This window comes from Amphiura filiformis, chromosome 14 (assembly GCF_039555335.1).
Source record: "Amphiura filiformis chromosome 14, Afil_fr2py, whole genome shotgun sequence".
Classification (NCBI taxonomy): domain Eukaryota; kingdom Metazoa; phylum Echinodermata; class Ophiuroidea; order Amphilepidida; family Amphiuridae; genus Amphiura; species Amphiura filiformis.
The window spans coordinates 34161421-34449778 of NC_092641.1; the positions used below are offsets into that span (position 1 = coordinate 34161421).

Below are 288358 nucleotides of genomic sequence, written 5' to 3' on the forward strand. Positions count from 1 at the left end.
ACCATTTTTTTGAAATCTTATACTCAATGACCCCCTTTTTTCAAAATATTATACCCAATGACCCCTTTTTTATTTTGTTTGTACCCAATGACCCCTTTTTGAAATAACGCTTTGTACCCGATAGGCACTTACTTCGCGACGCCGGTAGGCACATACCCGTCACTTCTAAAGTTGAGTGCCCCCCGGGCTATTGACATGCAAAGCAGATCACCGACCTGTAGTCACACAGGGTTTTCGCTGGCCCAGCCAGCGATTCTGTGGGTATGACTATAATTTACCCTGTGGGAATACCAGTATTTATTGTAAATATGTGACCATCCACAACGAACCCCAGTGACGAACCAAGTAAAGTCGCCAGTGCTTATTCAGAGATATGGACCAATGAGCACTATAGAAATCAACAGAAAACAAAAGAATTTCAAGAGCAAACTTGATGAGTACCTTATTTCCCACGCAGCTACATTTGTACAACGTACATGTATGACAAGTGATATCATTTTAAAGCTTGTTTTCTGGAGATTTCAATTGTTCAATAATACTCAAAATTGCGACTTTACACTGGCAGTGGCGGCACCAGGAATTTTTTTGGGGGGCATGCGGGGCAAAGTGAATTTCGACAGGGGGTCGACAAATTTTGCAAAATTGCGGAAATTTATTTAAATTTGGGGTTTTTTGCCACAAAACTGGGGGAAAGAAAAATATTTTTGGGGCGCCACCACTTTACACTGGGTTTGCTGTGGATGGTCATATACATTATATGCTTACCTCTAACAATACTGCTCATGGCATCTATTTTATCTCTCAGGTGGTTGCTGCTCAATTTGAACACTGAAAAAAAAAAAACCAAAAAAATACAAATGAAAAATGTTTAATTTAATTCATTTAAATTTCATCTCTGTCGCAAATTGAGCTTAATACATGATATAAAATTTTGAGGGTCAAAGATTTTGACCAAATACAAGTGCTCAAAAAGATTCCAATAAGGGGCTGTGCAATAATTATGAGCCCAGGTGGAAGGTAAAATTGTGGAGGGGCAAGAAATTTTACCCCCTCTTGCCACGGGGGTCTACATTAGGCGACTAAGCTTTGATAGTTCGCATGATAATGCAATCACATCGCATGGGATACCAGCGCTTGCAGATGTTTTGTGAATTAAGGTTTTTTTGTGTTTGGTTCGGTTAGGGTTATGGGGAGTTATGGGGACCTTTTTTATACAAGACAGTACAATGCATAACTAAAACTTACAGTCTTCTTTGTCTCTCTTTGGCTGCTCTTCAGTCACTAGAACTGTTGGCATCCCCTGCCGACTTCCACTCTTCACTTCCTGTGAGGGCACTTTTGTCGAACTATCTGGTATGATTCTGCTTCCACCACCATTATTGTTATTATACTGAGTTGTCCTGCTTCTGTTACTCGTGTCCGGTTTAACATCCCGCCTTCCGACGATAGAGTTTCTTTTCTTATCACCACCTGACTTGCCATTACCAGAATTGTTTCTAGCTTTGTCGGCATCAATTGGATACAACCTCACTTCAAAACCAGAAACGTTCTTAACTTCCTGTCCATCTGGTTTGACAGCGGAACTATCTACAACAGTGGTGTTCGTAGGAGGGGTAGGGACAGTCGCTTGCGGAGCAGACTGCTTTCGTCTACCACCAAAAATGTCCCTTGGTCTTGAAAATATACTTTTACCAAATAAATACTTGGCATAACTTTGTTTCAAGGCAAGATATTTAGGATCGGCTTCCTTCTGGACGGATGATGAATTTAAGTTTGTTAAGTTTTTATCGCTCCTACTTTTGTGTATGCCGCCCTCGTTGTTGATCAATGTTGGGCTAGAACATCTCGTTGTCGGGGTACTATGCACTGTCAAACCTGTGTCATTCCTTTTATTCTCATAAATCTCCTTCTTCTTTGCTTTTCTAAGAAGTTTTTGCAACTTACTGTTAAAGGCATGCTTATTCAGTTCATTGTAACTTTTAGATTTCTCATTCAAATCATCTCCTGGAACCGGACCGCCAATTACGGTATACCTCCTATGTTTGGAGCTTGGACTTTGCGTGCTTGGACTTTGAGTGCTTGGACTTTGAATGTTTGGTGGTGTAGCTGGTTGACTCACACTACGAAATCTAGGTGAACTTGGTCCACCAGTCATTAAATCAAATATACTCCCGGATCGTGAACGGGCTGGGCTCACGGACGGACTGCTGCAAACCGGACTCTGAGCCGGAGAAAACGGAACACTTTGTCTTTGCTGATGCTGTTTCCACAAGCACCCTTTATGTGCCTGCATATCGGAATGCGTGGGCATTTCATTAAATCCTGTTCTTGTGAAACTGCTATTGGCAATCTCTTGACGGCAGATGCCACATGGTACAAGGTCTTCTCCGGTGTCCAGATGGCAGATGTCACATCTACTGCTGTCCAGGTTGACGTTGACAAAGTCATCCTCTACCTCTACTGAATCCAACATGATCCTGTAATGATGACAATGTTTTTAACATAAAATTAACAAATTTATTGTTTGCAAATTCATGAGACATCGTATTCGCCCAGTAAAGATTAAAAATAGTATTTATTTTTAGGCATAAATTGTCTGTATTATAATTATTTTAGACAGGCAGGAGGGCAGATACCAACGTTTTCTTTTTACCTCCCCTTCGGATGCTACTGGAAGAAACCCCCCCCCCCCCGAAATCAGGATACTGTTGATTTTGACAGGTCGCCATTGTTCTCAATGTTATTGTTATTGCTCGCTCTAAAAAGGCTTAGGAAATAATGGAAATATTTAAAATGTATACTATGTACAATCTCCTTGTGGAAAGGGGGGAAGCAATTTTTGACATTGTTAACTCCGGGGCTTATTATTGCACAGCCCTTGGTTTAATTCTGGGGGTAAGGTATATCGGTGGTGGTGGGGGTCAAATGTTTGTTGCCGAAATGGGGGGGGGGGGGGTGTCATAATTTTATTGATGCTGACTTTTTGTAAATTTGGGACACCCCCCCCCCCCTCTGAAGAAAATGGCAGCCCCTAAGGAAGGATCAAAATATTTCAGAACCGTTTTGGTGCATATAGATATGCCTACATCATAAAATTGCATTTCTGTAATCATAATTATATAAAGACCTTGATAATATGCCACATTTATGTTGTCATGGTGACATCGTTTTAGCATTGTTATTAGAACAATAGAAGCAGTCAATGCAAGCTATGAAACAAGTCACAAAGCCTGAGGCTGAAATTAATTCTCAAGGAAAAATACAGTTTGTTTTATCCATCATGTTCTACACATTCTGTTCCTGCATGGCCCTGCACATCCTGTTCACAATTATTTCATCTTTTTCCAGGCCCCTAACCAGGAGGGGGGGTCACCAAATCTCCCCTATTTTGCCCCAAAAAGTCCCATTTGCGAGCATAGCAAGTGAAAAAATAGACGTTTTTAATGCCTTTTTGGTCTAACAAGGTCCAAATTTCGAAAAAAAGTCCACCTTTTAAAAATCTGCCCCAGTTCAAAAAGGTCCACATTTTGAAAAAAAAGTTCACTTTTTCAAAATCAGCTCCTCCAAATAAATCCTGGTTACGGGCCTAGAGAACATTTATTAAATACATGCCAAGTGCATTTACAATCAAAATTAAACCATGGTTGTGAATTTGTGATAACAATTTGGGATTTGAATAGATTTAAATCATCCTGAGGGGGCCGCCACTTTCAATGTTCAATCTTACAGGGAGCGTCTTCAACAACTCAATCTTATGGATCTTAATAACAGGAGGAAATATTTATCTATTTGTTTTGCTTGCCAGTGTATTTCAAATTCAAATTCTTATGTCTTTCATTTCAGCAACTGGACTGTAAACATTCGCCATCTTGACAATTTGCTTTTTAACAATCACATCACCCCAAAAACCGATAGTTTTAAATATACCATCAGTGTCAATTTTCCCCGTCTTTGGGATGCACTCCCAGTGTCCATCAGGGATCAGTTTATTTTGTATAAAAATATGAGGCCATAAAAAGCCACCTTAAAACACATTTTATTGAAATGACTATGCAAGAGCTGGAGCTGGACTCCTAAATTTTATGTTATTGTTGATGAAATATGTGTAATGTGTAATATGTAACTTATTCTAAATGTGCAATATTTAATACTTAATATTTATGTTTTGAGTTCACTTGTCTCGGTGGGTTGGAGGGTCACACCCCTTGGGTGATAGTGTTCACGCCCTGGCTCCTCCTGGCTAGCCTACCGGGTCAATCTTTTATAATTTTTATTTTATGACATGCTTTGTATGTGTATTTTTGATGTATTTTAGCCAGTTATGTAAATAAATAAAAATGACTTTCTTTGGAAAGGGAGGGTCCCAAATATATATGTGACCATAAACTTGTAACCCCTCTACCTGAAGTTGAAATTTATTATGATCCCTTTCGCACATAACAGCAAATGCAATGTAACTTTTATGACCCTATTAAATATAATTGCCCCTTGATTTAAGGCTAATGAAATGAAATGATTAGTTTCTCTCACATTTTTTTCAGTGAAATATGAGGTCATGATTTCATTCATTATTTTGGAAAATTTCATTAATTGTCAAAACTTTCATTTATATGACTATAAATTACCTTATTGTTTATGAAAGACCATCTCAAAACGTGTATTAATGGTTAATGCTATCATCATTAAAGACATTTGGCAACAGATTGAGAAAAGATTTGAATTTCTTTTCATTAAAATGAAAATAAGATTTTCCCCTTCCTTTTGCATACTACTTTGTCCAATTTTTTTTCTCATTTTCTGCCCAAAATGCAAAAAAAAAAAAGCGAAAAAAATGCAATGGATGTAGTACCGCTTTAAATTTCCATTATTTACTACATCCTCTACCCCTGCAACTAAGAAAAACTGCTGTTTATGATCAGCAGGGGATGTCAGACATTTTGAGAGTTTCAATTTTGATTATTCCCATCTCAATTTTCAGATAATTGACTTTTTTAATGAAAATAATGAAAGTTTTAGTCAAATTGAAAATTAATGCGGGTGGGTGACTGGAAACGTGGAATCAACTTTCATTAGCCTAGATTAAAGTGATCCACAGCCCCCGGCCACAGCCTCATCAGATCAGCTCTCATCCCCCACGTTTCACAAAAAAAAACTGTGATTTTTATACTACGGTACTGGAAACCTCTGGCTACATATATTGTTTATGTATCAAAAAAATTTTGCAGAAAATTCGTTTAGCAAAAATATTGTCAAATTTGTAACAAAATTACATAATGGGTCCCAATAGAAGCATTGTAATACACATAATAAAATACGGCAAAACTTGTCACAAAATTTTGGAATTTTGGGAATATATGCTTTTTTTGTGGATATCTACTGAAAGGCGTCATAAAAATATGATAGGTTCACGAAATACTCCTTTAAAGCACATAATAAACATCAAAAACATGAATTACCGTACTTTTTTATACTACCTATATTTTATGCTACTTTTATAAGTTCCAAGTTTTGGTTTGAAATTCTACAATTTTGATAATACAAAGTACATGTACTGATGATGTAGTCATGTTATCATTCCATTTTTCTTAATCTTATTTCCTTGTAGGCCTACAATGTACATGTTGTAAACATAGAAATTACAAAATTCCCCTTGGGATTCCCCTCCAGGATCTATAAGATCCTGTATTGGGGTTCTGACATAGTTGCCTATTGTATTGTACTACATGTATATTGTCAATCAATGATCATGTACATTGTACAAGTACTACGATACTACTGTACATACATGATCATGCATTTTATAGCATCATCATCACGTACATCATCACCAGTATAAAACAAACGCAATTGCCGTTGAAGATCCAAGTACAATTTTTATAGAATGAATGTTACCATCTAAAACTTACCTTTTCAAATTCTCTTCTTAAATCCTTGTGCAAAAATCAGACATCATCTTCACCAGATCGGGACATCCGTGTTACTTTGTTTTGGCTTTGTTGACTAGCTACGGGTATACCACATGATAAGGCGCTCGCTACAGGTGTTTCTGACGTAGACAGGTGCATGCATATGAATATAGAGGCTGTCAATTAACGTTTTGTTGACCATGGAGCAATCGATTGGTGGTGGGTTGCCAGTTTAATGATAGTTACCGCAATGCTGCAAGCCGGTGAGAAATCCTTAGTGCAGTCTTGTGAAATCACATTCTTTCATTATCTACTACTATTAAAAACTGATGTGTGCCTATTTCTTCATAAGAGGAGTTGGTCATACGAGACTAGGTGGGTTAATACTGAAGAAATCAGACCCCATTTGAACTGTTAACAAAATTAGATTCCCCTTCTCCGCAGACTACCGGTATGCCATAGTCGAATTTTATTAAAAATATGTTATTATTTAATGATGAACCCATTTCGTTGAACTCAAAATTATACTGATGTTTATTAAAATTAAAGTATTCAATAGTAAAATGGTCATAAAGAGTTAAAAATATCAGACGATTAGTTACAATAAAAGTAATTGAATGCAACATTATCTTGCATAATTATAACGGCTCACTTTAAAGGGGCATTTCGTGATCCACAGCCTCATCCCCCACTTTTCTCAAAAAAGTTGAGATTTTTATATCACTGGAAACCTCTGGCTACATAATGTTTATGTACAAAATATTTCTTGCAGATTAATTCGTTTAGCAAAGATATCGTGAAATTTGAATTTCGTTCTGGTGCACCAGAACGAAATTACAACGCATTGTCTATGGAGCAGTGTAATACACATAATTATGCAACTGAAATTTTGGGAATAGGTTTTTTCGTGGATATCTAATGAAAAATGACATAATAGTATACAAATATTGACTGCTATGAGGGGCATGGTTAAAATTATAGGCCCAAGGTGATCTCAAAACCATGACTAGGCCCCGAGGCGTAGCCGAGGGCATAGTCATGGTTTTGAGATCACCGCGGGCCTATAATTTTAACCATGCCCTGAATAAAAAGCAGTCAATATTTGTTTTATATACCAAATCTTAAGATTCTTGTCATCTGTTTGGTTAAAAGCATCGATTTTGGGAAGAGAAATTAATAGTTTCAAACGAACGGCACACAGATTACAATCTGCGATTTATGCGTAATTATAGCGCGTGAAAACATTAACGCATGCGTAATACCATTTTACGCTGGGAAAAACGCGCAGTTTTATCGTGACGCACGTGACCGGTCCATAGTTCATTTCCATGGACCGGTCCATAGTTCATTTTGCGGGCATAGTTAATTCAATGACTGCACTTTCATCCAATCAGATGATAGGAATCTTTATATGAGGTTATATATAAAGGATGCTAGGATCACGAAATACTCCTTTAATACTGAACAATTCTGATTTTAGAATCAACCAGTTTATTGATAGCGAACCCCGAAATTTGGGAAGCTAACAAACAGAGGGTTTACCGTCGTAACTAAACCATTCGATCAAATTTTTTTAAATTGACATATTTTGTACATTAATATGTGTAGATAATAAATCAGTAAAAAAAACTGGGGGTGCCGGACCTCACTTTTGAGCTACAGCCGTTTTAAAAGAGGTGTACATTTCCAAAAATCTCTGTACACTTCAACGGCAAAATCAGCAATTTTCTCAAAATAGACAACCTTTTGCGTTGTAGAAAAAAATTGTATCGATCAAATTTTTTAAATTTTATATATGTTATGAAAAATAAAAAGCTCTGTAAATCGCGCAAAAAAAATTGGGGGTACCGGACCTTGTTTTCGCGTAAATTGACCAAAATAGGTCAAAAATGCATTTTTTCTGCGACACCATGCGTAGTTAATTGCGTACATGGATATTTTGGTGCGTACCAACGCGCTGGTATACACGTGCGATCTGATGCCGGATAAGCGTTCGTTTACACATATGGCCACAAAAAAGGAATTGTCTGTTTACGCAGGAAAGTTTTCACTGTAAAAAAAGTTACCTAAGAAGTTACCATAATAGGAACAATTATTCTAATGATGTCGATTATTAAGATTTCATGCCTTAATATTCTTACTAATTTGGAGTATTTTGGTCATAAACGGGTGTAAGAAAGACTCCCATTCTGCAATCTGCAAAGATATTGGACCAAAGAGTTATCAAGTTAGTAAGTTACACAAAGTGAGGAATTGTCAGCTTTCACCATGTTCACCTGACTCGATCGACCAAAAAGAGGATTTATTAAACATGTTAAAGCGAAGCGTTTGACACCATGGCCGGAAGTGTTTGACTATAATAGGCCTACAATTATCATAGGCATAGGCCTACTTAGCATGCTTAGTGCCGTTTACCGAGAGGAAAACTTTTTTGGTCACAAAAACTATATAATACGGAATTATCTCGAGGTGGATTCATATCACAAAGCAGTTCAATTAAAGCAAAGTTAAACACTGGGTTGCCTATAGACATGATAGACGAATCCAAATACACGCATTCCTACACCTGACTAGCAGCCTTTAGTTGGGTAGCCGTCGGCTACAATGCACTCAAAATGTGAAATGATTCGGCCTTGGCGGAAATTTTAAACTGCATTCCATCACCCGTTTTACACCTTCCGCGAAAACACAGGCAGACAAAAGAATAACACAATACAATTCCTTTTACAAAACACACAGCATGGTCTATTCGCTGTTGAAGTGACATAATAATCGGATTAATACACGCGGTATCTATGCATTGATGTACTCAAGTTGCGAACAAAAGGGCTATATGTATGAATAGATGCGACGGGATTACCTGCGGAATTATCTCCATTATATATATAATTAGCTATTATTCTATTAACCCTCCTCGTCCTTGCATCTTCTCTAGGTGTTAGGCGGCTTTTATTTGCACAATTGGACGCTCAAAGCACCAGGTTGGTGCTAGCGGCTACCCAAAGATGTCCGACCAAATCCTGACCATGACTTGGCTACTTGGATTCGTCTATAGCTGTAGAAAAACGTTTGGCCTATTAGGCTATGATATTATTTTTGTAAATGTATGACACATGTTTTTGAAATTGAATAGTTTTGATGCATGGTGTTGTCTATATCGCATGCATTATGAATTCAGTGCACGTAGTAGGCCTAGGTCTTTACCCAATAACACAAAATGCTTTAAAGATTTAAATGTTGGATTATAAACTTGCCGTGTGGTGCGTTTCATTATGAAACGTTCTACAAACGTATAACCTTTAATAATAGGCCTCTTTGTGTTTGGATCAAAAGTTTAAATCAAAATCATGTTCACCATTGTCTTTCATTTTACTTTTAATCATTTGGAACAATAATATTAGTATAACTTGAATTCCAGCAGTTTCATCTTTCTAGTTTTCGTATCTGCTTTCCATTGTTGTTTTGACAGATATTATGTAAACATCTTTGTCTTTAACATATTTGAGAATACGAGCGTACATGTACAATACTAAATTAGAAGCAAAATAACAGAGAAGAATCGTCAACAATAAAAGAAAAAATTAGCTAAAGAATGAGCTCCATGAGTTGATCAAATGTGTTGTGAGTCGTTTACGCTGGAAATGAAAAGCAGGATTTTCATCGATTTTACATTATTGCATGCCACGCCAAAACAAATATAGGTAGCGTGCTGAAATTAACAGAATAAGTAGGAGACATGTCCAACATCATAATGCAGGTATCAAAAATAGATACACTGCCCGTCTTCTATTTTTAGTTATTTTTGCAAACACGGTATAAATCATTCTGGGACACCCTGTATGATACCGGATCAGTGACCAATTTAATGGCGGAACCCTTTTGTTCGAAACTATGGTACCACTTTTAGGAATAGCCCGTCGCAAACTTCTAATCGGCATCACACGAACAAAGCATTACATAATCTATTGCCACTCTATTTCTATTAAAAGCTCTTTGGGGATAAGGATCATTTCAGCAATAAGTGTTACGAGTCGTACTTGACTCAAGGCCAAAATCACCTTTTTCCCGAACTCACACGAATGCACAACACAAATACACTGTTTGTTTAAGCTAACAAAATCTAAGTCTTTAATTGAAAACAGAGTCTGATTGGTACATATAATAACAATATCGCATATACAATAAAATCACACAATGACAGTTTTACTATATCAGTACTTAACCAGCTGTCTTCTTGTTGGTGATCCTAGAGTTCTTGCAATGTTCTGGACGACTGATGTAATATATCCTTATTCACTTGTCCTGCGAAAATCAGCGAAGTCCATAGTACACTTGCATTTATAAATCCTTGCGTATAAAATCCTCACACGAAAATGATGATGCTTCCTCCAATCTCCTTTGCGCTGCTATCTCCACAAATATATCTCCTTGCGATGCTTTCTCCACAAATATATCTCCTTGCGCTGCTTTCTCCAAACTTGGTGTTTCTTTCACCAATCACTCTTTTCCAGGGAACAGGTTTCTTTAACACAGCTCCGCTGTTTTTGACAGATGCGTGGCCTTCACAAACCCAGCAAACTCCAGCAATTTGACAGAAGAACTTTTAATCCTTTGATGAGGAAGAGCACTTTTGTGTGTGCTCGCTGTCTTCTTTGTTGCTGTACTAAAATTAGCTCAATTATTGGCTATATAAACTGGTTAAAATGTACTTCTTTTTTGAAGCACGAAGACCATCACACACATGTGGAGTTTCTCAATCTCCCACGGCATTCTGTAAAGTCCCAACAAAAGCCTCCAGCTTTTTATATCAGTACTCATACAAAAAAACCCATCATCTATTAATAAACCATTACTTCAATCACATTTTCACAACATTGCTGCAATCTTGGGATTTCCCAATATTAATTATACACATTCACCTTTCACATTACATCACTTCCTGGGGGGGGGGGGTTCTGACTATGGTGCAATATCCTGAACTGGGGATTTCCAAGTTCCAAACATAGATTTGACTTTGTTTACAATAATTTGGGGGAATACCAAAATGACTTTCCACACCATTGTCTTGCACGTACAAGGGGGTTTCCCATCTCATGAAATACTTTCAGCTTGTAAACAAAGTTAAATGATTAAATTAATTTACTCAGGGCACATCACACTATCCCTACATGCATTGCAGTGGATCTGAAGAGTAGACGTACAAAACTGAAAATAACTAAGACCATGCTCTCAGATTGGGGAATGTGAATTTTGTATGTTTCACAAACATTTGTTGGGGGCCTGATGCAAAAAAAATGTATGAAGATGCCCAGGACTTTGGCAGATGAAACAAAAGAAAGCAATGAATTGCCTATCTTCAGAATGGGATGAGAAGGTGGGTTTCTCATGAAACAGATTTGACTGATGGCTTATTAACATTTGTCAGGGTTGAGTTTCAGGTGGTTACTCAAAAAAAAAAGCGCAGTGATTTATATAGTGCGCTACACACAGGCACAACGCCTAGACGTTGATCCACAAGCCTCAGCACACTTTACAGGTTGTCGCTGACCACAACGGCCCCACATCATTCCGTAAACCATTAAACAACATTATTACTAACAGACCAGTCCAGGAAATCATCAAGATCCGAATAAAGGTTGCCTTTCTCACTACATGCACGGTTCTCAACGAATGTGAGATCGCCGACGTATTTCCAGTAGTGAGAACTGCAACCTTGAGCAGCGTCGTTGATGACAGCCTGGAAAATGATAGGACCAAGTTTGGTACCTTGCGGGACACCAGTACACAAGGGGGCATAATCAGAGATGGTTTGGTTATATCTCAGTATAATCTCACACACTGAGTGCGATTATTGAGCAAACTGCAAACCCAAGGAACGATAGCACCCGGACCCCCAAAGCAATCAACTTTTCAATAACTTCTGGATCCCGCATGACAACAGGAATAATTTGGTGACCTTTTGTCAACTTTTAATTTTGACATCTGTATGAACTTTAAGGGGTTCAAAGGGGTTGGGGAAAGGCTAGGCAATTTTCGGGTGGGGGTGGGGGGTTTAAATTTGACAAAAATGACTCAATAGGTTTAAAAGTCTAAAAACAAAACATGCCTAAAAATCTTAAATATCAGGACGGTCAGAATCCAACAGGGGGCAAGATTTATCACAAAAGATGACCCCTTTCCCCGACTGCATAGGCTTACTGACTTGCTTTAAGACTATTAAAGTGACCCTTCCTTACACTCAGGACCCAGTGAACCCGCGGCCAAGTACTGATTCTATTATATTGTTAAGCAATCGAAACAAAATCACTAACTCAAGAGTTTAAAAGTTTTTCTTTTTCAATGTGGCAACAGGAATGTGCCCAATACCGCGCTGGCGAAATGAAGTTGATGAACCTCTCGCAGCTCTCATGGTTCATTGGACATTGCACGCGTATCGCCTTTTGTAAACTCTTGACGCAACAGACTGCTGAATATATAAGCTTTTTATTTGCTATTATTTTATAAATTAATCACTACGTACACACGCCCTTATTGATCGATACATTGGAATAAAAATAGAATAATAGTCGTTATAGTTGAATTCAGGGCGCGGTCATCATGGTCATGCAGGATATCCGTTTGTTTTGAGCAGGAGGATCAAGGCCCGGATCAATTTCTTTTTGACAGGGGGGTGGGGGGGGGGGGGAAAACAATTCTTGAAAGAATCTGGCACCTTTTGGCGACAGAATAAGTTGCCCGAAGCGCGCGAAAAAAATTTTGAAGCTAATGATGAAATATTGTGCAAACGTGGAATAAATCCGCGCGTAGCGCCAATAAATTTGGGCTTAGGGGTTAAAATGGCCAAATATGAGGTTAATTTGGTCAGAAACCCACATACAGGCATGGGGGGGTGATTGAATGGACCATTCCCTCTGGCAATATGGGGGGAGGGTTATCCCCCATCCCCCGGGATCTACGCCTATGGGATCAAAGATGGGGACAGTCCGCTGGTGGTGGTGGGGGGGTCAGTGTGGTAAAAGTTTTTCCGCCCGCTCCTGGGGGCACTCAACAGTAAATTTTGGTGTGTCATGGTGTGGCACGGAGCTGAGCGCCGAATTTTGGGAACTAAAGAACTGTTTGGGGGAAAAATATGGGTGTACCCACTGAGAAACCAAGACCGGGGGGGCTGATGAACGAAAAATTTGTTATCGTCTAACATCGCTTGCGCGACAGCGGTGTCTGAGGGGGATGTGCCCCCTCAGAGTTAGAAAATCTTTGAAAGTGAAAGCCCTAATGGAGCAGTGGTGCAACATTTTTACACATTTGTAGGTTATTTTCGGAGCATAATATTTCAACAAATTTCCTATACTGAGCCGCGAATTTTAGTTTAATATGAACACTCTTGCTCAATAACTCAGCGAGCAGTTACATATTTGAACGTGTTCCTAATTAGGGGTTTTCCAGACACCTTTTTAGGGCGTAATAATAGAAACGGTGCCCAAAAATCGCTTGCCCACCCCCCTAGACTACTTGCCCATTGTGCATACTCTTAGGCCTAATTTGTGCACAATTGATAAATTTTCACATCTGATCTGCTCTTGCTACGCCCCTGCGACCTGCCAAAATTGCTTGACCCCCCCCCCCCCTTTCCAGGGAGGTAAATAACATGTTAACTGGGTGGGCAATTGCCCACCCAGTAAATTATTTTGCCCACCCAGTAAATTCAACTTGCCCATTGCCCAAAAGTGCCCACCCAGTAAATTATTTTGCCCACAAAAAATTGGGCACCATATAATAATTATCATAAAACTAGTACCGTGGTGAATCTCTTGAAATCAACTTGCAGAATTTGAAAGTGTTGTTGAATAATTGCCGATTTATTCATTTACCATGTTTACAACATCAGAGTAAGAAAAAATATCATAACAGTACACAATGGTACAGGAAGCTAAAACTTATTTTGAACTTATTTTGAGCAATTTCCACACAAAACCTGAAAGAATTCATTTAGCCCATAAATGTGGATTCTTGAATGAGGTGTGTATTTTAATAAACTTGAAACATTATTTGAAACTTATTCCAGATATAATACATTGCTCATTTCAAGTCTTTGATCATGCATGAATAGGTAATATTACCGTATTAGGCCTACTTATAATTCCGGTTATAATTATGAAAATAATTTCCTGCAATGTTGAAAAAATACATGTTATTTTTTGTTCATTACTTTTTACACCTTTCTATACTGCGTTTCTACATGGCTCTTTATTATTTTGTGCAACATTGCGACCTATGTATAAATTTGGATAAAAAGTCCCAAAATGGGCTGAAGATAATTAGAAGTGCGGAAATGTTGACTTTATAAAAGAAAGAATTCAGACAAAAGAAGGAAAGGTGGCATCTCTGATACCGAAAATTGCTGGGAAAGACTTGTAAACATTGAAATTAGGCCTACTAGTAAACATGGTAAATACCTGGTAATAAATACTGTTTTAGTAATTCTTTATATTTTAGTAATATACATAGTTTAGTTCGTGTTTTTAACAGATTTTCATAATTTCTTAACAAATAATTTCGACACATTTTAGAAAATGCCACTCATCCAAAACAGATGTAACTAAATTTATATTTCTTTAATCTGTGAGTGATGGGTGTCTCTGACAAAAATTTACACAGTAAAAGTCAAAATATTATTTCACTAGTATACTACCAAATAAATATCATTCTAATTTTACTGCTTTTTTCCTACCTAGGCTAGGAGTAAATGGCGAGTAATAATAATATGTCCAAAGTGAAATATAATATAGGCCTACGATATACAATTTTTCTTGAAAGTTGCTACATTAATATGCCAATATCGGCATTAAGATGTATTTAGGGGAGCCATTTACATCAAAACCAAATTCTACGCAAAATCAGGTCTACATTATTTTGCAAAAATCCAAACGCCAGGATTTAATTAATTACCGCTGCCCACCCAGTAAATTATTTTCCCTATTTTGAGGGCAAAAATAAATTAAATTGCCCACCCAGTAAATTATCCTTATTTACCTCCCTGCCCCTTTCGACCCCCCCCCTTATAATTCACCCCGGTGCTGCGTGCAAAACCACATACCTTTGCAAAATATGATATTTTGCATATGCAAAATTACATACTTTCCAAAAGTATGTAGTTTTGCATATGCAAATTACATACTTTCCAAAAGTATGTAGTTTTGCATATGCAAAACTACATACTTCGGCAAAATATGTAGTTTTGCATATGCAAAATATCATACTTTACGATCACTATGAAAAAATACAAGTTTTGCTGGGAAACCCCGTGCAGTTCGTGTTTGTGAATAAGGGCGCATGTCACAATGATTGGTAACTTATATTTTAAAAGGTAAAATATAGCGGACTGTGTATGTAAACAAATGAATTAGCAATATCTGTATCTGTCTCCACAATCCTAAAGTATTAGGCTACATATAATATAAATTATTCTTTGAAAGTAGAGAATATTAGAACAGTGACCGTATGGATCCATTCTGCCCCTAAAGCGGCCGATACCGAGCAACACATAGGGCCTACAAGGCCTTGACCTGCGGTTGTCTAAATTCTGAGGGATTTGCATGCTGGTCAGGTAGAAGATAAATAACAGGGCAGAGTGACCTTCAGCTTCTCCGTGTTTTGTCAGACCTACCGTATAGGCGTAGGCTGCATGGGGTGTATCCTGCATAAATTAGTGTTCTTGGTCAAACCTGGGAGTAGTATCATAGGGCCTACCTCAGGTTCAAACATGTTTCACATTGGGGTGTACGCTGCATGACTATATGTTTCTGTTTTCAGGGATGATTATCCTAATGTCTAATAAATGATGAGGGACATTAATTTGGTGGTATGCACCCTTACAACACACATCGCGCGGTGTTTCTTTATGCAAAATAAAAGTTATGCAAAACATCATACTTTGTTAGTATGTAGATATGAATGCTATACCGGGTTCACATAATTATCAGGCTGATAATTATTGCACCACCCTTTTGTGCATAAATCCACGCTCGGCAAGTTGGGATGGTGATTTTGACAGCTTTTGACGTTGAATTATAGTTTTGCGCACCCTGAATAAATACCTTTCGGGCATACCATCTCAACCATTCAGGCAAAATCCACAAATACACCCACGTTGTGCATTACAATAAACGTGCTCCACTGTTCGTATGACGCGGGAGATGAGGATAGATAGAGCCAACACAAAATGTCTGCGCCCGTAGAACCAGTGGGTGCCGCATTTGCGGCAGCCCCACCGCAGCTCACCGAAAGAAGGGCAAGAAAATTCAGTGCTGTTTTAAAAGCTGGCTCATCAATTGATATATTAATGAGCATGGGATTCCCTAAATTAAGAGTGTAAGTTTCTATGGAATTATTTAGTTTCGGTGACTGTTTTTTTTAGTTGTAAATTTTGGTGTCAAAGTACTGTGTTGGCAATACGCCCTACTGAAGTGCATGAGTGGCAATTTCACTCGTGGGAAGTTGACGTTTTGAGCTTAATCATGCATAAATCACCAGCTTAAAGAGTGTCAGCTGATTCAGGACTTACTACTCCACGTAAATATTTAACTAAAACAATTAGACGTTCGTTATTTTAGGTCCAATTATGCGATTTTTGTAGAAGGGATTCCCTTCTCCGCGGGTTGTATTCGCGCTGTGAGGTTACGGCACGTTCGGGAAACACGAACCCGGAAGTGGACCGCGCGGTGCAGTCAACCGGCATGACTGACCGGTATAACATGCATGTATAAACATTTGCACTATCAGAGATCTTCTATCAATAGCATTTATCATGATAACACTTGGGGATTTCTCTTCTTAAATGAACAAGGAAACATGTGTGCAAACTGCAACTTCAAAGTGCAAGTTCAAAATGTATTTGAAGTACACTAACCAGTTTCTGAATAATATTAAGGGGGTACTACACCCCTGCCCAATTTTGTGCCTATTTTTGCATTTTTCTCAAAAATTATAGCACATTGGTGACAGGTAAGATATGTATATTATAGGGGCAAGGACTACAACTACTGTACTGAAAATAACTCAAAGTAGGCATTTCAGGCCAAAATAAAGTGACAATGCTGGTGGAAAATATAAACTACCACCGCTGCAAAGAACACACTTTCCGAAACTCAAAACTGTTTAAATTTTTCAAATCGGCCAAGCAATTTTGATGTAGCGGTTGATTTTGTGACGCAAATGTAGGCACAAATGGGGAACAATTTTGAAAATAATTTCTTTTTATTTTCTTTATTTTCTAATGGCACCATCAAACTGATTGAAAATTCAAAGGTTTATTTTTTCTAATTTAATAAACAAATTATCATGCCATAGTATTATTATATCAACATGTTCAATCTTTTCCAATAAAAATTTTTAAGTAACAGTGTTTTAATTTAAAAGCTAATTTGCATAATTATTACTGTAAATTTGATGAGAATTCGTCATTTAGATATTTCTTATCATTTCTACCATTTTCATTCAAAATTCAAACTGGATTTAGACAGAAAACAAAATTAAAAGCATGTAATTACATGCTCTGATAAATTTACAATCTAATAATTAACAAAAATATGCATTTGTGAAGAAAATAAATCACAAATTTATTCATGTTTGAGAATTGGGTGCATGAACATACCTAAAATTGGCAACACCGGTCATGCTTGGGCCCAAAGTACACTGCAAAAAACAAGTTTCTTTCAATTGGAGAGCTATCCTCTGATTAATTTTCTTCAATTTTTGGTATTTAAATAATAAACTATATACTAACAATGATATTTATTTATACTGCAAAGTTTTCATTTATAAAATTCAGGTGCAAATTTGGAACCTGTACTATCTTTGGATCCCAATATCCGATTTCCAAATATCAAATATCTCAATAAGGCTGCGTTCACATAGAAGTATACTATTCGGGTATACGGTGCACGTTTTGCAGGTTCACGCGTATAGCTTAAATCGAGCAAGGCAATTTCATAGTACCGGGTCACATAAGGCTACGATCGCATAGAAGTATACTATTCGGGTATACGATGCATGTTTTGCAGGTGGACGCGTATACCTTAAATCGAGCAAGGTAATTTCATAGTACCGGGTCACATAAGAGCTATTCGAAAAGGCCGTACACCTGCGTTTAGTATAGTATAGTGGGAATCGCGTGTTCGATTTTAGTGCAGCGTATACCGTCCAAATTTTAAAAACCTAAACCATATGTGGGTAAATTCATTTTTTAATAGATGCACTATCTAATTCTGCACATTATGACACCTCATTGAATGCAATGTGACCTCAAGAAGTAAAGTTACAAGCATTTGATAAGACGAAGAAAATGGGTAAACTGACATATACTAAGCTGTTAAGCTATCTGAATGAAATACGCTCATTCGATCAGGCTGAGTTCACATAGTATACTCCTATATGAACTCAGCCTGATCGAATGAGCGTATTTCAGATAGCTTAATACCGATACCGTATACTTCTATGTGAACTCAGCCTAAAGCTTGTTATTCCCTCTCTCATAAAATCAATGACTAAAAGTAACATTTCACCCCAGAGCTGACCTGTTTAGCTAAATAATGAATGCAGTACTGGTTTTATGGCAACACTGAGCTACACAGCTCAGTGCTGTGGGATTTAGTCTTAACTGTGTGGTCAATGGAGTATCACTTTCCCCCCAAGGTCACTTTATGACTGAACTGCCTACTCAAAGCAAGTAGTTATTGATTTATTGATCAAATATTGGTTTTCCCTCATTTTTGACTGTAACTCCACAACTGTTGTCTGTGCTGAAATAAAATATGTAATATACATATCTTACTTGTCCCCATAGGCACAAAATTGGGCAGGGGTGTAGTACCCCCTTAATGTACACTAAAAGGGCAATCCTCTGCAATTCCGTGCAAAATGTAGGATTTCATTTGATTAAAATTTGTAATACAAGTTTGTGTTATTTTTATTTGAATTGAAGTGTTAAAGAATGAGAATAAAGGTATTGTTTTTAGCCGCTGTGGTGCATCTATCGTCTCAAACATGGGCGACATCATTATTTTTGGCATAAAACAACGAGGTGAAAAATAATGATGATTATATGAGACGTCATGATAGATGCACTCCCGCGGCTTTAGCCCGGGCTTTAGCCTAGCGAGGGCTGCATTCGAGGACTGTGATTGGTCAATTCTAAAACTGTCACACTTACTCCATAGCGTTTTTACGTTGTACATGTATGTGCAATGCCTGTGGGTACCGAGTGAGCACAGCAGGGCCTAGATTTCGACAAGAATCACAAAATCAATTCTCGTAAGATTCGGTTGCGAGAATCACCTTCTCTCATTGTATCATACAGTAAAGTGCAGTGACTAGGATTTTGAATCTCCCAAACCAAGACGAAATCTAAGCCCTGCACAGGTAATTGAGAATTAGACATTTTGGTTGTAAATGTTTTTTTCATTCCTTACCTAAAAACACTGTTCGTATTTCACATAATTGTTTCAAAATTTTGGGAGGGGTCATCAAAGTTCAGTCACATGACATCAGACACTATAATTTTATTGCGAATTTAAAGAACTCACCCAGCCACACCTAGAGTAAGACTGATCCAAATGTTTTTCATATAAAATAAGAACAAATTAGACCAGCTGCCTTAAAAGTAATCCATTTCTAAAACTCCACTTCAAAATTTGATTGTATTGCAACATTGGAGTTTTGGAGCGCATAAATAACGGCTTATGTTTGTGGTCTCCCACTCCTAATGGAGAAAAATGGTTGATTGATATCATTGATATAATACCATGATGATGATATGATATTATTAGTTATCCCCTGTTTGTTCATGCAATACGATAAATATCACTGGTTTGACAACCTCAATATTTTTGGAATTACATGAACAGACTGGGGTAACAAATTTATCATTCAGTAGACATGAATTTAATATAAAACAAACAAACAATATACCACAATCCTTAACTTTATACTCCTTAAGGGGGTACTACACCCCTGTCCAATTTTGTGCCTATTTTTGCATTTTTCTCAAAAAATATAGCGCATTGGCAACAAGTAAGATATGTATATTATAGGGGCAATGACTACAACTACTGCACTGAAAATTTTATTTCAGCACAGACAACAGTCGTGGAGTTACAGTCAAAAATGAGGGAAAACCAATATTTGATCAATAAATAAATATTTGCCTTGAGTTGCTGAATTTTCAGTGCAGTAGTTGTAGTCCTCCTTGCCCCTATAATATACATATCTTATTTGTCACCAATGCGCTATAATTTTTGAGAAAAATGTAAAAATAGGCACAAAATTAGCCAGGGGTGTAGTACCCCCTTAACTCTTCCATGTGTGCTTTTACAGTTTTATGCCATGCGACTACCGCCAGGCCATTTAATATGGTGTGCCATTGCCAACGCACGACGCACAGTTAGCGTGTGATGTGAGGTAATGCGTAATTGCCGTCTCTACCGCATACTGCGATCAGCATGGTTGCAACACTCCACAAGTATGCAAACCCGCTGATGATTAATAGCTGATAAATACAGCTACTGTATCGTTCCTAATAAGCGCTCAGTCTCTATTAAACGCTCATCCCCAAAATTACAAATGTAAGTGCATACATGAAAAGAAAGTTAGATCATTAGGTCTCACTGGATATTATAGGAAATTCATTTCTCATGATAAGCCATTCCTTCTGCAAACAGACGCGTCTAAAACTGGAATGGGAGGTGTTATTTTGGTCATTTAATGTAAAAACGTATACAAAAATTGATCCCAAATAAACGCCCACCCTTGATGAAATGTCACGGCCCATGGGCGCTTATTAGGAACAATGCGGTATATACATGTATTGTACGGTAACTTATGAAAACTGAAAGATACAGAATTATATTATTTGGCTATTAACCATTGAAATGTTGTTATTCATGTCTACTGAATGATAAGATATGATATGATATGATATGATATGATATGATATGATTTTATTTACCTGTCCAACATGACAGCCAACAGGCCGAATTGTAGATTAATATTGTATTACAAGATCACTGCAATAATTATGAAAGGGATAACACAATCGCAAAAAGATGAGGAAAGGCACTAAGGCAGCATGAATCACAAAGCAGCTGAGCACTACTAAGGATACAAAAAACATTCATCAAACAAAAAAGAGCGCACACCCCAGACATTCCACAAATAACCTTCGCAACCAGGATCAGCTCCACAAGTTTCGTACGGGTTGCAACAAGACAATTAGCAGCAAGTTCCTTGTCCAGGGGAATTTCAAGCTAACTCAATTTTCCCATGAGAGTGTATTAGGAGATGTCGGTGTGCGCTAGTCAGTCGATGGCTGTTGTTTAACAAAATCCACTCAGTCACTTAATTAGGCGCTTGAAACGATCAAATTTGGTGTTGAAATGAGCAAAATTTTTAGTTACACCTTTTCACTTCATAATTAAGTTCTTGGTCAAATGAAAAGCAATAATTTTCATTTAAAATTGGATGGTTTGAACCCAATACACAAATTTATTGGTTGAGCTATGAGTTTTAGAATATTGGACGAGACGAAGTCGAGTCCAATATTCTAAAACTCATAGCTCAACCAATAAATTTTGTATTGGGTTAAAAAAAACATCCAATTTTAGATATTATGTTTTCAGAATCTTTTCTTGGTCAAAACATGACTTCTGGTAAAAAATGTGATTTTGGGTAAAAAATGTGATTTTGGGTCAAAATGTGATTTTGTCAAAAATGAGTTTTGGTCAAAAAATTGTAGAAAACAAAATTTTTTTGGGAAAAGTGAGCCTATCCAACATAGTCCAAGTTTTGAGTCCAAGTGTTGATTATATTGGACTCTTCAACTCTGTACAGTACAAAGTATAGGAAGGAAGATTCTGGGAACATAATAATACTTGGTACTGTATATTTTTTTCAAACCCTGATGTTTAACTCAGGTGTGAAATTTAGGTTTCTAGTGTAAGCTTCAACTTGCCCCAAAAGCTTTTTTTTGGGTCAACGTTTTTGCTTTTCAAAGTAACATAATTCGCTAACAGAAGATATAAAGCTATATGTCATAGTTTTGTCAGAATTTCGGTTTTGATTGCACCATTTTTCAATTCTGACTACCAATTTTGTCAAAATCAACTCAGGAATGTACCCATGGATGGATGATTTTACAAGCCACAAAAGAAATATCGATTATTTCTGCTGGTTATATAAGAAATGAAGTACTGGTTGGACATTTTGGCAGTCGCAAGTGACAAAAGGTGAAATCAAAACGGATAATATGAAAAAACTATAATATATAGACCTTCATGTGATGATGTGCCTTACAGAGGTGGGAAATATCTTTCATTAGCAAACTATATTAGTTTCAAATGCAAAAAAATTTATTCTGAAAAAAGCTCGTGGGCGAAGTTGAAGCCTGTAAAAATCAAAAAGCGTACACAATTTCATGCCTAATTTTAATACCAAGATTTAAAAAAAGGTATATCCAAGCACCTCTACATGTACACCTTACATCCAAATGTACACTAGTTAATAACTGCATATTTTGTTAGTTTGCTCTTCTTTGCCAAAAACTATATAATAATGAAGACATATTAGACATTAATTCAAAATTGCCTTGTTGTCGAACAAACACATCAAATTTGGTTGATTCCATTTTAAAAGTGTAAGTTAGGACATGTGTAAACATTACAAATATAAAAAAACATCAGGTTTAAAAAAATCATATTCTGGCTTTAAGTTAAGAGTTAATTATGTGATTGCCTACCTCTTGATTAATGACTCAGTAGCTTGTTAGAGGGAAATCATGCACACACAACAGTGATATCACTGGCCACTCAGTAGTCACGAGAGGGACTGACTGGCTACAAATATAGTTTGGCTTCAGTTTTATGCTGATTTAATTTTAGGAGGTGATTTAATTTTGCACCACCGATATTCATTGCAAGTAATTATCATAGATTTGAAAGGTTTGTGTTTTTTCAAAATTTGCCAAACCATTTGAATTTGTTCCAGGTTCCCATGCTCATGCAATGTGATATTCCAGTTGAAATCAATACACCCCCGGTGGAAGACATGACCTTAATCTTCCACACAGGGAGTGTGAATTTCAAATGGGTTACCTGAATCGGTGACTCCGTTGAAATCTACACCACCTGTGAGGGAGATTAAGGTAACGTCTTCCATTAATAGGTGTATGGAATTGCCCAATACTAATTTTCAACACCAAACTGACTGTGATATATATTGTACATGGGTGTGGTGGCTTACCATCCCCTCTGAACACCAAACTGACTGTGATATATATTGTACATGGGTGTGGTGGCTTACCATCCCCTCTGAACACCAAACTAACTGTGATATATATATTGTACATGGGTGTGGTGGCTTACCATCCCCTCTGAACACCAAACTGACTGTGATATATATTGTACATGGGTGTGGTGGCTTACCATCCCCTCTGAACACCAAACTGACTGTGATATATATTGTACATGGGTGTGGTGGCTTACCATCCCCTGAACACCAAACTGACTGTGATATATATTGTACATGGGTGTGGTGGCTTACCATCCCCTCTGAACACCAAACTGACTGTGATATATATTGTACATGGGTGTGGTGGCTTACCATCCCCTCTGAACACCAAACTGACTGTGATATATATTGTACATGGGTGTGGTGGCTTACCATCCCTCTGAACACCAAACTGACTGATATATATTGTACATGGGTGTGGTGGCTTACCATCCCCTCTGAACACCAAACTGACTGTGATATATATTGTACATGGGTGTGGTGGCTTACCATCCCCTCTGAACACCAAACTGACTGTGATATATATTGTACATGGGTGTGGTGGCTTACCATCCCCTCTGAACACCAAACTGACTGTGAATGTGATATATATTGTACATGGGTGTGGTGGCTTACCATCCCCTCTGAACACCAAACTGACTGTGATATATATTGTACATGGGTGTGGTGGCTTACCATCCCCTCTGAACACCAAACTGACTGTGAATGTGATATATATTGTACATGGGTGTGGTGGCTTACCATCCCTCTGACACCAAACTGACTGTGATATATATTGTACATGGGTGTGGTGGCTTACCATCCCCTCTGAACACCAAACTGACTGTGATATATATTGTACATTGGTGTGGTGGCTTACCATCCCCTCTGAACACCAAACTGACTGTGATATATATTGTACATTGGTGTGGTGGCTTACCATCCCCTCTGAAGGACAGAGTAGTCTCATGGTTTATCCAATTCTAAATGATTCATGGGGAGAGCAAGAGTCTTCGGTTTGATCTGTAGATGTTGCCAATTAAATTTTGACTTTTTACAGGTCTGCGCGAGCTGGCAAGTGCCAAGTGAACTTGCTGAGAAATGTTCCAATTCACCCATAGTGCTATTCCATTTAAAATCCACACTACCCCTGTGGAAGATTTTGGAAATATCTTCCACAGAGGGAGTATGAATTTATATTGTTATTATTATGAACATGGGTAGTGTGGATTTTTAATGGAATAGCCAATTTGATGAAATGGTGGGGCTATCTTAACCCTAACCCGCCAGAGTACTACAAAATACTACTTGATATATGCGCTGTTTGTGTGCGCATCCATATGGTGTGATGACGCAATCGCCCTAAGTGATATATAGGCACGGTTTCGCTGGCCAGGGAAGCCCAAGACCTGTGGCAAAGTGTCGCCGACCATCTGCTTGGCATGCAAGGGGTCTCGGGTTCGAATCCCACCCAGAGCAAACAACTTCTTTCTTTCTTTTCTCTCTTTATTCCTTCCTTCTTTCCCTTAGGGTTATTGTCACATGAACCTATTTGGGTGACAACCACTTACAAAGCATGACAAAATTGTCATCATATTTTGGTCTATTATTTAAGCATCTGGATTTGTTGTGGTTAAGCTGTTGGTCTTAAGTAGCAGCAGTGATGAAAAGATTTGTAAAGATTAGACAATGACATTAAAAACAGGACAGGTTGCAGATCATCAACTTTATGAGGCTTTAATTTAGTCGGAGGAAATTCATCATCACATGTTGTGTCATGCTTTGTGGAAATCAAAAAACAAAAAATCACTGTTGCTATATTTTCACTCTTGTCATAGGCATGGAATGGTATTGATGTATACCTCTATTCTTAAAATATATTTTTGGACACGATAAGTTTGTGTAATATACTGTAAGGCAACAACCCCCGAACCTGTTTTATTGGTGGACAGACTTTTCAGTTGGTCAGGATTTTTTTTCTGCAGGCTAAAATGATATCACTGAAAGCTTGAAAAATCTAGCAAAATATGATATGATTTTTTTTTACAAACATTTGTTTCGCAAATTTTCAATCAAAATTTGGGCTGATTTTATGTGATTTTGATCTAAAAAGCCTCAAATCTAAGTCAGTCGGGTTTGTAAAACAGGGTTTTTTTTCGTCAACTAAAGCAAACATTTTGGTTGGCAAATGACAAGGATACTGAAATTTTCTTGCTGGCAGATAATAATTTTTTTTTGTACACCTTTAGACAAATTAACCAATCTTGTGAAAATATCAAACTTCATATATTATGAGGTTTCTTTCCAAATATATATCAGGCTGTGAAAAGTTTGCGTTTCACTGGCTTAGCAACTTAATAGTAGTTACTAGTTAGTATGAATGAAGTTTGTGAAAATAAAGTATGAGTGAAATATTTCTTAGGACTTAAACTTGGATAAGACTAAGAGAAATAAGGCAGGTCTTGAAGCTGTCATTTGAATCTCAGACTTTTGACTGTTACACCTGTTGCATGATTCAGTTTACTTTGATGAGATACAACTTGGACAACAATAACAAAGTTGTTAGGAGTAGTGGATTGTGTACATACTGTACACTTAGAACTGTAAAAGTGTTGAATGAATTGACTACTTGTAGTATTTACAACTGAGACATCATTGTTTGTGTACGTTCATCAATGAAGTGTACTGCACTTGCGTGCATTGTTACTTCCTGCTCTGTTCAAGTCTGTCGGTGACGTATACGATGATTTCATCACCCGCCCGCCCACACGAGTCAACGTGGAGTTGTATTCACAGGCAAGTGAGTGGTTCTAGGAATCGCACATGGACTTATATGGCATAGCAGTTGGCAGTAGGTACACTTGTACGAGTCATACTCTTCATTGATACACGGTTGTGTGTAACCCGTCTAGAAGAAGTGTGAACTAACTTTGTTTTACTGATTTTAGTAGCTGATAGTACGTACTCACATCTCGTTCAACTTGCCCAAATTTGATTTGAACTGTGACTTTGAAGCATAGTGAAGAATTGGAGTGGATTGTGACTTTCTGAAGTAAACTGAATAAAACTGAACTGATTGGATTTTAGGACACATTTGTTCGATGGTATACAAGGAAGGTGACCAATATATGCAACATACTCTACTACTGAAAAGTGAAAACTGTGATAAAATCATCCACTTGAACTTGGATTGAAGTTTCCTCAGTGATTTGAAGAGGGAACTGTAACAAGTGGGATTGATTGTGTTCATTTTCAGCACATGGAATTAGATTTTGTAGATGGATTGAATAAGCAGTATGTAACCAACAACAACTAGGGCTTGTCTAGTTTTGCAACTGACAATATACAATTGTTTATTTCAAAATTATGTCTGAAACATTTGTTACTTCATGACTTGTGCAGAGTTAATGGTATTAATATATGCAAATAAGTGAAGTAACGGTCCTGTTTTCCTGATATACGATCTAAGAAGGACATATTAATGTCGCTGTGTGTTTTACCATACAAGGGTGATTTCAAAGTATCCACAATGCCACAAGGAGAAGCTGTAGTCATCAGCAACAATCTGCTGAACAGTCAGCAACATTTTCTTCATCATCATAATCATAACCATAAACAGCAACAGCAGCTGCAGCAGCAGCAACAACATCAGTATCAGTGTTTACGGCATGGCCATCGTAGTTGTGAGCGGAGAAGCTGTCGAAGGTCAAAGGGCAAATCGGGAGGAAGTAGTAGAAATGGGTCATTGAGAAGGTGAGACGTGAGTTGCATTCATGCGAATGGCATGACGTGACAATGTCAAAATTGCTCTATTGACGTGACTTGACAAACACACCAAATTTGGCCGATTCCATGTATCCATTAAGGTGGAACTTGGAAGATGGGACATATTACAAATATGCCAAAAAATATGGTTTGAAAAAAAATCCCAAAACTATTTCATATAAGATTGTACATTATGGCTTTAACAGTAGACTTCGGTTCCACCATGAGCGACATGTGAAGTATTTTAAAACAAATATACCAATAGTTAACTTTTGGTTCCTTGTTTTGTTTCTTTGTTATACAGAGAGAAAGCATTAGCAGCAACAGGCCATCAGGATGTCCAGCTTGCTTCAGACTGGTAAGTTCATATTCATACCATTGATTTCTCCATGTCCAGCATGTGTAAATAAATAACATGTAGCAGATACTATATTTTTTAATCAGAAGGGATAAAAATTTTTTGTATCTACAATACAAGATTCCTGTTGTGACCGCCTGCTTTGGTACATCATCGCCAAGGTACCAGACTGGTACTCAAGAGTACCCACACAGTACCAAGTCAAATGCTGCTACTGCACAGGACCCACCAGCAGTGGTACTACACTGGTACTACACTGGTACTGTACTGTACCAGCAGTACCTTGGTGTACCTATGCAGATGGCCCCAATATGAATCTTGTAGTATAAGAGAATGCAGATAGTCGTGAAGATCAGATATTCATCAAATATTCATCATACTTGGATCTGGTGTGTGATCCATCAGTCTGATACCATTCAAGAGTGCCGATTGATGACAGTGCTTGACATGACATAAAATTGACACCACACATTCACGTACCACTCGGACCAGTTGCTATGGCTAAAAATGTACCTGCAAGCATTTCAGCTTGCTTGGAAATATGTGGCTTTAGTTAAGGTTGGTCTGAACCCTGGAATTATGGAAACTTTCGGGCCTCATAAGTCATAACTGCTAAATTGTTGGTCTAAAGTATATAAAAGTATACATATTTAGAATGGCAAAGACTTGATAAGTTCATCTGAGGTCAAATTTGGGCCAAAATGCTAATTTTTGGCCCAAAATCCTCAAAAAACGGTTTTTGGCCCACTTTTTTTCGTACAACGTAAAAAAAATTCTGGGGCCAAAAATTTGTTTTTATTAATTTTTAAAAACTAGACAAAAATATCTAGGTACCGATTTTTCATTTTTTTGAATTTCGACCAACTTCAAGAAATTTGCACCAAAAATGGTCAAAAATGCTGAATTCAAAAAAATCATAAAAAGCCTGATTTTAGCCCAAATTTCAAATATTTTTGGTGAAGTTGGTCAAAATTCAAAAAAATAAAAAAACGGTCCCTGATATTTTTGTCTAGTTTTTAAAAATTAATAAAAAAAAAAATTGGCCCAAGAATTTTTATTTTACGTAGCACAAAAAATAAGTGGGAAAAAATACTGTTTTGGTGGGTTTGGGACCAAAAATGAGCATTTTGGCCCAAATTTGACATCACAGATGAACTTATCAAGTCTTTGCCATTCTAAATATGTATACTTTTATATACTTTACACCAAAACTTTTACACCAAAACAGTTATGAGGCCCGAAAGTTTCCATAATTCCAGGGTTCAGACCAACCTTAAGATGTTACTTACAAATACAACTCTCAAATTTACAGCTAGACATTGAGGTAAGTAAGTGAAGTAACAGCTGTTTTCTTTTCATGTATCAGTGCATTGGGCTATTCCAGTTGAAATCCACATTCCCCTATGGAAGACATGCCCTTAATAGGGAGTGTGAATTTCAAATGGGATTACATGAATGGGTGATTTCATTTGAAAACTACACCCCTATGTAGGAGATGAAGGTCATGTCTTCCATCTAGAGGGCGTATGGTTTTCAACTGGAATAGCCTATTTACAACTCTCAATTAATTGCCAACTGGCAAGTGCCATATTCTAACCCTGGTTCATACATCAAAATAACATAGGAAGTGTGTTGATAGTAAAAATTAGTACAGATGTTAGCATCTGGTAAAGTAATAAATGTTTGATACATGGACTAATTAATTCATACACTGTAAGGGGTAGATGTTCCGGAAGCATAATTAAAAGTGCATAAGACACCATTTAATAAAGTATAAATGGCTGGTATTAAAGTTGGTTAAATGCAAGAAGTGTGTGGGTGCATAATAATTACAAAACAGTTTACCTTCCTGCAATATTCAAGCATAATTTGGAGATGACTAGTATAATGTGGACAGGAAGATTTGGCAGATATATAATATTCCCATCCAGTAAGCCATCATCAATACTAACATGATTTAGAAGGTAAATGTATGGGTATACATTGTAAGTAGAATGAGTGGGAAAACAAAGAAACAACTAAATGCACCAGGGGCTGTTGTGTTGATCAGGGCTAACATTTTAGGGAGACCACTAAGGCCATTGCCTGTCCTTTTTCAGTTTTGACCTTGGTACCCCAGATCTTTGTCAACTTCAAGTTCAAGGTATTCTTTGTCACTTGTTGGCCTTGGTGCCCTTCTTTTTGCTTTGCCCAGTGGCCTTGAAAATGGGTGCCCCAAAAATATAATTTTTGGACTGTTGATAAGGAATTAATTGGCAGTAAATTGAATGATTTCTGTAAATGGGTCAAGGTAAGAATTGTTGGCATAACTACAGAATACCCACCTCACCTCCCAACACAGCGTTAGGGTTAGGGTTAGGCACCCTGAGCGGGGTATTCTGTAGTTACTCCGAATTGTTGAATTTTTTTTTGTTCATTATTTATGGAATAGTCAATTTGAGACAGAATTGCACAATGCTTATTTCATTGATGATCTGTGGAGACCAAAGAGGATTGGCCTGCGTATTACACCATGGTAAATCCCCCATATTGAATTGTCACACATGTGGAGAGCAAAATAGTGTACGTCTGGCATGTATCGGCAAAACCCGTAATCAAACAACGATTTGTGTCTTTAAGCTTGAGCGTTACAACTTGCAAGGTTCATGTTTGTAGCATTTTGAATGTTATATCAATTGCCACTATGCATTGGACACAGATCTTAAATTCAAAGTGTATCAGGGCACATACCACATGGTGCACTATTTTGCCCGCCATGAGCGAAACACAAACATAGGGGAGTTGGTACTCTTTGGGTCAAATCTCTTTGGTGAAGGCAGGGTACTTGTGAACCAGTTGATGTGTCTCTATGAATGTGGTCTTCTGTCTTTATTTCTGATGTTGGCTTGAGAGTAAATTTTGTGCATCACTGTCTGAATAATCATAGCAGGAAAAAGTGGGCAATACGGGAAGCTCATTGCCGGGAAATTTTTGGTTTTTGACCAAAAAAATAAAGAAATACATAAGGGAAATTTGGTATAACTGGAGGGAAATTCTGGATTGCTTGCAGGGAAAAAACATTTTTTCAGCCTCTCAGATAATGTATGCTTTATACATGTATGTACTTGCCAATGATTTTTGACCACTGCACAAGAGTTTCAGCAGCAGAGTCCAGCACATGTAAAATGAACTAACTTGACTCTTGGGATATGTCCTGGATGTGTCATAAGTTAAGTGATTCCCAAATCAGATTACTATATAATGTGTCATGTAATGGCCAATTACAGACACATCACTCACCTAATCAAATCAAAGGGCTTAACACTTCAATAGTGTGTGGTGGGGGTTCATTCGTGTTACTATGCATTTTAGGACCTAAGCTTGAAAGCACAAGAGACCTGCTATATCTATACCCCTTTTTTTATGACAGTGTGTTACATTTACACACTCATTCAAAGGGCATTTTTGACACCACATCCTCATGCTGAGACCATACAGTACTTATGTTTCAATTTTGTCCTCAAAAAGGCAGTGGTATATGTGTGGGGTTCAGGCCTCAAAATTCACAGAGGACATGATGGTCATGGCCTCTGTTGCCCTTAGACTTGGCCTTGGTGCCCCTCAATTTCAAAACATTCTTCAGTACAAGACTCTGGCCTTTGTGCCCTTTGCTCAATGGTCTTGAAAGTGCTTTTGAAAATTTGAATTTTGAGACCTGGTGGGTGGGTGCGTGTGTGTAACTCTGTCGGGGTACACCCACTTGTAACCAGCTTCAAAGGTGATAGGTGTACACACACTTGATAAACCTGCGAACATGAAGGCATGGAGTACATGTATGTGGATAATGAAGAGTCCATGTTTCCTGGTGTAAAACACTGCAAAATGGATTTAGCCCTTACTCCCCATTTGGTACATGTAGGTCCTTGTCAGTATAAAACACTCAAATGGCACGAAAAATGGCAGATATTTGGCTTAACTATTTATGCACAGTATCATAAACTTACAATTCCTGCTAATTTAGTGATGATGAAAACTGTAGATCTGATTTTATATCAAACATCTGCAGACTGCAATCCACCTGGTACATGTTTCAGGGAAATGATGGCAATACTTATTGTCTTCAGATGACCAATAAATGTGTGTGTTTATTGTCTTGTAATGACCAATTACAGAGACATAATAAAATCAAAGGCCTGCAATATAATGGAAAGTATATCCTTGTGGTGTTCTGAGCCAGCAACACCAGGAGGTGAGGGGGCCCAGTTCAATGCTGGATAGAGAGAGAGAGAAAAGTAAGTATTTGTGAATTTATGTGAGCGTAAGTTCGGACTAATATTGACTCAGGCAATAACAAAACCGAATAATTTTCACCAATTGCATGTATAAGCAGGAATGTACTTTAACACCTGTCCAAACGGCAGGGGCAGGTAACTTTGCTGTTGGGCAGGTAAATTGTCAAAAATCCCTGCCTGCCTGGCAGGAAAGAAATTGAGGATGTTTAACTGTTTAATATTGCAGCCCTCAGCTGAGCTACTCTGCGATATCTTTTCCAAACTTTTGTAGGTTCACTTTTTGGTGATAAAGTGTTCAGAAAGTCTAAAATAAGGACAATGTTTAGGGGGTTTATGTCTGCTTTTTACCAAAATTCGGCATAAGCGCAACTTTTCATTCAATCAGGAGTGTGCAGGACATTCACATTTTGGAAGTCCTGCAACCTCCCAATATTAAATATGCGTAAGGGCTTGATGATATCTGTATTGCATTGATTGATAGTATGTGTGAATCGTTGTGGATTGTGAAATATCACAAAAACTCGGTATGTTTTAACAATCGCAATTAAAGAATCGCAATTTGAAAACATTTAAAAATGTTTTTATACTTGAGTGTGGCTCTGGCTCTATGTCGGGTATGTACAATTTCTGTTGGCTGCCCTACTGGCTTGTGGCCAAAAAAGTTAGAGTACACCCCTGATTATAAGCCGAACAAACTATAGATCTATGGTATTCTGAAAACTATCATATAGGTGAAGACAATGAGTCACTATTGGGGATCGACAGGGAGCTTGGTTTAGACACATTGTCACTAGACCCTCAACTATCCTGTACAATTTCAAAAAGTGAGGTTATTTTATGAACAAAATGTTGAAAACCTTTTCTGGCCTATAAATGACAATAAAGGTGAACACAGGAGCATGACTCACTTTATTGTAGGTAGGGGGAAACAGGGAAACTTAGTTCAGAGTTGTTAACAGAGGTAGACCCTAAACCATGATAAGGCTTCAATAGTGCGGATATAAAGTTTCAAAAAATGTGAAAATATTAAAAATGTGAGTTGGGAAATTATGTTTGCTTCAAGTGAAAAAGTTGATATTTCTTAAAATTAATACAAATAAATGTGTTTTTGTTTGCCTATATAAGAGAACACCACTTCACTAGGCAGGTGAGCAACAAGGGTAACATATCTGTTTGGCCCCATAAACTCTGAAATGGCCCCTTGTTCCATCTCAATTTTAATTGACCAGGGGACACTTTTCTCATGAAACTGGCCCCCTGGATAGTGAACCTAATATTTCTAATTCAAAGCAACTAGTGCTTATTTAACTCATCCAGCACATCTTTCTTTTTTATTGGCCCCTTGGTGATTTAAATTCACCACTGGTTCCTATTAAATTTGTTGAACCAGGTGTCATTTTCACTAAGTGGCCCCTGGTTCATCCAAAGTGGCCGGCCCCAACTCTTGGTGAACCAGGGATTATTGTGGGTCATTTGGCGAATAGGGAGCAAAATTACCAAAATTGTTCATGCTAAAAAATTCCTTTAGAAGGAACATTGATAGGGAATAATTTGTATATTCCAAATGTTCCAACCTTTTTCTGGCCTACATAAATGACAATGTAGGTGAACACAGTCCTATATGACTCACACCGTGAGGTAGGGGAACAGGGAAGCATGTTTTCAAGTGACTCAATTAGGTCTTCCTTAGTCAATAACTATTGTGGTTTTGACTGCAGCACTGGCTATCAATATTCAATATATGAAAGATCTAGATTTTGAAATTCAACCAGTTCAATACTGAGATGAATGTTAAAAGCCTCAAAATTTTCTCAAGTATTCTTGTTCACTTGTTATTGCTATGGGAAGGGATGAACAATAGAGGCTGTCAGCATGACGTCATATGCCGCCATCTTGTGGGTACACGCTGCGATGGTCGTTCGATCTCCATGCGTGAACAGCAATATCACCAGCGTTGTTGCGTGATAACAGCTGCGTGGCAAGATGCACCCTGCGCGTAGAGTCCGACGCATGAACACACAGAACATTTGTACCCACAAGATGGCTAGCTAATTAATTATGCATAGGCCTAAATTATCTGGAAGTCATCAGAACACTTTGACCAAGTTTGAAGCCAATATTCTGTTAATAAAAATGTTATGAACATTTATGCATTGTTTTTAGCAAAATATTGGGAAAAATTACATATTAATGAGCAGTTGAGCACTTTCAAGTCATAATTAGCTCATTTTATTGATAAAAACAACACAATACAAAGATATTTAAAATGTTTGTATTATGAAAACCGTATGTCCGATTAGCTTCAAATAAAAGGCATGTTGATCAATGATCAGTGTTCTTTGCCCTACTCAATGTTCAAAACATGAATAGAGCACTTCCAAAATGCCTCAAATACCACCTTAATGCTCACTGATGAGATGAATTCTTGGCTCGGCTATGCAGCTATCTTGCATGTTACTTCAGGTTGTTCAAAGATAATCCTTCACCTTTACATTGACCTTTACATTATAGGATTTGAACATGACAAATATTACATCGATGATCTAATGAAATTAAAAACAAATGGGCATCATATTTAAGTTTAACAAGGACATTACCCAGGCACACACATTATTTGTTTTGTATGTTACTATGTGAGCTGGCATCAGTAATAAGTAAGTGAGTGTCATTGTCGGGAAATTTGAATCAAGGCTTGATTAATCAGGAAGAGGGTATGTGATTCATGCAGGAAGCCAAAGGTCCTCCCAAAACACTGAAATGCATTTCATTGGAAGGGGAGGCACAACCTTTATTTTGGAAGGGTGTGCATCTTTTTTTGTCGTTGAAAGTATGGTCTTAATGTTTTTTCCTGAATTTTCAGAAATTTTGGAATCATTTCAACTTCTCAACATCAAAATAATTTTGAAAATCACATTGTTGCAGCAAAATTGGGTGCATCCTTGTAAGATATTTATGAGTAAAACTAGTGTAAAGACGTCAATGAGGATCTTACAGAGGTCGCATGTCACAAATAGGTCACCCAAAAATGGAGGAGCCGTAACATGAAAATGCTTTCTTCCCACTTCAAGTTTAGTTTATTCTAAAAGTATGATTCCTATTTTAGAAAGTTTGGTGTCATTTTGTAGATAATTATGTTCTTTGTCAAATACAAAAAACTCCAAGTCAATTGGACAACTACTTTGAGATTTATACTTCAATATGTAAGATGTGTCAATGGAGGAGCTGGGGCGGGTGAGCCGGGGCGGGTGAGCCGGGGCGGATGAGCCCCATAGGGTTGTACACAAAATTGTGAAAATATGGCAAATTTCAAAGCTTTGTATCTTAAAAAGTACAACTAGCATGGACACCAAATTGCACATGTATCATCCTGGATTGTTAATCTACCTCATAGTAGATCAACTGTAACAAAAGATGTAACTAATTAATTGCCTAATTAAATACTAATTAAGACAGTTTTCCCTATATGTTACTGTACAAAGTGTGCATGTAATGCTCCGACATTTCTAAATGGCCTATCTCTTGCCTGAGTCACCCTGCTTATTCAAAAGTACACATATTTTTAAAGAAATTGGATGAGGAATTCAATTATGCTATTAGTTTTAGTGCCAGACATGGAGGAAAAAAGTTTTGATTGATAATGTCATACTAATTGTAAAATTATGTTACAATTTTTGACCACCCTGTATGTTTAACGCAAGGGATACCAAACTTGTTCTTCCTAATTTGTTGGAAGGGCCCATGCAATGTCTTTCTGAATCCATATTTATTTTGAGCTACATAGCTTTCAGAAAAAGAAAATATGGGGTTTACCATGCCACAAAATATGTTAATTTTGTTGATGTTCCACCCTGTATATTTCTTACCCACCCTGTATTATGATATTATACTTTGTTGATTTGGCATCCTTGTAATATAAGCTTTCCAGAAATGTATACTTTTAATGGTCTAAAATGTATTCATTAAAAGTTGTGTTGAAGTGAATCAAAATTGGTGATAATTTTATCATAAAACATTATGTTACACAAAAGATGACCAATTCATGACATGCGACCCAGAATAAACTGTATAATCCTTCAATAGAAAAGATTTCTGTGCTAGGCTAATTCCTGCTCTTTTACATAGAAATTACAAAGATTAACCCAAGATGGCTTCATCAATGCCCCTGATTCAGTTGTGGTGTCAAGGGCTTGGACATAGGAGATCATCTAAATTTGGTTTTTGCACAAATTCTCATATTTTTGACCTTACTGAAATTTGTGTTGCCACACAGTCCCATAAATATTTTGTGAATTTAAAATTTGTACCTCCGCCTAAAAGGTACCTGCACAATTCTGCTCTTACAGAGATGCATCATATTCATTTTGTTTCAACAAGGGTGCAACCATAGTGCAGCTCCTTTCATCACACATATTGTTATTATCCTCTCCCCTGTTACAGATCTCTGTTACAGCTGTGTGAGGTGAGGCATGTCATGTTAGCGCGCGAGGGATTCAAACCCACAACCTTTAAAGCTACCTGGCGATTATGAGCCGCAGCTTTTACCGCTACATGTACACTCATGTACCCTCAAATGACTTCTTGCTAATATAAATGCAGTATAAAAGTAACACCAAAATACTATGACAGTTGTGTACCGTACCCATTAGGGTGCATCAAACGCCCCTCATGTCAACCATATTTTTTGTACCTAGTGTCAAACTGTGCCACTTAACTAGAAAATCATCCCCTCCAAATTTAAATTCAATCGGAGGTCAGGAAGGGGTCCACCGTGAGCTTAAAGTTCGGACAGAGGCAACCAATAAAAGTCCGGCCGGCAGCTATTGAATTACATATACAGTTATACACACACATTAAGAGCTGCCTTTAGTGAAAGTTTTTAAAGTACTTCATATCTCAGCCAATACTCAATCAAATGCAAATCCATTTGAACTAAGCAAAAAGGCAGCTATTTTCAGACATATTTGAGGTCATAATAATAGCTGCCATGTGCATGTTTCTCTATTTACAGCTGTTTCTGCATGGAAAATGGATCCATCACACGCTACAAGCTTAAAGTTTGTGTATGATAGGTGCCTTTAACTAAATGACAAATCAATCAGGCAGCTATTTAGTTTTCATTACTTTATACTGCACATCACTGTGGCTGCCATATGAATAACAATGTAATATTATTGCTTAATATTTATCAGTCCATATGATATGCTTTCTCAGATTAGGTGTCTGTTTTCTATCTTGCTCCACCACTTGCAAGACATTTGATTATGTTCCTCACTCTGGGCAGTAGCTAGGAAATCTGTATGAGTTTAACGACACTTTCTGCTACCACATTGACGGCTCTTAACATTGCTAAGCGATAGCAGTAGAGCTAAGGACTCGGGCCAATTAATTACACTCAAGCAGTCATGTATACGTCCAAACTGCTGTATAGTATCAAAATCTCTCTAATGCAGAATCACATTGAACAGGTTCCGCAAGGCACTGTGACAACAAAGCACCAGCTACCAAAGATATGTGAATTTGTTGTATTTGCAACAATAATCTTAAGTTCCTGCTGGATAACATGCAGTGTTGCTTCTGACCCGCCATGGAATGATCTTCAGTTGTACAAGCGCCTCCTGCAGTATGCCGATATCAATTTCGGTGTTGCAACAATTAAGTGCATGCAAACCCACAAAGCCCTGAGCAGACATCTGAGCAGACATCTGTGGTACATTTATCTCACTTGCTCTCTTCAGTGGAAAGGTACCAGTACAATAGAGACAAGCTTTAGCGAGAAGGCTACTTGAACTTAAACTCGATGCAGCAGCATTAAAGACATATATTCGCTTGGCGCGCAGGCTTTGGAAGTTCCCTGACCCTGAGAATATCACTTAGTCAACAGTCGTCCTAGCTGATTTTGCAGGCAAGGTTCACTATGAACATCCTGCAGATCAATGACAATTGACAAATTCCTAGCAGACAATGTTGACATTTGGCCCGATTCCTCAGTTTATCTGCAATCGCTTAGCAATGTTAGAGCCGGCAATGTAGCTCAATGTGGTAAATGATGCAGCAGAAAGTGGCGTGAAACTCAGTGCAGATTTCCTACATGTAGCTGCTGCCCAGAGTTAGGAACATTATCAAAATGTCTTGCAAGTGGTGGAGCAAGATAGAAAAGCATATCATATGGACTGATAAATATTAAGCAATAATATTACATTGTTATTCATATAATATTACATTGTTATTCATATTACATTGTTATTCATATGGCAGCCACAGTGATGTTAAGTATAAAGTAATGAAAACTAAATAGCTGCCTGATTGATTTGTAAAAGGCGCTTATCATGCAAACTTTAAGCTCGCAGCATGCAATGGACCCATTTTCCATGCAGAAATGGCTGTAAATAGAGAAACATGCACATGGCAGCTATTATTATGACTTCAAATATGTCTGAAAATAGCTGCCTTTTTGCTTAGTTCAAATGGATTTGCATTTTATTGAGTATTGTCTGACATACGAGGTACTATAAAAACATTCACTAAAGGCAGCTATTAATATGTATGTATAACTGTATATGTAATTCAATAGCTGCCGGCCGGACTTTTACTGGTTGCCTCTGTCCGAACTTTAAGCTCACGGTGGACCCCTTCCGACCTCCGATTGAATTTAAATTTGGAGGGGATGATTTTCTAGTTAAATGGCACAGTTTAACACTAGGTACAAAAAATATGGTTGACATGAGGGGCGTTTGATGCACCCTAGTACCCATGGAAACGTGACAACTACTAAAAAGTGGGACATGTGTGTCACACGCACAAAGACTAAAGAGACTTTCTCATCATTTTGTTTTTGGCAAAAGTGTGGTTTTATGGAATCACTGCATAATGTGATTCAATTTTAACCCAATTTCTCTCTTCGCAGAAGACAACCGTAGAAATAATGAGTCAAAATGATATGGTGTATTAGTCAGTGTTTAGCTTGCTAAAGGTTCATCCCTGGGAAAAATGAGACATAGAACTTTTCAGTGAATTTGAAAAGAAAAATCGAGGCAATGTGCCAGTATTCCGCTGTCATGGTGAATAAATAGTTTACAAAGCAGAACTCCAATTTGCTTGTTGGCATTTGAAAAAAACACTGGCAAGTTGTGGCATCACTGAAACAGCCCAGGGTAAAACTTGATGGACCTTTTCAGGAGGACTTTACAGCAAAAAACACCAATCATGCACGACCAACAGGTCAATTTTGAATGTGTTTTCTATCACACAGTGGATGCCGCATTCAATACGCTGTGTCACATGGTCATTGAACGCGCTGTTCCCAGTGTGTGATTGGTTGTGGTGTTTTCATTTAACGCATGCAACATCTTTCTGCAGAAAGTCTAATATGCAGAGTGTGTGAATGGACTTGATAATCATGCACGAAAATGTTGGGAAAATGCATATCCCTGCTGCCTTTCAACAATGTTGATTGCAGATTGGATTGTCAGATGATTGTGCTATTATGTCTACTCCAACATTGCTTGAAAGTCTGGGGAGAGGGGCAACAAGCACAAAATCTGTGAACAGTTATTTCTCATTTTGCCCACTTTTCACATGCACCGGATCTTTTAAACATCAAGTGTCCCAACAAATTATGCAATTGTGGGTTTGGGCAAGTTGGGTAAAAAGTTACAGGTGAAACAAATTGGTACAAAGACCAAAATGCATGTAGTCCTTGAGCCTTGGAGTGACTATGACACATGACCATGCATGTATTGCACACCTGGGAGAGAGGTACACAAAAGGAAGCATAAAAATGCGTCTAAATAAAGAGCTGTTTGGCTAACTTTTGGCGTGCTTTTTTAAAAACTTTCTACTTTTGTCTACTTTCTTTAACATGCAAAATATAGACTGCACAGGTCAACTAATTCCGTTTTTTAAAGTTGCAAATCTTTTAAAAACTAGATTGTCTCAGCAGCAGGGGACATTAGGCTGTCATGTGCATCTAGGTGTAGAGGCTTATCCTCTTATTCCCACTTGAGCATTCTCAAGTACACTTAAAGTTTTTGGTCTCCTGGTCAATTCAGTTTTAATTTAGGCCAAGTAAAAATAAAAACATGTTTCTCGTCCGGGTTTTTACAAATTAGGAGAATGAGGGGCTTTTTATTTTTTATTTTTATTGGAAAACGACGCTAAATACCTGTATTTGGCACCATGTTTCGGGTATTCGACATACAGATTGATATCTGAGAAAAAGAAGGAGGCCCTTTTTATTCTATTGTTTTGAGAGGTAGACCCCTCTAGTGATCACAAAACTCTTCTTAAATGATGTATTATGCATTTACAAAGCCGTAAAAATAAGTTTCAACTTCTGAAACATCTTTTCTACAAGTTATAACTGAAAGTTTACAAAATAAAAAGAAATGTGAAAAATCTTCAAAAAATGAGGAGGGCGCGGACGAGAAACATGTTTGTTTTTTTACTCGGCCTTAGGGGTTGTTGTTATGTTGTTATAGCAACAAGCTCATTTTTCTGTCCAGTCAGCTGTCACTTTAGTGGTGTGCAGCCATTCAGGTCTCCCGTCTTATTTTTTCATTCCTTTGTTATGTCCATAGTTCTTCTAGTGATGCACTTGCAATTATTGTTCCTTCGATCTTGATGGACCAAAAAATCCCACCCACCCTCCCAAAAGCTGGAAGGGTGAATCAGTTAACTAAATATGGTTAAAGATACTCCAATAAAATGGTATGTCCAATTATGCTGCTTATGCTTAAAAATGAGGCTTTGTATGGAATTTCTTCAAATCTTGAAGAATATCATTAGTAGATTGTCTCCACTTTCTACTGCGTTTTATAGAAGGGGAATGAATGCTTTGTATGGAGTTTCTTCAAAACCTGAATCTCGTCAGTAGATTGTCTCCACTTTCTACTGCGTTTTTATAGAGGGTGGTGGAGTTTCTTCAAAACCTGAAGAATCTTGTCAGTAGATTGTCTCCACTTTCTACAGCGTTTTTATAGAGGGTGGTGGAGTTTCTTCAAAACCTGAAGAATCTCGTCAGTAGATTGTCTCCACTTTCTACTGCGTTTTTATGGTATTGATTGGTTTTATTGGGCTATTGAATGCTTTGTATGGAGTTTCTTCAAAACCTGAAGAATCTCGTCAGTAGATTGTCTCCACTTTCTACTGCGTTTTTATAGAGGGTGGTGGAGTTTCTTCAAAACCTGAAGAGTCTAAATCAGTAGATTGTCTCCACTTTCTACTGTGTTTTTATAGAGGGTGGTGGAGTTTCTTCAAAACCTGAAGAATCTTGTCAGTAGATTGTCTCCACTTTCTACTGCGTTTTTATAGAGGGTGGTGGAGTTTCTTCAAAACCTGAAGAGTCTCGTCAGTAGATTGTCTCCACTTTCTACTGCATTTTTATAGAGGGTGGTGGAGTTTCTTCAAAACCTGAAGAATCTCGTCAGTAGATTGTCTCCACTTTCTACTGCGTTTTATGGTATTGATTGGTTTTATTGGGCTATTGAATGCTTTGTATGGAGTTTCTTCAAAACCTGAAGAATCTCGTCAGTAGATTGTCTCCACTTTCTACTGCGTTTTTATAGAGGGTGGTGGAGTTTCTTCAAAACCTGAAGAGTCTCGTCAGTAGATTGTCTCCACTTTCTACTGCATTTTTATAGAGGGTGGTGGAGTTTCTTCAAAACCTGAAGAATCTCGTCAGTAGATTGTCTCCACTTTCTACTGCGTTTTATGGTATTGATTGGTTTTATTGGGCTATTGAATGCTTTGTATGGAGTTTCTTCAAATCCTGAAGAATCTCGTCAGTAGATTGTCTCCACTTTCTACTGCGTTTGATGGTATTGGTTGGTTTTATTGGGCTATTGATTGCTTTGAATGGAGTTTCTTCAAAACCTGAAGAATCTCGTCAGTAGATTGTCTCCACTTTCTACTACGTTTTATGGTATTGAATGGTTTTATTGGGCTATTGAAAGCTTTGTGGAGTTTCTTCAAAACCTGAAGAATCTCGTCAGTAGATTGTCTCCACTTTCTACTGCGTTTTATGGTATTGGTTGGTTTTATTGGGCTATTGATTGCTTTGTATGGAGTTTCTTCAAAACCTGAAGAATCTCGTCAGTAGGTTGTCTCCACTTTCTACTGCGTTTTATGGTATTGAATGGGTTTATTGGGCTATTGGAAGCTTTGTATGGAGTTTCTTCAAAACCTGAAGAATCTCGTCAGTAGATTGTCTCCACTTTCTACTGCGTTTTTATTGAGGGTGGTGGAGTTTCTTCAAAACCTGAAGAATCTTGTCAGTAGATTGTCTCCACTTTCTACTGCGTTTTATGGTGGGCTATTGGTTGCCTTCATGCTTTCCTCCCTTTCTACTGCGTTTTTATACCAGGGTTATAAATGCTTTGTCGCTTATTTGGAGTATCTTTATTTACTTGGTTGTAAATAACGGTGGATTTAATATATTATATATCAGTAAATGGTTTAAGCATTGATGCCAGATCTTGCTGAATACAAAATGTTCGTTTGCTAGTGTTGGCATTGTTTATTCTTTTGGAGATTTCTAATTATTTAATTGCGGTTCAAAATGCTGTTTTCCAATCCAATCCTCTGTTTGATCCAAAGATGTATCTGTTTAAGATATGCTTAAGATTTGCTTAAGATGAAATTTGGTTAAATGTGATTCAGAAGTCAACTTTTGTTTGTCCAGCCTGTATGGTTGGCTTGTACACATTTTCCCAATAATTTGTGTATTTATTGATTTATATGAAGATAATAAATAATTCCAAATGCTTGCTGCAATTAATTATCTCAATGTATATAATTTGTTTAATTGATATGAAATCTGTTATCATCTCAATATAAGCTTATGTGTATTAAATGGTCCTCATGATCGTGGGGGCAATGCGGAGTCTATTCTTTGCGTTGTTGTGCTTTCCTGCTGTCTCGAGACAATTATGTTAAATGTTAGTCTACTTTTTGGCATAGTGGTCAAAACCTAACAATTCTGTTGATTAGGAGCTGATCAAACTATAGTACCTTAACTTTTTGTCACTGGTTAGTCAGACAGGTAACCAATAAAGTTACCAGACTGACAGGAACTTTCACCTACCCCCACATACTGGAGTTTTATGGGCTCAAGTGGGGAGGAGAGAGGGGTCCTGACCCCGGGGTCCTGACCCCTGGCTGAGGGGACTGACTTAAGTCCCCTGGCTATCCCTTCCATCTGATTACATCCCTGCAATGGTCATATAATCTGTGAAGTATGCTGAGGCCTTGTGGTTTGGAATAGTGCTCACATTAAAAATCAATCACTTTTAGAAGGTTATTGGGCTATTCCAGTTGAAATCCATACACTCGGTATGAATGACATGACCTTAATCTCCCACACAGGGAGTGGAGATTTCAAATGGAATTGCCAATTTAGGTAACCCCATTTGAAATTCACGCTCCCTGTGTGCACAATTATGTTCCAATATCTGTGCTGTGTGGAAGATTATGGTATTGGTTTCCATAGGGGGTGTATGGATATCAACTGGAATGGCCCATTACTAATATGTGTATTAGAATGTTCCAGTGTAACTTGTAAAGTATAGTGCTTTACCAGAAGTGATAGCACAGGAAACTGTTACAAGAGAGTATTGGTCGTTCCAGTTCCTGCATCTAACACTTTACACGCTTCAAACCGATTAAACTTACGCTTGATTATTTACTTAATTGAGTGATTCAAGACATTTAAGCTATAGGATTTATGAAATCCTGCGGACTTTGTAACTTCATCATGTAAAACATAAATAAGGGTTAAGAATGATTGAGTCATTTAAAGAAAAAATGATTTGACCGCATTTTAGTCATGTTGCTATGGTAACAGAATAATACATAATGGTGTAATGGTAAGTCTTGGTTTGTGTCATAAGGCTGTTCATGTGACAGGGCAATATTTGTTTTTGATTGAATTGTTAGAGAAGACGTATATGTTCATAACTTTTAGAACCTTTATCTTTGGAAAATGTAACAAAAATGGAATTTGAAGCTCTTGGTATATTTTTTTGTCTGTTGTACATTTGGAAACTATTTACAAAATAAATCTCAAATTTTATGCAACAAGTGTTGCCTGCATTCAAGTGTTGCCTGCATTCAAGGGGTTTATTTCCAAAACCAAGGTTCTTCCGTTGTAATACTGATTCCATACAACCTCCTGTGTTGCCAGTTTTCCAGTCCAATGTTTGACAGGTGAATGAGCTGCCTTTTGTGTTGTATGACTGATACCAAAATCAGCTTTTGATGGTAAAAATGAGTCAGCTAGAATATTTTTGTTAAAATTTCAGGACTTACGGTGAGAATGTTTATTAGTTGCAAGTTTTTTTAGTCTGATGATCTTGAAAAACAATTTATCTAAGCAGATTTTTCCGGAGGCCCCAAATAGGTGCTTTGATGTGCCAAATGGCAACTGTGTTTGGTGTTCTAATTGCTTACAACTCTGTGTTGACTGGCTTTGGTCATCATGTATGGATCATGTGAATCATTATGAATTACTCTTCTTGGCTTGATGGCTTAAATGAGGAATCGGTGAATAGCATTTGCTCGACATGGATGAAGAAAGAGAAACCTAAGAAAGATGGAAAGAGTCCAAAGAAACCGTTAAGAAGAGAGAGAAGTTGTCCATTGCCACTACCGGTCAAGAGTCCTGTATGCAGGACAGCATCTACTGATGGGTTAGTAGATTAGTATGCATGGGTCTTATTTGTAACGGGCCATTGATAGATTATGCAAAATTGACATGTATTGAATAGTTTCTTATGGTGGAAGAATCTACCATTTTTGCGTAAATTTCTTGCAGAAGAGTATCACAGCTAATGAACAGAAAGAAGAGTATCACAGCTAATGCACAGGCCATATAAAATATTTTGTTTTGCTGTGAAATGTTGTACAATGTATGAATAATTTTCTGCAAGCTCAGAAGTCAAATTTATGGCAGATTTCTTACTTCTTCTTCCTACCATGGTTGACATTATATCAGTCAAGCTTGTGAAAACATCTTATATGGTACATGTAGCTGCTGGGCTATTGCAACAATTTTGAAACAAGTTTGTGAACTTATGTTACAACCTTTGACATAACCTTTAACATTTGATCTTGTAGGTTAATGAGCCACCACAATCATCCAATACAGGATCACCACATACCTCAAGAACACATTGTGACATGTATTATGCAGTTAGCTCTTGGACTATTTGGGAGAAGTATTAGCCAAGTTATGGAACCAATGTGACCTTTGACATAACCTTTAACCTTATGATCTTGTTTAGGTATAAATGACCCAACGTATAGAATCAACAGTGTTGACACATATATCAAGAGTATATCTTGTACAGGCCTCGAAATAAGAAGAAAAATCCAAGGGTCCTCTGGACCCTTGCCTTTCAAATTTCAAGGGTCCTCACCAATTTTCAAGGGTCCGACCCCGGACCCATGCTTTTGAAATTTCAAGAGAGAGAATTAGCTACGGTGATCACGATATGTAGATTGTAGAAAATTGAAAACTTGATGGGAATCTAAAATGAAAGTGTACTCAGGGAGCTGGACCTATTATGTGAACCAGATGTTCCAGTGGAACAACAAAACTGTGATTTTCTGCTCTTTGCTTGGTTCAACTTTTACGGGTCACGCGGACCCGTAACCGTAGGAAATTGACGGGTCCGCGCCTACTTTCGCGGGTATTTGACGCAAGGACCCGCCTTATTTCGAGCGCTGATCTTGTATATTATGCCCTAGCTGCAAGAAATGAAGAAACATTAGCCAAATTATGGAACCATTATGACCTTTGACATAATCTTTCACCTTTTGCTCTCTTTCAGGTTATTAAACCACTGCAATGACCCAACATTAGATCAGCACATACCTCGAGAATACATTTTATATGCAGTAGCTGTGGGTCCATTGGGGGAGGCATTGGATGAGTTTTGGAACCAATCCTTAGCACGATGTGGAAGAAATGGTGCACATACGTTACTACCTCATGTCACTCTCTGTCAATTTTTCCCAGTAAGTTTTTACCTTATCCATTCCCTCAAAGAGTATAATATATTAGGAGAGCTCTGACAGCTCTGAAGTTACCTTGAATAAAGAAAGAATAAATGTGTACATCCATATGAAAAGGATGCACTTGTCGGCTGCTACATGTTTCTCATTTCACATAATAACTGGGAATAAACACCAGACTCATTTCAAGTGGGGGTCACTTTATATCATCCCCAAGTCACATGGCTTATTAATACAGCGAACATCCATAACCATGTCACTTGGGGATGATTTGAAGTGACCTCCATAAGATGAGTCTGGTTTATTCTAGCTATTACGTGAAATGAGGCACATGTAGCAGCCGACAAGTGCATCGTTTTGATATGGATGTACACAAATAATCTATGGGTGTTAGGGTTAGTATATTACATTGCTACATAGGCCACTGTGCTGTAATTCCTTTCTGTTAGTGTTAACATCACACTTTACAAATTTGACAATAATTTTGCAAGCACTTTTTTGCACACAAACTTAATGTAGCCAGAGGTTTCCGGTGGTATAAGTATCTCAACTTTTTTTTAGAAAAGTGGAGGGATGATGAGGCTATGGATCACAAAATGCCCCTTTAAGCAACAACTGAATACTTGATGTACAGGCAAATTATATACCTCTGATGATCCTGTATTGTGCCAATGTTATCATAAATAAATCTGAATCTACATGATCACTAGGTTATTAACCTAAAGTGAGTATAAATAACACCAAGTCTATTGTCTGGAAATATTGCCAAGTCAGTGATCTCATAAAGGGTAGGGTGGTTCTTATTTTACAAAAGTCTGAAATACCTTGCTCCTAACCCCTAGAATGGTTCAGTTGGATGAAAAACTTATCCTGTAAAATTTTCAGAAATATTGAACAATATTTACTGGTAGCTCAAGAGCCTCCAATATAGTCGTGACTATCCAGAACATTGGTCGTCGGACATTTTGGAGCATTTTTAGGGGGGTATATTTTCAAAATAGGGTGTCTCTTGATACTCAATCTTTGTAATTACATTAACAGTAACTAGTTTAACATATATATAACAAAAAGTGTCTTGTATTTACTTCCATTGTTGTTTTAAGCTCAACCAGATATGGCACTTTGTGCCATGAATACTCCAGATACTGGTCGTCAGCCATTTTTGAGCAATTGTAAATGGTTCTAATTTCAAAATAAATTATCTCTTGATACTCAATCTTTGTAATTGCATTAACAGTAACTAGTTTAACACATATATATAACAAAAGATGTTTTGTATTCACTTCAATTGTTGTTTTAAACTCAACCAAATATGGTAGTTTATGCCGTGAGTAGTTCTAAATACCGGTCGTCAGCCATTATGAGCATGCAATTATAGGGGGGTCTATTTTCAAAATAGAGTGTCTTTTGATACTTAATCTTTGTAATTGCTTTAACAGCAACTAGTTTAACATTTATAACAAAAGATGTCTTGTATTCACTTCCATTGTTGTTTTATTCTCAATCAGATATATGGTAGTTTGTGCGGTGAGTATGCCTAAAGTCGTCAGCCATTTTGGAGCAATTAGGGGTCTATTTTCAAAACAGTCTCTCTTGATACTCAATCTTTGTAGTTGCATTAACAGCAACTAGTTTAACATAAAGATATCTTGTATTCACTTCCATTGTTGTCTTCAACTCAACCAAATATGGTATTATGTGCTGTGAGTACTCCTAAATACTGGTCGTCAGCAATTTTTGAGCAATTTTAGGGCGGTATATTTTCAAAATCGAGAGTCTCTTGATACTCAACCAGTAACTACTTTAACACATAACTAACGATGTTAATAATGTATTCACTTCCATTGTTGTTTTATTCTCAACCAGAGAAAGACATTCAGGAATTTTGTATATTTTCTGTGGCTATAGGCCTTTATTCATTGCACCGCTAACGCCAGCCTGTGCTCCACGTAATGACCTCCAGTTGCTTTAATAAGAGCTAATAAGGACCTGGTCTTATCAAGACAGCCATGCAATTGTCTAGAAGGCCACATCCCCCATCTGCCAAGTTTTAACTTGAGTATCAATTTAGACCCTCTTAATTATAATTGCTTGCAAATGGTCGACAACCGGTATTTATGAGTACTCAGTAGGCCTACTCATTGCGCAAACTACCATATTTGGTTGAGTTTAAAACAACAATTGAAGTGAATACAAGACATTCTGTGTTATATCTGTAAAAACTAGTTACTGTTAATGCAATTACAAAGATTGAATGTCAGGAGATTCTCTATTGTGAAATTAGACCACCTTACAATTGCTCAAAAATGGCTGATGATGACCGGTATTTTAAGTACTCTGGGCACGAAATGCCATATCTGGTTGAGTTTAAAACATCAATGGAAGTAAATACAAGACACCTTTTGTTATATTATATGTTAAACGAGTTACTGTTAATGTAATTGCAAAGATATGAGTATCAAGAGATACTCTATTTTGAAAATAGACCCCTTTGCTCAAAAATGGCTGACGACCGGTATTTAGGAGTACTCGGCACAAACTAGTGAAACTACCATATTTGGTTGAGTTCAAAACAACAATGGAAGTGAATACAAAACATCTTTTGTTATATATCTGTTAAACTAGTTACTGTTAATGCAATTACAAAGATTGAATATCAGGAGGTACTCTATTTTAAAATTAGACCCCCTTACAATTGCTCAAAAATGGCTGACGACCAGTGTTTAGGACTAGGAGGAGTATTCACGGCACGAAGTGCCCTATCTGGTTGAGCTTAAAACAACAATGGAATTAAATACAAGACACTTTTTGTTATGTATATGTTAAACTAGTTACTGTCAATGTAATTACAAAGATTGAGTATCAAGAGACACTCTATTTTGAAAATATACCCCCCTAAAAATGCTCCAAAATGTCCGACGACCAATGTTCCGGATAGTCACGACTATATTGGAGGCTCTTGAGCTACCAGTAAATATTGTTCAATATTGCTGAAAATTTTACAGGATAAGTTTTTCATCCAACTGAACCATTCTAGGGGTTTGGAGCATGATATTTCAGACTTTTGTAAAATAAGAACCACCCTAATAAAGGGTCTGGCTGGTGCATGTGCTCAAGAAAAGCTAAAACATTTGAATCAAGAATCAGCAAAGGTCTTTGCCCTGTGTTCATGATCTCATAAAGGGTCTGGCTGGTGCACCCAAGAAATTGAATCAAGAATCAGTGCAAGGTCTTTGCCCTGTGTTCATGATCTCATAAAGGGTCTGGCTGGTGCACCCAAGAAATTGAATCAAGAATCAGTGCAAGGTCTTTGCCCTGTGTTCATGATCTCATAAAGGGTCTGGCTGGTGCACCCAAGAAATTGAATCAAGAATCAGTGCAAGGTCTTTGGCCTGTGTTCATGATCTCATAAAGGGTCTGGCTGGTGCACCCAAGAAATTGAATCAAGAATCAGTGCAAGGTCTTTGGCCTGTGTTCATGATCTCATAAAGGGTCTGGCTGGTGCACCCAAGAAATTGAATCAAGAATCAGTGCAAGGTCTTTGGCCTGTGTTCATGATCTCATAAAGGGTCTGGCTGGTGCAACCAAGAAATTGAATCAAGAATCAGTGCAAGGTCTTTGGCCTGTGTTCATAGATCTTCTACTGTATAAGCTGAAATGTACGCGGTGGTTTTATTTTTGTGAATTTCGTAGATCAATATGTGTAACAACCTGTTTTCCTATTAGGTGCCAGCATTTGCAAATTGAACACCTTAAGAAATTCTCAGTAATACCGGGTGTCCCAAAAGTCCCTTAACATTGTGAATTTGCCATAACTTGCGTTGGGTTAATAGTGTTGTTACAAAAATTGCACAGTATGTAGATAATTCTTTTAGAAATGTTATGATACCAAACATGCCTATGTGGTCATGACCCTTTGGCATGAAATTAATGGATATCTACCGCACCGTAAAACCCACTTTTATAAGCGCAAAATAAGTCTCGTCATTTGAGGCGTGAACACGATATAACGTGTTATCATTTTAAAATCTGTTTTGTTTAATCTGGCTGTGTTTGTTTGATTGTTTGTTTGTTTGTTTTCAATGCGTAATCTTCATTTTCTGTTTTATCTGGGTTTTATATGGAAACTGCTTAAGATCTTTTCTGAGGATTCGATGAACAGTTATGCGGGTACGTTGTTCTCCATTGAAAGTCGATGTACTGATCGCCTTGGGCTTTTCGCCACCGCTCTTCGTATGACATCAATGTTTGTAGCCCATCTTCCTGTTCTTCCACGTCCTGCCCGAAGTAGATCATGAACAGATCCAGTTGATAGGAATTTCAGCACTAGTTGCTGGATTGTATTTCGGCTGGGTAGTGCATAATTTACATTAAACTGTTCCTTAAACATTGCTTCAGTGAGTTTGTCCGAATTTGTCTCGGCAAAGAACCATACGACCTGAATCCGTTGATCTATAGGAAATTCATCTTCACTTCAACTGTTTTAAAGTAAAGTTTAATATTGTCAATATATCCTAATTATAATCTAAAACAGCAGTCACGCAATTACGCTAAGCCATGTAATCCATGAATGTTCATACCTAAATGTAGCGTGCGCAGTGAGTGAACCAACTCTATTGTTCAGGGAAGCACATCATTCATGTTCTTGAACAAAGAACACATGAGCTTGCTTTTGTGGGTTTGATACACACATACATGTATGTACAGTCGCACAGTAAGGTCAAAGGGTCATCAATAATGCTCTTTTGGTATCAGAATAATTCTAAAAGATCAATCTATATGAATATGTTCTCCATTTTGGTATGAAGTGGGAAATATTTGAGATATGGCCAATTCACAATGTTAAGTTACTTTTGGGACACGCTGTACTTGAAACTGTGAATATATCAGTACGCGGAAGTATACAGTACTACATGGAATAGGTTAGTTTAGTGGGTCAGTCTTAGAAATTCTAGGAAAAAACATGAGTCAAGTAATAAGAATCCTTAGTGTCCTGTTCTCCCTTCCTAGTACTTCAGCTCTGTTGTTGATCTTTAACTAATCACTTCGAAGCAAAAAATTTCAAAGTTGTAGTAAATTATATGACTGTCTAGATTCTCTCAAAGAGTTCCCAGAATAGATGTTTTTTCCCAAACTTTAATAGATTTATTTGAAAAGAGTCAATTTTCCAAGTTAACTAGTGTGTGAACTGGTTAATTGGGACTGTTACATGACCTGAGCTCTAGTAGAATCTTACAAGAACTTTAAGGAAACTACCCCAAAAAGGCCATAGGATGGCTGTCACATACTCTCATGTGCACGAGTTTGAGGGGCAAACTTTTTTTCACCTAGATACAGTGAACAATGTCAGGTGTGTGTTAAGGGATCTAAAATGAGCGTTTATTGCGTTTCGACAGTATTTTTTGTGGGACATGAGAGCACCTCAGACATATGAATTGCATTCTGAATCTGAAGCATGTCTTTCTGATATCAAATAATTTTCATTTTTGAAAATCACAATATAATACAAATTTTATGACAAATTATAAAAATTTGATATTTTTCAAATTTTTGATATATAACAGTCCTTGAAGTAAATTATATAAATCTAATGATATATTCTTAAAGTGTATGTAGCTGGGAGGAAAAGCCGACGGTCAATTGAACATTTTGACCAAAAATCCATATCTTCAATACGAAAGGTCAAAATTTTCAATTGATCATCGGCTTTTCATCCCACCTACATACACTTGAAGTATAAATCATCAGATTTGTAAAGTTTACTTCGAGTACTGTTAAATATCAAAAATATCAATTTTTAATGATTTGCCATAAAATGTGTATTAAATTGCGAATTTCAAAAAATCAAAATTATTTGATATCGGAATGACATTCTTCATATTCAGAATGCAATTCGATATATGTCTGATGTGCTCTAATGTCCCAAAATAAATACTGTCCAAACGTTCATACCCCAGCCCTTAAGTGTCATTAATATAAATGGTTGTGTCCATGGCCAAGCAAGCAGTAATGAGGAAGTTGAGACCTACATATGTATTAGTGCTTTCAAATGAGTACATCACAATATAGTATGTACAGTTTTTCCTCATACACAAGTACCTGTCTACATTGTGGTCCTATAAAAAAAAAAGGGTCTGGCTGGTGTACCCAAAAAAAGCTACAAGATTTTTTCGGGCATGTATCCTTGTGATCCTCACATTCATTATTTAATATCTCACATTATCTGCTAGGACACAGCAGATAGCTAGGCTGGCACTGCCCTCTCTCTTTATATAATTAATTTACTTGGCTGTGAGAAAAAAAAACCCAAAAGACTGGAAGTCCTGCTCAGACCTGCTGTACAGGTTAATTTATAGTCATGTTCAAACTTTTAAGAGCTATCACTCCACTGAGAACACTTGTTGTGATAAATTTTAGTCATTCCCCCAAAGCCTGGATGAAACTGAATTTAAAATAAATTACTTTGCATTAAGAATTGTTTGCTTTTGGAAAAGAGATGTGCAAATTTAGACAGCCCAAAGAGTTGTACATAACATTGAAAATTGATATGAATATTGTTTTCTTTGATACTGCAGGTGCCTGATAGTAAGGTTGAAGATATCACCCAAGCATTGCAAGCTACATCAGACATATGTTCCAAGGATGCCCCTGAATCCATTACGCTGGAGCGCTACTCATCTCCAAATTTCATCGGGTTGTTTATTGAGGATAGTCATGCAGAATACATGCGTAAATTTACTCAGGAGTTTGCAACACAGGCTTTTAAACATGGAGGTAAGTGTAGGTGTCTGGATTTATACAAGGGGGTAAACCCATAGATTGTTGTGCAGGTGCAATTACATAAGATCATTTTATTTTACAGAAAGTTTGATGAGCACAGTGTAGCAACTTAGTAGACTAGAACCAGGAGCAATTTGTTTTTGAACATTGCTCCTGGTTCACTGGGATTTTATAAGCACCAGGAGCAATATTTGAAGATACAGTGAGCAATCTTCAAATAGTAAATCCTATTCTGCATATACAATATAGCTTTCCAGCACTACTGCATCAAGTGCAAAAACTGTAACCAGGAGCAATTTTCTAAAATAAATTGCTCCTGGTTCATGTGAATTTTACAAGAACCAGGAGCAATTGGTGACTTTACAATGGCAAATTTTCTCCCAGCACCCGTTTATTTCCAGGCTTGGTACCAAGACACACTTTGTACACTACTTAGTATCATTCAGGAATACAGCTCTATACAGGCACAGCACCCTAATCAGCCTACAGATAATAACCATCACAGCTAGGATTAGCTCCCAGAGTTATGTACGGGTAGATAGGGACAATAAGTAGTAAATTCCTTGGCTCAATTTTTCCACAAGAACAGAAATAGATACCGCTTTACCGCAGGGCTCAAATTTGTACTGACCAGCACTCATGCACCAGAGTCTCTAGCACCTTACAGATTGAGCTAAGTGGAATGCTTAGTAAGGAGTGAAATAGTAGTATACAGAGAACAACAGTCCCTCAGTGTGATGGTAGAAAAATAATCACAAGGTGAAAATGGATTTTCCATTTGCTGGAACAGCAAGTGAATATTTGGAACAATGCATGCTGAGAGATGTTACAAAAATGTATTTCTACCATAACCAGATGTAAGACAATTTTAAATATTTGTTTGATATCACTCATACATAAATTCAATAACATATCAATGACTTTTTATATGGTTGTAGAATTTCAAGTTGAATTGCAAGTGTTCACTGTATACAATGACAGTATGCATGTGTAGTATTAGGATAATGGTAAGCTGAGTCTATGCTTTCTTAAATGCTTTTAAGTATTTTGAGGCAAACCTGTCATATACATGTATGTATAGTGTATCAGTTGGGATTTAGGAATCCAGGGACCTATCATGCACAAGGGCTTGCATTGCATAAGTGACTTAAGCAATGCAAGCCCTTGTTATAATATGACCCCAATAAAGTCAAATTTGGGTTCTTGTCAATTTTGTGTCCCACTTAAGTTCTGTAAACGGCGTCTCCATTTTATTTTACATGTCTGAGTCATGGGAATGAACAAATGACTGGCTGTCAATGCATCAATGCCTGGTATTGTAGAGGCCTTTCACAATGCAGCATTCCCAAATGCCAATTTTGTAACTTTCTTGCAAAATATGATGAAGCCCTGACCTCGAGAACCAATACTAGGCATGTTTGCACTCATTGGAATGCATTATTTATGAAGACAATGTTCTGAATATTCTTATCATAAATTAATAAATACTAAAGTCCAAGATGTTTCACCAATTGGCAAAGTCCAGCATCTGGTAATTAACCCTAACCCTACCCGTTGTTTTTTGGCTATCGGAAGGGAAAGAAGGAACGAAAAAGGAGAGGCAATGAAGAAGAAAGTCACTTGGCACCCCAGGATTGAACCTCGGACCCCTCGCATGCCACGCAGAAGATCCCCAGCATGTAGCTACACAGGTGGCGTTGGCCCGCCAGCGATTCCCTGGGTATATATGACTTGGTCCGATTACGTCATCAAGTCCGTGGAATGCATGCACGCAGAGTGGTTTTAATAGTGAGCTTTAGTGAGTCCTAGTTGGGTTAGGGTTAATGAGAGCTAATCGTTTCATGAAGTGTGAGAAACGAAAATGCTGTAGAGTCTTGAGTGTTTGATTCCATATAGCAGTTCATATGAAGCTGAGTTCTGCCCACTCTGCTCATGTTACCGCATGTTTTTAAAGTGCAGTCCTGATAATGATATATTTTGTATAAATGCAAAGGCATGCAACACTGTGTGCAAGTTATTAGACACAGTTGATAGGAGCATCAGCCCTCATGAATAATTGAACTTGTGCAGGAGCATAACCAGGGGTGGCAGGGGATGAAGACTGGCCCCTCAGAAAAGTAAAGGCTGCATTTCGTCACAACAGACAGATACACTGGAAATGTGTGACTCTCCACTGATTCTTATATAAGCAAGTGGTTAGTTGATCAGTCAGACATCCACCAGGTTGACATCCAGGTGTATGAAGTGTGGGTTTTATTCAAACTGTCAGTTGTCAGTGAAATTCCCAAAGTGTCACAGGGACAAATTTTGATGGAAATGTCTGTGTTGTGTCTGTTTATCATGTGACCAAAATAAATTGTGATGATTTGTTATTGAAATTGTGCAGAGTTTGTTTGTACATGTATCTTGAAGTGTTAGATAAGAATGGGGGTCATTTGAGTTTGCAGGGAGGACGAGGGTTTCAACTATTTTACTTATTTGAGGAAGAAGATTGTTCTTAAATTGATAAATATGTATGTACACTATGACAACAAAATCTAAACATGATCCCATGATCAACTTGGATCAAGAGTAGCTTCAGGTAGCAATCTCCATTTTCTCACTGTTTCTGGATTGCAGCTTTTGAATTTAATAATAATTCAGTTTGTCTTTTAAGGAAATTACACCTGTGTTTTGTTACAATAGTTTGTTTCATTCTAACCCGAGTTGAAGAAAGCTACTTGAGAGTCATGTTCGCCAAACTTGCCGATCTGTTTTTATCACAATGCAATATGGCAAAGGGTTAATTCTGCACCCATCCTGCATGTTTGAGGTTCCTAGACTACCAATTCTGATAATTCATGTTTTAATGTAGCAAGGAGTGCCTGAACCCCTAACTGGACCCTAACATTTCAACTAGCACTCTATGTCCCCAGTGCTATTTGGCACATGTACAGTGCACAGGCTGCATCAAAATGACTGTTACCCATCACATTTTTACCCATCTCGTTCATTGAGGATCAACAAGCCCACTGCCGTTGCGTGGTGGCGCATATGCTGTCTTATATTACTATCCACAATTGTGTGATATTATACACCCGAAAACCAATCAAATTACATGAATTCTTTACAAGCCACACCCACTGAACAAGAATAAAGTTTCAATCTTACCAGGTCTTTTGACATGTCCAAAATTGTTGTGCTAACTGTTTGTAAATGCACAGTAGGTATACTTCTGGATCTGGATCTGGATTGGTTACTCCGTATAAGCAGGTACCTGTATCTCAACAGAGGTACTTGTGTAGGGTGCACATAAATGTGACCAAAAATTCACAATGAGATAATACATTGTCTTTTCCTTTTTACAGGTAACAAAGTTGAGCCCCATAAGAAGCAGTTGCATCTGACTTTAGCATATCAGTTTCATGCAGTGCACCATGATATGCTTGCAGAATTATCCGATAAGATTGATATCAACGCTACAGCCAGATGGGAATTTAGGCTTTACTCTAGAGATCCACGTTCTGGGAAAGCTGAGGTAAGCATTTAGTATGGACATTTAGTCATGCTACACTGTTAAGCTGAATTTATACTCAATCGCTTTTGCAGAAGAGGTGTTCTCATGCATGCTCGGCGTGTACTTCCATTTTCAGAGTGTCAAGTCAATCAATCAATACAAATCGCTGAGGCAAAAACGACATCGCTTTTGCAAATTGAAGAAATCTCAACTTCCCAGCGATATTGCTTGCCACGTGAATGATTCAATCAACCATTTCCAACCAACTGGATCCATTATTTTACTTATTAATATACCTTTCTCAATTAATAACTAGCGGTGATGAATTAATTCAAAGCAATAATTATTGACAGCAACGGATGTTCTAAAAATGTATTTTATGGCATTTAGAATATTTTAATTGTCGTCTGCAATTGCTATCGCCGTGATAAGTATAAATGCAAAAGCGACAAGCGATGCATCACAAAATTCGGCGATGGCCCATCGTTTTCCAAAAGCGGTGCATTGCAATCGCTCGGCGATCGAGTTTAAATTCAACTTTGATTAGTCATGTGGACTAGCTATCATTCTGTCATGTTTAATGTGAAGGTATAGTTTCAATTTTGAGGTATTTAGTTTCATGTTAGCTTACGCGGTGAAGATGGAAATATGTGACCAAAACCATCCATCACAAATTAGCTGTAATATCAGCAGAGCTTGTTTTGTGGTATGGTCCATTGAACCTCTCAAAAAATAATAGAAAACAAAGGATTTCACAACTCTTACAGATTTCTACTACATTTCAAACAAGCAGCAGGGACACAGAGGGTTTAATATATCAATGTAAAGCTTATTTTGAGGAAAAGTTACCTGTCCAATACTTCAAAAAATAAAAATGCCAACATTACAGCCCATTTGTGGTGGACGGTCACATTATAGTCTATTAATCTATGGATCCACAATGTGGATGAGCACCCCTGTGTGTGTTTGTCGCCAACCGAGGACATTGTGTTTTGCTATCTAACCGAGGATGTGTGTATGACGTTTTCATCGCCTAACCGTGGACTAAAATGGCGGATTTTTTGTGTGTATAATACAAAACGGAATTTTAGCCATCACCTGCGGACGGTAGTTTTTACACGTGTGGTCCTCGGTTTAAGGCAAATAGCGCTATAAAGCATTTAGCATGCATTTGAGGTCTTTTGCAGCAGTTTGAGAATGCGGACTGTCCTCGGTTGGAAGTAAGTCCGCAGTTTAGGGTGAAAAATCTTGTGTGTGTCCTCGTTTGTCGGCAAACACGTACGCTGAGGTACGAGTAACTAACATGGATATTTAACCATATATGGTCATTTAACCATGATGGGCATTTATTCCTACTGTGAAATAAAAATGTGGGTCATTTGTCACATTGGACATTTAGTTGTATGTGACACTAAGTAATGTGTGTTATTTAGTCATTCAATTGGCATATTGAGTCATATCGGACATTTAATCTTCTGTGTATTTGGATGTGCTGGGCTGTAAATCCTGCTTAAGGGATGGGGTATATACGTTTGGACAGTATTTATTTTGGGACATTAGAGCACATCAGACATATCAAATTGCATTCTGAATCTGAAGAATGTCCTTCTGATATCAAATAATTTTGATTTTTGAAATTGCAATGTAATACACATTTTATGGCAAATGATTAAAATTTGATATTTTATAAATCTGATGATTTATAATTAAAGTGTATGTAAGTGGGATGAAAAGCCGACAATCAATTGAAAATTGTGACCTTTCGTATTGAAGATATGGATTTTTTTTCCAAAACACCAAAGAAAATTAGGTCTTTTTGGAAAAAAATCCATATCTTCAATATGAAAGGTCAAAATTTTCGATTGATTGTCGGCTTTTTCTCCCAGCTACATACACTTTTTGAATATATCATTTGATTTATAAAATTTACTTCGAGGACTGTTATATATATAAAAATGTGAAAAATATCAAATTTTAATAATTGGTCATAAAATTTGTATTATATCGTAATTTCAAAAAATGAAAATTATTTGATATCAGAAAGACATTTTTCGTATTCAGAATGCAATTCGATATGTCTGATGTGCTCTCATGTCCCACAAAAAATACTGTCGAAACGCTCAAAACACTCATTCCAGATCCCTTAAGAATGTTGGATCTGAGATGTTATTCACTGCATTATGCAGGATGAAATAGGACTTAAGTGGATTTGAAGTTAAGCTTTTTGAATATTGGGCTGATGATACACTACTTTAAAAAGAGTCTAATAATATTAGTAATATGATTATGATGAAAGGGTATTGAGAAAACACATAAACATGGATAAAACTATGGTCACATATGGGTATACAGCATGATGACAGTCACACATGTCTTATCTAGACCTCTTCTTTTATACTGATCTCTCTGTTATCCAGCTAGTTGATATTCATAGGAAAACATCTTATTCATGCTAAAACACCATCATTTCACACTCTGGAGCATTTGTAAGGCCATAGCTATGTTACCGTACACACAACACTTAAATAGCTTCAAGAATTTGTAATCTTTATGTCATTTGAGCTCTACCAAATGGCTCGTATATCAGCATGCAATTAGGTTAATGGCAACATGCAATTAAGTTCCAATCCCAATATGTTACACATACTGTAGTTCAAAGAAGGCCCCATCTGTATCCAGACAATTACTGGTCACTATAATTACAGCCGCTTGTTTCAGTTTACCAGATGACATATAGGGTGGTACAAAATTTACAATGGTATAACATTGAGTTTTGTGTGATCAAGCAAAAGTAAATTGAATGTGAGGTACAGCCAAATGAAACAGACCAATTCTGTTGTTTTGTGTTTTTATGAGGCTTATAAACTGTTCATATGTCAAGAAATTAATTATTCTATAGAGTTTGATGACATTTTCTAAAACTTAGTGAATTAGTTTCATATTGCAATCCTAATGAAATTGAAACTTATTTAAATGATATGACAATGTTCTATAGGAGGACATACATTAACTAATACTTTATTGATTTCCTCATTAAGCCCTACAAATTGTTTTGTTTTCCCCATCTGTTGTCCCTTTATTTGTCCAACAAACAAATAAAAAATGTAAATGTAACAATGAAATTCAAGCTGAAAAGCATTAAAAGTATTAAAAATTCAATATTAAATTTAAATTTGAGCACTTCTGTGTGTTTTTATGGCAACATGCATAAATGAAAGAAAAATTGGTAACAAAGTAAAAAGACTGATTCACCTTGGAAATGCACTGGATGGCATTAGCTAATTACATAAAGCTAATTGATCCACCTCTGGATAGCTAATACAATATGTTATCAATATCTCCATGTTATTTATATAGTGATGGTATTTAGTTTAGAACAATTGGCTGTTCCATTTAAAATCCACACTACCCCTGCAGTAGATTTTGGAAATATAATCCATAGGTGGGTGGGGGGGGGGGTAGGAATTTCAAATGGAATAAACACATTAGCAGTTCCATTTGAAACTCACTCTCCCTCAGAGGAAGATTCTGGTTAAATCTTTCTCAGAGGGTGTATGAAATTCAAATGGAGCTGCTTAATGTGCTCATTCCATTTAAAATTTCATACCCCCCTGTGGCAGATATTTCCATAATCTCCCACAGAGGTAGTATGGATTTTAAATTGAATAGCCCAATGTGATGTTTATCATGTTTAGGACAGACATTTGACTCAAGGTAAAAATGAGGTGACTGACTTGAGTGATTTATGTAGTGACTTGGCCCATTGAATTTGTGCTGGGACTAGAGGGACTTGACTTAGTTCCGGAATTCTATTATAAGGACCATCATCAATTTTCCAATCATAACCACGTTATCTTTTTTATCTTGCTTCCAGGTACTACGGGTTTTATACGCACACACACCGCGAGCTGACGACGAGTTGGAGCTAGTCCCTGATGACTATGTCTTCTTGCCGAGTAATGAGGTACACAACAGTAGCGATGGCTGGTTTAAAGGCACCTCATATCTGACTGGTTGTCAAGGGGTGTTTCCTGGCAATTACACTGAGAAGGCTCCAGAGTCGGATACATGGACAGTACATAGGTAAGAAAGTTTATGTTAGCCCTTTCACTGAGAAGACATACCCCATATAATGCAAGGATGTAAAGGGAGATTATGTCCTCCAGGTTCTGGAAGGAATTAATTTGTGCTACAGGAAGTACTTCAGTTATGGCGAGAGACCATGTCATTGGAGAGTCTCATATATTTTTTTTAACCCTATCTCAAAATTATTTGAGCAATCAAGCTCAATTGGTTAGTCATTATACTCTGGTGCTTTAGTCGAAATCCCAACTTGAAATTCCCTGGGCAAAGAACTAACTGCTTTAATATGGTTGCCCAGACGAGATCCTGGCTACCTGCTGTGAAAGTTCATTTTGGTATAAAGTGTGTGCTTCTGAGCTGCATATCCCCATTTGTTGCTAAATGATTTATTTGGTGTGTCTTGGTCTATTTTATAATTAAAGACAGAGATAAAAAGAATTTATCGCGTCTGACGTCATCTGTCAATCAAATTCGAGCACGGTTTGTTTACAAGTGTCGTGATGGTGACTTGCTGAATGCGGCGGTATAACCGGGCGCCTTATTGTTAATTTTGCACCTTCAAACATGCAAACCATCTCAAAAGTTAGGTCTTTATAGTAGGAAACTTTTTTTCGCGAAGGCACCATGTCAACAATGCCTAGAAAAGCTGCTTTTTGCCCTTGGCTGCTATTCCTTTTCTCCGATCAGCACCAGATAGATCGGTCTTCCTTCTACGCGCTATTAACCTGTGTAAACCAATCAAGGATCGTAATTGACAATGACATCAGACGCGATAAATTCTTTTTATCTGTCTTTAATTATAATGGTCATTAAATTCCTATAAAGTGTGCTGAGGCTTGCAAGTTTATGCTTGTGCATAGGTCACTAGAAATCATTGAACATTAAAAAAAAGTTATGTAAAGCAGGAAACATTATTTTTAATTCATTTCTTCTTTTAAATACTTGTGCATGGTTTTATTACTTGTCAACATTTATAACTTTTCACAACTGTATTAATTTCAGATCTATTCCACTAACAAGATCAAGAGGGGGAGGACCGGATGTGAATCTTAACCAAAAAGTGCCGACACCGCCACCTCCTGAGGGCGCTGATGAGGCAGGATCAATACGATATAAGAACACAGCGGGTCTACTCACATCAGAAAAAGATCACCAGTATGATAATGTGAGTTTGAATAAGGTCTACTACTCAAGTACCGTAATCATTGACAGAAAACATGCATTCAACTTTGAAATGCTCTTTTTTTTAACTAGATGTACTGCTTCCTTTGGCCTGAATATGATCTAGTTCTGTTATTGAAATGTTTTTTTCTTGTCAACATGTCGGAAAAATGAACAAACATGTCGACATAAAAGTATGCCCATGACTCAGTCGAGAATGTCAATGAAGTTGAATAAACAATCGTATATACCACAGTAAATGCATATTCTGCACATTATCTGTAATGCATGACATAAGCTTAAGTACCAGCTTGTGATGCTACTTACTAAACGTAAGACAGTTATTTTTAGATTGTTACCACTATTTCGTAAGTACTATGTGTCAAAAACGTTGTTGATAAATGTTTTAATCCAAATTTTATGTCTTTTTTCCTTAATTACTTATTAATATTGATGTAGATTGTGAGATTACAAAAAATGAGCCAAATGCGAGCCACCATTAACAACGGCCCTGTTGCCAAACCAGAGGTAACTGCAGAAGTCAGTCTGCCAGACCCAGCTCCAGTGGACCCAGTACCAAAGAAACCAAGGCGGATTTATGTAATACGACACGCAGAGAGAGTTGATATATCATTTGGGCAACAGTGGATACAACATTGCTTTGATAGCTCAGGTTAGCTACTTCATCTCAATCTGATATATATGTGTAGTTTGAAAGGTGTAAGCCAGAGACCCTCCCATCCATCTGTTCTATCGGGCAATCTCAAAAGCGGACGGGTGAAAAAATTCTTTATAGATTGTCACTTTTAAACAAACAATGAAAAATGCATAAGGTGTCTGATTCGATCAATTGTGACCGGACACTACGAATCAGCTGTAAAGTCGGCCCCGGTCAATTTTGTTTTATTTCGTGTTTAGAAAATATATATCATAAGCTTTAAAATGATATATTTTTTGACTTCAAATGATATCCAGAAGCAGGGTTATGGTTTGTTGAACTCTGCTCCTTCAACAAAATGGTGCCCTTTTTTTGGTTCTACATGTGTGTCTTTTTCCACATTGCTGGTAATAAAGTCATAGTTGGCGGTCATTTCAAATCATCCCCAAATCAACAAGGTTCAGGAATGTCTTCTTATCGTTAATTGTTGGTTATACATACCTAGACAAAATACAATGCTATTGTAACCCACCACTTGAACAGGATTTAGCCAAAGCAAACAAAGACTAGAGCTATTTTATGATTCTATAGAAATAGGTAGAAGATTATTATCCTCTTCAGCAATAGGATTATTGATTGGTTTAAACGCTATCAAATGAGAAACATGTCGCGCCCAATTAAGGTACCTATGAATACGACCTTCACGCACATTTTTTACACTGTATCTCAGAATACAATTTGCCGACTTTACGGCTCATTCGTAGTGTACATTCACAATTTATAGTACAATTTTCTTCAAAAAGTCTATAAAAAGCAATGTTTGGTGCATTATGGCAGTCGGAACTTAGTACAACAGTCTCCATTTTGATATTGCACCCTTGTATAATGTGTAGAGAATGGGGCTATTATGATTTGCAAATAAGTTAAAAAATAAATTAACAGTCTCGGACCATGTCCCCATTGTGCCGGTGTATATCATATGCAATATGGTATACCCAATAATAATAACTTGGTAATGCTCTTACCGCCTTCTATAATCACACTTTCGTACTTGCCTGTATCCCCATTTGATACATCTACATGTCAAAAAACACCAAATATGGACAGACCTACACATTTTGAGTTTTACTGGCTGTACCACACACACACGTTGCTGTTGTATTGGCCTTACCGTGGACTATTAAGTTTTTATCAGTGAGCATGCTTCGCCCCTCTGAGGACATGTTTCAGTGTTGGTTTGTGGAACAACTTCAATACATGGAGTGTTTATTTGTATGTGGATGGGTATAAATATGTGTGTGAGGGTCGGTGGTATTATGGCTGTGTGGTGTGGGTACTTGCCTGTTAAACTTCCAAATTACAATTTGTATTATTTTTGTGTTTTTCTTCCATTTTAGGAAAATACCAGAGAAAGAATCTGAACATGCCAAAGAGAGTACCACACAGGACTGGAAGTCCAGGAACATTTAATAGGGACTCCCCTATCACAGAAATGGGACAGTTCCAAGCTAGGTTAACAGGTAGGAACATTTTGTGTTCGTCTCTATGTTTGTTTATATCATCCACTACAAACCCTTCCTTATACTTTCTCTGTAGACTTCAGACGTCACTGATCACTGTTGTATGATGCTATGATATGACCCCCATGTACAATGTAATGGCCAGATCATGAGCCATTACATTTGTCATGTCATAGTATCAAATCACAACATTATGATAAGATCAATATAATACAGTGCCAATTTTAAACATATTATTTTCACACATTTCAGACAAAACAACTTAATATTGTGACATGTTTGTTTTCACCCAGGTGATGCGATGAAAGAATCTGGTGTCAGGATAGCTCATGTCTTTAGTTCACCAGCCTTAAGATGTGTACAAACTGCACATGCTTTAATAAAAGGTAAGCTTATAGATGCTGTAACATGTAAAATAGTTGGTCAGCAGCTGTCATTGTTCTTTGCTGGGTAGTTTGCACACGCATCATGTTTTGTTGCAGACCCATACTTTTGAAAATTTACCAAATCAGATAATAGGGTAATAAGGCTATTGAACAGGCAAGTTGTCATATGCTGTTCCCTGCAGTATGTCAATATACCGGTAGCTAACCCTTTGTTTGTAAACACTGCCATCATATTATTTATTTTATTTATTTTATTATTTATTAGACTCTATACACTGGAGATTGCACAATATCATAATAACAGTTAAATATAAAATAGCAAAATACATTCTGAAAAGATTACAATAATATACATGTTTAAAATACGAATTAATACCAGTGCAGAGAATGGGACGAACAGGTGCGTATCACCTCTAAGACCATCCCACCTCAAGACCAAAAATAAGCCGCCTTGCCCAGTCCCTCCCCTTTAAGTAGACCTGCACATAGTGCAGCTACATGAAGAAAACCACGCACGCACTGTTGGCTTCGAAATTTGAATCAAATTTTGAGTTTAAAAAAAGAACCGCATTAGTTTTAAAAATAGAAAAAGATAAAGAAGACCTAGTACTAGGAGGAAGCCGATTCCACAAAGATACAATGCGGTTGAAAAAGATGACTTGAATGCCTCAGTCCTACAAAAAGGAACCTTAAGAAGAAGAGGAGCAGTAGATGATCTAGTGGTGGGATGCCCTTGTCCAGACCCAGAGTTGCAAAATTTGACATATTTGTCAATGTCCAGGTCATACACACCTGTAATACACTTAAAAAACAATGAAAGGTCAAGCTGTTCCCTACGCATTGTAAGAGGGAGCAAGTTCAATTGGCACACGCGCTCCCGATAGTCCAGATCAGGATAGTGCATAATGAATTTGGTAGCTCGCCTCTGGACACCTTCCAGGCACTCAACATTGTGTCTGGAGGTACCACTCCAGAGGCAGCTACCAAACTCAAGATCACTCCTGATCAGGGCTAGATACAGGGCTTTGGTGACTTTCACAGGTGCGTTAAAACCTACAGTGCGCTTAATCAGACCCAATTTTCTATTGCACTTTTTGACTACATTGTTGATATGAGTATTCCAGTCTAGTTTTGAAGATATTTCAATACCAAGATCTTTAATGGATTTAATAGAACTAAGTTTAATGTTGTTCATGAAATAGTCAAAATGAAATGGTTTTCGTTTTCTGGTGACCGAAATAACTTGACACTTGGAGGGATGAAAATTTAACTCCCAGGTGCTGCTCCAATCAACAAGTGCATTGAGATCATTCTGGAGCAATTGGCAATCATTTAAACTGTCAATATTCAAAAAACATTTAGCATCATCAGCAAAAAGGGCAACTTTGGTATTCTTGGCAACACTGGGCAAGTCATTGATATATAACACAAAGAGGAGGGGACCTAAGATGGATCCCTCGGGACACCGGAAACCACAGGCAGCCAGTCAGAGTAAGTACCATCCACAACAACTCGTTGACGTCTGCCTGTCAGGTAAGCTCTAAACCAACAAACAAGATCGGAATGGAAACCAAAAGAACTGAGTTTGTGAACAAGGAGGTCATGAGAAACGCTATCAAAAGCTTTGGAAAAATCCAAATACACCATATCGACTTGCCCAGAGTTGTCAAGAACAGAGTTAATGTCATGGAATACCTCAATAAGCTGAGTAGCTGTGGAGCGGCCCTTAATAAACCCATGTTGGAGATGGTAAATCTGGTCTTTGACTACAGGAAAAATAGTATCAAAAATGGCACGCTCCATAACCTTACCACAAATACATAGTAATGAGACAGGTCTATAGTTACTGGCTTGCTGTTTGTCAGATTTCTTAAACACAGGGACAACGTTAGCATCAAGCCACTGGCTGGGGAGTTTACCCTCTGCAAGAGATACATTAAAGATATAACATAAAGGATATGCGATTTGATGGCAACATTCTTTAAGCACTCTAGGTGACAATCCATCCGGACCAATAGCCTTTGATACATCAAGCTTTTTAAGGATTTTAAGCACCTTATCTTCCTGAATTACTGTAGTACCCAAAAGATCATGGTGACGGATGGAAACTGTAGGAAGACTAGCACGGACCCTAGGTTGAGTAAAAACAGAGAAGAAATAGTTATTGAAAAGTGTGGCTTTCTCACTGGGAGTGGAAGCTGACGTGCCATTGTGACTCACAAACTGAGGCAGGGGATTTAGATCTCGTTTTGGATCGATAAAAAGACCAAAAGCGCGTTGGGTTGTCAGACAGCGTGGAACTAAACCCGGCGATGTAATCATCATACTTGCGTGAGATCAGGTTTTTGAGACGATTGCGCAATTTCCTAAATTTGGCCCAGTGGTTAGCCGAATCACTTTTCTTTGCACGTGTCCACGCAGTGTATTTCTTTTTGTGTAGATGCCGAACCTCTGAGTCAATCCAGGCAGGACTTGTGCTGTCTTTTACTTTGACCTTAGGTATATTCCTGTCAAGGATGGAAACAAAAATATGAATAAAGTTAGACCATGCGGAATTGATGTCAATGGCATTATAAACCTCAGAAAAATCAACACAATTCAGCTCAGCTCTAATTTTGTCAAAATTTGCCTTCTTGAAATTGTAAACATGCCTGCTTATTGGTTTTAAGCGAACAACTTTGGTTTTTATAGTAAATTCCAAAAGCTTGTGATCAGTTTGAAAAAAATTCACAAGAGGTTACAACATCAGACAGTTTATCAGGCGTGTTTGAAAAAATAAGATCCAAAATGTTATCACAGTCAACCCGAGATGGAATAAAATTGACTTGGGTGAGACAATATGAATTCACGGAGTCAAGAAATTGACTCTCAGCATCAGATATATTCAAATTGTTTCTACAGCCATCTATCTTTGGCAAATTAAAATCACCAAAGACATGAACAATGTCAAAACAATCAGAAACACGAGATAAAGTAAAATGGAATCTGTTTGCAAAAAGATCAAGTTTGTAGTCCTGTGAGCGATAACATAAAATCAAGGCCATCTTCTTTGATCTGTTAGGTCTTAATTCAACAACAATTATTTCAGCATCAGATGGCTCAAGATCAATCCTCCGAAGAGACATGACAGATTTGTTTACACTACAGATTACACCACCACCACGACATTTCATTTTGTCAGGTATTCTATCCTTACGATACAGTATGTAGTCTGGGTGGGAAACCTCAGCGTCAAGAATATTATCATTCAGCCATGATTCTGTGACGAGGACGATATCAAAAATCTTTTTACACAGAATAAAACCATAATCTCTTAATTTATTGCACTTTTTGTTGACAGTCTTAACACTCCTTGTGTTTATATACAGAGTTTTCAGTTCATTGTTTGAATCTGGACCAGGGTTTAGTTCGATATCACCACTGATTATGATCAAATTGATCCGAAAGGTTGCACAAGAATTTGAGTAGTACTGTAAAGGAGCTGTAAGTTTCTGTTTCTGGAAGTTCGGCATAGACTGGTATACTGCTTGAAAATCTGTTGTCCAATAGCCAATGTCGTGACTAGTATTGAAGTTGGTAGTAACAGTTGTTGATGTTGAAATGACAAGCAGTGTGATGATGGCGAAATACATGGTGAAAAAAATGGAACATGCTCACCTTAATAGACTGAAGATTCAAGAGCTTGACAGTTAGGGATGTCAGCCAGCAATTGTAGAACAACTGGTTTCAGCTCCAAGTCTGGTCTGGACCCAAAGTACTGAAGGAAGCTTAAGCTTACAGCAAATGGTGCAGAATTCGGCAGGTGTAATTTCACAAGTGCAAAATACAATTTTAGCTATCAAAATGCAACTTGCAATTCACATGACAGTTGGCATACATGTGTAATAATGGTATAAACACCCTAATTTGGTTTTAAAACTTTAGCTTCTGAATAAAAAATAGTGAAAAATATTGAAAAAACAGGAGCAGTGAAAAAACAAGTCATCCTCCTTCAGGCATCTCAAAAAAAAAAAAAAAAAAAAAAAAAAAAAAAAAAAAAAAAAAAATCTATATTATCTATAGATTTAAAAAAAAACACCCCAAAAAACATGATTCTAGTCATTTTATGTAAAATGCAATGCTTCTTCAATTATATGGTAATTTTCCCTGATCTATTCAGCAAAGATTCCCATCCAGGAGAGGGGAGGGGATTCTTTCGGTCAATGGTTAGGTTTGTATATCAGGGATGGCAAAACTGACCATAAACAGGAATGATTAATAGTGGGAATGACCTGTGGGGGAGGGAACATAAAGGTGACAACAGTAATTCCCTACATTTTACTGGGATTAAGAAACCAGACAAGTAGGTTTCAGACCATTGACAGTTTTAGTATTTGGATGTGTTTTTTGATTTGTTTTTACTTTATTACTTATGATGAAACTAATGCTGAAGTAATATTAATATTGATTATTGTTCAAAATAACTAATTGTGTTATGCTTTTCAGGTCTTGACAGTGCTGCTCCAAACGTGAAAATCCACATCGACACTTCCATATATGAATGGCTTGCATGGAGTCGAGGAGTGTTGCCAAAATGGATGACCCTGGCGGAACTCACTAAATTTAATCTCAATGTGGATCCAACGTACAAAGAGTTAATCAAATCGACTGATTTGAATTTGCAGGAGAGTTGCCAGATGTATTACAAGCGCAGTGATGCGTTTGTGAAACATATATTAAAGGAGTATCCTGAGGGTGAGTAGATGATCGATTCACTTCATAAAGCAACAATAAAAAACATAACATAAAGAAAATCTCTACTAGTTTGAGTGGTCATAACTTTGAGCACAAATAATTCAAAATAATAAGATTGATATGAACATATGGTGAATGTTCATAAAACAAATTGGAATGATTGATAAATTGATGAATAAAAGTTGGTGTAATTTGAAAAGTCAAACAAATTTCCGTGGTGTGAAGTTGCATACTCACCTTAAGTGAGCGGCAGTTAGCGCATGTCATTGTCGATAAGAATCCAACTTGATCGCGGTCTTTTCAATTTGGAGAGCATTATGCACGGTTGACACTGATTCAAACACATGCTTTTATACAGTATATGAAGCAGCAACTTTTTCAAATCGCACCAAATTTCATTTAATCCTTCATTTTTAGACCACTCCAATTTGATAGTAATATGAATTTGGTAGTATAACTGCATAATAGTTAGGTCCTGAAGATGTCAGCGTTTATCCTGACAAAAGCTTGACAGTTCATACTTGTTTGACGGTGATCCTGTTGGAGCCTGTAATGTGTAATATGAATACGAGAGGTATAAAGTCTATTGAGCAATTCAGCAACATACAAATCAGCAAACATAGTTTGAGAATTATTTTTTACTGAAAAACTATTTTGAAATCCAGAACATAATTCATGGTTTTACTATATGTACAATATAGTGTAGATTTTGAATATTCTTTTAGTTAATTTGTGTGCTTCAACTTTGTTCGTCTATAGGTGACATTGTAATTGTGGGCCATGCCAGCAGTTTAGACGGCTGCACTCGCTGTCTTCAAGGCCTCTCAGCAAGACAAGCTGTGGAATTCTCTAAAATAGTACAAAAGGTAACTTGATTTTTGTACATGTATACTTTGTACATGTATACTTTTCCATAATAGCCCACACTTGGGGTGTAGATTTCAAACGGGGTTGCCCATTCAAATAACCCTGTTTACAATTCACTTTCTGTGTGGAAGGTTAAGGTCATGTCTTCCATAGGAGGTGTATGGATTTCAACTGAGAAATGCAGAAATGTTTTCTTTTTCGAATACACATCACTGAATATGGATTAACGGAAATCAGTGGGCACTTATTGATTAAATAATGCACAATTTCTAGCATACTTAGGTTTTTTGATTAAGTTATTTGGTTATCACATTCCAAAAACACTCAAAACTAAATTCATACATTTAGTAAAAAATGCTTTGTTTCTTTTAAAGACCTCAATATCAAAAGTAGGTTTGCCAACATGTTCCACATTTGGGAGAAACGAGCAGCATAAATTATGTTAATTGTAACTCTACAAAACCCAGACGTCATTACAACAACAATTTGTATCTTTGTTATTTGGAAGAAAAAATGTCTTATGCTGGTTTTTGTTTCTTTTGTTTAGGTACCCTACTGCGGGGCCGTAACAATCGAGGAATACGCTGACCTCAGCATCTGGGACTTAGTACAGCCCCCATTTGCTACACTCACACACGCACCAAACGGCAGGTTTGACTGGAGAATAATGCAACAATAGCTGCTGTCTGCAATTTGTAAGCATGGGCCAAATATTAGATTGGGAAGTATGGCGACACTATCAATAGCTTTTTAGGAATTATGCATCAATATATAGCTGCTTTCTGCAATTTCTGAAGCATGGACCAAATATATAATGGGGAGTAAGGTGACAGTATCAATAGCTTGTTAGGAATAATGCATCAATAGCTGCTTTATGAAGCATGGACCAATATTAAAATGGGAGTAAGGCAACAATATCAATAACTTACTGAGAATATAATGCATCAATAGCTGCTCTCTGCAAATTCTGAAGCATGGACCAAATATTACAAAAGAAGCTCTTCAACATTCTTTAGCATCAACCAAAAATGGGGAGTATGGCGACAATATCTGCAATTTGTGAATAATAATGCAGCAATTATCTGTAATTTGCTACGCTACTATCTGTAATTTGATGAAGCTTGGGCTAAATGCAAGTATGTTAGGGTGTAGGTAACAAATTTATATATGGGAGCTGTACTTACTGCACCAAATACACGGTTTGACTGTTGCCGCAAAAGCTGTTTTTAGCAATCTGAAGCACAGGCCAAACATAACTACATTAGAGAGTGATGCAAACATTGTAGCAGGGTTTTAGATAAATGAATCTATAGCTGATGTGTACAATTCTTATGCATAGTTGCATAGTACTATATTGGATTGGGGAAAGACAACAAGGTCTACAAATTCTGATGAATAATTCAATAATAGCAACTCTCTGTAATCCGAAGCATATGCCAAATGAAAGTTAATCTATCTATTAGAAATTGGTGCCAAATATCAGAGGACTTAGCAAGTACAAAATGTGGTGTAGATAAAAATGAACTTCAAGTGTTTGGGGTAGTGTCACTCAGAGGTCACTGAGGGTAGAGGTCAAAATGAAATTTCATGAGCATGATGAGAGTGCAATTCTTATAGGATGATGGCCTGATTTCATCTTGTTCTATTTCCACAAGAACAAAAGAAGTATTTCCAATTATCATTTTGAAGTTACCATATGTAAGCTCTCAGTCATGTAATATTTCTTGTATTGACCTTTAACCCCATGCCCAGGGACCTGTTGCAAAGTTTTTACACTCAATCTGAATTTAAGTGAATCAAATTCAATTGAAGTGTAAATCTTTGAGTAACGGACCCCATTGTTGATCAAATTGGACCAAACATGTGACACATGGATTATGATGATTATCTTGCAGCCTTGATGTTTGAATCAAGTGTAACTTTTTTATACGCAGGACTAAGTAGATTTTGTGGGTGATGTTGACATTCGTACTGTCACCTTTTGTGACGGTGGATGTTACATCGCCTGAGCTATGTAAAGTTTTTCACTTGTCAACCAATATATTAGATGTAATATTTGGAGTCAATATTGCAGATTTACGAACAATTTTAAGTTGTCATTTGTGTAGAGAATTGGTTAGAGAGATGGATGCAATGGGATATTGGAGGCTATTCCATTTGAAATCCATACACCCCCTATGGAAGATATTGCCTGAATCTCCCACACAGGGAATGTGAATTTCAAATGGGGTTACCTGAATGTGTAACTCCATTTGAAATATACACCCCCTGTGTTGAAGATAAATGTCATATCTTCCAGGGGTGTGGATTTCAAATGGAACAGCCCATTCTGTGAATGAAATAAGAGTTGAGAAATCTGATTGTCCCTTCCCTGCTGGTGCTATTGCATTGAGACCCACAATCCTGGGGAAAACAGCAGGTGGCACACTTGTGCTAAACAATTGAAATTTGTGCCCTATAAAATTGCGTAGGTGAAACATGTAATGTATTTGTGATACGATCTGTTCCATGGAGGCCACAGGATGCATTTTTGACAATTGAGTTAGTATAATTATTACCTTATTCAAACATTAGGCTATCATTTACTGAAAACACTAAAGGTCTATCACACTTGGTTCAAAAGTTATGAAATTTTGTGATGTCTATTTCTTATGTATTTTCTTGTTTTTTACTCCATTTTTTTGTCTTTATCTCAATTTCCAATTTGCCGCCTTTGGCCTCCATGGACCAGATTGTGTCACATTTGGAGTATACTCTCTCATAATATCTTGTGATAGATCTAGTAAATCATCAGTTGTAATATGTACACAATTTTAAATTGCGGCATTTTATTCTTATCAATTGCAACACATTTTAATAGCATACTATACATTTTCACCAAATCACATGTTATTTTTCTCAATAATATTGTGAATATTGAGATAAATGCCAATGATCCTGCACTTTTCAATGGAGTCGTCCCAAATTACGCACAAAAAAATTCACCGCTCATGCAATATGCTTTTGTATACGACATAATATATCCATCCATCCACATTGATATTAGTCCTACCTATTAACACATATTACAAGTTAAACAAAGTATAGGCCACATATTAATTTTCTTGTTTGAATTTATTGTAATTTTGAATTAATTGTAATTTTGTATATCTCTCGAGTCAAGGTGCAAGACATTCATATTTGTACAGCAAATTAATGTACAGAAATTCATAATAATGTACTTCTGTGTAAGTAAAAGATATCTTCCAGCTTATTTTTGTACCAAGTTGTCGTTTTAAACAAACATTATGCACATTGCTTTCTACTTTATGCAACTCTAATGGCAACACAGAGATTAAACCCAAAGAGTACCAACTCAAATATGCCCTGTGTGTAACACTGTGGTAAGGCCACCATATTGGTTTGTTCCTCATGGAGGACAAATAATCTATCTCTTTTGTTTTTCGGCAAGAGTCAAAAATAGAGGTTATCCGTGTTCTATAAACTGCATATCCTATCAGCGACTGCTATACCTTGTTTAGGACTTTCAAAAGAAGTACCTGCATGTGCAACTATGACTGTTTCAAAATAGCCCGCCAGAGTCATGCAAGTGACTCCGAGGTCGTGCATAGAATTGGTTTGAATGGGGAATACTACGGAACCAGCGTTTGAGCGTTACAAAAGTTGACACACTCACCACTTAGCACGCATGACACAACATGTTACATGCATAACGCAAAGAACTACTCACTTTGAATCTTGTTTTGCCTGGCGCATAGCGATATTATGCAGAGTTACACTATTTGGCCTACATGAGTTACACACAAACATTGCAGAGTTGGTACTCATTGGTTCTTCCTCATTGAATGCACAAATATTAAGCCATTTCTCTGTAATGAAATTGAATTACACTGATCGTGTGAGGTGCTTTACTTCTGTCCACATTGACTCTTCAAATGGTGCAAACTCCCTCTTTGGTTATGGTATTACTTTTACAATATTTGTTACAGCATGGATACATTTATCTACTTCAAAAAATTAGCTTGAATTGAAAATTTACACTGTAGCTCCAAACAAGTGATTTATTCCTACCTCAGAAAAAAATTAAATTAGGTTTCATGGCACTGCTTCTACTTAAGTTGAATTAACTGAATACATGTTAAACATGTATTCACATTTTAGTACACAAATGTCAGCGACTAAAAGTTTGTATTAGGCCTACTATAATAGGTGGAAACAAATGAGTTAGTCATGCAGGGTATTTCACAAAGAATCCCACCATCCTTATGTACAAATTCATCTGGGCCATTTCACAGGACTCACAAGTAGTCTTTAAGGTCTGTATGCACATACGAATTAGACCGGGTCTAAAGTTAGACTTGGTCTCACTGGAATTTAGTCCCAGGAGAAAGGACATTTTCCTTTACATTTGCTTAAGTTATTTTGTATTATTTTTGAACTTTGCTCAGCTTTTAGCGAAGTATAGCATTCCTGGTGTGTTTTTATGAAAAAAGAATGGTTCAATGAACAGTAAAAATTTTAAGAAAGTAACTACTTGCACAAATATATGTATAAATATCCAACAATCAAGGTCTTAGAACTCTATGGTTATTGAGTTTTATCACAGATAAACTTCAGAAGTTTACTGTAATTATTGTAAAACTCAAAAGATTGCATAAGTTTCTGAAAATGTCTATTTTTGTATTTGTAGTATACCTATAGTATAATAGTGTGAACATTGTATTTAATCATATATAAACAACACCACCACCATTAAACTATAGTCATATATCGTCCATCAACTCAGAAGTACAAAGTAAATAGACCTCGAAAACTAGAGGTATGAGAGTAATTATTTCAGTGCAATGCGTGTGTAAATGCTTCTTTGGCGCACCAACTGCTGCACAATTTGTACTTGCCGAGCACACCACACTCTTTATGCGTCACATTTTTAACACGCAGAGTGTGACGCAAAGCATAGGCCCCCGATGCCACAAATTTACTTTGAACTTCTGAGTTGCCAGACTATAGAGATAGGTAGGTGTCAGACAAGGAGGTTAGGGCCAAAGGGTACCGACTCAAAGTGGGTAAATCTACCATATTGGTTAGTCACTCTTGGAGGGCAAATAGTGCACATCTGGCATTAGCGAAATAATCCATACAGAATAGTCGACTGCAGATCCGTCGAATAACGCTTTTTCAATGGGAAATGAACTTTGCTGCTTGGATGATGTCATGATGAGGTTAGCATTTTTTCCGTATTGAGAAGCGTGTTCCGACGGATCTGCACTTGACCGGCCTCCATAGGTCCACTATTTTGCCTCCAATAGCTACACACAAACATGGCTGACTCGGTTCTCTTTGGTTTTACCTCATTGGTGTCAGCTGACATTATCAGAGTTCCTTTACGGTTTTGTGCCGATGTAGATGTACTGTGTATAAATATATTGGGTTTTGATTTGCTTAATCGGGTCATGAACTTCACTTGTTGTTCAATCAAAATTGTATTTTGTGACCCTGGCATGATCAGGTTCTTTTCTTGCAATAAACAGGGTATGTGCATTAGGAACTGCAATGGAACTCTGCTGAGGGCTGAAAATGACATCTATTTTGATCTTGGCTCCTTCCCCACTCTTCTCTATCCATAGAGATTACACCCAAATAGTACTGACTGATTCAGATTTGTTCCATACACAACACAGGTAAATCTGCCTTCTTACTTTGTTACCCATGGAGACCAAAAGAAGTGTGCCTTGGGCATTCGTTATCGGCAAAAAGTTGCATTTTCAAGCTTGAGCATTACGAAAGACTTTCCTGTGTAGCAGTTAGCAGGCATTATCAGCTCACATTTCTTGCACAATGCAAACAATGATGCACTTTGAAAGTTTACTGGACGTATGGCAATATAAGGAGATACCATGAGTGATGGGCAAACATGGCGGAGTCAGTACTCTTTGGGTATATCAAATTATCCCCTACATATGAATCTAATAACTTTGCAGAGTGATTGAATGACTTGCAGAATACCATACCATGTTAGTTGGGTATTGTATAAGTCATGGGAATAATGCAAGAATGTTGTAAATAGCTTTGTTTTTTACTACAACTTACTGTACAACATGATATTTTTACGAGGTTTGTTTCTCCCCCTATTTGTAGGTTAATTTCAGAACTGCAAATTAAAAAAACAACATAAATATTTTTTACCAATAGAGTTTAATATGGTCATTGGGCAGGAAAAAGCTACGTGCTTTTGACCCCTGAACATGTTTAAAACAAAACTGCAAACAGTTTGCATGAGGGGTTTTGCTTTAAACATGTTCAGGGGCCAATGACACTATAGGAGGTTTTTCCTGCCCAACAACGATATATAGGTCTTTGAATAAAAGAAACTACAAAACTGCGCAGAGTGATAGAATTCACACAAATATGTTAATATATCGATAATATCGTACTATACAATACAATACAATATTCTTGCATTATATAAATTGGTGTACATAGATGATTACTACTTGCTCCTCCCTTGTATATACGCCATTGATCCATTGAGGGTACTTATATGTTTTGTACATACTGATATATGTGACTGTGTATATGTGTGTGTCCATAGCCATTCCACGTAACGCCTTGAAACTAACCTCGGACTATATTAATTAGTCTGATTCATTAGCTATGTAGTAATTAATATAACCTGCTAATATTAATGTTTGATCATGCTTGTATATTAACCAAGGTAAATAATTGTTACCTAGAATTATTCGTTATATTATTATATACAGCAACAGGAATTTAAGAAGGGAAGGGGAATTTAGTACAATTACCAAACTGGGTACAACTTGCTAGACTTGAGTCCAGTTCTTGTTTACAGATTTTAGGGTTAGGGTTTATGGTTGGGGTAGGGCATTCTTGTACTGAGACTAGTAGAATTGCACCCTATTCGGTAATCACTCCGAAAATGAATACTCCACCAGTTTGCAACTCATTGATGTATGTGTGTGGAATATTTTCCCACATGCTTAATAAAAAGTCCTTTTCTGTAAAGCTGACCAATATTTCACTTCTGATGGTATGATGCTTTAAGAAATCTGCAATTTAAGCATGAATACTATTAATTATTGGTGACTACAATGCTTTGTTATATTAATTGTTACATTCCAAACTTTGATAATTCAATAACGATGTTAGATCCAGTGTACAGGTCACAAGGTGACTCACATTTTCTGCAAAATCCTTCAAAATTGATGTCTTATGAACTCAGTTTTTGTGAAGGTGATAAAAACCTGGTGTAGTGGTAACTAATGAAGTGGTTATTTTTTACTTATAAATTTCTTGGTATCAGCACATATTTTATCTCCAGACTTTAATGTGTGGAATAGTTGAACCCCTTATGAGTGCCATGTAGTTGATGTGCCCGTAATATTATGTTAACATTGCCCACTTGTTCTTGTTTGCCTTGCTCAGGCCTACAATTTTGTCAGTGTACAATAATAATATATGTTTTAATGTAGCATAGAATGGTGGAGCCTCTAAATACTAGGAAATTTGATTCAATTTGACTCATTTCAATTTTTACCAACTACATGGCCATCTTCACAGATCTGCCTACAGTACAAGGCTGGCATCACTATATCAATGGAATACAGCCTATGTCAGCCTTGTGTTAAGAATTTTGAGTGAGGATTAATTGCTGAAGAAAATAATGCTGAAGTTTGTTGTGTACATAACAGTAATTTTGTACAAAATATTTACTAATATAGCAATTGCAAAATTTGAAGTATGCCATATATCTGTACACAGCAAGTGTTTACTAACTTGCAGCTGTTTTACAGTGCTTTGTGCCATGGCCACAACAGTTGAGTACGCTCAATGTGATCTTAGGTTTCAAGTAAAAATTAAAGCTTTGAAAGGATGGTTTAACTTTTGCTGAACGATGTGCTGGATGTTCAGAGCGTACGCTGCTGAAATTGTGAAAAGGCTGATTAGAACCGATGTACTATGCCATAATGCAGCCAGAGCATATGATTCTAGTCAATATGAAATTTGTAGGGATTGCATTGTCTGGCACCCGACTAGTAAAACAAAGGTCCTTAGTGTTTCCAAATCTTGCATGATCAATGGAAATTATTTTGCTGAATGTCCATTGTCTTGTGGGAGAAAAGTTGTGAATCCATAAATAATGTTACGCTACAACTCTTTATATTTTTGTACTTTTATGTATCTTTTAGCCAAAATCTTTTATTTTTTGACAGTGCCTTTTGTAGAGCCAACACATATATGTAACACCTCCACCTATTTTCCTACCAACGAATGTAAAATTAATAGTTGTCTGTAGCTGTAATAGATTACATTTATTGTATATGATACGATATGGAACCATTCACTGTTCTTCATATTATTCTAAAGTTTATCTGACCAAATGCTAGTGGGTGAATAAAACCTGTAGACCCTATTTTGGGTAATGGACTTGGCATTTTGATATTATTGGGTAAGATGCTAAGCTCCACAATTGCCAACCACTGTGCACTTTGTGATAAAAGCATGAAAGATTTTACTTATAGTATAAGGCCTAGTGTTAATTATAAGATGTGGAGGCATTTTGGATTTGAAAATGCATCACTCTTGTTGAAAGATATCAAATTATTGCAAAAATGTAGTTTATGCTATTTATGCTATTGACAACCTATCATTATGGAGTTATACTAAAAAACCTGCATAAACATATGTGACCTCTAGCAGTCACCAGGGGTCAAATACAAAGTGTCTCCACATTTAAAACTTTGGACCATGTGGAAACTCCTGCTTTTATCATAAAATGCATGCACAGGTTAGCAGTCAAACTCTCACAGTATTTTGTAAATTGGTAGCTTTTACAAAACATATGACTTTATGTGTTACCACTGTATTGGCTAACACACATGTAATTAATTATGAACCAGTCAAATTCAGGAATGATTATGGAGTGTAAATACGGATCTATACAGTATATTGGTGTTACAGCCATGCAAAAATGTGGGCAAGCTTATTATGTTTGTGCACCACTGATGAAGAGACCAGTGAAGAGACCAGTGAAGTATGCTTGTGGCAAGCTTGCTGCTGGTTTGTTTTACCACAGTAATTGCCATTGCTAGCCAGACCAAATAAAAATGTTTTGGGGGATGGGTGCTAACAACATCAATTCAATGGTAGGGCAGCCAAGAGCTTCATTGGAATATAGACATGTCAAAGATAGGCACTGTTTTTATGGGGGGGGGTAAGTGGTACTCAGTGCACGCAGCAAGCACTCGGCAATAGTGTCATGACACTATGAAACCAGTATTAGGCCAGGGTATGACACATTAGGTTAGCATGTGATTCTAGGATTTTTCTCAAATAGATATTTACACTATAAAATCCCAGGGTCAGATTAAGGGATATTTTTAGACTATCTTGGTCCATAGAAATGCACAGGTCTGTATAATAATCAGGAAAATATAGGCAAGAATTGTTCAGGATTTAAGGAGATACATGCTACTTCAGTGGTGTGCTTGTGGTAAGTTAACTTTATGATGTGAAAAGGAATGTCAGCCCTTTAACAAGTGTTTATAAGAATTTTGCAAGGCTTACATATCTATTATATTTATGTAATATTATTATTAATATTGTAGAAATTTAACATAATTTGTATAGAGTCATGGATGCTAGGTATAATATTATATCATTTTTGTAAAATAAGAGAATAATAAACTCATTTCAAAATACCAAACCATGTATTATGTGTGTGGAATAATTTATGTCATATAGTCATTTAGAGGTAAAGAACTGTGCATCGGTTATTTGGAGGGCTTTGTGAAAAATCTGAACATTTTGACTTTGGAACTGAGGGATATTCCGAGGTCCAAAGCAAAATGCCTGACATATTACTGATGCCAAGTTATTAACCTCATTCATAACTGTCACTTTCATCCCTTCACTTTACAAAATAACACACAATTTTCCTCAAAAGTTTGTAAAAATAAACAACTTTTACATTTTGCCTTGCCAAAAATTGAACAGGCTAGAGCAGGACGACCAATAACAGAAGTGCGAATCACTATCTGTGATCCTGGAGGAAAGAATGTTACTTTTAGTCACGTCATGAGTGACATTGCATACGTAGCCGCAAGTGCCTGATTATGATAAATGGTTCGTATCTTGGGACATAGTGGTCAGCGAATTTCTATAAGTGTGCTGAGGCCTGTGGCTTTATGCCTGTGTAGTGCATTATAAATCACTGCGCTTTCCCCCCAAGTAACTAATAGTTGGATAGAACTTGCTTATGAGTGCAAGGTTGGGTATGACTAGCATGTTTTGGTTTAATATTGATATCTGAGGTATGTTGAATAAGAATATATATAACAGGTGCCCCTCAGGCACACTCGAGCATTCCAAGAAATTCAGAGTCAAAGTTTACACGGGTATTACCCAGGTTACAAGGATACAGAAAATATAATATGCCCCACCTACGACCAATCAGAAGGAAAAAGGTCAAAGGTTGGAGAACATTTTAATCAAAATTGGATAAATTTTATGTGTTTGACCCCTATGGAGTCAAACATTACATTTTCTAAATCCTTGCGACCTGAGGAATATTTTGGTATTGCTTTGAACCACATTTGTGACCATCCAGCACAACTGAGCCCTGAAGTCGCCAATCATCATTTTTGAGATATTCAACCAAAATATTCTGCTTGAAATTAGCTTTAAAATGATGTATATCACATCTATAGTACTTGACATTTAAGTAGTGAAAAATCAATAAAACAGTCAATAAATCCTTTGTTTCCTATTGTTTATTGTTAAGTTCAATGGAGCATATCTTAATAGTGGCACTGGCTACATCCAGGCTCAGTTGTGCTGGATGGTCACATTTGAGCAATTTTGAGAATTAACTCCTGTATAACCTTTGACTTCATATTTCTTTTATTGCTCAAGGGTAGCCCACTGGGCATCTATCATTTCTGACTTCTCAACCTGTTAGGCATCAACTTTAAGAGGCCAGTCGAGTGCAGATCCGTCAGAACACGCTTTTCAATACGGAATAAATGCTAACCTCATCGTGACATCATCCACGCAGCAAAGTTCATTTCCCATTGAAAAAGCGTTATCCGACAGATCTGCAGTCGGCCATTCTGTTAAACAAGAAAATGTTCATCATATGCAACTTTACACTAATCGAAAAAGAACAAAAGGCATCTACTGGACTATAAATAAATTCATTGGACACAATATTACATTTGATTCCGTCCATTTTATTCTCCATCTATACATCTTGTCCTTCCATTCCTTTGTATACAACGTGCTTTAATATCGCAAGAAAAAATACTCTTTAAACATTGGTAGGAAATAAATATCACACCCCTACATGCAATAATGCACCAATCCACAGTATAATTTAAATATTTAATATTCATCACAAAATAGAGAACTGCTGACTGGTTGAGTGCATATAGAAGCTTTATTACTATATATATTATAATAAATATGAATCAAAATGGGTAACTTTTAATTGGGCGAGTGGCAAGTTAATTTAATTGCAAATAGGGTAAACATTTATTATGATTCATAACTGAAAGGAAACATTGTGCATATTTCTACTACTTCATTTTCAGTTAATTTTCAAATAAATTACTATCAACTTTAACTAAAGTATTGAATAACTTTTTCAAGTCATAATTATAATGTTTTACTAAATGTTGAAAGATTTTCAAGAATTTTTAACGGAAATTCTCAGTCATGTTTTTGGTAAGTTTGCTAGTGTATTAAGATTGTCAATACATACAATTATAAATGTGTACATATTTCTTTTGATGAACTGAAATAAGATGATATCTGTTGTAATTTAAAGCAATTTTGATACAGCGTCTGAAATAATAAATTTTCAGGAAACATGAAAGTATTATTAATCATATGATTAAACATGTGACATCATAAATCAACCTCTTTAAAGCATAAACTACATACATAACTACTATGGTAATTTACTAAATAGTTATAACATCTATATATTATGATATATTTGCATTGATTAACTACACATTTGGAATGCAATTTGGAACTAAAACTACATGTGACATTACAAGAAATATTCAGACTCCCTCAGGATGATTAGATTTGTAATAATCCTTGCAAGCTTTCTATAATCAATAATCATGATATATTGATTCAACAAGATCTGAAAATCCTCATTTCCAAGTTTTCGGCCACATTGTTTTAAAAAAAACCCCTCATGTCCCAGTTTTTGCCAAACGCAAATTGTCTTGTATTTAAATACACTTTTTGACTCCTATATAAACCCTTTTGAAAAGAATATTAACACTATATAGTTTGGTCAACAGTTTTGAAGTGTCACCTATAAACTTATAAAAATGTACAACTTGTATGTCTTCATAATCATCCATTGGTATACAAACAATTCAATACATCCTGACAGTTCTCCCCAAAATTATCCTGAACAACATATATTAGGACAGCAATTTACAATTGACCTTTTCGGTAAATCTCTTAAGCCTTTGCGAGTACACCTGAGATGTCGTCATTTGACGTCACGCCGACTTACAATGCACAGAAACGATGTTCGCTAAACTATGTGCGTATCGGTGTCAGACAACGTGATGTCAAATGACGACGTCTTGGGTGTACTCGCAAAGGCTTATGGGATTACCGAAAATGTCAATACACTTGCACCTTCATATTACAGTAGAACCATCAGATATTCAAATACATTGTACTACAGTGTTAGACACAAGACGATCATTTTATCAGGAAATTTGCATAATGCCAAGTAAGATTCACATTTTGTAAATTTCAGAGAAAAAATAGTGGCTTCTTTAAAAGGTTGCTAGCCAGAGGGCAGCATTTTACAGTAAAGTGTATTTACTCAGCCACTATGTGGAAGACTTTAGCCAAATCTTCCACAGGGGTAGTGTGGATTCTAAATGGAATAGCCCATTGCAGGGTATATGATCAGGGCTTTTTAACAACTGGTCCGTTGTTTCAGCTTGGACCAGTTGGCAATTGAGTTGGCTGCATTTTACAACTTGTCCACTGCCATTTACAGCTTGCTCAAGGTATTTGCAGTCTGGATTTTGCCAACATTCATTCATTTTGTTCATTTGGAGCCTTGTCTCTGATTCAACCCTATATTCAGTGAGTTACAGTTGGCAGCATACAAGTTTAGTTAAGAGTGCAGTTACATGTACATCTATTTGTCACTTTGCAAAGTTCCAAACAATATAGAAACACTTCAAGCAGTAAAATACTGCTGTTCTAGGATTCAATTGTCTTATTTCTAACAATGAGTACACAAGGCCACACTTTTCATCCAACATATTGTTGTTTTTACATAGTACTATTTTAACAATGCACTAACATTAATATAAGGTTCCTGATGTCTAGATACAATGCACTTATCTAAAATGTCAACAAATTCAGAAAAAGAACTATACTTTATATTTTCATTGTAAGAAAATTTAAAAAAAAATTAAACAAAAACAAAAGAAAACTTCAAACAATAATTACAATTACCACACTTCTGAGGTACATGTACATGTTTAGATTTCAGGTACTATAATTGTATATTTTGCACAGAAGGTATTTAACCCCAGAGCACTCTCTGCTGATCTAACATTGCCTCTGATTGGTCAATTATGTGATATCTTCACTCTAATCACCAATCAGAATGGAGCTTTGCAAATAATTCACCCCAATTTTTTTATGTGGTGAAATTATTCTAACGATGTTGCTGATTGGACCAATCGATAATAAAAACTTATTTTTGGCCAATCGGCAGGTAGTTCTCATGGGGTTAACACTGAATATGTCAACTTCAATACCAAACTATGGTCTTGCGCAAAGACAAAATAAATTAACAGCACATTCATTTTGGTGCAATATATTAGTATTTCATTTCATTGAGCAGTAAGTAATAATAGTGTTTTAGCATTTTTAGGCAAATAACATCACTTACATACAAGGGCCAACTGGATCCAGGCTATAATAATAAAGCTAGTGTTTCTAGATTAAAAATGTCCCTTCACCTTGCATTGTGGCATTGCTAACATACAATAAAATACATTTTTTAAATAAAACACTTTAATTGATAAATTCAAACATCTACAATAATCTAACATAAAAAATCTTTTTAAATAAACTTGATAACCACCAGCCTTGTTAACCACACAGCAAATGAACCTTTTCATGATCCGTAACTTACATTAATATATATTTTTTAATACTATAAATTTTGGTCATTTTGTAGAAAATGGATACAATTGTTCACAATGGGCATTTAGGTAATACAAATAGGATTATAACAGCAAGATATACATACAGTATAAAACGGGGTATCAATACCAGGGTGTTTATAATAGTACAAGACATTTTGTACAGTGCTCATTTTTATACTATTTTTATATAAAAATGTTTCAGAAACATGCAAAAATTAGTGAATCTTCAATGTATGAAAAGACTCAAAAATAAAGAGTTTTCCTTGCTGTATCTTGTAAGTAAGCTTAAAACTTGCATCAGTCATGTGAGTATTGGCCATCACAATCGATATTTACATGAACAAAACCTATTTTTAACTTAATCTTCCATCCAAATCATTGCCAAATAATGGTATAATTTCACTAAGTAAATCACAGTCTTGCTTACAGATGCAATTTTGTAGTATTTAATGAAATGAAATGATTAGTTTCCCGTCACATTTTTTTCAGTGAAATATAAGGTCATGATTTCATTATTCTGAAAAATGTCATTATTGTCAAAACTTTCATTTACATGGCTATTACCTATATTGTTGATGAAAGACCATCTCAAAACAGGTATTAATGCTTAGATCATCATTACAGACATTTTGCAACAGATAGAGAAAAGATTTGAATTTGTTTTTATTAAAATGAAAAGAAATTTGCAATTTTTGTAATCACTAGAAACATGATGAGGTAATCCTTAAATTTCCATTATTTACCACATCCTCTACCCCTACAACTAAGAAAAACTGCTGATTATGATCAGCAGGGGATGTCAGACATTTTGGGAGTTTCAATTTTGATTATTTCAATCTCAATTTTCAGATAATTGACTTTTTTGTGAAAATAATGAAAGTTTTGGTCAAATTGAAAAGGTGATGCGGGCGGGTGATGGGAAACTAATAATTTCATTACATAAACGCAATGTCCTGTTGGGCACCACCATATTAGATTTGAACCTGGAAACAAACAGAAAGTGAGCAATACTCTTGATTTTCATCTCAATTTTAAACCTTTTTTCACTTTTCACTGAATATTTGTCTCTAATAAATGCCTCTCTTTTTTTACGAAAATGTATAACAATGTGGTGTGGTAAGAACTAGTTATGTGCCCTTGGATTGTAATACCCTAAAATATGAGTGGCTGTAAAAGTGTATGAGAAGTTTGGTCACATATAATATATGGGCTTCCTCATCAGGCATAATAAAATCAAGAAGAAAATAATTTTCACTAAATTTATTGTAGATTTGTTTAAAAAAATCTACATAAGCTTTCTGGAGACATCCATGTAGGTCATTGTATATAGAGATCTAGTGGGTTGTACAATGTAGATAAATCAAAGCCTTACATTATGCAGTACATCAACTCAAAATATGAATTCTTATGTTACTATGGTAACCTTAAATTCAAGAAAGTTCAATGACCAGCACTGAATAATAATATAAATCTCATTTGCATAAAATATTTAGCACAGACCTTGTCACAAAATTCAGCACAATTAATAATATTCAGCCATCAAACAATGGGTGATGCACATGGGAGGCAAAATTCGCATTAATGTGGATCAATGTGAACTTCTCTTGTGCGCACAGAAGAAATCGCGGCATGAGCACCTTATAACACCCATATACTGTAACACACTTACAAATAATGCGCTCAATACACATTCATGCGATCACATTGCCATGTATACAGTTACCATACTTGATGCAGATCACAGGGTGCATATTAATGTGAATCTTGCCTCGTACGTGGAGTCATAAAAACACAGATAACTTTTAAAATTTATAGTTGATGTGAACAAAGAAGTTTCAGAATTCTGATACCATTATGAAAGCTAGCTAGCTTAAGAAGAAATAATTATATCAAGCAAACATAGCATCATATGCATGCATGCATGAAAATACTTGAGCTATATCAAATATACACAATTGAAACTGATAGGAGTAATTTAAAGCCCTGCTCATACTTGACTGCAATTTGTGTAATACAGCAGTGCAGTGTGGACATACAGCTAGTTCTGTACATGCATGTGGTAGATTAACATCACATTTGCATACAAAAAAAACAGTGTTATTTTTCCGAGATGGTGTTTCAGTATGAATGGATCAGACTCACACTGCCTTACATCATATCTATAAAGTGATACATGGAAGTCAAAGTAAAGGGAAATAGCTTAATTATAGGTATATTCATTTATGATAACAATAGCCATTTTTAAAACAAAATGATTTGAATCTTGATAAAAACAGGCAAACATTTCAATGGTCTTCAACCAAAGGTTGCAGGTGTGGATGCAGTGATTACATTGCATTTGATACAGTTTTCTGTGAATAACTTTCAACCTTAACCCTAACAGAACTAGGACTCACTAAAGCTCACTATTAAAACCACTCTGCGTGCATGCATTCCACGGGACTTGATGACGCAATCAGACCAAGTCATATACACCCAGGGAATCGTTGGCGGGCCAACGTCACCTGTGTAGCTACATGCTGGGGATCTTCTGCGTGGCATGCGAGGGGTCCGAGGTTGAATCCGGGGGTGCCAAGTGACTTTCTTCTTCATCTTCTCTCCTTTTTGTTCCTTCTTTCCTTCCGATAGCCAAAAACCACGGGTAGGGTTAGGGTTAGTGACCATGCATATTTCCCCTATATGCCTTCTTAACCCTAACAGAACTAGGACTCACTAAAGCTCACTATTAAAACCACTCTGCGTGCATGCATTCCACGGGACTTGATGACGCTTAATCAGACCAAGTCATATACACCCAGGGAATCGTTGGCCGGGCCAACGTCACCTGTGTAGCTACATGCTGGGGATCTTCTGCGTGGCATGCGAGGGGTCCGAGGTTCGAATCCCGGGGGTGCCAAGTGACTTTCTTCTTCATCTTCTCTCCTTTTTCGTTCCTTCTTTCCCTTCCGATAGCCAAAAAAACACGGGTAGGGTTAGGGTTAAAGTTTCCTGACTACCAACAAAATATGAGCCCTGCTTCCTAAAACTTGGACAAAGTTGCCATAGCCTTATAATGGCAATAAATTATATGCCCTGGTTTTGCAGAAGCAGATCTCATATATTCATGTGGATTTATCCATTGTTAACATACATTTTGTATTGGTATGCTTTGTACAATAAAACACTGCAACTCATTTGTAAGACCAAACATGCTTTCTATAGTAGGAATTCCAATTGAATGAACGCAGCTTTCAGTAGCTGTACTCGATTCAACCGCGACCGTATATCGCGTATTTCAAATTACAACGCGAACGCACGACCTTGGATACAATGCTAACCAATCATGAGTGCGTTGGCATGGTTGGATTCACTTTCGCGTTACTCACGCACAGTCGCACACGCTGGCGTACATCGCTTAGTGTAATCAAAAATTAGTCACGCTATTAAAATCTGCGTTCATTCAATTGGAATTCCCACTATAGATGCCTGATTGTTATTTCTATATTTGATAACAGTGAAATTGCACAAAGGATAACCAATGGTGGAATTGGAAGTATTGGTGCTAGCTACACTATTACATAGATTGGTCCTACACACATCCCTGTTCACCAAATCTGACGTTGTCATAGCACCAACATGGTTTACTGGGCTATTCCAGTTGAAATCCTTACACCCCCTTTGGAAGACATGACCTTAATCTCCCACACAGCATATATGTAGATTTCAAATGAAGTCACCCATTTAGCATGTTTAGGTAACTCCATTTGAAAGTCACACTCCCAGTTTGGGAGATTAAGTTTATGTCTTCCATTGGGGGTGTATGGATTTGCAACTGCAATAGCGCAGTCTCAGTATCAAATTTCATTGAGTAAACTACAAGAATATATTTTATAATAAATAGTAACAAAATAACCGTTTGGTGATAATTGTGTTTGCTTTGCATTAGTGCTAAAAACACACATATGGAAGGAGCAGCAAAGAAGCAAAATATATATAATGGAGAGGGTGGACTTCATAGAGTCAAATGCCAACATAATGCTATGGGAAGATTGCATTAATTGTACAAGAAAACTAAAGTTAGTGTATATCTTTTGCAGAATGATGGCTAGAATTGAAAGAAACCTTGCACATAAACATATCGCTTAGATTTGTACATATAGCATAATGTGATATTTGCCATTGCATAATGTTATTCACATGTTACCACACAACAGAACCAACTGTAGCTGGACATGTATAGAATACAATGCACGCAGAGGGATAGTTCACTCTGGAGTGACATCACTATTTTACCTACAGAAACTGATGACATGCATATATCTGCTGCATCCCAAGTTAAACCACAGTATCCATGAATACACATACTGCGTTTTGATATGAAAGGTCATTTAATGGGCTATTCCAGTTGACATCCGTACACCCCCTGTGGAAGACATGACATTAATCTCCCACACAGGGAATGTGAATTTCAAATGGGACTACCACAATGAATGATTCCATTTGAAATTTACACTCCTTGTCCAGGATCGTTTCCTGCGGGGGGCTCAGAGGGGCTTTCAGAGTTATGCTGGAGGCTTATTAATGGCTAAAATTGCCCCCAAAAATGGCTGATTTTACATGATTTTTAACACCGTTTCAGCACCCAAAGCCCCCTTGGACACTCCACTGATTAAGGGCATGTCTTCCATAAGGGGTATATGGATTTTAACTACAATAGCCCAATTGGCCTGCTTCCAAAGTAAAGTGCAGTATCTACAAGTATATAAAAAAGGTAAAGGGGACAAACCTGTGTTCATACATGTAGGCCAAAGTGCCCATTTTTTTGTTGAAATCGACTGGGCAAGACTCATTATGAGTTGTAGTCAGAGACTGCTGCGCCACTATACCCCAAGTATTATATACCACAGTAGATACAAAATGGATTTTTGTTTGACAAAACCAAGTGAATATTTTACTCACTATTCAACAAACCACAGTAGATACTTTTGTTTTACTTTTTAACTGTTCCTTAAGTAAAATGAAGTATCTGTGTGTGTAGTTTACAAAATAGATACCGTGGTTTACCTTGGTGGGCAAATATGGTGGGAACCACCTTCTCCTCTTTTATTTCATTGAGAAAAACATTTGGAAGGAATAGCTAAGTACATACAGCATGGAAGTTGAAATAATTTACATCACACAGCTATGTCATATTTGCTAAAGAAAAGAAGATCATGATAGTGGATGGAAGTTTGGCTTATCAACACAAAATTATAACAATGAACTTAATAATTGGAATCTATTGATAATGCATCATAAGCTTTACGCAAAATAAGTACTTTTCTATAGGAATGCATCTAAATAATATCATAATACTAAATTACTTTGCATTGAAGTGCACATGGGATTCAAATTAGGTATTTAATATTCATATCTTAATGTATAATTCATAAGGATGCAAGTTCGTTATTCATATCATATACCAAGGGCAAAGTTCATTGAGATTTTCAAAATTCTTAGCTATGATACTGCAAGTACTGACACATTGGAGCTTTGGAAATGGCAAAATGGGCTATTCCTGTTGAAATACATCCACCCCCTATGGAAGACATGATCTTAATCTTCCACACAGGGAGTGCGAATTTCAAATGGGGTTACCTGAATGGATGGTTCCATTTGAAATCTACACTCCTTCTGTGCGAGGTTAAGACCATATCTTCCATATAGTAGGTGTATGTATTTTAAGTGGAATAGCCTTATGGTGGTTGATGCCAACTAACAAAAAATGTAATTTCCATAGTTAAAAGATATGTGATTACAATATGTGACCATTGAGTACCGTTATTTCAGGAATAAGCAGTGGTTTATACATTATTTTGGAGCTGCCGAAAGTCAGTGCGCCTTATTCGGCGGTGCAGCTTATACAGCTATGTTTGAAGATAAAAACCATGCAACAAGAGAGAGAGACAAATCTCTTGCATTGATCCTCACTCATCCTGATGAAAACGCAATTCATTGTGGAATCAATTTACATGAAATGTGACCCAACCAAGCAAAACAAGGTCTATATGTACATTCATACTATGTTGTAATTGCTTTGCGGTGTGATGCGTTGCCGCACTGCATCCTACCTCAAAATTCTGCATTGCGGTATTGCAATAAAGTTAAATACATTTTAACTTGCAAATGCGACGAGTTGCGGTAAAAAGTAATTGATATATTGGCAATGCACCGCAAAGAAATTGCGGCGTAGTATGAACGGAGCATATGTTGAAAAAGTTATTAAGTTATAATGCACATTTAACTTTCAAACCCCTAAATATTGTTATACTTTTCTACAATTACTTTGTATGATAATTTGACCACTGGAGGTCACATTATGTCCTAAAGAACAAAAAATCCTTTTCCGTCACAGATGCTCGAAATTTCAAAATAACATTTTGCAAATTTGTCCTAAATTTGCTTGATTTGTCACAAATAAATCATATTTATTGATTCTCAAAGTCAACACTGTAATCAACCATGGAGAGTGTAAGCTGGCTGGCCTCAACTGGGAAATATTTACAAAGATAATTTACAAACTCAAATAAAGCTCTAACTTACTTATGTTTTTTCAATAACTTACACATAAATAATCAATAACATTTCAATAAGGCCAAAAAAAAAAGATGTTTGCTTGCCCTCACCCGACCGACCCTAATTTTGGAAATCGGAAAAAAGTTGTTGTTTTTCTATTTACTGTACAAAAGAATACCGACCCTATTTTTGGAAATTCCTGAAAAAGTTTTTTTTTTCTTTTTAAATTTTTGCATTCTGAAGATGTAAAAAAAATGTATTTTAGAGCTTGTGTTCAACATTTTAGTTGTTTTGCAATGTTAGTTGATTCATTTTGACACCAAAATTGTCTGATTTTTCATATTTTGAGCCTTAATTAATAGAAACAGCCGAGTATGCTAGTAATTAAAAAAAAAAAGTAAAAAAAAAAAAAAATCCCGACCGACCGACCCAATTGTTAAAATTCATTTGAGGGCAAGCAAACAATTTTTTTTTCTTGGCCTAATATACACATGCTGCGGAACCTGAAAGCTTTCCATGCGCAACAAAAATATTCACCGATGAATGAAATCCAATTTTAATGGTCCTTACATATAGCTGAGTTGTGGAATTAACCTAATACTATTATATCTTAGCCTCAGAAGTGGCAAGTAGCTTGGGAAAAATCCTGTTCAAATTAGATGCACCAGTTAGCAATATATAAGCAAACACAACAACTGATTTACAGACTTGATAGATATTATACATAATTATAGTAAACTAATTTATTTAGTACTGGCGACTGAATCCCAATGTCTTGGCCAACACTAACTTAATTGTGTTGCTACAAGAATATTAAATATTCAGAGATTGGATCAACAAATTTACATACATGTGTGTGTAAGTAAGTACACATTTATAAACTGAATTTACATACAGAGAAAAAAGGGGTTTGGCCTAAAAGCTATAGATAGACCCTATGCAATACCGGATATGTCCTCCAAGACGATTCAAGAATACCAACAATATATCAGACATAATTGGAACAGGCTATTCAAATATAAATTGCCGCCTACAATGTATGTAGATCCAAGATGGCTGCCATTTGTTACTACTGCTCTGGCCGGGTCTAAATGACTCCCATTTCTTATTTCTCAAAACTAGGACAATTAAAACTTGAGTGCTTTGCAGAAAGATTGAATAGAATACTACAGAGACAACCCTTTTCTTCTTGCATGCCAGTTGCTATTCCAATTTCTGAATATGAATCAATAACAAATTAGATAATAACTTCATAATTATGTCACACACATTATATTATAAGCAACTATAGCTGTCCGGTATATATTATAAACAACTATAGCTGCCCTGTGTACACAATAATATTATAAGCAATTATAGCTCCCTTTTAAATAATCAATTTGAACATTTTGTTGCTTGTGACAAAACAAAAATAGCCTAAGCAGTGAGCAATTGAAAAAATGTGGTTTCAAAGAAATGGCAAGATAAGTTAATACTAAGATGTTTGAATTGAAAGTAATAAGGTTTGTACTTTTGTCAATTTTCTTTAGAAAGATTCACAATTCTTAAACTTGAATACATTTTGTAGCTATACTAGAATTGAATTGCGCTTTGGACAGATGGCTGTCGACTATTCTTTGGTAACCAAAATAGTAAAGTTCATTTTAGGTCAAGGAATTTGTTCTTGCTAACAAGTTTGGTTGGTTAATTGGTTAATAAATATTTGTTTTTAAACTGTCTACTTCCTAAATTTCATTCAAACATAATGAAAGAATTAACTTCAACACTACACTATTTATCCTGCTTACCTGGAACATATTCGCTGATCAACTGGCATCTTCAGCATAATTATGGTGATGCTGTGATGATTATCTTGTCTACAATTCGATTGCATCATATGATTGCCAAGATGACATCATAGGTTGTTATGACATTGTGTTGCCCCCACGGGCATCAGCAGGTTATTCTAAACATGACCTATTTCTAGTCCTTTATCACTGTTAAGTCTCGGTTTCTGAGTCGTTATATGTTCTGCTTCAAGAACTCTTCTAGGAAAACTCTTTTTGTTCCTTTTGTCCTCCTATCAATCATATGATGTCTTTGGAAAGGACTATTCCGATTGTAGACAAGATATTATTACAGAATTACCATCTGCTGAAAATGCCAGATAAGCGAAGAATAGTGTAGTGTTGAAGTTAACTTATATTCATTCAACATGTTTTTATTGTTCTTTGACACAATCCTGTGCCAATGTTTGGTTGGTTCATCTGATAGTGAGTTTTTGTATTTAAAATAATATTGTTATAGAAAAGATTATAAAAAGGCAGTGCATAGCTATATATACTAGCTAGCTGTCTAAACTATGCATTTGAATATTTCATTCAAATCTACCATATATAGGATTGTCATACATATGGACCAAATAGTATAACTCTGACCAGAGCTCTGGCACCTTCTGCAAATACTTATACCAACATTGAAAATGTTTGCATCGGTGACTCTGCAATTGCCTTATCTTCCAAAGCACGCAATTTAGGTGCATTTTTTGACACTCACATGACCATGCAACCTCATATCTCTAATGTCATTCGTTGTTCAGCGCTTCAACTACGTAACATCAGCGGATCCATAAATACCTAAGTCGCGATGCTACTGAACAAATTATTCACTCATTCATCTCTTCTCGTTTGGATAACACCAATGCACTTCTTTATGGATTACCAGCAAACCAACTCTATCGCCTTCAGAAAATTCAAAACACTGCCGTCAATTCTTACTTTCACCAGAAAATATTGCCATATCACGCCAATCCTAAAGGAACTGCATTGGCTTCCTGTCACACAAAGAATTGTTTTTAAACTTATGTTGATTGTATATAAATGTATTAATGATATTGCTCCGTTATATTTATCTGAACTCCTTTTACATTATGTTCCCACCCGTACGCTTCGATCTGGAAACATGCAACTTCTTCAAGAAAGAAAATCCAACCGCACATGGGGTGACAGATCATTTGCAACCGCAGCTCCACGTCTATGGAATGAACTGCCTATTTATATCAGAACTGCTAAAAATGTAACTGTGTTTAAAAAGTTGTTAAAAACTCATCTTATGTCAGAGACATTCTGTAATTCTTAAGTTATGTTTCTTAATTTAGTTCCAGTTTTCTTTGTCTTGTTAGTTTTTGTTTGTTTGTTTTGTTTTAGTGCCTTGAGCGCTCTTAATTGAGTGGATATGTGCCTTGTCGCTATTATTATTATTATTATTATTACCAATGTTGCTTAGAATGTTTCAGCATATTTCAAAGGTTTGTGCATTATGATACTAATTTGCTGGTTATCAGGAAAAATAAATGCATAAGCAAGCTTGCTCTAAAATTGAATATCCAAGTGCAATGCAAAAACAACCCAGGCCAGGGATATACTATTTTTTATCTATGCATAAATTAAAACTTGCCTGTATAGTTACTCAACAACACCAATTTATTTACATTATTCAGAAAAAATGTAATCCCAAAATATAGTCAGAAAATATTGCAATTCTCTTCTGTTAAGTACAAATATTGCAAGCTCACTGCTAGTGGTCACAGTTCAGTAGCATACATACATGTATATACAGGAGTACGTTGAACTCTGGTGATACTGACATTATTAATGCTTGCTGTTCTTCTTTACAATATTAATTTACTCATCTGAAATAAAAAAAAAAAATGTTTGCTTAAATTTTAATAAAGAATTTGTTTAAGGCAGCTTTATACTTTTTTGCAGCTCATTTTTCATAAATAATTCGCATGTGTGCATAGAGAAAATCTTTTAACTATATTCTGGATATGTTTATTGAAATTGCTACTCAAATCACCTGGCAGCCATCAAATGCCTATAGAAATTATGCATCCAGTTGCATCTTAATCACCAACAAGATTTCCACACGACATCTAATAGCTGCCACATGAATAATGACTTAGGTCCAGTCGTCATTCAGAGTTAAGTCAGTAATGCCAAATGATTCAAAGGGCAGCTTCTAAATTTACCATTGATTTGACAAAGAACATGCTTTTCCATCTAGGAACTAAATCTGAAGTTGCCAATTAACTCTTCAAAACACTTTATGGGATAAAAAGATGGAGTTGGACAACTCCAGTTGAAATCCATACACCCACTATGGCAGATATGACCTTAATGCTCTGCATGCTAGCCATAGGCTTCAACATAAGAAGCCCCAAGTTTTCAGATATTTTCTCAAAATATCAAGAGCTATCTCAAGAACCACTGAACCAATTGTACTCATTTTAATGCATTTTTCATGCTGATTCCAAATATGGACATGAAAATTTACATTTTTGAAACATGTCGTCTGCAGTCGACACCCGTGTGAAGAGTGTTAACTTTCAATCTGGGTACCTGAATGGGTGACTCAATTTGAAATCTACACCCCCTATGTGGGAGATTAAGGACATATGTTCCATAGGGGGTGTATGGATTTCACACAGAATAATTGTGATCTCTTATGCATATCTTTGTTAAATCAAGCCAAAAGGTCATAATTTTCGATTAAATTGTCACTGGTGCTTAACTTGTGCTGCAAAGATACCTATAACTGCAGGTCTGTTTGGATAGTTAGTACCTTGCATGCAAATCATGTGATGTCTCACAGAGTGACACACATGATATTAATTATTGGCAAAGTGTTAAGGCATTTTAGCTAGTTGAAACATTGCAAGAAGTTTGTGTGCATATAAATGAAGGTGTGATCAACATTTTCTTTCCATATAAAGTTTTCATTGATCAATGATTTGTTATTTTTCTTTTGTTACTTCAAATAACGTACCATGATTCAAAAAGACGAGAGGCTAGTGTTTGTGTTCCTGTACTGTAGGCTATATGGTTATAGGAATATGCAATAAGTAAAACCAATCATCAAGCCTGATTCCGCTATTCCAGTTGAAATCCATCACCCCCTATGGAGTGTTAATATTAAATGGAGTCATCCATTCAGGTAACCCCATTTAAAATTCATAGGGGGTGTATGGATTTCAAATGTAATAGCCCCTTTATTGATGGAAATGTAGATATATAATCATGTTCGCTGAAGGAAAAAATTGTCATACCCACTGCTTGTTCTCACAAAATATAGACAAATATCTATGGTGTGGTGCTGCATTCCATTCAACCTTCAGCTTCAGGGTTTCATTAAATATGGTATAGTGCCGTATTCCATTCAGCCTTTTGGCCTCATTTTGTGCACAAGCAGGGGTAACTAATAAATAATAAATATAATAATTAATACATATCTTTTAAGAGGGAGAAATATCTTTGAATACAAAATATACTTATATCAAAAGTGAAACCTTGATTTAAAGTCTTCATTCATAAAATAGTTACAATTTTAGCTTATAGGTTTACGCTTAGGATATTGACCTTTAACCTATCCTTACATCATGGGTGTCTAAGAATGTTGGCATCATAGATGGTAACAGCTGCACCTTTGATACATCAGGTAATTCTTGCTGATGATGTGCATCAAGTGCGCAAAAGCAGATACATATTGTGAATTGGCATGGATGATAGAACAAAAGATGCTGTGCATGCGCCAGCATACATACATCTTTAAAAATGCACCAGTGGAGGAGCATCTTGAAGATAAATTTTAGCCGTATCATTTCATGAAGAGATTCACTGAATTGATTCCATGTTTAATAATGCGACTGCCAATCCAGGCTTAAATCCGATGCTAATAATGTTAGACAATTACGATGGCTGCAACTATGTAAATGCAGATAATGTACATTCACATCAGCACACAGGTACCAGCAAGTTGAAGTAAAGTCATCTTGAAACACACTAATATAATCCCTGTAAATCAGTCACATAGATTGGTCCAATCCTGACATAGCATGCAAGAGAGTCAAGAAAGTCAGTTATTTCCACTTTTAAACAACCTATCAACTGACTGACGTTAACAGCCGTCTTCATAGGTGGCGCTTCACTTTCCAACGCAAAACACAATAGCACATCAGTCTAAGAAGTATGAAGTATGCAAAAAGGACGAGAAAGTCAATGTGGAGTTTTTTGCCGTAGACGTCAAGTTCTTTGAGGACGTCATCACTAGTCCGAAAAATACATGGTTTTTGTGGGTCCGAATGGCATTCAAGTTCACCTCTGTCCATACCATATAAGGATAATATGCAGCCCTCAAAACTATATCTTATATAGGAGATATAGGACATGAACTGTAGATAGCTGGGTATTGTGTCAAAGGTCACAAAGAACCCAGAGAAGAGGAGGATGGGAATAGCTGTGACCGGTCCAACGAATACTGCTACCTGTTGGTGTGAAAAAGAAATTGAGAATAATTATAGTGGGTTAGGGCCATTTATGTCTTGTGAATTGTGACATAAGCATCAACTCATAATCAGGACTCGAAGAACAACTTAAATATGAGCTCTATGGTTTTTCTTTTTAGGGTGAAAGTTTTGCTATTCACAATAACAAAACAATTTGTTTGCTTGTGCAACCAAGAGTTTGGTGTCAATAATTAGATTCTTTTATTTACATCCAATATTATGTTATTCTCATGTATACATCCATATCAAAAGGATGCACTTGTCGGCTGCTACATGTGTCTCTTTTCATAATAGCTAGAAATAAATACCAGACTCATCTCAAGTACAGGTCACTTCAAATCATTGCCAGGTCACATACAGAGAACATTTCTAGACTAAGCAACTTGAAGATGATTTGAAGTGACCTCCACTTGAGATGTGGTAGCAAATAAGTGCATGGATGTACACATATTGAGATTTTGTCACATTTGTAAGTCACCCCCAAAACTCGTTTACAATTGTTTGCCCATGTAATGTGTAAGTAAATAATATGAATGAAAAGTCCTGATTGTATGAAGTTATGCAATACCCCATCATCACCAGATTAAGCAATGGGCTCAGTAACAGTTGGGATTGGATTAACAAGTTTCCTTTCTCTTGATCCAAAGGCTGACAGTAAAATTATTCACTTGATTGTTGAGAGAGGCCTTCTTTTCCTTGATCGTTTATTCTATCTTCAAATATTTCTCTCTCTTTTCTTTGCATGTAGGCCAGCATGCTTATAGGCTTATTAGCGTGGTTTGAGTACTTTGATTAAGCCTGGTCCTATCAGGACATAAGTGCGTCTCAGCACAGAGCAACTGTTTAACCAAATGAATATCATGCATCATTGTGGGCATATCAACCTGCCCTTAAGCCAGTAACTCTGAGTACTCACATCAAGAGATGTAGCTCCAGCCCCAATCAGCAAACCCAATGACTGTGCCACTAATGATGTCATCGTTGACAACGCAACAAATAACATGAATCTACCTCCCTCTGGAGGCTGTCCTGTCATCCAGTATACAATTGTACAGTACACTATTGGTAAAATCATCTGAAAAATAACAACAATGTTATAGAGTTATAATGTTGAATATGCCTTTCTGCTTCTAAAATCGGACCTCTTCCCATATCCCTGTCCTGTCATATTTGGCTGGCATCCCTTTAAGTTAGTAGCATTTGCGCATTATTGGCCTTTGACTGGCTTTGGGCCGAATGTTATAAAATAATAATAATAATAATGTGACAACTTACCTGGAAAGGCATATCAGCTATGGTCTTGGCGAGGTAGTAAGCTTTGAGACTGTACCAGTAATTCAAATGCTCTCGTACAAACACACCCATTTCTGCTGGAACTGAGAATACCAAATAAACACTGTGTTAGGCAACGATCCTGGAAAATAAGTCTTTGGGGGCACTTTACCACCATGCATTGAAATGAACCCCCTGTCCTGGTCCATACCTTGTTTCCGTAAAATTGTACACTATTCATCTTACCATTTACACTTATCTGTAGGGGTTCTATATTAAAATTTCAACAAAATACCATAAAATAATCTACATCTTTTTTATTTGGCATTAACAGGTCCATTACAATTGGATTTCCTTGCTTCCTTAGTTTATTCCGGAGTTTAAAACCACCTTCAATGCACATGTATATGATAATATTCTATGAAATCGGTATGAATATCATGTCTGCATAAAAAGAATTCAATGTTTTAAAGCCGCCATTGTCATCTAGTAGACTATTTATAACTAGTATTGCTTTTGAATTCCAATGTGTATAATGAACTGGTTTAAAATTTTAATAATTAGCCAATTTGTGGAAATACTGGTCAAGACCATTGTCTTTTTTGTTTGTTTTTTTCTTTTTTGTATGCGGTCACAATGCGGCTTAAAGACTTTGCTCATGAAAAACTACTATTAACCCTTACGCTCCTGAATACTACAAAATACTACTTGATATATGTGATGCGATCAAGCAAAATGAGTCTGATGTCGATCAAAATCAAAATTCAGTTTTCAATATCATTATATGAGCCATTCCCAGAGCTTTATTTTGCTGAAAACCCCATCATAATTAGACTTATGGTTCCAGAGATATGGCCATTTTAGTGTTGCTCAGAACAATAAAATACAAAGGAAGTTGAATACTATTATTGATTATATCTAAAAATCTTTATTCCCGACATCCGACTCATTTTGCTTGATTGCATCACATATGCGCTGTTCGTGCATGCATCCCACGTGGTGTGATGACGCAATCGCCCTAAGTGATATATAGGCACGGTTTCGCTGGCCAGCGAAGCCCAAGACCTGTGGCAAAGTGTCGCCGACCGAGTGCTTGGCATGCGAGGGGTCTCGGGTTCGAATCCCACCCAGAGCAAACAACTTCTTTCCTTCTTTTCTCTCTTTATTCTTTCCTTCTTTCCCTTCCCGTCGCCAAAAAGGCCCTAGGCGGTTAGGGTTAGGTTACCACTATCGAAACTCAGTATAGGCTTCCTTAACCCTTACGCTCCTGAATACTACAAAATACTACTTGATATATGCGCTGTTCAGGCATGCATCCCACGTGGTGTGATGACGCTTAATCGCCCTAAGTGATATATAGGCACGGTTTCAGCTGGTGTAAGCCCAAGACCCGTGGCAAAGTGTCGCCGACCGAGTGCTTGGCATGCGAGGGGTCTCGGTTCGAATCCCACCCAGAGCAAACAACTTCTTTCCTTCTTTTCTCTCTTTATTCTTTCCTTCTTTCCCTTCCCGTGGCCAAAAAGGCCCTAGGCGGTTAGGGTTAAGACACTTATTTCTGTTAGGCTTCCTCATTATTCAGTATACCTCTTAAGAAAGTTCTGATGGGACCACAGAATTTAACTTAGAAAACATCAACTCTGACAGCTGTTGTATTGCACATGCTCCGGAAAATAGTGAAACTCTGAATTGTTTGGATATGTATTACATGTGCACCCACAAATCTAGATTCCTCATGTGTGTATATGTGTGTGACCTGTACGGGATGCCTAGTGCCTATCATGTGTTAATGCTACATGCATGACGCCAATAAATGAAGATTTTGGGGCTGGCATACATGCTGGCATTTTGGTTCATATTCTGTGACTTAACTGAATGGTACAGCTCAACTGATCATACTTTTCCTACATTCGACCTTTCATGATTTTTGAGTTGACACAGTCATGAAAATAACTATAGATACTTGACAGATCATTATAGTAGCCCAGTTCTGAACCTTTACATTGATCATTCATAACAATAGGTATCTGATGGATCAGTGAAGATAAGAAGGGATTATAATATATCCGTAACCTTGATCGATATTATAGTATATCTCTAGGAAAAAGTGCAATGGACATGTTTTCATTTTATGTTTCAAATATCCCACGCATGAAAATTGAGTATTTAACCCAAAATGGAAAATGGAACAATTTATTGGAAATCTGTTTAACAGATTTTTGACATCTTTTTCTGCACTGTATTATACCTAAATTAAGAATTTTTTATAAATATTCAAAGAAAATATAGGTCATCCAAAAAATTGTGATTTTTACACATTTTGGGGGAAAAATAAGCAAAAATATCAAAATCTGTTTAACAGCTTCATTCATCAAGTCATAACAAACGGCCTACATGCTTAATTTCTAATAAAATATTGAAATTGTGAAAAATATAGGTATTTATTGATTATCATGTTTTTTCTTGCAAATATGCTAATAATATGCAAATTATGAAATTGCAAAATAAAGTTTCTACATAGCATACATCTTTCAAGTGTGATGTTCAAAATGACAGACATCAAAAAGAGGAAAAGTACGGTAAGTTGAGCTGTAGCAGTACTAAAGATGGTGCGTTTGCAAATTTCCATTTCTGAGTTAAACAAATTGTACTTTTCAATAATAGAAATTGGTTCTTGGAAAACAGTACAAATGGACAAATATTATTATAGAAAAGGAATTTAGTATTTATTGACAAGTTTTATTCTGGGTAAACACTAACCATAACCTTAAACTATATGGAATTTCACCCTGATGACTTCTTGTAACATTTTGAGTTGAAAAATAAAAATTAACATAATTAATGTTTCTCAAGCTTTTGCACTCCTCTCTATATTGCTAGCAAAAGATAACTGTATTATGTTTTGGTATGGCTGTGAAACTGTCAACTTACATGATAATACTGTTGGCATTAATGCAGTAAACATCAGGAACAACATGGAAAAGAAAATGAACCCTGCATTATTGTATGCCTTGCTCCCATCATTGCCAATGTCCAAGTATAACACGCCAATCATTAGGCCAATGGAAATATGTGAAAACAGCCTCAGATGGGTCAATACCTGTAATGGAAATAATAGACTTGGGTTAAATTTATGCCCATGTCTCTGTATGAAATAGAAACATTGTAATTGCTTTTATTTCGTCTATCCACAGTACATAGGTTAGATGTAGATTGGCAAGATTTCTGTGTTCTAAAAGGTCAAATTCCCCCTTTTTTGTTTTCTAAAAAATCTATAAAATTCACCAATTCTAGTAAATTTTGTCAACTTCTAGAAACACTGCGTACCAAAATAAAATGGCAGCTTGGGAAATGTTTTCCATAAAATGGATAACTTTTAAGACTCAAATTATTGAAATATGCTGTTTATTACACACTGACCATACATGGGTTGATTTGATTGTGGAATAGCAGTTAATTAATGCAAGATATCAGCAAAGGAAATTTCATATGAATGGTTAATAGAACTAAATAGGTAGAAACTACACATGGGTGGAGTAGGTACAAAAATATGGATCCAATGGGCTATCCCAATTGAAATCCACACCCCTATGGAAAACATGACCTTATCTCTCCAACACACTGGATGTAGATTTTAAATTGAGTCACCGCTTACAGGTAACCCCATTTGAAATTCACACTCCCTGTGTGTCATGTCTTTGAAAGTGGGTGTGTGGATTTCAACTGGAATTGAACTGACCTGGTCTCTCATAATGATTAAAAATGTTCTCTTGAATAACACCCAGAACTGTGTAACAAAGCCAGTGGCAAATGTGTGCCTCTCAAATGACGAGTCATTCAGGGCATAGGCCTGAAAAGAGAACAAAATTAAAACAAGTTACAAGATTATTTAAACAATATTAGCACATTTGTAACACAATCAAGCAAATTGAATCCATTGTCACTCGCATCATTAAGAGGTATAACTACAAGAACTGACTTGATTCAGCAACACTGGTGGTGTTTCTAGAAGATGTAGTGTTTCTAGAATTGTTCAGGATCAAATGGTCATAAACGTGACTGAGGTTTTGCTCTGACAATTTGCTTCATTTTGCTTGATCATGTCACATTGGTGTTTGTGTACACACGATGTAGAATCAAGGAGTACCGACTCAGCCATGTTTGTGTGTCACTCATGGCGGCAACTTATAACATACCTCTGGATTATCTTACTATGTGCACGGCAACATTTGATTCAAAGTGTGGGGTTGTTTGCGTTCTGCAGGCAACATGTTGTGCCCCAATTGATCAACCAAATTATCGTTTGATTTTGAGCTCTTGCCAACAAATGCCACAGTTACGTTATCTGCCCTCCACAGGCAACAAACCAAGATGGCAGATTTACCATAGCATTACGTATGGTGCAACTTTGAGTCTGTAATATTTGGGTGTTATAATATCTTTGGCACATACAGGTCTTTTTGACAGGGTTATAGGAGAAGAAGGGTTTCAGGTTTCATACATATGTAGTTATGTGTGTTACAAAACAGGGAATCGCTATGTTGCATTGTTATGCAGGGAGAGCCAGCTCAGGTAGTGCCCCTGCAGCATGTTTCAAACAATGTCAAATGAAAAAGATAATTTAGTGAATCAGAAGGCATAATATGTGCATAGCTAGGTTTATACATGCAGTGGTTGTAGTGTAATAACTATTGTACATGTACAGTATACTTTATGTGTAGGCTAAGTTTATATACACCAGGCACAAAAAGAAACTCGTCAGTTATATTCATCCTTGCTGTTCAATAACTTGATAGTTTTGGATTATTCTGAAATATACATTTTGTTAATTAGACTTTGCTTTCTCATTTGACACCCTGTTTGTGAAAAACGAACAAGAATTGACCAAGAAATGCGCCTCCAAAGCCTCAAACCTTAAAATCAGAAGTTGCATTTTCAACGATTTTCAATGAGAACGCATTGTTGTATTGCACACAAGCACCACGGGTCAATCAATAAAGCACACAGTGTATCAGGCACAATTGAATCGTTAAAATTGCAACTTTTCATTTTGGGGTTTGAGAGTTTGGAGGCGAATATCTTGGTCAATTCTTGCTCAATGTTCACGAACAGGGTGTCAAATGAGAAAGAAAAATCCAATTAACAAAATGTATATTTCAGAATAATCCGAAATCATCAAGTTATTGAACAGCAAGGATGAATATAACTGACGAGTTTCTTTTTGTGCCTGGTGTATTTTTGACAAGTACACACTGAAAACATTTTAACTGAGCACATATCAAAACAGTCTTGAGGTCCCCTAGTATTCTCTCACTTTCCAGAGTGTGCAGTCTCCCCTCAATAGCTTTCACAGGTGTACCACAGAGTGCATTACATGTATATCAATATTACTGTGCACCAGAGCAACAACATATAGGCTTATTGATTGCAGGTATCAGCGACACTTCAGATCAGGCAAAATCAGGGTTATAAGGAGCTGAAAATCAAAGATATCTGCAGCAAAATTGTGACTTTCAAAAAAAAACTTTCTTTAAAATGTAGGGAATGATCCGCCAGTTATTATTTGCTGATCTGCTACATAAACTTGACACATTGACACCACTCTACCTTAACCAAAAGATAATACAGAGTTAACAATATTGAGCTATTTCTACACCTATAATATTATACTTGTGATAAATAAAATAAGAAAAATAAGTTGGGAAGTCTGAAACATAAGTATATGATAGTGAATTCAACAACTCTTCCTATACCTTTGTACAGGAGCAACCCGTTGTTAATGGGTGATGAATCCATATACTGGTTTTGTGTGAGCGCGTAAAATTTACTAAACATTGCCATTTATTTCTGTAGTCTATTGCTGATATCAACAGAGATATAATGATATCATCATCATGTCGAGTGGCAATGACTAAACAACTGACATTCCTCATGAAATAATCATGTAAATTAGATGATCTTTAGCTTGTTTTCGTTGTTGAATGGATTCAGTCATGTTTCACTGTTGTTCACCACCACCACTAATCGCGGCATGTCTGTGTAGTTTACTTCACTTGGATTCATGAGGGCATCTTTGAAATAAACCATGAAGATGACCCAGACACATCGTTGTTAAATGGTGATGAGCAATGGTAAATCATGATTGTATCCCTATATAAGAATATTAAAGCAGATATAGCAAAACATCCCAACAACAACTACGACCGTAGTAATCAACTAACACTAAAAGTAGGGAGAAGAAGATGTAGCTTCCTTTTCTATACATCTGACTATTAATACACCTGTCCAAAAGTTAACTACTTCTGATATCTGATCATAAAACTACAAAAAGCTGGAAGGCTGTACTAGGAAGCAGAACATAATATTTGGCACAAAGTTGATCCACTCAGACTTAAATTCAGGGTCTTGGAGAATTACTTATAATTATTTAACATCTTTACAAACTATTTATCCAACCTCTCACACGCCACTGCAGAAGAAAGGGCTCTCCATCATTTGACCATCTCATCCCATCCTGATTATTTGTTTTAGGTAAAAACATAACATGTCATTAGGCTTGTTTGCTTTTCCAGAATGATAGAAGCAAGTATATCAATTGTTTTACTTTTCATTCAAAATTTAATGTTTTTGTCTGAGTGGATCATACTGTGTTACAAAGAAAATATCGGAAATTAATTTCAACTTTCTGAAAGAAAATTGTGTTGCCCAACACAAATTAGAGTAGATAGGAAACAAGCTGAAACAAGGGGTCTTAGAATTACAGAGAAGCCTGAATAATGGGGTCATCAAAGTGGCATGTAATAGGTATAGCCCATTTGAAATTCTATAGGGGGAAATGATTGGCAAAGATGAACAAATTAAAATATTGAGCATATATTTTAACATTGCACAAGAAGCAACCAAGACGGTATATATTGCATTTTGCTCAAATAGGGTATTTAATTTGAAACCCATACACCCCCTATAGAAATCACAACCTCAATCTTGCACACAGGGAGTGTGAATTTCAAATGGGGTTACAAGATTGGGTGACTCCATTTGAAATCTACACCCCCTGGTATCATGTCTTCCATAGGGGTGTATGGATTTAAACTGATATTACTAAATACTCCAAACATTTAGCAACATTCAAAATGCATTTTCATCCTTTTAATTGCAAGCTTTTGCATATTTCTTAACAATTAAATCAAAACAAATTAATTTTGCTGACCTTGCAAGTAATTTGATTTTTGTTTGTTTCTTGAATTACATGCCTTCCCTGTGTTTAATGGTGGTGCAATTACTTTACATTGGTAATATCACATGACTATTGTGAGAAGTTGAGCAAACTGATACTAAGCTGAGAAATACAAAGTTTAAGTGTACATATAGTATGCAAAGATTTACAACACTGAAATGAGTAGTACTAATATAGGCCCAAGTGTAGGTACATATAGAACAGCTATGCCCACCACACCACCAAAATCACTTCCTGTGTTTATATCCATAAAAGACACCGAGGTGCAATATTTTTCCAAGGATTTACATTTTGGTAAGAGTAAGTTACATAAAGTGAAATCTTTAAATGCTCCAAATTTGGCTAACTATCATATATGGCAGCTTTTAAAGGTGCACGATCCCTAGATTGTAAGAAATTTGTGTTTTCTACCTCTAATTGAGGCCCATCACCTGAACATTCTCATTCCATGTTTTGTTTTCTACCTCTAATTGAGGCCCATCACCTGAACATTCTTATTCCATGTTTTGTTTTCTACCTCTAATTGAGGCCCATCACCTGAACATTCTTATTCCATGTTTTGAGTTAAATTACTCCAGCGATTTTGAATTTAGAAGCAAAAATGTGTATACATCCTAGTGGCCCATAGAACAGTACATGATTTTGAGAGTGGTAACCACCAATCCACCATTGCTCATACCACATTTAAAGGAAACATATTCCCAGCCTAATATTTTAGCAGGGCTATGAGAAAAATATGAGCTTTCACCAGATACCAGAATCTGCATTTTGATGGGGGTAAAATAGGGGACAGGCTGGTCAGGTAAAATAAGATAACAAAATGAAGTAATTTCAAATCAAGAGAGAAAGTTAAGGGAATCATATTTGTACCTTTTAGAATAAGATGTATGGTAAATTGTTGCATTTCAGTGTATTTTAAGAACAAGACAAAATATTGGATGTGATCAAGCACAGTGAGTCAAATGGGCTAATCCAAATGAAAACCATGCACCCCCTATGAAAGGCAGGACACAACCTTTAAAGGTTAAATCTCCCACACAGGGGGTGTAGATTGCAAATGGAGACACCCATTTTAAGTAAACCCCATTTGAAATCCACATTACCTGTGTGGAGGATTAAGGTCATGTCTTCCATTGGGGGTATATTGATTTCAACTGGAATAGCCTGATGCATGAAAACTGATTTTGAGATACAAAGCGAACAATTACAGCCTCATGCTTTTGTTGACCAATTGGATAATTGTTTTCACTGTGATTTTTGACCATTTTTTTTGGCCGTAACTCAAAATGAATTCTAGCTATAAATGATTCATCTTGCTTGATCACATCACATAATATTAAAATGATATTATGATACCTGATGAATAGGTGATGGTGTCGGTGATTGTTGCTCCTGGTATGAATTAGTAGAAAAATAGTTAGTTAATATGATGAAAACTCACTTAAAAAGTAATTGATTGCCTATATTAACATATTTACATCATTTTTTATTCAATTTAAGCACTACAACATATGTAACATATTATATCAAATTAACTGGAACTTAAGAAATAAATGAATGTAAAAAACAAATTACTAACAACAAGTGAGGGAGGTAGTTTACAAAAAAACAAAAACAATCAATAAGTGCTGATCGCTACAGACAGGAAATAATAATCAAGATTTGTAGTTTGTAAGATCAATAACAAACAAGTCTTGACTTTCAGAAAGACACATTTCTTTCTGCATTCAACATAACCATCAATAACAAATCTCTATATAATAATATGGATTTTATGTGCATCAGTCAATATGTTATGAAAATAAAATAAACTATCTATATTTTCTTGAAAGACAAAAAAATATTCCTGCATTTAGATTTTTACTACACAAAGATGAGAGTTGAATGACCAATGGACTCTCCTGGCAGTTGACTGATGCCAAGGTTTTCCACATACAGTAATTGTCTTTCCTTCATTCAACAAAATCGAGCACTAATTGCTTTTCAAAGAATTTCCTCTGTGGGAGTGACATGTTACAATTTGAGTTCATGTGGCAGTACATGTAAGTAAACACACACTCATAAAACCCTACGGCAATTATTCCACACTCTTGACAAATCCAGTATGCCTCTGAATTTGGAAACTGACACATTTGTAATACAGCCCAAAAATTATGGGCTAGCCTTCCACTGACTGACCCTAAAGCAGCAAAATCTGGGTGTGAGTTTACAAAAAAAATTGAAAATGTGAAATGCCGAAAATGTTGTTTTTTCACATTTTGTTAGTAAATATTGAAATGACCTGATTTTTTGGAAGCCAGACAAGCATGACAGTGAAGCCCTTCATGTACCTATACATGAGTTGATATGTGATGTCATTGCCAGGCAGTTTGTTGGCTATGGTCAAAACATTATTTGCTGACCACACCAACCCACCTCATCTATATCACTGAATTGCAAGAAACAAATGTTTTTAAGGTCTAAAAAGTCACAAATATGAATGCTGATTCTCATTCAATTGCTAAATAAGATAAAACTATTAGACTGAATAATGATTCAAAAAGCAATTCACACAAGAAGCACATATCACCCACCTGTAATGCTTTTGGATTGACATTCTTGCCATCTTTATATACAGTTGCCGTGGCAACACCATTTGAAAAAGTCACCCCCGGAGTCACATGACCATTCCCTGAAGATATGCTAGGAGTATTGTCTGGCACATTGAAGGTGCCGTTACTAAGACTGTAGTTGCTTGTGTTGCTGTTTTTGTCGGCTTCAATTTTGCAGAATTCTTCGCATTTACCTTCCTCTATTGCTTTGGACATACATGGAATTTTGTTGCCGTATTCCCCTGCCGCAATCTCTATCACTATGGAAACAAAAACATTAGAATACTTGAATAATTATTACAAGATTAAATCTCATGTACTGTAATGCATATTTTATTTAATGCCATCATTTTGTCATGCTATGCACACACTTATCTTCAAATGGCAATATGAATAATTCATCATAGTCTAAGTGTGAAATATGCTTTAAACCTCAATCCACGCAGTGAGACTAAGATGTGAAAATAATTCTGACATTGTATTATCTAATGAGGATATTATCAATGCATTTTGTCATAGTTGTCTCCGGGTGCTGTCTGGGTCTATGTGCAATAATCTACTGATATATTACTTTTGATACAAACATAATACCACTCGATAACATTTGAAATTAAACCTGACATGGCAGATATATTTTCATATTTTTTCTTGCTACTCAAACTGAAATATAGGCAATAATTTACCACTATGCACATACATGTAAAGTCTCCTCTAAAGGCTGCCCAGTTTTAGCAGCTATGGTTTACAACACACACTATGGACCACAATAGCTTCATCCAATGGCATAGTCCAATAACCTCAATTACATAATCATACTGCAAAATTTGACCTCAAGTTGCAGAGTATGAGGTTTTTGTACCCAAATCTTCAAAAGTCATTCAATGAATGTACAAATGTATTGGGGTTTAAGAACTGTGCCCTGATAGATGAGCATGTTGTGGATCCTAGTGAGAAAGGCGCAATCTTGGACAGATCACCCTTGTATGTGTACATATGAATTTGTTTCTTTTCCCTTCTGTCTGTAATTTATATATTATCATTATTCATTTGTTTATTCAATCAAATATCAATTGGTTATTAATTACTTACCAAAATCAGCAGGGTTATGATAGGGTGGGCATGTCATCCCTAACAGTTTCAAATATGGTACCAGACTGTTCACCGTCCCTCTATACAAGCACTGGCCTTCACCAAGAATATAGAGCTGTAAAACAAGAAAACCAAAGTCAGCACATTTATGTTAGGGTCCTTTCTCTCATCCGATGTCAGTCATATCACTATTGTATGTATGTTTTGTGTTCCATATTATCTAGCAGTTCATTAAGATAAAGACCTTTTTCTGGCAGAATCTGAAAGCTGAAAACCTTTCTTGCACCAGTCACCACAAGATTTCTCCATGCGTAGCGATCTTTGGCACAAGCGGCTATTTCTTGCTCTACATCGGCAATTACTGCTGTCATCTTTAATTCCTTTAAGAAAATTTAGTTCCTTTCCTCTCTTTGCAAATTGCTGACATACAGACCCATACTAAATGAAAGTTGTGTGCCCCTCCCACTGGATATCTTTCCCCTTTCTCTATATAGGGCAGTTGACATTTTCTTTAGGTCTAAGAAATTGACTTGGAATAGTGGTATTGTCTCATATAACATGGTGATTATTTTGGGTGTAAAACAAGCCACACCTTATGTCTCATTGTTCGTTTAAAATAATGATATCACCTGTGTTATATGAAATGATGAATGTATGACAGAAACTAAAAATATCTGCATCGTCTACATTCTCCAAGTCGAAATTGTTCACTAATTTCTTCGTTTATGGGGTACACCACCAGGATTGAGAATCTTACTCAATATTCCCCACCCCAGAGTATATATATTGTCAACATCAGTGTTCTCCTCCCCCACTCAGGCCTTCTCTTCCCTACTATCCTTGATGCAGCATGATGTGTTGTGCCATTTATGTATGCCTTATGTGCAATGCACTCGCATGCGATAAAACTCAATACATGAAATGGGAGACTACGCTAATATCCTTGGGGTAATGATAGGGGTACTTGTGGGGCACATGTCTCTTCCTATGGCTCTATTTACCTTTCAACTCTTTATAACTGAACCAAAAAAGATTACCTTAGTACAAAAACAAGACAGTGTGTATCATATTCCAACTTCAGTTCTCAACTGTAATTACAAGTTTAGTTTACAGTGGCAGATCCAATAGACTTCTTAAGTTTTTTAATGATCAATGTTTACTTAAATTTTTAGCATGTTTTCCATTATTTTCACCAATTTGAATCAACTTGCCGTTTTACCTAGGGATTAAGTTTTACAAATGGGGGCACGGTGACGCAGTGGTCTAAGACTTTGGCTCATAATAGCGAGGTAGCTCAAGGTCATGCGTTTGAATCCCTGCGGTACCAACATGTTGTGCACTTTATATGCAAGGCTCTTCACCCCCTATTGCTTCTGCCTCTATTGGAAGGTAACAGACTCGCTGTGGGGGAGGTGTAGCACCCCCCCCCACAGCATCATTTCATGGAGGAGTAGAGTCCAAATGCTTGGAAAGAGAGGTGGATACGGGTTCATCCCATTGACCTTATAACATTTTGCTTCGGGAGCAGATTGTGAATCAAAAATATTTAAAAATATCTGCCTCCCACATAACAAAGTATTATAATGAAGTTTAATGTTATTCACATGTAGGACTGCCTGGGCAGCATTCTGGAAACTGGAATGCTTTTGTTGAAGCTCATCCCTGCCAATTGAAACAAAAATCAAGCTGTTTGAGACAATCTGTGTTACTGTCTTTCACACAAAGGGCATGGAAAACAAGATCAATGCCTTTACAACATCTTGCTACAGAGTCATGCTAAACATCACACATGTGGATCGGATTCCAAATGAAACCCTCTACAATCTGACCAACACCACGTACTCCATGTTGCCAGAGTCAAGATTCATCAACTGGAATTTCTTGGCCACATACTGTGTCTTACAAACGACGAGAGTACATTGTTAAAGTTAAAGTGCGCTGCGTACACTGTACTTGCAGTATGTCCAGCACCTCCTGGGATATACTGAAGGGATGCTGCAGCCAAACAAAATTGTTTCGCTTGCCCAAGATCGCAACAGTTGGCTCTGCAGCCGACTGATTATGAGTACTGCAGTTTCATTTAGGGCTCATATTGAAATTCCCTTACACATGAAGGTGTGCACCATCCTGCAGCTTTCCTGTGCTAGCCTTCTTTTGTTAAAATCCTGTGTGATTATAACACTGCAATTAGCCACTTAAATTAGGAGCGTGCTTTCCTGGGTTGTGCGAGGAGCAGATTAGTTCAATTAGTTCAACAATCAATAAAATTGCCAGTCTTTGATAAACTTTTATTATAATCCTTGTCACCAGACCACTTCAAAAGGCAGGGTGTATCACTGATGGGTCAGTCCATGTCAAAACAGACTGAGTGTACACCCACCCTCTTGGATTCTGCTCTCCTTTGGCTCAGGGGTACCTTTCATGGACCCCTAGGTGAGGTCACAAGAACAAAAATTCAAATTCAATTTCGTTTCCGAATGGCGGGCCATCTAAGTTTGGCGACCTTGACCAAAATTGGGAATTTAAGGTGTCCAAATGACAAAGCGCTCTCTTTGAGAGGCATTTTCTTCTTAATTAAATCAGTTGTGACCCTCTTTTTTAATGTGGTCACTCACTGGCTGTGTCTGAAATGCCTAATGCCAAAAAAGATTGATTTGAATTTCGTTGGGATTTCAGAGGGGTCAAAATCAGCACTTCATACTGTTCAATCAAATTATCTTTGATTTTGAAGGACCCATGATAATGCCACAGTGCACTTATAGGTCCTAATTATGTTCAGAATGGATTAACCATGTGCCAATGTCTATGAGCAATTCAAAAAGAGAAATTTCTAGACCCCTACTGAATTTTAGGCCCCCTAAAGTGGTTCAGCCACAAATGGCGCTTAAAATCGGCAAATTTTGACACCTAATAACTTTAGGTGTACACCAGATATGAATTTCTAGTCTTTTGCATCTGAAAGAATGTAGTCCAATGTTACTAGGAACATAAGATTTGTTTTGTATTTTTTGTGTTTTGATACTTTCAAAAAGGTCGTTGACCTATGAACATTTTTCGTCATAGCGCCCTCCTGAAAGGTCTGACACATAACAAACTATACATTTTTGGAATCCTCATGACCATACGAGTAATTTGATATATTACTTGACATAATTGGGAGCATTCTGAAAATTTGACCCCCATAACCTGTACTTTGCATGTGCATCGTTGCCAGGAAGTGCATTTTTGACCCCCTTAAAAATCCATACAGAGGATTAGAAAGTAGTTTTTCTTATTACTTGACTCAAGAGCAACTTGAAATATCAGGATAAATAATACAAATGGCTATAAAGTGATCAAAAATATAAAAAAATATCATACTAAAATTGGCATTTTGTACCGTATCCTGTATGCATGGTATGTTAGGCAAAATGACTATTTTTGAAAGCGTCAACTTAATACTAAAACACAAAAATACAAAACAAATCTTATGTTCCTAGTAACATTAAACTACATTCTTTCAGATGCAAAAGACTAGAAATTCATATCTGGTGTACACCTAAAGTTATTAGCGGTCAAAATTTGCCGACTTTAAGTGCCATTTGTGGCTGAACCACTTTAGGGGTGGCCTAAAATTCTGTAGGGTCTAGAAATTTCTCTTTTTTTTTAATTGCTCATAGACATTGGCATATGGTTAATCCATTCTGAACATAATTAGGACCTATAAGTGCACTGTGATATTATCATGGGTCCTTCAAAATCAAGATAATTTGATTGAACAGTACGAAGTGCTGATTTTGACCCCCTCTGAAATCCCAACGAAATTCCGCAATCTATCTTTTTTGGCATTAGGTATTTCAGACACAGCCAGTGAGTGACCACATTCAAAAAGAGGATCACAACTGATTCAAATTAAGAAGAAAGTGCCCCTCAAAGAGAGCACTTTGTCATTTGGACCCCTTAAATTCACAATTTTGGTCGAGGTCGCCAAACTTTGATTGCCCGCCATTCATAAACGAAATGGAATTTGAATTTTTTCTTGTGACCTCACCTAGGGATCCATGAAAGGTACCCCTGAGCCAAAGGAGAGCAAAATCCAAGAGGGTGGGTGTACACTCAATCTGTTTCGACATGGACTGACCCTGATGCATATAATCCATCCGTTTTATGACCAAGCTTTCCTGAGGCGCTCGCTTAGCGAGGGGAATCCTGCCTTCTTTCTGTGTGAAAGCGTGGTAGGGTATTTCAATATGAGCCCTTAGACAGTATCTGTTATGTCATACATATATTACATTGTTACTTGACATATTCCTGAACCTCTGATCCATTAAGCTTACCTTATCAAACATTTCAAATAGTTTAGCACTAGGCTGATGTATGGTACATATCACCGTCCTGCCTCCATGTGCCAGAGACTTGAGTAGTGAGAGACACTGGAAACTTGATGAGCTGTCCAACCCACTAAAATGAAACATAATCATACAACATTACTGTAATGTGATATCAATTAGGTTACATGTACTACTTTTGGCAATACCAGTCCAGTATTTGCCACAGTGTATATAACACAACCAATGAAACATAGGTGGCTCAAGCTGGGGGGAAAGGAAATTGCTTACAGAAGAAAAATAAGCAATAATTGCACAGTACATATACCTTTTTAGTACGAAAAACACTGCAAAAATAGGCTAAAATTGCAAAATTGTGCGTGCTTCTTGCGCACTGGCCCATAAATTAGCAAAACACACCTCATTTGGGACTAAAATGGTCTGAAATTGACATTTTTTTTGTGCGCTTTGCTCGGGCAAAAATGCCCAAGTAAAACCGGAACAAAATATGCTCATTCCCCAACCCCCCTAAATTAAAATCCTTCCACCGCCACTGCAAAGAAAATGTATGTTTGTTGCGTAAAATCAATGCAGATTTCTGCTTCATACTTTACCTAATTTAAAATGTTAAATTTGCTAAAAACTTTATCAAAGAGTTTCAAAACCAAACTTGATCCTGAGATGTGATTATTTTTGCTACTGAAAACAACAAAGCATAAAGAGAACCTAATCACACCATCCAGCCATTAATGAATTCAAAATCAGCTTTTAGCAAGAATCAACTTATTTTGCTAATTATCGCTTCACATATTGAGAACTCTAGAGCAATGCAAACTTAATATTTAGACTGAAATCTTTAGTGTTACTTTAAAGTTCACCAAATATAGATTTTTACAGAAACCTTATAGTGTTACTTAAAGTTCACTCCTGTGATGTGAGCATTTCTGAAGTCGGTTAATAACATACAACAAAGTAAACATTTTTCAAACTTCCAAATAATCTACCCTAATAAATGACTACTTTTTGACAACATTCTATTACCAGTGACAAGACTTCATGTTGTAACAGAATGTTACCTTGATGGAAAGCTTCTCTTTCTGGAAATAGCTACACTTCAAATAACCTTGTAAGTGTTTAGAGTTTTAAAAGCTTACTGCATTACGTCTTTACTCCTACACTCCTAATATCCCTTTACATTCTGATTGTCTCACATATGCAATCCCTTTTTTATACTTCAAAAATGTCTACATTACAACTTTTTGAAACAATATTTAAATTCTACATGTAAAATGCATTGAAATGAGTACAAGCATACCCAGTATTGGTTCAGAGGTTCTTGAGACAGGCCATGAAAATTTTGGACAATATCTCAGAGTTTTGTGACTTTTTAGAAAGATGCCTTTAATAATAGTCTGGTGGGTAGCAGTAAACATGTATGGGCATGCAGGCAGGGAGTAAGATGCAACTCCTGGGCATTGTTTTGGTTAAGTGATTTTATGTTCCACTATCTGCATCAAGGTCACACTTCGAATCACAAGTGTTATGGAAAGCAGCAAAATTTCACAGAAATGTCAGAGAAAGAAGAAAGTAACGGTGACTTTAAAAAAACAATAAGCAAAAGGTTATGAGAACTTGACTAATTTCAATCACAGTACCACTTTTCCCTTCAAATTTGGTTCACTGAACTTGCTGCCGGGTCAATATTGTTAGCTGTTACTTTTATCTGCAGTATGAACTCAAATGGAGGATATGCATTCTGTCATATTGACATATCATTCATGGAGGGAAAATAAAGCACTTCTGGATAACTTGCCGATACTGACTTCATTTTGATGCAGGTCAGTATGCAGGATTTTTTTTTGGGGGGGTGCTGATTTTTTCCCAAGGGGGGTGGCAATTTTGTGAAAAGTGGACTTCTTCGAAAATTTGGACCTTTTTTGACTATAACTAATTAACAGCATCAAAACCTGACTTTTTGTTTTGCTTCCTACGTTTGCAAATTGAGATTTTTGAGTTTTCCAAAGATGCCTGGAGTATAGAAAGCCTGTCCCTACAATCAATTTCACTACCTCCAGTCAGTGACACTAACATTATTCTCCTGTTTGAGAGCAACCTACATTCAAATTGTTGTAAGTATCTCTGTATCTGATTGTCAGTTACAACATTCTAGCAGTCAGTCTCCTGATGATATATGACGTATTGGAAATAATAAGGTAAGGTGGGCAAATACAAGATGTAACACTTTGTTACAAAACAACACCTTTGGGCACTGCTATGTATAGACCAAAATGGCGTTGGAAGTATTGTGTGACATTAGAGATCTTAAAGTAACATGTTATTTAATTGCACTAATAACATTCAAGATGAGATCGCTATTGTAATTTTTGAGGACAGTGGACTTCGAGTACTATTACTGGTAAACAGGCTGCCCTATTATTTAGGTAAACACATTCACTCTCTCCTGTGTAGGTTAATTAACACGAACAAAGGAAAATCTCACGCTCCAACAGAGTGAGAAGAGTAAAAATCAGTCCCAATAGAGTGAAAACCACTCCCAAAAGAGTGGAAACCACTCTTTCAAGGAAGGATATAAAGAACATTACTCTTTTTCTAGTAATCATCCTTATAGCATACCTTGAAAGAGTTGTTTTCACACTTTTAAGAGTGAGTTTCACTCCCCTCACTGTTTTGGAGAGTGAGTTTTTCACCCTTTTATATTAAGAGAGTAACTGACAATGATACTGTTCAAATTGTCAAGATGCATGTGAAAAAAAATCATGATTGTGTTTGTTCCACATTTTGGCAGCTTTTCCTAAGTCTTACCAATACCATGAAGAGTAGCAGAATTATTCAAAATTCAAGTGTTATCTACATTTACATCGTATCCAACTCCCAAGTGAGTCCGTCCAGCAGTCACATTGCAATAAAGGTGCATTATGGTATCTCCAGGATAGATGTTACATAATTTCAAGGACAGCTTAGTACAAAATCCTTAAAAAATAGATTACATGTAGAAACACCCCATGAGCATGTAAATTTGTACTTCAGGGGACACATTTGTCCCAATTAGTGTGTATTTGTCATTTATCATGATTTTGCACCTGTTTGACTCCAAAACTGTTTAAAAATATAATACACACTGTGCCTCTCCCCTCCAAGGAGTGGTTACAGATATAGGGGGCAAGGGGATGACAGGTGCGGATCCAGGATGGTCAAAATATGTGGGCGGAGGAACTGATAGGACCCTAAAATGGTCAACATGGGCTGATTTTACAATCTGTAAGACAAGCCAAATGCTTCTCCAAAAGCATATTATCTTGAAGTATGTCTCATATCTAAGCAACCTAGGACATCTTAATGGTCAGTGGTGCTGGTCAAAGGGTATTTATTTCTTAAGACAATGATAATGCATACCTTGTTGGTTCATCAAAGAAGAGTAATGGTGGATTGTTGACCAATTCTAAAGCCATGGCTAGCCTCTTTACTTGACCGCCAGATAGTCTAGCGGTTCTTGTATTCACACACTCTATTAAACCAAGTAAGCTCAGGATCTCCTCAACCTGGAAGAAAAGATAAGAAAAATGAGAAGAAAATTGATTCAGTCAATATATGGTTCAAAGGTCAGGATGGTGCAACAACATCAGGGTTCCCAGCATCACAAAAAAAAAAAAATCACTGAATTTTCCAAAATTCCATGAAATATATTTCCACTTTACCAAGGTTGTTTTAGGGTATGGAATCTTTCAAATGAGTATTTAGAGACTGAGAAAGAAGAATTCTTTTCAAAATTATAAAATATGAACTCAATTTATAGCTTAATGATTAACAGTACAATTTGGAGTCATCTGTTGTATGCAAGACACATGTATGCCAAAATGACCAAAAATAATTGCCCTCCAGGGCAACTCAAATTCATTTTTTGGCTGTTTTTCTTGAATTCCCTGAGTTTTCCCTGTCTGGAAAATGTATTTTTATTTTTCCTGAGTGTTCAGGAACCCTGAATAAAAAAAATACATAAGAAATAGTGAGAAATGCTGATAAGTTAAGAGGGAAATTTATCTCTCTTGCTGGGATATTTTTTCCAGGCCTGTCCCACCCACCCATATTATACATACACACCCCTACATGTATTTATCTACAAACAAGGATGTGGCTACATAGACACAGAAATTTACACAGAAATGTGTCAAGTAAAGGAAAGAAAACCCAAAGTACTTATCAGACTTGTTGTTTGTTTTGCAGTGCACATTTGCCTCAAAGAAATTGGCCAATTTAATGTCTTGATCCCCATTTAAAAAAAAATTATGCGTGTATATAACAAGGTAAGTTTTGAAAGTTTCAAGCATCTCAAGATTGTAATTGACTTAGATTAAGTTGGGGTGGGGAAAATGCATTCTGCATTGGACAAGCCTTGAACATGGAGCAAATTTGCTCTTGTAAATCCACCAATTGCTCCTGGTCCTTGTAAAATTCATTTCAATTCAATTTTCTAAAAGAAATGGCTCCTGGTTCATGGTATGCTGTATTGTCTAGCAGAAAAAAGATTGTCTCCTGTTTCTACAGAAATTGCTTCTGGTTCTTGTAAAATCCCAGTGAACCAGGAGCAATGTCAAAAACAAATTGCTTCTAGTTCCAGTCCACTTATTTCAAGGCTTGGCATTGTATGTTAAAACTGTTGCAAGCTCCCAAGAATCTTTTTTTTTTTTTTGGTTATCTGAACACAAAAATGGACACTTCCCAAAATGGAGGAAAAAAATGTCTCCAATCATTTTAACTATTGAAAAATAAAATACTGAAAAATATCACTTTTCTTTGAGTTTTGTGTATCTATATAGTTTTAAAAAATGACAAAAACATTGAAATCAGCTGAAACTCAAGAAGAATTTTATGTCTGCACCATCAAGAAATGTACCTTTAAATCATGACATTCAAATTACACATGCATAAAGCTATACCACAGGTTAATAGCATAGCACACTAGAATTACACTAATATTCATGCACGCTTTGCTCTGCAGATGATAGTCAATAATGAATTCCATATAGACTAGGGCAAAATTTGGCACTCTCTATGAATTACAACTTGGTAAAATTGGGCCTTGAAATATGAAAATAAATCCCACACTTTGGAACAAGTTTGATGTTAAAGTATGTATTCATATTGAATTTCATATATATATAATAATCCTGCACACCTTACCGTACTGTTATCTACTGAAGATAGTAAAAAACACATTTCATAAGACTTAGGCAAAATGTGGCCTGTGGCAAAACTGTCTTGAATTTGGGGATTTGGTGCCTAATATTTGAAAACATATCCATAACACAGCCCATATGTGGCAAAACTCTAGATTATACAGGTAATATTCAAGCATGTATTATACTGCTATCTACTGAAGATAGTAAAAAATACAATTTTGTACGATTTTGCGAAATCTGACAAACTTTGCAGTGCATATATTGTATTATAATTGGTGTACAATTTAGAACTACATCTAAGAGAGTGAGATGGCAGGAGCCATATTGTCCAGTTTTAGCCACTTACATGCACATGGGGTGGAAATGACACCCCTGATATCAAGCCTTTATAGAACCCATCTTGTGTGTCAGCTTTATTTGTTTCAATATTTAAGTGAAAACACTGCTAGCTCCCCTCCAAGATGCCTTAAAACACCTTTACATTTGGAGAGACATTCACATTAGCACAAAGTGGGCTACAGTTGTATAAGGGGTACAATAATATACTAAATCTTTATGTATGTCTTGCGCTGCTGCATATGTACTGAAAGACTTTATAAATAACAAATTGATGTATATTCTATACATAGATCTGCCAATACATAACAACTTGATTTATGTGGCTTTTGCTTTACTAGCTCTTGTGAGCCAAACCCCTGAATGAATGTGTTTCAATTAAAGCCACACTTTAACATTTGCCAAAGAGGATGCCCTTAATGTTTTTTGAAATTCTGATATTTACATCATTGTAATGTGCTTTTATAATAAACTAATATACTCTGCAAAAAATTAAGCCTTTAGAAGATGAAGTTGTGACAAAATTTTGAGATTTCAAATAAAACAACTGAGTATGTCGATTAAATATCACCATCAAACAAAAAGGACCGACCTCAATCACAGTCGTCAGAGTGACACACATTGACGACACATGCATGCTGGTATTAATTAACAAGTGGACACATTATATCTGACAGTGAAAATGAATATTTTAGAAATGCAATTCTATTTCTTATGGAAATGTTACAATATGGCTTACAATTGTGTCTAGTAATGTTTGAAAGAAATACTCAGAGATTCCAATAATACAGTTTTTCATTTCTCTTAACAAATTGCCCCACAGATCCCACCCACCTCCCTGCAATTTTAAATGACTTTTGTAAAATGTTGCTTCAACGGAACAGGTGCGTCACATGTTTGCTATGAGAATAAATCCTTTTTAATACAACTGATAAAAGTTATTATTGTTTTATCATATAATAAACTACACCACACAAATGTGTGTCCATCCTTCAATTGAAAATATCCTTATTCTCTAGGGCCATGAATCTAGCCACAGACAACAAATCCATAAAGAATTCAATCCAAAGCAAGGACAAAGTATGCAGACCTGGCGATTTAAAATGTCATCCTCACTATTTTGAGAGAAAGCCAGTTCAGGTAAAGTTCTCGAATTACTGACATTAATAACGATGTGTACACTTGCTGGCACCGTTTAAGCTATATGTTGGAATTAATGTTGCTAAAAAACAAAACAAGCATTCACAGTACATTAATAACGATGCCTGCACACGATGATGAACATTTGTTGTCGCCAATACTAATGTAAAGCTATGAGTTGGAATAAATTTTGCTTGTACGATGTACAACAGAAAAAACCCATCCACAGTACATTAATAACGATGCATGCACACCATGATGAACATTTTGTTGCTGCTGAATGCTGATACTAAATGTAGAGCTATGAGTTGCAATAATGTGTTGCTTGAGAAGAAAAAGTCATCCATTTTATAACTTACTCCTTATTCCAGAAAAATACAGCAGTAATATTATCTTATTTTGCCAAATGAAACATAGCTAAATACTAATCCTTTAGTTAGTCCTAAATAGCAATAAAAGTCAAATTTTAATATTTGGCCAATTTTTGGAAATAAGGGCCAAAAACATGCATTTTTAGGGTGTGACAATCAAGCCCAAAGACTTGTATTAAGACTAATTTCAGTTTATGCTTTCTAATTTTTGGAAAAGACATGCTTCATTCTTATAATCAATCATTTAATTAAAGTAACACAAAAAAGTGAAAATTAGAGCAAAATTTCGGCAGATTGTTCCAAGTCTGTGATTTTTGTGACTCGATTGTAAGAAAACATGCCGAAAATGCATGTTTTTGGCTCTTTTTTAAGAAATTAGTAAAATAGTGAACTTTTTCTTTTACCTCCAGTTAGGACTAAGTGAATGATTAAGATTGCGCTGTTTCATTTGGCAGAACTTAATATTTTTTTAATCCCAAAAAAGTTAGTGCTGTATTTTTCTGGAGTGGGGAGTAGGCCTGGTTGATACTCCATTAACTAGTCTTATTGATGCAACGTCAAGTACTTTTTGTAACTATCAGATGATGCAGTTTCCATAATCCCTGCTTTAGCAAATAACCAAGCAAAATATTTAACTGTCTAAATTCCCTTAATTCTTCCACAATAAATCATTGTGATATCAACACTACTATGTTTTGATGTCATCTGCTTCCTCTATAGATCAATTGGTAAGAGCACTATTTTAGATACATGGTCGTCCTGTGTTGTATTCATGGCCAAGGATAAGGTTTGTGTTTCTTAGCCAACCTGAGGAACATCATTCCATGTCTGTTTTTCCAATACTCTACAGCTACAGCGCTCATCAAAATGTGTTGGGACACTTATGTGGAAAATGTATATTATTTCCGTTATTTTTAACATGCTGTAATGGAATTTTCTATGGTGTGAAGCCTATACCCCAAACACCCCCCTTCCCCACCAATCAATGTTGGGCACCACTAGGCATGCATGACCAGAAAAGTAGGATTCAACATTGATCATTCAGGGGAGTGTCAAAAGTGTCCAAATACTTTTGATGAGCATTGTAAGCATATGGAATCTCCTACCAACACATGCAGTTTCTAAACAAGATTTGCAGAGCTTCAGTAGAAGTTAATTGCTAACTCGATGCCAATGTTGCCTATTAAAGTAGATAATTGCTGTTAATGTCCTGATTAGACCCCCAAAACAAACAAACTCACCACTATCTTCTTCTCCTTATAAGATGTCTTCTCACTGATCTTCAGATTGGCTGATACCATCATGGCTTCCATGACGGTTAGGTGTGGCAGGAGATGGCTATCCTGCATGATGTAGCAGGACATCTTGCGAAACTGACGAAGATCACGACTGTTGCCATTGACCAGGATGTCGCCTGTCATGTTAGCGGTTCTGTTTAAAACGAATTAGTGGCAATAGTATAAATGTAAGTTTATTTCTTAAAACTGACCAGATTGTAAGATTGTTTCAACAAATTTAGAAACTATTTTGTGTCTTGTCATTATCCAGTTAAAATCATCATCAACATCATCATTGTAATAATCCCCAACCTCCACTTTCTATTCCTCTTTTAATTTTATATCCTTCATTAATATATTCTCGTTCGTTAATTGGTTAAACGAGTATCATGTGACCAAAAATAGTTTTGCTATTTTACAAAACAGTCAAAAAGCCGATTGATGAGGGAGCGAGGTACTATTCAAAGTACTATCTCCCGGAAATAGTTTTACTATCTCCCTCTGAGCGCCAGATGACCTCATATCCGCGTCGCAGTTCCTAGTGGTCCGTGCAACTCGCCACATACACGGGATATCACAGCCGGCTCTGGGGTATTAATGTGTCATAAGTCATGTTGTCTTATACATGTATCGAACCACACAAGCAGCACAGATGTGCAACTAAAATACGGCGGTTTCATGCCATAATCTGAGTTACATCAGGATTAGTATCTTAATATTGACGGCAAAATACTGACAGAGAGCATGGTTACCGTACTCGTTTCACGGAAATATATATGAGAGGTAACAACATTTTCACGGTAAGCTTTAGCCACTCAACTGTGTGCGTGCTTTGTGCATGTAGGCCTACATGCATTCAATCAAAACAAAGCGAGGCCAGCCTAGCCTTGAGTAGGCCTAGCCTAGATTTATACCGAGGCCTATGACTATGATAAAGGCCTTGCGTTTCTAATATTTTAACCAATTAATGAACAAAGAATATATTAATGAAGGATATAAAACAAATATTTACTGCTCTTAATTAGTGATCTGGTGGAATCTATTGGTCCCCTCGGTGAACTGGAGACCGTGAGCCGGCGATTTTCCCTCGACCTGGCGGTCTCGGGAAAATAGTAGGCTCACGGTCTCCAGTTCACCTCGGGACAATAGATTCCACCAGATCCCTAATGAGCAGTAAATATTTGTATACTATTTCCCTTCAGTTTTCCTACCTCCTCTGCATTTTCCATATAATCCTATATCATCATCTACTATTTTACCCCTACATCAAACCATTATGCATTTTCTTACCTGTAGCCAGCCAACACATTCATAAAGGAAGATTTTCCTGCTCCAGATGGACCCAAGATGGCTACCAAATCCCCTGAGAAAAACCTGCCTGATAAGCCTTTCAGGATAGTCTTGTTGCCTGCAAAAATAGATAGATAAGTTAATTTTCATTAATAAACACAATTTTTCATCAGGTTCGCCATTGCAAATAATAAAGGAGACAAACAGAAAAAGTGATCCTGCCCGGGAATCGAACCAAGGACCTCAGGTTTACAAGACCTTTGCCTTAACCAAGTGGTTAAAATAGCATTTATATGAACTTGATGAATTGTCTTCTTTAGACTGGAATGGTTTTCGTTCCACTAAATGTAGATGGTATATGTTCAGAGTACTGATACAATCATTTTCTCGAAAACCTCAAAACTGTTTTTCTCAAAATACACAATTTGCAGATACGTCACTATGTGATATAGCTGACAATACACAGCTTCTCTTGAGAAGGAGAACATTTGGTAAATCTTGTCAAGAACCATGGAAAGCTCTTTACAGCTGGAGTTCCAGGTAGAGGACAATAACCCATTTTATAACTTATGTAGTGAGATATGATCTATTTTTGAGGTAAATGCCCTCTTTATAGAGAGGCAAAAGCAACTTATCTGTGTTATATGGCCAAATTACTCTAGTGCTATATATGGATCTCACCTGTCTACACAAACGGATACTTCCTGGCATTATCATTCTACATACATACTCCATTAATATACTAATTTCCATTTTGCTTGACATAACAAAGTGAGTGAACTTTTACTCACTACAAAAGGAAATGAAAATTTGCATATTTTAATCAACACACTTATTGAATCTATTCAAGGAATTTAGATACTCCTAACACCCTATCCCCTGTATGAAAAATCAATGGAAAAACTGGGATTTTAGGCCTCACACTTAAACTGCTTTTGTGGGCGGACGTGTATGGGAGAAGAACGGGAGATGAATAGCAAAGTCTTTTCTGCCCAGTTTTGAACCACCGACTCCTTGTACATAGAACACCCTGCCGCAACATCAACCCATGTGTGGCGACCTCAGTTGGCCAACCTTGTGCCTATAATGTTATCGTATTCTTATGTATGCAATCACACCCCTCAGCATACTTGGAATTGTGACCCCCTTGTGTGCCAAACAGTAGATCAGCAACTATGAGCCACAGGTGTTTCTCTGGCCTGGCCAACGAAAATGTGCACATCGCTTAGGGTGATTGCGTCATCACATCATGTGGGATGCATGAATGCACAGCGGAATATCATAATTGTATTCTATATAGTACCTGGCAGTGTTAGGGTTATGGACAATTTTGGAAGCCAGCCAGGTATTTTTTTAGCATTTCTTGCCCAACTCAACTGGCTATTAGTGTCAAATAAATTTGAGGTCCAGCATCGGCATCGCATGAACTATTTTGGAATCTAACCTTTGATTTTGATTAAGCATTAATTCATTTCAGATCATTTTGAACAAGTTTTATCTCTCTGTGATGACCAGAAATTTATTTTACAATACAGAAGTATTTTCTTTATCTAAGTAGGTAAAGATGACGTCATTATCACAGCTGCAATATCAATGTTGACACAACAGGAAGCCCAATCAAAGTGAACATTCTCAAAAATTTCATTGTAGACAAAATGGCTGAAAAATGCATGACCAAAAGCCACAAAAAGCTACTTAGAGCAAGAAAATCCGAGCACAAGTATTCCACACGATCTGATTGCATCATCATGCGAAAGCACAAATGGTGACGGAAAGCTTGGCTGGCCAAGACAATCCCCCATGGCAAGGTATGGCCGTGAGCGTGTCTAGCACCCAAGGGGTCAGTGTTCAAAACCGCACCCGAGAAAATGAAAATTCTCTTTATCTTCTTCCTTCCTTCCCATCAGCCAAAAAGCCTCAGCGGAGTTAGGGTTAATCAAGCTCAGTGCCCACCCTGATGGATGGCTCACATTATAACACACAACAACACACCATTTGATTATGGCTTCCTACATTGCTAGCCACCTTGTCTACATCACTTTAAACATCTAGATTTTAAATATTTAGAATTACAAAAATTCATCAGCAATATTCAATCAAACACCTTATGCAACATGTAACGAGTGACTGTTATCTCACATAATTAATCTATATGTCCATTTGGTTTGACCATACCAGCTGAGTCCAGGACACACAGTCCATAAAGCCAGAAACAAGACATATTGTAAAATGTATGTAAAAAGAGGCTGAAAACACGAACAGCCCATCAGTCAGAAGGGGCCATTAGTGTTATAGTTAGGGTTTAGGTCACTTTAGGTTAGGCATAGTGTTAGTGAAGGTAAGGGCTAGCATTAATAGGTTTAGGGTTAGACTTCGGATTAGAATCAGGGTCATGTTTAGGGGTAGCACCGGCGTGTCCAGGATCTTTTCCTGCGGGGGGCTCAGAGGAGCTTTCAGAGTTATGCGGGGGCTTAATGGCTAAAATCGCCAAAAAACGGCTGATTTTACATGATTTTTAACAAAGTGCGGGGGCTTCAGCACCCAAAGCCTCCCCCCTGGACACGCCACTGGGTAGTGTTATGGCTTAGGTTATAAGTCAGCGTTAGGGTGAAGTTAAACTGTTAGGGTTTGGGACAGGATAGGGCTTACATGTATAACCAACTCGGACTAATAATAATCTTTCCACCTGTAACCATGAAAACATCTATAAGTGCCATCTCACTTCATATGTGACCCCTCGGCACAACTGAGCCCGGATGTCGCCAGTGCCACTATTGAGATATGCTCCATCGAACTTAACAATAAACAATAGGAAACAAAGGATTTATTGACTGTTTTATTGATTTTTCACTACTTAAATGTCAAGTACTATAGACATGATATACATCATTTTAAAGCTAATTTCAAGCAGAATATTTTGGTTGAATATCTCAAAAATGATGATTGGCGACTTCAGGGCTCAGTTGTGCCGAGGGGTCACATATTTGTCTCATAATTATTTTATCAAAATTGTATCTGAAAATGATGTAAGAAATTATGGAACTTTTAGGAAAGAAGTAGGCTGCAGTATTATAGGGGCTATGGCCCTCCTGAAAATATTTGGCTGATTGCCTTCCCACTCATATTCCCAGTGATGTAGAACTCATACCATTGTCTCTGAAAATTGATGATAACTATTACAACTTTTGAACTTTTTAGGTGAAAACCTTTTAGGTTTTCTATTTTAAAAAGTCAAAAAATGGTAGATGACCTGAAAGGTAAATTTTTTTGTTGCTTTCCCCCTTCCCCATTTGACCCCAAAATTCCCCAGGCCAAAATTGTGTTGTTCCCTCATTAGAAATTTGGAGAGGAAGCCTTGATTACCACAATTAATTTTACCCCTGGTATTACATCATCAACCCCCCAACAATGACCCTGCGGTAAAAATGGACGGTTCCAATATTAAAACCAATCAACGACCTACGATCAATGTTGACTTAACAATTGACTATTTAAGACCATGTTAATTTTACTAATGGCCGTACTATCAATGATCAATGCGATCAATATGCTATCTTCACAAATTGTGATCATCTCTCTTCCTGGGAAAATATATTGTTTTAATTAGTTGGAACAGGTGCTCTAAAAAGCTTTTGTTTCTTGACTCTACATTGATTGGTTGTTTTATGCAAAAACAAAACAAACAATAAAACATATATTTTCCAACATATTCCTCAATGCATGTTTTGTTAAATAATTAAGGCGCATCGGAAAGAGAATGATCTACTGGTGTTTGCACTCAAATATTGAGACAAATAAAGCTGACACACAAGAGGAATGGTATGGGTTATACAAAGGAGAGATGCAAAGGTTTAATATAAGGGTTGTTATCATTTCCACCATATAATTATGTGCATACATCATTTGCCCATGAAAAACGTTTTACATGTATTTTTAACACCAGCATGATATGCATGCATCTCAAAATATAAGAGCCCCTCCCCCAGCTTTCTACATTAGATGATTATCATGATGGGTGACACTTATCATTATGGTTTTTTCCCTATTTTACGGATGTTTTATTTGACTTTACTCTATTTGCAAATAGTCAATAACCTAGAGCAAACCAGGCCTACAGGAACAAGGTAACTTGTCCTCATATTCAGGTGCCTTTGTATTCAAATTAATATTACAATAATTGCATTCCAATTTTCTTTTCCAGTTAGTGGCAATGACTCACACATTTGAATTCTTAGTTTGTAAACTTGGTTAAAACCAGGATATATGGTGCAAAACAGCAAACCTTTCTGTAAATGTTCATGACAACGGAATTATTTCCCCTTTTATCATACAGGTACATTCAAGAGGCTACTTCACCATATCTGTTCTACGAGGGTCATTCAAAAAGTTCTACCTCCATCATCACATCTCTGTTATCTTACGTGTCAGGATATTGAAATTACCCATGTACACAAATAAAAGTTCTTTGATTAAAATGTGATTTTTGGTTGTTTTAACATCTTAAAAGATTTGACTTTACTCTATTTATTACAAAATACTAGTAATTATGTTTTCATTATTTTCTTCTATTGATTTCTGGCATAACTATATTGCATACCATTTAACCCTGTGATTAGGATTAAGGTTTAAAGGTTAGGAGTTTAGGGTTAGGGGTAAGCATTGGTAAGGGCAAGTGTTTTCCTACCATATAACCGTGTGTTAGGAGTAATGTGTTATGGTGTGGTAGATATTCTAATTTCTTAACTTATTCTAATATCAAATTGAACAACATTTTCTCACAATGACTTAAAATTTGAATATGGTACAAGAATCATTGGGTGGGCAGAATCCAGTATATATTTATTAAAACATATACGTATATCCCAAACTTATTTGTTGTTGTTGTGTCTGCACTACTCCAAAGGCAGTACATGTATACACTTTATGCAATTTTGAATTAGACCATCTTTGATTAGTTTTTCAGGAAATTGAAAAATGTGAAGCTTAAGAATTTGGACCATGCATAAGTCTGGTCATAATAATGCTTCCTGTTGGAGATGTAACAGCAAGCTAGACCAAGCAAAAAATTAAACAGTTTCTTCATAAAAAAAGTAAGGCAGCAGACATGCTTTTTACAGTACGGAATGCCCATTTAATATTAGCGGTGTAATTTGCCACTACCATTAAGAGGAGACTATTAAAATCATTTATTAAATTTATTCTGATGTTTATGAGAGGTTAGTGAACTCAAATCTGGTTAAAAATGTTTTGGATTGATGGAATGACACAAAGCTATTACAGTAACAACATCTCAGATCATCTTTTTAACATGTTACCAGTGGCGGCACCACGGTGGGGGGGGCATGGGGGAAATGCCCCCCAGTCAGAACTCTTGCCCCCTCTGTTGCCCCCCAGTAAAAACCCAAAATTACAAAAATTTCCACTTTTTGCTGCAATTTTGCCCAAAATTTGGTGATTTTGCCCCTGAAATTCACTTTGCCCCCCTCAATGCCCCCCCCCTCCCCCCCGCAAAAAATTACCGGTGCTGCCACTGCATGTTACACTTTATTCTTAGTGGTGTTAGAGAATGGAATCAGTTAGTCCTTTCTTTTTACCCAAACGGCTAGAGCAAATATACTACTGTCCAAAAAAGATTGTCAAGAGGCAAGTCTTACGAAATGACATTTCCAAAAAGAGGTAAAAGTTTGTAGAAATTGGCCTAAGTTATGCCAGTTTGGCATAGACCAGGGATAGGGGTAGTGTGAGCCATCCAACAGGAAGATCATTTAAAACACAAACAAATTAAAGAGAGCAAAGTGCTTTTCCGTTTGATATCAATGCACCCTATGGAAGACTGTCTTGACCGCCCATACAGGGGGCGTAGATTTCAAATGGAGTCACTCATTATTTAGGTATAACCCCATTTAAAATTCACACTGTGTGTGTGGAAGATTTAGGCCACATCTTCACTTTGTACATATATAGTGAGTGTACATGGTGAGTGTACATGGTAGCCCAAATTATAGAGGCTCTATCTATGTGAAGAGGGCTATATTTTTTCCATACCATTACCAAATAGTTTTCAATTTTTTAAAATGGGGAATAAGTGACTTTTCCTGTCATATCCATACAGAAGGGAATTTGCAGGTTTATGATTATACACTGCAAGAGAAGCATGCACAGATGACAAATGGGCATATTATATTTTCAACTTGGCCTCATACAAAGCCATGCCAGTATTACAATTCTACATGTATGTATTCCTGTCCTGAGATGAAAAACAATTTGCCAGAATGTCATTACTGATCTCATTTGCTTCAACAGTAATGATTCCCCTTAAGCAGGCTGCATTTTGTTGATGATATACTGTGGATTAAAGTAGCACTGAAAATAGGTCACTGTTTCTAATGATAGTTCCAAGTATGAAAAGTGTTGCAAAAACTCTACAACAGCACCGTGAATTGGCCCATCTTAATTCAGAAGTACCCAAAACTAATATTTGGCAGTTTACCATACATGTATATCCAGCAAAGAAATCAAATTCAGAAGAAGAAATATTTAAATTGAAAGAATAAACTGAGTCCTTTGTGACTGATAACTACATAATCATATTAAGAAAGAAAAAAAAGAAAGAAAGAAAGAAAGAAAGAAAGAAAGAAAGAAAGAAAGAAAGAAAGAAAGAAAGAAAGAAAGAAAGAAAGAAAGAAAGAAAGAAAGAAAGAAAGAAAGAAAGAAAGAAAGAAGACATCGAATTGCATTCTGAATACGAAGAATGTCCTTCAGATATCAAATACATTTGATTTTTTGAAATTCGCAATAAATACACATTTTATGGCAAATGATGAAAAATTGATATTTTTGATATTTAACAGTACTCGTAAGTAAACTTTATAAATCTGATAATATGTACTTATTGTGTATGTAGGTGGGATGAAAAGCCAACGATCAATTGAAAATTTTGACCTTTCATATTAAAGATATGGATTTTTTTTTTCCCAAAACACACAAAAAAAAATTAGGTCTTTTTGGGAAAAAAATCCATATCTTCAATATGAAAGGTCAAAATTTTCGATTGTCGGCTTTTCCTCCCAGCTACATACACTTTAAGGATATATCATTAGATTTATAAAATTTACTGCGAGGACTGTTATATATCAAAAATGTGAAAAATATCAAATTTTAATAATTTGTCATAAAATTAATATTATATCGTGAATTTCAAAAATGAAAATTATTTGATATCAGAAAGACATTCTTCGTATTCAGAATGCAATTCGATATGCCTGATGTGCTCTCATGTCCCACAAAAAATACTGTCGAAACTTCTTCGCAACAGATAGCAAGTAATAAAATTCCTTTAATTTAATTGCTATCTTTAGTCGACAGGAAACATGTTGTGGTTGATGTTCATATTGTTTACTATCTTCAGTAGATAGCAATTAATACAATTTTAAATTTAGTTGTTATCTTTAGACAGGTACGGTACTGTGATACGGTAGATGCTCAAATTGTTTGATATCTTCAGTAGATAGCATTAGACTATACTAATAAAATTACTAACATTTCATTGTTATCTTCAGTACACAGCAATTGGTATTGCTATATTCAGTAGATATATCAACAAATAAAATTGCTCAAATTGGTATCTTGAGTAGACAGGAACTATGATATGGTAGATGCTCAAATTGTTTGCTATCTTCAGTAGATAGCATCACACTACTAATAGAATTACTTACATTTTATTGCTATCTTTAGTAGATGTCAATTATGTTGTAGTTGATGTTAAAATTGCTATCTTTAGTAGACAGGAACTACATTATGGTAGATGTTCAAATAATGTTCTTCAGTAGATAGCAACAAATAAAATTACTCAAATTTAATTGTTATCTTTAGTCAGGAACTATATGTTGTGGTCGATGTTCAAATAATTTGCTATCTTCAGTAGATAGCAACAAATAAAATTACTCAAATTTAATTGTTTTCTTTAGTCAGAAACTATATGTTGTGGTCGATGTTCAAATAATTTGCTATCTTCAGTAGATAGCAACAAATGAAATTACTCAAATTTAATTGTTATCTTTAGTCAGGAACTATGTTGTGGTTGATGTTCGAATAATTTGCTGATACTTGATGAAAAAGAAAACAAAAAATATCATTAGTAAGAAAAGAAAATCAAAATTGTCTTGAGAACCACAATTAAGATCCTGCAGCTTGTCAAATAAATGAAATACAAGATGGATCTCTTTCATAGAGATCTTTCTTTTTCTTTGAAGAGCTAATTTTTATTGCTCTGAATCATTCAGAATCCTGTCTGCATATCCCAAAGAAGTCAAACATAACCATAATGAGATTTCTTGGAACTAATGGTTGTTGTAATGTGGACCTATGCAAGGGATTGCTAATGTGTTACCTGGCTCTTTATCATCATAAAGATTGAATATGTCGGAAATTAGCATGTCTGATGCAAAGGGATTTCTATGTACTTGTGTTAGATCTGCAAGTGTTTTAACACTCTTAAAAGAGGTCATTATGTAAAAGAGATAGCTCAAGATATAGGCTAGATGACAGATATGAAATAGATATCAAGGATTGTGCATAATTATATGTAGGGGTAATTCTCAAAATGGTCTGCCAAAAATTGCTTGTCCACCACACCCACTTTTTACATGGCAAAATATCTTTGTAAATCTTTGCCCTCTCTCTTACACATGCCAGATTTTTGCAAACCCAAACTATTGGTTCATTATGCCAGTGATGTGAGCAGGAATTTTTTTGTATGTAACTGTTTACCTACTGTCTCCCAGTCCCTATTTCTAACATGCACAAAAACACATAAACATGTTTTGTTGAAAGTGGTCACCAAATTTACAATTGAACTTCAGGTTGAGATGACATCATTCTTCCAACCACACTAACCACATGCATGACTCACTTTTTCTCAGAACTACAAAAAAAAAAAAAAAAAAAAAAAAAAAAAGAAAAGAAAAAGAAAGAAAAAAAAACCCTCCAGAAGTCCCAATTTCTAGCTATTTTTGACAACCAAATGGTAACAAGTAAAACATGTCTAACAATCGCAAATAGTCAATAACCTAGAGCAAACCAGGCCTAAACTTGTCCTCATATTCAGGTGCCTTTGTATTCAAATTAATATTACAATAATTCCATTCCAATTTTCTTTTCCATTTAGTGGCAATGACTCACACATTTGAATTCTTAGTTTGAAAACTTGGTTAAAACCAGGATATATGGTGCAAAACAACAAACCTTTCTGTAAATGTTCATGACAACAGAATTATTGCCCCTTTTATCATACAGGTACATTCAAGAGGCTACTTCACCATATCTGTTCTACGAGGGTCATTCAAAAAGTTCCACCTCCATCATCACATCTCTGTTATCTTACGTGTCAGGATATTGAAATTACCCATGTACACAAATAAAAGTTCTTTGATTAAAATGTGATTTTTGGTTGTTTTAACATCTTGTGAAAACAGAATACAGATTTGGTACATTGGAAACTGTCTGAAAAAAAGGCTAATTTTGATTAAAAAGGTTGCCAACATCTATGTGAAAATCATTATAGATTTATTTCTGAAAATGATTAAATTGCTGTATTTTTGTTCAAATAATTTAATCAATATCTAAATATGCTTGCAGATGGTACAGTTTTACTGGGTACCATGACTTGTGCACAACAAAACCAATAGGCTATATGTTCAGAATAGCCTTCGTATTGACCTTTTCCATATGTCATTGACTTTGATCGGGGGCAGCTTTTATGGTGCAAGTTATATTAATTGGTTCATAAGTTAAAATCAAATAAGTCTTATGCACAGTTTTTGTCAGTAGACTGTTCATCCTATTTCCACGTCAAGATGCATCCATTGCTTAAAATAGGACCTAATTACGAATTACCCTTAAACATGGTCTAGTCGAACTCTGGAAAATTTCATCAACATTTTTGTGTGTCTGTTGAACCCTTTGATGTTTTCTTCTCACCTAAAACATGTTTCAAGTGCCAATGCATGTCAAGGAGTTCAAATAGGACCCATCTTGAAAACATTTTTATGGACATTATCCAAAGCTACAATATGATGCTTACTAAACTTTTGGCTTCAGTTTGTAACCGTAAGATTATAATCATGGGTAATTTCAATTGCCTGGCACATAAGATATTCAGAGATGCGATGATGGAGGTAGAACTTTTTGAATGACCCTCATATTAGGGATCACTGTTGGACCCCTTGTACCACACTTATGGGAATCCAACCAAATTCCAACACATCTCCATGATCCATCCCTGATCAGAGTTTACTGCACCTCCAGGCGTAACACCCATGGCTACTAGTCGCCAATCAAGTGCTTCGCATGCACAGGGTCTGGGGTTCGAATCCGAAGGGAAACAAACAACTTCTTGTATCTTTATTCCTTGCTTCTCTCATTTCCTTAACCATATATTTATAGGTTTCGTTGGCTAGGCTAGCGAAACACAGGTAGCTTCTGGTCGCTGATCAAGGGCTTGGCACACAGGGGTCTGGGGTTCACACCCGAGAGAAACAAACAACATTTTTGTTCATTTTCCTTCTTTATTCCTTCCTTCTTTCCCATTCAGTCACCAAAAAGCATGTGGGGAATTTAAGGTTATGTTATTTACAGCCCATCACACATTTTAGGGAACCGGGGACAGTTAACGGTTCCAACCAAGTCCCCAGTTGGGATGTAAAGTTTAATTCATAAAAATGTCTTCATTCAAGGGTGATTACAAGCACACAAACCACCCAACACACCCACCCCTACATAATGACTTTTCCCACATATGACAACACCATCTAACTCACCTTTGTTCCTGGAACAAAATCCTCCCTCACGCACAGAATAAGAAATATTCTCAAATTCCACATAGACCGGATGTCTCGCTGGAAGATGTGACAGCCTCTGAGCCTCAAACGTCCTGTTCTCCACTTTCTTGAGCACACTCGGGCCACCTCGCAACTGGCCGCATTCTGAGTCCATGTCCAACTGTACATCATCTGAAATAGACGAGTCATGACTATAACTATAAATGGCGGCCATGTTGGATGTAGAGACAAAGTAATGAGTTACTATGACAATATGTGGTCATGCTAATGTTGAGTAACATAACTTGAACGGCATGACTATATATGGTAATGTCATGCCTATATTTGGAACCAAATACCCATCCATCTTAATTTTGATTCAGTAGCAAGCTGTTGAATAAATTGATGATGTTCCGTGTGTTATTGATGTGCATTATAGCTCTCAACTAAAATGCATGTTAGTTTTCCTTTCTGCCTGACAGTTCTTGTACAACCTTATATCATCTCAAAATGTTAAGTTTCTCTGCAACATCACAAGCCTTGAAACAAGGTGTGTAAAGTGTTTCTAGAGTTTATTCACCCAACATAATTGTAAATAAACATTAAACAGAGCATAACATGGTTGCTGACTCCCTCCACACATCTGATGTTCTCTAATGTAATTTAATGTTTCAATAACCACAAGTTGCGTCAATTTGCGTATATAGGCTTGTCACATGACGCGCTGGTAGACTACACGATCTTGACTTGCCGTCAAACTATTGATAGCACATTATACCGTGTCTGCTGCAGTAAATACAGCATCTGACTAAGATTTCATTTTTGTGGCTCATATAATTTCACAACTATGAAATAACTCACTAAAAACAGAATTGGTTTAATTTCACTGTAGACTATTTCTACTTATGACTAAAATGACTACATTTGACCTCACTCTGCTTGTGGAGTTTTATTCAAATTACTGCTGCTTGTTCAAGTTGATTTGCAAGTCAAAATTATGCATTTGGAATAGAGAATATAACACTATGTGTAGCTGAGCTGGAATCACCTGAGAAGCATTGCACACGGCATTAAGGCATTGACGTATTAAGACTTGCCTTCATACTGAAAGTTGAATATCTTTGAACAAATTTTTTTATTGATTTCTTTGATATGAAATATGGAGACCGAGTCACTTCAGGGCCAGAAATGCATCAGAAATTATTACTGTGGAATACAGTGAATTTGACACATGCATGGGTGCAGATTAGGCCACCTTAATTAAATCCTGAGTGCTCAAAGCTTGTGAGAAATTGAAAACCTAATGTGTAGTGCGTTGTTTTTTTATTATCATTATTTTTATTATTATTAATTTTATGTGTCAGTACAGGCTTTGGGACAAGCATTTTGTGCAGGAAGTATTGAACACCTGTTGCAAATGTTGGAATAGTAGACAGCAAGCCTTGACATAAGCGGACTGGACTCGGAACCAGGAGCATTTTGTGTTGGAATATTGCTCTTGGTCGGGCTCCTGGTTCACTGGGATCCACATGATAACATGACTCTAGCGACAAAAGCAACATTTTCAATGGGTTTAGTCAAAACTTCTGAATCAGTATTTTATTTTGCATTCAAAGGGTCACCATGGCAACAAGACAATAGAGGCATCAAAATTTGTAAAGCAAAACTGCATGGGTTTCTATTTGCTATTTCAGTTTTAAAATTGTATTCATAGATTTAAGTTACTCTCTTGCAAGGTATGATGAAGGGGGCAATTAGTTTGTCCTACTATTTGATGTTTTAGTTATGTTTAGTTTTAAATTGGGACTTCACTACTATTTTGATTTGTTCCCTTATTCATTGGACATTTGACATTTGGAAAGTAACCATGCTAAAACAGCTTGAAATAGCACCAGAGTCTGAAATAGCACAATTAGAGGAGGATGTTCCTTGGGCTGAGCACTGCATGCATTGACAAGCAGGGCTTCCCCCTTGGCTGTAGCTAACACTATTTTGTTATGTATCAGATCACAGCCAATGAAAGAACTGTAGGTTGTCTGATGATATCAACAAAAATATGTCTCATCGTCTACAGTTTTGTCAACACGATTCTCAGCCTCTCACAACTATTATTTAGATCAACTTGCCTACTGGCCGAGATTGAACCAGTTGCTATGGTTAGCAACTGATATGGTTATATCATGTTTCTGCATGGTTGAGGCCTACAACATAGGGCAGAGCTATCCTCAGCTCATATTTCCAAACAAACAAAAAAATAATATCAAAACAAACCAATACAATTATCTGTTCGCCTGCAGAAGGGTCAATGATTTGTATGCCATGGCTAGCGGCTATACTACCATACCCCATAATACTCCTGTCCATAAGCCAGCTCACGCTGCAATATGGCTCAACACAAAACAAATCTACTAAAATTGAAAAAAAAAAAAAAATTCAAAAAGCAAGTTTGCTGTCTACAGTAGATAGCACATGAAAAATTATAAATAGATTTCTTTTGAACTTATTTCCAGACAGCAAACAAGTCTATGCTTTCTGATTTCAACATGAAAACAGTGTTGCTTTTTGATTGATAGCAGGAGGAAATTAAAACACTGGTAATATTGGTAAAATTTTGCTAACAATAGAAAAGGAGGAATGAGTTACGACAATATGTTTACTACATGTACTATCTGGTGCAAAGTCATATCATCTATACGTTCCTCAAAAAAACTGTCATATGGGCATGTAACTTGGTAGGTAGTTGCATCTTGACCTCAGACGGAACAAGTTTGTATTGGTTAGTGGGTCAATGTCACCCAGGGGTCATCTGAGGTCAAATTAGTAAAAACTGTTTTCTGCCTATTTTCTCGGAGACTAGGGGTCGCACGTTCCTCAAACTTGGTAGGTGGGTGCATCTGGACCTCAGACAGAATAAGTTTGTTTCGGTAAGTGGGCCAAGATCACCTGAGGTCATCCAGGGGTCATCTGAGGTCAAATTAGTAAACACTGTCGTATGGGCATGAAACTTGGTGGGTACAGTCAACTTTTAGAGTCAAATTTTGGACGGTCATTTTGGGGTCATCCAGGGTCACCCAGGGGTCATCTGAGGTCAAAATAGTAAAAAATGTCGTTATGGGCATGAAACTTGGTGGGTACAGTCAACTTTTAGAGTCCAATTTTTGGACGGTCATTTTGGGGTCATTCAAGGTCAAATTACTAAAAACTGTTGTATGGGCATGAAACGTGGTGGGTTCAGTCAACATTTAGAGCCAAATTTTGGAAGGTCATTTCGAGGTCACAAGGGGACATCTGAGGTCAAATTAGTAAAAACTGCAGTCCTATGAGCATAAAACTTGGTGGGTAGGCCTACAGTCACCATCAGCCAGGTAATCGCGACAGCCGAGAACCGCCAAATACGGGTAACCGCCTAGTATGTTTTAATATTTATTAAGAATGTTCAACATTTTTTTCCAGGTTGTCCTTGATTGTCCAGTTTTGCTATAATTTTTATCCTAAATATATGTATAAATCATAGTTAATTTATCATCCTGAACTCAAAATCCAACTCCAAAGTTATTCAGATCCCCATAAAACACAATAGCAAGTATATTAAAATAGCGAATCCATCAATTCAAATAGCCACCCCTATGCTAAAATGAAGAAGTCCCCTTCATGAATAATGCATCAGCAGTGTTTCTATTCTACACACACTACAAGGCAGACACTGGAAAATATCAGAGAGTGAAAGTTTGTTCACCTGAGAAACAGGAAGGCCACACACACAGAATGCATTGTTTATCACAAAACATTCAGCTTTGGAGACATTTTCGATTATTTTACCCTCATTGTTTTACTTCTAGTTTTTATAAACAGCTGTATGTCATTATAAATTTAAGATTTCAATTTTTTTTACTCAAAATTAAAAAATAAATAAATAAACAATATATATTATACCAGTAATTAAGATATGCATGACATTGTTTGAATTTGGCATTTCTATAAATTAAACCACAACTTTTGCTCTATTATATTTTATTGCATACTATTTGTATGCCTGTATATAAATTTGTCATGGTTGCAAACCACATCACACCCAACTTGAAATCCTAAAGAAAACAAAGAACAAACAAAGGAACCAAGTAGTTTTTTTTTTGTTCATAAAATCAAACACTGCCAGGAATGTTTTAAACCAAACATAAAACTCACTAATTAGGTCTCTTGAGAAATGAAGGAAACTAGTCACATGTGATTAGGGCCTATTCAGTGATTTGCTCATTCCGAAAATCATCAAAATACAGTTTTGTGCACCGTTGTTAGTAGCATAGATGTGCTAACACAGCCTGCTAGTGGTTAAGAAGCAAAATAGAACATTTATCGCTACTTAAAGCAGAGAATTGTATTTGAACAGAGCTTCAACTTTTTAAACTTGCCATTAGGCAGTATCCTCATTTTTGTGCCAAATATTTCATATCAAAAGTATGCTTCACTTTTAAGCAATTTATACACAATTTAATTTGGTTAACCCTTTTGGGCCTAAACAAATGTTGCATTACCTTTTCATGTTATTGAATTTTGGACTAATACAAATGAACAGTAGAAAAATGAAAATCACATTTAGAAGTAACACAAACTCCACTTAATAAATAAATGCAAACAGCACTATTACAGATGTGATGTTCTTTGTTGTGGTAGACAAACCAACTGCATAATTATGTCTGCATACATTCAAAATGCCAGCATAATCATGACTCATATGATCAGACTTCCTTGTGGAAAATCCCAACTTTCATGAAAACCTTCCAGGAAAAACCAAAACACTGAAGAAAGATGTTGATTTTCTCCAAACTTACATCAATTATGAAATCTGTAGGACAAAAATGTCTACATCAATAAAATGTCATAAAAACTGCACATTGGAGAAGATAATGATTGGTATAACCAAATATTTGCCCCCCTGCATTATTAAAGCTAATTTTGAAACTACCAATGGAAATTGGCAAATGGATCTCAATAAAGCCTTTTCATTTTGATGCATGCTAAAATATGTGGATTCTGGGTTTGTCCTCCTGGGTTTGTCTTCTATTTAATCATTTTCCTTCCCATACAATACAAATTGAAACAAAGGAGAGCAGTAGATTAACCCCTAACCCCGGCCTCCAAGCCAACCTTACAATAGATGTCTAATTGTCTATTGTTATGCAATACTACTATTACTAGCACTCTGTGCCAGGGATGACACTCCAACTCCTGCCACTAGTACTTCACTCGGCCGCCGCTCGCAATCAGGGCGGCCACTGTTTTGCACTCGCAATGGGGCATCGCAATCCCAGGATCGCAATCAGAGGCAACTGAGCCAGTTCTAATGCAATACATGTGTTTATCTTGTGGCAAAGACAAGTGAAGGTGTTTGCTTGTGGGAAGGAATTTTGGATACAAACTGACTTCTGGGAAAGAAACTCAGGATCCACATCAGGCAGGGCCCATATGGCCACCTCACTTTTTGAGAAATTTGTTATGTTTGTCTTTATAGGTTTATTCCAATTTGGTGCATATTTGTACATTGGCTGGATGCCCCACCTTTTGATGGCCGCCCAACATTTTTCAACCTTGCTATGGCCCTGTTGCTTGCATATACCACAGTGAAATTATCTCTTGAACTAAGCACTTTACAAAACACATTTGTAGGCCTAAAAGTGTATTTAAACAAAAACCAAAATGTATTAAAAAATCATGCTTCCTCAATCAGATGACTCACACTTCGTACTTTATCAATACAACAAATTATAATCTCAAACACTTGCACAAGTCAGTGAAAAAATGAAATAGCTCAAACATTATAACATCCACATGTACACCACAAGTGACTAATATTAGAAATAAAATGCAATACATGATAATGATTTCCTACAATTATTGCCTGCTGCTGCATCAATGATTACAGTAACAGAATATAATTTATTTCTGGCCACCATCATGGCCAGTGAAAGTTTGTTCACCCAGTGTATGAAGTATACAGCTGACAAGGGAAAGTTTGTTGACATCAACCTGGACCATACCATTTTCACTCCAGAGGGGTGGGATTTCTCAACCTACAAGCATTATGCATGTGCAGCTGTCACCACACAAAAGCTGGCAGCATGCAGCAGCAATAATTACTTCTAGTCTCTTCAACAACACATTGGTCGTTCATCCTGCAATATGGACTTACATAACTAGATCAGTGGATGGAATAGTCGCTGTAAGAGAGCAATAATATGTAATCAATTCATCACTGCTGGAAGATGGAAGCTTTAAAAGAAAGTTTGTTGACCCTCGTTCAATTTCTCTAGTGAGACCTGTATATTAATTTGTATTCTTAGCAGCAATTGAATTTCCCCTCTATGGTGCATAAATAACAATTATGCATGGTTTTGAATGCTGAGCACTGTTTACAATCAAATAAAAAGAATGAAGTAAAAATCGATATAAATAATTATCTGGCTTAACTCATAGACCCTAGAAATTAATAGGGTCTATGCTTAACTTTTATACAGCAAACAAGAAATACAGTATTTTTGATAATTGCTCTGTATGAAATTGAGTTTTAATGCTTCCCAATGCTGTCTACTGTAGATAGCATTACAACTAGGAAATTACACTGCTTTGTGTATTTATAAATAACTGTGTATGTAAAACTATGAACACAGATGACCTTCAAATTTTGGTTGTTTTTATTAAATATAGCGTAAAATAAATTCGGCACATTTGCAGTACATGCAAATAAGAAAATGGTCAACTTTGGGCTTGTCGTTTTATATGAAGTCAACTTAGACAATTACTGGGACTTACCTAAGTTGTAATTTAAGACTAGTAGTCATATAAAAGTGATATTTTATAAATTTTGAAGGTGGACCACATCGACTTTGGGCCCCCTGAAAATGTTGAATTTGCAATAAATTTCATCTTTGTGAGGGCGCTGTTCGAAATGTAAATGAATTGTGAGCTCAATTTTTTGGATATGTATTGTATTTATCCTATATTTAGCATCAGTGAAAACAAAAAATAATTAATTTGACAAAAAATGTGAATTTACGGGGGCTAAACTTGCCAGTTTACAAAACATTACATTTTTTTCTTGCATATATAATGACCCCGTGACACAACGCATAATTACAGAATTTTGTTATTTTTTACTTTTTGACAAATTGGGCATGCAGTTAGTGTGTATACAAGGTTTCAGACCTCTCTCTCTTTTTGTAAAGAAGTCACAGACTCCCAAAGATGAAATTTATTTAAAGGGCAACTTTTGAGTCCAATTTTAGACCACCCTACTCCAACTTTAAATGGCTGCCACAGAAAATCCGTAAGAGCTACAGACCTCAGATTTGCAGGTTTTTAATATTTTTACAGGTACAACATATGACTAAAATATAAAGCAAATCTGAGGGGGTCAGGTGGGGGGCCTCCTTGATTTCATATGGACTGACCCAGTAGTGTATCCAGGCCTTATTTCTAAGGTAGTGCACTCCCCATGCAAAATTAGCCTACTTTGGGCTATTAGGAGTCACTCGCCACTGGGGTCCGCCAGTCCTGGGTATGCCCCTGGGTAGTCCAGTGAAATACTGTCTACAGTAGATAGCAATTTGATGACCATAAATTAAAGACAATCAAAGTTCAGTAAGAAAAATCACTGACTTGTGTTGGCAATTGAAAACTCTATCCAACTACAAAAGATCAGCCAAATCATTGCAATTATCCTTGAAAAATTTACAGACAATTGACGTACAAGACTTGTATTTATCTTAAAAACACTCACTGTTCCATAAATAGCAATGCTTATCAACAACATTGCATAGCTACTGGTATTGATTGTAATCATCATGGCAACATGTATCTATAACGGGAATCTGATCCATTATTAATCAACTAAGAAACAACATTATTTTATTATGTATAAATTATGATGCTTCCGAGGTCAGGGAATGTAGCATTTTGGAGGATAGATGTCAGCCCCATTTGAGTCAGGGGAGGGGTGTTACAAAAGTGGTCAGTGAACTGTAGATATTTTTGGATTTGTTTTCACCTGAGATTTTAAGCCAAATTGTACACAGGCACAGTGCCTGAGGTGGGTGAGGCTTAACCCCCTGACGACTACCTGCTGATCTAACATTGCCTCTGATTGGTTAATTACATGATATCTTTACTTTAATCACCAATCAGAATGGAGCTTTGCAAATAATTCACCCCAACTTTTTTGCGTGGTGAAATTATTCTAACAATGTTGTTGATTGGGCCAATTTATAATGAAAACTTCTTTTTGGCCAATCGGCAGGTAGTTTTCATGGGGTTAACAAAAGTTTTTGCTACATAGGGAGACGGCAACTGCCTTCAGACGAAACCCTGATTTTCCAAATTATGCTTGCTTAGATTAGAAAATAGGCAGATGATTGTATTCCATATACTTGTGTTTTCATGATCGACCAACACTGCTTGCAAAAACATCTTCACATTTCCAAATTCCATTAATATTATTAAATATATTGTTTTAGTGCTTATCCTTGCTTCTACTTGAGCAAGCAATAATGCATAATACCCGGTAATTCCAAAACCATGTCAAGCTTAACTAAATGCGTGTGATACAATCATTTTTTATTATTTATAAAAATGTAAATGCAAATCGATGTCATTAATATCTCATAATTGACTGCAAAATGCGTAAGTGTTCTAGCATAAATATTATTAATCAACCTCTGCGCGCGGCGTGTTGTGCTACAAACAACTGCGCACGCGTTGGCTGCCATATTTGGATTGCGCGCTACCAAATTTGCACGGATTGTGATATTTGATACCCACTTTTGTTATTGGTCATCCTGTTTTACATCAGGGGTGTGATTCAAAGCTTGTGAAATATCCAGGAAGTAGTAGAAAATCCTGAAAAACCGGTGAAATTGGGCTAAAATACCCACAAAACAGGCTGAAAATCAGAGGAATCCAGAGGAATCACACCCCTGTTTACATGCATGAGAATGAACATCCATGGAAAAACCTGAAATTGTTTGAAAAAACCTGACGAAGTGTGTGAAAAGGCCATAAAACAGGCTGAAATTAAAAGAAAGTGTGGAAATTTGAACAACAAAAAAACCTGAATTCAGGTTTTAAATTCTCATGTCTGGTTTTAGCTTCAAATTTTGGTTGTTTTTATTAAATATAGCGTAAAATAAATTGATTTGGTCTAATTGATAACTTCACCATAAAAACGGCTACTGATTTGCATCGTGTTATCTACTGAAGATAGCTAACTTGTTATGTTTTTAAATATAAGCAAGTCTCAGCGCAATTATTACTTTATGTCTGGTTTTAGCCTGTTCAATTTTCGGAAAGGGAAAATGGTTTATTTTTACAAACATTTTTGGAAAATGGAAAATTTTGTGTTATTTTTTAAAGTGAAGAGACACCCCTTGGGGAATTCCCCGGGGGTATTCCTCACTTCTAAAGGCAAAATGTTTAGATTTTTCACAATGCTCTCCAAATAACCGATGTGCAATATTACTCTATTATGAAAGACTTATCTGCAGCGTGGTAAATAAGGCGGGCCCGGGGGCCCATAGCCCGTGAAAATCAATGCGGGCCCGACGAAAATGTGCCATGAGGGCCCGACTGGCCATGAAAAAAATAAGTAAATAAATAAATAAATTTAAGCTTACTGAAAAACAGGACTTAAAATACAAAAAATCTTCCAAGACATCGTCCATACTACACTAATTCATAATGGAGATTCATTTTAAATGCTGAATTTTTTCAAAAAATTTGTTTATTTTCCACTCTCAAATTATTCGGGCCCGCAAAAGTTTGTGAGGGCCCCTAAAGATTCAAGAACAAGGGCCCAAATGGCCCGTGGTCATTTTTGCTTATTTACCACACTGCTTATCTGCATACTTGGATTCTGTCTAATATGATGATTTCTAAAATTGAATCAATATTTTTAAATATTATGGTAATTCAATTTTAGAAATCACCACTGACATAAGGGGCCGTTCACAAACACTTATTGGGGGGCCTGACGCAAAAATATTTCATCACAAATATTTTTCAGGGCCCCCCCTTTTCAGATCTCAAAAATTTCAGGGCCCCCCTTTTTGATATGAAAATTATGAGTCAACCCCGTAGAAAAGCATATTAGGAGGGTCAAAACTTTTAAGGGCCCCCTTTTTTCCATCAGGCCCCCTAACAAAGTGTTTGTGAACGGTCCCTTAATTATGCCGATCAGACTGTCTTGTAATTGTTTTTAACCAATACTGTTGATTTCTATCCGATATTTCAAAGCATATACATGATATTGTCTTGATTGAATGATTCACAGTAAAATGTGATCCAGTCTGGTCCATGAGGGCGGCAATATTGAGGTAACTTATATGCAAAAATATGAAAATGGAGTAAAAAAACCAAAATGGAGTAAAAATACAATAAAAAACATATGAAAATAGACACAAAACTTCAACTGTAGACCTTGTGTTTTCAGTATATGCACCAATGCTTGTATTTTTCAAAACATTTAGTGACAATTTTGTTATAAAAAAGCAAAAGTCAGGACTTTTTCCTTGTGTATGAAATAGGTCAAGTACTGCTGATAAATTGTACAGAATGTTGCACCTGTACCAAGATGTTGATGCAGTGTACATTGGACACATCAACATCTTGGCATTGTGCATTATTTTGTATAATTTTTCAGCAACAAGTAATAATATGCAAATTCATTGACCTATAAATAAAGATGTGCCAAGATCCCACACAGCAATTTCTATTGTATTGTTTATAAACCTTGAGAAGTATTGATGAAATCAATAAATTATTGATATATCACATTAAGAGTCTATGAGCTTCTATGCACATTATGTGATGCAATCAAGCAAAATCAGTCGGAACTCGGAAATATTAAATTTTCAGTTTCTTACAGGATATTAAGAAGCATAATTTACAAAGCTACATTTTGTAGAAAACCCCATTGAAATTGAACCACCAGTTCTAAAGATGTGAGCAATTAAAGAGTTTACAAAACAACAGGAAACAAAAGGAAATATTTTTGTTGTCTGGCTATATCTCAAAATCAATATTTCCGAGTTCCTACTGATTTTGCTTGATTGCATCACATATACCAAACATGGATTATAAAATGTTATTAGCCAATAAAAATACAAAACTATAAAATTCAGTTGTTCTTGAAATCTACTTGACGTTGGGGAAGGCTCATTTAGGCCTACTGTTGTTACCCTACATTGTGCCATTTTTGTGACTTTTATGCAGAGTCACCATGGTGACTACACTTGCTACCCACTAGACTAAACAAAAGTACAACAGACACAACTCATGTTTATACCATATGAATTCTGAAAATAAGCTTCCAAATCTATTTCATGTGACCTCTACTTCTTATGGTCCCATTTCTGGTGAGGAAAAGTTCAAGATACAACTGGACTGTATGAGACAACTAGTATTTAGGCCTGTTCAATCAAATTGTTGGATCAGACAAATTTGTGAAAATTGAGTAACTGCAATAAACATGTGTACTATATTGCTGATATCCTGTGTTTGTGTGCAAACTTATGAATATTACAGTGTCAATTTTCTTAAAATATAATGTTTTGATTTTGATCTTACACTGAGGCTTACCATTAAAACAATATTTTCAAATTATAAGTTGTACTGCTCCAGCGGTTTTGAAATGAGAAGCAAATACTCCACAGGATAGTAGGGCATAAATACCGGGGTACTCAAGTTTTATTTTGGTAGGGACGTGCCGCTGAGAATTTGAAATGGACCCATAAATATACCAATTTTCCAAGAAATTTAGACCCATTGATATACCAAAAGTCAAAATTTTTGGCCGAATTTATCCAAAATTGTCTTAGTTTTTACAAATTTTCCCAAAATTTTGGGAAAATTTTGAAAATTTTGGCTAGATTAAGGAAAAATTGGGCTGTTTCCAAAAAAATTGAAAAAATTTTAAAAAAAGGACCCATTCATATACCAAAATAAGCTTTGAAAAAGGGGTCATTGATATACCAGAAGGCTGAAAATGCTACCCATGTTTATGCACGCCCCCGTATGGTCATTTGTACTGAGTACCCCGGTAAATACTTCCAGTTGTGGTTACCATAATTCACCACAATTTTGTTCACACAATCTAAACGAAATATATCCCGGACATTAAATTTGACTAGAGTAATAAATAAAATATGAGCTTTCTTCCGATACCAAAATCTCAGTTTTGATGAGATAAAATGGGGGATGAGGCTGTCCATCAGGTCACATGACTGTTTTTTGCTCTCTACTTTTGTTTTGCCCATACCTTTCAAATTCCAAAGGTTTTGTTTTCACAAGTTTGTTTAAACAGTCGCTCCGTGTGGAGACACGCTTGGGTCCTGATGAGACCACCGGACCAGGCTCAAACAAAATGCTCAAGCCAGGCTATTATAAAAAGCCTATATTATGGCCATGAAAAAGGCCTATGGCCAAAAGCTCGCCAAACTTTTTATATTTGACGGTAGTTTCACAATTTTCACCTTTATTACTATTCACACTCCCGACGCAGCTTCTTTCTATAACCACCTTTCCAGGCAAGCCCGTAACCAGGATTTATATAAGGGTGCTGATTTTGAAAAAGTGGACTTTTTTTTAAAATTTGGACCTTTTTGGACTAGGGGACGGATTTTGAAAAAGTGGACTTTTTCCCCAAAATTTGGACCTTGTTTGACCAAAAGGCATTAAAAAACCCTATTTTTTCCCTCGCAACATTCGCAAATGGGACTTTTTGGGTCAAAAAGATACCCCCATGGGCCTGTTTCCAGGGCCACCTTTAGCCAAATTGGATCAAATCTTAATGCTTGCCACAATTTGAATTCACACAAGGTTCACCTGATGATGACCTTTTTTTTATACTTGCTTAATGTACCATGAATTTACTTTAATTGAAAAATATTATTGCCCATGACAGTATCTTTATGGTCTGTTGCCCATGCTCACCTGTGCAGTTCAAATTAATCAGCACTTAACGGACCCTGAGTCTGAGAAAGCAACATTTTGTAACAAAAAAAAAAGGCATCCATACCAGGCAAAACATTCACTGCTTTAAATTGTTGTTTTGAAATTAAGTCAGTTCTGATCATTTTTTCTGCCACATTGAGCCAATGGTGGAAAAAGGTATGAAGCATAATTTCATGAACCAGAAAATTATCAACACATATAACCAGAATCGTCCCTCCCCCAAGTAAAAAGCCTCCATTTAGGCTTACACATCAAAATGGGGTCAAAAACTCAGTTCATTTTCTAAGAATGTCTGAAACAAACTGATCTAGATTAGCACTGATTGAGTGCGACAAACCGTGATTTCTGGCATTATAACCACTCCAGTCACCATCCAAATCATACAGTCATATAGTACCAGTTATGTTCACCTTCATACAAAAAATGTATATCCTACACAAAGCCAGAGATGTAATAATTGGAACCATCAGCCAAAAGCTGCATCTTTAAAGCTAAAAAAGTATTAATTTTCGCATGTGTAATTTTTGTGGGTTGGTGGGTTGCCCATTTTTTTACATATATACCTATGCATAAAAATATATTCATGCATTTTGTGTTCAGCGAAAAAGTTATCTTAAACCAAATCAATTTGATCCAAGCTTTATAATAAGATTACATAAGCAGCTTTGCTACTCTAGTTGTGGTAAATTGCCCATCTTTTATTGAATCGAACTTGACCATGATTGACCTACATTTATATTGGCTTAGTGTACATCACTGCAGACCTTGCAATATATTGTACATGTATCTGAATTTTGGATTTATGGTGTACTCTCTGGATGGCATTGCCAAGTCATCTTGGGGCTATAGGTGGTTATAATTGTTTAACAAAATAAGGAGGGTCATATCCTAACCGTACCAAACATCAAAAAACTTCAATTCAGAAAGCGTAGGCACAAGGTATCCCACGTGATGCTATTGCGTCCTCATGCGAACAGTCATATGGCGACGGAAAGCTTAGCCGGGCACAATCAAGCTACACCCACTTGGCAAGGTAGGCCCGTGCACGGGCGTGGCACCCGAGGGGTCAGGGGTTCAAACTGCACCCGAGAAAAAAAGTTTTCTCTTCTTTTTCTTTCCTCCTTCTTTCCTTCCCCCTCGCCAAAAAACAACTGGGGCCAGGTGTTAATGCTATTAAAGGAGTTCCTGACTATGCAATTTTGTGTTATTTTTCGCATGCTACTTTCACATTCTTTCCAAATAAAGTACGGGCAACAGGCACAAATATATTAATACTAGTGCACCTGTAGCTTTGCAGCAATGCATTCTGGGTAGACATTACAGTGCATTTCAATTTGGGCAAACAGCCAAAAGCTGAATGAAACTTGTCCAGAGTTGCCCATTACACATCTTTGTATCCACTTGCTGCTGCTTTTGCTATCCAGTTGGGGTATTTTCCCCCCTAGATGACCTTTGACCTCGAGGGGGCCCTTAGGAAACCACCCGGTGAACATGCTTTTCCCGTCACCTATCCATATCCGAAATTTCGCCTCGATGCGTCGAAGCGCGGCGAAACGCATAGCTGGACAGACAGATAGACACACAGATAGACAGACAGATACAGCCCGCTTATTATTTTATTAGTACTAGTTCACCCGTTGCTGTGAGAGTAACTGATGGCAATGCTATTTGACCCCTGATGACTTTTTGACACATTCTCCTCATATCGAGGATTCTTTCTACCACTTCCCAGTTGGGCATACTGACCCCATATGACCTTTGCCCTCGAGTGACCTCGGTTTGATTTTGTTCATGCTCCCGTGATATGGAGAATTACTTTCACCAAGTTTTACCCGAAATCAGGCGAAGTTTAAAATGCAGCCCCTGGATGACCTGTGACCTCGATTATATTTTTACGTGTTCCCCTCATATCAAGGATTCCACCCACCAAGTTTGAGCCCGATCGGACAAAGTTTGAAATTTGAACCCTCCGTAATGTCCTTTGACCTCGGTTGACCTCTGATTTTATTTCACGCATATATTCCCCTGGTATCAAGGATTCCACCCACCAAGTTTGAGCCAGATCGGACAAAGTTTGAAATTTGAACCCTCCGTAATGACATTTGACCTCGGTTGACCTCACATTTTATTTCGCGCATATATTCCCCTGGTATCAAGGATTCCACCCACCAAGTTTGAGCCCGATCGGACAAAGTTTGAAATTTGAAACCTCCGTAATGACCTTTGACCTCGGGTGACCTCGGATTTTATTTCGCGCATATATTCCCTCGTATCAAGGATTCCACTCACCAAGTTTGAGCCCGATCGGACAAAGTTTGAAATTTTTGGCCTTTGACCTTGACCTCCGATGACCTCGAAAACCATGCGGTCAACATGCTTTTTCCGATACCTATCCATATCCGAAATATCGGATCGATGCGTCTTAGCGCGGCGAAACGCATAGCCGGACAGACAGACACACAGACACACACACTTCGCTGGTTATTTTAGTATAGTAGACTAGTTCACCCGTTGCTGTGAGAGTAACTGATGGCAATGCTATTTGACCCCTGATGACCCTTTTGACTTTTTGACATGTTCTCCTCATATCAAGGATTCTTTCTACCACTTTTAAGACCAGTTGGGCATACTGGCCCCATATGACCTTTGCCCTCGAGTGACCTCGGTTTGATTTTGTTCATGCTCCCGTGATATAGAGAATTACTTTCACCCGAGTTTTACCCGAAATCAGGCGAAGTTTAAAATGCAGCCCCTGGATGACCTTTGACCTCGGATGACCTCGATTATATTTTTACGTGTTCCCCTCATATCAAGGATTCCACCCACCAAGTTTGAGCCCGATCGGACAAAGTTTGAAATTTGAACCCTCCGTAATGACCTTTGACCTCGGTTGATGTCGATTTTATTTCGCGCATATATTCCCCTGGAATCAAGGATTCCACCCACCAAGTTTGAGCCTGATCGGACAAAGTCTGAAATTTGAACCCTCCGTAATGACCTTTGACCTCGGTTGACCTCGGATTTTATTTCGCGCATATATTCCCCTGGTATCAAGGATTCCACCCACCAAGTTTGAGCCAGATCGGACAAAGTTTGAAATTTGAACCCTCCGTAATGACCTTTGACCTCAGTTGACGTTGGATTTTATTTCGCGCATATATTCCCCTCGCATCAAGGATTCCACTCACCAAGTTTGGGCCCGATCAGACAAAGTTTGAAATTTTGACCTTTGACCTTGACCTCCGGTGACCTTCAAAACCACCCGGTCAACATGCTTTTCCCGATACCTATCCATATCCGAAATATCGGATCGATGCGTCTTAGCGCGGCGAAACGCATAGCCGGACAGACAGACACACAGACACACACACTTCGCTGGTTATTTTAGTATAGTAGACTAGTGCACCTGCAGCTGTGAGAGCCCTGATGCTGTGAGAGCACTGGCCCACCTCAATTTTGTTTATGATATATATTCCCCTCGTATGGAGGATGCCACCCACCAAGTTTGAGCCCGATAGGACAAAGTTTGAAATCCACGACCTTTGACCTTTGACCTCGGATGACCTCCATATAATGGTTTTCATGCTCCCCTCATACAAAGGATTACACCTACCAAGTTTGAGCCCGATTGGACAAAGTTTGAAATTTGACCCCTCCGTAATGACCTTTGACCTCGATTTTATTTCGCCCCTATATTCCCCTCGTATCAAGGGTCCCACCCACCAAATTTGGGCCCGATCGGACAAAGTTTGAAAATTTGACCTTTGACCTTGACCTCCGATGACCTTCAAAACCACACGGTCAACATGCTTTTCCCGGCACCTACCCATGTCCCAAATATCGGATCGATGCGTCGCAGCACGGCGGAACGCATAGCCGGACAGACAGAGACCGCTTATTATTTTATTAGTACTAGTGCGCCTGTTGCTGTAATAGCCCTTTAGCTATTAGGGGGTATGTGGGCACTTATTGGGGTATGTGGGCGCTTATTGGGGTAGGGGCGCTTAAAGAAATCATTTTCAGCAATGAATGCTGGGAAGACACTATATAGCATATTTGCAGCAATGCATTCTGGGTAGACATTTACAGTGCATTTCAAATTGGGCATGTAGCCAAAAGCTGAATGAAACTTGTCCAGAGTTGCCCATTACACATCTTTGTATCCACTTGCTGCTGCTTTTGCTATCCAGTTGGGGTATTTTCCCCTAGATGACCTTTGACCTCGAGGGGCCCTTGAAAACCACCGGTTAACTTGCTTTTCCGTCACCTATCCATATCCGAAATTTCGGCTCGATGTGTCGAAGCACGGCGGAACGCATAGCCGGACAGACAGACAGACAGACAGATAGACAGAGACCGGCTATTATTTTAGTAGTATAGATAGATAGATATAAAACATAATCAAAATTTGTGCATGCTCTGTGCACACTATGTGTGATTTGTTCCACAGTGATACCCTTAATTTGTCTTGAATTTCTACTTTTTACATGATTGTAATGCCCAGTGGTATACTAAAATACCTAGACTAAGCCTGAAGTGCTTTATAGGCCTACAGTAAAATTTAAGTTTTTATACAAGGCGGTTCTCAAACCATGAGTTTCGCGACTGCCTGCTTTCGCGATTACTTTTGGTAGCAGAAGTAAATGAACCTACAGCAACCTACAGTAATTTTACCCCAAAATGACCTTGACATTTTTTATCTTGCTATGGTGGTCGACACTGGTCGTTCCCACCAAATTTCATGAACCTGCAACAATCTATGGCAATTAGACCCCAGATTACTTTGAATGACCCCAAAATGCCCATGACATTTTTTGTCTCACTACAGTGGTCGCTCCCACCAAATTTATCTTCACAGTTATAATCAAACATGGAATCTTGCTGTTAACCCACACAAAACAAAAGTTGTCATATTTTCTCATGGGAAAATGAAGAAGAAAACCATTATTCCACTTTGCTAATTAGTATCTAATTGTGTTTGATGATTATAATTATCTTGGGGTAGTTATAAATATAATAGTACTACTATTAACAAACAAGTCAGCCAGGCAAGGCATGCTATGTTTGCATTATTGACAAAGTCAATCAGACTTCACTTGTCAATTAATATGCTTGCAAACTTCTTGACTCACTGCCTACTGGTCTTACCAATAGTATGAAAGCTAAATTTGGGGTGTGGAAAAATTGAGATGTTTTGTCAACATTTTCTCAAAGTAAATAAGAAAACTGTAAATTGTGTGTTATATGGTGAAACTGGTAAATCATAAGGGATAAAAATATGATGAACTTCTGGAATAGACTTGTAACTGGTAAAAATAGGGATGCACCATTTGATTCTCAGGGGGGCATGGGAGTAGATCCCAAAATGACCTTGTGTTTAGGATATTTTGCATTGAAAATCTAATCAGGTCGAGAACCTCTGGCCACGCTTACTCCCCACCAAGTTACCATATGGATCTCCAGATAATCGGTTCACATGGTATTTTGCTTGATACGCATACATTATGCAAATTAGGTACTTAATTACCATATTTTGCACTGAAAATCTAATCAGGTTCAGACACTCAGGTCATGCTAATCCCTACCAAGTTTCATCATCATAGCATTACAGTTCTCAAGAAAATGTGTTCACAAGGTATTTTGTTTGATATGCATAAATTATGCAAATTAGGTATTTCATTACCTTATTTTGCACTGAAAATCTAATCAGGTCAAGAACCTCTGGCCATGCTAATCCCCACCAAGTTATGTCACTCTACCTCATATGGACCTCAAGATAATCTGTTGATTCTGTTCACGAGGTATTTTGCTTGACATTCAAATGCAAATTAGATACTTAATTACCATATTTCGGTTGAGACTCTCGCTGCTTCGCCATTCGCAGCCAGGATCATGAATCATCTTTGATATAGACTATTAACTAGGAGAACGAAATATAAAAATTTTAATCAAAATGCAATTGTTTTTTTAATTTCATATTTTTAACTATGCAAAGGAGCTATCAAATTAGCATATTATGCAACAAATATCCAACAGAAATTGAAGACCGCCTCAGACGGCGGGAATGATGGACAACAAGGAAACAATACTGAAGGTAATGTGCCCCAAAGATGTGGTACATGATTTTAAATATCATCTCTGGGCAAACATTTCTTAAAATGGGGTTGTGAAATTTTGATTTTGTACTTTTTGGCCCCACACATCTGTGGGACTTATATATGTTATCATCCAGATGGTTGTCCGTTTGGCTGCCTGGCTGACTGTCTGTTTGGCTGTGTGTCTGCCTGTAAGGGTAGAAGCAAATTCATCAATCCACTGTGCAGCTCCAACACAATTTATAACCAATCAAACTTGTTATGGTGATTGGATATGGTGGTCTGATGTACTGTAGTTTTGTGTCATGTCATTTGCATATTTATGAATATTAATGAGCTTATTTGCATATTCTGCCTCCGTTTACATTAATCCACTCCGCAGCTTTAAATCGCAATGATCGATATCAACTTCAAAACTTGGTATGGGGATTGGAACTTGAGGCCTGATGTGCTGTAGTTTTGTGTTTTGCATATTTATGAATATTAAATGAGCTTATTTGCATATTTTACCTACATTTTCTTAATCCAACCGATCAACTTAATTCAATCTTGGTATTGTGACAGTATACGGTGGCCTGATGTGCTATCTAGTTTTATGTCATGTTATTTGCATATTTATGAATATTAATGAGCTTATTTGCATATTGCATATTATTTGTATTTATAAACCGTTGTTTACACACCTTTGTGTGGGGTCACCTTAAATTACGAACCATGTGCTGTGCTAGAAAACTTTGGTTGGCCCTATTCCACATTGAAAGGTCAATCTCTGTATCAAGCCCCAGGGTGACACTTGGGTTAAACATATGTTCCCTATCAGGTGTTTAGTAGCCCACAATGTGAACATCAGCATGGGGTAGCAGATTAATTGTTGATTAGGTGCTTGTTCAAGTTGTTAATTAACATGATTAAAGTTGGAGTATTTAAAAATTTATCAACAAGTAGTATTTAGAATATCTCATTTTGACCATAGATAGTGAAGGAGATCTACGTTTTGACTATACAGTGATTTTATTAGCTCCATTTGGCTTTTATTAAAAAGGCAATCAATATACCCGGATCAATATGTATCAGTGATAATATTGAGAAATTGTGAACAATAATACAATTTGTAAGGAATAGTGGTTTATTATGTGACTGACACATAAGTTAAAAATAAACCATCAGTTATTTCTAGATATTAAAGAATTGGTAAAAGCAACAAAAAATTACTCCACATGCATGGCGTAATAACACTGAAAGATGGTTATGTGCTAGCACTTGTTCAGTGCCTGTATGGGACCATGACAACCCCTCTCTGACATTACAAAATCCGCCAGTAAGTGCCTCATTGGCGCTTGCCCCCCTCCCCCTCGAGGAACTAGAACTAGTTCTACCATGTGCCACATGATAGATGTCATTCCCAACACAGATCCTGGAAAAAAGTAAATACCCGATGACCCCCCTTTTTTTTTTAGGTGCTACCCAATGACCCCCTTTTTTTAGATGTGGCTATCCAATTAATACCGCCTTTCAAAATGTAAATGTAAATAGCATTTTGCTCCATTTTTTCAATATTTTCTACCCGATGACCCTTTCTTGAAATATTATAACAACCCCCTTTATTCCAAATATTATACCCTATGAACCCTTTTTCATTTTATTTGTACCCAATGACCCCCTTTTTTAAAGTTTTGTACTGATAGGCCACTACTTCGCTAAAATTTGTAAATATTTTACGATTTGGGAAAATACAAAAAAAAAATTGTTCCTGAACTTTTCTAAATTTGGGTCGGCATTCATTTGTACAGGAAATTTTTTCCCCCAATTTGTTCAAAATCTGGGTCGGTCGGGCCCGTAGAACAGGGTTTTCTTTTTTTGTCGCCTTATTTATTTATTTTTTCTACCGATATCCAATCTGATACCTATATCGCAAATATCGGGCCGATACCGATACGATACCGGTTATGCCCTATTAATAACATGTTTTCCTGTGAAATTCACAATTTGCATTTTTAAATTGGCTTTAAATGCACTAACAGTGGGAGATGGCAGGTCTCTATCTGAAGTCTGCGTTTTGTCCGTCCCTGTCTGTCTTTCTCACTTTCTTACGATTTCCCCAGATATTTCTGGTCCTCAAGGAAGAACAGACTTAATTGCATTCAACGGATTGAGTGTCACAGGAGGAAGAAATAACACAAGCATACCATTTGTAGAATCTGTTGCCAAATTGCAGTGTCAATATTACTATCATATTTCCCATATCATCTACCCTTATCACATATCATTTCTATACTTGAGTACTTAACTATTGACATTGCCATTGATAGCATTGTATTCATGGTGTCACTCTACAGATAATTTTGTGATTTATATAAACACATCTTTATCTCAAAACAATCACCATGAATGCCATCAAATCAGGTCATCTTTTGCAATATTCATTTCTTCCCCTTTTGATAGGTAGTTTTAAGATTATTAGCTGAAATCTTTTGAATATTTGACTTACAAGTTACAGTTCTTGTGAGACCATAACATTTTCTGCACCCCCTCCCACATACAAAAAAAGAATGCCAATATTGACCAAAACATTTGACATCAAGTGACAACTAACCCAATATCCATCCTTTCACTATTGCAAACAAATATTGCAATTGAGATTTCAATGTCTTATTTTCACAATTATTCAAAATAATGTGTCTTCATATATGTAAGACATAATTGTGTTTTTGTTTCCTTTAAATATTTTGGTTATAAATATTTTGGTAAAGGAAAGAAAAAACAATTTCTTGAATCTTGATTAGAATTGAATCCAAGGTCCTCTTTAAGAAATCTGGGTGTTATTGACTATGGAGAATCAGATCACGTCCATGTCCAAAGCTGCTTGTTTATCACTGCGCAACATTGGAAGTGTACGCAAATATTTGACCAGAGATGCAGCAGAAACTCTCACTCATGCTTTTGTGACATCAAGAATTGATGGAAATAATGCTCTCCTAAATGGTCTGCCAGATAAGCAACTTAATAGGCTCCAGAGACTACAAAACATGGCTGCACGCATCATAACTTACACCAAAAAGTCTGACCACATCACACCTGTGTTAGCGGACTTACATTGGCTACCTGTTAAACAACGAGTGTCTTTCAAAGTTTGTTTGATCTTGTTCAAATGCATGCATGGTCAGGCACCTCTCTACTTGAGTGATCTAGTTGATGCTTTCACTCCGGATAAAGCTGGATTGAGATCAACGGACAGTGGACGCCTGCTGGAGCTTCGTACAAGAACCCTTTGGGGAGATAGATCCTTCGAAGTTGGTGCACCTAAACTATGGAACACACTGCCCGTAGCACTAAGAACATGTGACAATATCGCAACTTTCAAATCTGGACTTAAGACCCATCTATACAATGAGGCATTCAAAGAGTGACTCTTTTAGTATTTGACTCTTTTTTCGTATGAACTGTGTCACCATGTTGATATATATTTCTCTGATCTTTTGAACTTGTTGTGTCAAGCGCCATTGAGCGTCGAAAGGCGGATACCGGCGCTATATTAAATCGTCATTATTATTATTATTATTTAATTTCTATCATAAGAAACTGGTGATTGGCGATTTAATGTGTACTGCACATTTTAGTTTTTTAAAGCCTTTCAAGTTTCTCCAATACCTTACCCCGGTACTTATAGACTCAGGCCCGTACGCAGGATTTCATTTTGGGGTGCTGATTTTGAATAAGTGGTCTTTTTACCAGGGGGGGGGCAATTTTGTGAAAAGTGGATTTTTCCCAAAAATGTGGACTTTTTTGTCCAAAAAAAAAGTAAAAACCCATCCCCCTGCATACGGGCCTGTATAGACTACGTTTGAACATCAACACCAATTCAGTCTGAAGACATTATAACACTCAGACTGATCTCTATCAAGCTGATAATATTCTTTGGCAAAATGTTATCTCTTCAATATGACATCCAATTTTCTCTCTAATTCAGTACTTAACTTGTAAAAATCCAATCAATCTGATACCTTAATATAGTATGATAGTCCAAAATATTCCTCGCTACGCTCGGTGCTCACATCGCTTTTTGTTCGCTTCGCTCATTGTTCGACGTCGTGGTTTAGAACGGGGCTACATGTAGTCTAACTGGGATCAGCTGGGGGGTAGCAAGAGGGGGTTGTTAGCCCATAAGCATTTTGGTATGGGGGTCATGTGCAGGGACAGGCGATTTGCGCGGATAAAAATAGCAAATTGCGCGGAACTTTTTTTTCAGTGCAAATCATGTATCCCTGCCCATAGAAAAAAAATAGCCAATTGCGCAAAAAAAAAGTTCTGCGCAAATCGCCTGTTAGCAATCAGAGATGGCATTTGCCCACTCATGCTTGCACCAATTAATGAGTGGCCTATTTACCATTTGGAAGTAATCAATTTTATGCTTCATTCACTTAAGACTTTGGACAACATGGTCAGCTCTAAGAAGTATCAAAATTAAGAAGTATTAAAATAGAATACCTGGATCCTGGTAAAGTCGTATGCAGACTCCGAGTATTGTACGTAAAATATTGTATGTAACATATCTACGTTATTTAATCTATTGCCATTCTATTTCCAGCAATGTTTAAGTTCTAACGAATGTTTGATGACGAAAAATTGATAATATGTTACATATAATATCTAGCAGAAATATATTATCGATTTTACGTCATCAAACATTCGTTCGAACTTCAACATTACTGGAAATAGAATGGCAATAGATTAAATAACATAGGTATGTTACATACAATATTTTACGTACAATAAAAAGTCTGCATACTGCTTTACCAGGATCCAGGTATTCAATTTTAATACTTCTTAATTTTGATACTGGCATATGGCTTAACCCCATGAGAACCCCAGACAAACGAGAACCTAGACCAATGACTTTGACTCGCGTAGTGAAGCCGACACTGCTTAGCAACGAATTTGACAAGGACGCATACCCGGACGCAAACAAGCAGACATATTCGCGTCAATGGAACATGTTGCATTTGACGCGCGATAACGGGCGCAGTAATCACACAAACGAAGCGCGTCAAACATGTATGCGATATTTCTCCTCGCCTAGTAACCCCGTCAATCCGTCAATATCACCTTGGATACGGGGCTTCACCTCCCGCTGTGGTAAAGGATGGGCAGTAATAGGTCTAGGTGGTATGTCTATGATGAGAACTACCTGCCTATTGGTCAAAAAGAAGTTTTCATTATCAATTGGAGCAATCAGCAACATTGTTACCACACAAAAAATGGGGTGAATTATTTGCAGCGCTCCATTCTGATTGGTGATTAAAATGAAGAGATCATGCAACTGACCAATCAGAGGCAATGTTAGATTGGCAGGTAGTGCTCAGGGGGATGCAACTCGGAAGTTAATTCATCTCCTTTGTTATTGCAATGCTTATTGTAGTGTGTAGGGCTCTAAAATCTTGTCTTTTCACATATAGTTCTTTATCTTTTTATTGTTCTTTGTTTCAGGGGCATAGCTGGGAGGGTGGAACATTGCCCCCCACAGAAAATTTTCAGGGATCCATAAAAAGTGTCCTTAACCCTAACCCCCTGAGGGCTTTTTGGCGACGGGAAGGGAAAGAAGGAAAGAATAAAGAGAGAAAAGAAGGAAAGAAGTTGTTTGCTCTGGGTGGGATTCGAACCCGAGACCCCTCGCATGCCAAGCACTCGGTCGGCGACTTTTTGCCACGGGTCTTGGGCTTCGCTGGCCAGCGAAACTGTGCCTATATATCACTTAGGGCGATTGCGTCATCACATCACGTGGGATGCATGCACGAACAGCGCATATACCAAGTAGTATTTTGTAGTATTCAGGCGGGTTAGGGTTAAGGAAGCCTATACTGAGTTTCGATAGTGGTAACTCTAACCCTAACCCCTGAGGGCTTTTTAGCGACGGGAAGGGAAAGAAGGAAAGAATAAAGAGAGAAAAGAAGGAAAGAAGTTGTTTGCTCTGGGTGGGATTCGAACCCGAGACCCTCGCATGCCAAGCACTCGGTCGGCGACACTTTGCCACGGGTCTTGGGCTTCGCTGGCCAGTAAACCGTGCCTACATATCACTTAGGGTGATTGCGTCATCACACCACGTGGGATGCATGTACGAACAGCGCATATACCAAGTAGTATTTTGTAGTATTCAGGCGGGTTAGGGTTAAAATGACTAGAAATGGGACAAAAATGGGGATGAAAATTTGACTTTGGCCCCTCACACTAAAAGCCTGGCTATATCTACTGCTTCTCTTTTAATTATTTTCCTCCTTTTTGTGTGAAATTCATAGGGGGACACATGCCTCCTTTGTTCCTATGTGGATCCACCTGCCACTAAGAGACATAGATGCAGAGTTGTCCAGCACAGGGTGGGTGAGAAGATATGTTACCAAACATGATGGCTGTAATCATGCTGAGCTAAGCTGTTTGCTTCAAAACCACAAATGTAAAAGCTCATAAAATATTTGTGGTCCCTTGTGTTGCTCTTGTAGCACCGAAACAAAAAATTAAAAGAAACTTCCAAAACTGTAAAATACATGAACAATTAACACCTCCCAAATATCCTTCCAAACAGTACACAACTTGCATGTTCTCACCTGACTGGGAATACTGGTTCTTCATCAACGGTTCTCGACTTGCTTGCCTGTTAACCTCAATATACTTGCACCCACATTTACTAAGACTCAAATCCACGCTTGGATCGCTCCTTACGTAATCAATATTCTCCTTTCCGTCATCGATATCCACCTGATTTGCCACACGCTCCAATTCACCACGGAGTGTCAACTCTTCTTGTGCTAACCGTTTTGTTTCTGCAGAAAGCGATTGCATCTGGCTAGTCAATGCTTGCACTGACTGCAGGATAAGTTCGTTCTCGTTGTGCGTCATCGGCACGGCTAAATGACTTTTTGTCGCAGCCTGGTTGTTTTCTGGTGGAAGTAGCACATCTGATGGTTGGGGTTCAGTAAATGAACTCACAAGTTCGTTAAACTCATGGTAAGCATCGTCAAACCCAGTTTCGGTACTAGGTTGCTTTAGCGGAGACCACTGAGTCTCCATGGTGGTGCTTTTTGTGCAGAGAGACGTACAGTTTTTCACTAAAATGATATCTCTATGAAAGGCTGAAAGACGTTTGTTGTCGCTCTTAGTGTTGTTTTGGTAAGTGCTAGAAAGACTGGTAGATTTTGTTCCACATGATGTGTTCTATAATGTGACCCTGTAAACACAAAGAAACAAGAAAAAATATTTAATAAATATATTTAATAGTTTCTGGCACTTAATATCAAGGTAAAGAATATGTTTGTTTGCCATAATATTACATAAGTATTAAGTACTGAGCATAAAAGTTGTTGACCTACATGTGTTTTATTTTCACTTTCAGGGGCTAATTCCTCCACCAGACTCAAACACAGAAGAAGTAACATATTTTTACCAAAACTCACCACCACATGTTACTCGGTTACTTTTTTGTTTATTTTTAGTGGAATATGAGTCAAAATAGTGTTTCAAACAACAGTCACCTGCATCTACCTTATTGTTATCATGGTAACCATGGTAACATGGTGATGGAGGTGTCCTGAGGAAGTTCTGGAAGAAAGACAGTGACTGTTATCTTCAACTGTGACTTTAACAATGAAAGCAAGATTAAGTTATTACTAGAGTTCTCATAACAAATGATCCAGGTACTCACAATTAGTAGTGATGTTTTGCAACCTTACTGGCTGGTTGCTTCTTCTTGACTGAGCTGTATCCAGTACTAGCACTTGCTGTCTTAGCTGCAGTGTTGCCAGTTGATTTTTCTTGGATAAATAAGCTGCACATTGAGGAGGGTGCAGCTTATTTTCTCAGTAAACTAGCAACACTACAGCTAGGACAGCAAGTACTAGTAATAGTACTGGATACAGCTCAGTCAAGAAGAAGCAACCAGCCAGTAAGGTTGCAAAACGCCACTACTAATTGTGAGTACCTCGATTTGTTATGAGAACTCTAGTAATAATTTAAATATAAGACAATCCTGATGAATCTCTTCAATAAAGCAAATGCAAGATTAAGATTTGTTAGGGAAGCGCACATCTTTTATTCAAACTTCAAATTTTAACAAATTTTTGATCTTTGATGGACTACATGTAAGTAACCTTCAAAAAGCAAGACAGCCAAAGGTACTGTGATTTTGACAAAATCTGAAATTATTTGAATAAATCTCCAGATCCCAAAATACAGCTTATCAGATTTGCTGATACACCCATTCACATTAAACTTTAGGCATTAGAGAGAAATAGCAATTTTCTTCCATTTTGTACAGGGGGAAAAATTCAACAAATTATTGCCGCAAAAAGTGGTCATTTTCGTAATTTTAGGGGGAACTAATGGCAAGAGTTCTGACTGGGGGAATTTCCCTCATCCCTATACCCCGTGGTGCTGCTACTAAAAAAAAAGAACATAATCTGATCTCATTTTATTATTTTGTGAATGTGAAAAGAACAAACATTATCTTGTTAGAAATCTATAAAAAATAGCATGGAAACATATTTTGTGAATCCAACTTTTCTTCTTTTTTTAAATTTTATTTTTTGGTCTCCTCCATCACCTGAGGCAAAATTGTAGCTACCAATCAAAATAAGGTACCAAGGCTTGTTCTGTATTGTCAAGTACATGTATATCAAGTTGTTACAACTTACCAGACAACAAAGAAAGCAGACAAAGAAGTATTATATACTCTGAACACATTGTATGCCAAACAATTTTCCAAATGAGTTCCCTTTCCAAACATGTATTGTCAAGGATTGCCTTGGTAATGTAGCATTAATAACCTTGTGGTTTATTTGTCACATCATTCACAACACTCAAGGATCCATTCACTGATTTGTGCTCCCATTCACAAAAGTTCAGGTTTGAAATTTGGAACATGCCCTGTTTTATTAAAACAAAGCTGTGCAAAGATACAAAAATTGAGATATTACATAAAAGAAACCTACTTTTAACTATTGACAATAGGCGTGTTTCTATTGGGACCGTTTACCGGTAAAAAGACGGTAAATGGATTATTTCTGCTCAATAGAAACTGACCTTCCCCGCTATTTACCGGTAAACAGGGGCGAGTTTTTACCGGTAACATTTTCCTTCTTGAGAAAGGAAAATAGCGGGACGCTTACGCAACGCGTCAATAGAAACTCACTCCGTTCCGATTGAATGCGCATACAGGGAAGAAAACGGAAGTTGAGTCGCGAAATTGACCTCTGCATCATCAATATAATGAGCTAGCTTGTTTATGTAGGCCTACCATGATCGGGACCATGATTATGCCATTCCGTTCGCAAAAATTCTTAGGCCTATTCACATACAAATATTTGACTCACTTGCTATAAATAAAGTAAATATTCATAATGCATTATCCCTGCATTATACATATTATGCTAAATATTCAACATGAGTTATGATTTATGACCCTAGTAAAAGCCATGAAATAAAACAACAACAACATCAGCGGATGAATCCAGATGTGCATGCGAAAAAAAATAGAAATCAACTCGGATCCCGGGCGGTGTGTGCTTCAGAAAATTAGAAAGATTTCATGAATTTAATATAATGTTGTTGATGTTAAATTACTATTCGCTAAAAAGAACTGAAATTAAACTGTGAAAGATTAAATTCTAAGACCTATTTTTTTATGCATAACAATACTGAGTACTCACGCCGATATCACTGAGGGGATTTCCCAATGGCGTAATTGATGTACGAGAACGAATGAAAACGCTAATAAAAAAACATTATTCTTCAGTCTTCTTTTCTCATGTTTGCTACCTCATATTTAGCCAAACAATTAAGAAAATACTACAATATTAAAATCCACAATGCTTTGCGATTGACCCGGGGATTGACCCCAGTGCACGACCTTTCGCCGGCAAACTTTAAAGGTGTGTCAATTGACGCTGTTCATCGAGTGTTTACCGGTAAACAACGTGCAATGGAAACTGACCGTTATCCGCCTTTCGCCGCTATTTGACGGCGAACAGTTTTACCGGTAAAATGCAGGGGACTCAATAGAAACACGCTAAATGACACCAAACTAAATGACTGCCATGCAATTTCTCCTGAATCATTTTTTGTTTAGGCCTAATGATTGAAGACAAGACACAAAACTTATTCCCACATATACTAAAAATGTATTACTATATAGTTGTAAAATAATTACTACTACTATGGCAACAAATAAACACCCTAACGGGGGGGTAATTGGACCCCTGACCCCCCCACATTATCCTGTACAATAACAATAACATGTTTCAAGTAATAGGCCTACTTTATCCCTGCAGATGGCAATGTTCTACTCTAAATGTTTTGATATTAAAGCAATAAACAACATGGAAGATGTAAACTAGCCCATAACTCAAAACAAAACTCAGATATTACAATTCAATGACAATCTGGATTTATGGGAACTACTTTTTTTTCCAGAAAGCTCACTTTATCTTACTCTGAATACAATCAAATGTGTACACACTCAGTATTCTATGAAATTCTAGCTCCATGGGAAGTCATGGGAATATACTGTACCATTCAGGGTTGTAGCTACGCTGGGCGGTGCCAGGCGGCCCTGCCCGGCACTCTTAATTCCCACCCGGCACTCAAGTTAATTTTGAGCCCAAATACCCGGCACTCCAGTCTCAAAATCAATGAACAATGAACAGTATAAAAATTAGCAATTCTAATCAAAATTTCAATTTTTTTATCATTTCATATAAATTTTACCCGGCACTAAAATTTGCCTAGCTATAACCCTGGTACCATTCCATGACATATTGGCACAAATGACATCTACAGGATACCTATTACTCCACCAACACCTTTCTTCATCCTCCAACCCCCTGGTAACCACCCCCACTGGTTACCATGCCTGTTGCGATTTGAAAATGAACTGAATTTTCTAAAAATAGTCACGTGTGCTGTACTTGTGTTGTCATGGTTGCACTTTATACCGAATTCAATGATGCGCATTTGATATAGAGTTGATTCATTGCATATTGATAACTAATGTTGATTGCTTCCATATTTTATGTGGGTTGGCTTCCGCAAAATAACAGCTTGCTTACGTTTTCTGTAATTATAGATGAAACAGGCAAAGGCAACAGGTGTATATTAATAACTGACGAATATATTAATAGTTTGTTGCTGAAGGTTTATAGAAACCTCTAAAAGGTCCAATTAATAAGTGACATACAACCTACAGGACATCCAAGATGTATGCAGCCTGAAAAAAAGACTTTCTTCCCAAAATTTGGACGAAAAAAGTGTAAAAAAACCCAGATTTTTTGCTCGCTATGCTCGTAAGTTGTGCTATTTTGAGACTTTTTAAATCCTTTTGCAAATTGGGGGGTGGGGGTGCAGCCGCATCCCTTGCCCCCTGCGTATGGGCCTGAGGACATCCAAATTCAATAGGCCTATTTTGAACATTTTTGACAGAAGCAGCATTGATGTGTAAACCATGCCAATGACAAACAATACACTTTAAAGCCATATTTTTGTGATTTGCTCCACAGCGACGCCCTCAATTTTTCTTGAATTTCTACTTTTTGCATGATTGTACAGCCCAGTGGTGTACTAAAATACCACATGAAACCTCAAGTGCTTATGTCCCAGCTGTGTGATGCTCCGCGCAATAATACATGTATATAGATCTGAGAGTTAACACACATATTGAAGGTGCTATGAAATTGCAACTTTCTTCATTACCTCATTTGTTTGGTTCAAAATCAAAAGTGGACAACGTGATCAGTGAAAACTAACATCTAAACAGGAATCTGTTCTTTGTGCAAATCACACATCAATGTTGCTTTTTAAAATATATGCTGCAGAAGATGAAGAAAAAACATGGAAAGACAAAAACAGCCCACTTCCTTAGAGCACTCTATTACAGCACCCTTTACAACACTTCTGGGAATGTGGGTGCAGAGCAAGACTGAATAGTGAATGGACCCCCTTAAGATGGCAACACCAAATGTTATATGATGATTTAGCACCCATTTCTAAACTTGTTTAAAGATGTGGGCGAGTAGCAATGTAATTTAGCGAGTTAAACCTTTACCCCCCATTTGATCAATTTATATACTGTACCACCTAAGTGTTACAGCAAAATAGACATACATGTACTCTAAGATAACCTCAATTATGTACCTAACTTTTATGTTTTTGAAATGAAAATATTTGTATCACTGGGAAAGGAAAGGTTCGAGAGGAAAATGCCCTTTGTGAACTCAGACTAATGATGGACAATGTCAGTTCTAGGAATTAATCTTCAATGAGATGTGTTTACTTCTCCCCAGAATTATGTCATATAAATGATCTAAACGTGTCTCTGTCACACCAAAAGTATATTAAATGTGAACACATGAAACACAGAGTTACAAAATGGGGAGTTATATTGCACTGGGAGTTAATAAATAAAGAACATGGCGAAGGCTGAACAAAATTAATTGTTTGTCTCAAGTCCCATGGAATGCAGTATGCATTTTTATTTAATTTCTTATAATTCAACAACAAGCACATTTTGGGTATTTTGTACCTTGTCTCCTAATATGCAAATCAAACACATTTGAAACTTAGTAATATAAATTTTACAGCCAATTTTCTGCCTAATTTTCATTAAAATGTAAATTTTGCACAACTTAAGTGCAGGATGAATCTAATGTGCGCGGGGACAAGTGACAAACTCGTAATCTTTTTTGGCCTACCGACCCAGATAGGATGAATTTGTGTCTGTAAACCATCAATACAAACTCCCATATTTCGGCCTCATGCTTCCTTCACTAGCAATGAATTTGTTTTGAATCCGATGACTTGAGGGTTGTTATGCGATGTGGATGCAGCTAACAAAGCACACCATGCTTATGTCACGTATTGACGCCAGTTGGAGTTGACCGCCTTTGACTGTCATAATAATTGTGCCATCTATCATCCTTTTATCAAGTGATTTAGGATAAATTCATCTATGTGGGCAAAACAGACTGCAATCAACTTGTGTGAACATATTTGGTTGTTTATGGCAACAGCAAGTGCCATACAGTTATCGGGACAGTCATTTTCTGATTTAGGTTGACAAAACCAACAAAATTGATGATTGTAACCATTTTTTTTAATGCACCCATCCATAGATGTGGTGTGTAATGCTAGGGAACAAACCAAAACATTGATGACATCCTATAAATGAAACTTGTTTTGTTTCATGACCCTACCAGAAATGTAAACCTGAAATGTTCTTCAGACCAATGTTTTTGGACCACAGAGTGGAGTATATTTCCCCTCTCCCCACAAATGAAACCAGGACATCATCAATCTTTTGCTTTGTTCCCTTACTTATCTAGTTGTAAATTGGATTCATTTGGACACAATTTTGGATTACAAAAATATTTGCTTTCTTCAGCTCCACAATATTTGATTTGATATACCCCGTACTGACGCGAGTATAGTCCCACCCCGTTTTTGGGTGAACATTTTTCAAAATTGGAGAGTTTTTTATTTTTTCAGTTTTGTAGTGTCCCTGGACCTAGACCTGAATGCTAGGATCATTCATGGTTGACCTAAAAAATTGAATTTTGCACGGTGTTTTGTGTTTTTAATATGAAAATTGATACTTTGTTTTCATGTCATACTCTATTATTAGAATTAATGATTCAAATTAAATGCATTTTGATATCATTAATAGAGTATGACATGAAAACAAAGTATCAATTTTCATATTAAAAACACAAAACACCGTGCAAAATTCAATTTTTTTTTTCAACCATGAATGATCCTAGCATTTAGGTCTAGGTCCAGGGACACTCCAAAGAACGAAAAAATAAAAATTTGGGGGTGGGACTTTACTCGAAGGTGGGACTATACTCGCGTCAGTAGGGTAATTTGTGGATCCAAACACCCCTCACCATACCATATACATGATATATAATTATGGCCACATTAATCAATGCCCACAGATGCAAAATTAAGAAGAAATTAATAATAACAACAGCCCTTAAAATCATCTTTTTAATCAGCAGCTGCATGTTTCTCATCATAATTTGCATTAAATATTGATTTCTGAGGGAAGATCAGGAAATTTTACTTCATGGAAATGCAAAATGATTCACCAATTTATATCATTATTGATGCAATTGGCAATGACAACTGAAACAATAATTTGGAAATTATGAATTTTTACCCCTGATAAGCGATATCAAATTACTCAAATTAAAATAATTTAAGGTTCATAATTGTGTCAACTAAATAAGAAGAAATAAAACCTTTACAACAAAATTTAAATCTAGTCATGATACATAATTTCTGACTTATGTTCAGTGAATTTTAGTTGTTGTTGATGGACGGATCACTTTCTAAAAATGCTTCAGGCCAAATGTTGAATGAATTGTTTTATGATCATGCCTTCTTTAATTAATTATTGATCTTTCTTCTAGATATTTTGCAACCGTGCATACACCAATGGACACAAATGTACCAATGAAAGACTACAGATGTGCTTTGATCTCACAACACAGGCCTACTTGATGAAACCAGGTCCCACATGCAAACCATATGGCTGCACTTCCTCTCCAATACATTTGAACTTACAAAATGCATGATTAGAATTTTGTCATAATTCAATACTTAGGTTGAGTTTTTGTGCAATGGTAAGTGTAGGAGTGCATCAGTGGATGTTGGTGGGTGTGTATGGGAGTGGTGTGGTGAGGTGTGTGCAGGGATGTGTTTGAGGTATAGTGTTGAGGTGAGTACGGTTGAGTATGAGCTACAGCTATATTATTTTTGTCCTTTAATTCTTTGACTGTTCATTTAAAAAATTCCATTGAGTATGTATCGTGCAATAATTCAAGTTTCTTTTTATGTATTTTATTATTATTTGCCTTATTGCAATTCAGCCATTTTGGCTGCTATTTGAGTGTTTTAATAAAATATACCTGAAAAACTTGTACAGAACTTGACCTGGTAAACACATACCATATTGAAACACTTGTAAAGTGGTTTTATTTGTAATCACTTTAACCAGGGATATGTATCCCTGCTTTAACAAATTAAAAAATTTGGTATGAACTATCAATTCCAACATGTTCCCATCATTTGTACAGACTGGTATCCAAAGTTTACCGAATAAAAATCCCTTTAAAAGGGAGTGCTCATCCCTAGGTCAAGTCAAGAATTCACTGCTGAATATTAAATAAATTTAACTTGAGATATTCTGCTGTGTGAATTGTCTTGAGGATTCTGAAAAGCTGTCGATAACAAAATACTGGGCCCCAGTATAAACTAAAGGCCACAGGGCCAGCAGGCCCAAGGCCGGCGACTCCCATATGACGACTACATTGTAAACACTCCAAGTGGGACCCTAATATAAGGGACCCTAATATAAGGCCACGCAGGGCAAGAACGCAAGAGTAACCTTATTGTAACATTATCCAACAGCTGATCATAGTTCAGCTATGGTGCAAGAACCACTCCACGTATCAACAAAGGGTGCTATTTATGCCATACACTCAGTGCGATATAGGCTGAATATCGAATGTGATTCAGTGCGATATAGACTGAATATTAGGGAGACCAGGTTGCATCGGGGCTTGAGATTGGAATTCCAATTTCCTTTCTCACAGAGTAAGGGCTAAGAGTAAAAGTGGCCTTCTCTCCTTTCTCCCTTTTTCTTGCTATTTTCTTCCATTTCTTGTTTGGTTTATCAAAGCTATTTGGGCCAGCATGCATCTTATTAGCCTACACTGGCTATCTAGGCTTGTGCTTTTGTTTAGTATGAGCTTGGAACGGGCCATGGTTTTCCCATGGATAAGCATGTGTCCCTCACAGACCAACATGGGTAAACAAACAAACAAACAAACAAACAAAGACACCTGTCACTATCAAACAGTGCAAACTCACATCCCTATACCAGCTAAAAATACCTCTCTCAAAAGTTCATTAATAGTTATGCCCACAGGCATCCCAGTGAGTGATCAATTATAACAATATTGCATCAGATCAGGTATAGTCTTCCGCAAAATCTCACAAATAACACAGGGATGTGTGCCTGATTTCAGTGTTTTAATAGTGCATTGAATAATGCCAAGTATGTTTTGCAGAGACCTGTATTATTTATAATAGATTTGGCTGGTTTGGTGGAGCAATGATGAATACAGCCTGATCTTACAAAGAAGGCTTTAATAGAACAAGGAAGTGCTTTGTACGGACTAATTGCACCTGTTTGATGGATCTGTACTAGGGTTGCACACCGTCACCTATGTCTCCAAATAGCCTAGATTAATTGACTAAGGCCTAAAAAAATTGTTTGATTGGTGTAACATAAAAAAATAGGGTAGGTAGGTCAGGACCTTTTTCTTTTCTTTTTTTAATAGCTCTAAATTGCGTTTGATAAAGCCCTTGGAACTTTTGTATAGAAATTATATGCTTGGGACTTGAAACACTATTTTGTGTTCAGAAATTTTGTATTAAGATTTTGTGTTAAAGAGTTTCCATTGTATTAACAGGTTTTGTTATTCTTTTGTAAATCTATACAATTATTGCAAGATCTGTATGAAAAGTGTGTTCACCTTTGATTAGAGTTAATGAAAGTACATTCCATCCAATCCAGGGCATAAATCATATTCAATTTTTAACATTTTTGTTTCACCCACGTGCAACAAGAAATTGTTTAAAACACATACAGATATGTACAATATTGCACCAACAGAGAGGACGCCCTTGACACAACATCCAATCAGTCAAAACATCTCATTGTCTTCAATGCTATTTGAACCCTGGAAGGGGAGCTCTCTGTCCTGGTTAAAATCCATCACCTGATTGTTGGTATCGGTTCACACTTGGTTTTACAATAAATAAATCCAACAATATCATAACAGTTGACATTGATGTGAAGAAGATAAATGTGCATATTGAATTTATTCATAGCCAATTGAGCAAACAATATTTACATGCTGAATTTTAATATACAACCCTGAAGCTTGTCTCTGATGCAAATGTAAATATGCAACATCACATGTACCTGAAGATTCCATACATGTAGTTTTAATGTGAAAATTATAACTCTCAACACACAACAACGCAAAGATGAGAAAATATCTTGATTATTTATATGCATGGACGACAGCCATTTCCGTCTTCAGACGACAATTTTATGCAATCAATATTATACATATGGAATATTTTCTGCTTCATAGATTGTCACAGTCAACAAACACAGACTCTATGGTCCGCAGACCAATCCAACAACCACAGACTCCATGGCCTGCTGCTACCTAGACCAATCCATAATACTTGCTGCTCTACTGACCAACACAATTCCTAAGCTTAAGCCTAAGGCATGATGTTTAACCCCTGAGCACTACCTGCCGATCTAACATTGCCTCTGATTGGTCAATTACATGATATCTTCACTTTTATCACCAATCAGAATGGAGCTTTTGCAAATAATTCACCCCAATTTGTTTGCGTGGTGAAATTATTCTAACGGCAAGTAGTTCTCAAGGGGTTAAGCTTAAGGTGTGATGTTTAATTTACATCTCAGGCATGAGAATTGCTTTTTTGAAAACCGCCTGAAAAAGCGTGTGAATTTGGCCTCAAAAAGGTCCAAAACAGGCTGAAAAAAAATGATGAAAATGTGTAAATTTGGACAACAAATTGCCTGAATTCATGCAAAAGCCTGAAAATTCTCATGCCTAACATCTGAATCTATATGTCCAGTAGAGTGTATAGTGTGCTATCAGGGTGATGCGGTTTCCGGCAAAAGTTTATCATGCCTATAGTCCCAACTTTGCACAAACATTGTGTGAAACACTGTGCGATTCTGTGCTATATAACAACACACACTGTACCATGCATTCTGTGCTATCAGTGGTAGATAGCAACACACACTGTACCATGCATTCTGTGCTATCAGGGGTAGATAGCAACACACACTGCACCATGCATTCTGTGCTATCAGTGGTAGATAGCAACACACACTGCACCATGCATTCTGTGCTATCAGTGGTAGATAGCAACACACACTGTACCATGCATTCTGTGCTATCAGTGGTAGATAACAACATACACTGTACCATGCACAGTGTGCTATCAGGGGTAGATAGCAACATAGGGATAGCAACACACACTGTACCATGCATTCTGTGCTATCAGGGGTAGATATAGCAACACACACTGTACCATGCATTCTGTGCTATCAGGGGTAGATAGCAACACACACTGTACCATGCATTCTGTGCTATCAGGGGTAGATAACAACATAAACTGTACCATGCATTCTGTGCTATCAGTGGTAGATAGCAACACACACTGTACCATGCATAGTGTGCTACATTGTATCATGGGTAGATAGCAACACACACTGTACCATGCATTCTGTGCTATCAGGGGCAGATATAGCAACACACACTGTACCATGCATTCTGTGCTATCAGGGGTAGATATAGCAACACACACTGTACCATGCATTCTGTGCTATCAGGGGCAGATAGCAACACACACTGTATCATGCATTCTGTGCTATCAGGGGTTGATAACAACATACACTGTACCATGCACAGTGTGCTATCAGGGGTAGATAGCAACCCCGGGATAGCAACACACACTGCACCACGCATAGTGTGCTACATAGTATCAGGGGTAGATAGCAACACACACTGTACCATGCATTCTGTGCTATCACACTGTACCGATACCATACACAGTGTGCTATCAGGGGTAGATAACAACATACACTGTACCATGCATATTGCGCTATCAGGGGTAGATAGCAACACACACTGTACCATGCATAGTGTGCTATCAGGGGTAGATAGCAACACACACTGTACCATGCATTCTGTGCTATCACACTGTACCATACACAGTGTGCTATCAGGGGTAGATAACAACATACACTGTACCATGCATATTGCGCTATCAGGGGTAGATAGCAACACACACTGTACCATGCATAGTGTGCTATCATGGGTAGATAGCAACACACACTGTACCATGCATTCTGTGCTGTCAGGGTAGATAGCAACACAGTGTACCATGCACAGTGTGCTATCAGGGGTAGATAACAACATACACTGTACCATGCATAGTGTGCTATCAGGTGTAGATAGCAACACACACTGCACTGTACCATGCATAGTGTACTATCAGGGGTAGATAGCAACACACACTGTACCATGCATTCTGTGCTGTCAGGGGTAGATAGCAACACACACTTTAGTACTATGCATAGTGTGCTATCGGGGGTAGATAGCAACACACATTGTACCATAGTGTGCTATCAGGGTAGATAACAGCATACACTGTACCATGCATAGTGTGCTATCAGGGGTAGATAGCAACACACACTGCACTGTACCATGCATAGTGTGCTATCAGGGGTAGATAGCAACACACACTGTACCATGCATTCTGTGCTGTCAGGGGTAGATAGCAACACACACTGTAGTACTATGCATAGTGTGCTATCGGGGGTAGATAGCAACACACATTGTACCATAGTGTGCTATCAGGGTAGATAACAACATACACTGTACCATGCATAGTGTGCTATCAGGGGTAGATAGCAACACACACTGCACTGTACCATGCATAGTGTACTATCAGGGGTAGATAGCAACACACACTGTACCATGCATTCTGTGCTGTCAGGGGTAGATAGCAACACACACTGTAGTACTATGCATAGTGTGCTATCGGGGGTATATAGCAACACACATTGTACCATAGTGTGCTATCAGGAGTAGATAGCAACACACTGTACCATGCACAGTGTGCTGTCAGGGGTAGATAGTAACACACTGTACCATGCACAGTGTGCTGTCAGGGGTAGATAGCAACACACTGTACCATGCACAGTGTGCTATCAGGGGTAGATAGCAACACACTGTACCATGCACAGTGTGCTGTCAAGGGTAGATAGCAACACACTGTACCATGAACAGTGTGCTATCATGGGTAGATAGCAACACACTGTACCATGCACAGTGTACTGTCAGGGGTAGATAGTAACACACTGTACCATGCACAGTGTGCTGTCAGGGGTAGATAGCAACACACTGTACCATGCACAGTGTGCTATCAGGGGTAGATAGCAACACACTGTACCATGCACAGTGTGTTGTCGGGGGAGATAGCAACACACTGTACCATGCACAGTGTGCTATCAGGGGTCTCAAAATAAATAAATAAATCTGTGATATCTACACCTTGCCATGGATGATTTGGTCAAAAATGAGAAACACCTGCAGTTAATAATTCTAGCTTGTTTGCAACTTGAGAACTCCATCCATTTAAAAAGCCGACTGATTTTTCAATTTTTTTGGTAGCTTTTTTTAGGCCTACATTGTAATGTTATCCAGCTCAATAATAATATCCAGTTCAGTTGAAAGACTTTCAGTTACCAATCCATTGCAGTTTAGCTTGAACTCTTTTGATATCACCAGATACAACTAGCTATCACAGCCACATTAAATGAAACTAGCTTCAAATCACAGAGACCTTGAATTTGATCTATATCTGTCACACATACATTGACTCTCTCATAATAACGATCACTTTCACTATCAAGAAGAAACATTACTGATGCTAACAATAAGCAAATAGCAAGTAATGTGCAATTCATGTAAAGGCCAATGTTATCAAACAATGTAGACTAGTGTAGAATAGATGTACACCATATGTAGGGTTTGAAATTTGCCGACTGTATGCTACTCATCACTCTCCTCATGATGTTTCTAAGGAGATATGTCAGGAAGTGATTCCAATTGAACATAATCGAGTTTTAAAACTTACAGGTGAGCTAACAATCAACTTTTAGGGGAATCACTCTTGATGGCTCAACCAGCAAATCCTTTGTTGAATGGCGTTAAAAATGGTCCAGAAATTCATATTAGCAACACCATTATTTGAAACATACACACCAACAAAAATGAGTGCCTAGTATTAACTATTAAATTTGGTATGAATGCTTTTGAGATATAGAATACTAAATTCCGGGAAACATAACTTTATTTCTGTAGGACTAAAAAATCTGGATCACCATTCAAAACCAATCAAGAACATGGAGCTACATCCTACTTCCTGCTTATTCATTGTAATATCCCATCCATAATGTTCTATAATCATAAAGGCAAGTAAAATGATGACCTTCAAATGACAAAATGCACAAATTGCTTCTAAATTGGATTGGATTTTAACTGTGCCAGTCAAAGAATTCTTAAAAGTCTGTTGACCTCTACCGCTATAACTGCTTCTGATCTAAAGCAATTAAGCAACGAAATATGGTTTAGAAACCCTGGGCCTATTATACTATCTATTACTGCAGCCATTTATTTTTTGAGGTATAACTTATTATTTTGGTCAATATCACCCTGAATATCATCAAATTTACTGTGTTTTTCGGGAGTTGACCGTACTACCATATTTGCCATGTTTAAATGTACTCAATACAGTGAAACAGTACCGTACTATAACACTTTAATGCCGGCTGTCTTCCTTGATAGATCAGTTGGTTAGAGCACTGGCTATAAGATACCCTAGGTCCTAGGTTCAAATCCTGGTCAATGATGACCATTGGTCTTCCTTTGCCAACTCCAGGGAAAGAATAAACTGGTTACTAAGGCTAGACTCATGGATTGTTTTTACTTTTTATTTAGCACTAAAAAAAGATATTGTAATGATGTTAATTTCACATGTTGGATCAGACTGGGCCATATACACCCATCATGGAATCAAAACCGACTGATTATCAATGTCAATCAATCAATAAAAAACACAAAACTGTTGTTATATATTTGCTTAAATGTCTGCCTGTGACAAGTTTGTTCACCCCATACAGTCAAGTCTGAAATATGCATACACGACTCTTCTCATCCGCATATTAATTTCACTGTAGGATCATTATCAGCATATCTACTGTCTATGTGAAACATGTGATATCCATTCAATGGCCAGGCCTGGAAAAAATGAGCAATTTGGCAATCTCCTTGCCGGGAAATTTGGTCATTTGGAAGGAAATTTTGCTTTTTCGGTTAAAGAAATACATAAGAAATAGAGGGAAATCCTGCCAAGTTGGAGGGAAATTTATCTCTCTTGCCGGGAAATAAACATTTTTCCAGGTCTGCCAATGGCTGCCCTGTGTAATAATCAGCATATCTACTGTCTATGTGAAACATGTGATATCCATGAAATGGCTGCCCTGTGTTACAATCAGCATATCAACCATGGCATACAAAATGAAGTCTAAATATTTTCAATCTACCACAGTCATAGGCAACAAATGAAAAACAAATGCAAAAAGTTTGTTTACCCCACCCACAATTAGTCGGCTTACATGATCAATAACATTGATTCTATATTGAACATAATTGACGCAAAACGTGACATACACCGCGTGCACTGTGCAGCTTTGCCTTTTTAATCAATATTGTTATTGATACTGATAGCTTTTTGTAATATTAAACTACCCATTTCTTGTTGGAATAGACCAGGGCTGTACGCAGGGGGGTTGTGCGACGCAATTGGGAAAAGTATACAAAAAGTCCCAACATTTAAAAAATCATGTTTTTTACGCATTTTTGGATGCAAAAAGGTCGAAATTTTGGGAAGAAAGTCCACTTTTCACAAAATCACCCCCCCCTTAGAAAAAAAGCCCCTTTTTCAAAATCAGCACCCCAAATGAAATCCTGCGTGACGGGCCTGGAATAGACATTAGCTGTCAAATACTGATTTCACTGTTTTGTATTAAAAGCCCCTACCTAATGAAGACAAATGTATCTTTTACAAACTGATAACATTATACAAACAAATACACAGAGCATGTCTTGGATATATATATATCACGTTTTGAAACTGAACTCTTCATGTGATTTTCGCTCTCACATAAAATGAAATATTTCTCAACTCTTTTCATATGCTATTGAGCTACACACTGAAACTAGTAGTAGACCCAGGGAAGCAAAACTATGTAAAATCAACCATTTTGGTTTTTACAGCCAATTTCAGTTGACACAAAGCCCATAACCAGGATTTATTGGGAGGGGTTGATTTTGAAAAAAATGGACTGGGGTAGATTTTCAAAAAAGTATACCTTTATTTTCATCAAAATATGGACCTTTTCTGACCAAACAGGCATAAAATCCTTTATTTTTTTCGCTCGCAAATATGACTTTTTTGACCTTTACCAATTTTTTTTGGGGGGGGGGGGAAATCCTCCCTCCTAGTTACATGCCTGCCTGACACCCAACAGCCTAGCTCTAGCCATGCCAAAATCTCAACCAGTCCAGAATCAATCACCAGTAGTGATCAGGTTTCGTGCCGACATGCTCATCAATGATCCCGCCACACACTTGGAATTTGGACATTGCGAATCAAATGGAGGGTACTGTTGGTCCAAATAATCAGATGCTATTTGCTGGGAACTTTGGCTTTAGTTGTATAGAGGGAATTTGACCAAAAACAAGGCACTAATCATAATTCTTTCCACATATACAGTATTTGCCTGTAATATATTTTCCCCAATCTATGACTATTCTCCAAATCCTCTGATCAAACGATACAGCTGATCTTTATAATAGATTTCCCAGAGACACGTCCAGGATTTCATCAAAATTTTGGTTTGTCCCCTTAAGAAACACATGCATTAATTGTCATAATTATTGCCACCTGGCAGCGTTCGAAATTTTGGTTGTCCGTTCGCCCGGGACAACTAAAAAAGTCGCCGGACAACCAAAAATACTGATTCGGTTGTCCGCCGGACAACCATAAATTTGTAGCCAAAACTCACCTTTGTACGTGTGTACCTTTTAGCCGATGGTAATATTTAAAATGTGAAACTATTTTTGAATAAAATAAACATGAATTTAAACGTGTTTCCACAACCCAGCTGCGAAACTCAACCGCAGCCATTAGCCCCTCGATACCGAAAAAAAAAGTTTATGCATCGGGGGATGTTCAGTCTCTTGCGTTCGATTACAACCATAAAAATGTGCACCACTGTTACTGAGTAAGCTTAATATAAAATGCATTGCATTATTATCTTGAAATTTTCAGAAGAAATCATGACCAATGTAGTAAAAACTCCCATAAATTTGTAGCAAGTATTTTACAATCTAGGCCATGTGCATGTATCGGTAAATGTAAACAGCTGGTTTGGGCATTTTGACACACGGTCGGTCGAGGGCTAGCTGGTGATGTGCATGGTTCCCAAATCTGTCAAGCTCTTGCAATAGTAAAATCATGTCTAAAGAAAAACTGGCTGTCAGCAAAAACCCTGGCAAAAAATCTGACCTCTGACCGTTGCTAAGTTTCAAGACACGAGGCAATTATTTGTGAATAAAAAATATTCAGATCAGATCGGTTTCAAAACACCCATTGTCTCTTCCGGGGGATTTCCCTATGAGCTCATGAATAATTAATGAGGTATATTTCAAAGGAGATTTTTGCGTACATATTAAAATCTTGACTTCTTGAAAAAAAATCATGAATTCTGATGGATTTTAAGCATAAAATTCGGCACAAACATGGATTTATCGATAATAAATAATTGATGAACATACAACCTGTATTTTCTTGGATATATTTGATATTTTATTAGCAACAAGGTGAGTTTGGGGAAAGTGTGTGATATGTGAATTTGGCGGCAGTGTATGTTTTTAAACTTGGAGTGCAACTTTAAGCTTTAAAAGTTCATTAAAATTTCGGACAACCAAAAATATTTTCGGACAACCAAAAAATGTTTTGAGGTTGTCCGGCGGACAACCTCAAAAAATTGCTAAATTCGAACACTGCCACCTGGCATTGCAATATACGCTATTTATACAGACATATGCCACTAGCTAGTAGACATTAGCGCATCATAAGTTTGTTCAACCCAATTTTTTTCTGTCTACTGCTTCTGAAAAGCAGACAACAGGAAAAGGTTAGGTAAAAGTGATGTGCAACTGGTAAGGCCGTGTAAAATTAATATTTTGGTTCTCGTCCCTCCTCCTCAATTTCTGGGATTTGTCAGATTTTTTTTTTTTTTTAGATTTTCAATTTTTTTAGACTTTGGAATGATTTATGAAATCTTCATACATATAAATAAGTTTATTAGAGAACAAGCATCACTTCCAAGTCTTTTTGTGGTACTCTAGGGGGTTTATCCCTCAGAATCTCACATTTGAAAAAAAAAAAAAAAGGGCCTCATCGTTTCCTCAAGCACTGTTGGAGAAGACCGAAAACTACTGACAATGCTAATTTTACATTGAAAAAAAAAAAAAAAAAAAACACCTCCTCCCTCATCAATTCATGAAAATCCTCTGGACGAGAACCAAAACATTAATTTTATACGGCCTAATAGGCGAGACTCATCATGAGGACTGGCCTACATGCAGAATCAAGTACAGGCAGGCCCGTACGCAGGGGTGCAACACCCCCCCCCAATTTGAAAACGTATACAAAAAGTCCCAAAATATCAGAATAAAAAAAATCAGGTTTTTAACGCTTTTTTGGACAAAAAAGGTCCAAATTTTGGAATGAAAGTCCACTTTCCACAGAATTGCCCCCCTGCCCACCTTGAAATAAAGATCCACCTTTTCAAAATCAGCACCCCCAAATGAAATCCTGCGTACGGGCCTGAGTCAGAGTAGCAGTGAATGAATTTTTTTCGGTGGGGGGGGAGGAAGTGAATTTCAGAGGGGGGACGTGCAAAATCAACAAATTTTGTGCAAAATTGATGCAAAAAGTGGAAATGTTTATAATTTTGGGTTTTTACTGCAAGGGGAACCACAGGGGCAAGAGTTCTGGCATAACAGAATACAGATCAGTAGATCACACTTTTTTTACATCACAGAACAGCAGACCGATAATTCCAAGTATAAAATATATATGTTCTGTTCCCTTAAAAATGGCTATGTTTAGTACGACGTCCAACTCCCGATTTGACCGTTAAAGGTCAAGTTTTTACGATGCGAACTTCGCATTGACGAACTGAGCCCTCGTGGGTATCAAGATCGATATATTTTCGCGCGTCATAAGCGGGTTTACTTCTCTAATCGATTCTAAAAGGTCAGATTGATTGTTTTAAACCGGGTTTGTTTTAAAATAAACCTAGTTATAGGAACTTTCTTAATATATATCTGGGATTAACCTTGCTAATCCGGTTAGGAAAATATCATCCCCAGCAGCGGCGTCCTTGACTGTACTGGTAAGTGGTATTTTACGATTGTTTACGCTAAGTTGATTAGAATATTTCTTGTCTTATCCCTGTGAGCCTAAATTACATGCATGCATTTGTTTCATTAGTATTTTAGGCAACTTTTGATTGTAAAACCGTTAATGAGCAAGATACGGATTGTAGAGAAAAAGTGTCTCAAAATTGGAGCAAAATTCGGCACACGTGCATGACATGTGCGCTTGCGATATGCTCTTTCACATGTGTTGTCAGTGCACGAATATGGCGATTCGCCGAACAACGATTGTACTGTAACATGATTGGTAAGCTTATACATGTATTAAATAGCCATAAACTCACTGCTGCATTACATCAGGTATTGTCATGATTGTTTATTCGTAATTTACAATGCTGATCCTGATGTGATGGCCATTAATTTATGTCAATTTTTCGATAATTCTGTCGGGTCAATGACAAGTTCTGAATGTCGAATGTCAATCAAACTCAAACAAATTCAACATATTTATACCAATTCATGAATTACCATGTCCATGTATTATGATACGAGACAAGATCCCAGCATAGCATTCAGCTGCTATGACCTAAATCCTAATTTTACTGACTTTTCATTTGGTTTGCTCTTGCCGCCTTGGACTTCATGACTTGGTACAATATTCGAGAAATCTACAATGTCTCTACATGTACTGTCAAGTGACGTGTGTACAACTCCTGTTACTTTCAGATTCGGTGACCGTTTGTAATACAAGTAGACAATTCAATTCATTCAATCGTCACCAATTTTCAAATATATTAAATTTAAAACAATTCTTTGTGAAGTTATCGAAATAACGCTTTTTGACTGTTTTAATTATGTTTTCATTATAAATGTCACAAAGTATTAAAGGCCTATTCAGTGATCCCAGCGAAAGTGTAAAAAAATTAAAATTGTTTATAAATTGCTTTAAAAGTGAAGGATAAGGCATTCAAATTGTCATTTGGTATTTTTGAAATGAAAAATTTTGCAAAAAACAAAAAGCAAACAGCAATATTGAAGAAGTTGAAGCCCCATTCAAATACATGTAGCTAATTTCTGTACTGAGAGTACAGAAATTACAGATTCATGTAAATGCCTTTATTTTGTCGTAAATACACAGCTTTCGGCTGAACCACTAGCAGGCTATGTCACTATGTCAGCACATCTATGACAATGACAAAGGTACCAAAATCTGAATTTTGATGATTTTTACTATCGTCCGGATGAGCAAATCACTGAATAGGCCTTTAATATTGATAATTTACAACCTGTTTAACCTCTCCATATATTCATACATTGCTCACCTGTGTTTTCATATCATATTTTGTTATGAAAAATGATTATAATTTATGGAGCAACAATTTCTTTTATTCCGGTTGAACTTCAGTAATAATGTAGTTTAACAACTTCTCGGTTGGACTAATTGAAGAGGGCGTGTTGGTTACTTTGCCGTCGCATTCAAGTGTGCTTCATTTTTATTCTAAAATGCTATTGTGGTCGCGTGTATCAGATGAAATTGATACACAACTTGCTGGCGCAAGTTATCAACGTACACTGTATGTATGGCTACTGACGCAAGTTATGGTTACCGATGCATACCAACGCAAACATTTTTTTTATTTTTTATTTCGCTCCTAATTTTTGTTTCTTGCGCCAACAATTTTTTTCTTGACAACTTTTAGTTAAAGGGAGTCTCGGGCAATCATAACATTCAGGGCTCCCACAGTCCTTGAAAGTCCTTGAATTTGAAAACGCCTTTTCAAGGCCTTTAAAGTCCTGGAAAACTGCACACAGTCCTTGAAAGTCCTTGCAAATTGGAATTTAAAATATAATTTTGACAAAATTTGGGGAGGAGCTGTCACTTTGTTAATATGTGCCGCATGGAGAGCGATCATGATTTTTGTGTTGTGGTAAGTCCTTGAAAATCGTGCTTTTGGACCTTGAAAGTCCTTGAATTTTAAAAAGGTGCTGGAACCCTGAACATTATTCCTATGTTACAAAAACAATTATCAAGCACGAATCACATGGTTTTATTTAAAACAAACTCAAATTGACCATAAAAACAGTCGGCTCTCATCAACACACGATATTCAAAATTCCCCGCTACCGAAATTGTGTAAGTGCAATGACGTAATGGTTATTTGTGTCGTCAGCCTTCATTGTATTTAACTGGGACGTCATTGCACTCGACAATTTCGGGCGCCCGGCAGCTCAACTTCTTTATTAGGCAAAACATTTTTTTTTTTTTGTTGCCCTCAAGTGGGAAAAATTGAAATTTGGGTCGGTCGGTCGATTATCCTTTTTTTTTTTAGACAGTCTTCAGTTTTTAAAAATCCCCACATATTAAATAATTCTTTTTCCATTAGGGAGATTTGTCAATTTTGACTAATCTGGATACTTGTTAGATTATCAATTTAAGACTAGTCTTTCAATAAAATATTAATTCTGTAACTTTATTAAATTTAGGCCTGTTTTTGGTACTTTTTGCCCAATTTCACAAGCATTGTCAGTTTGTTTTTAGGAAAGTGCAGTCTCATGCCTGATGTATGTAGCCAAATGTTATGAATTTAACAAGTCATCAAGAGGAGCTATAAATCACTCTTGCAAATGCAACTGAAGAGGAGCTGTACTGTAGAAAATGCTGTTCCTGATTGTGCCTGATTAATTTATTTGTTGCATTATGCTTTCAGACTTCAGAGGAACTGTTGTTGAATAACGGGTGTGCCCAACTGAGAAGTGCCGGAGAAGGTATGTATACTTTACAATGCAATATATTTTTCTAATGTTTGCTGCATGTATACATTGACTGTCAAAATTCTGTCCTGATAATTGATTCACACCAACATTGCAACAGCAACTTGCTTTCTTCAGCTGTTGAAATTTAAAATATAAAACTGCATTAAATTGTGTTTTGTTATATTGCGCAAGTCCATATAATACTGAAAACTTTTCATGCAAGTATGATATTGTAATGTAATTTGTAATATTGTAATGTAATTTGTGTAAGGTAAGTATGTAAAGTAAGGTAATGTAAATATTGTAAGGTAAATTGTAGGTCAAGACTTCTACTAATGCACAGCTGTTTCAATTTAAATTCCCTTTAAATCATGGCACCAAAATCTTCCTGTGACAAAAGCCACCCCGACCGCCCTGGTCGTGGACCATGTGCAGTGTGCCATAAACAAAACCTCCCATCAAAGTACTGGCACATTATTCAACTGCAAGCTTTAATCATTGTTGAATAACTGCAAGCAAGTGCATGCGGTGGGAGATAGATTCTAGTCACTCGGATCTTCACAAGTTGCATTGATTTGTGGAAGCCCCACAAGAAACAAACTGGGAAGTTGGTATGCATGGAGAAAAATGTATCACTGTTAAAAATAAAAGGTGCAAGGTACTATATTAACCATCTATCTCTGTTTTGTTTTTGTCTTGCAGATGGAAAGGTTTGTACATATGGAGTTCATTTGACTCAACACAATTTAAGGCATAGTGCCATGCTTACAACCTACACATTCGTGGAAACTCATGTTGTGAAGCTGGAGGAATACTGCCTTCCTTTTTATTGATTTGATTTACGGTGGCATGATGACCAATGCTTGCAACCAATGATGTGTGGTGTGAAGCTGGATCAAATGTGCCACCTTTTTATTTGATTCACAATGGTATAAACTATGCCCAATGCTTGCAACCAATAAAGTGATGTGAAGCTTGAGATACAACTATGCCACCTTATTATACTAACCAGTGATTGGAAAATAGCTGCCACACTAGTGAGATGTTTGCAACCAATCACCAATGGTGTGAAGCTGGATACAAATATATCATGATCAAGGAATATGAGTCTAAAGTTAATTTTTATTAGTTCCGCAGTCCAGGAAATGCAGATACGCACTGGTGAATTGCGATCGCGTAGAAGGGACAACTTGACAAGGTCGTCTACTATGCGCCGCGCCAACAACCAATGGGTAAACCGACTTGTTATCAAGTTTGTTGATCAGCCAATCAGCGTGATTGTTTATCTCTTCTGTTTGTACGCTCATACACGCTTGGCGCACAGCTCATGAGCTCAGACCGCGGAAGTTATAAAAAATTAACTTTAATGTCAGCAATTTTCAGGTTTGATTATTAGCAATTATTCATTCAAACACCATTAAAAGTGGACTTTTTCACTGTTAGAAATAAAATTAAACAAGACTAACAACGGTTTATATCAATAACTCAAAATCAATATCAGGACCATTAGACTCATTATCTTGTGCCAACTTTCAGAGGAAAATTTCAACTCAGCAGATTTCACCTTGAAGTTCTTTTTGTTGATTGTGACAAAATATATAAAATTAATATTTTGCCTCAATTACAAATTTATAACACCTTTGTTTGAAATCTTACAATACTGCTATTGAGATTTTTCTGAATTTCCCATATTACCGCATTATGTCCAATTTTTGTTTGTTTGCATTTTTAACATCTTGTTAAGTTTTTTAAATAGTTTCTTAACACTTTTTTATTGGCCTTATAATGAGCTGCAATTAAGATGCAACTAATGTACAGAACAATCCTGTACATTATTAACTGTAATACTAATAGTAATACTATTATTTACTATAAATATGCTATATTGTATTGTCCATTTGGCTCCCTCAAGACAGTGATGTTTGCACTTTGACATACGTTGCAGGTGTACAGATGTAGCGCTTTTGATCGCGCATGTAAACGCACCAGACTCAGTACACCGGTCGATCTTAGCGGTTCCGGTGTTGATTAAGATACTTCTTGCATCGATCCCGAGATGCGGAAAAACCAATAGTCATTTTGTCCCACATAAATGAATAAATAACAAAAACCCCGATCCCCGAGTGGACTCACCCATTCGGTGACGCCACACACGATAATCACCCTTATCCTCCTTGGTTTCTAGATGAGATAGACGTGTGGATTTTTCTTTACCAACGCTAAGTATCATTACGAACCAAAGGACGAGATATACAGTTTGTTTGTTACACTGAGGTAAAAACCAACCAGTATAGTCGCTAGGGAGATAGTTTTGACGACATTTTTCAGTTAGAAAAGTGACAAAAACGATCCAAAAACTTAGCTTGTATGTGTGTTTCCGTTCGTATACGGGACACACGTTTTCAAAATGGCCGCCCTTAGGACGCCATTTTATTTTTGTTCTCACGTAAAACAACTATAACAGACTAGTAGTTACAATAGATGTTTGTACAGTACTGTGTATACATGTATGGTGAGTGATTATCGCTATGTTTATGGTGTGCTCTATCGTTATATCTTTCAGTACGCTGCGTCTGATGACGCCGAGTTACTGCTAAGAGTTCGTGGGTTTCGAAGGACCAGCCTGACAAATCTTCCCCAAAAGGTTTTCAGTTTTTCATCCCTTTGTATATATATTTTTATATCATACCACTACATCAGCGCCAGCCACTGTGCGTGTGGGTCTGTTTATTGGGCTTGAGCTTGTGTTCGGGGGTAGTGCTGTACGCTCCCGATTACTACAATGTCTAGGCCTTGTCAATCATGCCCTTCCCTTGTACCAGAGTGGGACCCAGATCCACTCTGCTACTCCCACAGGGATTGCTCTAAATCAAATAAGTGTGCTTCCTTTTGCATAGGCTTATCGGACATCCACTTCGAGGATTTAGAAAGTAGCGCTCGCTTAGGTCTTGACACAGACAGAAGACGAAGACTAAGAAACAGAGGCCTACAGGTAAGATTGATATGGTAGGTACTAGCGAGGCAGGCAAGGGCCACGCTAAGGTAACCTCTGGGGCTCCGGTCCCGGGCAAGCAGGCGGACCCTCCGGGACTGCTAGCGAGCCCGAAGGCCTAGCAGCCAGCGTAAAGCACTGACTTTACGTCTAAGCTAGTAGCAGGCAGCAGGGCGGTACTTGCCCTAACAGGCGAGTACCAGTCTACCAGTGAGATCTCTAGCGCGCCTCTTGCAGGTGGACACCCGTCTATTGCTGGCGAACAGCGGGTCTAGCACCCGCGAAGTAGCCCGGCGACGGACAGTATGCCAAGGGTACCCGGCTTGCCTGGGTTGAATCCTAGCATACAGCGTGCAGCGGACTTGCCTCGGCCGGTCCGTAGCACGCAGCGCGCCAGTGGACCCCCGCGCTTGCCTGGGTTGATCCACGGCACGCAGCACGCCTTTCGCTCTCCCGCAAGGGTCGAATGAAACGTGCATGGGTTTAGCAGAGACGATACCGGGGCTAACGCTTCAGGTGTAGTCTTAGCAGAACCAACTGGGGTTGTCACACGGCAGCGTTCCATGGCGGGACCGCCGAGTGATTCCCTGGGCCTTGGAATGGCTGCCGGCTGTCCTCCGGGACTGGCTAGCGGCTATACCGGGGTTGGGCTCGCAGTCTCTCACGGGACAGCGACCCAAGTGCAAACAGTGGCAGCTACCGAGACGAGCTACGGCTTGACTTCAGTGGTAGCCACTATGCACGCGCCCATAGCTGCCGTGAGTGGTCCGCCACACACAGCGACCTTGGGCGAGGCTCAAGAGGTTAGGGTAGGTAGTTTGAACAGCCTGGCTGATCAACAACCCACTTATGTCCTCGAGAGCCAGCAGAGCGTGGGTGATCCATTACAGTCAATGGGTCAATTACCCTCTTATGATCGATCACTATCTATTCAGCGGAGCATGGCTCCATTGATTGATACTGCCTATTCAGGTAGCGAGGTGACTGATCGAGGGTATACACGCTCAGCTACCCGTGATACTAGGCAAGCTCCTTTTAGCCAAGGGACAGCCAGTATGGCGGGGTACCCATACACACGGCTTGATCCTCTAGCGGGTAACGCTGTGAGGCATGGGTACAGTGGTACGCAACCGGGAGCCCTACCGGGCACCTACGCTACAACCACGCCGGTACCGCAGTACTCGTCCTGGTTACCACAGTCTCTGTGGCAACAGGGGGAGGCGGTACTGGTACTACTGCTCCATGGGGTTTCCCTGGTGGCGGATCCTTTCAGGGTCAGCTACCAACAGGGTATGCCCCGTGGTATCCGCCGCAGGGTGGTTTCTTCCACGGTCTTCCACCGTGGCAAGTGCCGCCTAGCGTTGGGCAAGCAGTACCACCAGTTGTTACCCAACCCGGCGGCGAGTGGCTAACCCTGATACAGCTCAGGGTAGGCCGCACACTGCTATGGCTAGGCGACAGCAGCGAGAGCGTCAGCGGATCCCGGGTGCTATAGCTAGCATCTCGGGTCTAGCGGGAGTACTCCCTCTTCTGCTGGTGTTCAGTTGGCTAGCCACACGGTGGCGACACTCCCTGTCCACCTTCAGATGCCCGTCGTCAGACCTCTTCCTCATCAGAGAGTGAGTCAGAGTCTGAAGGCGAGGGAAAGGAGTCGGAAGATGAAACCAGTAGCGACTCACAGTCTGTTGAGACTGTGCAGCTAGCTTCAGGTATCCTTCCCCGCTTCCCGTGAGGAACTCGCTAGCAATGGTCTGCCTGCGGACACCGCTGAGGTGATGAGCCGTGTGGCCCAAGGTTTGGGCCTGGCTTTCTCAGGAGGAGTCCGTTCAGGAGGACCAGGGCATCTTTTCAGTAGGATGCCCAGCTAGCGCTGCCCACACAAGGGTCGCCCGCACTTGCATTTCCGGCGGACCTCAATGGTAGGGTTCGTAGGTCTGTCAGGCTCGCTGGAGCTTCGACGCCGCGTGCTTGCACGCTTCCACTGCGTGTTTCGCAGGAGGACTACGAAACCTACCTCAGGGTCCCTGACATGGATCCAGACGTTGCCAAGCGCCTGCCGCTAGCGGCTAAGGCGCACGGGTCGTTCTCCCCCAGTGGGAGGAGGAGCTAAAGCTCATCGATAAGCGAGCACGCCGCTTATCAGAGTCTCTAGCGCCGCTACCACGCTTGCCGAGCACCTCGGTAGGAAGGTAGCGAACCACCACGGGCAACGTCGAATTCTTCCATGAGGTTAATCTGTTAGCGGTGCTAACAGCTAACCTCAACGAGAGTTCTATGGGCCTAGCCCATAGGATGTCATCTCGCCGCCGGAGAATGCCTGTCTGTCCCTCCAGTCAACTTACGGCTCCGACTTTGCTGATGCAATGAAGAAGTCAGACTCGGTGGGACAGGGGCTACTCTTTGACAGGCCTTTTGCGCCACGGTTGAGGACCGGGCAAAGAAGGCCACCAATGAGAGCACTCTGAAGAAGTCGGAGGCTGCCCTGACCAAGGGTAAGGGCAGTAAGGCGAAGAAGAAGCACAAGAAGAAGAAGTCTTCTAAGCGTTCTTCAGCGCCTGCTCCGGCTTCAGCAGGACGCGCACCACAGACTACACCGAGCCCGAGGCTACTCCAGCACCTCCCAAAAAGACTGGGAAGCGCAAGAGTAGTGCTGGACCAGATGGCAAGCCCCCAAGAAGAGCCGTTCTTCTAAGGGTGGCAAACCAGATCGGTCCTGAGGGCACGGCGGTCGACAGTCCATGCCGGCAGGTTTGGACTTCCCACAGGGATTCCCCTGTGGGCGGCCGCTGTGCATTACGCCCAGAGATGGCATGCCATCTCACCGGGCGCCTGGGTATTGTCAGTGGTCAGTGGGGGTTACAGGCTGGAATTTACCAGCCACCCCTCGTGCGCCGGCACGATTCAGAGGCCCACGGCCGTGCCGCCAGACGGCCCCCAGCGCCGGGCACTACTGTCAGAGGTCACTCAGCTTCTCACGAAGCAAGCGATTGTCCCGGTCACCCCCTTTCACCAAGGGTTTTTGGAGCACGTTTTTCTGGCTCCAAAGAAGACCGGCGATTGAGGCCCATTCTGAACCTCAAGCCGTTGAACGAGTTCATCAGGCCCAAGAGGTTCAGAATGGAGACTCTCGCCGGTGCTAGCCTGCCCCATCAAGGGTATGTGGGCGGCATCGCTAGATCTCTCGGACGCATATCTGCATGTTCCGATCGCACCTCAAGATCAGAGGTTTCTACGCTTCAAGGTACAGGGTCAAACTTACCAGTTTCGATGCCTGCCATTCGCTTGTCCACCTCCCCAGAGTGTTTACACTCCTGGTCAGGGCGGTGGCAGCGCACCTGAAGCGCAGGGGAGTCAACATGTGTTGCTACCTGGACGATTGGTTCATTTACGGACGCACCCCACTGGAGACACAGTGTCTCGTGGAGTTAGTAGTCCGTGACGGTGCGGGACCTGGGATTTCTGATCAACGCCAAGAAATCCAATTTGGTCCCGACGCGAGACACCACTATTCTTAGGGGCCCAGATCAACCTCAAGGAGGGGATCGCGGGCGCCTCACCCGAGAGGGTGACGAACATGGCGAGGTGTGCCCGACTCTTGGCCGAGTCAGAGGGAGCACCGCTGTGGCATGGATGAAGGTTTTGGGCCTTATGGCCAGTATGGTAGACCTCGTGCCGCACTGCCGCTTTCACATGAGGCCTATACAACTACACCTTCTAGCCTTTTACAGGCCCAGTCGTCACCAATATCCCTCGCGGTTCCGATGTCGGAGATCGCGCGAGAGGAACTCTGGTGGTGGACCCATCAGCCCAATTTGACTCAAGGTGTCAGGTTCCTGCACCAGCGGTAAGCGCCACGTAGTGACGACCGACGCGCCAAAACTGGGCTGGGGGGCCACATCCACGGGACTCAGTCTCGGCCTATGGTCGGCCACGGAGACGGAGTTCCATATCAACCTTCTCGAACTTTGGGCAGTGGAGAGAACTCTCCAGCATTTCGAGAAGGTGATCGTGGGATCTCATATCGTTGTCCAAACGGACAACACAACCGTGGTGGCCTACCTCAACAGACAAGGGGGCACAAGGTCACCACGGTTGTGCCTGCACGCACTACGCCTGATAGGGTGGTGCAAGGCCAGGCAGATTACGTTGAGAGCGATGCACATAGCGGAGTCACCAACATCCTCGCGGGACGATCTGTCACGAGGAAAGGTGTCGGGACCTACAGAATGGTCCCTTGCTCCGCAGGTCGCCCAGACGATCTTCGAGGTGATGTACCACCCTCGATAGATTTGTTCGCATCTCATCGCAATCATCAGCTGCCGGTGTACTGCTCGAGGGTCGCAGACCCACAGGCATTCGCCGTGGACGCTCTGTCCGTAGACTGGGGAGGAATGACTGTTACGCTTTCCCCGATCTCGCTACTCGCAAGGGTGGTGACCAAGATCGGGAGGGAGGATTGCAACGTCATTCTGATAGCACCGTTCTGGCGAAACACCTGTGGTTTCGACCGATGGTGGATCTACTAGCGGCACAGCCGCAGTACTCCCCGAAAGTTACCAAATCTACTCCGGATGCCCGGGAGAGGTACCAAGTCTACCACTAGAGCACCTGCAGTTAGCTGCATGGCCCTTATCAGGAACGTCTTGGGCGGAGGGAGGCTTTTCATCAGAAGCTGCTTCTCTCATCGCCGGGGTAGACGAGAGTCTACCCTCCGCACGTATAGTCAGCGTTTGGCTCCCTACTACGCATGGTGCGATGAGAGAAATACATCTCCCACTAGAGCCTCTGTGCCTCTAGTGGCAGATTTTCTGACAGAAAAGTTCAGGTCAGGACTTCAGCAGGCAACGATAGCCAACTATAAGTCAGCCATTCTCTCGATTCATCGAGGATTCAAGACGGGTCGACTATCAATTCAGATGGGTCCCTAAGTCTTCTTCTCGACGGTATGTTCAACGGCGCCCGCCGAAAGGAAGGTGGTCCTCCATGGGACCTCAACACAGTCTTGGAGTATATTAAGGGTCCCCTTTGAGCCCCTGTCAAAAGCGACCCTTAAATACGTCACTCTTAAGGCGGCCCTGCGTCTGGCGTTGGCTTCGGGCCTCCGCTGCTCAGAGTTGCACGCAGTCTCAAGTCAGCCTCCGTGATTACTAACAACGGGCGACGCTGTTTCTTCGCCCGGATTTCCTTGCAAAAATGAGCGAAGTACATTCCGACACTCGCCCTCTTCCTCCCCAGTATTGGGCAGGGTTCGTCAATAGCCGAAGACAGGTTGTGGTGCCCGGTGAGGGCGCTACAGCACTACCTTGGCCGAACACAAACCTTAAGAGGGGCTCATGACCGCTTATTTATCACTCACGCAGAACCGCACGGTCCAGCCGCTAAACAGACTCTGGCACGGTGGCTGGTCCAGGTGTTGGTGGACTCGGGCGGCAAAGACGCCGCCCCAAGGCCCACTCAACCAGATCTATCTCATCTTCGTGGGCCTACCATAGGGGGGTCCCCATAGAAGAGATTTGTCAGGCTGTGTCTTGGAAGTACCCGTCGTCCTTTTCCACGGTTTACTACAAAACGTAAACCAACGACCAGGCGATAAGTTCTCCAGGGCCATTCTGCGGAGATAATATGGTGGTTGGGTATCAGGTGTTTTGCGGACAATCAGAATTCCAACATGGTAAGAACCAGTGTTTCTATTCTTAACCACTGAACTTTCAGTTCAGGGGTTTGTGTCTGTTCACGTAGTCTTTCTGTTTCCCGGCCGTGAGGGGGGGAAATAGTTTGACCTCGCGATTACCATGCTACCCACTCTCCCGATCCTTATCAGATGCTGGCCAATCTTGTACCTCCATCCGTCGGTTACTTGCTAGATCGATCTTTCAGATGTTGATGCAAGAAGTATCTTAATCAACATCGTAATCTGTAAGATCGACCGGTGTACTGAGTCTAGTCCCAAACAAAAATGTTTGGTAGACTCATAACCGGTGCGATCTTACCTTTCCGATGTTGATTATCCGGACCCGGCCGCCCCTACAAGTTTGGCCGAGTAGGGGCTGCCCAAGTCGGATAAGGGTGATTATCGTAGTGTGACGTCACCGAATGGGTGAGTCCACTCGGGGATCGGGGGTTTTGTTATTTATTCATTTATGTGGGACAAAATGACTATTGGTTTTTTCCGCATCTCGGGATCGATGCAAGAAGTATCTTAATCAACATCGGAAAGGTAAGATCGCACCGGTTATGAGTCTACCAAACATTTTTGTTTGGGACTAATTCATCTCACGCGAGTTAATACTACACGCACTAGAGCATGCACTGATTTTACGATCTCGAGCAAGTCAAACATTCATTATAAATTAAACCTTTGGCTGCAATAGAATAGGATTTTATTAAATAACAAATACAATGTTGCATCAAATATTCTATGTCAAATAAAAAGTAATTGTTAAATTTATTGTTTGTCTTTCAAAATTTATTTAGTGATAATTACAAATATTTATTATTATTTTGTGTATAATGTACTTTATGAGATTATATACCGTACTGACTGGTATAGTCCCACCCCGCTTTGGGGTGAACATTTTTCAAAATTGGGGTGGGACTATACTCAATTTCGATTTTTTTTTTTTTTTTTCGGTTTTGAGTGTCCTGGACCTAAACCTAAATGGTAAGATCATTAATGGTTGATTAAAAAAAAAAAAATTTAAAATTTAAAATTTTTAATTGTAGGCCTATGTGTTTTGAATAAATTTGTATACAAATTCAATGCATTTTGAATTCATAATAGAGTATGACATGAGTACAAATTTATTCAAAACATATAGGCCTAAATTTTTTTTTAATCAACCATGAATGATCCTAACATTTAGCTCCAGGTCCAGGTACACTCCAAAACCGAAAATATTTCTCAGAATTTTTTGAAACTTTGGGGGTGGGACTTTACTCGAAGGTGGGACTATACTCGCGTCAGTACGGTAATTTATGTTGCAAAATACAGGAAACTTGTTAACACGAAATTGCTGGGGCTAATGAATTAAGTTTGTGGCATCATGAGTTTATTTATAAACTTGAGACTCTAAAATCACTGTTATCAGACATTTTGGTTAAGAGTGTGTTAACAAGTTTCCACTGTATAAAAACTTTTCAGATCTATTGTTTTATATATTATTAGAATTAATTTCACTTGCACATTAGTCTTGTTATTACTAATATATAATTTACACTAACAAATCATAAAGAATCATACGTGCCAAATTAAGTTATATGATTTGAAAGCTCTCAATTTTTGGTTTGATTTATTTCAGAAATTCATTAAACAAAATTAATTTAATACCTTATTATACATGTATATAGCTAATTTCTTTAGGCAAATGCATTTTTTAAATTTCAGAATCCAAAATCCATTCCATATAAGAATTTTTTTAAATCAATTTGAAGTGCTGGAATACAATACAATGTTTACACCAAATTGTGGTTTCATCAAATTACAAATCCCTAATATCTAAATGAGAGCAAGGAGTAATTTAGAAATGGAGAGGGGTGGGATGGTAAAACAGGAATGGGAAGGAATGGTAAGACTAGAGGGGGATCAATGGGTAGGGATGGTAAGACAGGAAAATAGTGAGGAATGGTACGACGAATGGGGAGGGATGCTGCAACAGGAATGGGGAGGGATGGTGTGACAGGAATGGGTAGGGATGGTACGACAGGGATGGTACGACAGGAATGGGGAGGGATGGTAAGACAGTAATCAATGGAAATGGATTGTAAGATAGAAATGGAGAAGGGTAATATAGAAATGGAGGGGGTAAGACACAATTCACCTTTCGGGAAATACCATAAGCCTTTGTGGGTAGACCTCTGATGTTGTCATGCCGATGTACACATTGTTACTGCGCACTTCATGGCTTTCAAATGCACAGTAACGATGTTAAGCTAAATGATGTACACATTGGCGTGGTGTCAAAGGACCACATCTCAGGTCTACATGCAAAGGCTTATGGGATTTACCAAAAATGTGAATTGGATAGGTGTACATGGAGGGTATGACAATGAAGACTCATTTCAGAAAAAGTGTTTGTTTTATATGTGGTGCATAATTGTGGTATTAAATGGCATGTGTATGCAATCTAAAGAATTGAAATGTATTGTTACATAAATAATGATGACTTGTGTAACCCTTATCTTCAGATATGGTACTTGGATTTGTGCTTTTTTTGTAGGACAAACTTTTGTTGATACAATGTGGTGCATAATGGTGCATGGTGGTATGAAAAATGGTGAATGGCTTGTAGATGATATGACGATTTATGATACCGTCATCTTCAGTAATGGTACTTGAATTTGTGCTGTTATGTCGTACAGACTGTTTGTTTACAATGTGGTGCATGGTGGTATTAAAATGGTGAATGGCTTGTGTATTATGCAAATGCAAAGAATTGTAATGTATTGTTAATACAAAGTGAAATGTAAATGTATAAGAACATGTCCCTGGCATATGGTGGTCAAGAGCATGAACCATTGATATGAATGATACAATTACCTCAAAGAATTGGAATGGTATTAGTCATCAAATGGAGACATGCTAAAACCCAAAATACATTTGTATTTTTGAAAATGTGCTACTTGAATTCAAATGACATAAACTGTCATGATAGAGTGAATTTTAAGTGATAAGTGTAATGTTTAATGTAGGTGACTGACCCATGTTGTGGTAAATAAAATGGCTGTGAAGAACTCATATAGTTGTTAAGAAATTTGTGACAAATTTCTGTTTGATACAAAATAAAATGTGATTAGAAAATATTTGAACCAATGTGTGTTTTGTTAGCTGTAGTTGTGATTGACCAAGAGCAGGAGATGTAATTCCGATCCAGCAAATGTCCTGATGAGGCTAAACTATAAAAAAAAAGAAGCTATGTCTCAAAGCAATTGGCAGTTCCAAACATAATGCGGTTGTTTTTAAGATTTTTTTTAAAGATTAAAAAAAAATTTGAATTAATTAATATGTCATTTGCTAGTGTTCTTTTTACTTAAAAGTACACAGCATAAAATTTAGGTTCTTTTACACAAAGAAAAACGGCAAAAAACTATAAAAAAAGGAAACAAAAATTATTTTGTCATTTCAACCGAAATGGACGTGCTAAGAAAAAAACAAAATTTGCATGGGCGCTTTGAGACGGGACTTTTTTAACCTATGTATGAACCAAAAGTGAGTCATCAAATTTTTTTGGTGAGGGCTCATTCCAGGCCTTGGGACTCGCTGGATATGATTGAGGGGGGGCACTATTTTTAAATAGAATTTGTCAAATTTTGATTCCAATGAGGAGGGGCATGCCACGCCCCTATAAGACTGTGCCACAGAGTCCATCTCAATCTCATCCGAGCAAGCACAGGCCATTTGTGTATTTTGTATCTGCAATCCAGTCCAAGTCGGTGCAGAGTCCCAAAACTATAGTACAACCGGAGTCCAGCGAGTCTGTATCCAGCAAAAGTATAATGACATGTTGATCATCCAAATTCAAAATCCCTGTAAAAAAAGGCCACCAAATTTTAGGATCCGATCGGACTCATTATGTTTTGATGAATCCAAGTGTGTGAAAATATCGGAGCCAAAACATAATAATGATAAAATTAGATGCTTTACGCCCAATATTTATTGGTCTTGCTATGATTTTTAAAATATTGTACTCGACCATAGCTCTACCAATAGAGGCCGTCAGCGTGACGTCATATGCCGCCATCTTGTGGGTACACGCTGCGATGGTCGTTCGATCTCCATGCGTGAACAGTAAAATCATCGCGTTGATGCGTGGTAACAACTGCGTGGCAAGCTGCGACCTGCGCGTAGTATCAGACGCAGGAACGCGCGTATCATTTGTACCCACAAGATGGCGAAAGGCTGACGGCCTCTATAGATATGGGCTCAATCGATCCAATTTTATATCATTACTTGCCCGGGTTCATCAAGTACCATCCCCGAGTCCAATATGCTTCCCTCCCAGCTATTCCCCAAGTGGGTTCATATCTGTCCTTCATAGAAATAGTGGGTACTCGTTATGAAGGGGCTTTTGGCATGATAGGCCTATTATCACTTCTACTAAATGCTGCTACTCATCAAAGCCTGTTCAGCATCCGTACCTGTGAATGTCATCTGATAGGCATATTTGAGTTAATAGTGAAAACGAGGAATTTTAATTTGCGCGGATATTGAAAACAGCATTCGCGGGAAATTCACTAAACTGTAATTTAGAAGTCTCTTCATAATAAATAAATACTTCAAATCTAACATTTCTGCTCGGGATACGTTTTGTTTATTTACATAGTTTGGGAATCCCGAATCTGGATTCCCCGTGACGTAGCCGACCTCGCTGATTTGACTGTTTTAAGTTATTTACGAAAATGTGAAATAAACAATGATTTTGATAGGTAAAAATAAAAAAATAAATATTTTCATGTAAAAATATTTAATTCTATCATTTCTTTATGAACGTAAGTGAGAATTTGAATTTATTGGAACATTTAAGATGGGGATGCGTGACCAAGGTCATAGAGGCTAAGCCGCAACTCAAACTTCCGCGAATCTCCGTCTGGCGCACGGGTTTCCGAATTTTGCACTGCTTAATCTTCGCACGTTGATATGATTTATGGCTGTCTTATCCCTGGAGAGTACTTGGAAACTTCATTATAGTGTTTATTATGACAGTGGCTACCTCTGGATTTACTTCAAATTTTGAGCAAATACGGGAAATATTTAAAAAAAATTATTAACGCCACGAACATCCAGATTTTAGTGATTTCATGACATGACTTGCAGCCAAAACACGGCGATTTTTTCCGATATAATCATCTCGAAATTCCTCCTGAATACATTTAAGACAAGCATTGGAATGATATTTCACAATATAGGTAAGCAGTTTTGTAACAGGTCTTCCGATTTTGAAAGGAATTCACTGTGTTTGTGCCTTGGTGCATTATAAAATTTGCGACAGTAAAATTTAAAAAATTTAAAAATGTGAAGGGCGCCATCATAGCTAATAAATCGCCGAGGTCACTCAATGGACGTCGTACTATTTGATATCAACTCTTAAGTTTTCTTAGAAATATATAATGTCAAGAAGCTGTGACACTAAAAAATTTGAAGATTGTCCATACCTAAGAAATATCTCAAAATAAATATTTGTTGCTCTACTCTCATCACTTTGCATATTTGTTTTAATGTTAATTCAACTTATCACTCATTACAACCTATTTGTATGAAATTTATTATTTTTTAGTGTAAAAGGTATACCCTATGTAAAAAAAAATACTGAAAATTATACTTTCTTGTCATTGTTTTCCTCATTTCATATGACAAATGCACGCATCTCACATCCTTCAAATACTGACACAGGCAGAATACAAACTCGCTTCTACACAAAAGTTTGTTCACCTCCAATATAGACAAGCATCTGCCAACATAGCATTATATACTATTGTAATAATGCTTTGTTGGCAGTGGGACTCTTGACAAGGGAATTAAAACACATTTATGAAATGAAAGTCAAAAGGGGAATTAATAGATAGAAACATTAAAAATACAGTGTTTTCTGAAGTCAAGATCATTCATAATCGTAAGTCACAAGTGTGATGGTAAATTTTGGTTCAGCATATTGTTTCAGAATTCTATTCCCAAAAAGAAATGAATGCAGCTTGAAATTGAACTTTGCAATATCAACATTATCTCAACATGTAAACTTATTATCATATCCATATTGTAACATTTCCAAAAAAAATTGTATTTCTTTTCCACAAGATGTTAGCTTTTACTGTCAGATATGTCCTCTTTTACTATTTTGAACTGAACTAAAAAGCATAGAATTCCAGCACCGATGTCACAAATGCGTGTCACTCCATCATTCATGGTGAAGTCGGTCCGTTGACATGTTATGACCACCCTCCTGTACACCATAATGTCATTTCTATTTCAATGATTTCAAATAGCTGCAACCCAGTAGTCCAAATTACACGCTATAATAAAAACAAATCATTTCAATGCCAATATTTTGTGGACTATTTTGTGTGTAACCGTGTAGGTAGGCCTTTGTATCAATGTAACACAGTTTCCATGAAAGGTCCTGTCATCTCAAAAGTTGCTTGACCTAATCATTTCATTTGTAACCAATCATGTGTGTCTGTTCCCTTGGTATGTGCTGGAGATTAATCAGTCTGCTGTAGCTGATCCAAAGTCATTCAAAAACAGGTGGGCAAGAGAGCAATTCAGTCTGTCGGTCAGCATGATATCACTGACACGAAGATGACACTTTCAATGGGGGAAATCACACAATAAAATAAACACCATCAGATGAATACTTCTTGGTGAAATAATTCAAAAAGTTAAGATTTCTTATCAGGGGAATAAACTCTGAATAATTACAAAAATGGTATTTTCTACAATCAAGTGCAAATTTCCCTGGGACACTTGTTCATATTTCGCGCCCTCTGTTCAATAAAACCGGTCATATGAAGTTCACATGATGATATTTTATTTGTATAGTTTCCAACCTATTTCGAATCCCCTCCCTCCCCCACCAACCAATGTTGGAGCAAAAATATAGGCCATTTAAAAAATTAGGCGTTTGGTATACAACATTGAATAAGGGGTGCGGGAAGGGTCATTGAACTATGAAAGTGTCCCAGCAAATTTGCACTTGATTGTAGATGTGAAGTAAATTGCTGGAACTGAAAAGCCCTGCACAAACTAAATGGCAAGGTCCCCTTTGACAGATGTGAAAAATGTAAGTGGGAGAATAATGGGCCAAGTTCTTTGGAGTGGACAGGTGGGGGCAGGATTTAGTCCTAAATATGTAAGCCTACCTTGTAGTATACAGATTTATACTGTCCAACGAATAATTTTCCTGAGGTATATCATTTTGGATAAATTTAAAATTCAGCTATTTATTGTGTATTATATTATTAAAATTGACTTGCATTTCATCAAATAAAAAATATGTTAGGATACAGAATGTGTGCAGGCAACATTCACCAAAAAACATAAGCTACATGTAGGTCAAAATTGCTATCATCTAGATAAGCTCCAGTTGACTATAAAAAGAGCAATGCACAGAGGGATTGGAACAATATTACATACCACCATAGCAGAGTTATTGCTAAATCCTAACATTTATATCAAGAGCTGAGAAACCAATACCAAGCATGTTTGTACCATCATGTTGATTGTATACAAAACATGGACATAAAATATGACTTCATTCTGAACATATATTCTTAAGATTTTAGTAAAATTTGGGTGATTTCAAGTCCTAATAGTATGCGGTGGGAGAGGGTTAGCTACATCAATTGCCCTGGGTATCATGGGGCCCGGCCATACACTGCAGCCACTCTACAATTTGAAGACCTGAGCGCATGAAGACCGTAAGTCCACTTGGCCCCGCAACATGTATACACTTAGTTGTATAGTTTGGTAAAGTTTTATACATGTTCAGGGGCCAAAACAAAATCTTTCACAACCTTTCATGATGTTTTCACCCTGGAACATGTATTAAACATTATAAAACCCTAAGAACCTATACGTAACTTACATGTTGAGGGGCTAAGTGGACTTACGGTCTTCTTGCGCTCAGGTCTTCATTTACAATATGGCAAATTGTGTGGTGATTATTATGGCGGCTGATGATATCCTGAAACTATTGTAATGAAATTGAATTCCCTTTCATGTTTGGTTTGGGAGGATGATAATAATGGTCAGTGTTGCTAAACGTTTTCTGTGTCAAGCTGTAGCAATTTGACTAGCACACACATGATGAGCAGTGCTATAAATGCCCCCATGTTCAAAATGTGCCACATATTCATTAAATTTTATGAAATCCCCTAAGTTGGTGGAAATGAAATTACCAGTAGAGCCTACTTTAATAAGTTATAAAATCCTTTCTTACTAAATAATTATCAAAATTATGAAATAATTACCAGAGACGGCACTTTGGAATGTTTTTCCAGTGGAGGGTCTAGGAGTGTAAAAATCAGAAAAATTTGCCTATTGAAATTGGGATTTTTTTTTGGGGGAGGGGAGGAACACAGATTTTTCAGTGCGTTTTCCCTTCAGATTGGGGGATAAGCCAGAGCTGGGTGGGGTTTTTTTTTGGGTGGGGGGGCAGCCACTGATAAGTACATACACCAAAGGCTGCAATCAGGGTTTTCTTTAAGCATTTTGCTGAAGGGGTATTTTCAAATTTTTTTTGACCCTTTCAATTGTGAATTTTTCCTCTGAAGGAGTCAAAAGCATTGCCCAAGGGGTATTTTTATAATATTATTTTTGAAGACATTTTTAACAATATGTGTGTTTTTGGAGCCATAGGCGTAGATCCGGATTGGGGTGGTGGGGATCTCCCCCAATATTTTGCCAGGGGGTGGTCCATACAATCATCCCCCAATGTTGACGCCTGTATGTGGGTTTCTGACCAAATTAACCTCATATTTGGCCATTTTAGCCCAAAAAGTGCACATTTTTGCGCGCTTCTCACGAATTTATTCCACTTTTGCACCAAATTTCAACAGTTAAGCTTCAAAATGGCAAAATTTGTTGTACCATAAACTTATTCTTTCTCCAAAAGGTGCTGGATTCACTATACTTCAAGACACCCCTACCCCCCCCCCCGAGTCAAAAAGAAATCTACACCACTGTTTGGAGCAGTGGCGGATCTAGAGCAGTCAGAAGGGGGTGCGGGCAATTTTAGAAGAAAATAATAATATTTAAAGATGCCCCTGGGAAGTAAGAAACTTCTGCAAAATGAAGACCTAATTGAAGCAATTTGGTGGATCATTTTGGCAATATTAATGTGTACAATTTTAGTTTAAAAAAGCCAAACATTTGTGAAATGAGCAGTCCATGGAGTCTTTCGTGGACAGCAAGTTTTCCCTATTATGGTAGGCCAGGCCTATAAATTGTGTTATAAATTGGCAAATGTCGAAAGCAGAAGTGAAAGTGGCCATTTGTTTATCAACTACGCAGGGTGATGTTCTCCCCTTAGAACTTGGAAAATGTTGCAAAATGAAGACCTAATTGAAGCGATTTGGAGGACCATTTTGGCACTATTACTGTGTAAAATTTAAATTTGAACAGTTGAAAAGCTGAAAATTGTGAAATGCCGGTCCATAAAGCCTTTCATTGTCCTACATATCGGGAGTATAGGTCCTAAATGCTAAAAGCCGAGAATAAGTACACAATATCAGGTGTTTCTCTATTCAATTCTTGCAATATCTGAACGCGTACGTTTTCAAGATTTTGTACGCATTGGACTTTGGAACTAGGGATTTGAAGGAGTCAGAAAAGTGCCTGAACACGTAAATACATGTGTTTTGTGCGTTAAAGAAAACCCTGGCTGCAATGGCCCGATGATCACCAAACTAGCCCAAATTTTTAAAAGCAAGTCAGGGTTAATATAGTTGTTGTAGGTAGTTAACAAGCAGCCCAATACAGAGACTTTAAAGGATGGCCCTGGCATCACTGATAATGTAGAGTACTACCAGGCCAGGGTAGGTCACACAACCCATCATAACACAGGGCAAATTGCATAAGGATAATTATGGATGATGTCCCAGAAGCGATTGAATATCTTTTTGATATTCGGTTGAGCAGGACAATGACTCACTAGGGGCATTGGAATTGGCATATAGGTTATCAGGTCTCTGTACATGTACAATATCACCATAAGCAAAACACTGAAAATGCAATTGAGTCTCTGATAACATGAAAATACAGAGAATACAATTGTTTTTAATCATGCAAATTCAGGCAAAAGATAGAAATCCAATTTTCTTTGTGGCAAATGTAATTCAAGCTTACCTCTTTATAAGGCTTAAAGAAAAAACTAAATTTTTTGACCAAAAATGTGAGATGGCAACTGATGCGAGCGAGTAAGAGGTGAACTTTATGGCCCAAAATTGGCGAAAAAATACTGGCCCAAAATTGGTGAAAAAATACTGCCCCAAATCTAACCACTGAACCAAAACACTGAATGAGCCAAAAACCAGATGTGTTGCTACATGTATCTACCCCTGATAGCACACATTGTATAGTACAATGTGTGTTGCTATCTGGCCCTGATAGCACTATGCATGGTACAACATGTATTGTTATCTACCCCTGATAGCACACTGTATGGTACAACATATGTGTTGCTATCTTCCCCTGATAGCACACTGTATGGTACAATGTGTGTTACTATCTACCCCTGATAGCACACTGTATGGTACAATGTGTGACTGTGTGTTGCTATCTACCCCTGATAGCACATTGTATAGTACAATGTGTGTTGCTATCTACCCCTGATAGCACACTGTATGGTACAATGTGTGTTACTATCTTCCCCTGATAGCACACTGTATGGTACAATGTGTGTTACTATCTACCCCTGATAGCACATTGTATAGTACAATGTGTGTTGCTATCTACCCCTGATAGCACACTGTATGGTACAACATGTGTTGCTATCTACCCCTGATAGCACACTGTATGGTACAATGTGTGTTACTATCTACCCCTGATAGCACACTATGGTACAGTGTGTGTTGCTATCTACCCCTGATAGCACACTATGTATAATACAATGTGTGTTGCTATCTACCCTGATAGCACACATTGTATAGTACAATGTGTGTTGCTATCTACCCCTGATAGCACACTGTATGGTACAACATGTGTTGTTATCTACCCCTGATAGCACAAAATGCATGGTACAATGTGTGTTACTATCTACCCCTGATAGCACACTATGGTACAGTGTGTGTTGCTATCCCCTGATAGCACACTATGTATAATACAATGTGTGTTGCTATCTACCCCTGATAGCACAAAATGCATGGTACAATGTGTGTTACTATCTACCCCTGATAGCACACTATGGTACAGTGTGTGTTGCTATCTACCCCTGATAGCACACTATGTATAATACAATGTGTGTTACTATCTACCCCTGATAGCACACTATGGTACAGTGTGTGTTACTATCTACCCCTGATAGCACACTATGTATAATACAATGTGTGTTGCTATCTACCCCTGATAGCACAAAATGCATGGTACAAGGTGTGTTTTTTTTCCATTTTTTAGCCTATAGAAAAGGAAATAGCTTTGTTTAATACTTCTTCATTTATGCACACACATATTCTTTCAATACAAGTGCCAGATCATAGGAAATAGAATAGCTGCTGCATGAAAAATGCATACTTTGTGCAGCACACCAGTAAAATGTATAAGGTGCCGATTTTCTTTATTGAATTCCTGTTCATACACATTATCTAATGTTACACATGGTTGGTCGAGAGAGGAGCATAAACACTGTTAATGCCCATAATTTCAATATAGAAAAAATATGGAAATCAGATTTTAAAGAAAATTACATCTTACATCATTTGATGAAATACAATCACCAAACATTACGGAATATGTGAAAAGGGTTCATAAATAGAATGAGACATGGTCAATGATTTATGACTGAGGTTCTGGACAATGATCATGCCCTCAATAAATAAACTCCAAATGCAGACTGATAATCCATATGTGACACGATCTGCTCCATGGGGGCCAAAGGAGGCATTTTTGAAAATTGAGCTACTATAATTATTACCTTGTAGTAACATTAGGCTATCAGATACTGGAAACACCAAAGGTCTAGCATACTTGGTTCTAAAGTTATAGGTTTTGTGATGTGTATTTTCTTATGTATTTTATTGTTTTTTTACTCCATATTTTTGCCTTTATCTCAGTTTCAAATTTGCCGCCTTTGGCCCCTTGGACCAGATCGTGTCACATATGAACTGTTTCTTTGACATTTGAATACTCACAGATCTTTTGTACTTCATTTTATAAAACAGGAAGTAAGGTCATTGTTGTAATTATGTAAATGCCAGCTACTGATTGTCTGTGAACATAAGATATCGACTGCTCAGTGCCAGAAGTGGATTTACTACAATAGCTACCCTGTGAACATTTGGCAATTTACACACAGTATATTGTACTCAGCTACACATGGCAGCTATAGCACTTACCCACTTCTGGCACTGAGCAGCCAATATACATTCACACCACGCAATAAAACTGGGTCACAGGAATCCTCAAATATTTACTGATGTGGCCGGCAAGAGCTGACACAGGTAGAAACGCATTACAGTAATATCATCACAGCAGGAAACTCAAAGAACCCGTAGAGAGGTATATCCAATGTCAAGAGTTTATTCCTAGTGCACCCTCATATTATGCAATGTATTGGTACAATTATCTGTCTCCAATATGCCCGGAGTTAAATGACGTAGATGTAAACAAGATTGGGTCACTCATATGGAGATGTTTATGCATGCATGCTATGGTGGGAGTCAATCAGTAGCGTAGCCAGGAAAAAGGGGGGAGGCAAGATTCATCTTAAATATCAGGCCGGCCATGCAGCATCCCACGGGAGGGAGTGGGTGACTTATCACAGGGGAAGCCCCCCCTTGGCTATGCCACTGGAGTCAATGAGATTGCAATCAATTGGATTTACTGGATAAAATTACCTTCCAATTGTTTTGTTTGGGGGAGACTTTTCACAGGGGGAAAGCTTCCCCCTAGGGTGCATCAGATGCCATTGTTTTTCAAGAAAAAAACCCAATGGAGCTCAAAATTCAAGTTTGGAGTTTCAGATTCTTGGAGGCACATCTCTACCCAAACTAAACTTGCTTGAAACCCGGGCTTGAAACATCCTTCCACTAAAATTAGTGGCATTTGAGAGGAATGTTTCTCAAGTCCCCAAATAATGAAATACATAGGAAATGGTAGGAATACTGTTATTTTTGTGGGAAATTTGTCTTATCTTTCCTGGAAATGAAGTCTTGGTTTTTTTTTTAAATAGTTGAATCCAAAAGTGGTGCAATTCCCCACATTCTCCAAAATGTGTAATTGGGCGACTCCACAAGTTGCAATGCATGTAGGGCGCTCATGGACCGATGTCGTGTGCGAGCACCGAGCAGGATAGCAGCAAAAATAGGCGGGATGCTGGGGGCTAAGGATGATTTGTCCGCGGCACCGCCACTGGCCCTCATGGGTACTCAAGTTTGGTTTGGGTTAGGGTATACTGCTGAGACTTATTTGAAAGTGAACCCATGAATAACTAATTTTTCAAGAAATAAGGGCCCATCAATACACCAAAATTCTAAATTTTCAGCCATATTTAATACAAATTATCGGAATTTTGCCCCAAACTTTGGAGAAATTTCAAATTTCGTCCATTGGATGTTGCAACAAGTACAAATATAAGGCATTAAGATATCTGTTGTCTTGAGATTTAGACTAACACCAGGCCATAATTGATATGGATTTAAACTGGACTAAAATCAATGACCTGGATACAATTGACTGCAATATATTAGGACATTGGTGGTGCATGGTGTTGGGACATACAACATGCTTGTAGTACTAGGTATAAATCTATAATATTGCATAATACCATCAATTGGTAAATTATTGGTTTTATCCAGGGACCAGGCCCCAGCCAGGCAAGAGAAAAAACCTGAAAAGTTTTCGCAAGATCTATAAAATGGAAATGGCCTAAAATAAGGCAGAAAACAGACTTCTTTCACATGTGAAGTCTGCATGGATGGACAAACCTAAATATGTAACTGGAAAATTTTTATCCAAATTTGAACAAAATTACCACACAACTGTTTGAATAAAATCCTCACATTGCCCATTTTTTTACAGCATCAACAACTACAACCAATGATGAACCAGATGTTCTTTTTTCTGTTTGTAATTGAAAAAAAGGGGGGTGTAACAATCTGAAAATGTGCCCAATTTTATACAATTCAAGCAACCATGGATATTTACCCAATTGAAATTTACAAACACATGAAATCATAACCATAGGCTTAGGAACCGGGGGCTGGGGGGGCTTAGCCCCCTCAATAATTTTAGTGCGTGGGATGGAATACCTTCCAGCCCCCCCCCCTAGTTAAAAAATTGTGATAAAATAGAGGGAAAAAAAGTTTTAGCCCCCAATGTTGAAAATCTTCCTAAGCCAATGATAACTTTATTGTTCTGACTGGGCCAGCTGTTATAGGGTGCTGCAACTGGGAGAAGCCCCATGTTGTTGGCAATGCCAACAGTTGCATGGCTAGCTGGCACAAAGGGGTCATCTGGGGAAATGCACATCCAGTACCGTAGCTTCCATTGGGGGGGGGGGTTATGGGGCTACCAATTTTGTGAGGAGTTGGGGGAATAAGACCCTCGACTCGTCTGGTCGTCCCCCACTTTTGAAAACATGTGTATGGTAGGCCTACAGTTGCAATTGGTATGGTATGGTACCTACTTAGGGGCTGTGCAATAATTATGAGCCCGGGGGGGTAAAATTTCCAAACGGCTCACCAAAAATCACCCCCCCCCCCCTCAGCATATAATATGCTGTCTACACCATAAATTTTGCCCCGGGAAATTTTACCTCCTGTATAATGATCTTAGATGAGTTTTATGTGTCAAAGCCAAAATTGAGTATGGATGACTTCGGCCGGCATGCCGGTATATTATTGCCATGATCAGCTGTTTCTTCTGGACCAGTGCCACGCACACAAACAACACGGCGCAGGTGGCCATATGCATGTGTATGCCGGTTCATGAATGAGGAGTATGAGGTACGAAGTCGATGCCCGACGAATATGCGAACATGCTACTTTTTCTCTGAGAACTTTAGACTTACAAACGACACAAGAATAACTACAATTATTTTAATATATTAAAAAAAGTAGAGAAAAATCAAAATCAGTGTACTCACCTTCAAATTCCGAACAAATCAGATATAAACAAAGCAGATGCTAGCTTAGCCTATGCTCCATCAACACGCAACGTGCATGCGTGCATTGATAACACGGTGCCACTGCTGGAGCGCTGAAGGGAATTTCCAAGTCGTAAACAATGAAAGATTTCCCTAATGTACACAAATAAATCTCAAACATCACCCATGAGCTTTGCAATCCTTCGATCAATAATGTAATACTATTCTGACTACTAATTTACATTGATTCTTACGAAATTTTAGTTTAGTATAAATGAAAGATTGATTTAATTTAGGAAAGTTCATCACTTTACGATAAATTCGGCGCGACTTTATTATGAATGACGTGATGAATATGTATAATATTGGGTCACATTGATTACAGTTAGAGGGGGGAGGTATGTTGTTGAAGCAAAATAAATTTATGAGGGGGCTAGACTAGGTACATTGTATCAATTAGAATGATGCAGGCTGGAAGTATGTTTGAATGATCCAGTGGCGTCGATTTCTTTTTGACATTGGGGGGATGGGGTTGGAAAACATTTCTTGAAGTTATGTGAATCCAGTACCTTTGGGCGACAAAATAACTCTATGGTACAAATGCGCGCGTTCAAATGTGAAATAAATAAAATTTGGCACTTTTGGGACTAAAATGGCCAAATATGAGGTTAATTTGGCCAAAAACCCACTTACAGGCGTCAACATTGGGGGATGAGTGTATGGACCATCCCCCCTGGCAAAATATTGGGGGATTTATTGACGCCTGTATGAGGTTTTATGATCAAATTACTATAACCTCATATTATGTGCCCATCCACCACAAACTGGTTGTAAAGTCGGCATTTTTCATTTTGAGATACAATCAAAAACAGTAATGGATTTCTATGTAAAATATATTAGGAATTGGACCTTTGATGAACCACAACTTCACTTCCAGATGTCCGATGAAGCTTGTTGCCAGTGTCATTTTAAAGCTGAAAGTGCATTCTTTCAAAATCTGCAGTAAAAAGACAATGACCTAGAGCTGACTTTACTACCACTTCGTAGTGGATGGTCACATATTTGACCATTTTAGCCCCAAAAGTGCTAATTTGTGCACACTTCGCGCGAATTTATTTCACTTTTGCACCACATTTCACCAGTTTAGCTTCAACATGGCACAATTTTTGGCTCGCTTCGCGCGCATTTGTACCACAAACTTATTCTGTCGCCAACGGTGCATGCTGGATTCCCAAAACTTCAGTCCCCATACACCATGTACACCCCCATGTCAAAAAGAAATCTACGCCAATTGCACTGAAGGCTAAAATAGAGAAAGATGTAGGCCTAGGTCCGGATCGTGATGAGGCTATGATATGCAGATATTTCTGAAAGAACAAATTAGCGATGCAATCAAATTATAGAGAAAAAACTAACATGGCTGATGCAGTAGAAAGAGATAATGAATCCGAATATCCTACTTGTCACCAATGTGCTATAATTTTTGAGAAAAATGCAAAAAATAGGCACAAAACTAGACAGGGGTGTAGTACCCCCTTAATTTGGTCCTATGATTTTACAAACATTGACCTGTATACATAGAAAACAATTTGAGAACTCAGTGATCTAGAGGGTCCATGCTAACTACGTCAAACCTTGGTATGTAATTGGGGGGGGGGGGGGTGAACGAACTCTTTATCTAGGGACCCTGTCAGCCCCTTGTGTGATCTTGCTTTTGGACTATATGCAATAGATATATGATATAATATTAATAGTGTGATCAAATCGGCCTTTACATAACTGTTTGTCATTTTTGGTGGTTTAAAAAAATATTGTTACAGCAGATTGCTGTGTAAACCTTTATGGACTACTGATCATGTGGAAAATTTGGATTTTTCACTGAAAAGAACAACTGAACCTGAATTGCACTATACTATTACTACTAAATTTTAACTTTCATTTTAGACATTTGTGTGTACAGTATTTGCCACTAAAATGATCGCTGAAAGCCTCAGATGAATGTACTGTGTACTCGTTTCCCCTTCGTCATGACAAAGAGCAGTCAGGGTTAGAAATTACGTCTTCTCTGGGATATACGACGTCGAGAACTTGAACAATTCACAATAAGAGGGCTAAAGAGGGTTCAGAATCCAATGATTTATATTTTCATGATCCCAATAATCTCACAGAAATAACCGCAATGGATAATACTTTAGGCCTACTGTTCATTTCATTTCTAAATGTTAGAAATATAGGCCTAATAATACCTTTTTATGCCTTTATAGGAAAACAAAGTTCAATGTTATCTATCACTGTCATTATACACGGCAAAAGAAGTGTGGGGCGGCCGAGCAAGACCTATTTTCTGTGTGAGGACACTGGACAGGAACCAAACGAAATCCGGAGCTACATGCAGGACAGACACATCTGGAGAGCCATCGTAGGAGTCCGACAGAAGTCGACCGAGCGAGCGAGCGAGCGAGGGAGCAAGCGAGCGAGTCATTATACAAAGATTGGAAAATTCATTGTGAAAAAGAAATACCACAAATCCAGTATGTTTTTGAATGAAACGTGCTGGCGAAGCTAAGCTAAATGAACATCACGGTTAAAAAAGCATTGCATCATTAGCAATGTCATCGGGAATTCCCACCGGGTGAAATATATATATCGTGAATCCTACTTGTTCATATACATTTAATTATAAGGCAAAATAAACTGTTTTAAAAAGAAAAGAAATTGCGAATTTAGTCTGTGTGACCCTTGGAGAATTATGAAGCCAGGTACGAAAACGTTTTACCCAGAGAAGAAACAATCCCATAAAACAAGCTGGCTTTTTTCTTAATTTCTTCTGAAATTTTGAATAAAATTGGTCAAAGAGACATTCTACTCGGATATAGGACGATACAAATATTAACTGTCTATGAGTGTGATGGTCGAAATATAATATTGAGCATGTCTGTAAAAAATTGAGTTTGCCAGTACGTAACTTTGTTAATTAGGGGAGACCGGGGCAAAGTGGTCCAAAATTTTTTGTCCAGCCCAAACAGAAATACAAAGCAAGGCAAGGCAAAAGTTTAGGTTTGTAATCTTACCCTAGGACTGCAACTAGGCCAAAATGACATTAATAACATGTGATCAATTGTTTCTTTAGTTTGACATAAATGACACTTTTCGTTCTCTTTCAGATTAACTAGCTTTAAATAACTTTTATTTGGAAAAATTCGATGAAGGATTTTATATTGAAAACATCTCATTCTTTCTTCTAATTTGAAAAGGTAATCAGTAGGAAACGAATTTGGAGAAAACCTTCTGTTAAAAAATACTATGCTGAGCCACCAGCTTGGGTGGCTCACGCTCCAGTAATTTCAGATGATTGAGTTCAGTAATATATCAAAGAATGTCTTCCAATTCATGAAAACAAATAGATAATCAGCTTATCGGATTAAAAGCTTAGAGGGAAGGTCTTGCTGCTCAGCGAGTGTTTGTAATTATCAGAAGGTTTTCTCCAAATTCATTCTCTAATGATGTCCAAATGTATTCCCAATTTAGATTACCCATCAGGTGATCAAACAAACGATCATAATAAGTTAGATTTACTGGTTTTGTGGATTGTGACATATTAAATTGTTTAGATACATCACGAGTTGTTAACTTCTTGACTTTTAACGAAAAGGTTTTTTCAGTACTTTTAAGTTTTCCAATATCTGTTTCAGAAAGTTTCTTTATTTCTAATTTCCATTCCTTTAATTGGTAAACTCTTTATAACACTGTGATATGTTACAAAATCAATACATCGTCCAAATTTTTTCACAAAGCTTTTCGTATGAATAAAATGAACCTTTACCATCTAATATATCTTTAATCTTTGTCATCCTTAGTCTTGTTCGGGCTCTATCAAGAGACTTGTTTACATCTTTTGAAAACAACTTATTATAACTTAGTGGAATATCAGTGTGCAATACATCTTCCAATTTGATTGTTTCTTTGTTATTAAAAACTTTAAAACTTTGCCAGCTAATAAAATGACTTCTTTGTAAAACTGGGGGAAATTGGCAGGAAAAACAGAAGCATCAACATTATTGTAACAGGAACTCCAGACCTCCCATTTGATAAAGAAATAATTTGGGAAATTTTTCCATGGTGCATAACCTTTACTCAAAAATCTTTTTAGCCACATTATCTTTAAGGGGTACTACACCCATTGATTTTTTTTTTGCATTTTTTTGCATTTTGTGAAGAAATTACAAAAAAAATTGGACAAAGTGGTATGCAAAATGAAGGGGCAAATCTTCTCGTTTTATTGGTGGCATCGGTATCAACGTAGCTTACATGCTTTTGAAGATAGAAGCCAAAAGGAGGTACATCACTGATGATTTAAATTCACTTCATTTTGGAAAGCTTACTATCAACGGATTTCGTTAAAATTTTGGATATGTATTGCTAACACGTTAGGGAAATAAAGTTGATATGTAAAATGGGAATAAGTGGTTCCTGATTTCTTTTATGACTTCATGAACTTGGTGCTCCACAACTATCAAAAAGGAACTGGTTAAAATGCTTCTATTTTCAATGTTGAGCTATATTTTGTATTTTTAACTTGCGACATTATTTCACTGAAACTTAATTAAGCCACAGGTAACAGGTTACCACAACCATACTACAGCAATGTTGAAAAAAGTTGTATTTCTTATCTCCTATACCACCATATTGGGTAGTTTTCTGTAAGCTTAACGTTTGTGATTTTGGTAACTATTTTATATTTATTTGTGAAATCCATCTCAACTAGGCATTCAAAATTGTACTCACCATTTACATCCCAAGGTATATTAGTATATCCACCTTGCACTTCTCGATATATATCCAGTTAAAGACAGAATATCAAAATTATTCCTCATTATGATATCACAAACTCTCACATGTGTATTCAAAATTGATGCTTAAATTTGACCTGAACCAATTGACCTATAACCTGACATACGGTGACCTAATAGCCTTTTCTTCTCCTAACAACACATTATAGTATTATTGACTAATGACTATGCATCTATTGTGTAAGTGTTTATATATTTTGCATGCACCACTAGATTTTCTATAGAGAGTATAACAAAGGATTTAATGTATTCTATTCATGTACCCTACTTGAACATGTTGAATGGAATAAATCATGGTTTGTTATGAAACACGCATCTGAGTAACTAGGATACAGTAAACAAAATATATATAGGGCTAAAATGACTTACTACAATTGTTTAAAAGCACTTTTTTCTTCTTTTTTTCATATTTTTTTTTATTTCACATGATCCGTGCATATATCGCCTAGCTATAAATGAAAAAATGTTTATTTAGACCAATCAAACCAATATATGGGTGTAGTACGCCCTTAATGCTTTGTCTGTATTGAATATATTTACCATCTCTATTCCTCTGCATTCTTTTGGTGCAATTAAAACAGAACGTTTGATTTTTTCTGGTTTTCCACTCCATAAGAGGTTATACAGTATCTTTTAAACATCAGATAAAACATTTCCATTCACACAATCTGTGGACATAAAATAAGTCATTCGTGAAATACCAATACTTTTTACTAATAAGACTTTTCCTCTAACATGTCTAAGTGTTAGATCTCTTTATCTCCAAATATCTAATTTGTCCTTTAATTTCGTGAGTCTTGGTTGAATATTATACGGTACTCATTACATTTTTTGCTGTCATAACCAACAAATAAGCCCAATATTTTAACAGGTTTAACAGGTTCCTTAGTTGGTTTAATGCCATAAACATAATCATTACAGTTTCTAAGACTTCCTATCTTCATCAATTCTGTTTTCTCCAAATTTATCTTCAAACCAGACAACTTTCCAAACTTATCTATTTCTCTTATAAGATTCTCCACAGATTTTGAATCAAATAGAAAAAAGGTTGCATCATCTGCAAAAAAGGAACACGTAAGCTCTATAACCCCACTTGGGAGTTCTATGCCATTAATATTCTTACATTTCAAAGTTATCAAAGCCAACATTTCTATCACACACACTGTTGATAACGGGCATCCTTGACAAACACCTTATTACACAGCTTTTAATATTTGAATAAAAACATTTCACCCATGAAAGCAGGTTTGGACCAAAATTACATTTTTTCAAGATTTCCATAAGAAAACTCCATTCTCATTCTACGGAATCAAAAGCTTTCTCCAAATCGGCAAAAAGCCACATACCAGGAATGGTGGTTATCATTTGTGTACTGCAGCATATCTTCAACTAACCGAATGTTTTCTCCAATATATCTACCTTTGACAAAGGCTGTTTGATGATTACCTATAATACTTGGTAGTACACTTTCCATTCGTTTGGCAATTGCATTTGTACCTATTTTGTAATCGATATTTAATAATAATATTGGACGCCAATTTTTGATAAGCTTTTGATCTTTTCCAGGCTTATAGGTAGACAGTAGAAGAGAAATTTATTGCTTGTGATTGCGTTGTTGAAAGTTGACCATTTAAGGTTTTGTAATATTCGTCCAAAGTCAAACGCTTTTCACAAAGCTCTTGCTGTTGTGGAGAAAGCTGTTGAATTTCAATTTGATTTAAATATTCCTCAATATCTTCATAATCTTCACCATCTTGTTTACTTGAGAAAAGATCTTCATAAATGACTTTGATTTCGCAAAGAATATCTTTTGATGTTGTTTTAAGGACATTATTAACAAGTATTTCCAAAAAATATCTTTTTTGAAACATTTCTTTTTTCCAAGTTCCAAGGGATCATGGCAATGGGAGGGAAGCATAACCAAATATGCCCTCCCAGCTCTCCTACATGGCGTCCCTGCCTACCGCCCTGTGATATTGATCCCTGAGAAGTAAGCCGGAAGCTGATGGTTCCGATGGGATGCAAAAAGACCTATATGTGAGCGATCTAACCTATGAAAGATGGACTAGCCCTACCACAGGGCCTTTTTTATTTTACACAATATACCATGCTATATACTGAGAACTGCTAAAAACCCAGTGACAGCTCAGAACCCACTAACCGCTGGGTTCTGGGGAATTTAACAGTCACTGGCAGCAGCTCTCTAGACATAGCCAGGTTTTATGGTATAGTATGGTTTTGGATCACCACAGTCAAAAGGCCCTATACTAGTAGGGCTAAGATGGACCGACATACCATTGGATGAGTCTATTTACGCTTCTGTATTGAGCGAGTATTTCCAAAAAATATCTTTTTTGAAACATTTCTTTTTTCCAAGTTCCAAGGGATCATGGCAATGGGAGGGAAGCATAACCAAATATGCCCTCCCAGCTCTCCTACATGGCGTCCCTGCCTACCGCCCTGTGATATTGATCCCTGGAGAAGTAAGCCGGAAGCTGATGGTTCCGATGGGATGCAAAAAGACCTATATGTGAGCGATCTAACCTATGAAAGATGGACTAGCCCTACCACAGGGCCTTTTTATTTTACACAATATACCATGCTATATACTGAGAACTGCTAACAACCCAGTGACAGCTCAGAACCCACTAACCGCTGGGTTCTGGGGAATTTAACAGTCACTGGCAGCAGCTCTCTAGACATAGCCAGGTTTTATGGTATAGTATGGTTTTGGATCACCACAGTCAAAAGGCCCTATACTAGTAGGGCTAAGATGGACCGACATACCATTGGATGAGTCTATTTACGCTTCTGTATTGAGCGAGTGGAAGACGGAAGTCCCCCTCCCCTGGGACAAGGAATCGACGAGTCCTTCCCAGCCAGATGCTTCGCACGGAGGGAAATTCCCTTTCGTTGACACCACAGAAGGAGGGTCTCTCCTGCCACGCTTGGAACCGCCAGTGGAAGTACACCTGTATCTCCCTCGTGCGCAAGCGGCAGCTCGGAACCAGGTCTAAGACGCTGGCCATCAGCCCTAATAGGCAAAGCCACACCCGAGCCTGGATCTGCAGAATGCAGAGTCGACGCCGACGATATTCGAGCCTATGGGAAAGACCCGGCCCATGTGAAGTCATTCGTCGCCCCCAGAATTATTCAAGCGGAACAGTAATACTATGCGTAGCAAGAGTCTCGGGGCCCATGGACAAGGAGCAATACACCACTGAGGTCCCGGGTTCAAGCCCCGGCGCGGCCCAAGGACTCATGTGCACTTGGTTTATCCCGATTCCATGCTCGCTCTCGCAGGTTTTTTCCGGGATCTCCGGTTTCCTCCTGTATCGCAAAAATCGGTGATTAGTTGTTTGGTTATCAAAAACTTCCTTCACCCAATGGAATTTGGGGAGCTGCACAGATAATTGGTGGATATTACAATCTAAATGCGGATAGGTGTGCGCCGTTCGGCAGCAACCTAGTTGATGCGATCTGATTGTGATGATTCACCATTGTAGCGAAATTACAGCGCTTTGAGTCCTCTAAGATCTGGAGAAAGGCGCTTTATAAATCCAAAATTTATTTATTATTATTATTATTACAAGACCCCTTTTTAACATCTCCTTAATCAGCCTTATCTCTAAGGGAACAACCCAAAAGGTCGATGAAGCCCTATAAACGAATTAATTTTGTAAACTATGTAAATTAATTCATATGTTTCCATGTTTGCTAAAGTCTATCCTTAACCAAAATGTATGGTTATGAATTTTGAAACTTTAATTAATGACTGCCAAAAAAAAAAAAAAAAAAAAAGGAAGAGGAAGCCATGCTATTCCATATCTTTTATCATCGTAACTAAATTTAATAGTCCTAAGTCTACCTGACATGTGTAATGAACTTTATTCTTAGCTATACAGAATTCACGGGTCATTTGATCATTATGAAAATTATTCATGTGTCTTCTCATGAATCAAGTAGGCCGAGTCATGGAAACCTTTGAAAAAATAATGTATACATGATCCCAGTTATATAAATCATTCCATATCAACAAATATTTGACATTGAAATCAGAAAAATAATAGTAGTGTTAATATACGATTTCGGTTAAATTTTAATTTGATTATTCTTTGCCAGAAAGTTTTCTGGTCATTTAATCCAAACTATTGAGGTAACTTAAGTGACAGAAAACCCACTCATTATCTCAGCCGCTTATGGTGGTACTACACCCCCTGATAAATTTTGTGACCAATTTTGCCTTTTTCTCAAAAAAATAACTACACACTGGTAAAAAAAAGTTATGTATACAGGGTGTCCCAGAAAAAATACCGAGCGAATGAATTTGGACGTAAGTCGAGAAATAGACATCAGAATCCAAAAATTTAAAAGTCAGCGTGTAGCCCATCTTATTCTGTATCTTATACGCTAATGTTACTGGAATCGGTCGACTGATTGCGAAGAAATGAGCGATTACATATCGCATGCGTCAATTCACTTCATTCCAAGTTTGAAAGATAGATCATTCAACACAATGCGCAATATTAGTTAACTGTCAATGGGTTTCATGTTTTGTACCGTGAAATCCTTTTCGTTCTTTTTAAATAATCTGTTTCTTGCCAAACATTTGATCAGGTTCTGTTTAAATTTGAAAACCCACACGACATTGAAAATGAAAGCTTGCATGTAAGATGATGCTCGGTACTTGTAAATATCTTTTTTTCGTTAATGTTGATATAAATGTTGCATAATGAATTCCATCTGGCTTTTAAAAAAATTCTCACACACATTAATGTTTTTGGAATATTTCCAATAAATTGTAATGCAAAGTTTGAATCTTTTAAAACTTTAATATTAATGTTGCATGGTATCAAAAATCACAGGTAAAGCTGTAAGCACTTGTTCATTGTCATTCTTGGCTCAAATGTTCTTTGGAAAGTTAAAACATAACATATTTGCACAACCTAAAGAATTAAAGTTAGAAAGCTTCCAATTGCAGAAATCAAAGTTTTCTCGGACAAACTGTTATTAATTGTCAGTGAAAACATGAATAACATAACACCGTCGGATTATAAAATAGACAATGTGGATTAATTTAATGAGATACACAACCTTCAGGAAGCGGTGAACGAGTATGAAAAAAGCGCCTGTTGATCAAACTTGGAATGAACTGCATTGATGGGCGCATTATGTAATTGTTAATTTCTTCGCAACCATTCAACCGAATCAAACAAAGTTTTCGTATGTGATGCACAATAAAATAGGCTATGCGCTACATTTTAAATTATTTGATTTTGATGTCTAGTTCTCGACTTACGTTCACTTTTATTCACTCGGTAATTTTTTTTGGGACACGCTGTATTATAGGGGAAATGAATCTAATTACTTCACTGAAATTTCCGTGATTCAAGACAAGTGGTTCATTGTATGTTACGAAATGATGTAAGTTGGGACTGGCATGTGTTAACATTACAAATATGCCAAAACAATCAGTTTTGGAAAACTCAAATTGACCAAACTCATTTCAATAGATCGTACATTATGGCTTTAAATAGCTTTTAACTACTTTTTACTAACGTATAAATCGGCCTTTTTGACCCGCTCTCCCTAACACATTTATGACTTCAAACTTTTGGGTTGTTCCCTTCAAGTTTATTTCAAATTTCTACACACCAAGATTACTATAATACTTCCTTGTGTTGAGATTCATCATAATATATTATCCGTATTAACTATCTAACATTTGTCTATAATACATAGTCATGACAATAACAAACACAAAAAGTCAATTGTTTACATAGTATTACGCCTGATGAAGTCAATTTATTAAATCGTTTTTTCTTTAATTATTTTGAACGTGGCAACACAATTTTAATTGTCCGACATAGGGGCTTCTTGCTACTAATATAATAAATTGTAAATACCACAAAGATCGAAATGTTAAATTTGAAGAGTATCATTTTGGCGAATAATTTTATTAAACTGGCTTATGACGAATCTTACAGGGAGGGGCCATCAAGATCTGGTACAATAGGACAAACCACCCTACCGCTTTAGTGTTAACAAAACACTGCACTTACATATGATAAAGTGAAAGTATGGTAAGTGTTACAATTTCAGCCATGAAGTCTCTACTTTCGTCCATCTGATCCTCAAGCTAAATCCCTTATTTTATTTTGCTCGGGGCCCCTGAACCCTCGGGGCCCATGGACTTCGTCCACCCTGTCCACCCGCTTGCTACGCCCCTGAGTAATAGCAGTAATAAGTTACAGTTACGAGGGTTGGTCAATAATATCCCGCAAGCATTATTTATCTCCGCTCATGCATGACTTAGATGACTGCTACTTACGATCAATAAAGTTTGTACCTTTGTCTTTCAAAACACACAACAATTAGTATCAGCGTACCTTTAATTACGTAATCTCATTTGCATAAAGTCATTGCCATATGTACACTGACAATTGTCAACATTGGCGGGAAATTTGAATTGTAGTTGAGGAACGTGTAATAAAAAGAAGCAGAAGTAAGGAACAATGCAATTTACAAGCCTTATTTTTGGTATGAGGTAATCTGAGTATATTCAATTGATAATTGTGAAAGAAGAAATGTATCCGTCAACAGATCAGGAAAGGGACTGTCTTTGAATTTCACCAAAAATAGGCCTTAACGGCAAACAAAAATGGTGTGAAAATCTGGAGAAAAGAGCCCACACGGTAGAAGAAAGAATCCAAATTATCTCCAAAATAAAACAAAAACAAATATGATTATTGGTATGGTATGAGAGATCATAGTCAGGACAATAGAATTTGTTTCAATAAAAATAGAAATGTGCGCATGCGTAGATGGTACGTATGATTGAAAGTACCAAAAATGTATGAAAAAAGTAAAATTTCATCAAAAAAGCGCTAAAAATATGACTAATACAAGGTTTGCGGAACAGTAGCTGTGTGAGTGAATTGCTATACCAAGTCATATGCTAGAATTAGTAGACATACCTTTCGAAATTCAAATTTCTTATTCAATCCAGAGCCTCTCTATGGTGTGCTACTTTGATTACAAAAACAAGACCTTTTGAAAACAAAGGTTTATTAAGAAAGAAATGTTTGTGATTTCACCACTGGGATCTCCCTTTTAATAATCAGTAGATACCCAATCAAACCAGGTACCATTTGTTAAATTTTGTCATCGATTAATATTTCTATCTCTTATTATGTAAAGAACAATAGGTGATAAAGCCTACTCAAAATTGGAGATATTCAACACGATCCCTTTTCTTTAATAAAAATGGTATAGATCTAAAAAGAGTACAGCATCATTCCTATGTTATCGGTCCACAAAGTTGCAAAAACCGCGCCAGATTCCATACTTTTATTCTCGAGATATTTGGAATTATGTAACAATACCTCAATTTGGCGCAAGATTTTCTTGACTATTTTCACCATAAATCAGGCAGTGCCCATACACTATCGTGTTTATGCTAATGTCATTACGTAATCAAGTATTCAGCATCGCTAATACATATTTGTTTTGAAAGACAAAAGTACAAACTTGTATTTAGCGTAAGTAACAGTCATCCAAGTCATGCATGAGCGGAGATACACCATAGTTGCGGGAACTTATTGACCAGCCCTCGTATGTTGCAGTCAAACTGACAATTAAATCACCTGTTCGAATCATCCCTTTTATTCTAACCCGCAAACACTAATAAATAGCCAAATTAGGATTGGTTATCCTGTACAAGTCAATGCAGGCTGAGCACAGTTTTAATCAATTATCTCGAAATGATCAATATGTCAGTTATGCCCTTTTGTCATGGTGGGGCAGTATAGGTCAGGCGGCTGACACTGAAAAATTTGCATGGAAAAATGACCCGTCTCCTCCGCAGCCAATTTGGTTCCGCTCCATCGAAATCAAGCTGGTCACGGAGGAGACTACCCTCCTTTGTGTTTGTTCATTTGTGTATGGAGAGCCCTTTTGGAGTCCGGAATGACTTAGGCTACGCTCTCAGCTAGAGTCCGACGCTGCATTGCACTAGAAATACCTTTTCTGTGAAATCGCTATAGAGCCAACCGGGAGCACGTATTCGTTTTGAAAATATAGCATTAAAATTAGTATCACCCTTGTGGCCCCAGTGCAGTGGAAAACCTTAATTCTTTCATTAAAAGGAAACGAAAATAAAAAAAAACACGGATCTACTTGTGCACCAATAAAATTGGCACAGCAATTTGTCTCAAATATGAATGAATTTTAAGAAACATACGGGGTATGATGAACATTGACCTGACGCCATGATAGTAGGATCTATTAGTCGTTTTATATACAATGTATATACCGTATTGTCATAATACCAATATTTGTCATTATATATAATGAGTAATATCTAGCAACGTAAATGTGCAGTTCATATGCACAAACGAATACTGATCTTTATGATATTCAGGTTTTTGTACATCACATATAACATGTCACATAGGAGGTCATACGTGTTAACCTTCATCTATTGTATTTGTTCATCTGTGTATGGAGAGGATTAGCGCCATTAAACGCCATTAAAACTCCATCAGTATTAGGGCGTAGTTCAGTGAACTCACCGGATTGCTATTCCAAGTACTTTGATAATACAGATAATATGTATTAATGGGTCGAGGCGATTGCATTGAAAAACCTAATAAATTATTCATAACAGTTACGTAATCAATCTATAGTGTGGACACTTTTCATTTGCAAACCACCAAAATTCGTGATCTTTTAGCGTTGGAAAAGAAACCACGTGAATAGAGTGCCCTCTCAAGAATATCAACTCTCTGGTATAGGTCTTAAGAATCGACCTTCTAGCTCTTTGTGGGAGATGTTGTAGGACCATCCATCCAGCTACCATTCAAACATTTAAGCTGTGTTCACACATGCACTTAATACCGGTAATATTTTATCTAGGCTTATGTCCGATCGAATTAAATATATCCGCTAATCCCTTAGCGCGTCCACATTTGTCGGCAATAGCGCTATACGCTGTCGAAGTTACGTAATAATCGGATTAACTACCATAGCAATAGGTGAATCATGATGATTACTTGCACCTGTAAGATTAGTATCTTTGAAAAGACCAGTATTGTATTCAATCTATATGTTCAAAATTGTTTTCACCTATTGCTATGGTAATTAATCCGATAAATTGCGTAACTTCGCCAGCGTATGTTCGACGTGTTATGTCCGATATAGCCTATTACCGGTCATAAATCCCTATCACCGGTCATAAAATTTAACCCGATTTTAAATTTTTTCACTTTCAATAAACGCCCCTCATTAGAAAAAATTACAGACCATGCGGTAGGTATGTCATGTAAGAAAAATGCAAATTCAAAAGTTCCAAAATTCAGACCAATTTTGTATTTATGTATGTTCTATTATTATTATTATTATTATTATTATTGTTATTATTATTATTATTATTATTTTAGTTTGACAAAGTAGTCCCATTTTACAGTAGACTTAGCTCTATATCGCATTTTATACACGTAGGCCCTACATGGTGGACAAATGACAAAAATAAAAAAATAACAATGACTCCCATCATCATGCTATCTTTTTTCTTGGGGGGGTCCCAAATTTACAAAAAGTCGGCTTCAATAAAATTGCGACCTCCCTATTTCGTCAGCAAAGATTTTATGGCCCCCACCGTTTGCACCCCCCCAAACAGGCATCAGTCTTTTGGAATAAAATAAACACACTATCTGTAGTCATGTTGTGTTGTGACTCCCTACATTTTGGTCATCAAAAATATTTTATGACACTCCCTATTTTTCTTTCCGTATTTGGGACACCCCTAATCATCTTATAAAATCCAATTACATGCCTTTCTGTTATCATGCTTATGGCTTAATAAATGTCATCTCCATCTACTTCCAGGGCCATACTGCCCCCCCCCCACCACTGAGCCCTCTGGAGGGTTTACATTTGCTACCCCCCCCAGAAACTCGTGTAGGTCATCCCAATAAGGATGGTCAATTGCTCCTGCGCCTGAACTTTTTGCCCGATCATGGAGGGTGCGATGGAGAGTTTTCAGTGCCTTTATCTTCGCATGTACCTGCTCCCCCGACCGTATGGGAATCCCCCCCTTGTCATGTAATAGCGTGGCTATCTCCTTCCAAAGCTTTTTTTTTAATCCCAGAAATACTTTCCGTGTCTCTCCAAATTCTGAGGATAGCCAATGTTCCCTTGTCATTCCAATTGACCCCTCTATTGCGTTTATTTATATTAACATTTGCAGCTGCAGCCATGATGACATCACGCAGTAAATTACTCTGCTCAGTGCTCAGTGGCGTAGATTTCTTTTTGACATTGGGGGGATGGAGTTGGAAAAAAAAATCAAGTATAGTTAATCCAGCACCTTTTGGCGACAGAATAAGTGCCAAAAAATTATGCGCGCGAAGCGCGCGAAAATTGCACTTTGGGGGCAAAAAATGGGCAAATATGAGGTTAATTTGGTCAGAAACCCATTATCAGGCGTCAACATGGGGGGGGGGGGTGTGATTGAATGGACCATCCCCACTGGCAAAATATTGGGGGATTTATCCCCCCCCCATCCCCCCGGGATCTACGCCTATGACTCTGCTTAAAATTTTGCACGAGTGATATACTCCCAGTTATATCCGACAGCCCAACAGTGCTGCATGTCCACATGTAATTACTATTACCGGACGTAACGTTTCGATCGGTCTTAACAGCTCTTAACCCTGGTCATCTTCAGCCTTAAATTTTCGGATTTAAAGCACATTACGTCGGATATAGTAATTTTTTTTATATCCGACGCTCATTCACACTGCCACTTATATCCGATACTATTACCGACGTAATTTAAGTCCGACTGTGTGAACAAATTGTCGGATTTAAAGCACATTACGTCGGATATAGTTATATCCGATGCTAATTCACACTGCCACTTATATCCGATACTATTACCGACGTAATTTAAGACCGGTAATAAGTGATTTAAGTCCGACTGTGTGAACACGACTTTACTCTGAAGTAACCGATACACATAATATGTGTATCATATTCATAGCTTTTTATTTGTACTATTATACTACTTCAGCAAATTATGGCGAAACGTTGATTGCCCTGTACCTTCTATCATGTCTATACAAAATCAATTGCGAAGCAAGTGGGTATCAAAAATCGCTATAATATAGATGTAGATTTAATATTCCTTTACCAATCTGACATTACAGTTTTTACACAAAAAATATTTATTTGAAAAACCTAACACTCGGCTTTTTCCGGAGAGGTCACAGGATTACTGTGACCAGTGCAATAATAAGCATTAAAATCAAGTTGGTTCTGAACGCATTCAAGAAACACCTGTCGAATGGCGCAGACTGCTGTGACTCTGTGTTATGTACAAACAACATAATGAACTATCTGGTCATATTGTGTCCTTTGACTCCTATGCAATGTGCTGTGCAATGTGATCTATCAACCCTTATCCATCAAAGGATAACAACTTCTGGATTTTTAAAAGCACGTATTCTATACCACCATAACTGTGATGCTTCTTTTCAACTCAGTCTCCTTGTTGCTGGTGATGTAAACTCTATAGCACCCTAACCCCGGACCTGACCAATGTCCATCAACTTCCCAAACTTCGCATTACTTTTGATAGTGACAAACTTCTTGAATTCACTCACTCACCTCACCAGGCTGTGTTCGACCATTGTTGGACGTAGCCCTCTTCATGATTCTTCCACTGTTCTCTGTCTCTTGCATTTCTTGTCCATGTAGGTCCCATGTAGGCAGTAATGTCATCACGCCACCTCCTCTTCTGTCTTCCTCTTGATCTTTTCCCTGTTCTTGGTTGCCATTCTGTAAGCCGTTTAGTCCATCTGTTATCTTCCCTTCGTGCAAGGTGACCTGCCCATCTCCATTTCGCTTCTTTGAGTTTCACCATAATGTCTTTGACTTGAGTTTGACGTCTTATTTCAGTGTTCTTAATTTTATCCCTTAAGGTAATGTGAAGCATCTTCCTTTCCATTGCTTTTTGGGCTGTTTGTAATTTCTGTTCTTGAATTCACTCATATCAAAATCAAACCTGATGTTTGGAATTGTCTCATATCTTTAAAGATCAACGCCATGCGTGTAACTCATAGAGGGATCATTAAAACTCCAATCAAATTATATTACCGGTATTAATATTATTAATCTCTCTATCAGGACTGAAGTGTTTCCAAGTGAAATGAAAATTGCCAAAGTCAGACCGTCATATGTTGGAAGTTGGCAACGATAGACCTGTTAGCGTTTTGTCTATGGCCTCCAAATTTTTGAAGAACACAGTGTTTGTTCAATTGAACACGCACGGAATATAACATCTTATTGAATAAGTTCCAGTCAGGCACATATTCCACAGACACATATAATGTCTTATCTACCTTCAAGATCTTATCAGAAACCAAATCAGTGCTGGTCTGTTTACTGAAATGCAGCTTCCTGAGATCCAGAAAGCATTTGATAGTGTTAATCACTCTATTTTATGTCAAAAGCTAACAGCTCTGGGAATACACTCCACTACCACTAAATGGTGTGAGTCAGATTGTTAAGGTTAATGGCTCCGACTCCGACTCTATGGCTTTAACATGTGGAGTTCCACAGCGGAGTATCTTGGGTCCCATTTTGTTCAATTGTTACGTGAACGACATGCCCAACTGTGTTGATTGCATGCTTCTTCAGTATGTAGATGACAGTGCCATGTTGGTTTCTGATAAAGATCCGTTAAAAATTGGGCAGCAGGTTAGCAAAATTCTTAAAAACTGTAACAAATGGCTCATCGATTACAAACTGTCTCTCCACATGGGTAAAACAGAGCTCATTCCTTTTTGGAACAAAACGCAAATTGAGAATTGGCAAAATCATACTGCAGTTACTGTCCGTTTTCCTATACACAATACACAGTGCTCTTTCCCATTGACGCGTGACCTCTACAAATAGCCCTACGTTAAAAGTATGGGGATATGACTAGTTAACGTCGCTGTGTGAAAAATAACCGGCCAATATTAAAAGTACTCTTCTAAAGTTCTAGAAAATATAGTTTTTAACATGTCCTAAATTTTTAGCTAATTTAGATGTTTGGAAATATTCGTACTTTGGTGTTTTAGTTAATGTTATAGGTAATAGTACATTGCCTAGTTAACGTCGCTGTGTGAAAAATAACCGGCCAATATTAAAAGTACTCTTCTAAAATTCTAGACAATATAGTTTTGTAACATGTCCTAAATTTTTAGCTAATTTAGGTGTTTGGAGAGGGTCGTACTTTTGTGTTTTAGGAAGGATATGTAAACAACAGATAACACCAAAAATATGAAGAAATTATTTCCAAACCGTGTTAAGTCAACAATCATTATGTTGCTCATTTTCAAGAATGCTGGTTTACAAAAAGCACGCCATTGTCTCATTTCGTGAACAATAGTACACATACCATTGTTTCCTTTCGTTTCCTTTATAATCGGTTACCCAACTGAAGCTATAATACAAACTTTATTGCGATATCGCACATGAAAACAGTCACATGTGCACAGCCAGAGAAGATCCGATTTAATCAGTTGAGCTGTTTCAATGAGTGTTATCTTGGTTTAATAGCTTTTAATGGGGTTAAGTCCTGCAAAGGTCGAGATGAATTCTACTGTAGACATGACTGCATCATGTTATACCATTTATTATGAAGAGCAAACAATTCATGCTACCCCCTTCAGTTAAATACTTAGGTTTACTATTGATCAGTGCTTGAATGGTGAAGAAATGGGTCCTGGTGTCATAAAAAGTAAATTCTAGACTAAAATTTTTTTTACAGACAGGCAAAGTTTCTCGATCAAAATATTAAGAAATTGTTATGCTTTACTCTTTTTCTTTTTGTTTGTTTGATATTCAATTTCTTCTTGGCATGCTGGCACACATAAGTAGATGAGTAATAGCCTACAAATTACTCAAAGCAAAGTTATCACATTCATTTTGAATAAGGATTCCATGTACCATATAAGAGCAGATGATTTTAAGGATTTCAATTTCCTGAACATTAAAAATATGGCAAAACAACTCAGGTTGAACCATATTTTTTGATATTTTGAATGAGGTTGGCCCAGACTATCTTAAGGCTTTTTTTACCAGAGTTTACCAGAGTGTGCCAAAATTTTCTTGTTCCCAAATCCTGGCTCTTTTTATTATAATGCCATTCAGGATTGGGTCAACTTACCAATGCAATCAAAGCAATTTCTGATAAACCGAGTTTCAAAAAGTCTGTGAAAATACATCTTTTTAACCCAATTTAGCTGCGTATGATTTTGATCATTTTTTAAATACATAAATATTTTTAACATTCACTTGTATATATATATATTTATGTTTTTGATACTATTAATGTCTTTTGTCCTATACTATTGTATAAAGGACCCCTTCGGAAATAAGCCTTTGGGCTTAAAGGGTCATCCAGTGATAACTCCTTGCTTCGTATATTGCGTGTATTGTATGTTATTTATTTTAATGCATTTTATAGCTATTTACCTTATATTGTTGCATGCGCAATGTGGAGATACCGATTCAAATCATATCAAACGACGCAAGTTCAAAAAACGGGTCATGTCACTCTTCTGCCAAAAGGAGATAGATGTTAAAGGAATTCCTGTGATGCTTTTACTGATAGATTTTGAAAAACGTCTCGGATGATTTTATATTTACAACTTTAAGGGTATTTAATTTCAGAACATACATTTGCAGATGGTTTAGGACTTTGTATAAAAACGCATCTTCTTCTGTAATCATAAATGGAAAACGTTTCCAAATTCAGCGTAGTCATGGTAGTTGTAGACAAGGCGACCCTCTCTCGCCATATGTATTTGTTTTATGTGGTGAGGTATTAGCTTCAATGATAAGACAAAATAAGGATATGAATAGGAATTCTCAGAAATGACATAAATTGCACAGTATACAGATGACACTCATTAATATCTGGAAAGAAAAAAAGCAAGGTACACCAACTTGACGTGGGGGAACAAATAAAATACAGACTAGACAGTACGAGGGGGGGGGGGGGCAAATAGGCATTAGAAGAAAAAGTGTACTGGAACAAGCGATGAAAATCACTGAGCACATAAGAAGACAAAAACCAACAACCAATGTAGGCCTAAAAACAGGCAAAGTTTGGTGCCGAGTGCCAAAGTTTAATGGCCAAAAATTGCCAATTCCAGAACCCACAGAGGTGTCAGGAAAACAGTACAAAAGTACACTGGAGTGATGAAAATCACTGTGTACATAGACGACAAACAAAACCTAACAGACAAAAAATCAACCGACGTTTCGGGCAGATAAACTGCTCTTCTTCAGGGACAGACGACACAATATTAAATTAAACAACGAAAACTACATGCTGTAGTTTAAAACCAAATACAAGACAAAAACTGAATTTTATTTGTTCCCCCACGTCAAGTTGGTGTACCTTGCTTTTTTTCTTTCCAGTTGTTCATATATTCAAGGTATCCTCATGTATCATTTATTGATCCTTGATGTGTTTTGTGTCCTCGTCCGTTGGATTCACCATTACCTACTTTTACTCATTAATATGTTAATATTAGATGTGCAGAAAAATAACTGGAAAGTGCTATTAAACATGTTAAAACATTGCAATCATTTCATGAGATGCCTAGTTTTAAAGTTAATATTGATAAAACGGTATACCGCGGTAGCAGTATGGGTCTCAGAAATTCAGAAAATTTAAGAATAAAATGGAATTTCGATGGTGGCTTTGATTTTCTGGGCATTTCTTTTAGTACAAACCTTACTCAAATGGTGAATGATAATTATGATATGCGCTTCTTTAGAAAACTTTTATCGAGTTGAGGAAAAAAGAAATTTAACTGTGTTGGGACGGATTGTAGTTGTTAAATCATTTGCTTTGCCAAACAAAAGTTAAAAAAAGTTGTATTGTTCAAGTGCTACCGAACTCAAGCAAGGTGGTTGAAAATGGTTAATGATATATAAATATTTGGAACGGCAAGCCAGATAGAGTTTAAAAAATCTAATTTGTACAATGAGAATGGTGGAGTAAATATGCCAAATGTGGAAATGCATTCGGAGGGTCGCCTGTCATGGTGATCAAAAATGGGTAAAGCTATTTCGTCGTTGAATGAATGTAATAAATGATGATATTTTCGTTTTAATGACATGAAAAACACGATAGTATATGATACATGCTTTCTTGGTCCTTGCTTATAAACATGGGACAAGTTGCATAGAGGGTGTATTAAAAGAACCCGGTCCTTTAAGGCCGTATAAAATTAATGTTTTGGTTCTCGTCCAGAGGATTTTCATGAATTGATGAGGGAGGGAGGTGTGTTTTTTTTTTTTTTTTTTTTTTTTCAATGTAAAATTAGCATTGTCAGTAGTTTTCGGTCTTCTCCAACAGTGCTCAAGGAAACGATGAGGCCCTTTTTTTTTTTTTCAAATGTGATATTCTGAGGGTTAAACCCCCTAGAGTACCACAAAAAGACTTGGAAGTGATGCTTGTTCTCTAATAAACTTATTTATATGTATGAAGATTTCATAAATCATTCCAAAGTCTAAAAAAATTGAAAAATCTATAAAAAAAAAAAAAAAATCTGACAAATCCCAGAAATTGAGGAGGGAGGGGACGAGAACCAAAATATTAATTTTACACGGCCTAATATAGCTGAGACGGACATAGCTCATTATTCGTGATTTTGTGGTTTTCATCCTATTTTCAATCTAGGATCTTTAATTCATGTCAAATATTATTCAAAATAGAATTTTTTACCAAATTAAACACAGCAAAAGGCAAGTTAGTATAAAGCAGATTCCAATTAATCGTCTCTCACAAACGTACCTCTACACATAAATTGACAGTGTGTTTGTCCAATACACCTCTGGGTGCAATTACAATCATTAAATCAATGCAATTTGGTTGCAAAGTGCTTCTCATACGCAGTGTGAAAAATCAGAGGATGATTTAAGGAAGCCCCATCATGCATCTGTCCAAATTCAAATTTAACCATGCACGTGTGTATGCAGTGGGCGGGCAGTGGTGTCATGTTCACTCACACAGCTGTGCTAACCGCAAGACTTGCTGGGCAGTGCTTAAATCATCCTCTGGTGAAAAATAATGCTACTTGATCTTTTGCACTTAACTTAAGCTAACCATTCCCTATATGATCCCACTACTTACCATTGAAGATGACTGCCAAACTGAACACGCTTTATTACAGAGATCAGCTAAGTGGGATTTAAAACCTAAACCCAAACCTTACTTTCGGGAGGAAAGCCTTCCAATGGCGTGTTATCATGGTTATTGTTACTATTTATTTAATTATTTATTTATTTACTTGTTTATTTATTTATTTATTTATTTATTTATTTATTTATTTATTTATTTATTTATTTATTTATTTATTTATTTATTTATTTATTTATTTCTTGTTACTATCGCTCCATTCGTATCATAGCAACAACAATCTAAAAAGAAATTGTAGGAATGAAATCATCCAAAATCCAATTCCTGTCACTTAAGATGTATTCCAAGCCACTTCCCAAACTGTATTGTCTGTGTTATGTTATAAGTAGTGTACTTTGACAATAGCCAAGTTCATATAGCATGAAATCAACAGATTGCAGTGATATATCTCAGAATCGGTCGAATGAAAATTGATAAAAGAGTGTAATATGTTGAAATCTGAACTAGACGTTCTGTTATGTGTCAATAAACAATTTTGAATTGAAATGAATTGAAATGAATACTTTTCACTATTGGCTACTTTCTGTACACAATTTTGATAACAGTCATATACCTCTGCATATACCAGTATCCAAGTTTCTAATATTGGATGACATTGTAACTGAAATGCAGTTTCTAAACATTCCACACAAACCTTTTTAAGTAAAAAAGGGATTGCAGTTAGTATGTAGCATTTTTTAAACAGTGTGGTATACAGTGTGTCCCCAAAGAACTTACTTGATGATTTAATTTTTTAAAGACTTCATAATTACACAGTGAAAGTTTAAACTGCAAGATAGGCTGAAAAAACCGCTCTAAAAGGCTTAAGAAAATAGTACGGAAACGCTTAAATATGAAAATTGTCCAGCTCGTGGCGCTCGCAACATATTATCTAGACCATTAAATATTATTTTAAGGATTGCAAATTGGGATAAAAAAATTGCCATGTGCAAGGGGTGTTTTTGTTTTTGCAGGCCGTGGGGGGGGGGCTCAATATTCAATCTCGCGTTTTCTGATCTGCCACCCAAAGCAAAGACGAAATGAGTGGACTGAAAACAGTGTTTAGTTTCTTTGGTGAATTAAGCATGCTACTTGCACACGAAAGTGCAAAATTGAAGCCCAAAACATCACGTATTCTTCATTTGTCTGATGTGCTATTAATACTATTAATAACATGTCACTAAATATAGCTATTGATCAAGTTGAAGGCAAAGCAATGTCAACAAGTTCATCAACACCCGCATCAATAAAAATTCTTTTGAACAAAACCAGTTACCTGAATAACTAAACTGTGCTTAATGACACGCCCCACAAGTGCGTATTATGAATTATGCAAAACCATGAAATCAGTATATACTGTTGTTTACCCGCGCTTTGGTACCGGGCTTTGGTAAAAAGAAGGATTTAAAATGAAACTCTATAAACAATCAAATTCGAGAAATGCACCTACACACCTTCAAGAAATTACTATCCCTCGCTCTTAATGAAAGAATGAAAAACTCCCTTTCGAATAGATAGATATGAACAAGAACATAAAATTCAAGAAATGCGTATTCCCCGCGCCGCGTTCTTGGTGAACCAAAGAACTTTTTTTTTTTATTGCGAGCATGAACAAGCAAATGCAATGAATTGTGTGGGTGCTTGTCACATATCAATCATAGGACTAGCACCACCCTTTCTGGTAGGTTATTTTGCTAGTTATGATATTTATATTCCATAACTATCCGAGGAAGGTGGAAGACGCTCATGCAATACTTTTTTTGGTTCATGGTTATTTACTATCTTCATGAACAGTTGATACTTTCCTGGAGAAAAGGATATCGCGAGAGTTAAATCAGGTACAAGTTGGTACCCCAGAAAGGACCAGCAAGGCTGTAGGTTACCGAAATAGCTCGACATGAATAATTTTGTAATTATTGCAGCGTTGGTATTCCTGCTGCATCAGCAGTTTGTGGCCTCACAAGGTGAGTACAAATCCTCATTTTCTATTCGTTTGCCCACACTTTCTCATGATACAGTGAATTGGTAAAACTTAGCTTGATATTGAACATGCATAACTGCAAATGTATGTCTCAGAGCTGCCGCGCACGTTCATTTTGCGTTGCGAATTTTTTCTCGGAGATATTGGCCAATTTAATTATTTTTGGTCCAATTTTTGTTAATTAAGAATATCGGTAAACTAGGTTTAAAGCATTTTGTACCAAGAATTGTGTGACATACACTTTAAATTCATCAAAATATTTCATCATGTATGATTATAAGAATGTCAGTTTTAAAGTTTCGACCATCTCAAACACATTTTGACTGAGTTTGAGTTGGGTTAAAAAAAGGCGGGGGGAACCCATTTCCATTGGATTTCAAAATAATAATCTTGAAGTTATTACATGGCTACGAAAATAAAGTATACAGTTTTATTATCCCCTATCTGATATTCAATTCATGTGAACGTTCATAATAACAATATCTCTAGCCTTTGATGCATCTTTAGGCAACTCATCACGATCTAAATAGGCCAACATTGAACAAGCAAACCCATCCGTCAACAATGCCTCTTTTTCCCAAAATTTCCCAATTTCCCCAAATCTTTATCACTGGGAATGGAGGGGCCTTTTGTGCTGCTGATTCATCGATAATCTTTTTCATCCATTTTCGTGCTTGAAGTGCAAATTTCTTATGGAATCAACTTGAGGATGAACGTGATGGTTTCGCGGTTCTTGCAAAACGTCATCTGCCATGTAATCAAATTTCAATTTCCCACTCTGACTGTCTGTAAAGGATTTAGGGGAATGACTATGAGAACAGCAAGCACAATTGCATAATTAAGTCTGCTCAGAGCGTCTGCATTAGTATTGCTAAGTCCGAGAATATGCACAACTTCAAATTTGAAAGACTGATAAAGGTCCGGCCCGTCGAGCTCGTCCCCCGGATGGTTTATTCGAAAATAGCCATTTTAGGGCGCAACGGTCCGTGACCACGACAGTATGCTGAAGATATGGCGCATATTTCTTCACGCCTTCGACTACTGCTAAAGCCTCTAACTCAGTGGTGGTATTATTACGCTCTGAATCATGTAATGCTCGACCACCGTATGAAATAACTCTTTCTTTGTCGTCTTGTTACTGGGCCAAAATATAACCTAGCCCTATATAACAGGCATTTTACATCCCAATGTAAAGGAATATTTTTCTAGTATTTGTGAGTGGGTCAGCAATTTTACAGAAATCTTTGATACGAGGGTCATTCAAAAAGTTGTACCTGCTGTCTCATAACTTTTGTTCTGTAAATGGTAGCTTTTTCAAACTGTCCATGATTAAGCATTGGAGACTTACCTACAAAATAAACGTACATTCATGATACTGATACCTGCTTTAAATTTTTGAAAACCTTAGAAGCATACCAAGATTTGGCCCACCGGAAACGGTGAATAATCTTCAACTAAATCATTAAAATTCAGGCATTTCGTTCGTGTTAGAATTGATTTATTAACAAGTGTTTTGAAAATGCTAAGTAACTATAAGTGGAACAAGCATTAGATACAAAGTAAATAGAAAAGATGCCAGTTATTCAAACACTTTTAATCTTAAATGATATACCACAGCATCCTTTTTTAATAACAGGAAAGGTCAAATGATCTTTCAGTACATGGTAATTAATCAATTCACTCTGTGTGAAAACATTTCTTTACTTACTGCCTTCAAAATAGTTTCCTGTGTGATCTAGTATGGATTGCCATCTGTGGAAGGTTTTGAATCCCTCCATTTAGTCCTGCCTTCTGAAGCTCCTGTAGACCTTGAAAACAGCAGTATTGATGTTTTCCACGAAGGGGTTCTTTAAGTTGAGGGAATAAGTGAAAGTCACATGGAGATACATCGGGGGGAATATGGTGGGTGATCTAATGTTTCCCATCCCCATTCATTGAGTCACATGGAAAGGTTTCTATACAAAAACGATTCTCTTATAAAACCATCATGCGCACAGTTTCCACCTCGATACACCTGAGCACACACTTTCGTCCCAAGAGCTTCCAAGCAGAGAAAATCAAGCAGTGAATGTCTCCACCATAGTCTTTGATTACACTACACTCCTACCTTGCATAGCAATGTAGGAGCTGTGAAGCTTCTAGCTAAAAAATGGGCCTCTTTGATTGGTTTTTGTCGAAACCTCAAGTGTTCCCTTCATCCAATCATAATTTATTTTATATCAAACGAAAGCTAACACTTCCCCCTAAAAACACTGTTCGTCACTAGCTCAACAGATAACACAATTCAATATTATAGCAAGGCGAATGTGGAAAATCTTTTGAAACTACCTATCCAAGCACATTTTTTGACCAAAATGTAGGTTTTAAAAGTCAAAACCTCAAGAGTTCCTTACAATAATTTTCAAATTTTATGTCTATGTCATTTAATGAAAAAGGACACTTATATTGTCCATATACTAGAGTCACTAGAATGAGCAATGGTCAATTCTCTTCAAATCTTGTGCAAAAAGGTCAATGGTCATATGGGGTCAAACATGAAAGTGTGTCCAATTGGCATGATCGGCCTCAAATGTGGTAAAAAGAATCCTCGATATGACGGGAACATGCCAAAAACTCAAACGGGTCTTCAGCGGTCAAACAGTATCGCTATCACTTTGAATAAGGTCATCAGGACTGATATAGTTAAATTTCATATCAGATTTAGTTGTACAAGTCCAGAATTTTACTCACGTTTTAGACGTTTCATCTTCCGTGCGGAAGATTTCATCAGTAATGCGCCGATACAGCCGCTGCATCACCTCTGGTCCTCCTACTCTCATCCCCAGGGTGTGTTGATGTTTGCAGCAGCTGATCGTATACATGACTGATGACTCAAAGAATATGTGAACGAGGATTTTATCGTCGCCACGGAAAAAGCAAGCTGGAAATTAACATCAGGAGAGGCACAAAACCTTAGAGCGGAAGTCGCAGGTGTGTTAAAATCCGCGAAAATACCTAAATCGAACATCAGCAAGGATGAAAGAGAAGCTCTCAAGCAACTGAAAAAGGACAAGTCTATCCGTATAATGGGTGCAGATAAGGGTAGAAGTATGAAGAGAATGTAAACACCTTGGTAAGTGACAAAAAGACTTATAAAAAGTTGAAAGGAGATCCCACAAGTAGTTACAAGCGCAAATTGGTGGGTATTTTGCAAAGACTCAAAAAGGAGGAAAAGATAGATGAGGGACAATATAAATTGCTCTACCCAACTGCTGAGAACACTCCTCGCATCTACTGCACCACAAAAATCCACAAAGAAGGATACCTGGTCAGACCCATTGTAGATTACATGGGTTCCATCGCTTACCAAACATCGAAAGCGTTGGCTGAGATTTTGTCGCCCATGATAGGTAAGACGGTACATCATGTCACCAACTCAAGAGAGTTAGCGGAAGAGCTTGCTACAGTTAGAATAGATGACGAGGACATTTTCAATTCGCATGACGTGGTGTCACTTTTCACAAATACCCCCATTAATAAGACTTTGGAGATTGTGAGAGAGTATTTGGATCCCGGGATTCGGGGACGCCACCTTGAAACACAGAACCCTACTTGACACCAAGGACATAATTGAACTTCTCGAGTTTGTTCTAACAACAACATACTTTTTATTCTGGGGCGAAATATACAAACAGAATTTCGGAGCAGCTATGGGCAGCCCTTGTAGTGCCATTATCGCGAATATCTTCATGGAATGGCTGGAACAACGAGCGATCGCGAACGCACCCATTGCATGTCGACCTAAGCTATGGAAAAGATATGTTGACGATATCTTGGAGATAATACCTAAGGGCGCCACTCAGGAACTGTCGGACGGATCACCTCAACAATACGGACCCTACCAATAACATCAAATTTACCTTTGAGGAAGAAGCGGAAGGTAAATTGCCCTTCCTTGATACGCTGGTGACAAGGAAAGAGGACGTTCGGTCAAGCTAACAGTTTACAGGAAAAAGACACACACCGACCAATATTTGAACTTTGCATCACAACACCCCCTACACCAAAAATTAGGGTAGTTAGAATAGAACACTTTTAGATAGAAAGGACGCAATCGTGACAGAAGAAGAAGACAAACAACAGGAGGAAGCGAAAGTCAAACATGCTCTAAACCAATGTGGGTACCCCAACTGGGCGATCGACAAAGTTAAACAGCAAATGACAGACAAGACCAAAGCGAAAAGGATAAGAACGCGGTAAGAGCAATGGCATGGTAGTAATTCCATACGTGCAAGGTGTGTCGGAAAGGTTGCAGCGAGTTTTCAAAAAACATAACATCTAAACAGCCATGAATACACTGAAAAACAACCTTGTGCACCCAAAAGACAAAAGAGAGAACGCAAAAACGCGTGACTGCGTACACGAAATTCCGTGTAAGAATTGCAACAAGTCATACATCGGTGAAACAGGCAGACCATGCAGACCGTTCGGCGTAAGATTGAAAGGACATTTGAAGGAATCTGAAAAGCTAGCAACAAGAAAATTCACCAGCGCAGTAAGAAAGGACTCAGTTGAAGAAATGAACAAATCAGCTATCTACTATGAGAGTAGGAGGACCAGAGGTGATGCAGCGGCTGTATCGGCGCATTACTGATGAAATCTTCCGCACGGAAGATGAAACGTCTAAAACGTGAGTAAAATTCTGGACTTGTACAACTAAATCTGATATCAAAAAAAAGTATCGCTATCATGCTGCCGGTGCTATTACAGCCACAATGAGGTGCCTTAGTATACAGCCTGTCTAAAAAAAATTGTGCAAGTGAAAAGCGCCCTCTCTGGCAATTAGAAAATACCGTTGTGACATAATTCTTACATCAACGTCAAGGGCGTAGTCTTAGCTCTCAAATGTTGTTTGTTCTGTTCAATTTGCTTGTTTTAATCTCGAGATATGTTTAGTTAAAGATGAAAGGGTAAAATCACAATGTGCCACTTTTACTAGAGAAGAGGGCTTTACATGTAACAGTGATAGCATCAAGTTTATCAAGAGTTCCTTTGTGAAATCAAAAGAATGCGTCAATTACACAATACACAATTTTTTGACTGTTTTACTGTTTTATCATGATGCAGGAATGATGATTCCCTTTTTCCACTTAAAAGATATCAAAAGATAAATAAACATTTCACATTCTGCTGTAAAATTAAATACATGTGCATGTCAATGATTTTATCATGGTAAATGCTGTTCTATTAGTCACTTAAGACATGTTAAAAGACAAACAAATATTGCGCACTTATACATGTTATAGGTTAATGAACGCGTATTACTTGTTGGGAGAGATAATAGACAAAATAATGCACGCGTGCTGATGTTGATGCGTCTAATGCATGCGCCCCGAAAGGAGGAGGGCATTAGACGCATCAACATCAGCAATCATTGATTTACATGTACAGCTCTCTTCCCTAGTAAAAGTGGCACAATTGTGATTTTACCCTTTCGTTGTTAAATAAACATATCTCAAAATTGGAACAAGCAAATTGAACAGAACAAACGGTATTTGAGAGCTAAGACTGCGCCCGTGACGTTGATGTAAGCATTATGTCACAACGGTATTCTCTAATTGCCATAGAGGGCGCTTTTCACTTGCACAATTTTTTTTGAGACAGGCTGTAACTATTTAAAAAACCCAAATTGGAATACCCGATAGGGTATTTTGTTTCTTACTATGCTCTATCGCGTATAGGCAGGCCCGCCTGGTCCGATATCCACAATGCGCTGGTATTCCGTATCCACTAATATTGGACCTGCCTAGTGCCTATATTAATCCTCAGCTAATCCCCCTAATCCTCTATCACGAGTCTCCGAGAATGGACCGTAAAAACAAAAATTCCTATCATTTATTCTCTAAATTCGATTGAAAATCTGTTAAAGTTGTTTTTAACTTTTAAAATATCAGTAAAACTTAGGTGGCAAAATATTCCTTTCACTAAAAAATTGCTTAAATCTTCATATACCGACCACACGGTCGCGGCCGAGGGATACACAAAGCAGGTCTGGCAGAAAGTGTCGTAGCGGGGCCGGGAGCAACGCTTATAGGATAAGATAATCATAATTTAGGAAACTAAGACTATGCCATAGTCGATATTCTGAGATACGAAAAAAATTATATCAATGACGAATGATCAAGTAAAGTATTTTAAAATAAATAGTTACATAGGCATGGACATGGAAAAAATTCTGTTTTGAACCAAAGCCTGAAAAACTAACTTGATATAAATATTTGTGATACTTCCAGCATTTTGGCTTCTATGTAAAACAGTCAATTTTTAGAATTGCAAATAATTAGTCTAAAAGTGATAAACAAAGGGATATTGTATTCTTTCTGGTTTGGAATGATTATTTATGATTGAAAGTAGTCATCTAAAAGTTTTTCATTACAACAAGTTACCAAAGACCGAGTGACAAACTGTAATGAGCTGTGACATCATCACCCAATTTACATATCGCCGTCCACAGCCAATACAATTGGAACACCACCACTCTGCCATGAACTAAACCTCTACTAAACTAAATCCTCTTCGAGGATTTTCACAGAAAGTCTACTCAGTCCCAAGGTCAAACACCATGAAATTAAGAATTTCAAAATTTGATTTTATCAGAATGTCATCTTTAAAGGCCTATAACTCAAAAATATGCCTGACGACTTGTTCCGGGTTTTGTTGGAGCTGGTCACAATTGTATTCAAAAATGAGTAGCTCGTTTTAAGAGTGTACACTCCCGGATACCACACTGCTTTGCGAAATTACGTACACACACCGTTATAGCGCTCCAATTCCACTGCCTTTTCTAATTCGATGTTTACAGAATATTATTGAGTAAACTAAAGAGGGCGCTGTTTACGTACGCCATTGATTTCAAGCGGCGAGAGAGACGGCAAAACTGCTCAGCCTATAACTCAAAAATATGCCTGACGACTTGTTCCGGGTTTTGTTGGAGCTGGTCACAATTGTATTCAAAAATGAGTAGCTCGTTTTAAGAGTGTACACTCCCGGATACCACACTGCTTTGCGAAATTACGTACACACACCGTTATAGCGCTCCAATTCCACTGCCTTTTCTAATTCGATGTTTACAGAATATTATTGAGTAAACTAAAGAGGGCGCTGTTTACGTACGCCATTGATTTCAAGCGGCGAGAGAGACGGCAAAACTGCTCAGCCTATAACTCAAAAATATGCCTGACGACTTGTTCCGGGTTTTGTTGGAGCTGGTCACAATTGTATTCAAAAATGAGTAGCTCGTTTTAAGAGTGTACACTCCCGGATACCACACTGCTTTGCGAAATTACGTACACACACCGTTATAGCGCTCCCATTCCACTGCCTTTTCTAATTCGATGTTTACAGAATATTATTGGGTAAACTAAAGAGGGCGCTGTTTACGTACGCCATTGATTTCAAGCGGCGAGAGAGACGGCAAAACTGCTCAGCCGTATGACACTCTCCATATCACTGGTATGCACAATTAGCACCCAACACGGGCGATTTTTAAAACCGTCTTAAGGTTAAATACAATTGATTTTCAAGGCTTGATTCCAGAGGGGCGTAAGTTAATAATGGAAACAGCCATGCAGAAAAGAATGAACTCACGCGTACAATAGTGTATCAATCTGAACTAGGGCCACGGACAAACCGCGGCTCGTGAGTCATCCTGTATGTTGCAGGGATGGGGAGGGGGCGACCATGATTATAGGACCATAATTATGGGCTGATAGGGGGGGGGGGGGGTTGATTGTGGGCATCCGTTTTCGGCAATTTTCCTTTGGATTTGCTAAATTTTCAATTTTTAAAATTATCCTGGATGATATCTGTCGTGAAATAAATCAATGCTTCTATAGGCTATAATAGGCTATGTAGGCCTACAACAATAACAAAACCAACAACCAATATTTTGTTGATCTAATTTGTAAAAATATATTAATAGGCCGCGCCTATTAGACAAGTATAGCCTAAAAATTCCTGAATTATATAGGCCCTAATGAAAAAAAAAACGGGCAAAAACAATCAATCGCTGCAGTCAGAAAGAAAGCAACGAACAAAAAAAAAAAAAAAAAAAGTGAGAGAAAAATAAAATAAAATAAATGGAATGGACGACATAGGGACTCGAACACGTACCAAAGTTTTCCAGCTCAAAACTATAGTATTATATAGTCTATGAGTCCGGCGCGCTAACCGATTGAGCCACTGTGGGACATATGAAATTGATTGATCTCAAACTGACTATTATGGAATAGTGCATAACAGGCTCTTATGATAAACAAGCTCATTACCGCTGTAAATGTCGGAGGTATCGATGGCGAAAAACCTCGTTTTTTTTGCAAAAGTAGCTTAAATTTGGAGTGAAATTCAAATGGTAAAGTAAGCGACAGACCGTTGAGAAATAATGTAGGCAGTTGGAAATCAAAATTAACGTTCCACAATCCAGATATCGATAATGTAACATAACAGTGTTTTGTGGTACAAGATTATCGAAAATTGTTCCCAAAAACGGGCTAATAAAATTTAATCGGTACTGTATTTGTTTCTTCCCCATGGCAACATTATTTCTTTGGTCGATTTGTAGTACAATACAAAAAAGGAGAAAACAATCACTCGGCGTGGTTTTATACGGAGCGAACATTTGAACAAAACTGCATGGAACGCGTTTTTGATCTTGTGAACATGGCGCGTAAAAATGATTTAAACGAAGGATTTTAAACGGATTCAAAAAATTTGTATAAACACACAAAAATAATGTAAAGATACATCCATGCACCAACATTTGACTCACTGCGATATTTGATTGCTGAGAAAACGCGGGTTTATACGTCTTTTTATACGTTTTTATACGTTTCTTCGTGTAACCTTAAGGGATGGGGGTATGAACGTTTGGACAGAATTTATTGTGGGACATTGGAGCACATCAGACATATCGAATTGCATTCTGAATACGAAGAATGTCCTTCTGATATTAAATAATTTTATTTTATTTTTGAAATTCGCAATGTAATACACATTTTATGGCAAATGATTAAAAAAAGAGAAGTTGTGTTGTGTCGGGCTCGTACGAGTCCTTCCCCCGTTAGGATGCTAGGATCACGAAATTCTCTTTTAAATGAATAATCAACAATTACAAGCAATTTTCCTGTTAGGTCGGAGTTCAACTGTAATGAAACTGTCCCACAATCATGGGCGTCAATCTGGGGTGGGGTGGCAGGGGGGACACGTCCCCTCCACATTTTGGGATGGGGAGAGGGACACAATATCAAATGTCGCCCCCACGTTTCGGCAAATACTTCCTAGGTCTAAGTAGACTTACTGTAAAATACAGGCAATGTTCGGCATTGATTTTTGGCTAAAATAGTATTAAATTGAAATTTTTCTCTCGCTTCGCGCGTACTTCTATCATTCAAATTTACCGTGATTGGGGGTTAAAATAGTATTAACCATGTTAACAAGTTTTGTGTGAACAATACGTGCATGTCCGCGTAAACTTGAATGGTAAAAAGCATTTGTCTATGTCTTACTCCTGGTATCTGGTACGCCAGCGACAGACTGAGGAAAAAGACGGAAGTAGAAGGATTAGAATGTAAACAAGACGCAGATACATGTGACAAAGCCGACTAAATATTAAATCAGCAGGGATTGAGTATTTCCTTCTTAAAGTTCTTTCTTATGAACCCCCCCCCCGACAATCAAAGAAAAAAATGCTTGTTCTTAGTTCTGTTTCAATACGCACATTTTCGGTAAACACCTTGATTTGGTATAAAATAGTGTAAAATTGCACATTTTTGCGCGCTTCGCGCATTTCAACACAAAATCAATTGAAAGAACATTTTAAGACCGATATTCAACTTCTAGTAACCAAAATTAATTAGTGGTAGGCCTTATTTGTCCAAAATTTCGCGCGCTCGCGCAATTCTTTCAAGAATGAAAAATTCTCGGGTGGGGGGGGGGGGTAGGGGCGCCAATTTTGTTTCTTGCCCCGGGCGCTACCAACCCTAGTTACGCCACTGCCTTGCCCGCATTGCTTTGTGGAATTGAATGCCGTTATTGCTTACGTTTGTCTTTTCTTTTGCTATAGGACTATGTTCTTCTTCAAGGCCCTGTGAGAATGGAGGCACTTGTAGTGGGGGAACATGTACATGTCCGCCCAGGATCACAGGCCCATTCTGTAACAGAATAGGTAAGTACACTTTCTTAAAAACTTTATAAAACCATTTTAAACCCAACGCAGCATAACGGAGCGACGGCAAAAACAATATATGTGACGTGTCATGTCAAAAGGAGACACTTTTGGGCAGGTTATCAATTTTGAGGTTTTTACATATCTTAAATAAACATGATAAAGAGATATTTTGATCTTTTAGATTTAGAACTTATCTTATCGATTAAATCTATTATAATATTACTTTTTGTTTCAAGATACCTGTTTTCCCAATCCGTGCGGTATTAATGGTGGTAATTGTGAGACGAGAGGAAACGAAGCCATATGTACTTGCCTAAATGGTTACTCAGGATTACTATGCCAAATAGCACCGACTGGTAAGTTCCAAATGAGCACAATTTTAAAACAGTACTGTTTTGCTGACACTTCTGTGGGCTCTGAAATTGGCAATTTTTGGCCATCGAACTTTGCCTGTTTTTGTGCCTACATTGGTTGTTTGGTTTACCGAGTCTGTTTATGAGCACAGTGATTTACATCATTGATCCTTGTTGTTTTTGCAGGTTTAGCACTTTTGTGAGCATTGGAACTGGTAATATTTGGCTATCGAACTTTACCTACTTCAGTCTTCAGTCGGTACTCCAAAATAGCAGACTTGAAGGCTAAACTATTTTTGCCCCCCCCGCATATTATCTAGTCTGTATTTTACTTGTTTCCCCACATCAGGTTGGTGTACCTTGCTCGTTTTCTTTCCTGTTGTTCATATTCAAGGTATCCTCATTTTTTGATCCTTGATGTGTTTTGTGTCCTTGTCCGTTGGATTCACCATTACCCACTTTTAATGTCAACATAACCAATCCCAGTCCCATGTATAAAGAGCCATACCTGTACATTTATCTTGCATGGGTCAGTTACGAAAAGAGTAGGGCGTTAATCCCTTGCTTCCCAATCCATCCTAGTGCTGTCTAACTATAGACATGATCTGTGTCTGACTGCACTCACGGAGGATATTTGATTCTGATATTCAATCTACAGCGGCGCTTTGAGACGTCAGACGTGCAATAGGGCGCTTAACAAATTAGTTAATTTGGCGAAATAAGACATCCGATCAAATTGACAAAATAGCACTAAATTCAGGAAAAGTGCATTTTGGGCCCTATACAAAACTGTACGAAATATCCGCAAAGAGTCTCCCAGCAAACACAAAACGTTTTCGACATCATTCGCAAAAGGTTATAAAAGGTTGTCAGAAAACGTTTAAATGTCGGGTTATATAAAGGGTAGGCCTATATTAAGAGTATAAAACGTTTTCATAACCTTGAAAAACATTTTTTGATAATCTACTGCTCAGCAAATAAAAATATTTTACAGAATACGTTTAAATGTCGGGTTATATAAAGGGTACAAAAACGTTTTAATAACATTCCAAAAACATTCTTAAAAACTTGATACAAAACATTCTAAACAGAATGTTATTTTGGGGTTGAAAAAATATTTAGCGAAAAATGTTTGGCCAAAATATTTTCAATAACGTTTTAAAAATGTTTTCATGACCTTTATATAACCCGACATTTAAATGTTATTAAAAGGTTTTGAAAAAAACACTTTAAGAACATTTCTGTGTTTGCTGGGTTCAAATATTTTAACATTATGTTATTAAAGTATTGACACAATATTTGACAAAAATGTTTGCAAAAATAGTTTACAATAACATTTTTTGAAAACATTTAAAAATATTGTTGTAGTGTGTTTTCATACAAAACGTTTTAAAACGTTATCGTGACCTTTATATAACCCGACATTTTAATGTTATTAAAACGTTTTTACCTAAACCAAAAGCCAAAATATAACTTATTTAAAATGTTTTTAAAACGTTTTTGTGTTTGCTGGGCTGTTTCTAACCGTAAATGTTGACGCTTATTTTCATTTTAACCAGCATGATACCGATAAGTGATGAAAATGGACACAGAAAAAAACACGTTATTTGAGATGTAATTTTGTAAAACCGACTAGCTTTTGATTAAAAACCCCTCAAATTTGGAATTTCATGCGGTGTTTTTTAAAACCTCTTAATTTGGCCTCTGCTTCTAGCTACTAGTATTTGCAGCAGTACTTTCGTATGTTTCAACTGTTACTACTACAGCCTTCGTTAGCGCAATTCAGCATCGAAGTGGTTACGTAATTCTCTTGGTTACCGGATCACGCTATTTTGATATGCCTTCAAGTGCCATATACTTTGTGTGGTGATTGTTTCGATCGTGGTTCATAACTCAAGCGCGTGATCCCGTTGACATAGTAACATTACGTAACTTCGATACTGAATGACCCGATCGTGCACTATTGAAGTGTGACGTGACGTAATAATCGGGACATAGACCTTTGGTAACTTGTAGCGCACTCCGTCTTTATTCAGAGACGGTTGGTTGGCACTGATGTGGGTGGCCTCCTTAACTCCTCTCTCAAACCATCGGAGCTCCCTATCCAAAATTTGGACTTGTCGAACTCAACGTGATAGCCCGGTGACTCAATATGGATGCGTTTGGAGACCTCGGGACAAAGTTCAGCTTGAACGGCTGTGTTCAAGAAATCTGGTCTTGAGAGAACGTTCAGTCTCATTCCGATGCATGATTCTTGGCATGTTCCTCTGGTGGTGGTCAAATATACCGGACAAGTGACGTCCTTTTTCTCAGTTTTGTCTCATTGGCGCCACTAAAAATTGGCGCAATGTCCTTGTAGGTTTAAATGCCACCCTTATGACAAATTTCTGTGAAGTGCTTCCGAAATTTCTTTGAAATATAGGGTAGCACAATCTTTCCTCCGGATCATGTAACCGTACTGTCCCTTTTAGAGTTTGATTCGACGTTCTTGTGCTTCAAAGCCCATTGAGGGTAGCCGCACTTGTTCCTTTCCTTCAACAACAGCTTAAGGGATTGGCCTAAAAAATAGTTTGATTGGCGTAACTCGACCGACCCTAGACTATTAAAAAGCGTGTGTAAAATAATATTTTCAGGCCTTAATCGACTCCGTACGGTGGAGTACATGAAGAAAAAATCTTTTCTATATACATGATATGGATTACCAATACAGATGAACTTTCATGCTACTATCCTTCCCTTCCGCTTCTTTATCAGCTTTTATCATTCGTTCATTTATTTTTTCAACCCTAGATATAGGCATTGAATGTCCTGGACAAGTAACAGTAGGTGCAGATGGTGTATATACAATTGAAGAACCTATGAATTTCTTCAGCATACGAATGGATGAGAGAGTGAAGATAATAGGTTACAGTTATCTTTCCACCGAGAGAGACACATATGTGTCATATGACATTGATGATGCTATCCACACAATAACTATGTTACCGACGGATAGGCCGACGCAGGTGGAAGTGTCCATCACAAATACAATAGAGTCCGCCACGTGCACCTTTAGTGTTGGTAAGTTTATCCTGGCCGGGTGAGGAGTGTGGTGATGGTGGTGGAGTTGGTGGGGGTGCAGAAATTCAAAAGTATGCTTACATTCTTCTTGGGTAACACTTTAAAAGTCCCCACAGAAACGTGGACGTTTTTGGCGATGATAATTGTATAATTCCACGTATTGAATGCGTTTTAACGTTGCAATAAGGAGAAACAGTGGCAGCGGAAGCATTAAAATTTAGAATATTACATGCAATTTCCCCCCATCCTTTCTCTCCTTGTTGTTAAATAGACTTTCAGCATGATCGGGTCTCCTATTGAATGTGCACAGACGTCCTTAGGCCTATGTCTGGGCGTAAGGAGTAAAGGATTGGTATCTATTGACAATTTGTTAAATTCTAGTTTTTACACGATTGTAATGTACTTTAGTAAACAAAGACCCTCTGCGAAAATCAAGACTTTAGCCTGCTGTAGTTTTGTCAAAATCCGAGATTTTGAATAAAACATAGGAACCGTTGTTTTATTATTACGATGGAAATATTAGTCGAACACGTATGCGATGTTCATAACGTGCATAACACAGTACGTACACTGCGTCCGGGACACACATACACACACATCAGAGGGTCGTGCCGAATTACAACCGCTGGAGTAACATGCATTGGCGCTAGTAGTAAATTTCAATTTTCTTTGTTCGGCTCAAAATAAAAAGGGGACATGTCTGACAGAAAAAGCTAACATTTTATGGAAAATAAATACTAATCTATTTTTACAGAAATGTTATAATAATGGCTTTAACACCTCTTAAATATATTCACAGGTCCAGCAGTTATCACATGTCCTCAGAATTCAACAGGCTTGTCTGCTGAATATGCATTTGATCAACCAATCGTCATGAATTTTGGAGACCGCGACAGCATTACGTTTATGTATACGTACAACGGTATCATGGAAACGTATTTGTATACTCAACAGAGACACGTTCTTACGAATGTTCCTTTTGGATGCAGTGACATTAGAGTATACGCTGCGGATAGAAGCGGGAATGATGACTCATGTGTCTTTCAACGCTGCAGAGCAGGTATCAAGTAAACCGGATTAAAATAAAGAAACTTTTATATTGGTTCCTCGACCAGCGCTCGTTCTTTTTTGTTTCTTTATTTTGTTTGAAAGAATTGAGTACGAAAGGAAACGTTTTCCCCTTTCTTTTTATGCAATTGCCACATTTTGAATGCGAACTAAGCGCTGCATACATTGAATATCTTTTTAAAAACCTCATTCGGAAAAATCTTTTATTTTTAAAAACATTTTTTTGTTCTTTCTGTTTTAGTGGTAAGGTGTCCAATGGATGTTATCGAGTCCACTTGCGATCCAAGATATTCTGTCAGCTTTTTCCCTGCTGCAACCATGACCCCAGATTCCGCAACTGTGCCTATAGGCATGATAAGTACAACTTACACAGTGTCAGTGGGTCTCATCAATTTTAATACTGCTAATCAAGACCGCGTCATGGCTTTCTTCCCGCTTGGATCGTGGACTGTTACAGCTACAGCAACAGATAACGATGGCCGAATGGACTCCTGTGAATTCAACGTGATGATCAATAGCGTTGGTAAGGCTTAGACCTATTACCATAGTAGTACCATGATAACGTACATATAACATGTACATCCTTACTAGATTTATTCTGAAGTTCTCTCCCGGAAGCTCCTCACTTGAACATGCTGATATGTTATGGTGACTGTTGTGATGTGCCCTGAGTAATTTAATTTAATTATTTAACTTTGTTTACAATCTGAAAGTATTTCATGAGATGGGAAACCCCCTTGTACGTGCAAGATAATGGTGTGGAAAGTCATTTTGGAATTCCACCCAAATTATTGTAAACAAAGTCAGATCTATGTTTGGAACTTGGAAATCCCTAGTTCAGTGTATTGCACCATAGAGAAAAATCCCCAGGAAGTGATGTAATGAGAAAGATTAATGTGTATAATTAATCTTGGGAAATCCCAAGCTTGCATCATCTGTGAAGATGTGAATGGAATGATGGTTTATTAATAGATTTTGGGTTTTCTGGTGTATAAAAGCTGGAGGCTTGAGTTTGGACTTTACAGAATGTGTGTGATGGTCTTCGTGCTTCAAAAAAGAAGTACATTTTAACCAGTTTACATAGCCAATAATTGAGCTAATTTTAATACAGCAACGAAGGAGATTGCGAGCAAACAAATGTGCTCTTTCTCATCGAAGGATTAAAGTTCTTCTGTCGAATTGCTGGAATTTGCTGGTATTTTGAAGACAACACATCTGTCAAATACAGCGGAGCAGAAAGAAGCCTGTTCCCTGGAGAAAGAGTAATTGGTGCAAGAAACACCATATTTGGAGAAAGCAGTGTAAGGAGATATGTTTTGGGAGAAAGGAGCGCAAAAGTGGTTGGAGAAAGCAGCAGCATTTTCATTTGAGGATTTCATACGCAAGGATATTATAAACGCAAGTGTACACTGGACTTCGCTGATTTTTGCAGGACAAGTGAATAAGGATATATATATATATATATGCACGAATGGAAATACCCATCCGATCGTCTACCCAGGGTAAGGTTACCCAGGGTAACCTTACCCTGGGTAGACTCTATATTACTTTTTAAAAATCTGGATATATATATATCCGTGTGCTGTTACTAACCATGCTAACACATACAGGGTATGACGTATAACTTCTTGCCAACGTGTAATGTCTATGACAATTATACGGCTATGAACAGTATACATCTTTTGCAGTGTCAACCCAGGGTGACCGTTGAAGACATATTGTCAACTTCAGGTAGTTAGTTTAGTGTGCTGGTCAACCTGGGGTAGTCACGATGTACACTTTAATACACATATATTATTTATGTGAACTTGAAAGATGAACATAGTTGAAATGCTACATTGGGAAATTTCGATATGTGCAATTTAGGCGCTCAATATTATTGTCAAAAATGTTACAGGTATTAATACTCATCTTTCTATTACGTGGTACTGGTATATATATAGTTTATTCTTCCTTTATCTTTTAGTTTCTTTATCTTTTAACATTCCAAACCCCGGCCAAACCCCATCTCGTCTCACTCTTCATTTTGAACTTATGTACATTTTGTACATATTAAATTGTAAATACCAACTTGGATTACCGGAACATGTACCACGGCCATGTCCACGCTACGGACGTTCCGTGCTGTGTAAACACTGGGAACGCTGCATAATGTCATACCACTGTGGTCATACTCATGAACTGGCCATGCTGTTCGGGGGTTCCCACACAAATACCACCAAACATTAATGCTTTGACCCGGTGCTGCATTGCAACCAACGGGCGTGTCACGCTGCATGCATTAATGATGATATTGTACTTGTATGTTCTTTTAATACTCAGACCCCAGTCCCATCATTTGCATACCGGTATTACTTGGAGGCCAATTGATGTTCTAATTAACATGTTCGTTATTTTATGTGCAAACTTGAAAGAAGATGTAGGCCTGCGCACACTGTACATATGTCCTTATTTAACGGGAATTTAATGTATAAGAACAGCTCTAGGATGTCCATACATCGTAACTCTATATCAAAGTCCCTATCACATTGTCTACCCAGGGTAAGGTTACCCTGGGTAACCTTACCCTGGGTAGATGATCGGATGGGTATTTCCATTCGTGCATATATATATACATCGTCCAGAACATTGCAAGAACTTTATCATCACCAAGAAGAAGAATGCTGGCTAAGTACTAAATAGTTAAAGGGCGATTATATTTGATTATTGTGTATGTGCATTTGTTGTCATATATTGTACCAATCATACTTTGTTTTCAATTAAAGACTTAGATTTTGTTAGCTTAATCAAACAGTGTATTTGTGTTGTGCATTCGTGTGAGTTCGGGTAAAAGGTGATTTTGGCCTTGAGTCAGTACGACTCGTAACACTGTTGACTTGTTCGAGCTACGTATGTACAACCTTTCGGGGAGCTACGACCACCCCATGTCGTGCCTACTGATGACTCTGAAAAGAGCCGTTCACTGAAGACTGCCCCTTGTCAACAGAATTCTTCAATGAATGGCTCTTTTCAGAGTCATCAGTAGGCAAGGGGCGGTCTACATGTCTCATTCTAGGTACTTTGTCCTGAAGAAGTTCATTCACCATATCCACTACTCCATCTCTTCCCGATTCCTCCCTCATCCCCATCCCAAGAGCTTGGTACGCCACTGTTTATGCCAATCTCCTTCTTAAAATAAAATTAAATGTCAATTTGTGAAACAACTTTTATATAGGCCTATTACCGGTACTTATTATATGTTACATGCTGTCAGGTCAGTTACCGATTTAATGGTGGAAGCCCTTTTGTCCCGAACACCGGTAAATCAAATCGACACAAAGGAACAATGTGTAAGGGCTGTGCAATAATTATGAGCCCTGGGGAGGGTAAAATTGGGGGGGGCAAGAAATTTTTGGCGAGCCAAAAGGGGGGGGCAAGCAATTTTGGCAAGCTGAGAGGGGGGCAAGCGATTTTTGACACACATTCATGGGGAGCCTTTTTAATAAAATGCTCTAAAAAGGCTTCGGAAAACAGTACGGAAACGCTTAAATATGCAAATTTTCCTGCTCGCTGCGCTCGCAACAGGTATATAGACCATTTAAGGTTTGTAAATTGGGATCCCAAAAATTTGACATGCGTAAGGGGGGGCAAAGAATTTGGGGCGGGCCGAGAAGGGGGGCAAGCGATTTTTGGCAGGCCGAGAGGGGGGCAAGCGATTTTTGGCGAGCCGTTTTGAAATTTTACCCCCGGGGGCTCATAATTATTGCACAGCCCCTTACGTATCTATTGCCACCCTATGTTTGTTAAAACCTCTGGTTAAAAACTCTTTGTAATATACTATGTACACCGCGCAAACTTGAAAAATTAACAACAGCTTGACTGCTGTGGAATATTTCAAAATTAGGGACTCATGTCACACGTCGTTATAACAATATTGCCTTGAGTGAGGGATCTCACTGAGGGTTCTATATCTCGATGGTGCCACCGTCCTTATATCACGCTCAAATCTGACAATAGGTACCAAAAGTATTAGTATATGTGATTTATTTCGGCTCCGTTTGTATACCACTATGACCATAATGAACTTGCACATGCGTTTTAAGGGCTGAACAGGCTTCATGACAATTGACACGCAATTAGAATAAATATAGCCTAATATCGAAATTAAAACTACTCATGGTGCCTCTCTCTTGCAGATGACACTCCACGAATACAATGTCCAGATGACCAATCAGGAACTATCTGTGAAGGACAATGTTTGATTGGCATGTCGTGGCCAGAAGCTGACGTTGCGTACAACTGTGTGGATATGGACAACACGAATCGTATTGAGTATGTTGGATCTGGAGCGACGTACTTCCCATCCCAATTTAACAGAATGGCAGATATGTATGCAGGGATGACAACGATCAAAGCTTCACTCAATAACACAAGAGGACAAATGACATCATGCGAGTTCAGCATCGTTGTTAAATGTACGTGTAATGAAACTGACAATAGAAGTTAATTCCTTCCCCGATTATTGCGGTGTTTTGATCAGATGATCAAATTGGACTATTCCATTTAAAATCCACACTCCCCATGTGGAAGATTTTGAGGGGGCGTATGGATTTCAAATGGAATTAGCACATTAACCAACTCTATTTGAAACTCACCCTCCTTCTGTGGAAGATTCAGGTTGAATATTTCTCAGGGGGACGTACCAAATTCAAAGGTAGCTGCCAATAGGCTATGGTCATTACATTTGAAATTATTTCTCCCATGTGGAAGATATTTCACATGAGTAGTGTGGATTTTAAATGGAATAGCACAATTATCAGGGGGCATACATTGTACATCACACCTTTTTGTGGTAGGGTACGAACTGTAACTGCAGTTTGCCAAAAGATCTGCTATTTGGCAATATGTGGGCAAACAGACCTGCTTTCAGAATAAATGGGGAGCGCAAAGCGATTAAAAAAAAAAGAAATTAGGGAATCCCATTTAATAACCATTAAATGTATGCAACCGATTACGCAATTCACTGAACGTGTTGATGTTACTTTTGGTTATAGCCATGGATCCATGTGAAACTCACAGATGTCAAAATGGAGGGCAATGTGAAGTCTTTCCCAAATCTTGTTTTTATAGTTGTGTCTGCCCACCATGCTACTATGGACAATTCTGCGAGAAAAGTAAGTTCACAGGGGAAGCCAGGGTTTGACAACATTACCAAAATTACCAAAAGTCGCCCAATGTTTCTCTTAACCATATGTTTCTACGTGTTTTATGGCACAGGTAAGTGCCAAAATCCGCGGGGACCTTTGTCGAAAAGTCGCCCAATGTTTTTCTTGAGCAATGGCTTCTACGTGGTAAAGGAAATGCCAAAAGTAGCAGGAAAAAACAATCTTTAGACAGAGATCCGTGGATCGCCATTTGTAGTTGTCACTTCAGATTTGTAACATGCTCTATCCAGTGTCTATTTCAGGGGTACTCCGTAGCATATAAAGTATGTGACTATCGAATCGATTAAAGCAATAATGTGTGATTTCTATAAAACAATTCTTATTCGTTTTCCTCCCGGGTTTTCCTTCAGGAGTAGACGCCTGTTCTTGTCATATGTGCCAGAATGGAGCTATGTGCCAAGCAAACAGCTGCGCACAATACCAATGCATGTGTGTCGGATGTTACACGGGCCAGTTTTGTCAGGAACGTACGTATCGTTGCTGTATGAATAGTCAGCACTAGATGGACGAATGTTAACGCGTCAGTAACGTAAATTTGGTGCCATTCAAGAGTGCCGATTGGCTACACTGGCATCACGTGATATTTCGGCTTTACGTAGCTTTACGTACCGCGTTTACGTTCGTTCACCGGGTGACTGTCTAATGTTTACTGTCACTCCAAGCACGCTCACCCTACTCCCAACACCATCCCCCACATATCTAAAATGCATCTGCCAATCTTGGTAGTAGAATACTTTCCGAAGCATCATATGCTTTAGCACAATGTGAGAGGATTTTCCAGTATTTTCTACGAACAATGTACTCCAGTCAATACTGTGAAAAGAATCATTACATAAGTTTATTATTTTGACCAGGAAACATATTTATGATATTAGAGTTTAAGAGTTCAGACCCATAGCTCCTCCACTTACACATAACAATACGTTCATTTTCCGTTTTGTAATTCGCCGTAGAAGTGATGACGTAACAAGATTAACTACCATAGCAATAGGTTTAAACAATTTATGAATATTTCGCACTGCACAAGTACGTTCATGCCTTACCTCTGCATTGAACCATAGATGTCAAAGAACAGGGATAAAAACCGGGATCGTAATTCTATAGAATATTCATGTCATACTTATTACTCGCACCTGCTTGTAGTGCAGCGCGATATATTAAAAATTGTTTAAACCTATTGCTATGGTAGTTAATCCTGTTGCATCATCACTTTTATGGCGAATTGTTTGTTTGTCAATCTAGCGCTGCCAAACCCGTGTCTCAACAACCCCTGTGCAGGAGGTTATCGGTGCACACGTGACCCCGGGTCATGTACAGGATACAGCTGTGAATGCATTCCAGGAATCAATTGTCCAACCGGTAAGTAAAGAATGTCGTGTCATGTTATGTCTTGTGTTATGTTATGTTATTTTATGTGTTATGTTATGTTGTCTTATCTTATGTTAATTATGTTATGCGTAATGTTGTTATGTTATGTTATGTTATGTTATGTTATGTTATGTTATGTTATGTTATGTTATGTTATGTTATGTTATGTTATGCTTTGTTATGTTGTGTTTATCTATGTTTAATATTATGCAACCACACATTAGTCCAAGATGTTGGTAGACGTCTCCTTCCTCGTCGGCCTTCCATAGCCCCTTGCAAAATTTGCTTTTCTGCACCTCCGTGTTTCTTGATAATATATGACCAAAATACTTCAGCTTTCTCTCTGTTATGCCATTTCTGATGGTTAAACTGTTTAGGATCCTAGAATTTGTTCTCCTGTCTTTCCATGTCACTTGAAGAAGCCTCTTGTTACACCACATCTCAAAAGCATCAACTCTTTTCCAGTCATTCTTGGTCATAGCTCAAGAGTCACACCCGTAAGCATTGTAAGTAGCAAGTGCCCGTAATTGTAGGTATACCTTCAGGTCAATGAATAGGCATCGGCTTTTCTATATGCTTGACATGCCTTGCACAGTTGTCCTTGCAATAGCCAGTCTTCTCATACTTTCAGTTTTGTAACACCGATGTTGGTAGTCATTGAACCAAGGTATTCAAATTGCTTCACCTCCTCAATCTGCTGTCCATCTGTCACAAGCTTATCTACTGATGCTACAAATAAGAGTGGTAACACCAGCGTACCTCAGGTCAGTGATACCACCAAACGTCACTTCACCTTCAAACCCTTCCAAAGCTGTTCTCATGATGTCTTCAGAGTAGATGATAAATAGGTTTAGTACTACACTGTGATGTACACAGCGCTGTCGTAAGCCTCTTCTGATCTTGAACCAATCTGTGTCCCCACTACTTGTTTTAACTGCAGTTTCTTCGTCTTAATATAAACGGCTGATCAGGTCCACCAGATGACTTGGGAAACCCATCTTCTTCATAGTTTCCCACTTCTGAGTATGGCTAACACAATTAACACAGCTTTACCACATTTACTGTATGAAATACGTAAAAAAGAAGTCTGAAGATGCTCTCTGCATTTCTCAATAACATTCATGACAAGGTGGTCCCTAATTCCACTTTAGTCAAGAAATCCTGCCTGTTCATCAGATATTTCTGGCTCCAGTTTGTTCTTCATTCTCTTGATGATGATCTTTAGAAGCATTTTACTTGCATGACAAATCAGGTTGATGGTCAAATGATTGGTGTACTCTTTCAATTTTCCCTTCTTCGGCAGTGGAATATATATGCTGCCCTACGCCAGTCTGTTGCTTTTTCAGATGATACATCAAAGACACCATGCACATTAAGTTTATCCCTTTTTTTCCAGTTGCCTTTAACAACTCAGAAGCCATATTATCAATGGCAGGTGACTTAGCATTTTGTATTTGTACCATAGCAAGCTCAGCTTCAGATCTCACTCGTTTTACACTGTACATACACCTTTTCATCTTGTGCCTCATATAGCTGAGAACTATATATAATGAACCCATCGCCGCTTAATGTCTTCACTTTCCAAACCGTGTAAAATGGATTACTTTTAATTGGCAGGTAATGCGTTTTACTTTACTGAATTATTTTCTTATTCATTTTATTATCACACAGCAAGTCTGGTGTATGACAAGTTCTGTAATACATTTCCGTGTCAAAATGGTGCGACGTGTATTGACTTAGAAAGTAAGCGGTATTTGTGCATTTGTCCGCCAGGGTATAGCGGAGTCAATTGTGCAATTGCAACCAACGTAGGTAAGTAGGGCATTATACTTGTCTCTTGAATATGAATCGCCCACACGATCATAAGATACTTAAATGCGAATATACAACTCAATTGTCTTCACGCAGGTGATCAAGTGGCGTAGCGAGGGGAAGAGGGGTACTTGCCCTGGGCGCCACCGGGGATGGGGAATGGGATGAATTCTAAAGTCTGAAGATTCTGAAGATTCTCGCGCGTTTCGCACGCATTTTAGCACAAAAACTCATTTGAAAGATTAATAAGACCAACATTCACAACTTGATTATAACCAAAATAATGAATGCTATCTGTGAAAAATTCCGCTCGCTCCGCGCGCAGTTGTTTAAATAATGGGGGGGGGGGGTGGTGGTGAGGGGGAAGTGTAAGCGGCGCCATTATATATCCTTGGCCAGGGCGCCAAAAACCCTACTTACACCACTGACGCAATCATCATGCGATGCTTGATGCAAATGCGCAACTCCCTGTCCTTAGACTATGATCACCCACACGATCATAACGATGCTTGGTGTGTATGTACAACTCACTTGTCCTTAGGGGCGCAAACTTGATTGAGACAAAAACGTTTTTGCCCTACTGATGAGACTTGTCTAGTCGTAGTACTTCGTGACGAAAATATTCCGTACGTAATGTCAAGCCTGTATATAACTCATACTATGAAGATAATATTTTTTGGACAATAATTTTTAGCAACTAGTCCATGTAATAATCGGCCATGCAACTTCTTTGGAGAATGTTTCACCAGTAACGACCTGGACAACTTTGATGGACTGAGCGAGTATACATGTGTTTGTGAGAATGGATATGGTGGTCGAAATTGCATTTCAAATGTGGGTAAGTGTCAAATAGACCGGGAAATAGACTCGTCGCTGAGCAGGGGAAACTCCTGTGTGCATGACCATGCTCACTGTGTTACAAGTCCCGGGGCAATACCACATATACTATGATCAGCTCGTAATCGGCGGGAATTATTAAGCTTTTACCACTACGCCGAAAAGTAGACCCACGTTAAAAGTGATATAGTTGATCTGCTTGGATATATTTTGCGGGTTAAAGAAAGTAGACAAAGTATATGAGTTCAATTAATAATTTGTAATACGTCTGGTGAGATATCACAAAACAATTCTCCAAATAAATTATATTATATTGATATCAATCCGCGAGGCCCGCCGATTACGAACTGATCAAACTAGATGTGCAAATTTGGATTGCTACTTCGATCTTACTGCAAGGTAGGCCTACATTTCACGTGATTCTCATATTCAGCAAAATCTCTCTTATATAAAACACATGCCTTTGTTTAAATAAACTATAATTCCGAACGCAAACGATACGATGTTTCGGGTCTGAACCTTACAAGTGTGACAATACACTTGCACATATTTTATTTTGTCGTTGTTTAATGTTACAGCAAATAATCCGGTTCTCGATATGTGTACAACGGGTTTGACATGCAGAAACGGAGGAACTTGTACTAACGCTTACTTCAGCTACGCAGACCGAAATACAGGCATCTGCTCTTGCCCGAGAGGATTTTTTGGACGAGAATGTCAACTCACTAGTAAGAGTATAATTTGTAATGCTAGATTTGTTTTTGGTAACTGGATGAATATTGAAACGAAAGTGTTCAAAAATTATTTGTCCTACCTTCTTCCATCTCCGCCCTTTTAAGGTCTAAGCCCGTTCCCTCATCTTACTAGTATCGTACTAAATGATAAGGGTAATTTCACCACTTCTACAATGTATTGTTAACTGATATTACGCCACTAAAACGACTGACAAAAAGAACGCGCTGCGAGTCGCTGACATGAAAGGCGATTCAGTAGCCATATGGTTTCATAGCCAATTGAGAGAAAACCTTTTATTTGGAAATTCATTAACCAATCAGCGACCGTCATTTCACGGGTTGTCGCCAGACGGTTTGTTTAGTGACGGAGGAACACAAACCGGCAGGGACCAATACTACTTATGTTATATTTGGTTAACCTATGTATGTAGTCATTATGTTGCTTACTTTCCATTGGCTTTATTTAATTTAACTTTGTTCTTATTATTTTAAAGTTGAGGATCCATGCATGAGTAATCCATGTCAGAACGCAGGGACATGTATTTCATTCAATACATATTTTCTCTGCACATGCTCCGCAGAATACACTGGAGTCATTTGTGAAGGTATGGATAATGCGTTATGGTTGGCATTAATAACAACAACAACAACAACAACAACAACAACAACAACAACAACAACAACAACAACAACAGCACAACAATAATAATAATAATAATAATAATAATACTAATAATAATAATAATAATAATAATAATAATAATAATAATAAATTGTTCCAGCAATCTTATTGGTTCTTAGCCGTGTTAAATGACACGATATAACACGGTTCAGCGTGTACGAGTCGACGCGATTCGCGTACTCGCTATATGAGCCAATCGGGAGGCGCCAATCTACAACGGGAATGACAGATTCTACATGTTAGACCTTGGTAATTCCTTGGTAACATTTTTGATTAAAATTCCGTATTTATGATTAGTATTTTTTTAAAATTAGAATTGAAGTGTTTAAGAATATGAATTTTTAAGGTATTCTTTTTAGCCACTGTCTTGCATCAATCGTCTTATACAACACGGAAAGCACCATTATTTTTGACGTATAACAACTCTGTTTCACTTCGTAGTAGTGTCGCCCGTGTTATGAGACGACAGATGTATGACAGTAGTTAAAAACAATACATTTATTCTCTAGTTATGGCAACAAATGGTGCCGGTACACGGTGCATATTTACTGTTACAATGGATCCTACATAGCGGTAAAAAATCCAGTTCACATTTATTGAAGGTTGTAATGTGTTGCGATTTCAAACTAGATCTTCCAGGAATAAAGTTCACTGCACCCGAATTATACATAGGGCTTTTATATGCTGCAGGTTGAGGAACCGTTAGAAAAATGCTTTTTTTCCTCAATAATGGGAGAGAAGAATAACGTTAAATTTGTTCTCTTTGCAGTGAATCCATGCCAAAGCCGTCCGTGTCAAAATGGTGGTACATGTACCTCATCTGGTGCAAGTTACATATGTACTTGTACCAGTCGGTATTCTGGGCCTACCTGCGAAATATCAACACAAGGTAGGTCTTGCTATAAGTTAAGTTCCAGCATGACCAAAGTAACATTAAGAGATTCGAATTAATTCCTTATTTCGATTGGACAAACAGGGCCGGACATACCTTTTTGGGTGCCCTGGACCAAGCCAAAATCACCCAAAGTCACCGCGAGGAAGGCATGTACGGTTTGCACATTCAATCATGTCAAGTGGCCAAGTTTTGGTTTACGTATAGACGAATCCAGCGAGCCAAGTGATGGTCAGAATTCAGTCGGCCTTTACTGGGTCCCGTCTGCACCAAACTGGTGTTGTTATTGCCCAATTGAGTGGATTAAATCCGCTTAAAAATCGACGTTGAATTGTATTGTGTTGTAAACTGTCATCATTCTTTTGTCTACGTGTAACACGGGTGATAGAATGCAGTTTAAAATCACCGCCAGGGCTACATCATTTCACATTTTAGGTTTGATAGCCATAAGGGGGGGGGACCCAGCTATGGCTGCCATTGAGGTGTAGAAATGCGTGAAATTGGATTCGTCTATACTATCGACAGTGGCGGCGGAGGCATTAAATTGAATTTAGATGGCCCAATGGTAAATTCGGCCCTGTGGACAAACAATTCTGATTTCTTTCATATTTGGAAACAGATTTCTTTTTGCTATACGGAGGAGATGAATATAATTAAATTTGTTCTCTTTGTAGTGAATCCATGTCAAAACCGTCCATGTCGAAATGGCGGGACATGCATTTCAACAGGAATCTCAAATTACATTTGTTCTTGTACAAGTCAGTATACGGGGCCTACTTGCGAAATATCAACACAAGGTAGGCTATATACATTATGCTTAAAGTTTCAGCATGGCCAAAGTGATATTCAGGGATTTCGAATGCATTAATTTGTTTCATTGGAAAACATGGCATTTCACGTGGATTATAATATCATTCATTGAATTTTGAATTTTCATTGTTGTTTCCCATTGGCCAAAAATTGGTACCCACTGAATGTATATTTTGCCACCACGGTGACACCATCTACGAGATAATATTCAACATTATCTTTACTCACCCCAACCCCTACCTCACCCCCTAAAAATGAATAGGAATAAAGGTATTCATTGTTTTTAGCCAACGTCTTGCATCAATCGTCTCATATAACACGGAAAGCATTATTTTTGCCGGGTATTTTTGACGTAAAACAACTCTGTTTCACCTCGTAGTAGTGTCGCGCGTGTTATATGATACGATAGATGTATGTCAGTAGTTAAAAACAATACATTTATTCTCTAATTATGGCAATAGATGGTGCTGGTACACGGTGCATATTTACTGTTGCAATGAATCCTACATGACGGTAGAAATTCCAGTTGACATTCATTGAAGGTTGTAATGTGTTGCGATTTCCAACTAGATCTTCCAGGACGTTACGTGATCATGGTGATCATCAATAATGTTCACTGCACCCGCATTATACATAGGGCTTTTATATGCTGCAGGCTGAGGAACTTTTAGAAAATGCTTTTTTCCTCAATGATGGGAGAGAAGAATAATATTAAATTTGTTCTCTTTGCAGTGAATCCATGCCAAAGCCGTCCATGTCAAAATGGCGGGACATGCACATCAGCAGGTGCAAATTACATTTGTGCTTGTACAAGTCAGTATACGGGGCCTACTTGCGAAATATCAACACAAGGTACGCCTTAGTGATATTCAATTCTTTATTTAGCTTGGAAAACAATTATTCCTTTTTCATATTTGGAAACAGGAAATTCTTTTGCTATACGGAGGAGATGAATATAATTAAATTTGTTCTCTTTGCAGTGAATCCATGCCAAAGCCGTCCATGTCGAAATGGCGGGACATGCATTTCAACAGGAATCTCAAATTACATTTGTGCTTGTACAAGTCTGTATACGGGGCCTACTTGCGAAATATCAACACAAGGTAAGCTATATACATTATGTTTAAAGTTTCAGCATAGCATGGCCAAAGTGATATTCAGAGATTTCGAATGCATTAATTTGTTTCCTTTGGACCCAAACTTCTTATTTGTTCATAATTTGAAAACATGTCATTTCACGTGGATTATAATATCATTCATTGGCCACCCTGTTTGGATTTTCATTGTTGTTTCCCATTTATATTGGCCAAATTTTGGCGTGACACTGGTACCCCCTGAATGTATTTTTGCCAACACGGTTACGTCGATAACTACTAGATAACATTCAACATATCTTTACTCAACACCCAACCCCCTCCAAAAAACAAACAAAAAAACAAAAACAAAAATCAACAAACAAACCAATAAAAACTAAAAACAACAAACATATCCAAAAAATAAGAAGGAAAAAAGAGAAACGTTTAAAACTTCCTAAACAAATTATGAATAATGACTGGCATTGTTGTGTTGATGTCGTTTTCTCCTAACATTTTCAATTTTTTTATGGATTCATCTTGATCTTGCAGGTCCTCTACGATTGATATGCCCAACAAATCAAGCGGAGACAGCACAACCGGGACAGACGGGCACTACGGTGTCTTATAGAGAAGGGCTAGTTATGGGGGGATCCCCACCTTACAATATAGATTACAACGGCAACCCGTCCGGCAATTACTTCCCCATTGGAGTAACACTTGTGAGAGTAACGGCTTCAGATATTAACAACAGCATGGGTAGCTGTACTTTTACTATCACGGTCACCAGCTCTCCAGGTAATTGTAGCAGTCCAACCTACCTGCCTGGACGTCCAGGCAGGTAGATCCACTTCTAGCAACCCATTGTGACGGCTATTTTGGCCTCCATCATGTCCATCATGAGTTTGTTGTACACTAGCAAGCTAGTGATTTTGCAATGATCAGGAACATTATCTGAAAATCAAATACCAGAATACGTACGGCATTATAGACATTTGTCAAATTTGACCTCTTTTGGTGGCGGCCATTTTGTCCGTCATCTAATATTTGATGTACAGCGGTGAGGGCGCTCGAACATGCACCAAGAGCAGAAGAGGGTAGGCCGGGTCACTCGTGAGCAATAATACCATGCATGAGGAGGAGGGTTTTAAGTTTGGCGATCCAGAAAGATTCTCCGTGGAGGATAGCGTTTTGGGACTTTTTGTGAAATTGTTCAATTGGCATAAGACGGATGTCGTGCACGGAATGTGGACCGGAGTTGAAGTGGTGACGTAGGAAAGATTTTTGTCTTTTTTTGTGTTGTTGTGTTTATTTTCTGAGCGTGTGTTATGGAACTTGGTGTATAGAGATAGCCGGAGATGTGGTTGTCTTGCCGACATACTGCTTCTTGCATCTGCATGTGAGATTGGATGTAATTGGAAAAGTTTCCATGGTTTTGGTGCTTTCAAACTTTGCCGACATTGACAAAGGTGCAGACAATGTATTGTTTGCTTTTGGATTTGAAGCAACTAGGTGGATCTTCGCTGGTATTGTTGGGTTTAGTTTGTGAATGAACCAAGAGGTCACTCAAGTTTGGTGGTCTTTTGAAGGTAGTAAGAGGAGGATCTGAATCTGTTTAAGTTGAGGTGACTCAGGTGAGTTTTGGAGAATGTTGAGGTGTTTGTGAAAGATGGACCCAACGTTTTTGAGAAGGGGAATATGTACTGAATAAGGGAACACCGGTGTTCGATTTCTTGGTCTTATATTGAAAAAGATCGGTCCGATTGGTTTCCCTAGCCCTTTGAATTTTGCTTTTGATCTTATCCAAGTCTTTCAAAGGCAACAGGGTATCCACGTCTTTCTAAGTGACCTTCTAAGGATCTTATTTGGGCCTCAGAGTCTTGAGGATTAGAGCATCCGTAATGCCTGGCTGTAGATAATACTACAAAAGGTATGAGGAGGACGACACGATGTAGGGTGCAAATAACTATGGGAGTCAGTGGGTTTGCAAAAGAGACTCTGGTGGCCAATTGATGGTTTACTAGGTATACCATAACGTCTAGGAAGTGGAGCTTGTTTCTTGGATTCTTCAAATGTGAATTTAATTTTCTCATGGTAAGAGTTGAGGTGATCCTGAAACTGCGCGATTTCTCATTGTTTAGCCATTTGAAAAAAGATATCAACAATATCTTTTCCAGCTTGATGCTCTTGAAGGGAATGTCTTGAGGATTTTGGACTCAATATAATCCATGAAGATAATGGCGTATGGAGATGTGTTGGCCGTTCCCATGGCCGTTCCGCTTCGTTGGATATAGAAAAAACCAAACAAATGTATTCCGAGTTAAAAGGTCTTATGAGATCCTGGGTAGGAGGATATTAAATATGCGCCTTTTTCCAAATCTAATTGACAGGCGAGCATACCTTCGTCGTAACCGATGTTAGTGTACAACAATTTAAATTAATGTTTACTGCGGACAAATAATACACTCCATCCCACCCTGTCTCTTCTATGGGAAAAGATAATACACTCCATCCCACCCCGTCTCTTCTATGGGAAAAGATAATACACTCCATCCCACCCCGTCTCTTCTATGGGAAAAGACAATACACTCCATCCCACCCGTCTCTTCTATGGGAAAAGATAATACACTCCATCCCACCCCGTCTCTTCTATGGGAAAAGATAATACACTCCATCCCACCCCGTCTCTTCTATGGGAAAAGATAATACACTCCATCCCACCCCGTCTCTTCTATGGGAAAAGATAATACACTCCATCCCACCCGTCTCTTCTATGGGAAAAGAAAATACACTCCATCCCACCCGTCTCTTCTATGGGAAAAGATAATACACTCCATCCCACCCCGTCTCTTCTATGGGAAAAGATAATACACTCCATCCCACCCCGTCTCTTCTATGGGAAAAGATAATACACTCCATCCCACCCCGTCTCTTCTATGGGAAAAGATAATACACTCCATCCCACCCGTCTCTTCTATGGGAAAAGACAATACACTCCCTCCCACCCGTCTCTTCTATGGGAAAAGATAATACACTCCATCCCACCCCGTCTCTTCTATGGGAAAAGATAATACACTCCATCCCACCCCGTCTCTTCTATGGGAAAAGATAATACACTCCATCCCATCCGTCTCTTCTATGGGAAAAGATAATACACTCCATCCCACCCCGTCTCTTCTATGGGAAAAGATAATACACTCCATCCAACCCCGTCTCTTCTATGGGAAAAGATAATACACTCCATCCCACCCGTCTCTTCTATGGGAAAAGATAATACACTCCATCCCACCCCGTCTCTTCTATGGGAAAAGATAATACACTCCATCCCACCCCGTCTCTTCTATGGGAAAAGATCAAACATAGTTGCGAGAAAGAGCTCACAACCTGAACAGCGCGATACACATATGAATCCGAAAACAAATCAGGTACAAATCCTAAGAATCACAAAATAATGGCCGATTATTTTTTTTACAGATATTAATAGATGTATCAACAATCCATGTAGAAATGGAGGCACTTGTATAAATGGTGGTAATCAGTTCTCATGCCTTTGCGTAGCAGGATATACCGGATCTACATGCCAAATTCGTAAGTGTTGTTTCCTTGTAAATGAAACGGTTAAACCAGGTTTGTTAATTAATAGCTATTAATCAGCTAAGTTTGAGTCAATTTGTCTAGCTTACATTTTGCTACTAGCAGTCGCCAAAAACGTATGGCTTTCTCAAAGCGTTATTGTATATAGGCGCATAGCGACAGACACTAAGGTATTGATTTCCTAAATTTTCAACCTCGATACACCCAAGCACACAGAAATTTCCAAGCACAGCGAGTCTAGACTCTACGGAGTCTGTGTTTTAATACACGGTTGAGTGCATAGCATCATACGAGCTGTGTGAGATCTAGTGAAAAATAGAAATCTGATTGGTTTTTGTCAAAACCTCAAGTGTTCTCTTCATCCAATCAAGTTGTCAAAACCTCAAGTGTTCCCTTCATCCAATCAGAATTTTTTTCGAACGAAGCTAACACTTCCCACTAAATACAATTTTTCTCATTAGGTCAACAGATAACGCAATTCGTCAATGTTTATAGCAAGACGAATGTGTTAAATCTGTTGAAAACGACCAATCAGCACAATTTTTGACCAAAATGTAGGTTTTAAAGTCAAACCCTTAAAGTCATATTATAACATTTTCAAACAAAATAGATTAGCATTTCTTTGCCTTAAAATGTTAGCTTTTACTGTCAGATATATCCCCTTTTATTTTTGAGCCGAACAACTACGCCAAAGCAAAGAAAATTGGAATTTACTACCAGCGCACATGTCGCCAATACGTAGCACTCGTTCGGTCATGTTGTGGTACGACCCTTTGTTGTGTATATCACCGCGCACGCCGTGTACGTACTGTGTGTTATGAACATCGTGTATGCGTTCGACTAATAATTCCATCGTAATAATAAAGCGCCGAATCCGGCGTTTTATTCAAAATATCGGATTTTGACAAAACTACAGCACCTAGAGTCTTGATTTTTGCAGGGTATATTGGTTTAATAAAGTACAATTTAATCGTGTAAAAAAGGAATTTTAAAGATTCAGTGAGGGCGTCTTCCTCAGCAAATGTTATAATATGGCTTGAAGTGTTCCTGACAATATTTTTCAAATTTTATATCATTATATGAAAGACCACACTAATATTGTCCATATAAATTATAGCCTCATTTTAATGAGCAATTGCCAATTCTCTTTAAATTTCAAATCCTGTGCAAAAAGTTACTATTTTCGCCTGTTAAATTCAATGAACTATGACTCTGCTAAAGAGTGCTTACAAATTGATATGAATTTGGATTTCGATCCAATCACTCGACCTATATGGCTATATGGTGAATAAAATTAATACAGCAGTGGAAAAAATAAAATAACTATTGGAATTTTCTTAGACTTATCAAAAGCGTTTGATACAATTGACCATAAAATACGTCTTTATAAATTAGAGCATTATGGATTTCGTGATGGGACATTGGAGTGGTTTAGAAATTATCTAAGTAATAGAAAGCAATATGTATCCTATAACTCGTGGGACTCACAACTTAAAGATATTTTATGTGGTATCCCGCAAGGATCGATATTAGGACCATTATTATTTATACTATATGTTAATGATATAACTAGTATCTCTAACATTTTGGATTTTATACTATTTGCTGATGATACCACTTTCCTTTACTTGCATGAAAATATTGCGAGTCAAATAAGTGTCGTGAATGCTGAATTGAAAGAATCAGTCAAAGTGCAGCAAGATTTAAACATCGTCTTAGACAACACACTTTTAGACCGAGTGAAGCATACCAATTTTTTTGGTTTTTTCGTCACATTGACTGCGTTTCCAAAACTTTGTCAAGAAATATCGATATCATGAACAAATATTACAAACCCTTTATTATACTTTTATTATGCCGTACCTCATTATGGAATTCTAATCTGGGTGAATACTTGTAAAATTTACTTAGATAAACTCAAATTCTAAAAATGGGCAAAAACTGTAGTTAGCAAAAAACCCAAATACGACGACTGAGTTTATAGACTAGTAGTTTGGTTACCTTATGGTAGGGTCACAGTTTGTAACAGTCATTATAAAAGTCAGATCCGACCTTTATTGGCCAAATACAACATTATAAATATATACTGCGCCAAGAAAGTATCCTTACACTTGGAAAAATAATCACAATTTCAAAACTGAACCATTGTAATAGATGCGATGCACTATCTAATCCTGCACATTATGACACATTGAATCCAATGTGACCTTAAGAAGTAAAGTTACAAACAATTGAATAGACGAAGGTCTAGTTTTAAAAGTGACAAATTGGCCTATACAAGGCACAAAAAGATTCCAACAAGCGCAACAAAGAGACTACACAGCTTCTTCAATAAAAACTTTATTTAAAGCAGTATTTATTTCAGTTTTTACTTCTCTGTACTTTTCATAACTTGCATTTTATTTGTCTGCTCATTTGTTTCAGTTTTCTTTTGTTCCTTTTGTTTTAAATTAAATGGACACACAAATTAGCCACTTACCTCTCTCAAACCAAATGTCTAGTCCGTGGAGTTTTGAATAGGCCAGTGACCTTCGTCTAATCAAATGCTTGTAACTTTGCTTCTTGAAGTCACGTCGGATTCGATTGGGTTTCAAAATGTGCCGGATTAGATCATCTAATAGTGCATCTATAAAAAGATTTTTTTACCCAATATGGTTCAGTCTTGAAATTGTGATTATTTTTCCAAGTGTAAGGATACTTTCTTGAAGCAGTATAGAAGACATGTATTCTCTTGAACTGGGTGTATTTATGTACAAGTTGTCATGCATTAGCTATCTAATTCATTTAATGGGTATTTTAGACAACGTTCTGACATCCATTACTACCATGACTACCAGAGAAGACAAAATAACGAAAAATAAAAGGTTTTTCCAACTATCCCATTCGAACGGGCAGATCCATTCTTTGAAACTCTCTAGAGGAAAAAAATAAAAACTCAAAGTCCGTAAAACATATCCGCAAACAGCTAAAACAAAAAAAGTTTGGGTTTTTTTTTCGTAGGGAAAGGCAATTCTCAGGCCTTATTGGCCTTCCTGCCTTTTCCGCCACATATATATTTTTATGTGCGTGTGTCTTTACATTTTTTTATTGCAATTGACATATTTCTTGATGTTGTTGTATATTTTATATACCGTAATGGAATTCCTATAATGAAATGAAACGAAATGTCCTTTTTTTGGGATCCTAATTTTAAACTGGAGACATGTTTTATTTACCATTAAGTCCTAGGGTGAAGAGTTTTTCTTTTTCGGCTCCCACATTTATGTAGGGCTTATGTTATCATCTAGATAGTTGGTTGGTTGCCTGTTTGTTTGACTGTTTGTCAGTCCTGGTGGAAGCAGAACCATTAATCTGCAGTTGAAACGCAATAACCGATCAACATCAATATGGTGATAGGTAATGGTGGCCTTCCTTCCTTCCTTCCGATAAAGTGCAGACCACATATAGATATGGATGTGCTTTATAGTTTGGGTCATGTTATTTGCATATTTAAGTTTGATCACATGTTCCGAACTTGTTTCTTTTCGTAATTAGCCCAATTAATAGTATGTAAATGTTTATTTGCGTTTCTTGTTGCCTTAATTAAAAAATTAAAACGAAAATCGTAAATGAATCATTAATTCATGTTACTGAGTTGTATCAACATGTAGCTAAATATTGCCATTACTTGATTATTGCTGTATGCTAATTGTGCGCGAAAAAACAAGTGTGCGAGCGAAGCATGTGAAAATGAGCAAGATTAATGTGGTAAAACTTGGTTAATTTTGGACTCAAACAGCTGGCGAAAGGGAATAAGTATGTCGCAGATGTTGGTCAATTTGTTAATAAACATCAAAAAAAGTAACTAACCCCCTTAAATAACGGCCAGAATTTATTTTTGCGCAATTTGACACCTCATTTGATACAGTAACCCAGAAAACAATAAAACACCGGTCAATTTAATGTACGTAGTGAGGTCCAGATTTGAAAGTTGCACTTACAACAATACAAAAACACTCAGATATCATGGATATCATTACACAGATTTCCTTCCATTATACTGAATACAAATCAATATAATTTAATGCAACTTTCAAATCTTGGGCTGCATTGATTTAAATGTACGCTGTGACGTCAATATTTAGTCAATTGATACAAATGAGATGTCAAAATATGCAGAAGTAAATTCTGCTTCCAACGCATTTTACAGATTTGTAATACAACCGTTTTTGAATAATGGCCATTAATTAAGGGGGGTTAGTTACTTTTTTTGAGACGTTTATGTAGTATAGTTATACTTTCCCCTTGACCGAAGGTGCACACGATGCCGGGCTCGGGGACGGTCGTATACCGACGACCTATGATGTACCGACGTATCGCGACGGTCCATGCCCCATGGCAATGCTACTGACCATATACATACACTTTTTGCAGGTCAGCCGGCAGGTGACACTCAGCCCCCGTGGCCGGTCTGTCCAGCCAACTACGTAGCACCTATCGACGACGATGGATCAAATTACATTACAGTGGACTTTCCTCGAGCAGTTGCCACCGACAACATTGGGATAGCCGGCCCAATTGAGTACAGCATTCCACCAGGAAGTTTCTTCCCAATCGGTACAACAGTGGTTACTGCGACAGCCACTGATCTTGCGGGGAACAGCGCGATGTGTGTGTTTGCTGTTACTGTCAACGGTAAGTTACACAACAATAAGCCCATAGAAAATCGCGACATTTCATAGTTCGACAGCGCTAAAAGGGTAATGTGGGACCACTTGTTTACTTGGGCTTTGCTGGGGAGGGAAAGTATTATTTTCCTGCATCCCCTAGAATATGGTATACAAGTGCTATAAATCTGAATTAATGGCTAGTCCGAAGGTTCGCTAGTCCAAAACTAGGGTTCGATAGTTCTAAGGTTCGTTAATCCGAAAAATAGGTTGTTTAGTCCGAAAAAATAACAAAGTTGCCGAAAATTAAAAATAAGGCGCCTATTTACCAGTTCAATAATAAAATAACTTTCGGTATTGCACGAGCCCCGACGGGCGGAGTGCATTAGACGCATCAACATCAGCTATCATTGGTTTACATGTACAGCCATCTTCCCTAATAAAAGTGGCACAATTGTGATTTTACCCTTTCGTTGTTAACTAAACATATCTCGAGATTAAAACAAGCAAATTGAACAGAACAAACGGCATTTGAGAGCTAAGACTACGTCCTTGACGTTGATGTAAGCATCATGTCACAACGGTATTTCCTAATTCAAAGAGGGCTCTTTTCACTTGCACAACTTTGTTTTTGAGAAAAAAGGATGCTAACATCACAAAATACCCCTTTAAATAAATAGCAACATATACACAGACCAATACCAATAATTGTGTTCATGAAAATCTCCAAGAATAACACATTATGTTATGACCCACATCTTGGTGATAATATGTACTCTCATTGCATCTACACCTAATGCAAATGATAAAACATTATAAAACATCCAAATGGGTGAAACTTGCAAGTTGGTACAGAATAATCATAATGACATCATCTGTATTAATTGTTGCCGCTTTGTTTTCGGAACAGCCATTGTAAACTACACGCAGAAAAAAGTTATTTTAACTTGAAACACTGAAACTTTGAGTTTTGAGTTATTTGAGCTGTTGTGAAGTTTCGGGTTTCAACGAGTTCATATGGTTTCCATTCAAACTATTGAACGTTAGAAAAACTCCACTATCAGGATATTCACACGTTTCCTTTTTAATTTGTTTTATTCTTATTCAGTTGAGGGACGTCGAGTGCCTACCGTGTCTGGTTGCAATTCAGACAGTTCTCAATTGACAGTCGACCGACATACTGTCATTCCACCTGGTCAAGTTACTGCGCGGTTGAACTGGGTTGAACCAAGAAGCAGTCCTGCAGGAATACCAGGCACAATTGCAACACGCAATGGTCTACGAAGCGGTTCCCAGTTCCCAACTGGTCTCACTGAAATCATTTATGTATTTGGAAGCCCTGGAGCTGAAGCGACATGCACCTATCGCGTTTTTGTCTTGGGTATGTAAAGATATACTGGGCTAGTGCAATAATTACGAGCCCCTCGGGGAGGAAAATATCCAGTAGGCGTACCAAAAATTGTTTGCCCTCCTCTCGACCTGCCAAAAATTGCTTAAATGGTCTAGAATTCTAGATATATGATGCGAGCGTTAGCAGGAAATTTGAATATTTGAACGTTCTGTACTGTTTCCCTTTTTAGAGCGTGTTATTTAAAAGGTGCGCCGTAAATGTGTGCCAAAATCCCTCGGCCTGCCAAAAAATCGTATCCCTCCCAATTTGACCCTCCCCCAGGGCTGATAATTTCTACACAGCCCCTAGAGCTTTAAAAAAACTTTTTGGTCACCTGTACTACGATAAATAAACATTGCCCGCAGTGCCACATGTGAGTTTGGTTACCGATCCATGGTCTTATTAGGTTTTTCTCCGGGTGCTCCGGTTTTCCTCCTGCATCTAAAATCGGACCTCTTCCCATATCCCTGTCCCGTCATATCCAGATGGCATCCCTTGAATTTAGTAGCCTCTGAGCACTATTAGGCTTAGCTTGGTTTCGGCCGAATGTTATATAAAAAAAATACAGACAAAGCAGACATTTGCAGATTTATAAGGGGGTGCGTCACCCCCACCGCACCCCTGCTCTCCCCTGGTGCTGGGCCTGACATCACCCCTCCCCAATCCTGACAGCTTCGGCAATCCAGGCACGTATTTATAGTGCTGTTGTCTAAGTAATAGTTTACATGCTTTTCATTATCTTTACAGAAAGCGATCAACAACCCTGCCAGAGCAATCCCTGCACTAACGGCATGATGTGTTTCCAAATCGGTGTCAATTACCTATGTAACGGTAATCATCATCATCATCATTATTATTAGGCCACATAAAATTTTAAAAAATCGTTTCACGTCCCCACCTTTTGGAAAAGTGAGAGGGAGGGAGGTTTTCAGCATCTGCTCGGAAAATGATGAGGCCCTTTTATTATTATTTAAAATTATGAGTTATTAGAATTAGAGTTCTACAAAAACACTAGTTTATTAGCATTAACATTTTACTAAAGTATAATATCAAAATTGGAGAAAAAAATATGGACTGATCCCAGAAAGTGAGGAGGGAGGTGGACGTGAAACGAATTATTATTTTTTATTTGGCCTTATTATTATTATTATTATTACTATTATTATTATTATTATTATTATTATTATTATTATTATTATTATTATAAAGACATGGTAACCAGCTTAAACACCTTGCTGGCAACTTCTCTGTCCACAACTACTAACTAACTCAGCTGCTCTGTCTGCATTCGGCAAAAAGAAAGGAGGCCAAAGCAACGATTGGTATCCAGTGTATGCAAACCACTCATAAAGGCCAATCGCATGGCACTGAAAGACCATACAGATTCTCCATCGGACAAGTCACAGAAGGCCTTGCAAACAACTAGAAAGGATGTCCAAAAGATGGCCAGACAATGCACAAACGAGTATTGGCTAGACCTTAGTGCCAAGATCCAGCAAGCTTCTGATTCCGGGAACATTAAAGGAATGTAGGATGGCATCAAGAAAGCAGTTGGCCCGACCGTACGCAAAACAGCCCCTCTATGAAGTCAACATCAGGTGACATAATCACAGATAAGACGAAACAGATGGAGAGATGGGTAGCACATTACTCAGAGCTGTACTCTAGGGAGAACATAGTTCACCAGTCCGCCCTTGACGCTATCGAACGTCTCCCAGTGATGCCCCACCTGGATTATCTTCCAACCATCGAAGAATTGGACAAAGCATTAGACAAGTTACCACCAGGCAAGGCCCAAGGAAAGGACTGTATACCTGCAGAAGTCATCAAATGTGGAAAGGCCACTTTATTGGAACTATTCCACAAGCTTCTTTGTCAATGCTGGGAAGAGGGGAGTGTGCCACAAGATATGAGAGATGCTACATCGTCACAATCTACAAGAACAAAGGAGACCGACGTGACTGCAACAACTACCGGGGCATCTCATTGCTTAGCATAGTCGGGAAGCCGTTTGCTCGCATACAAAAGCTGGCCGACAGAATATATCCAGAGTCACAGTGCGGGTTCCGCTCCAACATGTCCAAGAGATCAACAATTGACATGATTTTTTCGCTACGGCAACTGCAAGAAAAATGCAGAGAGCTGCAACAACCCCTTTATCCGGCATTCATTGATTTGACTAAAGCGTTTGATCTTGTTAGGACGGAAATCTGAGAAAAAGATGTCTTTTGCACAAACAAATCATATACGTATTTAGGGACTGTGGATTTAATAAGAAGGTATACATCATGCAGTTATTGTTAACTACATGTATGCACAAAACACAGGGGCATTCATAATAGGTAATAGAACCCTACTGGTAGCGCTGTATTGTAACTATAGGGGATGAGCTAGTTAGCATCATATAAAAAAAAGTATAAAAGCTATGATTTTAGTACTTTCTCTATGTTTCAATTACTTATTCTTGTCCAAATATCTGAATCTTCAACCCGGTACAGGCTTTAATAACGGGGGAACATACCTTTTTATTAAAAAGAAATCCTACCATCTATTCAAACTCGCCGTGTTATTCCAATGCACATTTTGCTTCACCGGGCAGCCATTGCTTGGTCGTATTTGGAAGGTTGGTGTCATAAAACCGTCATAGGTACAAATTTAGTACTTTCTGTCAATCAAGTATGGCTTATTCTCTACATGTCAATCTTTAAATAATTGGCATAGTCCTTATAATAACGGTGGTTCGCCTTGATGAGTAAATGACAGCAAACAGCTGCAAACCAGTGAAAAATACCCCAAAACTCTGTCAGTGGAGCTCCGCTCGTACATGTTAATAGCGTCATTATCGAATGGATTAGTCGTCCGTAGCGGACAATTCGGTTGCTCATTGGATTGATATTATCAGGTGCTAATAAATTGGACAATAGATTACTATATAATGGTTTAGTACTGCATCGCCTTAATCTTCAATGAGCGGGTTTATGGCTGGAAAGGTCACGGTGAATTTGCCGTGGACGTAGTCCATATTTCTGGCTAAAAACTAGTATCCTACAATTTTATTTAATATATAAATTGTCGTGCAAGTTCCAAAAAACTTGTTTAGGGTAGGTAATTACACATGATACCCCCAATCAATGACCAGTGACCCTATGGCAATAAGATAACATGCACAATTTGTGAGTTTGACAATATTTCAATATTGAAATCTTTATTGAAATTTGCTCAATTGTTTATGCAGTGTGTATGCGTATGTTTTGCAAAACAAGTATTTATTCAATATCAATTACATTTTTTTGCAGACCAAGGCAGAAAGAAGCGTGACACAGAGGGTAAGTAACAGACCAATACAAAGGTTATACTATTTGCAATGATTGTAGGGTGTGTTAAAATAAAATTTTTTACACAAATCAACTATTTCCACTTTTTGCCCTTTTCTCATCATCTAACAACAGATAAACCACATTGCGGCCCCTACTGTGATTTGCTGGGTGGAATATGTGCTGATACGAATGACTTGGGCGACACCTTTGAACCTGCATGCTTCTATCCTGCCTCTGCATTCACTGAAGATAGTAAGAATATTGTCTCTTTCTGAACTTAATTTCTTAGTTATGAAATGACGTCGATTCAATGTTGACTCGTCCATCATCAACAGCTATCAACCTGATTCTAACCCATGCGCCGTTTAAACAATGCGATTCCCATGTTATCCTTGTAAAGACAGGCTAAAATAGTACAAAATGTTGCACCAAATGGCGTCATTTGCACTTCAAATTTCAAAAATTCAATAGCTTCCGAGTGGCGCTTTGCAGTTTTCTTTTATTTCATGTGGCGCTTCAACAAATCTATTTGAGGAAGCCTGTTAACCTGATTTGAAATGTGGTTCAATCATGTCCATCTTCAATATGTTCAAGCCAACACCAACACTACACCAAGTTGCATTTGGTCGATATCAGGTTGAAAATCGATGTCGACTGGATGTCGATTCTTTACGTTGACGCCAAATCCGATCGTTATTTCAACCGTTGATTCAACGTTGAACTATCAACCTGTGCCCACAGGGACTGTGCCGATATAAATATGACTAGTTTTAATACAATCCCCTTTAAGTATTTGCTGGCTCAACTTTCCCCCGCGACTGGCTCAACTTACCCCACCGTTGGGGTAAGTTGAGCCAATTTGCAAATGATTTTTGGCGTCTCACTGTGCGAAAGTGCAAAATATTGATTACAATTTTGTGGTATCATGACCAAGTAAACATACATATGTTTCATTTGTAACACTGCATTTGGGTCCTGCTTTATTTATTTGAGTGTAGTGAAAGTAAATGTAAAAAGTGGCTCAACTTACCCCACTCTCCCCTATATAGGTAATAGAGAGTTTGCGAAATGCGGTTCAAAAGCACAAACTTCAACGTCTAGAGGATTATAGAGGTCATAGTATTATGTGACGTGTCATGTCAAAAGGAGACACTTTTGGGCAGGATCGTAAAATGAGAAATAGCCAAAAATCTGCCCGGGGGTGATTTTTTCACAATTTCGGTTTGTTGCGAATTTGTGATGTTATTAATGTTAAAAATATTGTCTGACAGTTTCAGACCCGAATATAACTGACATCTTGTATTTTTTGAGACATTTTCAAGGTAATTCCTACTCTCAACATTGTCAATAATATTTTTAAAGGCCGATATCTCAATTTCCAATTTTATAATACCATAACTTACGAACTCAGTATCTTCGCTTAGGAATGTCCGATTACATTGGGGTAAGGGGCATTGTGGAGCAAAATATCGCTATATTTAAGATATATAAAAACCTCAAAATTGATAACCTGCCCAGACTCCTAAGTCTACTCCTAAGTCACGGCCCCTTGCCCCTAACACCTTGCCCCCCTCTGAAAGACTGGTCAACCAGTCCACTAGCTCACTTAATGATCCCATATGGCAGCTCACACCGGCAAGAGAAAATGCTTTGTTTATTTATTTATCATGTTTAGGCAATAGAAACAAATTAGTTCGATTTCGATCGACCATCGATGCTTGGTCGATCCTTATTATTTAAGAAATCAATTTATTGATTATTGTTAATTGTGATAACGTATGAATCTTAGTACTGTACCAATATAAATTCAGCATTAATTCTAATTAATTACTTGTTTTACTTCATTATAGTCTAGGAGTTAAATCTCATATAACGGGCCTTAATTAATTATTGAGTTCAACACCCATGTCAACCAATGTTTAATACCATGAGGTGTTAGTATAGACCCTCTAGATCAAATTGTAGTTACTTCCGGTTTTGACATCTCAACATGTCTTCTCACATCGCTCTGAGTTTTTGGTTGTTTTTACCTGATTTCTGATCAGATTTGCCAGCACAGCAGGTCATAGTTATCCATTCTTATTGCAAGGAATTATGTGGTCGTTCCTTGCTGGAATTTTGAGTCTTCCTTTTGCGCACCACTACCGATGAAATCTGGACTGACTTGGGGTGAGTTCGATCCAATATGGCGGTTTCCCGCCGCAGATGGTGTATGCCGAGATCAAGAACTAGTATACACATTGCCATTGCTGTTGTTGCTTCATGTGTTAATTTGCTGCTTATCCTGCTTCTGCTTAGCGGAGATATCCAAGAAAATCCTGACCCAGTTAAATGTCCTTGTGGCTTATGTGATAAACCTGTTGCAAATAACCACAGAGGGCTTGAATGTGATGAGTGTATACAATGGTACCACATCAAATGTGGAGGGGTGTCAAGTAAGCTTTACAAAGAGTTTACATGCAAACAACAGGGATTTACTTGGATCTGTCCACACTATGCCTTACCAAGCTTCAGCAGTAGTTTTTATGATGATTTGTCAATGCTTGCATCAGAAAATTCTTTCAGTGCTTTTTCTGATTCTGACTGTGATAGTTTGGATGACCATAGTTCAGCACCCAAAACCTCTAGCCCGGCAGCGGCTGCATCTACAGCACGTAGTGTATATAGTGACAGAAGTAATAATAAGACTAACCGTAAACAAATATAAACATAAACTCAAAATCATGACAGTGAATTGTGATGGATTGAAGGGAAAGAAGAAACAGCATGAATTGGCTTCCTTAATTGACATGGAACAACCTGACATAGTGTTGGGTACAGAATCTCATCTCCCTAGTACAATCAATAGCTCTGAGGTGTTCCTTGATACATTTAAGGTTCAGCGTAAAGACCGGGATATGTATGGAGGAGGCGTATTCATTGCCTACAAGGCTGACATAGTTGCCAGTGAAGTGAAAGGGGTAGGTGAAAAGTGTGAATTAACTATGATCAAGGTCACAACTGGAAGATCGCCAGTCTATATTGGTAGCTTCTACCGGACCCCTGGGAGTGATTCTAGTAGCATACAAGAGTTGCATGGTGATCTTGAAAAGTTGTTTTGTGGGAAAACCGTTCCAAGAGTGATCATCATGGGTGATTTTAATCTTCCTTCAATTGATTGGAAAACCGTTACAGTGAATCCATCACCACAGTACGGCAAGCCAGTGAATGATAGTATGATCAATCGTGTTAGCAACCTCTACCTAGACCAACTTAATCTTGAGCCTACAAGGAGAGATAACGTGTTAGACCTAGTTCTCACAAATGCACCTGACACCTTTAGTAACATGAGTGTCATCCCAGGAATGAGTGACCATGAGGCGGTAATTGCTGACTGTAACATTAACATCAAGATAAACAAAAAGAAACCAAGAACTGTTTATCTACACAACAAGGCTGATAATGAGGGCCTGAAAGAAGACCTCGGCTCTTTTGCTGACAATTTTTGTGACACATGGAAACTGCGTTCAGCATCTTCAAATTGGAATCATTTCAAATCCCAAATCAAAGACATCATGGATAGAAATGTTCCAACCTGACGTCTGAAAGGTGGATGGAATCTACCGTGGATGACACCAGGTATCCGGCGCTTGATGAAACGAAGAAAACGGAGGTACAAGACATACAAGAAGTTCAAAACACAGAAGAATTGGGACAAGTATACCATGCTTCAGAAACAAATCAAACGCAAGCTTGATGAGTCGCATACAAACTACATCAATGGTATGTTTGATAATGAAGAAGAGGGCCCCAAGAAACTGTGGAAGTATGTTAAGTCCCTGAAGAGAGATGGAATGGGGATATCACCCTTAGTCTCTGGGAAGCAAGTTGTGACCTCATCCAAAGAGAAAGCTGAAATCTTAGCCAAGCAATACAGTTCTGTCTTCACCAATGAAGATGTCAGTTCCTTGCCATCAAAAGGCACCAGCTCCTTTCCAGCAATGTCAGACATCCAAGTCTCCACAGCAGGGGTAGAGAAACTGCTTGCTTCACTCAATCCTAGGAAAGCTACTGGGCCAGACCAGATACCAACCAAGATTTTGAAGGACCATGCTGCTATCGTAGCTCCTGTCCTGCAGATCATCTCCCGGGGATCATCTACCAACAATCACTTGACACAGGAGACATCCCAGATGATTGGAAACAGGCAAATGTGACGGCAGTGTTCAAGAAAGGAGATAGAAGCCAACCTTCCAATTATAGACCTGTCTCTCTGACCAGTATTGCGTGCAAGGTGTTGGAACACATCATCTCAAGTACCATCAGAGCTCACCTGGACAAACATCATATCCTGAACGAATTCCAACATGGGTTCCGGAAACATCATAGCTGCGAGACAACTTTTAGCGACTTTGGAGGATCTTGCCAGCGGTATTGATCAGAAACAACAGATCGACTGCCTCATACTTGATTTCTCCAAAGCGTTTGATGTAGTAGCCCATAGGAGACTTCTTTACAAATTAAGATGGTATGGTATCAAAGGAACAACCCACACCTGGATTGAAACTGGCTGACCAACCATTACCAGGCCGTAGTTGTTGATGGGGAAAGTTCGTCCAATGCGTTTGTGTGTTCTGGAGTCCCTCAAGGCACCGTGTTAGGTCCACTCCTCTTCATCTTGTTCATTAACGACATTGTTGACAATATATCATCCTCCATCAGACTATTTGCCGACGATTGCCTGTTATATCGCCAGATACAATCCGAGAGTGATGCTGCACTACTGCAAGAGGATTTGAACACCTTGACAAATTGGTCCCTAGACTGGCAGATGAAATTCAACCCTGCCAAGTGCTCTCTACTCCGGATCACCAAAAAGCGTTCCAGCATCAAGTCAATTTACAACATGATGGGAGCTGACCTTCAACAAGTTGAGAACCACCCATATCTTGGTGTCGAGCTTACATCTAATCTGGACTGGGGACTACACATAAAGAACATAGCAGGCAAAGCTCAGCGATCACTCAACTTCTTACAGCGTAACCTCTACAAGTGTCCTGAGCAGATCAAACAACAAGCCTACTTCTCCATAGTTAGACCAGTTCTGGAATACTCAGGCACCATCTGGGATCCATACTACCAGAAGCACATTTCAACCCTTGAGGCAGTCCAGCGGAAGGCAGCTCGCTTTGTGAAGAGGAATTACCAGCGTACAGCCAGTGTAACCCAGATGCTTCAGGAGTTGAAATGGCCTTCACTTCAGGACAGAAGAACCATCTCACGTCTCACAATGCTCCACAAGATCAACTCACAGTTCCAGGGAAGTTCCAACCAGTGAACACAGACAGGCCAGTTACTCGCAGCCATAGACCTGACCAATTCATCAACTATCCAGCCAGAACAGAGCTCTACAAGAACAGCTTCTACCCACGGACCATCAGGCAGTGGAGTCTACTCCCAGCCAGTGTCATCACTCAATCAACATCAGCCAAATCCTTCAACACAAATGCATGGAAGTACATGAACGACCACAAGGCACAGCTGTACATGGGCAGGCCAGCCGGACGTTCCACCTCTGCAAGCATCTAAACTTCACTCAAGTCACTGTATATTTGCGCACCCCTTTTTATTGGTTATCTGCACCCTCAGTTGTTTTGTGTGTAAGAAGTTGAGATGTAACCGGAAGTCTGGATATCTATACCGCCTGGTCCTGTCCAGTATTACCTTAGAAGTAGAAGTAGAAGTGTAAGGTACGTATTTCGCTAGAGGTCACGAAAGGGCACACATACGAAAATACTTCGATCTTGTTGAAAGATATATCAAATTACTCGTCTGATGACAATGATTAAAAATATATAGTTTGTGATATCTACGACCTATCGTTATTGAGTTATCCTACAAAAACCTCATTTTAAGGCAAAATTACATGTTTTGGGTTGTACAAGAGTCAAAATTTCAACTTACTCCGATTTGGGCAAAAATGGTGGCAAATTGTTCATCTTGATTATAAGAATCAAGAAACGGTATAGAACTTAGCTTCTAAGCAGTTTACTTTACTATGGCCACTCAATGGCCTTTGACTTTGTTTGCACTCTATCTCAGTAAATGAACACAGTAGATAGGCACAACTATTCTTTTTCTGATTCTATTCAGCTACACAAACAATTTGCTACCATTTTTTACCCTAATTAGAGCAAGTTGAAATTTTGTTCCATGTACAACCGAAACGTGTCATATAGCCTAAAAATGAGGTTTTTAGGATAATACTAAACACCCGATGGTAACAAAGATTGGTTGACATGGGAGGCTCATGGGTGTTGAACTCAACCAATTTTCAAAACCTTTTTGCTCCTAGACTATAAAAAATAAACATCGAAGCAGCATCGACGGTCGATCCAAAGATCGAACAAATTTGTTTCTGGTGCCTTAATACATGCAAGTGCCACTGATTAGAGCCTTGGTAGCTCAATCAGTGCGAAGTACAATTTAACACATACAACAAATACTTGGTCTGATCAAATATTGTAATATTTATTGCTCGACACGTTTTGGAAAATGGACAAGACACAAGCCAGGTATACGTGCTTATCAGAGACGCGACAGGACACACATAATGATCTATTCCATAAAATAAGTGCACACCCCCTCTAGAGGAGTAACTTTTCAATAAGAGAAATGTCTGGATTTCCAAGTTTGCTTTTTGAAAACGATTGGAATTCCAGTTGCCCATGTTACTTAAAAGTTTTGAAATGCAATTAAACGAATGAAAAATCATGGAATTGTCCAAAATGAACTCTCAAATTGAGGATTTCCGATTTTGAACTATTTTTCACCTTTGGACACTTTAAAACTCTGGATTTCCAACAATCACGACTGGACAAAAAGGCCGGAAATCCAAACTCCTCTATAGGGGGTGTGCATCTATTTTCTGGATAGCCCAATGTACTAATTAAGGGAAATGTGGGGCAGTGGTGGGGATTATAAGCTGGGATTACATATGAATTAACCGGTTGATAGTCATAGGGATGGTTCACGCTCCTACAATGGGATAGTGGGGGCATGTAATGTCTACAGGGACCCCCGGGGGTCTGGGTATGTATTAAATCATAGATTCTTAAATGTGTTTAAGAGTCTATGATTAAATATAATTGCACTATGTGAATATAGGCTTAGAATGTATTACGAACGATTTGAAACGATCCAATAAATGTATAGACTGGAATGTAGAAAGCAAAGTCCAATAAGAATATTTTGTATTGCTTTGGCGGAGATGTATAATAAAGAGCTGTAAAGGTGTGGGGGCATTCCATTTTGGTAGGAGTCTGTAGAAAATGCTTTCTCCAAATTTTGGTTAAAGAGCTCATTTCATTTGAGAGTTGTATTCAAAGTGGAACATGGTCCTGAACTGGTGGTCTTCGCAACTGCTGGAGAGCCTAACCGCCGCACATACTCGTTCCACCTTTACATGTCAGTGACCCCCCTGGTATGTTTCTCATGGTTTTTTAGACATGTTGCAATCTATTCTGCATGATAAGGGATAGCAACAAACACGCAACATTAAAGCAGTTTTGCTTGCTGCAGGCCTTAAATTAACTAAGTTCAGATGGTAATATATCATTGAAATGTACTTATGAATAAATATCATCAAATTTATTTCAATTATTTTTCTTACTATCGATTTAATAGAGCACCATGAGCATAGTGACCCAGGCAGCGGTGAAGTGATGATAGAACACCATGAGCATAGTGAACCAGGCAGCGGTGAAGTGGACTATTCCCAGTCCTACTACGGATACCTATTTCTCTATATCTTGCTGACCATTATATGCCTTGTTGTGTGCATACAATCCTTTGTTGTATGCCGCCTTGTCACCAAACGTATTGGCGGCAAATTCAAATCTGAAAAGGCTGTTGATGAGAAGGATTTCTATTAGGCCAACATGCAGGTTTGTCTCTGGTCTGAAGGAATATTAAAAATCCAATTCATTTCAATTTATTTAAATTGTTTATTTCCAAGTCCCACAAGTGGTACTTTGAACACCGATCAGGAGCAGCCGATGGATACCACAGGTTTTATGTTTGTGAAATTTAATTTCATATTCAATATTTCATTTTTGAAATCATGTTTTCTAAAAAATTACAGTTTCAGGAAATTCCAATGCGCAGGGTTTTGGCAATAAGCACGTCAGACCAAAGACAAACTATATATATTTTTACTTGACCTTAGATATAATTATAAAAATGCTTGGAAGATTCTTCCAGTATAAATAAAAGTATAGAGCATAATACGGCACGATTTAGGGTAAAAAAAAATCGGACATCTTTTGTGAAAAAAATATCATTATTTCCTTACCATCGACAAATTGAATTGCAACATGTGACTATCCACCACAAAAGGGCACATTGAGGTAAGAAAATAAATCCTTACCTCTTTTCCCTACCTGACATAATCATTTTTGTTCAAGGTAAGAAAATATTCCTTACCTCTTTTCCTTACCGGACAAAATTATTTTACGTGCGAGGTAAGGAAAAATCCTTACCTGCCAAAAAATATTGAGGTAAGAAAATAAATCCTTACCTCCTTTCCCTACCTGACATAATCATTTTTGTTCAAGGTAAGAAAATAAATCCTTACCTCTTTTCCTTACCTGACAAAATTGTTTTTGTTTGTTCAAGGTAAGGAAATAAATCCTTACCCCTTTTCCTTACATTACAAAATCATTTTTATTCGAGGTAAGAAAATAAATCCTTACCTCTTTTCTTTACCTGACAATATAATTTTATGTGCGAGGTAATGAAAAAATGGAGCGCAATGATGGTAAGGAGGCCAGGTAAGGAACCAAATCCTTACCTGTAACTTTTGACCCTAAATCGTGCCATAGCTGATTGCTATAATTAAAATAAACGTTTTTGTTTCGCATAAAAGCAAATAAAAGATAGAATTGTAATTAGTGTACTACAGTGCAACAGAGCATTTATGCCCGAAATTTTCAACCAATAGATTCCAAAACATTCTCAGTTTTGTCCTTATACCACTTTTGACCTTTTGACAAAATGCTGTCGAACCTTGACTTTGAGTGACAGCTGCATGAGGTATCTCTTTGATATTCCATATGAAGCCCAGCCATTCAGCAAGTGGCTTATGACTGACCTTGATAGGCTTGGTAAGGCACTGTTATCTGCTACACAAAAGCATCACAGTTTAGAACCTGGTCACTTCATATTAAGCACAGCAGTTTGATCATTCAGTCAATGGATTATTTACTTTTTCTCAGTATTGCGAATAACTTGTTCACATGTTAATGTTTTTCTTAACATTATGCTAATTATATGCAAAAGTATCAAAATGGTATACTTTTCTTTATAAAAATACGTATGTAAGAATAGGATAAAAGCTGTTTTAAATCAAAAGAAAGTAAAAATACCCTGGTGATATAATAAATATTATCAAATATATTATAATTTAGTGGTTTAAACCTTTGATCACAACACACAAATTTGCGTACCTGGAATTTTCAGTCGACACTTCATCAGCAGACTGGCAACCTAATTTAGAGGTCAGCGACCTTTTGGATACTTGACCCCAAAATCGGGTCGTAAACTCTAGGTAGCTTATATCGGGCAAATCTCCACACTAATTATCAGCGTATTCTCGACACTTTTTTGATACTTTAGCGCGAACACTGGGGTTCTCAACTTCTGATTGGTTGATTGAATCACGTAATGATAAGCTAGGAAAGATTGACACCTTGTTCGCTAACCATGTCGTATCGCGTGATGCTGACCTGACCTCGTTTTTTGCGTGATAAACAGGAAGCGCACGACGTCAAGTGCTGAAGTTTTCTTTTTTAGGCCATTATGTTACCCCCTAAAATCCTCACAGAAAAAAATCAAGCAATAATTGCCCATAAAACAACATGTTTGGGGCCAAAATAGGGTTAAATTGCTCTGGCCCACGAGTACGAAACATCACCTAATTTTAGGCTAAAATAGTCTGAAATTGAAATTTTTCGCGCGCTTCGCGACCAACTGTTCTAGTATAAATACCGACACACAATATGCTCTTCTGGTTAATGAGCGCGCTAATGAGAAGTCACGTACTTTGTGACAGTGAGTATTAGCCTGTTTAGATCTGTTCGGGAGTCTGTACATGAGAGATACCATGATCTGTTACTAGTACTCGAGATAATAAAACACTTCTAGTAAATTAAATTTATGTCTTAATTGTCTTATGTTCTTGTACGTCTCTTAGATTTTCATAATAATATTGCTTAACCCTAAAATAATGGGCATGCAACAATATTTAAGCCCGTAAGCTCCTAATTTATATAACTAGCGGTCACCCGTCTTTCGCGGTCAGGGTCTTTCGCGGTTGGTAAATTTTGTATATTTTGTGTAGATGTAAATGTTTTATTTAATGTGATTAATGGTATGAGAGGAGATTATCATTTAGAACTTAGAAGTATAATATTTAGTATCTTTTCCATAATTATAAATCAATGGCTTGAAATTGCAATTAGATCATGATCGAAGCAAGTCTTCTTGCCACCATATCATATCCACCGTGAGAAGTCTTGCCCCTGTGGAATGCTGGGCGCTCTGATATTTAAGATTTTTATGCATTTGTTTCTACAGTACTTTTTAGCCCATTTTGGACAAATTTGTTGTACCTTTTAGCTCATTTTTTATCATTTTCATCCAAGTTTGTCCCCCACCTTGAAATGTACCTTGCTGCCCCCGCCTCCTGCAAAAGTCCTGGCTGCATCACTGAGCAGATGAACACAATTTTATTCACATCCCTCTTGGCCCCCTGTGGCCTGCTGGCTGATCTGATATTTTAGATTTCTATGCATTTGTTGTACTTTTTATTTGTTAGCCCACCCCCCCCCCTCTCTCTCTCTCTGAAAAAATCCTGGCTACACCACTGTGCAGCTGAAACAATTTTATTCACATTTCCTTACACTCTATTTCATATAAACTTATGATCATACATTATGCTGATAACATAGCACTACCACAAAGCAGAGTAGGCCTATTCATGGTGTGGTTTAGCAACCCTGATTAATTTGTCCTTCAAAAGTTTCACTTACAAACTAATTCAATAAACAAACACTCTACTGTTGACTATAGGTTCTCCATAAAAACACAGAATACCTGCTAATGTTGATAAATTAGTTGAATAAACAATAGATGTTAATTGAGTTTCTACTGTGTCATGTAATAGTTGAGACTACCGGCAAACTTCTACTGTGTCATGTAGTAGTTGAGACTACAGGCATAATATCCTCACACCGATGACAGGATAGAAGGACTAATTCAGGCTATGTCAACATTAGTGTATTGTGTTGGCGTGAAAAGTTTTAGTATGCAGTGCGCTGCCAGTGCCTTTGAAACTAATTAACATAATTTGACACCCTTAACGTAAACAAAAACAAAATTGGACGTTTTATTGGGGTGCGGACAACTTTACTCTACGAAACGGAAAAATACGTTTTCCGAAATAATGTCAAACGTAGAAGTTTTTAGCCTTACCAATTCGAAAAACTCAGTAATTTATTATAGATTCTAAGTCTTATCAACAGAGGAAGATTTTCAATCCCTTATTGTTTTTCATCGGACATGCTGTCACAAAAGAACATATCTACGTACACCCCCCCCCCACACACACCCAACCCTAAGGCACACATTATGTCAACATGTCAATGGTATACATGAATTTCAACATAAACGCATCCCAAAAAGAAAGTATCCAGTTTAATTTTCGTCCATAAATCAAAGATGGGGTCTTTAATCAAGACCTACCAAATGTATGTTACAGATTACTTTATTCCGCACAGTTTGATATCTCATTTGTCCAAATCGATGCAGAATTGATGACACAGTGATCTTTTAAATGCAATCACCCCAATTTTAAAAGTTGGAATAATCCCTATTTCCCTATTGATGTGGTTTCTTGCTTCTCAAGATTCTTGATAAAGGTACACAATAACAGAGACGGTCTAAGACTGTTTGACTTCACTTCATGTGTTTTATTCAATACAGATACTCTTTTACTCCTTCCTCAATGTTTTACCCTTCACACTTCACAGTCAATATCTGGTATGTCCTCCTGCTGCATCAATGACTGTCAGACATTTGCGGCGCATGCTCTTGATTTATCGCTACCCATGTTGAGTAGCAGGACCAAATCAATAGGAATTTACTGCAACTTTTAAAATTGAGGTGATTGCATTCAAAAAGTCATTGTGTCATCAATTCTGCATCGATTTGGACAAATAAGGTAGCAAACTGTGCGGAATAAAATTATCTGTAACATACTTATGGTAGGTCTTGATTTAAGACCCCATCTTTAATTTATAGACCAAAATCAAACTGGATACTTTCTTTTTGGGATGCGTTTACAATGGTTTCCATGACCCGGGGTTTTCCTGATTTAAGTTTATACAGCTTCAGTGTGTTATCCAGACACGGGGTTTCTCCTGTAAAGAATTCAACGTTCAAGTAGCTACATCGCGTTTTACAGACCGACGGGTTCACAAAACACTGATTTTTAAATGTGCTATGAAGACATTACCTTAATCTTCAACACAGGGAGCTCCACCCTGACACCACTTGACTCAACATGACACCACTTAACCGACCATGGCACAATTTGATTCTCCCTGACACCACTTGACCCACCCTGACACCCCTTGCCCCACCCTGATAGCACTTGATCCAGCCTGATACCACATTCCCACCCTGATACCACTTGATCTACTCTGATACCACTTGACCCACAATGACAAATTGGAAGCCTGAAGCGTACCATGGGATGGTTCATTCGAAAATAGCCATTTTAGAGCGCAATGGTCCGTGACCACGACGAAAGTAACAGTATGCTGAAGATATGGCACATATTTCTTCACGCCTTCGACTAATGCTTAAGCCTCAAACTCGGTGGTGGTATAATTAATTACGCTCTGAATCATGTAATGCTCGACCACCATATGAAATAACTGTATCAGGCATCAGTATGAAGAATGAATGAATAGGTTTTGCTTCAAAGTTTCAAATGCTTTAATGACTTTTGTTTCCCAATGAAAAGCCATAATTATTCTTTCTGATTAAATTTGTGATGGGATCAGCAATTTTACAGTAACCTTTGATATATCTGTGATAATACCCCACAAAACCTAAAACAGAATGAACTTCGGAAACTTTGGTTGGAGTAGAATAATCCTTAACAATGCAGCTTGCCGGTATCTGTAGCTATGCCTTTGCTAACAATGTATTCTAAATACTTTGACTTCAGTTTGTCCTAAAGTGCATTTCTTGGGTTGTAACTTAAATCCTCCTTCTCTTAGTCTATCAAATACTAGTTAAGTTAAGTAAAGTTAAGTAAAAAGTAACAGTAACAGTAAATAACACAAAAACGTTTTAAAAACGTTTTTGTGTTTGCTGGGTCACCTGATCAATAAGAGCTATGTATTTGAAGGGGTGAAAGTTTGACAAGTTCAGTGAAAATTAGGAACTCTTGTTTTGGTGGTCACAGGAGATTTTGCAACCGGGGGAATATTTTGATTTGAGTTAAGGGATCTGGAATGAGCGTTTATTGCGTTTCGACAGTATTTTTTAGGGGACATGAGAGCACCTCAGACGTATCGAATTGCATTCTGAATACGAAGCATGTATATCTGATATCAAATAATTTTATTTTTTGAAAATCATGATATAGTACAAATTTTACGACAAATTGTGTTGTGGTAGACCATTTCATGCTAATAATCCTTAGCTTGGCGGTATCTGTAGCTATGCCTTTGCTAACAATGTATTCTAAATACTTTGACTTCAGTTTGTCCTAAAGTGCATTTCTTGGGTTGTAACTTAAATCCTCCTTCTCTTAGTCTATCAAATACTTGTCTTAAATGACAAAAGTTAAGTTAAGTAAAAAGTAACAGAATACAAATGTCCAATTTAACCCACGCAATACTTCTTGCATGGCTCGCTGGAAAGTTGCTGGAGCATTATAAAGACCAAAGGGAGGAACATTCACATTCACATTCACACAGACCGTCAAATGCGGTTTTAGGCTTAGAATGCTCCTCGAGGACTATCTACCGGTGGCCAGAGGCCAAGTCCATAGTTGTAAAGTATATATTTATGAATGAAGTTATAATTAATGACTTTGCATCAGTTACTTTTCGGGTATTGTGGTTTGGACCTCGGAATATCTCTCAGTTCCAAAACACAATGTTTAGATCCCGGTTTAGATATTTTACAATACCCTCAAAATAAGTGATGCGCACTCATTAACTTCTAAGTAAATATAGATGCTATAAATGCTGTTACCATATACTTTATTTATTTTTACACTATTTGAATCAGACGGTGGCGGATGCGATATTGCCATTTTTGACGTCGCCATTCGATTAACAGATAAACATGAAATTTTCACAAACAATTCTAAATGTATTATGTGGTATCAGAGAAAACCCGTTGGGGTTCGACAAAGTAGCCCACTCTAAGAGTGTTGTTTTTCAATTTGTAACTACTAACCGTCTATTTTGAATGGGGCTGTCAGCCCTCTATCTTCGTAAGCCTCGCGTGACCTGATTTGAATGGGAATGCCCTCTATAGGTGACATGTCCTTATTTATTTTTATACTATTTGAATGGGAAATTAAGAACTGCCCTCTATCGGTGAAAGGCATTCTGATTGCAATGAATCAGAATAGCCTCTTCAACGATAGATGGCGGATGTCATTTTTTTTCTCTATGCCATTTCAGGATATAATACTGCGCGTATTTTAATAAAAAAATCTTATTTTATTGGTTTTCAGTGTTTTATTTCATTTTCAGAAGGAACTTTTGTACATTTCGGCCCTCAGATCTACTTTTAGCAACCCCCTGGATACAGCGAGAGAGCACATAATGAATATTCATTAAAGTAACCAATCAGAAGAGGTTACAAACACAATCTTCCTATTTATCATCCAATTGCATAAAACCAGAAATAATCACCTACTTTTCGGCCAATGAAATAATTTTATGTGAAATAAAGAAGGTTACTCACCTGACCAATTAAGAGCTATGTATTTGAAGGGGTGAAAGTTTGACAAGTTCAGTGAAAATTAGGAACTCTTGTTTTGGTGGTCACAGAAGATACATTGTACATTGCAGCCGGGGAATATTTTGATTTGAGTTCAGGGATCTGGAATGAGCGTTTTGAGCGTTTCGACAGTATTTTTAGGGGACATGAGAGCACCTCAGACGTATCGAATTGCATTCTGAATACGAAGCATGTATATCTGATTTTAAATAATTTTAATTTTTTTGAAAATCATGATATAATACAAATTTTACGACAAATTATAAAAATTGATATTTTTCAAATTTTTGATATATAACAGTCCTCGAAGTAAATTTTATAAATCTAATGATATATTCTTAAAGTGTATGTAGCTGGGAGGAAAAGCCGATGATCAATTGAAAATGTTGACCTTTCATATTGAAGATATGGATTTTTTTCCCCAAAAGCCCTAATTGTTTTTGGTGTTCCATATCTTCAATATGAAAGGTCACATTTTTCATCCCACCTACATACACTTTAAGTATAAATCATCAGATTTATAAAGTTTACTTCGAGTACTGTTAAATATCAAAAATATCAATTTTTAATGATTTGCCATAAAATGTGTATTACATTGCGAATTTCAAAAAATCAAAATTGATATCAGAAGGATATTCTTCGTATTCAGAATGCAATTCGATATGTCTGATGTGCTCTAATGTCCCACAATAAATACTGTCCAAACGTTCATACCCCTTCCATTAACTTTTCTTCTTTCTTATACATACATAATTATATACATACAAAAGTTTCTTAGGACGCAATTCGCCAAAGCAACATTGCGTTTACAAAAATAACATGAGCAAAATACATAAGCAATAACAACCAGAAAGTCAGAACAAGTGTGTTTCTTGAAAGTGATTGTAGATGAGGCTCCCCTGATGTGTTGTGGTAGACTATTCCATGCTTTGGCAGCAACAACAGGAAACCTGTGTTCTCCAGCAACAGAGTTGAATCTGTCAATTGCAAGACGTGAAGGATCATTTGAAGATCTGAGTGGGCGAGCAGTAACATAATAAGAGAACATTTGAGCACTATAAGCAATCAGGGGACTTTTACAGTGCAAGAATTACATAGGTATGTGAGAGTAAAAAGGGTTTACATCTCTTTAGGCCACCTCCGGTTGTGCCAATTGTATAATTAATGTCTTTTTTATTACTAATTGTTTGGCAGAGGTGATTTTTTGCATCTTTGCCAAGTGCGTATGATTTTAATGAGAGTTCTATCCCTCAGATTTGACATTAGCTATTGATCCATTGATGTTTTCCCCTTGTTTATCTGCTGATGCCTTTTCACATGATTCCCGTCTGTTATAGACACTACTGGGTTCAGAAGTAGTTACATTTCAGTTTTCTTCAATTGTTCACCAGCCTCCTTGAGTTTCCAAATCCTTCAATCATGAAAATACCTGAATTCCAAAGTGTGTGTTCGCTGAACGCATAGGATTTCAACTCATGTTTTCCGGGACCTCACCTCGCATCTATTTCCCCGGGGGGCCTCTTAGAAAATATTTGTACGGGGGTGCTAAAAGTAGACTTCAGAATGTTGACCATCTCTATACCTGCGTAGTGCAAAAAAGCACCCGATCACTATACCTCGCTTGTATCACTAACCAACCCATCTTTAGGGAGAGGCCCCCCGGGTCCATTTCGGACGTAGCATGGAAGGCGAAGGGTAAGCTATCTGGATGGACTTTTGGTAAAAAGTACATGTAAATTGTTTTAATATCAGATTCACAGTTAAATGGGTCAAGAAATTCACATGTATACCTATCATGTATATTCATTGATATTTGGAGTTGTCCAGCTGCATATCTACGAGTGTGTTAAGTACATGATGAGCTACATACATGTATAGGCCTATAGGTTATGCGTTTTATGGCATGGTATTTTTTCATGATCAATGAGTAGGCAGGATTTGCCGCGTACGTTGATCATGATGGTAAGCACTTTGATGGTATTCGCGCCGCGTATTTATGTGAGACTCTTTTCAGAGCCAGTTTGAAAAATACATGTGGGCTTGAGCGTTGTTTAGTGCTGTTTGTTTTTTAAGGGGGTACTACACCCCTGTGGTAAATTTGTGACTATTTTTGCATTTTGTATATTATTGGGGCAATGAATCCAATTACTACACTGAAATGTCAGTGACTGAAGGCAAGCGGTTCAGTATATATGATAGGAAACGAGGTACATCCTAGCCGTACCTTATTTCTTACCATTTCTTATTTCTTATTTGCTTGTCTTGGGTCACTGAAATTCCAGTGTAGTAATTGGATACCTTACCCCTATAATATACATAACGTTTGTTACCACTGTGTTATTAGTTTCTGAGAAAAATGCAAAAATAGACACAAATTTATCGAGGGGTGTAGTACCCCCTTAAGCTCTAGCGTGTGGAATAGAGTGAGTAGGCAGGATTTTACCCGTATTATGTTGATCATGCTGGCATGCATTCAGCATGTTTTGAGTGAATTTGGGTCGCGTATATGGTCGAATCCAACCAAAAGTGTCCACGGGCCAAAAATAAAAGTCCGAAATAAAAATGTCTCCACAATGTTTTCCTTTTGCCCACTGATTGATGACATATTGGCCTTATAGGAACCAAAAGTGCCATTACTAATCTTGAAAAATAAATCCAGGACGTGTGATAGTAAATGTGATATCAAAACCCAATGTTACCTACGAATACCACTAGGATGCTTTCACTATCGCAATACTAATCAACCTAAAACAAATGGAATATTCCCATTAACGCTTTTTTCGTGTAATGTAGACCACAGGGTGTCAGGAAAATGCTAGCTCAACCAGAAAATATTTGTTTTTATTTTTATAACGCGATCAATATGATCTTAGTCAATTTATGCTAATTTATTTATCAAATGAGTATGAATCAATTTACACATTGTATAAGAACGAGTAGGATATATGTTTTCAAGAATATTAGGAATTATACGCATGCACCTAACGCTTTATACAATGAAAAGGTGAAGAAACCCGGGTATTCGTAGGTAACATGAGCGATTTAACAA

At 37.7% G+C, this 288358-nt stretch overlaps 4 protein-coding genes and 1 long non-coding RNA gene across 12 annotated transcripts in view; 3 read left to right on the forward strand and 2 right to left on the reverse strand.

Annotated features, from left to right (window-relative positions):
• The window catches only part of LOC140170005 (uncharacterized), a 12949-nt gene extending 6835 nt beyond the window's left edge, over positions 1-6114 (reverse strand). The window contains exons 1-3 of the mRNA XM_072193314.1: positions 5907-6114; positions 1246-2477; positions 766-828 (exon numbers count right to left, since the gene is read on the reverse strand). Of these exons, the coding sequence (XP_072049415.1) occupies positions 766-828; positions 1246-2473 (1291 nt within the window). The 5' untranslated portion in view covers positions 2474-2477; positions 5907-6114. The remainder of the gene's footprint in view (positions 1-765; positions 829-1245; positions 2478-5906) is intronic.
• Positions 6115-16104: 9990 nt separating this feature from the next.
• LOC140170006 (ubiquitin-associated and SH3 domain-containing protein B-like) lies at positions 16105-77006 on the forward strand. 3 transcript variants are annotated; one of them, XM_072193316.1, is made up of 13 exons: positions 16105-16274; positions 27292-27345; positions 45443-45629; positions 52202-52400; positions 55754-55923; positions 59777-59985; positions 60988-61150; positions 61606-61819; positions 63202-63324; positions 63618-63710; positions 68196-68444; positions 69204-69310; positions 69859-77006. In XM_072193316.1, the coding sequence occupies exons 1-13, from the start codon at positions 16126-16128 to the stop codon at positions 69988-69990; spliced, it is 2049 nt and encodes a 682-aa protein (XP_072049417.1). In that variant the 5' UTR covers positions 16105-16125; the 3' UTR covers positions 69991-77006. The 3 variants fall into 3 exon arrangements, with proteins under 3 accessions (XP_072049417.1, XP_072049416.1, XP_072049418.1); XM_072193315.1 differs by lacking the exon at positions 16105-16274 and adding an exon at positions 26657-26975; XM_072193317.1 differs by lacking the exons at positions 16105-16274; positions 27292-27345 and adding an exon at positions 43920-44299.
• Positions 77007-95291: 18285 nt separating this feature from the next.
• On the reverse strand, positions 95292-205178 carry LOC140170009 (ATP-binding cassette subfamily G member 4-like). Of its 3 annotated transcripts, none has more exons than XM_072193318.1 (15): positions 205121-205178; positions 159005-159624; positions 133315-133506; positions 122498-122615; positions 121172-121361; positions 116300-116445; positions 112895-113018; positions 108579-108693; positions 107472-107749; positions 106255-106290; positions 101401-101511; positions 100593-100761; positions 97668-97768; positions 97309-97467; positions 95292-96371 (listed from the first exon to the last, which is right to left on the reverse strand). In XM_072193318.1, exons 2-15 carry the CDS (start codon positions 159465-159467, stop codon positions 96018-96020), a joined length of 2556 nt encoding a protein of 851 aa, XP_072049419.1. In that variant the 5' UTR covers positions 159468-159624; positions 205121-205178; the 3' UTR covers positions 95292-96017. The 3 variants fall into 3 exon arrangements, with proteins under 3 accessions (XP_072049419.1, XP_072049420.1, XP_072049421.1); XM_072193319.1 differs by having other exon boundaries at positions 95292-96367; positions 97305-97467; XM_072193320.1 differs by lacking the exon at positions 106255-106290.
• LOC140170007 (uncharacterized) lies at positions 178341-182911 on the forward strand. Of its 2 annotated transcripts, none has more exons than XR_011861456.1 (3): positions 178341-178892; positions 181294-181351; positions 182042-182911. It is a non-coding gene; the product is annotated as an uncharacterized lncRNA (long non-coding RNA). The 2 variants fall into 2 exon arrangements; XR_011861457.1 differs by having other exon boundaries at positions 178341-178602.
• A 23774-nt stretch (positions 205179-228952) lies between the features above and the next one.
• LOC140170012 (uncharacterized) lies at positions 228953-278500 on the forward strand. Of its 3 annotated transcripts, XM_072193322.1 has the most exons (26): positions 228953-229179; positions 239296-239397; positions 239637-239756; positions 242544-242813; positions 243613-243873; positions 244123-244404; positions 248057-248335; positions 248915-249034; positions 249436-249552; positions 250328-250444; positions 252125-252265; positions 252960-253103; positions 253681-253830; positions 254331-254441; positions 255288-255407; positions 256085-256207; positions 256953-257072; positions 257201-257323; positions 257846-258091; positions 260768-260881; positions 265301-265561; positions 266642-266914; positions 267671-267754; positions 270220-270249; positions 270373-270492; positions 277906-278500. In XM_072193322.1, exons 1-26 carry the CDS (start codon positions 229113-229115, stop codon positions 278151-278153), a joined length of 4143 nt encoding a protein of 1380 aa, XP_072049423.1. In that variant the 5' UTR covers positions 228953-229112; the 3' UTR covers positions 278154-278500. The 3 variants fall into 3 exon arrangements, with proteins under 3 accessions (XP_072049423.1, XP_072049425.1, XP_072049424.1); XM_072193324.1 differs by lacking the exon at positions 257201-257323; XM_072193323.1 differs by lacking the exon at positions 255288-255407.
• Positions 278501-288358: the final 9858 nt, after the last annotated feature.

Coding starts and splice junctions, on each gene's coding strand:
- LOC140170009 (XM_072193318.1), bottom strand. CDS start 159,467: ATGGAGACTCAGTGGTCTCCGCTAAAGCAACCTAGTACCGAAACTGGG. Junction 133,507..159,004: donor GAACCAGTATTCCCAGTCAG/GTGAGAACATGC, acceptor CGTCTATTTCAG/ATGATGTACAGTTGGACATG. Junction 97,468..97,667: donor TAGCTGATATGCCTTTCCAG/GTAAGTTGTCAC, acceptor GTTATTTTTCAG/ATGATTTTACCAATAGTGTA.
- LOC140170012 (XM_072193322.1), top strand. CDS start 229,113: ATGAATAATTTTGTAATTATTGCAGCGTTGGTATTCCTGCTGCATCAG. Junction 257,073..257,200: donor TTGCGAAATATCAACACAAG/GTACGCCTTAGT, acceptor TTCTCTTTGCAG/TGAATCCATGCCAAAGCCGT. Junction 257,324..257,845: donor TTGCGAAATATCAACACAAG/GTAAGCTATATA, acceptor TTGATCTTGCAG/GTCCTCTACGATTGATATGC.
- LOC140170006 (XM_072193315.1), top strand. CDS start 26,704: ATGTCGCTGTGTGTTTTACCATACAAGGGTGATTTCAAAGTATCCACA. Junction 61,820..63,201: donor ACATTGCTTTGATAGCTCAG/GTTAGCTACTTC, acceptor CTTCCATTTTAG/GAAAATACCAGAGAAAGAAT. Junction 69,311..69,858: donor TCTCTAAAATAGTACAAAAG/GTAACTTGATTT, acceptor TCTTTTGTTTAG/GTACCCTACTGCGGGGCCGT.